At 37.2% G+C, this 288,358-nt stretch overlaps 1 protein-coding gene across 1 annotated transcript; it reads left to right on the top strand.

Annotated features, from left to right (window-relative positions):
* Nucleotides 1-155,179: 155,179 nt before the first annotated feature.
* On the top strand, nt 155,180-155,533 carry LOC149258785 (uncharacterized). The gene has a single exon (XM_089433982.1). The coding sequence runs from the start codon at nt 155,180-155,182 to the stop codon at nt 155,531-155,533; it is 354 nt and encodes a 117-aa protein (XP_089290108.1).
* The last annotated feature ends 132,825 nt before the right edge of the window (nt 155,534-288,358 follow it).

A 288,358-nucleotide genomic window follows, 5' to 3' on the forward strand; every position in this document is an offset into this window, starting at 1 on the left:
GAAAGAGACTTTTATTGATGAAATGAAATGAAATGAGTGAAATGGAGTGAAATGAAGTGGAGTGAAGTGAAATGAAAATGAGATGGAGATGGAGTGGAATGGCAAATGAGGTGGAGTGAAGATGGAAAAAGAAGGAGAGAAGAGATTTTTTTTTGGAAAATATAGAGTGTCAGGTGTCCTTGATTTTCACTCTACATTTTCTGTATAAGACTGCCAATCTGTGATTGGTTTTCAGTCTTATACAATTATTATTATTATTAACGGAAAGAAACAAAGGCTAGGCTGGTGGGGAAGAAGGATTCTTCTTCACCAGCCTTGTTACAGAATTCTCTTGAAACATTTTGACAAATTCCTCTTTTGAGAGTGGCTTATGATAAATTTTCAATCGGTGGCCATTCACAATGAGAGGAGTTTGAAATTCATTAATGCTCTTGATTCTTACCGCTCCATTGCTAAAGACTTTGTCAATATCATATGGCCCAAACCAATGAGTCTGAAATTTACTTTTGAAGTCTTTAAACTTGGAATCAAATAGTAGTGCCCAATCTCCCTCTTGAAACTTTTTCTCTTTGATGTATCTGTCATGCCACTTAGCTCTTTGATGTTGAACTAGATCAGTTCTTAAAATTGCTTCTTATCTGATCTCATCTAGCTCATTCAGCTGCTCCATTCTGTGCTTTTGGGCTTCTGATAGATTCATCCCCAACTGAACTGCCATCTTGAAAGTCTTGACTTGAAATTCAATGGGGAGAAGGACTTCTTTCCCATAAATAAGTTTATAGGGAGAATGTCCTGTTGTATTCCTCCATGTAGTTCTGTAGGCCCACAAGGCTTCAGGAAGCCTCTCTGCCCAATCTCTTCTGTGTACATGGACAGTTTTGGTGATGATGCTCTCAAGAACTTTATTTGTAGACTCCACTTGGCCATTTGCTTGCGGATGGTAAGGAGTAGATTTTCTGTGCTTGATTTTGTATTCTTCCATCAACTTCTCCATCAAGTTAGATGTAAATTGACTTCCTTGATCTGTCACAATTTCTCTTGGGACACCAAAACGAGTAAAAATATCCTCATAAAGAAAATTAACAACTAAATTTTCAGTGGCATAAGGCAATGCTTTGGCTTCTACCCATTTAGTGACATAATCAGTGCATACCAATATATACTTCTTCTGCTTAGATGGTGTATTAATGGGTCCAATAAAATCTAAGGCCCATTTTTCAAAGGGTTCGATGAGTACCTGTGGTTGTAATGGAATTTCATTTGAAAGAGTCGGTCTCCCAACTGTTTGGCAGTTGTCACACCTTCTGACATATTGTTTTGTATCTTTGAAGAGGGAAGGCCAATAATCTCCTAAAGAAAGGATTTTATAGGCGGTCCTTTTGTCAGCAAAGTTTCCATCGCATGGTTCATCATGACATGCCTTAAGGATGACAGGGATTTCATCTTCCCGAACACATCTTCTGATCACACAATCTAGCCCTGTTTTAAACAATTCATTAGAAATCCATGAATAATTCGAACTCTCCTGAATAATTCTTCTTTTTTAACTAGGAAATAAATGTGGAGGTAGCTTCCCTGTAACCAAATAGTTAGCAATATCTGCATACCAAGGAGTCTTAGTAGTCACTGCAAATAAATATTCATCTGGAAACTTATCCTCTACAGGAGAATCTTCGTTAGTATTTTGGATTCTACACAAGAAATCAGCTACTGTATTTTGTTTCCCTGGTCTATCCAACACAGTAATATTGAATTCTTGTAAAAGTAAGAGCCATCTTGTAACTCTACCATTAGTAATAGGTTTGTTCATTAGATATTTAATTGTAGAATGATCAGTTTGGACAAAAGTTTCATAGCCTGTTATATAATGTCTAAACTTATTGATTGCATGAACAACAGCTAAGAACTCTTTTTCAGTCATAGTATAGTTTAACTCGGTGGTAGTCAAATTTTTACTGGTGTAGTAAATGGCATAAGGAACTAAATCCTTTTGACCTAACACAGCTCCTAGAGCTGTATCTGAAGCATCTGTAGAAATATGGAAAGGAAGTTTCCAATTTGGCCCTCTCAAAATGGGTGCTTCAGATATTCTTGTTTTCAAAGTTTCAAATGCAAATTGACAATCAGGATCCCATTTGAATTCACAGTTTTTTGTAAGTAATTTGAAGAGTGGAGATGCTATTTTGGTGAAGTTTTCAATAAATCTTCTATAGTATCCAGTAAATCCAAGAAAACTTCTAACATATTTTTGACATTTTGGAATAGGCAACTTGGAGATGACTTCAACTTTTGATTTATCAACTTTAATCCCATCCCGCGAAATATGATGTCCCAAAACAATACCTTCAGTAAACATTATAAAACATTTTTCATGACTCAATGAAAGGTTTGTTTCTTTACACCTTATAAAGACTTTTTCCAAATTCTCTAATGCCTCTTCAAATGAATTACCATAAACTGTAAAATCATCCATATAAACCTCTACACAATCATGGATTAGATCAGAAAAGATTCCTAGTACTGCCCTTTGAAATGTTGCGGGTGCATTACATAATCCAAAAGGAAGTACTCGGTAAGAAAAATTTCCCCATGGACAAGTAAATGTGGTTTTATCTTGATCTTCAGGTGCTACCTGAATCTGATTATAGCCACTAAAACCATCCAAAAATAAAAAATACGTTTTGCCTGCTAAATTATCTAATACCTGATCGATAAAGGGTAAAGGAAAGTGATCCTTCAAAGTTGCTTTGTTCAATTCCCTGTAATGAATGCATACCCTCGATTTACCATTCTTTTTAGGTACTATAACCAAAGGAGAAACCCATCAGCTATCTGAAATTGGGTAAATGAAGTTTACATTGAGTAGTTTTTGGAGCTATTCTTTCACTATCTCCCTAAGGTTTGGATTCATCCTTCTCTGAGGTTGTCTGATTAGTCTACTATTTTCCTCGATATAGATGTGATGAATGCAAGTTTTAGGGTCAATATCCTTCATATCGGTATACTCCCATGCAAATGCAGTAGAATGTTTTTGCAATATTTTGGTTATCTCTCCTTGTTGTGATTTTTCCAAGTTTTTGTTGATATTCAATGTTTTACCTGGAAAGATCTCAATGGCGGAACTACCAAACTCTTCCATAGATAAAAGAGGCATTTGTCTAGATGATAGATACTCAATGTCAGAATCTAACTGAAATTGTGTGTGGCCATATTCTGAAGATGTTTCAAAGTTTTATAATGTGTTCAGAATTTTACTATCTTCACTGATTTCAGAAATGGTAAAGACAGGTTGTATAGTATCCTCATCATCAACCCACTCATTATCTCCTATTTCTGTAATTTCTTTTGCTGGAGGATACAGATTGAATTTCTTTGTCGAATTACCATCAGAAATATACATATCCCCAGACCTACAACTGATAAAAGCATCAGCTGTGGCTAGCCAAGGTCTTCCTAAGATGAGAGGGTGTCCTCCTAAATTACTCTTGGGATTTAAAATCATGAAATCTACTGGATATTCCCAAGAGTCTAAGGAGACCGAAATGTCTTCTAATACACCATCTAGTTTGATAATTGATCGATCTGCAAGTTGCAGTAAAGTAGGTGTAAAAAGAAGATTAGGAATTTTTAGATGTTCCATAGTCTGTCTACTCATAATGTTGATAGCAGCCCCTAAATCAATCAAAGTATTTGGAATTTCTACCCCATTGATATGTGTTTTGACAATTGGACTACCGGGATCTACATACTTCTGCATAGTAATTTTTCCCATCATGATATCTGCAATTTTTCCTACCAGGTGGATTCTTCTTGTATCTCTCGGTTTCCTTCCTGGTCTTTTAAGACTCAACTCATTTATTGTTTTTGCTAGAATAGGAATCTCTCTAATGGCTTGTAACAAGGGAATCTTGATACAGACATTCTTTAATTCATCTAGAAAATCATAGTCAGGCAACAAGATTTGTTTTTCCACCCCTTTGTCAATTTGTAATCTTTCAGGAAAAGGATGTGTGGATGAAGATTAAGGTTGCTCAACTATAGGAGTTGTGGGGGTTGACTCTTTTTCTTTTTATTTTTGAGTGCTTGGGTTTTGAAGAGATGCTTCAGAACCTTTATTGGTTTCAAGAGAATATTCCTCAGAAATGCTCTGCTTTTGAGCATCTATAGAAGGCTTATCTAAAACTCTACCATATCTGAGTTGTACATCATTGAGAGGAACAATCATATAGGTAGGAAATTGTTGTCCTTCTACAATGTAAGCATTTTGAGGGTTTTTATTGTTGGGGTTTAGCAATGGCTGGGAAGGTACTTTATCTGTCTTCTATTGGAATGGAAGCAAGAGTTGAGAATTTGGATTCTGTTGAGAAGGTTGTTGTTGTTGTGGAAATGGCAATGATAGTTGTGGATTTTGATTTGGAAGTTGTGGAGCTTGTTGATTTTGAAAAGATGGAGGATACTGATAAAATTGAGCAAATCTCCCATAAGGATTTTGCATACCTTGTACCCATGATTGAAAAGGATTTTGAGGTTGGGACCAAGGTTGTTGCCAAGGATTCTAATTTGGTGGGTTTTGAAAGTTCATAGAGTTATTAAACCCTTGATTTTGTTGCCCCTGCCAAGGTCTCCTTGCAACAAAACAGAGAGACTCAATTGAATTTGGATCTTCTTGAAAGATAGCTTTGAGCCCAGGAATTGAAGGACAATCCTTGGTCTCATGGTTTTCTGAAAAAATCACACATGTTTCTACAACTTTTGCATCCAAGGGACATTCCCTTAAAGCATGTTTCTTTCTACATTTTGGGAAAAAGATGGCCAAAGCTTCAACATCTGCTTTCTACTTGTTTTGTATTTTAAGGGTGTGTAGCTGCTCACTAAGACTCCCTAAGATATCAGTTTTGAATTCATCAAGCATGTTGCCAATCTCAGCCCTACTTACTGGTCCAGTTGCAGATTTGTTTGCTCTAATGAGAGAAGGATCTCTAGGCACTTTTCCAGTTTTAGATTTTCCCCTTGAGAGATGGACACATAGCTCTGCTATATCATGAAGTGGAAGTTGAGATATATCTCCTTTTCCCATCATGTTCAAAATATCTATCCATTCATCTCTAATGGCTTTTAATAGAAGGGCTTTCAAGGTTTCCTCATTTAAGTTATTCATTTTTTCTCTTTTCAGGTTGTGTTGAAATCTTTCAAGTAAATCCTCTAAGTTTTCATCTTCTCTTTGCACCATTTTGAATACCTCATCCTTGTGATTGGTGGGCATACAATAGTCCAGGTATCTATCCAAAAATGTTTGTTTCATATCATTCCAAGTCCTAATGGATTGACTGACTAATCCCATGAACCATTTCAAGGCAGCTCCTTTCAATGTTGAAGGAAATAATTTGAGTTTTTGAGAGTCTTCTAGATAATCATAAGTTCGACACACAACTTCAAACTCAAATAGAAATGTCTCAAGATCCTCATTTCTTAACCCATGAAAGTTTAGGAGGATAGATGGTGAAATGTTTTTCATTGTTGCTCGCAAATCCTCATCAACCATAGGAAATTCGAATGAGTTATCTCCATCCCTATTTCCCCCATTGTTACCTCTACCTCCTCCATTTTTTCCTCCTCCTCCTCCTCTACCTCTACCTCTATGAAATCCGTTTACTAATTCCTCTGTCATGATAGTTTCCTCAGAGACTTTAGAGTCCTCTGGTTCCTCTACTAGTGGCGAATGAGGAGAAATTTCTCCCTCTTCTTCTTCAGGTGATTCTACTTCTTCAACTACAATGTGTCTCCCTGCAGAAGGAAAGCAAGGATATTTTCCTAATTCAGATTCGATGGATGGTGTGGGAGAGTCTCCTAATTCAACTACTGCCTCTTGAATTCTAGGAATCCTAAGGCTAGGAGTGTGAGTTGGAGATGATGGAGGTGTCTCTTGTCTATTCCTTGAAGTAGATGGAGTTGTAAAAATAGAACTCTTTGCCCTAGCTAAAAACCTTCCCCTAGAATCTCTTGCTCTATGCATGTCATTTATTTATTTATTTTTCTTCAAGTCGGGCTAATAATTCTCTTTCTGATCTTCCAGGTCACTCTAGGTGCAAGAAGAGAGCATACTCAAGAAATTATTAAACCAATAACTCTCTTTTCTGACCCTCCAGATCACACTAGGTGCAAGAGGAGAGCATACTTTGAGAAGTTATAAATTTTTCCTTCCTTGAAATTTTCTTGTTTTTTTTTTTTTTAAGAAATTAGCTACCTAGTTTCACTTCCCCGGCAACGGCGCCAAAATGTTTGGTCAATTTAGTGTGTCCTAAATTGCTATTTAAAATGTCAATCCTGGAGTCGTAAACTGCTGAAGTGAAGTGCACTGTATATGCAAGATAACCGATTTCTTAGTTCTTTGTCGTTTTTGAGTTTTTGGTTTGTTTTTAGGTTTATCTTCTATGGATTCCCTAGTGTGAGATGGAAATATTGAAGGTGAAGTATGGATGGTAATGGTGATTTCTACAATGATTTTCCAAACTTTAAAGTTCTCAAAAAGAAGGTTTCAAATTGACTGTGATGAAATCAATTCTCAAAAGAAAATAAAAATGTACCAAAACAGTGAACTAGTGACAATGGCCCAGTATCCTTACTGCTGTATAAAAAGAAAATAAAAATTGAACTCAAAGCAATTCAAAGACTAAAAGCAAAGCAAAATAAATCACACTACTGTTGGCAGTATGATTCTGGTATGGCTCTATGTTACAGATGTTGTACTTGATGGCAACACCCTCAGGTGGCAATGCTCTGATCAGGCTCTCAAAATGTTGAAAATTAAGAGGTACGCAGGTGAATGGTTCAAAAGGTGCGTACCCGCAGGTACGCCGGCCAGGAAGTGCGTTCATACACGCAGGTCACCCGTTCATGAGGTGCGTACACCCAGTTCACTCACTTCAAGGCAGAGAAGCGCGCTCACGTGGGGTTTCTTATATTTGGCCCGTGGTATTTAGCCCGCCATTCTTGATTCTATGGTTTTGGCCCATGGTATAGGATCTAATTTAGCCCCGGTTTGGATCCCTTGTATTGGTTATTGATGGTTTTGCCCCATGGTGTGAATAAGGGCTTGACTATAAATAGGGAAGGAGATCACTTGGCTAAAGCATCTTTTGCAAATTGAATATCTTAAGATCTGAAATATTGGGTTATCGGTTTAAAAGCTTGATCTATATAAAAGTGAGGTTGAAAGTGAATCTATGAAGCGTGATCTCTCGGGCGCATGATCAGATCTGGGCATCTGACTATCTGTGGCACACTGGTGGACTGCCAATTCGGCCCTAATCAGAGGTATGCAGGTGATTAACGGTGCAAGTGCGTGGGTACGCATAGCAGAAGAAGGAGCAGTGCGTGGGTACCCAAAGCAGAAGAAGGCGCAGTGCGTGGGTATGCAGCGTGACAGAGGTTCAGGTGCGTGGGCACAGTGAAAATACACGGCGCTTTAGAAGCCGCAGGTGCGTAAGTACGCAGCGTGATAGCATCTGTGGGTGCGTGGTCACAGTAGAAGTACGCGGCGCGATAACATCTGTGGGTGCGTAGCTACAGTAGCAGTACGCGGTGTGATTGAAGAAACAGTACGTGGGTACGCGGTGCAGCAGAAGGCTCTCTGCGAGTATACGCATGGGAGCAGAAGGTGAAGTGCGGATCCACACAGGCCAGATAAACAAAAACTGCGTATCTGTCTTAAGGCATTTATTTGACTGACTTTTCTCTGTTGATAAGGTGTTCTGGGTTTAGTTTACTGTTACTCTGGTTACTGCAGTTGACTGGGTGATTTACTTGTACTTGATGATCATCTGATTTTCTTGGATCCAGTTTGAAAATTTATGAAAAGTGGTCCTTGAAAGAAAAAAGGGGGTTGTAGCTCCCTTCCAGAAGAGACTGGAAAACGAGAGAGAGTTGTAGCTCTCTGCAGGTTGCAGCCTGCGTACTGGTAAAGGACTTCACCAGTACAAAACCATTGTAAAAGGAGTTTCTAATTTGAAAGAAGATAGAGACATATTGCAGCAGGTGTTTTTCACCCACATTGGGTTTCCACCTTATATCTGGTGTTCTTTGGTGTGTCTATCTGTTTTTCTTGTTCATGCTCATTATTTTATGGTACTGACATGCAATAATAATTCAAAGTATAAATAAGGAAGATTTGGTAAAAGAACTTGATAATACTGATTCACCCCCCCTCTCAGTATTATTTCCAACAATTGGTATCAGAGCAGGTCCTTCAGAGAAGCTTGATCGCTTGAAGGAAGATCATTCATCATGAGCAACTACGAGAGGGAAGCATCCATCAGGCCACCAATTTTCAATGGGACAAACTTCAATTATTGGAAGGTAAGAGTTACTGCCTATCTTCAATCTCTTGGTACAGAAGTTTGGGATATCATAGATACAGGCTACACTTTTCCTTCAGCTACTCCTACAGATACGGCCGAGAAGAAGAAATATGAAACAAATGCTAAAGTAGTCAATACTCTGTTGGGATGCTTATCTCAAATAGAATTCGTAAAGGTTATGCAATATAAATCCGCAAAGGAAATATGGGACAAGATTGTCTTGAGCTACGAAGGAGATGAACAGGTAAAGCATGCTAAACTTCAAACCCTCAGGATTCAGTATGAAAATCTCAGAATGTATAATGATGAAAGTGTGGCTAACTATTTTCTTCGGGTAGACGAGATTGTTAATTGCATGAAAAACTTGGGTGAAGAAATAAAAGAGGCTATTGTGGTTGAAAAATTTTTAAGATCATTGTCCCCCAAGTTTGAATCTAAAGTGTCTGCAATAGAAGAAAACGAAAATCTACGAATTCTTACTATGTCTCAGCTACATGGAATTCTAACTACCTATGAAATGAGAAAGGGAGGTCCATCAGACATGAGAGAAGCTGCTTTCAAGGCTTCAAGCAAAGGAGACTACTATGAAGCAAGTCACGTGCCAGAAGAAGAAGAAGAATCAAATTTTGTCAGAAATCTTCAACGGGGTACTGGAAGGTTCAGAGGTAAGTTACCTTTTAAATGTTTTGCTTGTGGAATAGTAGATCATAATGCTGCGAAATGTCCGCATAAGGATAAGATTGAGAAGGGAAAGGATCCTGCTAGATGGTACAAGAAACAGAATGCAAATAAGAAAAGCTACTACACTCATGAAGATAGTGATGGTCTATCAAATAGTGATGCAGATGAACGAGGTAATGACTATAAACTTTTAATGGCATTTGAAGATGATGATTACATGGATGCTATAGATGTAGATAGCTTTCATGAAGAAATTTCTAGACTCAAGACATGTATAGAAGAAAAGAATATGATCATTGATACTCTACAATTTCAGATTGATGAAAAAGAAAAATATCTTGAAAAGTTAGAAGGTGAAATTGTTGGTCTTAGAAAAGAGATTGAGAAAACAAAGGCTATTAATCTTAAGTTTGTCAAAGGATCTGAAACTCTGGATGAGATCATCAATGTACAGTGTTCTCCACTAAACAAGACAGGTCTAGGGTATAATGGAGAAACTTCTCAAGCATCCACCTCAAAGATTTATCTTGATGCAGCAAGAAGGAATGAGCAAAAGCACAATGGAGATCACCAGGTAAAGCACGGACAAATTACAAACAAAGACTATCAGGTAAACCAGGGGCAATCCGTCTTAAGGATGAACAAAAGCTACAACCAGCCACAGGTAAAATCCTCTCAATTTGCTTCAAGAATGAATGACAATAGAAATTACAATCGTTTGCCCGGAAGATTTGATAACCGCAGAAGTTTCTTCAATGGACAATGCTTCTCTTGCCATAACTTTGGTCACAAAGCGGCTCAATGTGTTTCATATAAAACGATCATGACTAGAGAAGCTCAAAAACAAAGAAGTATGACCGGGATTACAAAAAGGACCTATAACAACTTTTCGGTTCTTGAAAATGAAGTTGAATGTTCTATTTGCAATAACTTTGGTCATGAAGATTTTGAATGCAGGAGCAGGTTTCAGCAGACAAAGGAACAAGCCTCAAGCACCAAAACATGGAGAATAAAGGAACCACAAACAGAAATATGTGGGATAGAATTTTAAGCAGAGGGGCAGGAAAATATATGGTACATTGACAGTGGATGTTCGAAGCATATGAGAGGTGATAAAGAAAAACTTGAATCATATTCTGCCTTAGAAAAGGGAAAGAAAGTTTCTTTTGGAAATGATACTCTTGCAGCTATAAAAGGAAAAGGCACTGCTCAGTTAAAAGAAAAAGTAAAAGCTGGAAATGTTTTGTATGTTGATGGATTGAAGAATAATCTTTTGAGTGTCAGCCAGATGTGTGATCAAGGAACCGAGGTGATATTTAGATCAAATGGATGTCTTGTTCGTGATCTTGATACAGGTAAAACGGTGATCAAAGGTAAAATAACTCCAAATAATCTATACATATTTGAAGAAGGACAACAACAATGCTATCTAAGCAAGGATGATGAACACTGGTTATGGCGCCGGAGGTTGGGGCATCTAAGCTTTTCACAAATAAGGAAAGCATGCAAATATCAGGCAGTTCGCGGTCTTCCAGATATCAAAATTCCAGACAACACCATATGCAAATCATGTCAGTTTGGAAAGAAAACCAGAACTAACTTTCCAGAGAAGGAAGGATCAGCTAGCATGCCTCTTGAGCTTGTACATACAGATGTATGTGGACCATTCAGGAAAAAGACACCTCGAGGAGAAGAATACTTGATATTATTCATTGACGATTTCTCCAGGTTTGTCTGGTTAGGACTTATGAAGCACAAAGATGAAGCATTTGAAAAATTCAAATCCTTTAAAGCCTTGGTTGAAAATGAATCAGGATACAAAATTAAGTGCCTCAGATCCGACAGAGGTGGGGAGTTTACCTCAAATGAATTTTTCGATTTTTGTGAAGAACATGGGATAAGAAGAGAATTCTCTACAGCTAGAACTCCTCAGCAAAATGGAGTAGTGGAAAGAATGAACAGAACAGTCCAACAAATGGCTCGTGCTATGTTTGATAAGTTTGGAACTCCCGCAACTTTCTGGGGTGAAGCTGCATATGATGTGGTTGTTATTCTCAACAAAACAAATGTTCGGGTGAACAGCACTCAAACTCCTCATGAGCTCTGGTATGGTGAGACTCCTTCGGTAAAGCACTTTAAAATCTTTGGGAGCAAATGCTATATTAAGAATACTGATGAGCAACTTGGCAAACTTGAACCTAGAGCAGATGAAGGCATTCTTCTTGGTTATTCTCCACACAGCAAAGCATACAAGTGCTACAATAAAATACTTGGAAGAATTGTTGACAACATTGATGTAGTGGTTGATGAGAAGGGATAAATTCCTAGGCAAGTAAATCATGAAGATATCGAAGAAGATGAAGACTACCCTCAACGGCGGAATGATGAAGAAGAAGAACCTCAAGAAGAACCAGAGGAGCAGATAAGGATAGAAGAAAAGACTCCATCCAGATATGTTCAGAAGAATCATCCAGAATCTCAGATTTTGGGGCAGAAAGAAGCAGGTGTACAAACAAGAAGAACAGTTGCAAAAGCTTCAAGCTAATTGGCATTACTCTCTTCCGTTGAACCACAAAATGTGAAAGATGCATACAAAGATGAATGTTGGGTCAAATCAATGGATGAAGAACTTGAGCAGATAGAAAAGAACAACACTTGGGAGCTGGTTCCTAGACCAAAGGATAAGAATGTTATAGGGACAAAATGGGTCTTCAAAAATAAATTGAATGAAAATGGAGAAGTAATTAGAAACAAGGCCAGACTTGTTTGTAAAGGGTATGTGCGGCAAGAAGGAATAGGTTTTGAAGAAACCTTTGCTTCTGTTGCAAGACTTGAGGCCATCCGAAAGTTCCTGGCTCTCTCAAGCTTTCAAAACTTCAAAGTATTTCAAATGGACGTGAAATCAGCCTTTCTGAATGGAGACTTGGAAGAAGAAGTATACATTGAGCAGCCAGATGGTTTCATTCTTGGAAATGATCCAAATCTTGTATGCAGATTGAAAAAGGCTCTCGATGGTCTCAAACAATCTCCAAGGGCTTGGTACTATCGCTTGGACAAATATCTTCATCAACAAGGTCTTTCAAAAGGATCAACAGATAGAAATCTTTATATAAAAGTTGAAGACGACAAATTGCTAATACTTGTTGTGTATGTAGATGACATTATCTTTGGGAGCAATGAAGAAGCTATGAGTCAAAGCTTTGCCTTGGTAATGCAGAAAGAATTCGAAATGTCCTTGCTGGGAGAACTGACATATTTTCTTTGTTTGCAAATCCAACAAAAAGAAGGAGGGATCTTTTTGTCTCAAACCAAGTATCTCAAGCAAATTTTGAAGAAATATGGCATGGAAGATGCAAAACCAGTATGTACACCCATGGTCACAGGATGTAGCCTCAGTGCAAATGATGAATCAACGGCAGTGCATCAACCAACCTACAGATCTATGATTGGAAGTCTACTTTATTTGATAGGTACCCGACCAGACATAATGCATGCAGTAGGAATAGTTGGAAGATTTCAAGAAAATCCAAAGGAAACTCATCTTCAGGCAGTAAAGAGAATCTTCAAATATCTTCAAGGAACTCAAAACTATGGCTTATGGTATCCTAGAGATACAGGTCTCACACTTCATGCTTATACAGATGCAGATTGGGCCGGAAGCATGGATGATAGTAAGAGCACAAGTGGTGGTGCATTCTTTATGGGTTCCAGATTAGTATCTTGGTTCATCAAGAAACAGAGTTCGATTGCCTTGTCTACAGCTGAAGCGGAATATGTTTCTGCATCTTGCTGCACTCAACTCCTTTGGATGATGCAAACCTTGCAGGATTTTCAAATCACTTGTACACCACCCATCTCCATCTTATGTGATAATACAAGTGCAATCAGCATTTCAAAGAACCCAGTCATGCATTCAAAAACCAAGCACATACCAATCAAGTATCACTTTTTGCGGGAACAAGTGCCTGAACAAAAGGTCAAGTTGAAGTATGTTCCTTCTAAGGAACAGGTTGCTGATATACTCACCAAACCATTGCCTAGGGAGACCTTTGAATACCTCAGGCAAAAGTTGGGGGTTGTTGATGCATCATCTTGTTGTTGAATCTCTTCTGATGGTTTGTTGTACGCAAGGTTCATATGCGTACATGTGCTAGGTTGAGGATTGATCGAAGATTGAATGGCACAGGTTCAGGGGGAGCATGTAATGCATTGTTGGCATTTGGTATGAATATTGCTGCAATATGTCTCTATCCCTTTCATGGCCATTTATGGTGTTTTGTGGATTATGGTTCTTATTTGCAGATCTGGTTTATGGTCAGGGGGAGCATAACCCTTTGCCCTTGATGTCAAAGGGCGAGAATGACGTTGAAGATATTGAGGTTGCCATCAAGTCCAAAGGGGGAGATTGTTGGCAGTATGATTCTGGTATGGCTCTATGTTACAGATGTTGTACTTGATGGCAACACCCTCAGGTGGCAATGCTCTGATCAGGCTCTCACAATGTTGAAAATTAAGAGGTACACAGGTGAATGGTTCAAATGGTGCATACTCGCAGGTACGCTGGCCAGGAAGTGCGTTCATACACGCAGGTCACCCATTCATAAGGTGCGTACACCCAGTTCACTCACTTCATGGCAGCGAAGCGTGCTCACGTGGGGTTTCTTATATTTGGCCCGTGGTATAGGATCTAATTTAGCCCCGGTTTGGATCCTTTGTATTGGTTATTGATGGTTTTTCCCCATGGTGTGAATAAGGGCTTGACTATAAATAGGGAAGGAGATCACTTGGCTAAAGCATCTTTTGCAAATTGAATATCTTAAGATCTGAAATATTGGGTTATCGGTTCAAAAGCTTGATCTATATAAAAGTGAGGTTGAAAGTGAATCTATGAAGCGTGATCTCTCGGGCGTATGATCAGATCTGGGCATCTGACTATCTGTGGCACACTGGTGGACTGCCAATTCGGCCCTAATCAGAGGTACGCAGGTGATTAATGGTGCAAGTGCGTGGGTACGCAGAGCAGAAGAAGGAGCAGTGCGTGGGTACGCAGAGCAGAAGAAGGCGCAGTGCGTGGGCACGCAGCGCGACAGAGGTTCAGGTGCGTGGGCACAGTGAAAGTACACGGCGCTTCAGAAGCCGCAGGTGCATAAGTACGCAGCGCGATAGCATCTGTGGGTGCGTGGCCACAGTAGAAGTAAGTGGCGCGATAGCATCTATGGGTGCATAGCTACAGTAGCAGTACGCAGCGTGATTGAAGAAACAATGCGTGGGTACGCGGTGGAGCAGAAGGCTCTCTGTGGGTATACGCAGGGGAGCAGAAGGTGAAGTGCGGATCCATGTAGGCCAGATAAAAAAAACTGCGTATCTGTCTTAAAGCATTTATTTGACTGAATTTTCTCTGTTGATAAGGTGTTCTGGGTTTAGTTTACTGTTACTCTGGTTACTGCAGTTGACTGGGTGATTTACTTATACTTGATGATCATATGATTTTCTTGGATCCAGTTTGAAAATTTATGAAAAGTGGTCCTTGAAAGAAAAAGGGGGTTGTAGCTCCCTTCCAGAAGAGACTGGAAAACGAGAGAGAGTTGTAGCTCTCTGCAGGTTGCAGCCTACGTACTGGTAAAGGACTGCACCAGTACAAAACCATTGTAAAAGGAGTTTCTAATTTGAAAGAAGATATAGACATATTGCAGCAGGTGGTTTTCACCCACATTGGGTTTCCACCTTATATCTGGTGTTCTTTGGTGTGTCTATTTGTTTTTCTTTTTCATGCTCATTATTTTATGGTACTGACATGCAATTATAATTCAAAGTATAAATAAGGAAGATTTGGTAAAAGAACTTGATAATACTGATTCACCCCCCCTCTCAGTATTATTTCCAACAACTACTTCAACCCACATTCTGACCCTTCACTTTTCGACTCGCTCCGGCTATAGGAAGTAATCATAAACAAGCTGAGTAATATGATATCTAAATTGCAGGAAATCAAATTGCATAAAATGAAACTAAGATTTAGCTACTCATTCATATTTCAATTCCTGAAAATGACATAATTAATTTAATCACTAACTTGCAGGAAAGCAAACTAAATCATACTACATCAAATAATATTCTGATTCCTCACTAATTGAGTCGCTTGGCTATAGGAAGGAAATCATAAACAGATGAGTAATATGATATCTAAGTTGCAGAAAAGTAAATAAGCAAAGAAAAACTGAAAGAAATGACAATGCTGGAATTAAAACTCAGTAAATGAATCAGCAGAAAGGACAAGATGATCTCATGTCAGTAGTCATTAAAACTATGTAATTTTCCCGGGCTGCCTACAAGAACCTGAAAGAGAAAATACTGATCAGCTAGCAATCATGAGAAAGCATAAAAGAAAAGATGAACAGCAGTTAGTTATAAACATCAGGAAATATATACACAAGCAACTGATTATAAAAGCAGTAACATAATGAAAGAAAGCGAGAAACTATATAGTAGATACAGAGCTTTGGTGTACAGGGGCCCTCTGCAACCTCAGCCAATCAATACTTAGTCACAAATTGAACTCAAGAATGTTGTCTTCTCATATATTAAAGTGCAGTAAAAACATAGAAATAGAGCACGGTACAGTGGGCTTGGAAAACACAATTAAGATTACATATGAAAACTAACTATCAAGCGTATGATAACGCATTATTTATAAGTGAAAATGCTATAACTGATTCCTAGATTCTACGCTACCAAAGAGACACGTAAATCTCCATGGCCTGAGATCTAGCGGTATGGTAATCATGACAGATAAATCCATGGAGTGGTGGCTGCTCGATTCAGTTCAAGGATTGATCCACAGGTGTTAGCACACCTCCGGAAATTGAGGATCTTGCCACGCAAAACTTCACGTGGGCAAAAAAGAGTCGTGCCACCGCAAAACTCTTGGTTTGACCACTCCTTTGACCGTCTTTGACCATGGCTATTTGTGAGTGATTCGGCTGAACCAAGGGGACACACTCCATGTACATGTCATTTGCAGCTTTTCCATGTGGCCAGATTCTCCATTTGACACCTGTAACATAGTCTTCAACAAAATGGCTACGGAAACTTGAGCTGGCTATGGAAAATGACAACTTTCCGCAGCTGATTGAACAAAAATCTAAATCAAACAACAACCATAAACATAGTTAGGAAACCATTTCATAAGCTCTTTTTAGACTAATATATAATGATTTGACAGCTTGGTGGATCAAGTAAATGGAAAAGAAGACTGAAAAGGTATATAGGGAAGATGCAGGTTTGGGACTCAACAGGAGGTTCCAATTTTCAGTTCAGTGTAGAAAGATCTCTTAAGAACTGAAAATATGACCTTCAATGTGCTAAGGCTAGAGTATGCCTTGGAAGGCAACTCTAATTTCATAGACTGGAAGGATCACATGGAAGAGGTATTCGATGAAAATGGATCACTAAAATACATCAAGAGAGATGTTACAAAACCAATAGAATCTTATGGCCAAAACCTTGCTCAGTGGAAGAAAGTTGTAGCCAAGGTGTGGATAATAATATTGGAGGGAGTATGAGACCACAATCTCAGCAATCTCCGTGGGAAATAAAATCCTTATGGAATGTGGTGGGCACTCACAAATCTATTCTAGAATGGTAGTGACTATAAAAAGTTGGTGCTCAAGGATAAAATTTGAAATATCAAGATGTAGAAGAATGGCTTTATCCTGCAACATCTGAGGAGGTTCACAAAACTTCGTGATGAGCTTGCAGGATTGGTGTTACTCTTTCAAAGGATGACTTGGTAAGAATATCCCTCCTGGGCCTTCCCAAGATTTGGCATAACTATCAAGATTAAGTGAACGGGAGGGAGAAACTACCGAATTGGGAACACTTATGGTATGATTTGGTACAAGAGGAAATAAGGCAGAATACCAGAGATGGGACCTCATCCAAGGGAAAGGATGAACAAAACTTTGCATTGGTTGAAAAGGGAAAGAAGGGAAAATGGGAATAAATCTCAAACCAAACCAAAAGCCAACCAAGGGAGAAAGAAGAAAGATTTGTCAAAAATTAAATGCTTCCATTGTCATGAATACGGGCATTATGCCACGAAGTGCCCACAGAAAAAGGAAATCAAGAATACCTTAGGAGGAGCAGTGGGTGAAGCCTCGGATTTATAGTTTTACCTTGACTTTACCGTTATCGCATGCATGTCCAAAATAGTGATGGGGAGCGTGTGGTACTGGGACTTAGGTGCATTGTTCCACATGACAGGGTGTAAAGACATTTTCAGTGACTTGGAGGAGAAATATCTCAAGATGCACATCAATCTAGGGGATGACGGAAGGTACAACATGACCAATATTGGTACAGTCACCTTTCAGAGGGAGTCAGGCTCCCCTCTTAGGCTCAAGGATGTCATGTTTGTTCTAGGCCTAAAGAAAAATCTCATCTCTATTGCAGTTTTGGAAGACCATGGTTATGACGTGGAACCGTGCAATGCGCAGAAATCCCAACCTCCCTTACCATTCAAAAATGCGCAGTGGTTTCCTCCAGTTTCCTTCCCTCAGCCGAAACCCACTGTCTCCAAAAACTGTGCAATTTTATCCCTTGACTACCTAGTCTGCCTTGCATCCTGAAATTACATAAATGTGTCCTCCTAGGGCCTTGTCTCAAGTAGTTCCTTACATCCTAAAACTATGTAAATGTGTCCTCCCAAGGCCTCATCCCGCAACAGTCACTGCCCATTGAAACTACACAATTATGTCTCTCACGGGCCACAAAGAAAGATGACATGATAGATGACTCTCAAGGAGGTGAGGAGAAAAATAAGCAGACCAAGAAACCCAAGGTAGAAACAACCTAAATCCATTCCTAAGACCTCCGCCCATTCTGCTCCATCAAGCTCAAAGAAAGCCCTCACTTCTAAGCAACCCGCGGACACCAAAATGCCCTCTCCCAGTAGCATGCAAAAAAAGACTACTCAAGGTATGGAGGTAGATAGCACTCAGATGCAGTTCATGATTGTAGATGATACAGAGGCAGAGCAAGAAATAGTACAACACATGGAAGAGGAACCGAAGAGCTTCTACATCGGAGATCTAGATATACTAGGACTTGAATAGGCTTGTAAGAAAAAGGAATATGACAAAATTCCTGAGTGACAGCTAGAGAACATAGAAGTAATTCTCTCAAGAGCACAGAAGCAAAGATCATTAGGCGTCCAAACTGGTAGTCACTGGGATGGAAGAAATATCTTCAAAGACAACAAGAAACGAGGACAGAAAACCGATCTTCAGAGAACCATCCGCATAGGGGAGATGCTGGTGGAATCTAGAAGATACTCCAAGCTCACCAAATACTATAATCCCCTTCCCAATCATGAATCATGAAGCTCATCTCATGGAACATCAGAGGGCTCAACAGCCCGGGGAAGCGACGATTAGTAAAAAACATGCTACAACAGGAAAAGCCTCAAATTCTCTTCTTGCAGGACACCAAGTGTAATTCCACAACGTTGGATCAGATCCTTGCCAAAGCGTGGCTAGGAAGCAAAGAAGTGGCGGTGGAAGCCATGGGAGCCTCAGGAGGGTTAGCCATCATTTGGGATGATAGAGCTATAAAAATTACCAACATACATGCCATTAAGCACTTTATTCAGGCCAAGTTTCATTTAACAGGGACAAATGTTCATGGACACTTAACTAATGTCTACTTCCCCCAGGAGGCAACAAACAAAGTAGACACATTGAACACCCTTACTCAAATCAACTCAAAAAGATCCCACCCACTTTGGATCACAGGAGGGGACTTCAACATGATTACAAGATTGGAGGAAAAAAGAGGAGGACGGATCAAGCTGGACTGTGAAAGCACGCACTTTAAACACTACATTCATAACAACAAGCTTATAGATATGGAATTCAATAATGGTGTTTATACTTGGAACAACAAGCGTGCAGATGCCCACCAAATTTCATCTCGGTTAGACAGATTCCTGATCTCTGATAACACAATACATCTTGGCGGGTATCTCTTGGCCTCTATATTGCCACTCTCTGGCTTGGACCATTGGCCTATTAGGCTTCACTAGCAAAGACCGGGAGACAATGTTCGCAGGCCCTTTCGCTTTGAAGCCTTTTGGCTGAATCACCCCAATTTTCATAACCTGATAACAGAGACATGGAGAAATTTCACATCGCCAGAAGGCGCAAAAATGTACAAGCTCCAACAAAAGCTAAAACATATCAAGGAAAAAATAAAACAGTGGAATCGCTTTACCTTCGGCAATATCTTTCAGGCGCAAAACACTCTTGAACAAGAAATGCAAAAATTACAGCAGAGAATCATAGCTGAAGGCAGATCTGAAACCATAGCAGAACAGGAACATCAACTACAAACGCAGATCTCAGAAAGAGCAAGACAGGCAGAGATTCTTTGGAGACAAAAATCGAGGATCCGATGGCTTAAAGAGGGCGAATGCAATACAAAGTTCTTCCACCATACCACTATCCAATGGAGAATGCACAACAACATTACTCTCCTCCAAAATCGACAAGGGGAACATCTAGAGAAGCATGAAGATATAGAACAGGAACTCCTCACCCACTTTCAGAGGGTGCATCAGGAAATGGAGACTGATCGGCTGCCAGCTATAGAGAAGATCATCAAGATTATTCCTAAGATCATAACTGAGGAACACAATCAAATACTCCTCAGGCCTATTTATTTACAGGAAGTGGAGACAGCTATGTGACAGCTCAAAGTTGGGAAAGCACCCGGGCCAGACGGCTTCACTTCGGACTTCTTTCACAACTTCTGGGATCTAATCAAGGAGGAAGTCTGGCAAGTAATCGAGGAGTCCAGAGTTAACAAATGGATGCTTCCATCCTTGAATGCCACCTTCATCGCCCTCATCCCTAAGGAGGAGAACATCCAGACTCTGGACAAATTCCGACCTATTGCACTATGCAATGTATTGTATAAAATTGTCTCCAAAGTGATCACCACATGCCTCAAGCCCTTGCTTCCTCTCCTTATATCGCCGGATCAATCAAGTTACGTGGAAGGAACGCAGATCACCGATGGCATAATTCTCACTCATGAAATCATTCACTCCCTAAAGCAAACCAAAAAGGGAGGTATGCTCCTAAAAATCGACCTCTCAAAAGCTTTCAATACTTTAAGCTAGAAATATATTCAAAAAATACTGCTAGCCTTTGGATTTACCCCCCCTTGGGTAAGATGGATTATGAGTCTCATCACTTCTACCTTTTTCTCAATTCTTGTCAACGGGACCCCCTCCACCCCCTTCCACCCGTCCAGAGGTATCCGACAAGGGGACCCTCTCTCACCCTTTCTATTTGTTATTATGGCGGAAGGTCTTGGATGTTACATCAAAGATGCCCTTCAAAACCAGAAATTACGTGGCCTTTCTTTCTAGAATACCCCTGCTTTCACCCACCAGCAATTTGTGGATGACAATATGTTATTTGGTCATCCTTCGGTCCAAGAAGCCCGTAAGCTGAAATCAATTTTATCTGACTTTTTGGATGCCTCTGGCACCTGCATTAACAAATAAAAATCTCAAGTCTTCTTCTTTCACACACCTCCCATCACTTAAGCCTCCATAGCTAGAATTCTAGGCTTCTCGATTGCATCTTTGCCCTCCAAATACCTGGGAGCTCCAATGACAGCCTCTGCCTTAAAGCACTCATCCTAGAAAATTCTCCTAGAAAAACTGGAAGCCTGTATCTCTTCATGGACCTTCAGAGCTCTCAATATGGCGAGTCGTCTAGTTCTAATCAAGTCAGTGCTACAATATATGCTGCTCTACCTCTTCACGGTCCTGGCAGCACCCAAATGGATTCTTAAAGCAATCAAAAATCTTCAATGGGATCTTTTATGGGGGAATACGAAACAAAAAAGAAAATGGGCTCTGGTAAAGTGGGAAACAGTTTGTCACCAAAAATCCTCTAGAGGCACTGGATTACGGGATCCTCAACACAACAACGAGGTCATGGGAGTGCGCATCTGGTGGAGATGGCTCTCAAACCCATATACTCCTTGGGCAATCCTCTGGACAGCTAAGTATGCTCATAATAGACTAGTGGATGATTTAAGTCGGCTCAAAGAAGTTGGCACATGTTCTCTAATTTGGAATGCTCCCAAACAACATAAATATCTAATCCAACAACACAATTTTTAGGAAATCAAGGATGGAGATAATGCGAGGTTTTGGAGGACTCCTGGCAGCAAAGACCAAAATTGAAGGACCTACTCACGCCCCACCAACTTCAGGATTGGGTAGAGCAACCGACGATCAAAGTAAATCAACTTTGGGAGGAAGTTCACAACCAAGGTTATAGGCAATGGTTATGCTCGAACCTCATTCTTGGGCAAGCCATGCAATCCATCAAAGATAGCCTGGATATGGAACTCTCAAACAGGAAAATTCGCCAATCAGATAAGAAAGACATCATCAGATGGGGTTATGAAACCAAAGGTACCTTCACTTCCCGGGAAGCATATCATATAATACTAAGGGACCATACTGTCAAGGATAGCCTCTGGCACAAAGTTTGGGAACCACCAATTTGGCCAAAAATCTCCACCTTTCTCTGGTTGTTGTGCCAAAATAGAATCCTTACTTGGGATAATATAAGGAAACGGAGTTTTCACGGACCTTCCATCTACCCAAATTGTAAACAGGCAGAAGAAACTAAGGAACATCTCCTAAACTCATGTCTGTTAGCAACTCGACTTTGGGAGAAGGTTAGCTTCAGATGTCAAAGAGATGGACGAAATAAGGAGAATTCAACCAACACTATTCATTCTTGGGCACCTCACCCTTATAAAAGCAAAATCTTAAATGCCTTATGGAAGCTAATACCAGGTTTCCTCATGTGGACAATCTGGAAAGAGAGAAATAGCCGCATCTTCAAAGACCATTCCTCTCCCATAGAAGTTATATGGATCAATATATGTCAAAGCATATGAGAAACCTTGATGCTCCAAACGTGGCTTGATGATGATTTCCCATCCACACCACAAGAACAAAATATATGGCTGAACTGGAACCTTCAGTGGAACCATGAGCAGGTACACCTAAGGAAAATCCCTCCCTCTGGAGATACACCTAACAAATGGACTTCACCCCCACCATACATGGTACTGCTCAACTTTGATGGAGCATCAAAGGGAAATCCAGGTAAAGCAGGATTTGGGGGAATATTTATAAATCATAAGGGAAATGTTCTCCAAACATTCATGGGGTCAATAGGTTGGGATACAAACAACTCAGCCGAATTAGAAGGAATTTGGCAAGGACTTCTCCTAGCTCAGAACAATAGATTCTTCCCACTCATAATTGAAGGGGACTCTCAGATCTTAATTAACATGATCAACCAGATCTTACAGGGAACTCCAGTACATAAAGTGGGTGGCAGTTGGAGATTGGCGTAAAGGCTGGAACAGATTGAACAGTGGCTACTCATTCATAGAGCAGTTACCATCAGGCACACTCATCGGAATGGTAACAAAGTAGTAGACCTCCTACCAAACATTGGCGTTGAAAGTGGTAAGACTCTTCATGTAGGAGCTCTTAGCACTATAGCCAATACTCATCAATTGCAGGATTTCAATGATCTAGTGCAAAAGGAAAGGGAAAATGCAGAGGAAACAAACCCGGATGTGGGTGTCAACAATGACATTTAAATGACAAGACGGATCTTCGGCGGGTTGGGAAGCCATATGGCTAAGTGCTTCATCCTGAGAGCTCACCAAAGATTGATTAAAAACACCTTGCAGGTAAGATTTATTGACTCCGAAAGTTGTGACGAGCTCACCTCCTTCAACACCATGGCCCTTGCAAACCGTTTTGTTACTCCTCCCCTTCTCCATGGCGTTTGTCCTCCGCAAGCGGCCTAACCATGTTTCAGAACTGCTACAGGCAGTCACTGCCTAATTCTCCCTTGTCAGGATTTTGGTAATGGTTTTCACTTTTCGCATTCCTGTCATTGTCTTCTTGATTGTGGTTCGCCCACCCCTGCTACCGCTCATCGCCTCCTTCATTCCAATTCTTTTGTTGTCAATTCAGCCATGGCTCGCCTCAAGCACCACATATGCAGTAGGCGTGGAGGTTCGCGTGGAGGTTTTAACCGCTCGCGATCTTCTACTAGTTCCACCTCTAACTCCCCGGACTTAACTATTGAATTTCCCAACTCGCTCATTAACCCCACTCATAACTACCTGAATACTAGAAGTGGGAGAGGTTGGAGGGACAATGTTGTCCACACTGTGGATCTCCCACTCCCTCCTCTTTCTAGCCCTCATAGCACACAATTTCGTTTCTGCAGTTCACTAAACAGGCCTAGAATCACTGCTACCATCACAATTTCTTTCAAGGAAGAGTTTGCGACGCAAGCTACTTTGTCCAGTCGTGGGAACAAGCAGAATAGGGAAGAGACAGGTAGTCATGGGATCAGTAACAAGAAGCAAGGTGAAAGTAGTAAGGCTCTGCATGACAAAGATAAAGCGGGGGACGCTGGTAAGCGACAGATGGATGCTGAAGGCACTGTAGATTCTCCAACTGTTCAAGGTCGCGGTGCGTCTGAAGAGGATGACGATTGGTATCAGTTTGCCTACTGGATTGAGGAAGAGCTAGCTCCGGAGGAACTACCAGCCTAACACGTGGCCTCATGCAAAGGTCTCCGGATCCCAGGTGGATTCGTCTCACTTTTTGTGGTTTTTGGTCTCTCGCAAAGGTGTCCGGCTTCCAGGCGGATATGTTTCTATGATTCATGGTTTTGTGGTCTAGATGTGTTCTGTCTTCACGCCAAGTGTCTTGAATTCTCTGGTTGACTCTCTGCTAGGTGAAAATGGCATACTGTTTCTTGGTTATGTCCCTGTCTTTTTGGTTCAGGATTGCATTCCTCTTTCTTCATTTTGGAAAGCCAAGGTCTACTTTGAAATAGTTATTCTGGTTCAATGGCTGGTTTCCCCCATAATAGGGGCAGTCTTCAAAGCTTCTTGGACTGGTTTCTCCTCTGTTGGGGCAGTCCAATACCAACAGTTGCATTTTGTGATGATGACTGATGCTTAACCTCTCCGAGATCAGGTTTCTCTGTAACTTTTTTTGTATTATATTAATAGATCAGTACTACTTAGAAAAAAAAACCTATGTTTAATACAATTAACAATTAAGACACAAACATATCAATTTAAGATGATATTATCTAATTACAACTGTAAAATTGACTGTGACAGTGCACCCTAAGTCGGCCAACTTGTAGACAACTATTGTCTTGCACCTATATCGAGGTTGTTATTTTACTTACCATTCACGTTATCTTATATAAAGACAACAATTTGTTGGGTTTTTTGTTTTGTGGGGGTAGTCGACTAAGAACAACGCGACAAGTTTTGATGACAAGATTTATCGGACATCAATTCCTCTTCTGTCCCTTTCATATATGCTGATACGATTAGAGACAACTTGTATGTTGTTGCATTCGGCACTACTACACGGAGGGGGACTTTAAGACAATTTTTTAAGAGAAAAGAAATATTTTGTCTTCAAAATTTCAATATGAGGTGATAGTAAAAAAAGGTAAAGGTAAAGGATTAGGGGTCTGTCTACTGGCATTCACTGAGTGGTTGGTTTACCATGGTTGTGAAGTGATTACCAGAAAGGGCCTTCTTGGCCCTCTTCACAACCCACAATATGTTTAGCTTCTCTCTTGTGCTTACACTCTAGTCTTCTCGTAGCTTCAGAATGGTGAATCTGAAACACAGTCTCATGATGTCCATTCAGGGAAGCATAATTCACCCTTTGTTTGAATCAAATTACCCCCCTAGCATTCCCTTTACCTTTACATGTAGGCGTATATTTTCCTTCTGGATGACTGTTAAGCTTCCCATCTCTATTTCGCCTCCCTCTCCTACCCTCATGAACTCGATAAGCTGAATTTAACCAATCTCAATGTATCTGAGATAAACAATCCATCCAACTGGGTATATTGAGTTGAGACCCTTTTAGAAACTAAATCCATCCCTCCACAATGATATATCCCTCCCCAACAACATCATCATGCTCTATTCGAGATCTATCATTCCCATGATCACTATAAATTTCTAAGTCCCTCACTTACATATTTGGTAACATCATCATTCAGATCACTTATACTTTGTTGTGTTGTTTCTTGTGTTATGATTTCCTTTAATGGAAATATCTCCCTAGTAGGCACAAGTAACTAAATTCAAGTTCTTATTGAACTCTTGCGTTAACATACTTAATTTTCATTTTGACCTATTTGGTTTCAAATTCTTGTGTGGTTGGTTTACTGGTTGACTACTAGCATTCACCAAGTGGTTATTGATGATCATAGTTAGTCTAGAGTGAACGTTGGACTTTGCCTTGAAAACCAAGCCCCAAGAATAAGCAATTATCATGGAACATTTCAGAGACCATACTAGTGGAAGGCCAGTTGTGCAGTGGGACTTTAGTCAAACTCAGTGATCATCCAATTAATTGATCAATCAACCCAAAATATCTAGTGCATGGAGAATTCGAGTTACCCAAATATGGTGGAGATTCCAAGGCAATGTAACATCAATTGTAGACTAGCCTTGAGTGTACAGGTGTTGCATGTAGTCACATGATCAACCTTGGGAATTTCACAATCCATTTTGTAAAAATTCCTAAATAATAGTGGCCTAATTTCTCAAGGAATTGCGCAAGGAAATATGGGCTCAAACAGAGGTAGAAATTTACTAAGTCTGGGTTATAGCTTCTCAGTGAGACGAGAGACAGGTTATTCACTTGCAGGTTGTGCTCAGTTGAGCAAATAAATTGCAATACATTTCTATTCATCATATTAATGCAAGCAGAGATTGGGTTTTTTAGCATATTTCTTTCCTCGGGAAAAATTATGTGTGCATGTGTGTTATTTCTTATTGCATGTATGAAATTTTTGTTCTAAATTGTGAATTAACTTCGAGAGAGCAATAGAGTAGGTTTGTGTCTTGTGATTTTGATTAAAAATTCATAAGTAGTTGCAACTCTACACCATAATTTCTACAACGATGGTGGAGGAAAATTACAGAATATTTGTTAGTAGACAATATAGCTACTTAAAAGTATCTATGACAACTTTTTCGAGAAGAAGACGTTGAGGATAAAATATTGGATTGTGGAAGAATTAGTCACAAAATTCACAAGGGCAGTAATTTTGGTTGCAGGTGTGGAGGTAGATGGATTAAATGTAATTGTGTAGTAGACAAGTCACAACTACTTCTTTGATATTTGTCGATGATATGTTACTATTTGGTAGATTTACCTCTTTTGATCGGTTTCTCCACTTCTTATGAATAATAATAAATCTCATATGATTTCTTCTTACCGAGATGATGCATTGGTACTGGAGATTTATCATATTTTTGGTGTTATCTCCACTGCATTGGATGCATATTTTGAAAATCTTAGATTTATGCTCCAACCTAATTGTTATGAAATTAAGGATTTGAGTTGACTTATAGAGAAAATCCACTGTAAACTTTTATCATGGGCACAGAGGTGACTCTCCCTAGGAGGCAAGTTGACTCTAGTTCGAGCAGTCCTTCAAAGAATCTCTGTATATTGGCTTCATATTTTCGCTCTACTTAAGAATATCAGTAAATGTATATTTTTGGCTTCATCTTGGCATGAGACAATGTGTTGTAAAGGACAGAGTGGGCCTGGTTGTTGTTTACTATGTATGGAGGCGATGGATAGCCAGACTCATCTATTTCTTTGGTTCTCCACAGAAAAATCATTTTGGAATGGTGTATTTAATATGTTGCATTTATAGGCAGATTATAACTACTCTTTTGTGGTTGATTGTATTCGAGACTGGATCATTGACTATAAAACATTTGGACCACTTCCAATATACATTGGGGTTTCAACCCAAAGAATGCATTATTGTCCTGAGCTCCTTTGTTGTGATACATCCACCTCCATCCTTGTCAAAAAAGCTAAAAGCCTCCCTAAACTTAGACATAACCTCCATCCCATATGCCTTTAGTAGATAAAACCCTTCTCTCATTTTCTAACCATGCCAATCTACCCTCCATCCCATATTCTCTCATGAGCCCTGTGTAAACCACCATTTCATTCAAGGATGGGGAATTTGATGCGTACTATAACCATATTTGTTAGATACTTTCCCCCTTTTCTTGCTTATTCATTCATTGTCAAACACTATACCACTAGTTCTAAGAATCTTGTGGATACTATCACCACAATAAATGTATATTTTATTTTATAGGAGACAAGAATTGTATATTTACCTTTGGGACACTCCAAAAATATTTTGATGCACCTTTGTGACCTTTATGACTTTATGACCTTAATTCCCATTCCATTTTCATCCATGTGGATACACTTTATGATGTTCTACGACAACCTAATGTCCTTGTCAACTTCCTCTCATCTTCCTTGTCATGTTTTCAGGACTTGTGTATCCAACAAGAAATTTGGGAGATGAATGCCATCAAGGTAGAAAATCAAGGGGGTTTCAAGTCATTTATATAGGGTTCCCACTAGCATAGTCCCACCATATGATCCACCCAATCCCTCAATTGGGGTCTACTACTATTTCAATTAATTATTAGATGATCATGGTGGGCCATAATTCCAAGTTAAATATTATGAATCTTCATATGATATTATTGGAGATACTTGAGGAGACATCTTTTTGGCTAAAGGGTTAAGGGAGGATTTTGACTTCAATATCGAACCATCAACCATATCCTCAACATTTGTCCCATCAACCATATCCTCAACATATCTAACCAACAATCAAGAAGACAACTTAGGTCAAGCATGGGCATCCTCTCTTGCCCACGTTGTTCAGGATATATATCAATCTATGAATGCCTCTACACTCCACCAACTGTGCATCAATAAAATTTTGGGTTTCCCCACTGTCCTCCAAGATGGATACATGTTGTCCCTGCATTGTGCCTTTGATTGCAGAGTGGCTAATAATCATAGTTTATCGTGGATGATTGTCATCGTATGTAACATCCATGGTCCAATTCATTTGTTTGGTGCCCAATGTTGGTGAATCATTGTATTGCATCATGGTAGCATATATTTCCTTTTTTAAAGCAAAAATATATTGAAAATAAATTAAGTTATGTCTCATGCAAATGTTCAATATTTTTGTGTTGTGAGTGCTTTGCATATTATATGTATCATATATCTATAATCACTTATTTCAAGCCTACTTTAAGAAATAAAGGAAGAGGTGCAAGCCCTTGCCATAAGGACTCCCACCAACTCCTCTTCTCGTAGAAAATTTTCAAACGATAGCCCATAAATCAAACACATGACATTGTTTATCTAGTTTGGAAACCCTTGGATGTTTTTGACAATGAACTCCTCCCAACCACTACTTTAACCATATATTGAATGCCTTTGATTGGTATGTGTAAATTATTTTGGTTTATTCCTGGAGAGGTGTGAAATCTAATTTTGCATGACATGATACAAACACCAAATTTAACCCATGGTGGCCAAAATTTTAGCCTTACAACTCTCTCATCCAATATTAGATACTTCACTAATTATTCAATGGGTAATCTACTTAACAATATATTAAATATTAGAAGCATTCATATTAATATAAAAAATAAGAATAGTATTTAATATTAAGTTATAATGCAGGTAACTGCCAAGTTGACATATTCTTTGCCTTGGAAAGTGAATAGTCAGCTTGACTTAATGCCCGATGTTAGTTTTAAAACAATTAAGATAAAATTATTTAAGAGAACTCACATATATCTATAAGTGTTGAGATGATAAATATGATGCAAAAATTTACTCAAAAGTTCACATTGTAAAAGAGGTTTTCACTTATAGTAATATGACCCCATTCCTCCCTTGATAGATCCAAGGTTAGTATATTTGTCCCAATATAATAAATGTGTTTCTTTTTTATATTATTAAATTAGGTTGCTTCAATAATCATGTCCTTATTGTTAAGGGGAGATTGTCTTAAAGTAAGTGTTGTCATAAGTAGTGTGATAGAAGTAACAATGGGAAACTATATCTATATATTTTTTTATACATGTGAAAAAGTAATCCCTAATATATCTATGTCCATGGTAGTGAAAATCTATTTGTTATAGTGGTAGATCAATTATTTTTCATGTTAGTATGAATAGTGGTACCTTGTGGTCATTGTATTATGTTTAGTAGATATTGTAATAAATGGTGTAATTTAAAATTTTTAATTTAGACTACATTTACATCACAATGTGATACTCTATAATTGTACCAAAACTTAGCAGTGAAGACATGACAAGTAACTAGATGTATTCAACAAAATTTTAATGCTTATCATTGTGTCTTTGAATAATATTTATAGTGCTAGCTAAATTGGGTAGTATTGACTTACTTTTACGATTCACATAGATATCATCATATCTCGTTGGTTTTGATACTTGATTATTTGAAAATAAATGCTAGTTAAATTAGGTAGTATTTACTTAGTTTTCCAATGCTAGTTAAATTATTAACTCAGTTAATGCTATCTTAGAGAACATGTGTAGTATTTCATCTTTTACATGCTCCATGTACCCATTTCGATTTCATGTTTTTCAGTGTTATTTTGTAGTTAATGCACCTAGGTTCGTTTTGCCAAGGTCGATGTGCAAAGGTTTGATTTCGTTTTTACACGCTCGATGTACTCATTTTTTATTAAGCCGATAGGACTTCCTTTGAGTGAGCCTTTTTTCGTCCTTTTGTTTCTAAGCTTGATAGCTGGCGTGCACATTCTGTGGGCAAATTGTTCACATCTGTCGTGCAATTTCTGTTTCTCCTCAGCTCCTCTGACATTTGGTTCGCATGCATTATTTTTTGTTTGCCCTCGGGGTCTCTCCAAAACGGTGGATCCATTTACAGTGGCTACATTTTTGGCAGTACTCTGCGAGGAAGTGCCACACCCAATGATTTCTTCGGTGCACGACTACCATCTACCTTCAGAAAACAACTCAAAACACCTAACTCTGAAAACAATATGCATCTTTTTTTCACTTGTCCACAGGTGCAGCCTATCTGGCAGAATCTTGCTGGCCACTATGGTTTCTCGCTATGCTTCTTCCCATCCATTACAGAAATATTCAAAAGTTGGTGCTCCATGAAAAACGAATGACGGGCCATCCCATTATTGACTATTTGGGCCATATGGAAGTGGAGAAATGGCAGGATTTTCAGCTCAAAAAAGGAATCTAACATTTCTGTAGCTACATCTATCATATCTCTATACAACGCTCTCGACTTGACCGGACAGAACAGGAACAGGAAAGAAAGAAGTCAAAAGGAATCAGTGAACAAGAATAGGAATGGAATAAGATCCACGATATCACACATTGACAGGTACAAAAACAAAAAAGCAGATGCTTTATCCAAAATGGGCATTAATTCTCCCCAAGGCATTTGGAGGATGCAAAACAAAACGGTCAACAACCGCTCCCAGATCCAGGACTTTTGTCTTCTGGGTATATAACTCTTAAGCTATGGAAAATTTTCTGGTATGTTTCCTACACGTTCTCATACAATGGTTTATCTCATAAGTGAAGGTATGCATATATAATTTTGCTGATATGGTAATCTTTTTAGTTTTCCTATTTCTATTGATCATAAATACTAGCATATGCACCTTATGTTGCAAAGGAAATGCCCTAAGGCATAGAGTGGGGAAGAATAGCATAGAGTGGGGAAGAATAGGTAATCAAATCCGTCAAAATTAAGATTAAATTGATCTATTAATTTTTCATTTACATACACTGAAATCGTATGCAGCGTGGGATAAGAATCTCAAGAATCTCAAGTTATCATTGAGATAAATAAATCTCTATAGTACATACTCAATATGTATATATAAATGAATATCTCTGCTATGATTTATATTACTGTGGTAATGCCATTTTTCTCTCGCAAAGTTGCATCCATTGGTTTTTTTTAAGACATTAAAAGAATCTCGCTGCTATGGTTTGTTATGATCGATGGGTTATCTTTCAGATTATATTGTAGATGATGTTAGATACATTAAATCATTTTGAAATAAACACGGACATGCCGTTGGCATTGATTAGCGGCACATGCTACAATAACTTAGATACATTAAATTACAAATTATCACATTTATTACAACATAGTTTGACATGTATTACACCATAGTCATTACAGAAAGACAAAAAAAAAATTCAATTAAAAATTCAATTAACACAATTTTAACATTTCTCTCTTTGCATTAATCTGTTTTTTATCTTGTACATTATGATATTTCCGAAGGCAAAGGTTACCTGGCCAATTAATATTAAATGGAGCAAGGTTGTATGGACATGTAACTATATAGTAACCACAATATTTGAATGTTGGTGGCTAACTAGCCCCCAAGGTTCCAGAACTTTTGTAGGCACCATATGGAGGTTTTGCAGCCGTCGATCTTGATGCTCCTTCATCGCACGGTCATCGGCTTCATGCGGTTGTTTTCCCTAATCAACTGACCTAACCTTTGCTTCAGTCATTCATTTATGGGGTTTGCAATGGTAGGGTTTTCCTCTGCAAACTTCTCTGTCGACAGTAAGCTCATAGCAGGACAGTAAGCTCATAGCAGGTTCCGACGACCTCTTCAACTTGGAAATCCAAAGTAAACGCGTCCGCTTTGACACCATATCCACTCAGAAGCTGATTAGTTTAGGGTTCATTTAACAGGTATATTTTCTGCGTTAACAGGGTTTTCTTATGATGGTCCTCTTTTTTGTTTCCGCTAAATACAATATGAGTGTGTTCTCTGTATTTTACTCATTATTTCCTTTCACATTCTACTGTTTTACTGGTCGCAGCTTCCCACAGTTTTCCTATCTATTTCACAGACTTGTAAGCAGCCACAATTTATATCATTTACTGGCTAATTTTCTCTCTTGGAAACTCTATTGCTCTGTTACATTGCAGTTTGTTTTGCCTACGAGTATTAATATTACATTTTTGGTCTTTCGGCATGTCACTCTTTGGCTCAGCATGGGTGCCGAAAGGCTTAGCGCACTTCCTCAGCCATTCCAACCGAGGGTTTTGACATCTAGGTGCTTTCTGGACCACTGAGGTTTTATAAGATTGATTGGGGTTTTACCGCTGCAGAGGACGACCCCAGAACCGTTTCTATTATGACTTTTAGGCTTGCTGCTGCGAGCTAGGGATTTTAAGTTGATACTGAACTCTACTAGTTAATGGACCAAACTCGGTCTTTGGTAGAAGTGACAGCTTCTCCGGCTTTCCAAACCGTATTTTACTTCCTCTGTAATTTATATTTCTCAGCTATCATTTTCTTTTGATTAACATTACTCTGTGGTGGGTTCTCACTAGTTTTTCCATCCCTCTCTGGCATGGAATGCGCTATATATTTGTTTTTAAGTTTTAATAGGAAAAATACCATTCTCTACTCCAGGATTTTGTCAAACGATAATGAATTAAAGGGTTAAATCCTCATGCTATTCCTCATTGAGTTATTGATGATGCGTTAGTTATATGGGTTTTCGTTTTTGTTCTGAAATATATGTTTATATTTCAGTATAAGTTCTGGAAACAGTTCCCATTTTTCACCTTCATCGCACGGTCATCGGCTACCTGCGGTGGTTTTCCGTAACCAGCTGACCTAACCTTTGCTTCAGTCATTCATTTCCGGGGTTTGCAATGGTAGGGTTTTCCTTTGCAAACTCCTCTATCGACTGTAAGCTCATAGCGGGTTCCGACGACCTCTTCAACTTGGAAATCCAGAGTAAACGCGTCCGCTTTGACATAATATCCACTCAGAAGCTGATTATTGTTTAGGGTTCATTTAACAGGTATATTTTCTGTGTTAATAGGGTTTTCTTATGATGGTCCTATTTTCTGTTTCTGCTAAATACAATATGAGTCTATTCTTTGTATTTTACTCATTATTTCATTTCGCATTCTACTGGTTTACTGGTCACAACTTCCCACAGTTTTCTTATCTATTTCACAGACTTGTAGGCAACCACAATTTATATCATTTACTGGCTAATTTTCTCTCTTAGAAACTCTATTTCTTTCTTACACTGCAGTTTGTTTTGCCTGTGAGTATTAATATTACATTTTTGGTCTTTTGGCAGGTCACTCTTTGGCTCAGCATGGGTGCCGAAAGGCTTAGCGCAGTTCCTAAGCCATTCCAACCAAGGGTTTTGACATCTAGGTGCTTTCTGGACCACTAAGGTTTTATAAGATTGATTGGGGTTTTACCGTTGCAGAGGATGACCCTAGAATCGTTTCTATTATGACTTTTAGGCTTTCTGCTGCGAGCTAGGGATTTTAAGTTGATACTGAACTCTACTAGTTAATGGACTAAAACTGGTCTTTGGAAGAAGTGACAGCTTCTCCGGCTTTCCAAACCGTATTTTACTTCCTCTATAATTTATATTGCTCAGCTATCATTTTCTTTTGATTAACATTACTCTTTGGTTGGTTCTCACTAGTTTTTCCATCCCTCTCTGGCATGGAATGCGCTATATATTTGTTTTTAAGTTTTAATAGGAAAAATACCATTCTCTACTGGATTTTGTCAAACGATAATGAATTAAAGGGTTAAATCCTCATGCTATTCCTCATTGAGTTATTGATGATGCGTTAGTTATATGGGTTTTCGTTTTTGTTCTGAAATATATGTTTATATTTCAGTACAAGTTCCGGAAACAGTTCCCATTTTTCACCAGTAGTCTGGTTACTGCTTTGAATATAGTTCATAGCACGTCTACAGTCATAATACAGTTGCAGGTCGATGTACTCATTTCTTGTTTTGTTTGATTACTACCCTTCTGGAACCGCTCACAGTTTCCCCCTTCGGTGACCTGAGAGGTAAATCCAGGAATATCAGTTCCTTCTTAGCCAGGCTTCTTAACCTCCACGACTCTTCCATAACTTTTGGTTAATTAATTTACTGAGTGTAACATTTAGCATCTTGAACACCTGATTATGGGTTTTTTTTTAATATGACAATATTTAAATAATGGGGTTTCTATTCAGTAAATCCATACTTAAATTACAGGACCTGTTTGATATGTCACGACTAAATTACAAGGTTTCGTTTTTTACTAGTATCACTTCATGTGAACAGAGACAGGTTCTTTTCATATGAACACAAACTGTTTATTTTAAACAAAGAATTGTCACAGAAATTTTACTTTAGTTTTCCTCATGTTAAAAGCTTTACATAGACACAGAGAATTTGTTTCTCTTTTACAGTAATTATGTTCTCATTTTCTTTTGGAAAGAAGAAAGAATTATGTTCTCATTAAATTTGCTTTAGATTTAGATCCCATAAAAATATTTTTTATTTGTTATGGGATCTAAATTGTTTTAGTTTTTATATGCTGGGGCTTTCACTATTATTTTGCAAAGGAACTTGAAGCTGAGTTAGAAGTTTCAAGGAAGACAACAAAGGGTTTATTTTCCACAGGTATTTTCCTTTCAATTTGATGTATTTCCCTTGCAAAGATGTTGGCATTGGTATTATTTTCCTTGCGTAGCTGTATTCATTGGTATAGCTGTAGGAATTGGGATTATTTTCATGGTATAGATGTAGGCATTGGAATTATTTTCCGGGTATATTTGGGTTTGTGAGTATAATTTAGCGTGCTTTCCAACTAGGAAAAGTACTTTTGAATTATACTAGTGCATGAACATGGAACCCCAACCTAATTTGAATTAATTGGTCTCTAGTAGAGTCTATATATTGCATTCATGTTCATCAATAACATATTATTAGATTTTATTAGAAATTTGAATTGTCTCTCTCGTTCATTAGTTAATTTCTTAGTGGTTTTATTCTCTCTTGTTTCTTGTTTTGCAAGTAACTATCTAGTATTTTTTCACACTTATATCTTTCTATTATAGTTTTATCTTGGCTAAGAAACTCATCTTGGTACCATTTCCTAAAGTCTTGCATTATTGTGATTTGAATCTATTCTCCTTCAAGGAATTTTTGTTCAAGAATGCTTATTTTATTTTTCTTATGTAATTCACTCTTGGAATCATTTCCAAGAAGCTCATATGAATTGACTATCCCAACCTTAGACGAATCAAATAATGATTTGTTACTAGATGTATCTATCCTTTTAGCATGGCGTATTTTTATGGAGGTGATTTTCCTCATTTTATTTGTAGATAATATGTGTTTTTCAACTTCTCAACGAATCTTTATCTTTGAAATTAATCATTGGTATCGTTAGGTCTTTGTTGTAATTGCTTCTGAATTTCAGATAGATTTTCTAGCAACAATCCATTCAATTCTAATGGTCTTTCTCTCTCTTGGATTATCCTTCATTATCTATCACGTAGCTTTAGAGTATTTCTTTTAGGATCCTCACCATTTCTACAAGATTTTGGAGTGTTTCTACTTTAGGATCCTCACCATTTCTGCAAGATTTAGGGGTTTTTCTACATTCATCCTCTCTTGATATTCCTCACATTTGACATGGTTGGTTTCTTCAAGAAGACATCATACCATATTGGGTTTTTCTTGTGATGTTGGTTCCACTTTTTTCACTCAATTATATTTTCCTTTTAGTGTTGTAATGCAAAAAATTCAATAATTAGTTGTAAATTAGCATCACAATTTAAATTAATAATGGAGTATAACCTTTTATATGCAATTGTTTCTTATAGCATGATAGTGTTGCACCCTAACCCAACATACAACATTGTAACAATCCTAGTTCCTTTGGGTGTGTTTTGAGAAATGAGGTCATCCTTTTATGAAAATGCACTCCCCATTGGCTCGTTGCTATATAATTCAACTTCTGTGCAATAAATGGCCACATTGTGTCACTTGATATCTACCATTCTAGGAGATGCACTGGGATGATCTTTTGCTTGGATATGTGATTTCTTAAGAATGTACCCATGGGTGTTACCGATGCTACTATGGGGGATTCAATGATATTCACTACTTTTATGGAAATGTTAACAAATGCACGAGGGCAAGACGCTGCTATGATGATGCATGAGGTAAGCTTGAATATTGTCTTTTATATGTTCAATTATCTTATATTCCTTATTATATTATGCTAATTTATGTTTGCGGAATGCAGGCAATCGCTAAAGTCATTCCAACCCCTATAACACGTTATAATACATCTAAGGTAATGACAGTGGTAAAACTTGATCAATATTTTTTTGCATTTAGTTAACTTATTTCACTATATATATTTATTAATATTTGTGTTTTTACTAAGCATGCATTTTGTTGGCATGTAGGATTCATTTATGCCCCTCAATACAACCAATGTTGGCATGCAAGGATCACTAATGCCCCCATATACATCTTAATGTTATGCAAAATGTAAGATTCAACCATTTATTTGTGTGAGTCTGATTATATTATTTGTTGAGAAATATAGGGCATATATTTAATAAAGTTTTTGCACAACGACTCCATGATTTATGAGGTGTTACGAAGAGCTACATCATACCTTCAGATGGATCACCCCATTCGTTTTTTCTTCTTGTACATACAATACTATTTTAACAAGTAACCCAAGCAATATATTACTTTTCTAGGGTTTTTATGTAATCAAGAGGCCTTTTTAGGGTTTCTTAAATTCAAACCTTAGATCATACTCTTTTCCCTTTATGTCATTCTAGAGTTTATCCCATGCCCTAGAAATCAAATCATAGGGAACAAATACTTAAGATTAAGGTTTCTAAATACTAGGGTATTTCTTAAAATATAAACCCATAAATTCAACCCTACTACATCTTATGATGGACCCTTTAAAAGAAAATTATTATACATACCTCATGGACACCTATCTGTACTGATTAGTATTTAGCAAACAGCACTACATGGTAAACAACAGAGGCCCCTTCATAAAAACCACTTACAGCCAGTACTTCCCTCCGCTAACAGCTTGTGGTTTCAACATACAGCTGTTACAACTCAAGGAGGACAGGAAACTGTAAATCCATGTGGTCAACTAGAAATAGCCCAGCTTATTCATTGTGATCCTGAAAGGTGTGCAAGTGTTTAGCTAATCCGACATCAAGATGTTGACAACCGTAAGGTTGGAGGGCCATTGTTGCTCAAATTAATCAATGTAGATATGTTGATGAGGGTATGACCAGAGCTTACTTATATTGAAGCATGTGAAGGTATTCAAGGGAGAAATGGTGACCAAATCTTCCATAATGTTGGGTCTTGAAGAATCTGATAAAGAGATAAAGCAAACAATGAATGACACATGTGCTATGGGTGTTGATATCCTTACAATGGAACAGTATTTGCAGCCCATGGCTTTCAAGGAATGAAATTTGATTAGTATTGTTGATACAGGCTCTGGAAAAACAATGGCATATCCTTTACCTACTATTGTTCATGTTAATATGCAACCTTATCTAGCTTCAGATTCTGAACCCTGAATGCGAGCATTCTTGCATTCATAGTTGCTGCATTATTATTTGCGGAAGCTTACGCACACCTTTCATGAAGAAAAGATTATGGTGCTATTACTATTGAGGAAGCTAACTCCACGACAATCTCCTGATTGTTTTGATTGACATTGCTGATTCTTTGGGTGATAGTCAACAATTTGGATGAATTTCCTGGCGATAGATTAGAATTCGGATAAATATGATGCCAAAAAGAAACTGCTTTGAGCACATTGTAGCTAAACTCCAATTCATGTGTAAATCACACCAGTTCTGGATCGAGGATTGTGAAAGCAGGTTTACTATGGAATAGTTTCTGGTGTTGAATCATTAGGTCTCAAAAGATATTGGTTAAGAGGTGCCTCAATTTCCACTGTTCTGGACCTGTAGCACTCAAAGGAAGACATAAATCATGCCAAGAATATTGTGGGCAATAACACTGGACGGGTAAGGAAAATCGCACAAGGATAAACTTGTAATGTCAATAGAGAATGGGTTAAAATATGTAGAGTGCCCCAATCTAGATCCACTGCATCTATTCAGCTACCACAACTTTATCACACAGATCTTGTATATACAGCATGAAAGGGTATTCAGATTTATTTACGAAAAATAGAAATCAATCTTAGAGAAAGGGTGTAGAGGAGCTATCTGCAACGTCTCAGCTTCGAAGGTATTTTGCAGAGGAAATCGCAGCTGTAGGCACTTGGGCGGGTTACCGCCTACTCTGGTTCTCAAGAATGGGGAGGCAGTGGTTTCTGGGTGCGGGGATGCCAAGAAGAAGAGGAGGTAGCTTAACCACAGTATTGAAACTAGGGTAAAGCCACCAAGATCAAAGTCTTCTGCTAACTACAGACATGGGTTTGCTAACCAGGGGTTAGAACCCAAGCTCACGAGCAGAGAGAAGAAAGAGCGGAGAGGAGGAGAAAAACTCATTTTTGGATTACTTCCTTAATTTGTCTCAAATCCCTGTGGAAAAATATAACTCTTTTTTCTTTGGGCCACCTGGATGAGCACAGATCCGAAAGTGGTGAAGCAGGTATTTAAGGGGGCAGGTTTCTAGGACAATAACAACTAAGAAAGCTAACTATTTGAAGCCCCTGTCACTCAAACCCATCATATCCTTCTGCTAAAACGGTTTCTAGAAGCATTCAGGCATAAAGTACACACCCAAATGATGACTTATAGCGTATCTATTTTCATTCTACTAACATGGCCTTTTTGGGATTTCAAAGTGTGTTAGTTGTGTCTTACTAGCCCTTTATTACTCTTTGCATAATCTTATTTATAGATATGGGATTTGGGCTTATTTTAATTCATGGGTGTGAGGTGATAAAAGGAGATGGCAATGAGACGGTGGGTACTGGGCATCTAAGCTGGGTTGGATTCTTGGTTTTTAGACAATCATGGGAGAATCAAGTGTAGCAACACCTACTATCACGCCCAAAATTGATACAACCATTGGTACCATTGTGTGGGTGAGAAGGAGAAATGGGTCCTAGTGGCCTGGAAGGATTCTGGGTGTAGAGGAGCTATCTGCAACTCACTTGATGTCTCCCAGATCAGGAACCCCTGTTAAACTTCTTGGTAGGGATGATGCTAGAGTGTGAGTATCCTCTTCTTCACCCTAATCATCTTGCATTTTTCTTACCTTACAAAGAAGCTATCATTGCCGCATATCCATCTGTAATTCCAATTTTCAGATGTGGAACTTTAGTTAGATTCCATGTATTTAAAATATAACTTTTGTCCATAGGCAATGATTCTTACAAGGTTCTATCCTTGTTTTCAGCAATTCAATATTTTTTCTTGGTAGACCTTAAAAAGATTTTCAATGGATCAATATTCATCATGTTGTGTAGTTGCATAATATGTTTCTGATTACTGTCATCATGTGACATAGGAAATAATGCACATAAACCAAAATAAACAAAGAAATAGTTACACCCTCATCTGGGATGTATGGCATTGATAAATAATTCTTTTCACAGTGTTGTGATTTGTTTAATAAAACAACAGTACAAAATGGTACCACATATTTTGGCAATATTTTTGTATGCAAATCTCACATTAAGCTTCCTGCTGTACTCTTTATTTAAATCGTTTTCTGCAGCTCTCACCAACATGGAGAATGCAATTATTAAAGTAATTTTTGTTCAGTGGTGTATTTTTTCTTGTTGGAAATAATGTAAGCCAGTTTCTTCCTTGTCTTTGTATATTTGTTTGTTATTTTCCTTCACGACTAGCTCACGCTTGACTGATGATTTTTTAGAGTATCCCTCTTAGTTTGCCTGAAATTATTTTTTGGTTGTTCCTACACTAGATTCAAATATATCCATGAAGTGTCTAATAAGATCTACAATTGAAAATCAAGAAGCTATTGGTCATTTTGGAAGATTGACATTTTCGTGTTGAAATTATATGGAAACTATAATATGAAAGTACTTTTACTAGAACTTGGAATAGCATATTAGAAATGAAAATTATATGAGAAGTTTCCTCTTCAGCCTAAGATGCTGACATATATTAATGAGAAAAACGTCTGTTGGCATAAAGGAGTTTCTACATGAGCTCTTAATCCATATTCATTTCCTTTTTGATGAGGATGCAGAATTCGCTGGCAATCCCTAGCTTTGTACATGTTAATAAGTTGATGATCACAAAGATCTTGGGATCACGAGTAGCTCATTCATAACTGATATAATCAGCTGAGAGTACTCTGCTGAAAACAGTAGCAGCGATCAAGTCAATACACAGTAGAATATCATACTATCACGTGAAGGAAAGAATCAGAAACAGAATAGATGCACATGTCATGAATCTTGCCTATAAGCATCTTCTAATAGGGTTTTGCCAATTCCAAATTCTAGATGATTACTATTGCAGGTTAACAACTTCTTTATCAGTTTGTCATGCTAAGATGTCTTTACATAAAGTAGCAATCCTATGGATCTGACTTTGGGTCAATCCTAGTGCAGCTTTTCTTAGGATCCAGGTTTGTAACCATAGACAATGGTTCTATTTTACTGCAGATCTGATTACAATATTTTTTTTATAATAATGTATTAAAAGAAAAGAGGGAGTGTTGTGGCTATATTCATACAACCCAATACAACATTTTTGTATGCCACTCTTCATCCTATCCTTGGGTTAGGGTTGGGATGGTGGGTTGAACTAGCTTTCATTCTTGATTTCCTGTGCTTAATAGTGCACAGGATTTTGAACTCCTTAACAAATTTCTTGCAAATTAAAATACATTGGAAAAACATAGTACATACCTATGCATTTTCCTATGAACCCAAGGTGTTGCCATATTTTGCTAGCAGGGATTGAGATCCCCTAGCTTTATTTTTGTCCGCTTCTTTTTCCCGCAGCACCTTCTCCAACTTTTGTCCTCTTGTAAGTGGTGGAGACTCGGAGAGTTGGATGGGTCTGCTTTTTGTTAGAGAGCTTGCACACAAGATAGGGTCCTTGTAGCTGCCTCTTCCCCTTTTTTGCTTACTTTTCTTTTGCTAGACAGGGAATCTCTTCAACTAGATCTTCCTTTGGCCCTGGCCCTTGCTCCTTCTCATTTTGGGGATCCTTCATGACCTCCTCTATTTCCTCTTTTTGAGTTTTTTTAAGTAAATTTTCTGAATTCCTCCAGCCCCCTTTTCACCACTTCAATCTAGAATTTTAAAGTAGTTCTTCGCCCTAGGACTAGGGGCTTTGCTCTAGATTGGATGGAGCAAGGGTTGGTTTCTCTTTTTCCTATTCACTATTTGCATGCATAGCACTGATTGTGAGGGATGCTCTGTTTTACAAAAAAGATAGCACCTCCACATGATGTAAAGTCCCAAGCATCAATGGGCTAGTCTTGTGCAGCTCAAGAAGGTTAGCCATTGTCACCACAATAGCTCTTCCTTTGTCTTCTGGTTGGCTCTGCTCCAACTCAAGGGGGGCTTCCCTACATGAGATTGCTAAGGAAAGCACGGAAAGGATATTAGTAAGGATAGCAGAAATGAAATAAGACATTCATTGTGTTCCTTGTAATATAGATATAAACAAAATATCTAAAGAAAAGTAATTGCACAATGATCCAGTCCAAGAAAACAAGGTTTTCCACAAACCAATTAACTCTTCTAGAAAAATTCAATAATTCTGATTTAATAATCCTATCGGCCTCTCTTTGTACCTTTCGGGAAAATTGCTAGTTTTAATTGTTTTACTTTTTTAGTTGTTTTTACCTAAGGTGATAAACTCTTGAACCGAGATTTTTTTGTCAGTTTTTTTAAATACTGACTTTTAATCATTGAGGTGTGATATTTTCGAGGTTTAGATAGATTTATATTATCTTTAGGTTAGATTAAATGGAACTGATATTCTTACATATTAGATAGATTTGTACATTCTTATGTTAGATTAAATGGAACTATGTTGGATTCTACTGGGTTATTTACAGTTGTTTTAAGATAATGGTCAATAAGTTGAATAAATAATAATTTTTTTTTGTATTGGTGATCTCACTCAGGATAGTAAGGATGAAAGGAGGGTCATCGACAAGCAGCAACGAGAACCACCAGAAAGCTCTCGAATACGTAAACTCCATTCCGGAACCGTTCCGTGAGAAGAGTGAAGATAGAAAGACTAGCCAAGAAAACCAGCCCTTAAGGCGTTGCGTTGCAGAACGATGAGATCTTCTCCTACAATGGGGCCAAAACAAGAGGCCTCGTGGTTATAGAGCAGAATACAGAAGCGTGGTTGAAGAATCTTCTATTCAGGCTAAGAAAATTATTCGGATCGATAGACATAATTGGTAATTAAAAGTATTAAAGGATTAAAAACTTAATTTTATGAATCTAGGTTTAATAAGCAAAGTATTAAAAGAAATAGTGATGTTTAAAAAATATATAATATTATCATAATTTTGATTTATTTATTATTATTATGTTTCTGTTTATAATTCTATGTTTCCCTAATATTATAAATCTGTTCCATCTAGTAAACTGCAAATGCACCTAACTACACTTTATATAATCAATAGAAAAAATAATTTTTTTTGTGAAGGATGGTGGGTTTATAATCAGTTCCTATAGAAAACCCAGTCCATCATGTTGTTCAGTTTGTAGTTTGCTTATACAAATGATTCTGTCTTTGCAAATTTCAGTTTTTCTAGATAAATTGGTATTATGTTGAGAAAGAAAAGGTGCACCTTGCATTGAAATTGAGTATCTGAGAGCTAATTTTTTCTATATTGTGCTGGAATGAGCAAAATAATGCTTAAATTGTTGGTGATGTTTATAACAAGAAATGCAACATCTCTAGCACTCTACTTATCCCCTATGTAAGTATAGGGCACCCTTTGCTACCAGTGCTATTGTTTCTTTTCTTTGTTTTTTCTTGTGGCAGGCTGCTTCCTTTTTGAATTTTTACTTTATTTCTGAGTGAAATTCTATGCAGTTTTGATTGATCTGACAAGCCTGATACTGAAATTCTGCATTGCAGGTCAACATTCTGGAGAATATACAAGTTCAAGTCCACAAAAGAGTACTTTGGCCTTCCTTAGGTGTTCACCCTATTCAATTGTTGTGTTGGGTTGCTCTATGGGAGCCCCTTCGTCAAACCCCACAATACAATGATCCTCACAATCAACAGTGCAGGCTTTGTCCTGGAAACATTTTATCTCACGCCTTTCTAACTTTCGCTCTACCAAAGAGGAAGGTATAAAAAGTTTTTTTAGCACACATTCTTTGTTTCCTAAAATTTAAGTCTTTGGAAATTGCAAAAATGTATTATAAATGTAAGTCCCAACTCTAGCCTGAATTTTAATGTTTGGAATAGATTTGCAAATATTCTCACCTTGTTTTATACTTCCCCTTTAAAGATCATTAATGGAGAACTAAAATTATATCAATGTATTGTGTGAAAGATTTATGTTTATTATCTTACGAATCTGTTCCAGGTGAGAACGATATGGGCAGCAGACATTCAAAATGATTTTATTTATTTTTTTTAAATAATTTTTTATATTGTCTCTAGAGAGACAATAGTTTGAATTATGGACATTTGTTTTTTAAAATAATTTTTTATATTGTCTTTAGAGAGACAATAGTTTGAATTATGGAATTGTCTCTAAAAAGACAAAAATGTAATTGTCTCTAGAGAGACAATAATAATATGTGTTCTATATCGTCTTTATAGAGACAAATTTTTGAGACATTATATTTTGAGACACCCGCTTAGAGACAATATTTGAGTTTCTTTTTGTCTTAAGTTAAGACAATTGACTCAAATATTGTCTTAAATATTGTCTTAAAATCCCCCTACGTGTAGTAGTGTATGTTTAAATTTTGACATATTTCCAGTGAGATAGTGCAGATTTCTGGAATTGTCCATAAAATTTTCACCTCCGAGTTAAGAAAACATTAAAATTACCAAAACTATTGGTGACCTGTAACTCAAAAAATAGGAGAATGTTGAGAGAGCTAACATTGTAAAAAGTATAAAAAACAAATTTGAACTGTGTGCCATACAAACTTGTCATGACATTTTAGTTCTGTATAACTCAAGAGCTATACAAAACCGGCCATGGAGGTGGATCTTTGATTTTTCGAATGAGATAGCTTTTAAATGTTTGAACGATGTGTTTTTACTTTAACTTTTATGTGAAAGTATTTGGTGAGTTCAAGAGGAATGAATGTGTCCAATGGATTCATGCTTTTCAAAGACACTTTGCCCGCATTTGCCCTCAGTGAATTCGCACTTTCCCTATAAACTCTTTTATTTGCTAAAATTGTTTTTTGTATGATAGCGGGTTATTTGTTGCCGTTAAAATTGTTTTTTATATGATAGCGGGTTATTTGTTGCCGGTTGGTATAACCCGGGAGTGAACTCGATAACAGTGTAAATAATTACTTCAAAATTTTCATTTTTACGCCGTAAGGCGTCTCCATTTGAAATGAATTGTCCTAGCCGCCGCCTCTGTGTCCTATTATTGACCGTAGATTTGTGATGTTAGACCATTGAATGAAGTGTGATCGTTGATCCAAAACGGAAAACTGAACTGTTAATGAGGAAGCCGAAGCCGGACGGACGCACCGCCAGCCATTCGTTTGACAGCAATGCCAGCCATTCGTTTGACAGCAATGCGTGATATGTGTGGGCTCACGGATAAGCGCTGAAGGACCACTTTGCATGTACTGCTGGGCATTTGGTGCTGCAAATCTTGTTGTGATCAGTGAATATCAACTCTCTGTTCAGAGATCTGTTTACATTCTCGCTTGAAGTGTTAAAAAAAATCCAGCGTAAATGGGATTTGATCTACCCCGTTCTCCTTCCCAGCCAGATCCGTCCCATATTCTTAGCGCTGTAATCTCTGTTTTTGTAGAAAGAAACAGGCAATGTCTAAGAATATGTTCTTCTCCGGTTGGTCCAGACCGTCTATCGCTAATCTTGAGCCTTCTTTGGATATCCGTGTGAAGTACTTTGGACTGTTGTGGATCCGACTCTACAATTCTAGGAGAGGTAACTAATTTCAACCCATCAAGAAGCTGACTCTCCAAAGAAATTAAAGTTGTGTATATAACATCATATAAAAAACAAGATCTATTGTATTGTGATCTCCGACGGTTAAATATTTCTTTTGCAAGGGTTGTTTTACCAGCCCCTCCAAGTCCTACAATTCCTATAACTCTGGTCTTCTCGCTTTGCTGCTGCAAACATATATTCCTTTCAAAATCTTCAATTTTCTGTTCCAGACCGATTGGATATTTGGACACATGGAGCTTTCTTGGAACTTTTTTCAACCCTCCTTCCACGACCTTTTCTAGGAGCTGTTGCTTGTCCCTAAACAATGTCCAGAGTACAATTGCGAGTCAGAAATGCCATATACGTGATCCAATAAATTAAATCTAAAGACTAGCCCTGTTGCAATTCTTGATTGTCCAGGAACCCTCTCAATCCGTGCTTGGTGAGGCCATTGTAGAGATCGGTGGCCAATTTTTTCTTGCTGTCAGGATCTCTGTGGTTGATAAACACGTCATACGCATAGCAGTTGGTGTTGGCGTACCAGGTGGATGCAGAGGCGGAGCGGGATGCCATATTACCACAAGATTAGAATTATACGATTGTCTGGTTTCTCTCAGAACAACTGCAAAATGTCTACCAGGAGATGACCACTCGTACACTCAGTCTTTATTGCGCTGTAACTCCCAGCGCATGACCCCAAGTTACGACTAGTTCACTCGGCTTTTCTTGCGTTCTGTGTCTCTGAATACTTGGCAATAAGTTGAGAACAAAAGTGCTCTGAAACGTGGTAGGCTCAACAAATAGGGACCTCCGTTTGTTTAAATTGAACGAAGTTTATGACCTTATCACCTCTTTCTTTTAATTTTTTTAATTTATTATTGAAGCAATTTCCGCGTTGAGGACCCATGAGAACCTTTTTTTCTTCTTGTAGTCAAGATATCAGGGATGACAACCGGCATGGCTTTAACTTTTGACATAGAGAGGTTTCGTTCTTCCCAAGTAAAGGAAAGTATTATTTTAATGAAAACTTAATGCGTTAAACATCTCACCACCAATCATCACGTTTAGTGGATCCGTCACCCATAGTCACAACTAAATTAAGGTAAACTTACTTATGAATAATTCCTTTTTAAATGATTAGGTTAAAATCATATTAGTTTCAAATTTTTAATGTTTAACTATTTTATCTAAGATATTTTATTTTTTTAAATGAATGATGGTATGTTATTGTTTTTACCATAAATGAATATTATATTTATAGGGTTTAATTTGTTTAGTTAGAATGATATGTTTACTTGTTTAATTAAAAAAATATCTTATAATACCATAAACATAAACAAAGAATACAATAAAGTTCCAAAATATTAACCACATTAAGGAAAACATCCTTATAAACAGTTAACAATACAAACACTAAAAATAGAAAAGAGTGATTACATATGTCATACAAGATATTATGCATAGTTAAGCTTTTCAAGATCAATTCAATGAGTTTTGAAAAAAATAATCAAAGCTTAAATTGAATGGATAGACGAGCATAAATATATTTATTTAACTTTACAACTTATGTTATTTGAATAAAAGTGTTTCTACTAAAATGATTATCTATATTGCAAATTACAGGAAATCAAAATGTATATTATTTTTTTTTATTTGTAAAGTTTACTTTAACGATGATTAGTTGTATTTAGAAAAAAATAAAAACACTCTTATTTGTAGAAAGATTAGAAATAAAAAGGCCCAATACAATTTTGTAAAATATGAGGAAAACTAGTTGTATTTAAAAAAAAAAAAGTCTTCTTTGTAGAAAGATTGGAAATAAAAAAAACCCAATCGAATTGAACAACTTCCATGGATTGACATAAAGTTAGAAAACAAATGTTTTAATAAGTATTTTGATGGGACACTTATTCGTAGGATGAGACTTAATGTTTTTGCATTTTTAAGTGGTACAAATTCAATTTGAAATTTGCAAAAAAATATATACATATTAATTTTATTTATTTACTTGCATGTGTAAGTGTTTGTTTGTATTTATTTAATTTAAAATATAAATTTTTAATAAATAATTTTTTGTTTTTTAATGTTAAATTCATTAGTTAATTTTTTAAATATTTTTTTAATGTATAAAAATATGTTAATAATTTAATATGTAAAAGTATTTAATAAAAGTAAAAATTTTTTTATAAATTACTAAAAAAATTATTTCAAGTGGTATACTTTTTCTTAATAATTATTGTTATTATTTATTATATTTGAAAGATAAAGTAATGTTTCTACTCTTGTAATTATATTATTAAATTTCAATTAAATATTAAATCACTAACACGTAAATGGATAATTATAACTAAATTAAGGTAAACACACTTGATCATCTTTCATCAATATTATTCATTTTAAATAAGTAAGTTAAAACCATAGTTTCAAAAAGTTTTATACTATTTTCAAAATTTTAATGTTTAAGTTTCTTCATCATACTTAAAATATTTCATTTTTTTTAAACTATGAAGAGAAGCTTTCTATTAATAAAAAAGGAGGTACATCACACATACACATTATCAATACAAACACCATCATAAAAATAAGAACCATTTACACCCTAAAGGACAACATTAAAGAGCTAAAATTAGACCATTATCATTTTCAGTCAACCACGCTGCCATTGGCTAGGGAAAGTATAAACACAACGAGAAATAACAAAAGTATGTACCAAATCTGGCAGTGATCATGCCAACTACCTGAGGTCACAAAGACATGAAGAAGGAATTACGAGATACAAGAGCAACAACAAACTGCCAACAAAACCAAAAGAGCCAATAACTAAACAACCCATGAGTGCATGCCACAATTTTCAGAATATCCATTAAGCCCGCAGAAAGGGAAAGATCCAAAACTAGCCATGATACCCTCTCAATCAATATCACCTTCATGCCATAATCAAAACGTGTAACGAGCAAGTACCAAGATTAAGCCATCAGACCATAGAGAATCATCATCTAGAGACTGTGCGACCAAAACTCCAAAAGGAGGCCAAGGAGTGTCAGCACTTTGTGCCATGCAAACCAAACGAGAAGTTCCACCTAAAAGGAAACATCCTCTAACATGGAAGAACATGTTGCTTCATAGCACCCTGGCCAGTGCAGACACAATTCATATCATAGAGCCAAACTCTTGAGATAAACCAACTTCACCTACACTCCACAAAACCACAAATAACAGTGATGCCATCCAAGCCAAGGAGAAGGAAGGCGAGCATACAACCTCACCTCCTTTCCCACAAGTTAGGTACCCTCACCACCCCAAATACACAAGCCTTCATTTAAATCGACTAGACTTGTACTACATCTTCCAACACCCTCCACCAATTTTCTACCACGTTTGATCCATGTGTCGAGGGGGCACATCCCACAAAGAGTCTCCATTAACATTACTAATACCACCCATCACACAAAAATATTTCATTCTTTGAATTAAAAAATATAATAAAAAAAATAATACAAATTATTAAATTAAAACCAATCTATGAAAGAATTCACTATCATTTTCAAAAATTTACATAAGATATTTCACTCTTTAGACATAAAAGAATAATAATACAAAATTATTTGAAGATAAAAATGAGTATGCTCACCGTCCCCATATTTATCATAGGTTATGTATTATAAATAATAAAAATAAAATTTATTTATTTATTGTGTGTAAAACATTAATTTTTAAATATATTTTACGAGTTGAAGATTATAATTTTTGGATTGAATTTTTTAATAAAATGATAATAAAGAATAAAGTAGGAGTAAATTCTCTTAGGGAAGAAAACTAATTTTAGGATGTGAAATACTTTTTCTCATACACTTTTCAAAATAAAATTTATTGGTTAAAGATTGATTATAAATTTTTGAATTGGGTTTTGTGATAAACTGAAAATAAAATATTTTATTAATATTTATTTATTGTCCCAACAGCTAAAAAAAAATTAAATGAATTGATAAAAATTAAATCCATGTTAAACTTAAGTAGATGAATTGATAAAAATTAAATCCATATTAAACTTTAAGTAGTTCAAACCTATCTTAAAAACTAAACACGGTAAAATTTGAAAAATTAACATTTCTTTTTAATGAATGATATACTTAATTACGCCGTAAGGCGTTTCCCTATGGAATCCATCCCCCTTTTTGCCTACCTGTCATCCTTGGACACCGTTCGATTAAATGTTAGACGATTACAAAAATTTGAACCGTTGATCAAAACCGTTACAAATAGTTTCTCATCTATGGTAGGTGAAGCTCTGATGCTCTGTTTCCCTTGCTGAATCGTTCAGTTAAAGGTGCATGCGGGGTTAATACCGTTTCTTGAATTCATGGACAATACTCTACAGTCGAAAATGGTCCATATCAGGTTTAACGAGCAAGCCATCCCATTATTTTGGCAAATCAAGGTAACGCTACAGAGAACTCCTCGCAGGCAGTAGAAGATCTGGTACTCAAATCTTGGATTGTCTCCCGTGCATGTTATCCTGAAACCATAATTGCAAGATCAGTGTTAGACGCGTCAGCCGCAGTAGCAGTCACAAATTTGCATTTTAAGTTCAATCTCCGGATGGCTTGTTCAGGGCCCAATTATAGACATGTTTCCTGGTGTCAAATCTCGGTTAAAATTCATCACAACAAACATGGAAGTCGTATTCATCCTGGTAGGGTGGGCAATCATCGGCTGGAGATGTCTTACCTCTGTAGCGTACTATGGAAGATGGCAAAGCTGGAATCCAAATGAAAGATGGTATACCTATTTCCAGGTAGAGGACTTTTGGACCAGGTACATCGTTGAGTTGCAGGAAGCAGCATCCAAGAAGCAGAAAAGTATTGTTGATGAAAAGGTAAATAAAATGATTGGCTCGGAAGGAATAGAAATACGTTTCTTATGGGCCTTTTTATGGGGTTTGTTGCGATGTGTGTATTGGCTGCAATTTTTTATGGTTTATACTAGTAAACTCTGTTGGTTTATCGCAGAGTTTGTGTTGGATAATAGGTGTATGCAGAAAATATCCTCAAAGTTTTTATCAAAGCCGGGTGAAACAGAGGATGGGGATTTTTCAGAATACAGGCCAATTTTGGAGAACGTGGACCTTCTGTGGGGGGCTCCTTGGACCGTGTTTGTAACAAACCGAAATTCCATCAAGAAAGCAAAGGAACTTGTGAAAGAGGGCAACATGGATGGTAGAGAATGTGATACCCTAATCTGGTTTCTGAGAAACTATAGAAAATCGACAGGATGTGTGGGTATACGGAGTTTGGATCCTGCAAAATAAAGCGGGTTTGAAGTTCTTGTGGAAAAGAGATCCTGGCCCTGTATTAGATGTGGAAGAGCATTACATATACGCGAGCAAACCATCATTGAAGCTAACAACGGTTTCATTGGTCAATATAATCGTTCGGTTGTCACCTGCTTGTGGGAGAAATGCTTTAAAAGCATACTCTGAGGCATGTGAACTGATGGATTTGGTGGAGTACTCAGATCCTGCAACCGATAGCTTGCTGAGTAAAGTGGCAGATAGTGTATTCAAAACATTACAAGAACAAACTGCAGAGAATGCTCTGGATACTACAAGTGTTGTATACATGGAAGATGCAGCTGCTACAATCGATAATCTTGCAGAAGAAAGTAAAAGGAAAGTTACGGTGATTGAACATGGAGGAGACTCTCTGGATTGGATGAAGGCAGGGGCAGGGAACGCCTTATACAGATTATGCAAAAACATTGATTGCAGTTCAACAGGGAATTTTATGGAAGTGGTCGATGAATTACAGAGTGCTTTAGCAGACATTGTCGGTGGTTGCATAGAGAGTGTGGGGAACGCGTTAGTGGATAACTGCACTAAATGGGCACAAGATTTCCAGGAAGGTAAGTTGCTAAAAGAAGTTTACATAGCCGGGAAAAATACGACACTATTGGAACGGCTGAGATCGTGTCCGAACCTACACATTAGCCCAACAACAACACAGTCGTCAATGGTCAGACTTGCAGTAATTGTGCACTGAATGTTTAATCAATACACTGTCCATCTTCCACACATGCTCTCAAATAGCCTTTCTCTACCTATGCGGTTATAGGATCCTAACACCTGCGGGTATTAGTCACGATAGCATCTAATAGCGTCCACCCATTGTACTTTAATTCTTTGAATGAGTTTTTTGTGGAAACGATTTCAATTATGTTTTAAATCTTTGATAACGTTTTTTGCGGGCAAGATTTCAATTATTGTGGTTATCGGTGGGAGAAACATATCACCAGTTATATTCGATCAAACCAAGAATGAAAATATGGCTAAGTTGTGAGCAGAGGCAGATGTGTGGACAACCAGGGTTTAGTAATACGAAATTAGTGAAGGTTGAAAAAAAATGTAATATGCGAAGTCAGAGAGGTAATATGACAAATTTATAATTGCAGACATGGTTGACAGAGCCAAGATATTTGTTTTTGCTGGGTGTTTTGGTCACCAAAATGCAGTATAAAAAGAATACAAATTCACTAGGATTGGATCCATGATTTTGCTGAGAATTTACCAACCAAGTCGCAACAAAAGGGAGCACATTTTTAGGTGGTAAGGCACCCATCAAATCGTTGTATTGAAGGGCCACGAAATGCCATTGACAGAGGCACGATTTCGTTGGGGAAGCAGTGACCAAAACATAGTAAATTTTAGCACTAATTAGCGGTGGAAATTGGTATGATTTCACTTGGTAAAAGGTTCATTGAATCTATTGTTTGAGGGGCCATTAAATGGCAATTGTTTGTGCAATGATTTGTAGAGAAAACTGGAAGAGACACAAGTAAAAACTAAGTTCGAAAATAGCCAAGAAAATGGCTAATCTAAGAGGATCAGAAATGTGCCAGAAATATGAAATTTTGTTCAAGTCAATTTGGCATATGGTTACAGCGAGTTTGATGATTTAATGCACCTGTTCGAGATATTCAACTTTGTTTCTTCAGATTGAATGTGGTTGTGGGAAGTCATGAAGTCGTTGTCGATGATGGTCAGTGTAATAATTCTGTTGTATTTGGCAACAATGGTGAAGATCTAGTAGATGATCTTAATGTAAAACGCTGGAACAACTCTTGATTTCGTTTTTGGGAGGTATCATCTTCTCTTCTCCCCATAAAGATATAAGCTATGGAGGATGAGTGGATGGCTATAACGACTTTGAATGTGTAGTAATCCTCTAGATGGTATTTATTGTGAGAATGTCATGCGCTTGAAAAGGTTTCCAAATCAAAAGACAAATCAGCTTGGACGTACACATTCTTAAGGAGAAGGCCATAATGAAGGGTTCGTCTTCCTCATTATCTGTACTAAAGATCCTTTGCATACATGCCAATGAAGAATTTGTTGCCATTTTGTTGAACACATATCTAGCCTGTCCTTTGGTAGCAATTAGTGTTGGAACTTGGCAGGTTCATGCTTCTTCGTGAGACCAATATAAGTGTATTGTTTCAATGTCATTGGTGGTAGATTTATGCAACATATTTGATCATTTAAGTTTAACAGATTTGCCTTTTCTTTTCCTACAAAGGATTTTCTCTTTATATGTGCGGGAGTTATTGGGATATTCTTTAGGAACTAGCAGGCATGCAAATTTATATTTTTAAATCCCTAATTCTCCTCATCATTTGCAAATTGTTCATCTGCATCTATGCTCAGAGAAGACAACTTAGCTTCAGAACGCTTGTAAGACAAAAAATGAAAATTTTAGCAAATATGGAGGTAATAATAAACGTCCTATGGTGTCAGAACAATGTTTTCTTGGGTTTCTTTTGAGCAATAGCATTAGAGAGTCGTATATTCGTGAGGGACGTTTAACCCAACGCATCAGTGGCTTCATATAGGTGTGATAGGGTGTGCTCATCTTCGTAGGCAGAAGAAAGGAATGTCATTGATACATTTGTGATTATTGCTTTCAATAGAGCTCTCTAGAGTGTTATCAATCCCAGGTCTGGCATTTACAAAATGAGACTCAGCTCTTGAAAATGAGGTAACATTCTCTACATTTTTAGAAAAGAAAGAAAAATTGAACACTTGTTTCTATAATGGAAGAGTATGGATATGTTGTTTGCATGATATCAAGGGAAATATCTTATTCAGCTAATTTATTCCTTACCTTCCCGTGCTACTTGTAATCGTGTTGTTAAGATACTTAATAGTTTTCTTGTGCACAACACTCGTGTGAAATTTGCTAATAGTGATTTCTGGTCAAGTTTCCCAGCAAATCTATTTGTACCCTGAATGGAAGTCACTATTTTATCATAGAAATTTATACTTGAAAAGTGATGATCTTACATTCATAATAAGGCCTCATGCTAATTGGAAATTAGTCTTGAATCCCTACAAATTACACAATTTAGTTTATGTCATAATGGAACCATTTTTACACCCAGTTTGATGATTTAATGCACCTATAACTCTGCTTCTTTAGTTTGAATGCAGTTGTGGGAAGTCATGAAGTTGTTGTCGATGATGGTTAGTGTAATAATTCTATTGTATTTGGCAACAATGTTGAAGATCCAGTAGCTGCTCTTAATGTACAAGGCTGGAACAACTCTTGATTTCATTTTTGTGAGGTATCATCTTTTCTTCTCCCCATAAAGATATAAGCTATGGAGGATGAGTGGATGGCTATAACGACTTTGAATGTGTAGTAATCCTCTGGATGGTATTTATTGTGAGAATGTCATGCGCTTGAAAAGGTTTCCAAATCAAAAGAAAACGCAGCTTGGACGTACATTCCTAAGGAGAAGGCCATAATGAAGGGTTCGTCTTCCTCATTATCTGTACTAAAGATCCTCTGCATACATGCCAATGAAGAATTTGTTGCTATTTTGTTGAACACATATCTAGCCTGTCCTTTGGTAGAAATTCTACATGCACCATTGAAAGAAGCTTCTGGATGTAGGGAATTGGTGATGCAACATATATTCATTATGTGAGTAATAAGGAGCGGAACATAGATTTTCCCAAAGAAATTGAGGAAGATGAAGCCCTAGAAGAAATTCTTATCAAGGCATTCATGGATTGGAGAAGCAGGTCAAAGATGGAAGCTTCTAGCTACTTAGGTTGTTTAAACCCCCATGACTGATTTATTGGATTGGGGATGTTGTAACATTTTCTTGGCAAAATGATACAGTTAAAATTTTTGAGCTTTTCCAGAAATCCACCATCTTTGTAGGAAGAAGAAAGGAATGTAATTGATACATTTGTGATTATTTCTTTCAACAGGGCTCTCTTGAATGATTTATTGGATTGGGGATGTTGTAACATTTTATGGGCAAAATAATACAGTTAAACTTTTTTGAGCTTTTCCAAAAATCCACGAGCTTTATTGGGTGTTCTTATTCTCATTACAATTGGTATATGGCCCAAAGATTTTTTCACTGTATTCTTTGCATCATAGTCGAGCTGTAGTCAAGATATTATAGGGTTGCATTACTCAATGATTATCAATGGCATACCTTAGTGTGAGTACTATGACATGGGCATTATCACCTTTTGCTGCATCTATCACACAATGTTTTTAATTGCACCAACAAAAGTCATTGAATTGTAGTCATAACAATGCCAGGGCTCTGTAATGAATGTGAGGCATATATGTTCATAGCAATGAGATGGAATAGTGAATGGATGGGCAAGCAATGTTCTATTTGCACTTCGTTTTATGATTGTGATATTGTCAGTGGCAACTAGATTAAACTTCCTCATTGGTCATATCAAATATCTCTTAGGAATGGTTTATTTGGGTTTCAAGTCTGCTAGGTGTATATTGTGCATTGGTGAAGCTCACTGCCAGGGAACCACCCCCACGCAATTCCACTTTTGGTTTTTGTCATTCCACTTTTCGAATCTCAGCCAGCGGACCGAGAGAGCCAACAAGCAAATATCTAGGTGTTGAAAAATCCAAGCATGTCAACAAGAATCAAACATTAAGTGTGTGCCAAGAAAGAAAAAGTGTGCCCACGAAGAGAACTCATGAATATCAAATGCACAACGCATTCAATAAAGAGATGAACACATTTCCATATATACATTTTAAGAAATATTTTAGCGTTGGAACTTGGTAGGTTCATGCTTCTTCGTGAGACCAATATAAATGTACTGTTTCAACATCATTGGTGGCAGATTTATGCAACATATTTGATCGTTTAAGTTTAACAGATTTTCCTTTTCTTTTCCTACAAAGAAATTTCTCTTTATATGTGCTGGAGTTATTGGGATATTCTTTAGGAACTAGCAGGCATGCAAATTTATATTTTTAAATCCCTAATTCTCCTCATCATTTGCAAATTGTTCATCTTCATCTATGCAGGAAGACGACTTAGCTTCAAAATATTTGTAAGACAGAAAATGTAAATTTTACAACTATGGAGCTAATAATAAATGCCCTGTGGTGTCAGAACATTGTTTTCTTGGTTTCCTTTGAGCAATATCATTGGAGAGCCGTATATTCTTCAAATTGGTGAGGGACCTTCAGCCCAATGCATCAGTGGCTTCATGGGATTAGATGTTCCTCTTCCAATAGTGGCAGATTTATTCAACATATTTGATCATTGAAGTTTAACAGATTTGCCTTGCCATCACATTCATCTCCTCCAAATTCAACTGAATTTCTTAATGATGTCTCATTTTCTTCATGCAATCCTTCGGGAAAGCTTCCTATTTCCACCACAATCTAAGTGAAGATGGAACAATAGCATTAAGAATTTCTGAAGTGAGTTTGCCCTTATTTTCTTATCGTTTTGGGAAATAAATTGGGGTTTATTAACATATTCTTAATTATTCACTGCATATCTCTGTACACAAAGCAAGTTCGTTTGGAAGGGCATCGGTTTGAATACAAAGAGTAGTTTACCCTTATTTATTAACTATTCAGTTAGGTTGGATAAAGAACCATCTAGAAGATGGAAGCAGAATATTGAAGAAACTAGTTTTGTTTGTAGATTTTGGGAAATCCTCTAAAGACCCAGGATTCAGCATCGACTAGAGAGACAATTTATTTGATATGGTTTATAAACAAATATATGCTTCTTCTAGCATGGGAAGAGTAGGTGGAGGAGCCATGTTTTGGCAGCTGATGGCAAAAGGAATGTGCTCATATAGAGATGGTATGATATTGTCTTGTCTCAGAGTCCTTCTACAACATCTAACACCAATATGATGCATGTTCACTAAGGAGGATGCACAAAGACTTTATTTGTACAAATTAGTCCTCATGAAAATGACATGGGAGAAACTTTGTGCTTACTAAACTTTTCCAATAGAGTTCAAGGATTGGAGCTTGGTCCTACTCGGAGGTAGCAAGATGTAAGTTTTCACTGTAGCATGGTCCTTGCCTTTTCTTGATATTTTTCTGACTTTAAAAAATTGTCAAAAAAACATTAATTAATGTTATATGCTATTGCCTTACCACGTTTCCATTGCAACATCTGGTGCAATTAAATTAATTAAATTGTAAAATGATGTATAATGATGATTGAATAATGTTACAAATTTAAGTTAAAACTCAAATTTCCAAGGCCAAAACCCTCAAGAAGTGCCAAGTTGTGTTCATGACTGCACAGCATGAAAGACTCGAAATAACATCTGAAATTCTTAATAGTATGAAAATAATCAAACTGCAAGCATGGGAAGAAAAATTTAAAGAGCTGATAGAAAATCTCCGAGCTGTGAAGTTCAAATGGTTGTCTTCAGCACAATTTACTAGAACATATGGTACCATACTCTACTGGATGTCACCCATCATTACTGCATCTATAGTTTTTGTCGGGTGTGCTATCATAGGGGATCCACCGTTAACTGCCACAACCATATTTACAATGCTTACAACATTCTGTGTGATACAAGATCCAGTGAGAATGCTACCTGAAGTTTTGGCTATATTAATTCAGGTTAAAGTCTCCTTAGATCGTTTTGGACAAGTTCTTAGAATATGATGAGCTGAGACTAGATTCTGTTGTGAGGAAAGCACTTTCCGGATCCCAGTATACCATCGAAATTCATCAAGCCATACTCAGCTGGGATCTAGAATCTTCATTGACAAAGCCAACATTTGAAGGGAAAAAATCTGCACATTAAAACTGGAGAAAAGGTAGCAATTTGTGGCTCAGTGGGATCAGGGAAATCTGCTCTGCTATATACAATTCTTGGAGAAATCCCAAAAATTTCAGATGTAAGTGTAGCATTAACTACTCTTCTTGGGAAAAAGTAGCCATTTCATAGTTCAACAAGATTGTAGATGCAGCTTTTTTGCTTTCTATATACATAAATTCTTCCGTAAAATTTTTGATTGGACTACGTGCAGGTTGAAGTATATGGCAATGTTGCCTACGTGGCACAAACAACTTGGATTCAGAGTGGTACTGTCAGAGATAACATACTCTATGGGAAACCAATAGACAAAATTCAATACAAGAAGGCAATAAAAGCTTGTGCATTAGACATGGATATAGAGAGTTTTTCTCATGGAGATATGACTGAGATTGGGGAGAGAGATTGAATATGAGTGGAGGACAAAAATAGAGGATTCAGTTGGCTAGAGCAGTATATAACGATGTTGACATTTATCTATTGGATGATCCCTTCAGTGCAGTCGATGCTCATACAACGTCAACTCTATCGAATAAGGAGGAGACATTACATAAGAGAGACTCCAAGACTTGCTAATATTGCTTTTCGTAGTATGAAAAATCTGGTTTACCTCTGTATCAGATCTGTAAAGATCTTAGAATGAGATCCAGACATATTAATGTGAAAATTTCTGTGCATATTAAATATAAAAGATTTGAGTTTTGGGTTATCAAAGCTATAGATTGAGAACTACATGGATTGCTTGATAGGATGGCTGGTTTGATTTGTATATCAGGATTGCTAGCTTCTTTGTGGTGGTAGTGTGAGATCAATTTGGAATTGCTACTCGTTTCATACTTCAAGAGGGAAATGAATTTCCCAATGATGGTGGTGATGAAGGAACCCAACAAAAGCATAGAGAATAGCATAGTTGATTGGATAAAAAATTCAATTGTGTAAATACAAATAACACACCCTACAAAATGATGTCTTCTTGAATATTGATCAATATGAATGATTTCCCTTTCACAGTTCTTGTGTTTTGATTCTTTATGAATAGGAATTGATTCATTCAACTAAAATTGGTATTGTTGATTTTGATGGTACTTCTGTTCTCGAGCTTGATGATTGGGTGTTGTGCCGAATTTACAAGAAAAATGATCATTCTCAGAGAGTACAAGGGGTAGAACGAGATGAATCACCAAGTGCAGATGAACTGATGGCTTCTTTGCCTGATATTGATCAGCAAAACAAACTGCAACTGCCCAAAATTGCCTCTTTCAGTGGGTTGTTGGAGAGTGACGATCCTTTCATAGATGGTTTTTTAAACGATGAAGCCATGGATGGCAATGGAAACAGCAGCAGACTACCTCAAGTCTAGTTCTCCAACCTCTCTCACAACAATTTCAGCAATAACAATGACAACAATAGCGATTTCCGCTATGAAGTTGTCCCAAAACAAAAAGAATTAGCAGTGGAGAATGGCAACAAATTCAATTCTCTCAAGAGGACCCTCTCCTTAGCATATGGGCACGATGAAACCAAACATGCAAAGAGATCCAACAACATGCAGAACAACTATAGCTACAACGTCAACATTAATGTTTCAGCCTTGCTTAATTCAATGCAGCCCAATCAAACTTTCCAACAACAGAACTTCCTAAGCGCATTGCGTCACAAGGAATATATCCTGGCAGGGATTTAGTTCATCACAATGTGACATGGTTTAAGGTCTTCATATTTCTAGGCAAATACATTAGAATGTTGTTTGAAAAGATTAACATGCCTCTCCTTAAAATTTTGTATATCGATATGGATACCCAGTTGTTGTTTGCGTGAATTCATTTGTTTAACTTCACCTTCAACTAGGCAATCTTTAAGGTATCTAAACAAGTTCAATGGATATGTATGACTACTTTTATTCCATTTCATAGGCACTTTAACCCTCGAATAGGGTTTTTGGCATGGCTTCCTCAATTCAAACTCATTATCATCGACCCTTGCTTTCAAAAAAGCCCATTCACATTTCAATATTCTTCCACACACTATGCCTTACGGCGTTTCCTTTGCAACATTAGGTGCAAATGCTAGTTTACTTTCTTTTAGCTTTTATTTTACTAGGTGACGAATGAGAATGCTTGTTTATTAGTTTTCACTTTAAAAACAATATGTAATAACCCAAGACTATATTATTTTACTAGGTGACGAATGAGAATGCTTGTTTATTAGTTTTCATTTTAAAAACAATATCTAATAACCCAAGACTATATAATTGGTTGTTAGTTTTTATTTTAAAACCAATTTCGTTTTCCATTCATCTTTTTGTATTTTTGTCATTATAGATCGCCCTAAAATTCGGGTCGGGTGAGTGATGTTTGTAGAGGTTTCAAATAGCGTCGTTCGAGCGAAAGAGTTTTCAAGATGCTCGAACGCGACTTTGGGTTTGTGTAAAAATTAAAAGTTAATATGATGGGGGTATATGTTGTATATATGTTAGGCCAAAATAGAAAGTTTTTAATGCATGTATTAGCTATTAGCTATTCATGTATATTATATTTATTGTCTTGTATATATGTTGATAAAGTGTAAATTATCAAGACTATGGCATTAGCCATTCATGCTCCTGTTCATATCTTGTGATTGGAAATATTATAATAAGAATTGATTTCTTTTTGTTAATTTTAATTTAATTTTTAATAATTATTAAGAAAATGATAGAAATTTAAGCTTCTTGAAATATTTTAAAAGATTTTTATTAATATTTATATGAAGATCAGTTATCATATTTTAGATATGTGGTAGTAATAAGTATGATATAGATTAATTGTAGTTTTTTAGATATGTGGTAGTAATAAGTATGATATAAATCTTATAGTATTTTGGATATGGTATAACATTAATTTGTGGTATTATAATAAAGTCTATTTAAAAGTTAAAAAATCCATAATAAAATGAGATAAATATCCATAGTTAAAAATATTATTACATATTTTTTAAAATTATATATGTTTAATTATTATTATTATTATTAAATAAAGTGATAATTTAAGTGATTTTTTCATCACCTTAATTGTATTAAACATATCATGGGATAAGTGTTTCGATGCTTATTTAAATTTAATTTATATAATTGACTAGTTATGAGGTATTTTGAAAATAATAATAAGACATTTAAATACACTTAAGTAACATTTAATTATAAAGTATTTTGAATGTGTGCAATAGAAAAATATTTTATTATGCCTTGGAGTAAGATTTATTTTTTTTTTACTTAGCTAAGAGATTATTTGCCTTGGATGTAAGAAAATAAGTTAAAGATCCATGAATTAAAGGCATCTGGTAAGAGTGAAAGCCTACCTTGCCATGAACCAGACATTTCAAGTGACATAGTTTTCCTTAGTTTTCCTTGAATAAAAATAATGATGACATTTGCATTCTCAAATAGTAGTCAACTATGATTTTCCTCATTACTCATTTCAGAGCTAAATTATGATAATTTTTCTTGGAAAACGATGGAGAGCATAAGTTTTAGAAGTGACTATTTTGACTTTAGTTTAGAAAAAAAAAAAACAACAACAACAACAGAAAGAGATATTTTGAGTTTAATTTATTTATTACTTATTTTAATAGACAATTATATATATATATATATATATATATATATATATATATATATATAGAGGGTTAATTTATTTTTAAAGTTTTAAAATTTTGGGAAAAATCAATACAAAATTCAAAGTTTCTATATTTTGATAAAATTACTAATTTGTAGTATGTTCACTCATATTTGATTTTTTTTTAAATATAAATATTTACAAATAAATGAAATCAAAATGTTATTAAATATCAATTAATTAAATAATATTGTGCTTTAATTTTTTTTTCAAAAATAAATCTTGATAATAGCAATGCTTCACACAAACCATTGTTAACATTGTAAGTTTTAATAATATATAATTTAAAGTGATTAAAATCAACGAATAATTTCCCAAAATGCACTGGAATATCCTCGTTAAATTACTCCTCTTGAGCATGCTAAGGAGGAAGAAGTTCATGATCTGTCAAATTGTTCCTTCTCTCGAGCATGCTAAGGAGGAAGAGGTTGATGACCTTGTCCCTTTCTACTCTCGCTCTCTCTCGCCATGATTATCAGAATGATGCAATACTCTTTCCCACCATGACTATCAGAGTGATGCAATGCCTAATAATTTTTTTAAATTATTATCAAAATGATGCAATGCCCAATGATTCTCTGAAGTTGTATGTGTTTCGCAACAATTACCACTAACCACCCAATTTTGTCAACACCTTTCAATTATGCCTAATTCCATGTTGTGCATTGGGCATAAATTCAAGGTCCTCGTGATAGTATAAAAATGTTTGCTTGTGATTTTAATTTTAATTTTAAAAAGTATCTGATAGTATAAAAATGTTTGCTTGTGATTTTAATTTTAATTTTAAAAAGTATATGAAAGTTTTATATTAGAATACAAAACAATTCTATAAAATTTTAAATAAACATTAATTTTTATGTAAAAAAATAATAAAAGTTTATATATATTATATAAAATTTAAGGAATTCGTTTAATTTATTATTTTTATTACTGTATGATTATAAGCTTCATGTTTGTGATGGTTTGATTCATTTTTTTTTGGATAAGTTATATTTGTTTACATTTTTTATTTTATTAGGAATCTTATTTATAAATATAGGGAACTATTTTTTAAGTTTCTCAATAAAGTTGTCTTTAAACATATATTATCATTACTTGGATAGCAAAGATAAAGAAATTGAAATTATCAAAACACATACAACATTAGAGACAAATTATTAAACTAAAAGACGTAATGCTTAGTTTATGAAAGAATCCTACATATAAATGATTACTTTGGACTCAAGAAGAGAACGCATAATAAAAGAGAATGGTAACTTAAAAAATGACTTTAATAATAGGAAAGTAGGTACGAAACTTTGTGTGAGGTGTTGGAGTAAGATGGGAGAAGAAGAGGTGCAAATATAAATAATTCGTCCTTCATAAAAATTGATGATTCGATGATGCATGAATTAAGATCTTCCCTTTGAAGGAATGAATCCATGAACGAATGGATTCCCCACTTTATTTAGAATTTTTTCTTTGCAACCTCCCACTATTGCAGTTGCAACTGTATACGAGTTGCGTGGATGTGCACTTGACTAGTACAACTACCTTGTCAGTGTAGTCCACCATACTTAACATTTGTCCTCTTTCTTTGGTAGATTTTTCCAAAAAAGTATGGTTGTAATATTTTCTTTCTCTAGCTGAAGTCAAGATATATTCATCTCATTTAGGGCACAACAACCAACTTCCTCCAACTTCCGAGGAAATCCTCCTCCTCAAGTTTTGGAATTTGTGTCCCAATATCTCAGCCAATTTGAATTTAACAAAAATACATACATTATTTACAACATGGGAATTTTCCAAGGGATGTCACACAATCCAAGTATTATTTAGTACTTTTATAGGATTGTAACAAATATTTCATTCACATATCTTGTTCAAGTAGCTATAAACCACTTTCATCAACATGAAGGCATTTCAAAGTTCTTCGTCGCACAATGTCCAATCTAGGAAGGGGTGATAAACACATATTCTAGAACTATTGATCTCTCCATCATGTATTTGCATTCTTAAAATGGAGTCGACATGCTCAGGAGTAGCTTCTAAATTGTCACGTTGTTTAACAAGAGGTTGAACACAAGAACATCTTCATCAAGAAGTTGTTCACCAATCATGTTTTTAATTTCATCTACACAATAATCAACTCCAAGCAATTTCATCATCATCTGATAATCCTAAAAAAAATATTCTAATGTAATATTCATTAAAGGTTCATATATTGTGTTATAAGTTGGATTTTCCTTTCCTAAAAGTTTGCATATTGCTATTGTAGATAAACTTGTAGATTCATAAGCTCATGCAATGTACTAAAGCACTGGACAAGAATCTACTTCTACTTTTAACCAGCGAAAGCCAATAGATCGATGAAAACAATATGAACAAGAAGAATATAAATTAATGGCACATAACACAAGATGTATGCGGGGAAAACCTCTGCTCAAAACCCTCTATCTATATTGCATATATCATAAATATGTGTGAAGATACAAAGCTTTTTCTTACTAGAAAAATTCCGCACAAGTATGCTCAACTCTCTCAGCTCACAAACAAGCTCTTGGCCAGCACTTAGCCAATTATGCAACTCTCCAAGCCCTAATCTCTTGCTTAATTCCTAAGATGAATAACTCGTATTTAAAGGGAATTCATGATTCCAAAACGGTGCAATCCAAACATAGGATAAATCTCTAATGCATGCATGATATTTACACTCCAGTAAATAATACAACTGATAGTACACTGCCACTGCACTCTAGTCTCAACTGGTCTTTCTTAGAATCGACATGCACGGGTTTTTGATGAGGGAATATTTAGTTAACTAGAGTTACACTTGTGGATGCGCTAGTCCACCAACTGACTGTTAACTCTATATTAGTTACTCAAATAGTTTGGAACTAATTTAACTGATATTAACTCAGTAAACTGAGTGATCTATTTTCCAACTCAATTTAAACTCATACTGGACCCCTAAAACTTAGGGAGAACATATGCGTGACACAGAAAGACTTCCAACTCTAAATTCCTAAATTGATTAAGTTAATTAAACTTAATTAACTATTTACAAGTTGCTATGATAATATAATTCTATTCTAATTCTCAGTTTAACTCAAGGATAAATTAAACTGAAATTTGTTGTTGTCGTTTCTCAACAGGTATACCTACTATGGAATTTCCTCTTGGTTCAATGATATTTTCTATGAGTTATTTTTTCCTTGATGAATTTATTTTCTAACAATAATGGTTCCCCATGTTTGAATGGATTGTAATTACAATAAGACAACAAATTTATTCCAATCACAAATAAAGATACAAATTATCTTTCAGTTACAAAAAAAATTATCCTACAATTACACAAGAAGATGTATTGTCTTCCAATATTAGAAAAAAAGGACAAAAATTGTTTCCCAACTAAACAAAATAAAAATTTCCTTCTAGTTATGCCAGAAGACAATCATTTTTCATTCCCCAATAAGACAATATCTGTCTTCAAATTACTCAAATTTCCTTATGATTATATAAAATTTGTCTTCTCGATACACAATAAGACAAAAAATTGATTACTAATAACACAAGTGAATAGAAATATTATTTCCAATTACACAAAAACTCATACATCTTTTTAACATAGTCTCTCCTCTTCTATGCTTGTTCACTAATTTTGTTTGGAAGTCATGTGAGTATCAAACACATGGGGAGTAATACTAGAAAAATAAGCATATATCCTCTCTTAGGAATGCACATGCATTCTAAATAATGTGCACATATTTTCGATACAATGCATACCTTCGTAGTTCTAACATCCAAAACATTAAATTCCCTATATACCTCCCTCTCTCAAATTTTTATGGTTGCTTGTTCATGGCATGACCATGCACACATAATACAACATGTGTGATTTCGTGGCATTACTTTTCTCCCTTATCTCCCATTTGTTTCTCCTTCCTTGTCTCTCTCTCTCTCTCTCTCTCTCTCTCTCTCTCAGTTCCATCTTTTCCTCTATCTCCATCCCTCTATCCTTTTTCTCTCTCTCTCTCTCTCTCTCTCTCTCTCTCTCTCTCTCTCTCTCTCTCTCTCTCTCTCTCTCTCTCTCTCTCTCTCTCAATTCCATCTTTTCCTCTATCTCCATCCCTCTATCCTTTTTCTCTCACTCCCTCTCTCTCTCTCTCTCTCTCTCTCTCTCTCTCTCTCTCTCTCTCTCTCTCTCTTCCGCCCCATCACTTTCTATGATTATATCTCCCTTCTTCCATATATCTCTTTCCACACTTAAGCTTTATCTCTATCTAGATCTTCCATTCGTCTCTCAATCTACTTCCATGTTGGGCATGATGAAATTCCATGGCCTTTTACTCTTAGAGGCTTTCATTCACATGTCATTTTTCTCCTCTAAACTCTCTACTTTCTACCATGTTATTTTTGGTTTTGATGTCATATGGCCAATGTCTTGCACATGAACTCACTATGAGATCATTTGGTTTCCTTGTCATGGGAACATGGCTCTCTCCTTAGAATTCCTCTATTTTGTTGTGCTAATGTTCACACTAAGGCTCAAAACTCTAGGGGATGTTGAATTTTGTAGCTATGGTCAGCCTTCATAATATTCTATTGTCCTTATTATATTCAAATATGAATTGTATTTGCAAAAGAAAAAAATTATAAAGCATGTTCTTCATGTTTGCAAGAAAAAAGAAATGATTTATTTGGATGCTCTTTAAGAGCAGGTAAATGAAAATTTTTATTTTTTATTTTTGCATCTACAAAGACCAAGTCAGCCCTCTAAGGATGAAGTTGGCTTGCCCAAAGGTCATGCCCTTCACATGGATGAACAACTATAAATAGAACCTATTTTCTCTCCAAAAAAAAACAACTTCAGGTCACATATATCTTTAAGGCTTATGTGAAGATCTGAGGCTAATACGAAGAATTTGGGGAAGATATATGTCTTTGTGGAATGTGAGTTCTGGGGCGTGAATTGTTTTTATGCAATGCGAGGTCTAAGGTTGTAACAGTGTGAGTTTTGAGGTTGTAAGAATATGATTTCTAAGGCTATGATAGAGCACAAATATGACCCTGTGATAGAGCACAAATCTGAGGCAAATGTATGATGCGGGCTAAGCTGCATATACCCACATTATGGAAATAAAATTTCCATGTCACTAGTCCTAGGAAATTCAAATTTTCCTTACTTAGTGAAACCTTCACAAGTCAGTGTTAAAGCCCCTTCAATAACTCTATGCGGAAACATTGTATTAACTATCCAAAGTCTTAAACTTTAATAGACCTCTAATTCATTCTTAATCCTTATAACTTAACCCTTTGGTAATCACCCGCGCATATTAACTGTACCACAGTCTTTAGAGTTTGGTTAAACTCAACTTAACCCATAATACATTATTCCGCTCATTTCTATTATAACTCTCCTAGAATAGAAATATTCCATAAACCAACTTTAAACCTTACCTTTCCACCATTCCACAGGCCTTTTCACATTTACTGATGCTCCCTTTATCACATTCAATCTGCACTGTTGATCTGTCTCCTCGATCCGACGGTTATCGCATCGCTTGCTCACTTCTTCAGACTGACTCCTTAGTGCATTAAGTCTCCACCATTTATTCCTCCTACCTCAATCCAACGGTGATCGTGTAATCTCGCGCTATAACTAGCACAGCGCTTAATTTTCCAAACTCATACGAGAAAAGTTGTTTTGTTGTGCTACGTGTCACCACCACAACTCATCATGTGAAATTTTGGAATACTGCTTACCACCTTTAGGGCGTGCGAGATACCACTTTCCACCTTTAGAAACTGCCCACGTGCTCAATACAGATTTTAAAGAAATTTGGCTTAATAAAGGGTTAGCGCTTAATTTGCACCATTCATCTTCAGTCAATATCATCCGTCGTTCTCGCCGATCCGACAGTTCCTATGAACTGTTGCATTCTTTTGATTCTTACTGTGTAATAGCTCATTCAGCTTCCTTCTTGTGTATTTGTTTTGATCTCAATCTTGATTATTCTTCTGCTTAACTCCTTCCTGAACTTGATTCTATGTATTATTTAAACACTACCACTCTTGAGCTCTGATTTGGTTATTCAATCAGACTCCAACATTGTTCGATCATCGCAATACACCTATATGCACTGTCCTCTCTCTCTCTCTCTCTCAGATTCTCTTTGGATTCTATGCACACTTATGTTATGCTTAATTACTCTAATTCACACACAATCTATCATTCGATTACTCAATCCAATCCACACAAACTCAGAAATCGAGTTATCTGTATTAATAAGTAAACATTTACAAAAGAATTCTTTTCTGGCATGATCTTCACTATCAGTGGTCTTTTCCTTTCCTTCCCATAGGCTTACAATCAAACCCTATGTAACTCTCGAACTAACTCCTAGCTAGCTAACCCTCTTCTATGTATTTTAGGCTTACATTATCCAATTCCTGGTTTAGATCCATAACCTTCTCAACAAAATCCTAAAATCTCTTCTTTATCTCTAAGGATCCTTTTTAATCGAAAAAATCATCAACTAATTCCTAATATAAGCTTTTACAATTAATTTCCAAATCTATCAATCCCCACTAATCACTCATCATCACTCTTCAATCACTCATGTTCTCCTATATTCAAGAACATTTACAAATATGCCTCACAATACTTAATTGACCCCTATTCTAGCTTCTCCAATTAAAATCACTCAAAACCTTAATAATTACATTAATTTGACACATAGGTATCCAACTTCCTTCATAACACAAGACCACTTAAGTTAACTAGAATACAATGAAATTACTGAGTTGGACGCTCGTGCATCAAACTCCCAAGGTTAAAATAATCATGATCTCCTAATCATGTGCTCTCGACCTTTGTCCTCTTGGATCCCATGCTTTGTTCTATAATCTATCTTTGGCTGTCTCTCTTCTTTTATGATGTTTTGTTGTTATTTTTCTCCAAGTCTCCATACTTTATGCTACATTGCCCCACTAGCTATGCCCTCACAGTCTATTGTTGTCTTTTTCTTATTGTTGGTTTGCATCCTTGTTGTTGTCTTCTCCCTTTGAGACACTTTTCTCTTCAATTCCATCATCAATTCAATTTCTATGTCAAACTCATTTCTTTGCTGGACTTTTTTCTCTTCCTCTCTTACATATCCTTTCCAATCTTCATCAGGCTCTTTCTTCCCTACTGGTGCTTTCATCCATTTCTCCAGTAGCTCCAACTATTTCTCCCATTCACTGGTCCTTTAATGAGAGTTTAGTCCTTCTTCTTTATTAACTGCTTCAATAGCTTCCATGGTTATCTCCACTGTGCCTATCATCATGATGGAATGATGATCCTTTACTATGTTTTCAGCTAACATGGTCTCTTCTTCAGGTTTTCCTTTAATCTCCTTTTGGTTACCTTCACTTTGGAGTTGTTGGATCCTTACTGCCACCCTTACATCCTTACCCTCTTGTTGCTTATGAACTTCCATCTCATCTCCAAATAACCTCTATTCAATTTCTTCAATCACAACATCACACTCATTCATTCTATTCATTGTTCCTGCAAACAAACTATTGGTTTGTAAATTAAAACACTCTTCTGTCTCCATGACTTTTAGAGACTCTCTTCTGTTGTCAAATACTGTTGTAACCATCTCTTTTCTATTACCACATTCTCCTAGAAAATTCTCCAACAATTCAATTTCCTCTTTACATTTAGCAAGTGTTTTATCACAATGCTCTTCATTTCCAGCTTCATCCTTTACATGGTCACTATTGCTCAATGATTCAATCGAATTGTCTTCCATAGACAATTCTGTCTCATTCATATTCACAGAAATAAGTTCCCGTTCTTTCCTTACGTTTTCAAAAATCAATACTTCATCAACTCCATGTTGTGTAACAGTATTTAAGAACTGTCCTCCTTCAACACTTATAATCCCTGTATTCATACAAAAATTACCAGTTTGAAAAATGTAAGGCTCAACAGCCTCAACTAATGTTTCACATATCAGCTCTGCAGGCTAAACTTCATCTCCTTCTTCCATAAGGAATTGTCCTTGTTTTGTAACAGATTCAAATATCAATTCATCAATAATTTTTATTTTTTTTTCTGCAACAATTTAGTATTTTCCTCATCCAAGAGGCATTCTCCATCATACTCTGCTCTAGAATATTTATCTTTTGAGAAGTATTCTTCATCCTTTGTCAACACATCAGTATGCTGATCCGAGCTCTCCTCTGAACTCTAGTGACTTTTACCAATTTTTATGACAACTTCATAAGACTGCTAATCCTCTACAAAACCTGAAATCACATCAAAATTATTAGATTCAAATATACAAGATTTCATATCATCCTACTGGTCTGAATTTGTCCAACAGTTTATAAAATCATCAATAATTCCTTCCTCAACAAAGTAAACTTCTTGTTGTCTTGAATTCTCACAATGGTTCCTAAGATCTTTCGCAAATCTCCATTCTTCATCTTCACCCAGAACTTCACCCTATTCTGATTCACAAATGGAAACTTCCATTTTCAACTCAGCTTCTTTGAGCTTTTCCACCAACCACTTCACTTGCCTCTATTGTAGCCTTCTACGTAACTTAGTGTTGTTGGGAAAAGTATCCATTCGGAATGCCCCTATCCCACTCTAAGGTGTGATAGTGCCTTAGCAACAAACAAGGAAAGCTATTTTCATATTCCTCTTTATGAAATGTAAATGGAGAAGAAGGATGTAACTAACCGGTGTCTTCTGCTAGTTTGTCGATCCAATCGCTCTCTCCTTTGTTCGCTTCCCGCTGCCTGCTCCTTCACTGGTCCAGTTTCACCAAGTTCCTGCAAGATCACAAGAGATGAAAACTAAACAAAAGACATATATTTACATTCATAACTAGTTTAGGATCAGATATAAACTAAATATGCAAATATAACAAAGCATCATTGATATACAAGCATATAGGAGAAACTCAAATAGTTTTATTGATATGATAAGAAAGTCCAAGAGGAGATACAACCAAGTGAGTCCCGATCCAGCATCTACCTCCTAGCAAAGGAATCCCTTCCTCTCCTCCAACAAAGCATAAATCACCCAATGCACTAATCTCAATCTCAAATCAACAGCAATTCTCTGCAAAGTACAAAATTCCAGCCTCTGGATCTCTAGGATGAGGGATCCATATATAGATGTAAGCAGAGAGGATGAGTCAGCTTATGTTTTGACTTGTGGCTTCTCTCTGTCAGTTCTTGTTTCCACTTGGAGGCTGAGAGCCTCTTACTCATCACTGGTCGAATTCATTGAGGCAAGTGTCATTGAGGAAGATTCTGGAAGCTTCCAGTGTCTGTACACCTCGCGGAATGACATTTCCATTTGGCATTTCTCGCTCAGCGCACCCTGGTAGTGCATTTAGGTGCATTGCAACACACCTATCTAGTGTACTGGGGTGCATTGCAACGCAGGCAGCTAGTAGAGCATCTGAATTGATCCTGAATTGACTGTTTCTGAGTGGTTTTTGGTGGAGAACTTCTGGGAGAAGCTGTCATTGGTTGACCTTGTTCCTTTAGGGGCAAGAACAACTCTTTTAGGGACTTTGGATCCATTGGATTATGGACATTTCATGCTCAATGTTGTAAGGCACAAAAATGTCTATAACAGTTGGCCCCTAAAGTATGAGGCCGTTTATCAGGTGAAATGCTTTATTAGGAGGATCCGAAGTTCTTTCAATGCTGGGAGGAGACCTGTAATAAAATACAATACAATACATTATTTTTCATACTGCTTTCATGATCTAGCTGAGGCGGGCATTCCCATGCTCAGCTTTATAAATTCATTTTTTTGTACATAGAACAGACAATCGTCTGATGGTAGACTGATGATTTTGATGAAATCATCATCCTTTTGGTAGGATGATTATCTGTGCTGCAATGCTGTACATGTCAATGTCTTTATTTTTCCTGAATATATATCGCAGCCCGGATGGATGAAACTAGATCCGGGGTCTTCAATCTCGTCCGATCTTCACTCTAAGTACAAGTCGATCCATGTGAGAAATGTTTTGAAGTCGAACATGGAAAGACATCGCTTGATTACCACTCAATGATGTAAACTGTTAACAAGCGCGAGAGGAATCACCGATAATGATAATGACCCTCAAGGTACTGCAGTACAATTCACGTGGTGTGAATAAAGGACTTGGCGTCGAACACCACGCAAAATCTTTCGGTCGAAGGTCATTGATGTATACCTATCGCCGGAAGTGAGAAAAATGCCATTGAGGCATGCAAGCTTCAAAGTACTGAAGGGGGTGTTCCTAGATCAATTTCTTGGATAATGAGCAGATGTCGGCGAGAAGCAATTCGTCAAAGGAGGGCCTTGATGTAACCCACATCAGTGACACGGAACGGAGAAAATGATTTTTATGGAGGTGAAAACGATCTGATGATATATGGTTCAGGGTGGCGGTCATGAAAGGATGAAGGATAATGTATGGTAGTGGATGGGACACGGTTGACTTCTCTGGATGACTTCTCTTGAACATATCGGCGACACTTATATGATGGATTGGTAGCATTTACCCCAAAGGTGGATGGTATGGTGAGACCATGGTGATGTGACCGGTGAATGAAACAACCCAACCCGACTCAGGCACGGAGTGGAAGTGTCATGTTCAAGAGCGACTTGCTACCAATAAAAGTTCTTTGAGTTTCTTCCCAATTTTTCCCCAGTCATTGCTGACGAGTACCTCTTTATTTTTGTCAATCTTGAGGAGGATAACATATGCTTGTTCTATAATTTGCCCTTCGAGCAAACCCATCGCTATGTTTTAACGAGCCTAGCGATAGTGAAACTTGTTCTCGTCTAAAGACAAGTTTGTCGCTATTAATCTTTTTAACGAGTCTAACGAAAAAGATAACTCGGTCCTTTTCATTTTTAGAGAGTCTGAAAAGGTACGTAAAGATAACTCCGGGAGTCCTTTTTCATCATCGAATCCCTTAAGTTCGAAAAAGTATAAAACAATACAGAAGGGATGAATTTTCGATAGTTTTAACGAGACGAACAAAACAAGCGCTCGATCCTTTTGTGCAATAATCCCTCAAGTCCAAAAAGATTAAAATCTAAGGGAGGGATAGCACTTCCGGTCGCTTTAACTAGCTGGAAGGCCAAAACTCGGTAATCTTTTCATATTTTATCAGTCAGATGAAAAGAGCTTAAAGAAGACTCGTCTTTTGAGGAACGAGTGATAAAACGGGTAGCAGCTGATTCCAGGTAAGGGTTGGAATTTTCCAATCACGGCAGGTGTCACAAGGATGGCTAGTGAAATCACTCTTCGCAGATGTTCCTCAAAATGGGTAAACAACCAAATGGAGGTGAATGATCGGCCAATGGAAAAGTGGAGGTGACGGTGCAAACACGACCAAGGCTTTAATGGCTGATAAATTTACATTCACAGTGGTTATTTACCGGAGGATAGTTTATTTTTTAACGATCTTAAATGCGGGTTGAAACACTTGATCGATCTTATGTTTATTTTTTAACGAGCATGAACTATGTGCTAAAACTGCTCGATTAATCCAGTCATATGATAAGAATGTCTCATTTAAGATTCCATTTTTTATGGAGCTTGCGCCTTACAAAGCTTTGCTCCGGAATCCTTTCTTTATGCAAGTTTGGAAACGACTAATCCTACGAGTTTAAAGGGCTAGAGGTCCTAAAAATTTAAAAAATAAATAGTCACCCCTTGCTTGCACTCCAAAAGGTTTGCATGCCCCCAGGTATAAAGTACGATTTCAAGGTTACCCCTACTTCACTTCCGCCTACCTCTTTCAGGTTACCAAAGATTGCCTCATTCGCGTAGCGAACAAAAATTTCTTCGGCAATGTCCACCGAGATGAACAAAGGTGAGTGACTCTGTTCTGTCAAACACATAACTTTGACAAAATAATCTTATTCTAGAACAACCCCTCTTCCAATCACGGGCGGGGTACGGACTAGTCATATTCTCCCGCGGAAACCTACCCTATACCCAAATTTTTCATGCCGAAGCAGACCAGGACGCATGCCCCCTGGGTTCCAGTCATACCCCTCCGAATTACTCGCGCTCATCGGGAGGACGGACCGTGGGTTGAGACATTTCTTGCGTGAAGAGACCATTTAGGGATGGTATATGACTATTTGCGATGCGCGATCTGGGAAATGAAAGCTGGTCCACGAGCTTGACCACTCTTCCTTCGTGCGGAAAACACATTACTCTAAAGAGTGAGGAGACGATGGCTCCCATGCAATATATATAGTCTCGTCCAAGGAGTAGGTTATAATCCAAGGGTCCTTGAACGACCATCACGTTCATTTGAACGGTCTTCCCTTTCAATGTTATCGGCACATTGGGGAGGATCCCTAAAGGTCGAATGGTTCCTTTATCGAAGCCTGACAGATTTCTCATCTCAGGCAAAAGCAATGGCGAACCAAGCGCTTTCCAAGCAATAGAGGAAAGGATACTCACAGATGCCCCCTCATCAATGATGGTGCCAGCCATGACCATTCTGTATATTTGAACGATAATTCGGAATGGTATGCTTGCTGGTAACCGGGGTCTGCCTAGTTGGTTCCAGTCGAAGGATACAACTAGGTTGCTTGGTGGTAGGACCGAGTAGATGGCCGGATATCGCTCTGACGAACTTCCTTCCTGCGATAAAGGAATGGGTGGATTGCCCCCGTGTTCGTCGGAGTCTGTGTTGATGAAAAGAATCTGGATGGTGTCATCCTTATCCTCTTCAGTGACTGTATCATTCGAAGATAAATCCTCTGAAGGCAAGACCGGGTCAACTGCCACCTCGACCTTTTGACTTTCGTCGGGTATGGATTCAGTAGGTTCATCTTCAATGACAGGTGCTTCAGCTGACCACTTGAGCGGGCCAGCTGGATTCTCAACTAACGAAGGACTCGGCAAGAGTTTTTTATATCCAGGAGGAAGTCGTAACGGTGAAACTGGACGATCTTCCAAGACTCTTTTAGCCTCGTCTAAGAAGGGACAACGGTGGAGGGCATGGTTGCCTTCGCACAGTATACAGGGAGGTCTAGCCCTCCCTTTTTGTCCCGGGACTTCACTTTCGCTAGTTGACGGTGTACTTTCAACATGGCTATCAGAGGTTGACGACACCGGATTGTGCAAACGAGGGGACCAGTCTCTTAGTATCCGGGGGATGCAAGGACAATCTCTGTGAAAGTGGTCTCCTCTGCAAATGACACATGGCGATTTAGGTCTGGTTAGTGCTGTGTGTGGATTTTCATTAGACGACACTTGTTTTCCCTTATTTGCCTTTGGCTCCGTCTTCTTTTTCTCTTTCTTCTTCTTTTCCTTCTTCTCCTTAGGAACTTGGTTTTTAGCTTTACCAGTCCCGTCACACGAAGAGGAAGGAAGAGAGGAAGAATTAGAGGAAGTAGAAGGTTGGTGGGAAATTCTAGATTCGTCTAATTGTTGATTCGACTGTTCAGGAATAGTGGTGTTCTAAACGGCATTGGTTGAGAAAAGCCAAACCGGCAAGCCAATTTTCAGTCCTGGAAGCGACAATGTGGCCATATGAGGCGCACCAACATCTCCCCAAGAGGAGAAGGGACTAGGATTTCCACCAAGGGGAATTCCTTGGTTGGTAGGCTCCATTTTCTCAACCTAAAGATCAACGCAGGAAAAAGGGTATGAATATTCTGTTTAAAATAAATTTTAACGACGCTTAGACACAACTTGCCTTTTCAATTTTAAAGAGTCGAGAAAAATCAAAAGATGACTCTAGTCTCCTTCGATTTTTAATGAGCCTGAAGTGACAAGTGCTTAGATGGACCTTTTCCGTTAAGGAGTCTGAAAAGGAACGAAAGGGACTGCTCTGGAGTTCTAGGTAGAGGGTGTGCCAAACTTTTCGCAAAACCGCAGAATACGTTTTAGGGTACGGGCGGTCAATCTTCCTGAATGTTGTGTTCAGTGCATTGCGGTCAGTAGGGCGGCCAACACGGCTTCCTATGGATAAAGGTTTTATGCCTATAGGGGTCTCCCAATATATACTCGACGGTACGTGGGAGCACAATCCGTACTGGCACTTATCGTCTCTCAGGAGGAATCACCCAACCATCAGTGAGGCGACCAGTGACCAGGTTTTACGACGCCGGAAAACGTCTCTAGCCTAGACCTCTATGTTGTGCGTTAAGTTACAAAGCGTTGTTAAGTTCATTCAATTTATTTTAGGTTGATCTTTCTTAGAAGTTTGCCTTTTTGGATCACCACGCGATGTATGATACAATTCCTAAATGTAGTCTAAAGATGATAAGCAAACTTTTATATCTTTTCAACAATGAAAATCCTAACTACAAGGGGAAAAGAAAGACACAATCTTTTCTCAAAGAGCATAGAGCACATTGTAAATGCACTTTTCCTAAATCAACATACAAACTGTCAAAATGCAAATGCACATATGCATGTATTTGTTTTCACTTTCTTAATATTGATGCCTAAAAAGAAAGATGTTGTACAAATTTGAATTCGATTTCAAGTGAAAAACATAAACAAGCTTCTTTTTCGAAATCAAAAAGACGATTACGACACTTTATGATTTTAAAGTAAATACTTGTTTCGACACTAGAAATTCATAAATTCAAACCAAAAGACAAAAGTAAAAGCGTAATCAACTGTGAACAGCAAACAAACTCACTCCTAAGATCAAAACGACACTTACGACAGGTCTAGATCTAAGGGCGACAGTATGACTAGTTTACTTTTGTAATGGGAAACTGCAAATGATGTAACAAATACACAAAAAAAAATACAATTTCTTTTATACAACTGAGGCAGAATTGAGGCAAAGAAAAGGGGTTTCAGATAGGTACACTCACTGATAACAGGCTGCAAAAAACAAAGATAAAACTGAGCAAAAGGAAGTAGGGAACCACAGCTGCACAAGGCAAAGGCTTATCAGCGCACCCCCAGCACAGAGAAACTGAATTGCAGCGCAGGTAGCCCTCTCGGGACCTGCGTTGAAATGCATAACCTCTTCACAGAGCCTGCGCTGAAGCAGAAACGAGAATTTTCTCTGGGTTTTGGGTCACAGTTTGCAGTTTAATCTACGGTTTTTGGCCGGATAAAAGCTATCAACTAGGTACAATTAGAGGGATGATTTAAAGGAGGACTAAGATCTATCACAAAGGGTTGTTAGAGCACTTGTGGATCAGCTGTTCAGATCATAAACAGGCCCAGTGAATGGACTAGAGTAGCAGATCTCTACTTTGCATTTGTAAATGGCAAATGCAGTTCGATTTGGTACTCCTGAGTTTATGAGATGAACAACAATAGAAACACAAAGAAACTAACAAGATACGATCCCCAGTGGAGTCGCCAATTTGTTGTTGGGAAAAGTATCCATTCGGAATGCCCCTATCCCACTCTAAGGTGTGATAGTGCCTTAGCAACAAGCAAGGAAAACTATTTTCATATTCTTCTTTATGAAATGTAAATGGAGAAGAAGGATGTAACTAACCGGTGTCTTCCGCTAGTTTTTCGATCCAATCGCTCTCTCCTTTGTTCGCTTCCCGCTGCCTGCTCCTTCACTGGTCCAGTTTCACCAAGTTCCTGCAAGATCACAAGAGAGGAAAACTACACAAAAGACATAGATTTACATTCATAACTAGTTTAGGATCAGATATAAACTAAATATGCAAATATAACAAAGCATCATTGATATACAAGCATATAGGAGAAACTCAAATAGTTTTATTGATATCATAAGAAAGTCCAAGAGGAGATACAACCAAGTGAGTCCCGATCCAGCATCTACCTCCCAGCAAAGGAATCCCTTCCTCTCCTCCAACAAAGCATAAATCACCCAATGCACTAATCTCAATCTCAAACCAACAGCAATTCTCTGCAAAGTACAAAATTCCAGCCTCTGGATCTCTGGGATGAGGGATCCATATATAGATGTAAGCAGAGAGGATGAGTCAGCTTATGTTTTGACTTGTGGCTTCTCTCTGTCAGTTCTTGTTTCCACTTGGAGGCTGAGAGCCTCTTACTCATCAATGGTTGAATTCATTGAGGCAAGTGTCATTGAGGAAGATTCTGGAAGCTTCCAGTGTCTGTACACCTCGCGGAATGACATTGCCATTTGGAATTTCTCGCTCAGCGCACCCTGGTAGTGCATTTAGGTGCGTTTCAATGCACCTAGCTAGTGTACTGGGGTGCATTGCAACGCAGGCAGCTAGTAGAGCATCTAAATTGATCCTGAATTGACTGTTTCTGAGTGGTTTTTGGTGGAGAACTTCTGGGAGAAGCTGTCATTGGTTGACCTTGTTCCTTTAGGGGCAGGAACAACTCTTTTAGGGACTTTGGATCCCTTGGATTATGGACATTTCATTCTCAATGCTGTAAGGCACAAAAATGTCTATAACACTTAGACCACTTCACTGCCTTTTTCCTCAAGACCCAACCTTGTCTTTGGTTTTCCTCTAGTATCATCCTTAATACATTGAGTTGTTCTTTTAACTCAATAATCTCCTTTTCAAGCTCCTCTTGACTCATCCGTTTCCTGCAGATTTATTTAGCACCTTTCTTCTTCATCTTGTATCCTTCTTCTGAGCCTTCCACATGACTCTCCATAGTGATCTTTTCTTCTGTGCGAACTTTTCCTTGTTCACTTTTCTTTTGATGTGTTCTTCCTCCGAACCTCTATTATCTCTGTTATGACTATCAGTAGTCATCTCCTTCTCTATCTTTATGAGTTCCTCACTCACTTACTATGAGTTGTATTAAAGCCTCTACAACAAGAAGTCCTCCCTACTACCACTTACCTCACCAAGATTTCCTTTGTACTTGGTCTTTTGGCAAGCACTTGGTTCTCTATTTTCTGGAACCTTTTTGAGCACTTCCCTCTGCTTCTTTTACGCTTCAACTCATCTGCACCTTTTAAGAACACAATTGTCCTCTTTATCCAACCTCTGTTGGAATTCTTCAAGGTTCTGCCACATTCTGCTTTCATTCAGAAACTCTTACCAGCTTCCTTCATACCTTAGAAATTCTACCCACATCCTCTATGGAATTTCCTTTATGATCTTTCCATGAGATGCAACAAAACCTCTGCAGTAACAAGTCTCTTTCTTGCTACACAAGCCTCACTAAGCTTCTCTCCTCTGAGCCCATGTTGTGGGGAAAAATGGCTATGCAGGACGATCCTATCCACCTAAGGTGTGACAGTGCCTTAGCAACAAACAGAGACAACTATTCTGGTTTCTTCCTTTATGAAATGTGAAAGAAGAGAGATCAATAGACTTACCAGTGTTTTTTGTTTGTCCCTCAATCCGGTCTCTCTTCTCTTTGGGAGTTCACAGCTACTTGCCTTCTCACTCGCCCAGCTTCAATGGGTTCCTGTAAGATCACAAGAGAACAGTTACTTGCGACAAGAGAACAGCTACTTGCGACAAGAGAAGAACACTACACAAAGATAGATATTCACATTCATAACTAGTTTAGGATTAAAAATAAACTAAATACACTAATGCATTCATACATCAACATATAGGAGAAACCAAGATAACTTTATTGATGAATAACAAGGTTCAGGAAGAGATACAACCTAGAAGGCTCCAATCCAGCATCTCATTCCCAGCAAATGGAATTCCTATCTTCACCCCCTTCAAAGCATTAGGAACCCAATGATTCCAATCTCAAACCAACATCAATTCTTTGCAATAACAAAATTCCAGCCTCTAGATCTCATGGAGGAGAGATCCATATATAGATGTTTGGAGAGAGGATGAGTCAGCTTGAGATCTGACTAGTGTCCTCTCCCTCTGTCAGTTCTTGAGTCCACTTGGAGGTTCTTGCTTCCACTTGGAGATTTGGAACCTCTTACTCATCACCAGTCGAATTCCCTGAGGCAAGTGTCATTTTGGAAGCTTCCTGGGTTTTGACACCTTGAGAAATGAGCCTACCACTTGTCCATTCTCGTTCAGCGCAGGTAGCCAGTGTCCCATTTGACATTCAACGCAGGTAGCTAGTGTTGGCTTTGACATTCAACGCAAACAGCTAGTGTAGCCACTGAAATGATCCTAAATTGACTTGTTTTTGAGCAGTTTCTGGTGGAGAACTTCTGTGAATTGTTGTGGTTTGTTAGCCTTGTTCCTCTAGGGGTAGGAACAACATGTTTAGGGACTTTGGATCCCTTAGATTATGGACATTTCATGCTTAATGCTGTAAGGCACAAAAATGTCTATAACAAGTGCCCCCTAAAGTATGAGGTTGTTTATCGGGTGAAATGCTTTATCAGGGGGATCCGAAGTTCATCCAATGCTGAGAGGAGATCTGTAATAAGATACAATACAATACATTATTTTTCATACTGCTTTCATGATCTAGCTGAGGCGGGCATTCCCATGCTCAGCTTTATAAATTCATTTTTCTGTACATAGAACAGACGATCGTCTGGTGGTAGACTGATAATTTTGATGAAATTATCATCCTTTGAGTAGGATGATTATCTACTGCAATGATGTACATGTCAATGTCTTTATCTTTCCTGAATATATATCGCAGCCCGGATGGATGAAACTAGATCCGGGGTCTTCAAACTCGTTCGATCTTCACTCTAAGTACAAGTCGATCCATGTGAGAAATGTTCTGAAATCGAACATGGAAAGACATCGCTTGATTACCGGTCAATGATGTAAACCGTTAACAAGTGCGAGAGGAATCACCGATAATGATAATGACCCTCAAGGTACTACAGTACAATTCACGTGGTGTGAATAAAGGACTTGGCGTCAAACACCACACAAAATCTTTCGGTCGAAGTTCATTGATGTATACCTGTCGCCGGAAGTGAGAAACTTGCCATTGAGGCATGCAAGCTTCAAAGTACTGAAGGGGTTGTTCCTAGATCAACTTCTTGGATAATGAGCTGATGTTGACAAGAAGCGATCCGTCAAAGGTGGGCCTTAATGAATCCCACATCAGTGACACGGAACGGAGCTAATGATTTTAATGGAGGTGAAAACGATCTGTGACATATGATTCAGGGTGGCGGTCATGAAAGGATGAAGGATAATGTATGGCAGTGGATGGGACACGGTTGACTTTTCTGAACAACTTCTCTTGAACATATGGCGACACTAATGCGATGAATTGGTAGCATTACCCCAAATATGGATGGTATGGCGAGACCATGGATGTGACCGGTGAATGAAACAACCCAACCCGATTGTGGTACGGAGGAAAACTGTCATGTTCAAGAGCGACTTGCTACCATCAAAGTTTTCTTTAGTTTCTCCCAATTTTTTCCCCAGTCATTGCTGACCAGTACCTCTTTATTTTTGTCAAGCTTAAGGAGGATAACATATGCTTGTTCTATAACCTGCCCTTCGGGCAAGCCCATCGCTATGTTTTAACGAGCCTAGCGATAGTGAAACTCGTTCTCGTCTAAAGACAAGTTTGTCGCTATTTAATGATTTTAACGAGTCTAACGACAAGGATAACTCGGTCCTTTTCATTTTTAGATAGTCTGAAAAGGTACATAAAGTTAACTCCAAAAGTCCTTTTTCGTGATCTAATCCCTTAAGTCCGAAAAAGTATAAAACAATACATAAGGGATGAGTTTTCGATAGTTTTAACGAGCCGAATAAAACAAGCGCTCGATCTTTTTGTGCAATAATCCCTCAGGTCCAAAAAGATTAAAATCTAGAGGAGGGATAGCTCTTGCTGTCCCTTTAACGAGCTAGAAGGCCAAGGACTCGACAATCTTTTCATATTTTACGAGTCAGCTGAAAAGAGCTTAAAGAAGACTCGTCTTTTGAGGAACGAGTGATAAACAGGGTTAGCAGCTGATTCCAAGTACAGGTTGGAATTTTCCAATCACGGCAGTGTCACAAGGATGGCTAGGTGAAATCACTCTTCGCAGCTGTTCCTCAAAATGGGTAAACAATCATATGGAGGTGAACGATCGGCCAATTAAAAAGTGGAGGTGACGGTGCAAACACGACCAAGGCTTTAATGGCTGATGATATTACATTCACAGTGGTTATTTACCGGGATAGTTCATTTTTTAACGAGCTTAAACGTTGGTGGAAACATTTGCTCGATCTTATGTTTATTTTTTAACGAATATGAACTATGCGCTAAAATTGCTCGGATCTTGCGTTTATTTTTTAACGAGCATGAACTGTATGCTAAAACTGCTCGATCTTGCGTTTATTTTTTAACGAGCATGAACTTTGTGCTAAAACTGCTCGAATCTTGCATTTATTTTTTAACGAGCATGAACTGTGTGATAAAACTGCTCGATGATAATTTTGCATGCCCCCAGCATAATAACGCAAATCGAGGTGCATGCATATTGGTCACTATTTAAGCATAGTAATGCTTGAGGGACAACCCATTACGGGGTTGCGCCAGTGGAATTCCGTCATAATCCATTAACTCGTAGGCTCCTTTTGCTAACACTCGTTTAACAATATAGGGGCCCATCCATAAAGAATTAAATTTACCTACTCCCAATTTATCGGATTCTTGGTCATAAAGCAAGACCAAGTCACCTTCTGAGAAGACACGGGGTTTGACATTTTTGTCGAATTGCGCCTTGAATCGTTTCTTACGGGCTTCGTTAGCCAAATCGGCGTCACGACGGGTTTCATCCAATTGGATTAATTCCAAGAAACGAGCCTCTTCTTCCGAAGTTCCGGGGAGGAGATCAATTGCGAGTTTAAGAGACGAGATTTCACACTAGATTGGCAAGACTGCTTCCAGGCCATACACCAGTTGGAAAGGTGTGAACCCGGTCGCGTTCTTTACCGATGTTCGGCAAGCCCACAAGGCTGAGTACAGGATTAGGTGCCACCTTCTTTTGTGAACCCCGATCATCCTTTGCAACATACGCTTCAGGACCTTGTTGATTGCTTCAACTTGTTTGTTGGCTTGCGGATAATGCGGGGTAGAGCTGTCGTGAGATAGCCCTAGCTTGGCAGCTAATTCAACCATCATGTGATTGCGAAAATGCGACCCATGATCTGTAACTATGGCCTGTGGTATGCCGAACCTAGCGACTACATGATTGAAAAAGAAAAGGGCAGCTATTTCACCAGTGTTATCTAATGTAGGCATCACCTCAGCCCATTTGGTAAAATAGTCAACAGCGACTATAATATACCCATGCCCCCCGGTCGAGGTGGGGTTAAATGTCATGAAATCGATGACCCATTTGGTGAAAGGCCCAACAGCAACTATTGGCTGTAAAGGTGCGGGTGGTCTTCTGGTTTTGCTATCAAAAATTTGACAAGCATGGCAACTTCTGACTGCGGTTATGCAATCTTTGAACATGGTTGGCCAGAAGTATCCTGCTCATAAGATTTTCTGTGCTGTAGCATATCCAGATTGATGCCCCCCACACGCGCCTGAATGACACTCATTCAGGGCTTTTTCGGCCTCTTCATGGGTGAGGCACCTCCTCAGAACTGTATCAATACCACGACGGTAAAGCGTATCACCGACGATCATGTAGTCTTTTGCTTGGTATCGTATACGTTCCTGTTCTGAGTGAGAGGTGTCAGGCCTGAATTTTTGGGTTTGGAGATAAATTATTATATCTCCATACCACTCATTGCTTGCAGATATCAGAAACAAACTTTCGTCCACGATTGACTCTTCTGATGTTTCATCATTGGACGACGATGGGAGATCGCACAATAATTCTGCTAAAACTAAAGCTTTCTTTGATTTGGATTTGACAAATTCCAGATCAAACTCTTGAAGGATCGCTATCCATTTTGAATACTTGTCCCCCAGCAACAGTCGCGACAATATATAAGTCATGGGGTTGCAATCTGATAGAATGGTAGTTTTCCGAAAGAGGACATAATGTCGAAATTTTGTATCGCTTGAACAGCAGTGAGTGCTAGCTTTTCAACATAAGAATATTTGCTTTCTGTATCATTCAAGTTTTTACTTAAATAATATATAGGATGTTCAATTCCATCGACTTCTTGAACTAAAACCATTGCAATGGTCGTATCTGCTGCAACCAGATACAGGTTAAAATCTCTTTGATAGTCTGGGGCATACATTAATGATGCTTTTACTAGAGAATCTTTCAGAGCATCAAAGGAAGCTTGCGCCACCTGATCCCAGACAAAAGGTACATCCTTTTTCAAAAGACGAGTATAACCTTTAGCAAGTTCTGCGTAATTTGGAATGAACCTCCTCAGAAAGTTTGCTTTCCCTTGGAGTTTCTGAATCTGAAGCAAATTTGAAGGTGGAGGCAAATTAATGATTGCCTCAACCTTGCAAGGGTCGAGACGAATCCCATCCTTAGAGACTACAAAGCCAAGTAAACGACCAGAACCGATGCAAAACACACATTTGTGCGGATTGAGTCTTAACTTGTAGTGTCGGCAACGTAGAAATATCGCTCTTAAATGTTGCGGATGATCAGTCCGCTTTCGCAAATGTGCCGGAAGGTCGTCGAGATAAGGTTGAACGATGTTCTTGATGTCATGGAAGGCATAATTCATTGCCCTCTGAAACGTCGCCCCTGCGTTCTTTAAACCAAAGGGTAATTTTCGATAAGCGAATGTGCCCCACGGACAGATGAATGCAGTCTTTGACTGGTCCTGTGGGCAGATATTTATTTGACTATACCCGGAAAATCCATCCATAAATGAAAAAATTTCACATCCAGCGCATTCATCAATTATCTGGTCGATGAAGGGTGTAGGGTAGTTGTCTTTCGGACAAGCTTGGTTTACATCCCTATAATCGACACACACTCTAATTGTCCCTTGTTTCTTCATAACAGGGACAATATTTGATACCCAATCAGTTAGAGGAACCGGGTAGATGAAACCAGCGTGGAGGAGCTTTTCAACTTTTTCTTTAATGGCAGCGGCTTTCTTGGGGTGCACCTGTCGAAGCCGTTGTCTTACTGGTTTGACATCAGGATACATTTTAATTTCATGTTCAACGATACTCGAGTCAATGCCTGGCATTTCATCATATGACCAAGCAAAGACATCTCTGAACTCGCGAAAAAGAGCGTTATATATTTCCAGTTCTGAAGGAGAACATCCTTTGCTGACATAAATATTCTCTACAACCTTTGTTTTAGTCGAGATATTTATGGCTATAGTCTCTTCAATATTGGATAAGTTTCACTCGGAATCCACTGTATTTACAATATTTGATAGGAATTCAAAAACTGAAGGGTGGTAAAGGTCATGCTGAGTATCTTCTTCATATTCTGGAAGAAGGGAACGATGGTGGCAATCATTCCATGGTGCCCCCTCAATCAACATTGATTGTAGGATTCCTTCGTCAGTCCCATGTACTTTGGACCAAGGATCTAACGGGGTACCATATTCTCTAGACCTATCTACCCAAACGCTTGATGAGCGTTGATTTGGGTTCGCCTCCCATGCTCGAAACATTGATTGCTACAATATTTCTATAGGGCTTGGGGGCAAAACCATTGCATGATCCATGTCGACATCGTATTTTGAGATCTTCGTGAAAGATATCATGTTGCAGGCTCTTACCAACGCTACTTCTCCTATATAGACTGGAGGTGGAAGTGCGAAAGTTCCCATTAATGTGGGGTCTTTCAGTAGGCCTACTCCGATGTCTTGAAGCGAGTGGTTGCTTCCATGGATCATGGGAATGCTTCCTGTAACTTGTGAACCATTAGGGAGGAAGTCTTGTTGGTCGACGATCGTAATCCCTCCTTGAAAAGGGAATGCGATCTTCCTAAAATAAGTCGACACTACAGCTACCATGGCATATATCCACGGTCTTCCCAGTAGGATGTTGTAGTCAAGATTCCCATCGATGACTTCAACATCTATTTCTACTGTTTTTCCTCCCAGTTCAACCTTCAAGTTATTAAGGATACCGCACGGGGTATATGTCCTTCCGTCGAATGCTTTTAATGTCATCGAAGATTACGACAAGGTTGGAGATCCTAAAGTTTTCCAGCAACTCATCGACATAATACATGTAGATGCTCCCTCATCAATAATTGTTCGGTGAACAGTTTTGTTGAGGGATTTCACTTGAATAAGGAAAGCTAGTTGAGCTGGTAACTGAGGATCGTACCCTTTGTGATCAAAGGATACAAGATTGGAATCCTTAGGATCAACCCCACCAATAGCCGATAACAACGCCTGCCTTTGGGATGGGCAATTTTGTAGTACTTCAAGAGTCGACATAGCGGATGGCGATTGGGCCAAATCTTCCACTATGTTATAATGCTGCACCGCTCTGGCGCGAGGATTAAATGTCGACTTGTGCTACTCCCTTTGGCGGTTTTATTTTTAATTCAGGAATGATGGGTGGTACAACTTCTGTCGAAGTTGTTGTCGAACTACTTGGTTGATCTTTACCTTTGTCGTTCGACAGCTGCGGATTCCTGTAATCTTTGTTCCTTGTCGAAATAAAAGCATCATTCTGCTGTTTTGAGACCGACAACATAAGCACTTGCGACGGGGAAGCATTCCCACTATCAACCAGATTTTGACCTGGATTGGGAAATGGATCAGTTAACACAGCTGAGGTTTGCGAACTTTTGAAGAACCTTTTCAGCTCAGCTTTGTATGGACAATCCCTTGTCTAGTGATCCTCATCGCATATCTGACATGGATATTTCCTATTTCCAGGAGGGTTTGAAGAAGTTTTTTCAGGAGATGACTCACCCTGTTTCTTCTTCTTCCCTTTGTTTTGCTTCTTCTTGCTCCCTGGTTGTTTGGTTTCTTTGCCCTTATCTCCTGATACGGCATTTACTTCCGAAGCAAGAATTTCTTCTTTTACATTTTGATCCGAATTCTTACGGGCTTTCTTAGACGAAGCCTTTGTCAATTTCGCGTTTGTCGTGCCAATCACACCATCGCCGGCATGAGAGTCACTATTTGATTTAGGAGGAGGAGGAATTGAGAATTCCGGTCTAGGGGCGTCAGGTATTTTGTCGTAGAGCGTGCCAGACTGAGTATAAACTAAGTCTAGATATTGTGCACGAGCAATAACTTGCTCCTCTGTTACGACTCCCCCCTTTGCCACATCTTCTGTTATAGCAGGAAGTAACGACTTTATAAACCACTCAGCTAACAGCTGATCGGGAACGTATGTTTTCACTATCCTACGACGACGACGCCATTCATGTATATGATCGGATATATGAGTGGCCGTTGTCTGCTTGAAGTTGGTTAATATTTCTGTTCCCGTTTCATACCTTATCGGTAATTGAAAATTGGTTAAGAAAGTCGTGGCTAGGGAGCTAAAATTGTCGAACGAGGCTCTAGGTAATTCAATATACCATTTTTCCGCTGGACCCGTTAACGTCCTCTGGAAAAGGCGAAGCCTTATCGAATCATCATTCAGGGTGTTTGATGAACACCACAGATGAAAATTCATCACGTGATTGGATGGGTCTTCACCTGGATTTCCATTGAATTTAGGAATGTCAGATGGAAGTTTGTGAGGAATCGCTGGCCACCAGGGGCGTAAGAAATCGGATCATTGGTTAACCGGTGTAAATCGGGTAACTCTAAAGTTGCCACGAATGGAAACTGTTGATTCAGGTTAGGTGAGGCATACCCAGGGTATGATGGAATTGCCTGAGCAGTGGGCCTTTGCATACCAGCATAATGTAATTGATGTTGGTATGACTGATACGGTTGGTGGACTTGACCACTGTAAAGCGGTTGGTTTTGACCGTTTTGAATATACGGTTGTCCACTGTTCGCAAAGATCTGCTGCTCAGAACCTTGGTACACTTGCTGGAATTGTGGTTGTTGGTATTGCACCAGCCATGGTTGTGAAGCCATGCTCTGTTGTGCTATACTAACTGTTGGACCAAGGTGTGGGGTAATTGTACCCGTTTGGACCTGTGTCACCCCACCAGTTGGCGATTGTGGTTGTGTCACAGGGTTAAGGGGCTGTTGCATTACAACCTGAGAAATCTGAGGTTGGCATACAACAGGCAACGTTTGAACTTGTGACACTGTCACAATAGCCGGTGTGGTCGGGATGTTCGACATAGGTACACACTGTTGCATAGAATATACAACCCTTGGTTGTTGAGGTAGCATAGGTACCCAACCACTTGATGTAATTCCAGTATAACCTGAATACTGTTGTGAACTCCCGTATGGATACCCTCCCAGAGGGGGTAATGAAAGGGCATACTGACCCCCATACAGTAGCAATCCGGAACTCAAGGGGATTATTTGTCCTTGTGGACTGGATTGCCCAAATTGACCTCTAAATGGATCAATCTGGCGAGTCTCAACATAAGAGTTGCCGAATATTATTCCGGATGAACAAACTGGAACAGACCACACTGTCGAAATAGTCCCTTGGTGGACTCCTTCTAGCGGTTGCGAGCTAGTCAGGACAGATGGTATGCCGACAAACATTGTCGGAGTGACGGCAGGGGCTTCTGTTGTCGCTGTGTCATTCGACACAGTCCTAGATGTTGACGGTTGTTCAGACATTTTGAGTCTATCCAATAGATTGCCTAGCGATTCTACAGGAACTTCCACTTGTGGTGGATTAACTTCTGATGAAGGAAATAGAGTGACCCCGACTCCAAAATGGGTTGGAGTACTTGCTTGCGGATCCTCTACAATTTCCTCTATCGCAATCAAACCAGGTGGAAGAGGAAGACCGTCAGGTCCGTAAAATATTTCTGGTGCCGAAGAAGTGGTTGAATCGACAGTGACAGTTGTTTGAGGAGCAAGACTCTCTGAACCGGTTACAGATGGAACTGGTTCAGTAACGCAAGTATTTGCCCCGAGACTAGGATCAGTGTTACTGTCCCTCTGTGGTTGTTGAGCTTCTTCTATAGAGGCAGGGTTTCCAGAAATGCTTGGAGTAACCGGAATCTCAAATGTCGTTGGAACACTTGTTCTAACTTTGATAGGAGTTTCGAACCGGTTAAACGAGTTCGCTTTGTCCGTACTGTTTTCGATTCCAAAGACAAAGACGGTTGACTCGTAAGCCTCCGCGAACGACGGGGTTTCAATTGACTTTCTTCCACGATTGCGGATTACTCGATCAACCAAAATACAAAAGGGGAAAGTGTGTTTCCGAATTAAATGAATTTTTTAGACGCTTTTAGACACAACTTGCTTTTTCAGTTTTAAAGAGTCGAGAAAAAGCTAAAGATGACTCTAGTCTCCTTCGATGTTTTAACGAGCCCGAAGTGACAAATGCTCGGATGTACTTTTTCCATTATAGAGTCTGAAAAAGGCCAAAAGGAACTGCTCTGGAGTTCTAGGCAAAGGGTGTGCCAAACTTTTCGCAAAACAGCAGAATACTTTTTAGGGTACGGGCGGTCGATCTTCCTGAATGCTGTGTTCGGTGCATTGCGATCAGTAGGGCGGCTGACACGGCTTCCTAAGGATAAAGGTTTTATGCCTATAGGGGTCTCCCAATATATACACAACGGTACGTGGGAGCACAATTCGTACTGGCACTATCGTCCCTCAGGAGGAATCACCCACCATCCACGAGATCGACAGTCACCAGGCTTAACGACGCCGGAACACGTCTCTAGCCTAGACCTCTATGTTGTGCGTTATGTTGCAAAGCGTTGTTAAGTTCAATCAATTTATTTTAGGTTGATCTTTTTAGAAGTTTGCCTTTCAAGGTTCACCACGAGATGTATGATACAAATTCCTAAATGCAGTCTAAAGATGATAAGCAAGCTTTATATCTTTTCAACTTTGAAAATCCTAGCTACTAAGGGAAAAGAAAGACACCATCGTTTCTCAAAGATCAATCAGCACACTCTAATGCACTTTTCCTAAATCAATCATGCAAACTATCAAATGCAAATGCACAATGCAGGTGTTTGTTTTCCGCTTTCTTAGTATTGATGCCTACAAAGAAAGCTTTTTGTACAACTTTGAATTTGCTTTTAAATGACAAATACAAACAAGTTTACTTTTTCGAAATCAGAGAGGGTAGAAGAGATTACAACACTTAACGATTTTCGAAATGAATACTTGTTTTGACACTTAAAAGACACAAACTCAAACCAATAAGCAAGAGTAAATGTATAATCAATCTGCAAACAGCCAATGAACTCTCTTCTAAGATCACAATCAACAAATCTGAATCAAGGGCTACAGGATGACTATTTCACTCATGCAAAGGAAAACTGTAAATGATGCCACAAACACATAAAAACACTCACAGTATTTTTGTACAAAAGGAGGCGGAATCTAAGCAGAGAAAAGGAGTTATCAGACTGGTACCTATGCTGGTTACAGGCTGCAAAAATCAGAGATCAAAACAAGGCAAAACAGAGCAGAGAACCCCAGCTACACAATGGAAAACTGGTTCAGCACAACCTCAACACAGGGGTTTTGACATTCAGCACAGGTAGCCTTCACGGGAACTGCGTCGAAATGCAGAATCCCTTCGCTGGGTCTGCGCTGAAGGAGAAACTCTCGTTTCCCACAGGTTCTGGGTCACAGATTGCTATTTAATTCACTGTTTTAGGCCAAATAAAAGCAACAAGCAAGGTGTAATCAAAGGGATGCTTTGAGGGGCTACTAAGATCTATCACAAAGGATCATCAAATCATTTGTGAGTCCATTGTTCAAATCATAGACAAGTCCAATAATTGGATCAAAGTAGCAACTGTCTACTTTGCGTCCGGGAAAGATGCAGTTCGATTGTTGTTGTCAAGTCTATGAAACAAACAATGATAGAAACACAAATAAAATGAATAAACAGATCTCCCCAGCGGAGTCGCCAATTTGTTGTGGGGAAAAATGCCTATGCAGGACGATCCTATCCACCTAAGGTGTGACAGTGCCTTAGCAACAAACAGAGACAGCTATTCTGGTTTCTTCCTTTATGAAATGTGAAAGAAGAGAGATCAATAGACTTACCAGTGTCTTCCGTTTGTCCCTCGATCCGGTCTCTCTTCTCTTTGGGAGTTCACAGCTACCTGCCTTCTCACTCGCCCAGCTTCAATGGGTTCCTGTAAGATCACAAGAGAACAACTACTTGCGATAAGAGAACAGCTACTTGCGACAAGAGAAGAACACTACACAAAGACAAATATTCGCATTCATAACTAGTTTAGGATTAGAAATAAACTAAATACACTAATGCATTCATACATCAAAAATACATCAGCATATAGGAGAAACCAAGATAACTTTATTGATGAATAACAAGGTTCAGGAAGAGATACAACCCAGAAGGCTCCAATCCAGCATCTCCTTCCTGGAAAATGGAATTCCTATCTTCACCCCCTTCAAAGCATTAGGCACCCAATGATTCCAATCTCAAACCAACAGCAATTCTTTGCAATAACAAAATTCCAGCCTCTAGATCTCATGGAGGAGAGATCCATATATAGATGTTTGGAGAGAGGATGAGTCAGCTTGAGATCTGACTAGTGTCCTCTCCCTCTGTCAGTTCTTGAGTCCACTTGGAGGTTCTTGCTTCCACTTGGAGATTTGGAACCTCTTACTCATCACGAGTCGAATTCCCTGAGGCAAGTGTCATTTTGGAAGCTTCATGGGTTTTGACACCTTGAGAAATGAGCCTGCCACTTGTCCATTCTCGTTCAGCGCAGGTAGCCAGTGTCCCATTTGACATTCAACGCAGGTAGCCAGTGTTGGATTTGACATTCAGCGCAAACAGCTAGTGTAGCCACTGAAATGATCCTGAATTGAGTTGTTTTTGAGCAGTTTTTGGTGGAGAACTTCTGTGAATTGTTGTGGTTTGTTAGCCTTGTTCCTCTAGGGGTAGGAACAACATGTTTAGGGACTTTGGATCCCTTAGATTATGGACATTTCATGCTTAATGCTGTAAGGCACAAAAATGTCTATAACAGCCCAACCTTTTGGCATCTCTCTATTTCTCTCCTTTGGAACCAATTAAGCACTCCTTGCTCTAGGTTGTTGCAATATTCTCACCTTCATATGCCACTACCTTCAAGACCTCTACGTGATCTTGTTCTACCATTCACCTGCACTTTGAATGGATTGTTCTCTGTTTCCTTTGCATCTGCAAATTATCCCACACTTTATCTCTGTGTGCCTATTGTTTTTCACATTTAAAATCTGATCTCCTCTTGCCTGCATACATACCTTCAAAACATAACTCTGTTCTAAGTTTCTCAAATATTTTTTTTACACACAGAATTCCCTTGTTCTGCTCTGATGCCAAATGATGCAGACTAAGTCGCATATACCCACATTATGCAAACAAAATTTGCATGTCACTGGTCCCAGGAAATTCTAATTTTCCTTACTTAGTGAAATCTTCACAAGTCAAGGTTGAAGCCCCTTCAATAACTCTATGCGGAAACATTGTATTAACTATCCAAAATGTTAAACTTTAATAGACCTCTAATTAATTCTTAATCCTTATAACTTAACCCTTTGGTAATCACCCACACATATTAACCATACCATGGTCTTTAGACTTTGGTTAAACTCAACTTAACCCATAATACATTATTTCGCTCATTATATTATAACTCTCCTATAATAGAAATATTCTATAAACCAACTTAAAACTTACCATTCCGCTATTCCACAGACCTTTGCACATATACCGATGCTCCCTTTATCATGTTCAATCCACACTACTGATCTGTCTCCTCGATCCAACAGTTATCGTCTCATTCTCTCACTTCTTCATATTGACTCCTTAGCGTATTAAATCTCCACCATTTATTTCTCCTACCTCAGTCCAATGGTAATTGCGTAATCTCGCGCTATAACTAGCACTACGTTTAATTTTCCAAACTCATGCAAGAAAAGTTGTTCTGTTGTGCTATGTGTCACCACCACGGCGCATCACATGAAATTTTGGAATACTTCTTACCACCTTTAGGGTGTGTGAGATACCACTTTCCCCCTCTGGAATCTGCGCACGTTCTCAATATGAATCTTAAAGAAACTTGGCTTAGTAAAGTGTTAGTGCTTAACTAAAGGTTTAGCGCTTAATATTTGCCTTTCATCTTCAGTCAATATCATCCATTGATCTGGTCGATCCGACAGTTCCCGTGCACTGTTGCGTTCTTTTGATTCTTACTATGTAATAGCTCATTTGACTTCCTCACTGTGTATTTGTTCTGATCTCGATCTTGATTGTTCTTCCTCCTGACTCCTTCTTGAACTTGATTCTACATATTATTTAAACACTACCATTCCTAAGCTCTGATTTGGTTATTCAATCAGACTCCAATGTTTTCTGATCATTGCATGCGCCTCTGTGCATTGTCCTCTCTCTCTCGGATTCTCTTTGGATTCTATGCACACTTATGTTATGCAGAATTACTCTAATTCACACACAATCTATCATTCGATTACTCAACCCAATCCACACAAACTCAAAAATCAAGTTTTCTATATTAATAATAAAACATTTACAAAATAATTCTTTTCTAGCCTGATCTTCGCTATCAGTGGTCTTTTCCTTTCCTTACCATAGGCTTACAATCAAACCCTATCTAACTCTCGAACTAACTCCTAGCTAGCTAACCCTCTTCTATGCCTTTTAGGCTTACATTTATACAAAAGGATTCTATAACCAATTCCTGGTTTAGATCCATAACCTTCTCAACAAAATCCTAAAATCTGTTATTTATCTCTAAGGATCCTTTCTAATCCACAAAATCATCAACTAATTCCTAATCTAAGCTCTTACAATTAATTTCCAAACCTATCAATCCCCACTAATCACTCATTATCACTCATCAATCACTCATGTTCTCCTATATTCGAGAACATTTACAAATATGCCTCACAAGACTTAATTAATCCCTATTCTATCTTCTCTCATTAAAATCACTTAAAACCTTAATAATTACATTAATTTGACACATAGGAATCCAACTTCCTTGAAAACACAAGACCCCTTAAGTTAACTAGAATACAATGAAATTGTTGAGCTGGATTCTCTTGCATCAATGTATCTCTGTAATAGTGCATGTATGAGGCACATAAACCTTTGTGGAATGGTGCAGATCTGTGACACCCTCTTTGTGGCATCATTCGAACTTAGAGGCAGATATATAGGTCTTGTTTAAGCCCCATTTGGATGTCTCATATTTGTGGCATATCTCTATTTGAGTGCACATTCTAAGCCAAAGTTACAGGACGTCTTTGAGACCTTATTTCTGTAATATATCTTTGAGATATAGTACACATTTTGAGGCTGGTCTTTGAGACATAGTGCGAGTTCTAAAGAAGACTTGGAGAATGTTTTCTTGACCTTTTGGTAGAGATTCTTTTGATAGAATGGTGGAGGGTTGAATTAGTTTTGAAGTTTAGTTGACTTTGATGTCTCTTGTTACATTAATTCTCTAAGGAAAAGGTTGTGTGGGTTTTCCCAGGGTAAAACTTTGTGTTCTTTGTGTAGTTGTCTCTTTATGATTTTTCTTGCTATATGGTTGCTTTCTTCTGTGTAATTATTGAATGATGGAATTAATGTATAAGAATGTGAAAAAATTATAAACATCAAAGATAATTGCTAGTAGGGAAGACTCATAGAAAAATAACATGAGAGACCATTTGGTTTCCCTTTCATGGGAAGGCAGTTTCCACATGGTTTCGTTGTCCAAAATTTTATCCATAACATAGACATTTCAATTTCTTCAAGTTTGTATTTTATGTACATTTATGATAATATACAAAAATTTGATTTGCCTAAAAAAATAATTATAAAAGGGAAAACTTTCTTAAAAAAAATTTCCTTCTCATATTTGTCTATGGTAGTCTTAATAAATTTGTCAATATAAATTCGTGTATTTAAGGAATAAGTGAACATTATAGTAAATAATTTTTTAACAATAAATTTGTCAATATAAATTAGTGTATTTAAGGAATAAATGAACATTATAGTAAATATTTTTTTAACAATAAATTTAATAAATATATAATAATTTTTAAATAAAAAATAATTTATCATTATGTAAAGTATTTATATACAATGAAATAATATTTTTAGAGCTTCATTTAATCCCAACTAAAATAAATTTGTTACAGTATTAATAAATCTATATATTTAATTCAAGAAGATCTCAATGAAATACATATTAATATAAAAATAATAAAATATCCAACAATATTAATGATAATCAATTAATTAACATCTTAAAAATTTATATTTTATAATTACATATTTTTTCAACTTATTCAACATTTACTGTGATAACTTTCCAGTAATAACAAGCTTTCGTTTTTCAATATTCATCCTAAATGTTCTTAAATTATATGAATTCAATAGTGGAGTTATATATAATATATAGTAACTCAATTATTATTAAAAAAAAATCATATTTTGATTATAAATTTAATATGAAAATTTAATTTAATTAGGTAATAAATAAAGTTAAATATTTTATAAATTTGAATTTTTTTAATTTTGTCATCATTTTAATTTGGTCATATTATTTATATCAAAATTATAACTTCAATTTAATAAAAAAGATATTTTTAATATAGAAGTAGATTTCCCTATACCATGTTAATTTTTGATATATTTAATTCTATCAATTTAAAATGATTAATGTTGGATTTCATTTTACAATAACTAATATCTCTTCACATTATTTTGAGAGACCATAAAAGAGAAAAATTTTAGTTTACAATATTTATAAGAGCTTCTCAAGCAACATTGTTTATAAAGGAATTTAACGCTAAAATGAAAGCTTAAGGATCAAGACTTAGCATAAAGCAAGCAACATTAAATATTGAAAGCATTCCAACATACTCTCATGCTTACATCATTTAACAATCTTTACATATCACAGTGATATTATGATTTTCAACAACATGGTAATCATAATAATCATGTAATCATATAATAAGGTAGTAGGTTAGAATGACACAAAAAAACAACCCAAAAATCCCATAAAAGTAACAAAAAGATAAGGTTGAAGATTATAGATGGAGATGTGCAATTAAGACACATTGTTCCAACATCTATCAAGGTGCCATGTGGTATAATGATATTTCGATCATTGAGGGGAAGTCACATGGCCAACACATGGGATATATATTTTTCATTCAATTCCTTTCACTTCTCCACATCATAGCATTGTATTGCTTGGAACAATTTGTTTTAAGGTATATCTTATAGTAAAATATTTTCTAAGTTTACACCACAATAACATCATCACTAGTAGGCTAAATGGGAGTGATAATATCTTATATCTTATTGTTGGAGTAATAAACAACTAGCTATGTTAAATAGTTTTTCTTCAATAGTAGCATTTAGCATTCAAGCTAGACTTTAGTTCCTATGCATATCTTTTTAAAACTTGGAAACTTATTTTCATAATTACATGTTTTTAAATTAATTGGATTGTCTTTAAATTTGAATGTTTGCTACTCTTTCACTTTTGATATGAAGTTGAATGGGAAATTGCAAGATCTTGAGTATACTCTTTACAATCAATTCATAACATTCAAATGCACAATTAGTTGGGATAGTAAAGTTATTTTTGTTAGTAACATCTAAATACAAAATAAATAAGTAAAATAATATATTTACGAATAACTTACGTAACCTACAATCCTATACATTTTATTGTTTGTGGAAGACGGAGCGCTCTGATGCGATTCAACAACAACCGATTCAAAACCCTAGCCGCCGCTGAAGGGACCTGCCATTGCCGCCGCAGGTTCTACCTCTGAAGGCCATCCATGGCACAAGCTGCAGGAGGGGAGAGCTCCGCCTCCCCTCCAATGGACACGCCCTCATCTGACAAGACGCAGAAGACTGCGACTCTGCACCCTGCAGGCACAGGTCCAGAACCTGAGAAAGAAAAGCAAAGGACGAATGAGGAAAAGCTGCATTCAGCTCGGAATGAAGAGGACAACACAGGCAATGATAAGCACACCAATGCGACGTCATCTCAGACAAAAGTGACCTCAGCCACATGTATTCCAAAAGCCGCAGAACCGATCAAGATCGAGCTGCCAAGCCACCGCATCAATGGGGAGATCCAATTCATGCAGGATCATGCACTTATCGGAAAGTTCTTGGGATTCTGGCCCACAGAAAAAGCCTTACAAGGATGGATAGCCTCAAAATGGAAGCCCAAAGGACAAGTAACCCTGCAGCTTGGCCCAAAGGGCTTCTTTACAGCCATCTTTCACTGTATAGAGGACAAAATAAGGATATTCGAAGGCGGCCCATACTTCTTTAACTCTTCAGGCTTGTATCTAACGGAATGGAAGCCCAGATTCAACCCTGATAAAGAAGACTTCAGTTGGGCCCCTGTTTGGATAAGAATGTATTCCCTTCCCGTGGAATATTGGAGAGAAGAAACGCTGGCAGACATCGGCAACAAACTGGGGACCTTCATCAAAGTTGCAACCGAAACAAAGACTCGCAAATACACCTCATATGCTAGGATCTGCGTCCAGATGCACCTAACCAAGGCCCTAGCAGACTCGGTAAGTCTCTTTCACGATGACTTTGAATGGAAACAGCCTTTAGATTATGAGCATATCCCTTTCCGCTGTCGAAAATGCCATGAGCATGGCCACCTCTTCCGAGACTGTCCCTTAAATGCACAGTCCAAGGCTTCATCTAATGATTCTAATAAGGACTCAGATGGTTTCATCAAAATCCCCACCCGCCGCAGGCACGCCAAGAAAAACCAAGCAGCTACAGATCAAGCCTTTAAAGCGGACCCCCAGAACCGCTTCTCTGTTCTAGCCTCGCATGATAAGCAAGATAGTCCCAACTCTGACTCCCCGGATCAGCCCCTCCCACCCTCACCCTCCCTCATCCGCTCCAACCCCTTGTTCTCCTCAGACCCAGCCTCTTCCAATGCTGCTCCTTCACCCTCCATGGAGAAAACCAAATCTGTTTCAGATCTCGGTCCCTTATTCCCATCTAAGGGGAAAACCATGTTGAACGAAAAACAACAAGCATCAGATATGGATCTCGACGCAGCTCTAGCCCTGAGTCTTCATGAAGATGCAGAGGAGGAGGACCACAACTCTCCAATTGTTATGGAGGAAGACCCGGAAGATGTAGATCTAGAAGAGCTTGACATCTCCAAACTTGAGACAGCATGCAAGCAAAAAGAGTACAACTCAATCCCCCCCTGGCAAATAGACAAACTTGAAGGAGTCCTAACCAAGGTGCAGCACCATAAAAGCCTAGGAATACAAGGAGGTAGCCACTGGGATGGAAAAAAGATCCTCAAAGAAACAAAGAAAAGGGGCAGAAAAACAGACCTTCAGAGAACAATAATAGTAGGGGAGTTACTTGTGGATTCGGGGCGATTTCCCAAGTTGACCAAGTTCTACAAACCCAAATCTCAGTTTACATGAAACTCATTTCATGGAATGTAAGAGGACTCAACAGTCCCTCCAAACACAGAATGATCAAAAACCTGATAATGCAAGAAAAACCAGCAATAGTTTTTCTTCAAGAAACAAAAAGCAGCAGCACAGCGATAGACAGACTTAGCAATAAAATATGGGCAGGCAGCAGTTCAATATCAGTAGACGCCTCAGGGGCCTCTGGTGGTCTTGCCATTCTATGGAACCCGCAGATTGTTTTACTTGATAATTTTCATGCCACTCTTCATCTTATTCAAGCTACCTTCCACCTCATTGGAACCAATATCCATGGGCATCTCACCAATGTATACTTTCCGCAGACAATTCAGCAAAAACTGGACCTCCTGGACACGATCTCCACCCTCAATGAAAACAGACACTTCCCCTTATGGATTGGAGGAGGCGACTTCAACATAATAAAATCCATGGAAGAAAAACAAGGGGGCAGAATCAGGCTCGACAGTGATAGCAGCGGCTTCAAGCAATTCCTACAAAACAATCAGCTCATGGACATTCCTACCTCCAATGGCATTTTCACCTGGTCCAACAAGCGCCGAGGAGCTCACCACATTGCCTCAAGGCTAGATCGATTCTTAATTTCAGACAACGCGATCCACCTTGGAGGGGATTTTAACGCCTCAATTATTCCCCAAGGAGGCTCAGATCACTGGCCAATTTTGCTCCAATGGTCTAGACCAGGCAACTGCTGCAATAGACCCTTTCGATTCGAAGCCTTTTGGCTCACAAACACTAATTTCAAGGTCATGGTCAATAATGCCTAGACATCTTACACCCCGCCAGCGGGAGCTAAGATGTATCAGTTTCAACAAAAGCTGAAAAATTTGAAACAAGTTCTCAAAGTATGGAACCGCACTCATTTTGGCAACATACAGGAGAGCAGACAAAAACTAGAGCAGAAAATGAAAGCACTACAACAAATATTCATTCTGGAAGGCCGCACAGAAGAACAAACTCAACAGGAGCAGATCCTCTGGAATCAAATTGAAGAACGTCAAAAACAAGAGGAAATTCTATGGCGGCAAAAATCCTGAATCAGCTGGCTTAAAGATGGAGAGAAAAATACAAAATTTTTCCACAAAACAACCATACAAAGGCGTATGCACAATAACATTACCTTCGTCAACAATCAACAGGGTGAAAGAATTGAGGCTCATGAAGACATGGAAAAAGAATTTACAGGATATTTCAAGGACATTCTAAAGGAACCTGACGGCAACCGGGATGAGGCAATCAGAGCCATCACGCAGCATATTCCAAAAATTATAGATGAGTATCACAACAATAAATTGCTCCAACCCATATCATTAAAGGAAGTTGAAGAAGCCATGGCTCAGCTCAAAGACGGCAAGGCACCAGGGCCTGACGGATTTACAGCCAATTTCTTTCATGAATTTTGGGAACTCATCAAAGCTGAAGTATGGGACCTAGTGGAGGAATCTCGAAGCATGCACTGGGTCCTCCCGGCCCTCAACTCTACCTTCATAGCCTTGGTACCCAAAGAAGCAGCTTCAAACAAACCAGAGAAGTACAGACCAATAACGCTATGCAATGTGATCTACAAACTCATTTCAAAGGTCATTGCAAACCGACTCAAACCGCTCCTTCCCCTGCTCATCTCTCCAGAACAGACGGGTTATGTAGAAGGCCGGCAGATCATGGATGGAATAATTCTATCAAACGAAGTAATACATTCATTAAAGCTTCTCAAAAAACCAGGTATGCTGCTAAAATTAGATCTTTCTAAAGCCTTCGACAAGCTTAGCTGGAATTACATTCATAAAATGCTCTTGGCTTTTGGCTTTAATGCAACCTGGATCAGATGGATCATGAACCTAATCACATCTCCCAGTTTCTCTGTCTTACTGAATGGCTCTCCCTCATCTCCTTTTCATCCCTCGCATGGCATCAGGCAAGGGGATCCACTTTCACCTTTTCTCTTCGTTCTAATGGCCGAAGGGCTCAGCAGGCTCCTCAAATCGGCAGTCTCCTCCCAAGCTCTCAAAGGCATCTCTCTCCATGGACGCACTTCTCAGACACATCAGCAATTCGTTGATGATACTATGCTTTTTGGGCACCCTTCCTCAAAAGAAGCCTCTGTTTTCAAATCTCTACTCTCCCTCTTCTCTGAAGCCTCTGGCACTTCCATTAACGCTGCAAAATCTCAACTCTTTTTCTTCAATACCCCCACCACCACGCAAAGGAACATTGCTCGAATTCTGGGATTCATAATATCCCACCTGCCCTCTAAATACCTGGGAGCTCCCCTTTCAGACTCAACAATCAAGCATGCATCCTGGAGGTCGCTCTTGGATAAACTCGAATCAAAGCTCTCATCCTGGACTTTTCGGGCTTTAAATATGGCAGGCAGGCTAGTCCTAATCAAATCAGTGTTACAAGCAATGCCGCTCTATCTTTTCTCCATCTTGGCAGCTCCAAAATGGGTACTGAAAGCCATACGCAATCTCCAACGCAACTTCCGCTGGGGCTCCACCGTCCTGAATCGGAAATGGGCTCTAGTCAACTGGATAGAGGTTTGTAAAACCAAATCAGAAGGAGGATTAGGACTTCGGGACCCGCTTCAAAGCAACAACACAATGGGAGCTCGAATTTGGTGGAACTGGGTCTCCAAGCCAAACACCCCATGGGCTCAATTATGGCAAGCAAAATACGCCAAAGGCAGCCAATGGAGTGATCTCATTAGAATCAACCCTACAGCGCAAGGATCACTCATCTGGAATAATGCAAAAAATCAAAGCAGCTTCATACAAGAACACAGCTTTTGGGAAATTCACTCAGGCAAAGCAGCCAGATTCTGGGAAGACTCATGGCAGCAACTCCCTAAACTTGCAAATCTGTTTCACAAACCTCTTTGTCAAGCTCATATGAAGCAAGAGAGCATCACACAGGTTCACCAATTCTGGCAGAAATCTACACATCATGACTTTCAAACATGGAAACCAGCGCGACTCTGGCAAATAGACTGGCAGGGAGAACTGTACACCGATATTGATCAGGAACTCACAAACAGGAAAATCCGCCACTCCAACCAACAGGATAAACTCAGATGGGGCTACACAACCAAAGGAACTTTTACCACAAAAGAAGCCCATCACTTGCGCTACTCAGATCTCCAGGCGGCCAAAGATCAAATCTGGGAACAAGTCTGGCACTCAGGGCACTGGCCCAAGATCTCCACCTTTTTATGGCTACTAAGCAAAAAACGCATACTCACTTGGGATAATCTGATAAAAAGAGGATTTGTCGGGCCCTCCAGATGCCCAAACTGCAACATCAACTGTGAAACCATTAGTCACCTAATGGAAATGTGCCCACTAGCAAAGCAACTCTGGGAGAAAGTTGAGAAATGCAACATGAGAGCAAACCAAAGACAGGAGGATGTAACGGAAAACATAAGGAACTGGTCCAAAAAGCCATTTAAAAGCCTGATTCTTAACTCTCTATGGAGTATTATACCAGGCTTTCTGTACTGGACCCTATGGAAGGAACGTAACCACAGAATCTTCAACAACACATACAGATCTATAGATGATCTTTGGCTCATCCTCAAAAAAAACATTGAGGAAACCCTGGCCATCAAAGCCTGGCACGACACTGACATGCCAGAAACTCAGCAGGAGCGCCTCATTCTGAAAGAATGGAATCTTGATCTCAAGGCCTTAGTCAAGGTAATCGCCAATCCCTCTATTAGATCCACCTCCCAATCATCTTGGTCCCCACCAGCATTCAACTCATACAAGCTGAACTTCGACGAAGTAGCCAAAGGTAACCCTGGCCCTGCAGGATTTGGGGGAGTCATCAGACGAAACACAGGAGAAGCAGTACATTTATATTATGGAACAATAGGCAAAGACACCAACAACGCCGCAGAACTGGAAGGTCTCTGGAAAGGAATCTGTCTCGCTGAACAACATCACTTCTTCCCACTTGAAGTTGAAGGCGACTCTCTTATACTCATAGAGGCGGCTAAAAGAATACAGGCTGGGGCTAAGGCAGTCAAGATTGCAACAAGTTGGAGGCTGCTTAGCCGATTGGAATCCCTGGAGGAAAAGCTCCACAATCCCCACAATATAACCTTCCATCATGTAAGGAGAACTGCAAACCAGGTAGCAGATCGGATGGCAAATCAAGGCGTGTCACAGTCGACACTTTACTTCTCAGGCTCACTGGACACGGTAGATGATGCTCAACTCAAAAAGGATTGCATCTCTTTGGTGCAAAAAGACCTCTCTCTCCCGGATGCGGGTGATTTTGTTGTGCGATAGGCAGGTGGCTCGTCACATGGGCAGGTGTCAGCCCGGACGAGCCACGATTCTCCAGGACGAGGGCATAGTAAATACGCCGGAGGGTGAAGTAAATTGGGTTTTAAGGCATGTCCATTCGACATTCAATGCGCAGCAGAGAGCGAGGAGGATGGCGCTCCATAAACTCGATCCCCATGTCACTTTCCTGCATTCCTTCAAGCCGTCCGAGCAAGCGCTGGCAGAGACGGAACATTCTCTGGTTCAGTGTAAGATTTCTCAGAGGAATTCTTGTCTGGAGAAAATTCGGGAGATGCAGAGAGAAAGGCCCAGAATGAGCAATCGTCGTGGCGGTTCCAGGGGTCGTGCTGCTACTCAGCGGCCAGTCATTTCGCCTTCCTCCTCGTTGGAAATCACTTCTGAGCAGAATAGGAACGCGAGCAGACTTGCAGGCCACAGCAATGTGCGTGGGCGGGGAGAAATCATGGATTGTGGTCATGTGGAGCATCCGGCTGTTCGCTACCGGATCCCCTGCACTCTCGAGAACAACACTGTCATTGTCTCAGTCTCGGTGGAACATTGCAGCAGTCTCAGGGGGCAATTGGAAGACCTGAATGTGCCAGTGGTTGACATGCAAGTTCCTATGGTAGATATGAGGCGGCCAACCAGAGCAGACACTCCCCCAGCCACACAAGCAGTTGATGCAGGCCCCAGTGAGCCGGTACAGAGGTCTTTGCTCTCGGAGACGGAGGAATCCCAGAAGCTCAAAGGTAAAATGAAGGATGAGCCATACACAACTGATGAGGAATAGCTCAGCCATCATTCTGATCTTCGCTGTCGGGAAAGGAACGCAACTCTCTGTTTGTCTCTTCTGCTCTCTTTGTCTGTTTGTCATTCTATCGGTTTATGTGTCCACTATGTCGATCTATATGTCGACTGTGTCGATTTATATGCTGTCTATGTCGGAAATTTGCACCGTCAAAGGTCGCAATGCTAGTCAGGGTGGTAAGCTGATCCAATTTTTGTAATTGTGGTGCTCTGAAATGTCCATTTTGGGGAAAATGCCAATCTCTCTGGAGTTGCAGGGCCACGGTCCTGATGTAAAAAATGCTGTAATTTTTTATATTTTGTAATATAAATAGCATAGTCTTACGTAGAAAAAAAAAAAAAACCTACAATCCTATACTATCACAAATTATAATTAATAAACATTAAGTATAATGTAATATCCATTTAAAATTTATATACTCATAATACAAATAGAATAAGATATTCTTACCTTTATTATTTTGAAAAAACATAAAAATTATGTTTAAACATATTAATGTTAGTCACTTTCACATAGAAAATTAGATTCAAGGTTTCCTGAATAATCTAGACACTATGCCTAATTTTGAGCCATTAAGCCAGATTTTCAGCCTTGATTTTCAAGAGAATCATGATTCTCATTCTTCTGTACCGCTACCTTTGACCACCCCCTTGAGTGTTCTCGAGCCTGATACTACTCTTGTTGAGATTAACCCTGGTAAACCCTTGATATTAGTTCAGATCTGGACTCATCTCAGAAGAGAAACTTGGTAACTTGTTGTAGAACCATCTTGGTGCCTTTCCATGGGGTTATGAGGATATGAAAGGCATTCCTCCTGAAACATGTACACATTGTATTTACATTCAGGAAGGAGCCCGACCTGTACAACAACCCCAAAGGCGTATGAATCCATCTCTAAAAGATGTTGTGAAGGAAGAATTACAAAAAAATTTAGATGTCGGTTTCATCTATCATATTTTTGATAGTCAATGGGTCTCTCCATTAGTGTTGAAAGATGGGAGATGGCATATTTGTATTGACTATCGAGAATTAAACAAAGCCACTCTCAAAGATTACTTTCCTTTTCATTTTATTGACCAGGTGCTTGATACCCTTCCAAGAAAGAAATAATTTTCCTTTTTGGATGGCTTCAGTGGTTACGACCACATACAGATTGCACCCGAAGATTAGGACAAAACTACTTTTACATGTCCTTGGGGAACATTTTCTTATAGAGTGTCCCCTTTGGTTTATGTAATTCCTTGGCTACCTTTCAAAGGGCAGTGTTGGCTATTTTTGCTGATCTAGAATGTGTAGAAATTTATATGGATGACTTTTCTGTGTTTGGTGACTCTTTTCAGGAGGCTCTAAAAAATCTGGAAAAAGTACATCTTCGCTGCCAAGAAGCCCATCTTACCTTGAGTGACAACAAATGCAGGTTAGTGTGAAAGGCAGGAGTGGTGCTTGCCCATCTTATTTTTGATAAATGTATCCAGGTTGACCCAGCTAAGATTGAGATCATTCTGCGTCTTCCTACACGCAAGACTCAAATGGAAGTAAGATGTTTTTTAGGACATGTTGGTTACTATAGGAGATTCATTGAAAAAATTTCTAGTATAACGACACCTCTTTTTTTACTTCTAGCTAAGGATAGTGAGTTTTCTTGGTCCACAACTTGCCAACAGTCCTTTGAAACATTGAAGGAAATGTTAGTACAGGCACTAGTTTTGAGAGGTCCAAAATGGTCTCTACCTTTTCACATTTCCTCTGATGCTTCAGATTTGGCTATTGGCACAACTTTAGGACAAGATGAAAACAAGAAATCCTATGCCATCTATTTTATTAGTAAGAATTTGTCTCCCACTGAATTAAATTATACAGTTACAGAGAAAGAGTTTTTAGCTGTGATTTTTGCAATTAACAAGTTCAGGCACTATATTACAGGGTATGAAGTCTTTGTACATACTGACCATTCACAATTAAATATTTGATGAATAAACCATTGACTAGTGGTAGAGTGACTAGGTGATTGTTACTGTTGCAGGAATTTAATATTACTATTGTTGATAAACCAAGAAAATCTAATGTGGTAGAAGATTTTCTTTCAAGATTGAATAATCCTGGTGAAGTAACTCCTGTTAATGATGATTTTCCTGACAAACATATTTTTGCTATGTCAACGGACTCCCCATGGTTTGCTGACATTGCTAACTATTTAGTCACTGGAAAGACACCACCCCACTTATCCATTCGCGAAAAGCATAATATTATTCAGAAAAGTGTTGCATACTCCTGGATTCAAGGAGATCTCTTTTACACTGTGCCATATTTGATTATCCATAGATGTGTAAGAGAGGGAGAAGTGTTTGAAATTTTAAAATCTACCCATGATGAACCTTGTGGAGGCCACTTTGCTGATAAGCGGACTAAATATAAGGTATTGCGTGATAGTTACTTTTGACCTTCCTTGTTTAAGGATGCCAAATAGTACATCAGGCGATGTGATAGTTGTCAGCGAATGGGCCAGCCTAATCAAACCAATGAGATGCCTTTATGGCCCCAAGTTATGATTGAGCCTTTTGAAAAATGGGCTATTGATTTTATAGGGCCAATAAATCCAACTTCATTACATAAAAAGCATATTTTGGTCTATACAAATTTTGTTACAAAATGGGTAGAAGCTAAAGTTGTTTCCTTTTCTACAGAAAGGGTTGTTGCTGATTTCCTTTTTATTGAAATTTTTTCTAGATTTGGTGTGCCTAGAGAGATTGTTTTTGACAATGGTCTACAGTTTATTTCTAATCTAGTGTAGGGTGTGATGGAGCAATATAAGATCCGGCATAGGAAATCTACACCATATCACCCACAAGAAAATGGCCAGGTGGAATCCACGAACAAATTCATCGAGTCCATCCTCATAAAAATAGTAAATATGTATCAAAAGGATTCGGCTAAAAGATTACCGAAAGCTTTGTGGGCATACTGGACCACTTGGAAAAATAGCACGGGACATACATCATATGAGCTAGTATATGGCAAACAATTCCTGTTGCCAATCGAATTCCAGATCAAAACCTTCAGAACTGCAGTTCAGTTGGGGCTAGATCTCTCTGAAGTGCAACAACAGTTTCTCCTTCAATTGAGTGAGCTGGATGAATTTCGAAGGGATGTTGTTCAGCAGAACATATTGATTCAACAGCAACGCAAAAGGTGGCATGACAATTCTATTAAGGAAAAGCAGTTTCACCCAGGTAATTGGGTACTCCTTTATGATTCTCGATTTAAATATTTCAAAGGAAAATTCCATACATGTTGCATGGGACCTTATGAGGTGGTCTGAGTATTTGAGAATGGAGCAGTAGAGATTAAAACTATTGATGGACAAAGATTAGTGTTCTTGGTGAATGGACATAGATTAAAGAAATATTTTCAACCACTTGCCAAGAAGGATTTTACACAACAAGTCCAACAACAATTTTGGATGGTAGTGATGGATGGTAATACCAACCTGTTGAAAACATGAACTCTTCTTCTTCTAAAAAGAAAAAAAAAATGAAAAAAAAAAAGAATATATATATATATAATAGTAAAAAAAAATATTTTCCTGTAATTATGAAAATCAGTTTGCTGACATGATTACAGAAGGATCAAGTTGAAAACCATCTTGCTAGCGTGCAGATAAAAAAATTCTAATAAAACGAGAATGTTGCTTGATCTTTAGATGTGCTAGCTCCCACCAAGAAGAATCACGTTCAGCAGAACCGGCCGTTACACAAGTTTGGGGTAACTAGCATGTATATTTTCATTCAAGTAACATTTAATTCTTGCTACAGTATTTTTTTCTTGCACCAGTGCAGGCAGACTTTCCAGAAAATTTTCTGCCTTTCTTCATATTCCATTTTCGTAATTCCCCATCAGTTTTCTTCTTCAACCCCAGAATGATTACCTTCCCATATTCTTCTAAATTCACCCTATCCATTTCGTAAATCCCACTTTTATCCCTTGAATTTTTTTCTCTATCCCACTTCTATTTACACCCTCTCAATGGTACTATTCTTGGAATCCTTGTCATAAACTTCCTTCTCATTTTGTGTTTTTGCCCCTTTTCCCACTTCTTTGTTCCCCCATGAGCTTATTGTAGGATCTAGTGCAGAAAGAGCAAAAGGATGTGCTCAGAAACATCAAATAAATGGCGAAGAAAACCTTTCATATGATTGGGAAAATCATATTAAAGTCCAGCCTATGTTCTACCAAAATTTCTTGTTTTTTTCTTCAGCAAATTTTCTGCTTGCACTAATGCAAGTACGTTACAATATACGGTAGTGCAAGAATAATAGTGCAAGCAAAGCAACGTAGTATAGGCGGTGCAAGCAGATCAGTGCAAGCACGCACCTCGTCAGAGATATAATGGACTTTATTCTTTCCATGAAATATAGCGTGTGTCATAAAGAAGTGGTTATTATGAAAACTTAAAAGATTTCCTTTCATTTGATCATTAAGTACTTTATGTTATCATGTATTAATTAGGGAGAAAATTATTTTTGTACAAAGTGTTTATGGTTAGAAATTGTGATCATTTTAATGAATGCTAAAGGTATTTTTTTTAATGAATTATGAAGATGATGTGGAGTATGTAACCATTGCTTGGTTATGATTACACCCCTTGCGAAAAGATCCTTTGTGCCCTCCATTTGAAATCATTACCTTACCCAACCAATAAATCATCGCCGCAAAGTACCCCTAATCCGTCCCGCACACTTTTCAAAGGATGTTACACGTCCATGGCGATTTAAGGGATGTATTAAGTGATAATTTAAATGATTGGATGGTGAATTGGAAAAGGGCGGTGGATGGTTGGGCCCCTACCCATAAGAATTCGCCTCCCTCATTGTTTCATGCGAAAGGGAGTGGACTATTCATAACTGTTAACCAATGATGCCGCCCGTTATAAGTGAGTCGTTGTCCCTCAGGAAATTAGAGCAAACCGCCGAATACCACAATAGTCTTGCACTGTTGTAGGAATCAGGGCTTCTGCAACTTTTACAGAGGTTTAATGGGCATGACAGGGAGGTGGCCCTACAATTTTCCAAGAGTTTTAAGGATGGCCAAGTTAAAATTGGCCCCTTAAGGTTCAAGGTCACATAAGAATTCATCGCAGAGGCCACAAGGTTAGAGAACATTGGCAAACAATGGTTCAAAAATCAAAAGTTAGAGAATAAGTGATGGCATCGATTCGTCGTTGACAAGAAAATGCAGGTGAATTGGAAGAATGGCATCCTCTATAGTACCCTGCTAGATCAATGGCGATATCTCCTTTATATTTTGCAAAGGTTTTTGACCTGCAAGGGATGCTATTCCTTCACATTTTTTTACCATTTCAGAATATTGCTACATTTCGAAGCGGGCTGACACCTCCGATGGAAAATCGATTTCCCCCACTTCTTTCTCAGGAGTTTAGAGAGGATGGCCAAGGGTGTGGAAATTATACGAGAAGACTAGGCTGACCGAAAATTATACCATCATGGGTTAACCAAGATCTTGGTCAAGAAGGAGTTGGAAGCCAACAGCATGACCTGGGCAGCATTATTAGAGCAGTTACACAAAGAGACACTCGTCAGGAAAAGGAAAAACAACCCTGCTAGTCCATGTACAAGCAGGGGTCCGGTTAAAAACAACGTGGGAGGTTCTTCTCGCACTAGTACAAAAAGAAAGAGATCCATAGAGACAACAAAAGAGGAAGCCCCATATTCAACAGAGAAGGCGACCAACGCCTCCATTGAGAAGAACCCCTCCCCTTAGACTACCTCTCCAGTGCATAAAAGTGCCTTTGAAGGGCATAATTTTTCAGTCCTTGTGGATGCAGTGGTCCACTCCAAAGAAACAGAAATTGAAGATGATGCCTTCCTGGCTAATTTTATCTGGAAAACTCGGAAGAAGAAAGAAGAATCATGTTCAAGCAAGGATTTAGTTGAAGGGTCAGATGCTAATATGGCGCAGTCCCCATCTTAACAAGGTACTAAATCCCCTGCCACAATAGTTAAAGAGAAGGAAGCACAGGGTACTGAATCCCCTGCCATAGTAGTTAAAGAGAAGTAAGCACAGGGTACTGAATCCCCTGCTACAATAGTTAAAGAGAAGGAAGAACAGCATAATGAATCCCCTGCCACAGCAATTAAAGAGAAGGAGCCACAGGGGTACTAAAATGCCTCCACCCGATGAGTTAGAGACACAAGTCTCTCATCTTAGTAGTCATATAGCCGAGCTGGAACACCAAGTTCAGGATTTAGAAGAGCTTATGGTTAAAGAGCAGGATGATAAGCAACATAGTAAGGAAGAATTGACCACAGAGGTCAAGAGGTAGAAAAGAGAAGTCAAGGTGTGGAAGTATCAAGCTTCGCAGTGTTTTAAGCGTCTCAAGAAGGCGACAAAGAAATTGAAGATCAAAGAGAAGAAGTCCAAGATAGTGCAGGCCGACATCAATATTACAGTACAGGATTGAAGTGAAGCACCTAAATTTTTGAGGTTTTTGAAGTAGGTAAAACGTTGTGTGAGGACACACAACAAATTAGGGGTGGCAGGATTTTAGTCCCATAAATTGTCCCCATTCTTGTCAATTTTCCCTTTATAAACCACAACTATTTACCTATGTTTTACCCTTTTCACATACCCTCATCCTGCACCAGTCGAAGCATGGTGATATATTTCACATGTACTTTATTTTGCATATTTCTTTTCAATTTAGAAATTAATTAATTATTTAATTCATATTTCTTACTTTTAATGCACTTTTGTAACTTATCCTTATCTCCAATAAATACTTGGTAAATAAATCCACTTAATGTTGAAAATGCAACAAGATGATGGAGCTTAGTGAAAAGAAGTCACCTTCACCAAGTGGGCCCGTAGGCTATTTTTGGTGCAAAGTCTATTTTTAGACTATGTTTATTTTTAGACATATGGATCATGGTATATGGGTTGCAGGATGGTATTTATGGATGATTGGTCATGTTGGTGAAAATAGATGGACCTCTATTTTTAGACATGTGGGTGGAGTCTATTTTTAGACTGCCAGTCAAAAAATAGAATAGTCGAATATTATTAGCTCTTAATAATATTTGGACTATAAACATTATCTTATGCTCTTGCAGCACTTCAGTTCGAGTTATGGATGTGGCACATGCAACTGCCAGAAGGAAATACACTTTTCCTATGGGTTAGTTGAGTTATTGCATGATGGACTTCAGTTAGAACTCAAGTGATTGAGTTTGGTGGAGTTGATTGAGGAGTTGATGGAGTTGTGTTCAGTTTGACTTAGTTAAACTAGTTGTATTTAGTCTAACTGCCAAATACACTAGTCATGAGTGATGTGAATTAATTATTAATTAATTCACTAATTATTAACTCATAAATCAACTAAAGAATACATCAGTTAACTCAGTGCATGGACAGCTCAGTGGAGACAAGTGTTAGAGGTGGGTGAAAGGGTGAGACTACTATCAGTTGTGACTATAGTTGTGCATGAGATTTGCACAATCATTGATTGAGATTTCCAATGAGGATTGTGCAGTACAAGCCAAGGGAATTCGAACTTGGATCGGACCCATTCTTAACTTGGATTGCGCAGTAGAGGCAGGCAAATAGTGGAGGAGATTTGAACCCGTGACTTGTTCATATCTGAGCTAGTTTGTGTGTAGCATGTGGAGATAGTACTGAGTACTTGTGAGAAGTATTCTACTATGTATTGTTACATGTTCTCTATCATTATCATATACAGATAGTTGGCGGTTTTCAGCTGTATACTTTCCCCATTACATACTGTGTTGATATGTGTGATTGATGTTTCAATGTGTGCATGTGATTGTTTTTAATTCCGCAAATTGATGATCAATGGTAGAGGAGGTTATGTATTATGCATGCATTCCGTAAATAGTGTATAATCAGGATAATCTCTGTGAATAAGTGTTATATTATTCAAATTTCTACATGGTATCAGAGCGAGGTTGATCATCAGATCTATTATTCAGAAAGTGATTACATTTTATTTCTTCAGGCAAAGTCTGTAATCGGGCCAGGTAGCCTCTAGATTCATCCTTCTTTTGGAAGGTGAGATATCCAATAAATTCCCATACAGTCAATCTCTATACGAGAAATAATTTTTTCTCACGAATTTTAGATCAGAAGCGGTTGAGTTTTGAGCTGGTGGAATTTGAATTTGCAGCAGTGTTTTCTTGGTGTCGAAGTTGAAATGACTTTCAACGGATTGCGACTGGAGTATGCTCTTGAAGGCAACTCGAATTATATTTCATGGAAAGACATGATGGAGGCAGTGTTAGATGAAAATGGGTTGAAGGAGTTCATAGATGCTGAGGTCCCAAAGCCTACTGATGCTGCTCAAGTTGAGGCTTGGCAAAAGAAGATAGCAAAGTGTTGAAGGATTCTGTTGGAGGGCGTGAAGGATCACATTGTATCCAGCCTGCATGGAAAGGCTTCTCCATACTTGATGTGGAAAGCGTTGACAGATTTATTCCAAAGCAAGAGCGACCAGAGGAAGTTTTCGCTCAAGGATAAACTCAGAAAAATTAAGTGTGAGAAAGGAGACAGTATGCCCAAGTATCTCACGAAGTTCACCCAATGCCAAGATGAGCTGGGAAGTGTGGGGGTGACTGTCGATGATGAGGACTTGGTGAGCTTGGCTCTCCTTGGTCTTCCGAAGAGTTGGCATTCCTATCAGGACTCTGTCAATGGTCGGGAGAAATTGCCAGGATGGGAGAGACTTTGGTCTGATCTTGTGCAAGAGGAGATCAGGCAGAATACCAAGGATGGATCTTCATCCAAGGCATCTGATGAAGAAAATTGCGCTTTGGCTGCCAAAGCAAAGAATGGGAAGAACAAGAAAGCATCTCATTCTGGTGTGAAAGGCAAGAAGCGGGACATGTCCAAGGTGAAGTGCTTTCACTACCACCAGCACGGACATTATGCCACAAATTGTGTGCAGAAGAAGAAAAATAAGCAAGCTGCTGGATCTGCAGTGGGAGAGGCCTTAGCCTCGCAGTTTGAGCTAGATTTTTTGTTGATCGCATGCTTGGTATCAAGTTTGATGGGATCGGTATGGTTCTTGGATAGTGGTGCATCTTTTCACATGACAAGAGATCGGGATTTGTTTTCTGATCTGGATGAGAAAGATCTTGGAGTGCACATCGAGATGGGCGATGATGGTAGATACAGTGCAACCGGTATCAGTACCATTTCCTTTGAGAGGGAGTCTGGTAAACCCTTCATATTGAAGGAAGTGATGCATGTTCCAGGATTGAAGAAGAATCTTATCTCTGTGGCGATGTTAGAAGACAAGGGATATGATGTTGTCTTCAACAAGGGAAAGGCTTTCCTGTGCAGTAAGACAACTGGAGAAACCCGGAAGATAGGGGTTCGAGTCAAGAACCTTTATCAATTACATGTAGATGGCTGCGCAGCAATGGCATGCAAGGTAGAAGGATTGGTGAGCCGGGATGATGGCGAGCTGTGGCACCGGAGATTGGGCCACCTTCACCATGGAGCCTTGAAGATACTGCAACAGATTTCTACTGGGCTTCCTAAAGGCACTCTTGCGTAGTCAGATCAGTGCAAGGGGTGTACTTTGGGAAAATTTGTGAAAGCCACCTTTCACGAGAAGGATAGTCATGCCACGACGATCCTTGAGAGAATTCACACAGAGGTGTGTGGACCTTTCTCAGTAGCTTCGACAGCAAAGCACAGGTACTATGTGATATTTGTTGATGATTTCTCTCAAAAGTGTTGTATCTTCTTCATGCAGAAGAAGAGCGAGACATACTCAAAGTTCTGTGAGTTCAAAGCACTGGTCGAGAAGGAATCGGTGAAGAAGGTGAAGGCTCTTAGGAGCGACAATGGTGGTGAATTCATCTTTGGCGAGTTCAGGGACTTCTGCAGTGCAGAAGGGATTCGAAGAGAGCTCATAGCTCCCCATAAGCCACAGCAGAACGGGGTTGTTGAGCCGAAGAACAGAACAATCGTGGGTGCTGCATGGGCGATGTCGCATGATCAGGGCCTACCCATTCACTTGTGGGAGGAGGCATGCAATACTACAGTATATGTGCAAAACCGTTGTCCTCACAAGATACTTGGCATGAGTACACCCGAGGAGGCTTATTCTGGTAAGAGGCATGATATTTCCCATTTGAGGATTTTTGGTTCTCATGTTTACATGCATGTGACAAAGGATGCCAGGAAGAATCTGGAGCCGACCGCAGAGGTTGGGATATTTGTTGGGTACACTGATACGCCCCACAACTATCGTGTATATTTTCCAGACAGTCGCAAGACTGTTGTGCGACGGGATATCAAATTTCAGGAGGAGAAAGCCATGAAGTGTTCGCTTGAGAGGGAGCCACACTTGCATGCAGATGAGGAGCTATTAGTTCCTAAGGATGAGCTTCAGGATGTGGATCAGCCACAAGATGAAGTTCATGGAGTGGAAGAGACCACTCATGCAGCGCCAACCATCAGAGGGCAAAAGCGCACTACAGAAGCTGAGCGACTGGCTCAAGATGCAGAGAAAGTTGTAGGACCACCTATAGCATAGCGCAGACAAAGACAGTCACCTGATCGGTACACTGGATACATGGCTCTTGTGAGAAAATTTGTCGTGACTGAGCCATTCTCTTTCGAGGAAGCTGTGGAGGATCCCGCATGGGTAGTTGCCATGGTGGAAGAGTATGATTCGATTGTCAGAAACAGTGCATGGGATATTGTCCCAAGACTAGAGGGGAAATCAGTGGTGGGTTCGAGATGCATTTACAAAGTGAAGAAGGCAGCTGACGGGAGTGTGGAGAAGTACAAGGCAAAATTTGTTGCCCGAGGCTTCTCACAGATAAAGGGGATCGATTATGAGGAGACCTTTTCACCTGTGGCAAGGTATTCTTCCATACAGACGATTCTTGCTCTCTCAGCGCAGATGGGGTGGCACATCCATCAGATGGATGTAAAGACTGCATTCCTCAATGGATTCATTGAGGAGGAGGTGTACATAGAGCAGCCCAAAGGTTTCGAGATCTTCAACAGCAAGTCGCATGTGTGCAGGCTCAAGAGAGTGTTGTATGGGTTGAAACAAGCACCTCGTGCTTGGTACGCACTGATAGACAGTTATTTCACCGGACTTGGATTCTCCAAGAGTGAGGCGGATCCTAACCTATACCAGATTGTGGTGGAGGTAAGTTGCTGATCATTGTACTTTATGTAGATGATTCTATTTTGACGGGAGATGAGTTGTTGATACTTTCATGCAAGGAGGATCTTGCTAGAGAGTTTGAGATGAAGGACTTGGGCCTCCTTCATTATTTCCTGGGATTGGAAATTTGGCAGCGCAGTGATGGGCTATTTGTTTCTCAGGGTAAGTATGCCAGGGAGATACTGGAGAAGTTCAACATGCATGGTTGCAAGCGTGTTGATACTCCTCTTCCTGGAGGTTGGAGGAAGGAGGATGCTACTTTAGCAGAGGTAGTGGATGCCACTGTTTATCGACAGTTGGTGGGGTCGCTTATGTATCTGGTCAATACACGACCCGATATATGCTATGTTGTTAACTAGCTTTCACAAGCTATGGTTAAGCCAACCAAGCTCTTCTGGAAGGCAGGCAAGCATGTATTGCATTATCTTAGAGGCACATCGGGATATGGATTGTGGTACAGACAGGAGGATGAGGTGAAGCTATGTGGCTTCACGAATGTAGATTGGGCAGGGAGCCCAACGGACAGAAAGAGCACATCTGGAGGGATCTTCAGTATCGGGTCAACAACAGTTTATTTTTACAGTAGGAAGCAGAGATCCATGGCACTCAGTTCGGCAGAGGCCGAGTATATGGCAGCAATTTTGGCTACATGCGAGGCTATATGGATGAGGAAGATCCTGGTCGGGTTGTTCGGGCCACACTTGGAGCCTACTGTGATTTATTGTGATAACCATAGTTGCATTAAACTCTCGCTAATCCAGTATTTCATGATAGATCCAAGCACATCGACATCAGGTACCATCATATCAGAGATTGTGTGCAGCGGAGAATCATGTTACTTTCATACATTCCCATGGAGGATCAGGATGCTGATATCTTGATGAAGGCGCTCACCAGGAGCAAATTCGAATACCACAGAGGCAGGATAGGGGTTGCAGATAATCCATATTTTTTTGAGAGGAAGTGTTTAAAATGCAACAAGATGATGGAGCTTAGTGAAAAGAAGTCGCCTTCACTAAGTGGGCCCGCAGGCTATTTTTGGCGCAAAGTCTATTTTTAGACTATGTCTATTTTTATACATATGGATCATGGTCTATGAGTTGCGGGATGTTATTTATGGATGATTTTTCATGTTGGTGAAAATAGATGGACCTCTATTTTTAGACATGTGGGCGGAGTCTATTTTTAGACTGCCAGTCAAAAAATAGAATAGTCGAATATTATTAGCTCTTAATAATATTTGGACTATAAACATTATCTTATCCTCTTGCAGCACTTCAGTTCGAGCTATGGATGTGGCACATGCAACTGCCAGAAGGAAATACGCTTTTCCTATGGGTTAGTTGAGCTATTGCATGATGGACTTCAGTTAGAACTCAAGTGATTGAGTTTGGTGGAGTTGATTGAGGAGTTGATGGAGTTGTGTTCAGTTTGACTTGGTTGAACTAGTTGTATTTAGTCTAACTGCCAAATACACTAGTGATGAGTGATGTGAAATAATTATTAATTAATTCACTAATTATTAACTCATAAATCAACTAAAGAATACATCAGTTAACTCAGTACATGGACAGTTCAGTGGAGGCAAGTGTTAGAGGTGGGTGAAAGGGTGAGACTACTATCAGTTGTGACTATAGTTGTGCATGAGATTTGCACAATCATTGATTGAGATTGCCAATGAGGATGGCGCAATACAAGCCAAAGGAATTCGAACTTGGATCGGACCCATTCTTAACTTGGATTGTGCAGTAGAGGCAGACAAACAGTGGAGGAGATTTAAACCCGTGACTTGTTCAGATCTGAGCTAGTTTGTGTGTAGCATGTGGAGATATTAATGAGTACTTGTGAGGAGTATTGTACTATGTATTGTTACATGTTCTCTATCATTATAATATAAAGATAGTTGGGGGTTTTCAGCTACATGCTTTCCCCATTACATACTATGTTGATATATGTGATTGATGTTTCAATGTGCACATGCGATTGTTTTTAATTCCGCAAATTGATGATGAATGGTAGAGGAGGTTATGTATTATGCATGCATTCCACAAATAGTGTATAATCAGGATAATCTCTGTGAATAAGTGTTATATTATTCAAATTTATACACTTAACATGACTGTTGATTTAAGTGCAAGATCGAATCTCGCACTATTGTCAGCGCAACGAATCCGCACACCTGATCCGAACTTCCCTAACAACCACCACATTTTGTGCATCGTTGACCATGAAGACCAGATCAGCCAAAGGCAGCCAAGACAAGACTAAAGTTGTAGATTGCTTGAATGGAAGCTGAAGATTTGTCCCACAGCCAACGAGTTCAATTGTCTATATTTAAAAGTCGAGAGGCTAAAATCTACATTTTGTTATGTAAACGGTTGATTGAATAGCCTGTACTAAGTTTAGTAGTTACGACCTTGGGTCGACTGTCTATAAATCATAGAATGTAAATAGAATTAGGGAATTGGTAGATAGAGGAGATAACATCATTGTGTTCCAAGCGTATTGTATATTTTTGTTATCGCCCAAATCTGGGCTGGACTCTATATAATCTGAATTACTGAGTAGCATCATTTCTTTGACGAGAAACGAGCTAGTTGGCTAGGGCCCAACCAACCCAGCTCATTTACCCTATTTTCAGTTTCGTATTTATTTATGTGTTCTTATTGCTAAAGTGTGATTTAGTTGAATTCTATTTCCATGCACATATATTCCTACCAATGTGTGAACAGATCCGTCGTGTGAATTAGTTAGATTTACTTTCTTGCAATTTTATTTCAAGCAATTTATTTTAGTTGATTTCCCTGCCTAGTCCAAGAAGGAGAAATGAACTTGCACCAATGCATGTTGGTCTGATTAATCCTTTCTTGCAATTTCCTTTCATGCAATTTATTTCAGTTGGTTTTCCTCACCTGGTCCAAGCAGGAGAAATCAACTTGCACTAGTGCACGTTGGTGTGATTTATCCTTTCCTGCAATTTCCTTTCATGCAATTTATTTCAGTTAGTTTTTCTCACCTGGTCCAAGCAAGAGAAATGAACCTGCACCAGTGTATGTTGGTGTGTTGCAGCAAGTATTTATAGTCTCTTTCATGCAACTTTTTTTTCCTTTCTCCTAAGTAATATATATATGCAGATGGTAGGTTGATTCTTTAGTGGCCATTTCGAGTTATGGTTATTTACTCTTATTTTACATACAGTTAATATTGGAAAAATCTATATGTGCAAACTATTTCTGCAGTTAATTTTCATTTGCAATAGCTAACACTTATTTTGAGAATTGATAACGAAGTGCAAGGAACTCTTCTTAGGTGCAATAACTAGTTTCTCGTCACATGATCTGAGTGCTAAGAACCCTTGAGGTTCGAACCCTTGCATGAAGTCAAGAATCTTTGGTAAGACACAACTTATACCTCTCGCATAAATCTTTGTGCTTGCACTAGTGCAGGCAGATTGTGATAAGTGCAGGACTAACTAGTGCAGGAAGGAATTCTTTAAGAAAGCAGGTTTAAGGGCCCACTTTACAAGACTGCTAAATTGTTTCTACTAAAGAGAAATATGAGCATATACTCAGTGATTAAACATTGATCAGTTGGAGTGATTGTCTTCTTATTTTGATTCCTTTGAAAATGCATTCTTTCTTGTTCCAAGAATAGATTACTTTGATGATTCAGTTGCCTTTTACTCTTTCCAATTCGATTATGCAAGTTTCCATTTAAGAAGGTAGGAATTTACATCAAAAAGGTTCATACCATCTCTGGCATTGCCTGTGCTTCGTCACTAAGTTTATGGATCCCCTGGGTTGACAATTAAGTGTTGAGGAGTTACTTAAGTAGAAGTTCTGCACCCAACATTTTGGCACCTTGGTTGGGGAGACAATTTGATTTGGTAAAAAATTTCTATTTGATGCAATAGGGGTAAGTTTGCTTTTATCTTTTTTCTGCAGTGTGCTTCTATTGTTTGGGAAAATTTTTTGAAAGAATTTTGCTGGTGTTCAGTATTCTTTGCAACATTTTATTAGAAGTTGCTTTGTTATTTTTCTTTTGAGATGAATACCCATAAGAGGTAGAGGTCCGAAGCCCACTGAGGGTTGAGGAAATACTGATAAATCCGAAAAAAAAATCATATTGGCTCTTCTCCTACAGGAAGGAGGTCCAAAATTCAAACCCATCATGCAGGAACAATCCACCTGGACTCTGGTGACAGTAGCTCAGGTGTGGTTCAGCCCAAAGAGGGGAAGGAGGAGACTACTAGTAGTCAATCTTCTCATCCTGTTGAGAGTGGTTTGCATGAAGGGGAAACAATGGAAAATTGTGAAGATCATGTGGAAGGAACTGGCGAAAATCGGGTAAATGAGTAATAATTCACTTTTGAGTTTCCAATTATGGATCCCGATACTACTTCACAGATGAAGAATATTCCACCATCGGCTCTTCCTCATTTCCATGGTAAATTTCATGAAGATCCTGACTCTTTTTTATTCGATTTTGACATTTTGTGTAGAAGTTATGACTATTCAACTGAAGCTTAGAAGTTGAGATTGTTTCCTGCTACTCTTAAAGACACAGCTTTGCACTGGTTTATGGGGCTAGGATGGAACACCATAACTTCTTGGGATCAAATGAAGAGAGTGTTTTTGTCAAAATATCAAGAATATTGCAAAACTCGGGACATGCAAGATGAGATCTTTACAATTGTGCAGAATGATGGTGATACTCTTGAGGATTACCTAGAAATATTTCTGTATATTTTACAAAGGTCGAAGCTTAAGTTTGATTTTGGTACTATTAGAACTTTGTTCTTGCATGGACTTACTAATAATGCTAGAAATAATTTGAACTGTTTAGGACAAGGTGATATTTCTTATAAAGCTTTTGATCAAATCTGTGATTTGTGCAGGAAATTTTCAAGGAATCTGTATAGATCCGGTAGAGGAATTTGGAGTAGAAACAGAAAAGCCGAATCTACTGATGCTATGATTATCAGACTAGAAAATAGAATTTAAAATATGAAGATTGAAATAATGAATTAGCAAACAGTTAGACTCTTTGAAATTTAAGTAAAAACTTATAAAAGAACAAGAGTCATTATGTATTTTATGTCCTAAATGTAGAGATAAGCATCCTACTAAAGAATATCCTCTTAATTTGAAGGAAACTAATAAGTGTGTTATTTGTGTAGAAGACCATACCACAGAAAAGTGTCCCTCTATACCAGGACTTAAAGCTGTAATCAAAGGGGAACAACCTGAAGCTGAATACTTATATGCCATGGGAGCAAGGAGGAATTGGCCTCAGGTAAGTGCAGGTATGGCTCCTGAATTCTCTCCACACTATTTCGGTTATAATGCACATGCATATTCTTATCCTAACACTAATCATTCTCAACAGTGGCAGTATGGGAATCAATTTCAGCATGGCCAACCTTCTCCACCATGGCAACAAGGTTGGAGAGGGCCAAATCATCCTTAGTATTCCTACCAGCCACCTATGCAGTCATATCCACCTACATATGCACCTTATCCAATGCCTCAGCCATCTTTACCTCAGAGTCAGTCTACTCCACCTTTTCCTTTACCCCCAACATTTCGACCTCCTTAGTTTCTTGCTCAACCTATAGCCAATCCTAATAATAATAAAGCAGTGCAAATGATTTATGTAACATACCTGCCTTTACCATTTGGGTACCAGTCTATTCCAGTTGGGGTTCATGATATCCAATTGAGTTCAGGGAGCACTGTAACTTCGGAAAATCAGAAGCACCCTATGGTGATTATTGAAGAGAAAGGAGAGGAGGAGACTCCTAACCATTCTACGGAATTTTTCAACAAGCATCCAATTCCCTTACCTTCTGAATCCTTACCATCCTCTTCCAACCATCCTCCCTTTCTAGAAAGGCTAGTTGTGGAAAGAAGTGAGCCTATTTTTGAGACTAGCTTGGTTTCTGAACTCAGGAACCTTTTTATTAAGGTACCTTTGTTTTAAGCCATTAAAGATATCCCCATTTGTACTAATATCATCAAGGAAATTTGTCTCAAGAAACCAGGGAGGAAGAGATTAGAACCCCAAACCATTCAATTCGTTGGTAGGGCAACAGAGTTGACGACAGGATGTGTGTCTATGGAGAAATATACTGGTCCGAAAACCCTATTGTCTCAGCTCATATTGGTGATGTCCTTTTCTCTAATGTTCTTATAGACCTGGGGGTAGCCATTAATGTCATGAATAAACTAGCCATGGATCAACTTCGGTTATCTCATCTTCGTCCTACTCCCACTGTGCTTGAATTGGAGGATAGATCTAAAATCAATCCAGAAGGAGTATTGGATGATGTGATCATTGCATTAGATTCTTGGGAATATCCCGCTGATTTCATTGTGCTTCAACCAAAGAATCCAATAGGAGGACATCCCTTGATCCTGGGTTGACCATGGCTTGCTACAGCCGATGCATATATTGGATGTCGTTTCGATGACATGTATATTTCTCATGGAGATTCTAGGAAGAAAGTTACCTTGTATCCTCCTGCCAGATCCATTTAGGACCTCTGATATATCTTATGGTTGGATCAAAGCAGTGATAAGGAGACTCAATCCATTTCTCTTATACATCATTATACTAGGTCTTCACAAGAAGATGAGATTCAATATTTCCTGAATAATCTAGACACTATGCCTAATTTTGAGCCATTAAGCCAGATTTTCAGCCTCGATTTTCAAGAGAATCATGATTCTCATTCTTCTGTACTACTGCCTTTGACCACCCCCTTGAGTGTTCTTGAGCCTGATACTACTCTTGTTGAGATTAGCCCTAGTAAAACCTTGCATATTAGTTTAGATCTAGACTCATCTCAGCAAGAGCAGCTTGTAAACTTGTTGCAGAACCATCTTGGTGCCTTTGCATGGGGTTATGAGGATATGAAAGGCATTCCTCTTGAAACCTATACACATCGTATTTACATTGAGTAAGGAGCCCAACCTATATGATAGCACCAAAGGCATATGAATCTAGCTCTGAAAGATGTTGTGAAGGAAGTATTACAAAAACTTTTAGATGTTTGTTTCATCTATCCTATTTTTTACAGTTAGTGGGTCTCTCCATTAGTGTTGGTTCCTAAGAAAGATGGGAGCTGGCATATTTGTATTAACTATCAAGAATTATACAAAGCCACTCTCAAAGATTACTTTCCTCTTCCTTTTATTGACCAGGTGCTTGATACCCTTACAGGAAAGAAATACTTTTCCTTTTTGGATGGCTTCAGTCGTTACAACCAGATACAGATTACACCTGAAGATCAAGACAAAACTACTTTTACATGTCCTTGGGGAACATTTGCTTATAGAGTGCCCCCTTTGGTTTATGTAATGCCCTGGCTACCTTTCAAAGTGCAGTCCTTGTTATTTTTGTTGATCTAGAATGTGTAGAAATTTATATGGATGACTTTGATGTGTTCGGTGACTCTTTTCAGGAGGCTCTCAAAAATCTGGAAAACAAACTTCTTTGCTGCCAAGAATCCCATCTTGCCTTGAGTTACAAGAAATGCATCTTAATGTGCAAGGCATGAGTGGTGCTTGGCCATCTTATTTTTGATAAAGGTATCCAGGTTGACCCAGCTAAGATTGAGATCATTCTACATCTTCCTACACCCAAGACTCAAAGGGAAGTAAGAGGTTTTTTAGGACATGCTCGTTACTATAAGAGATTCATTACAAATGTTTCTAGGATAGCTACCCCTCTTTTTCGACTTCTAGCTAAGGATACTGAGTTTTCTTGTTCCACAAGTTTCCAACAGTCCTTTGAAACATTGAAGGAAAATTTAGTACAAGCACCAGTTTGGAGATGTCCAAAATGGTCCCTACCTTTTCACATTTCCTCTAATGCTTCAGATTTGGCTATTGGCATAGCTTTAGGATAGGAGGAAAACAAGCAATCCTATGCCATCTATTTTATTAGTAAGAATTTGTCTACCGCTAAATTAAATTATACAATTACAGAGAAAGAGTTTTTAGCTGTGATTTTTGCAATTAACAAGTTCAGGCACTATATTACAGGTTATGAAGTCTTTGTACATGTTGACTATTCCACAATTAAATATTTCATGAATAAACCATTTACTAGCGGTAGAGTGACTAGGTGGTTGTTATTGTTGCAAGAATTTAATATTACTATTGTTGATAGACCAGGAAAATATAATGTGGTAGAAGATTTTCTTTGAAGATTGAATAATCCTGGTGAAGTAACTCCTGTTAATGATGATTTTCCTCACGAGCATCTTTTTACTATGTCAACAAACTCCCCATGGTTTGCTAAAATTGATAAATATTTAGTCACTGGAAAGACACCACCCCACTTGTCCGCTCGTGAAAAGCATAATATTATTCAGAAAAGTGTTGCACACTCCTAGATTTAAAGATATCTCTTTTACATTGGTTCAGATTTGATTATCCATAGATGTGTAAGAGAGGAAGAAGTGTTTGACATTTTAAAATCTACCCATGATGAACCTTGTGGAGGCCACTTCACTGATAATCGAACTACATATAAGGTATTGCGCACTGGTTACTTTTGACCTTGTTTAACGATGCCAAACAGTATGTCAGGTGATGTGATAGTTGTCAGCGAATGGGCCAGCCTAATCAAACCAATGAGATGTCTTTATGCCCCCAAGTTATGATTGAGCCTTTTGAAAAATGGGCTATTGATTTTATAGGGCCAATAAATACAACTTCATTAAGTAAAAAGAATATTTTGGTCTATATAGATTTTGTTACAAAATGGGTAGAAGCTAAAGTTGTTCCCTTTACTACAGAAAGGGTTGTTGTTGATTTCCTTTTTATTGAAATTTTTACTAGATTTGGTGTGCCTAGAGAGACTATTTCTGACAATGGTCCGCACTTTATTTTTAATCTGGTCCAGGGTGTGATGGAGCAATATAACATCCGGCATAGGAAATCTACACCATATCACGAACAAGAAAATGACCTGGTGAAATCCACGAACAAAGTCATCGAGTCCATCCTCACAAAAGCAGTAAATATGTATTGGAAGGATTAGGCTGAAAGATTACCGGAACCTTTGTGGGCATACCAAACCACTTGGAGAAATAGCATGGGACATACACCATATGAGCTGGTATATGGAAAACAAGTCCTGTTGCCAATCTAATTCTAGATCAAAACCTTTAGAACTGCACTTCAATTGGGGCTAGATCTCTCTGAAGTGCAACAACAACATCTCCTTCAATTGAGTGAGCTAAATGAATTTCGAAGGGATGTTATTCAGCAGAACATATTGATTCAGGAACAATGCAAAAGGTGTCATGACAAGTCTATTCAGAAAAAGCAGTTTCACCCAAGTGATTGGGTACTCCTTTATGATTCTAGATTTAAATATTTCAAGGGAAAATTCCATGCACACTAGATGGGACCTTTTGAGTTGGTCTGAGTATTTGAGAATGGAGCAGTAGAGATTAAACCTATTGATGGATAGAGCTTAGTGTTCTTAGTGAATGGACATAGATTAAAGAAATATTTTCAGCCACTTGCTAAGAAGGATTTTACACAGCAAGTCCAACAACAATTTGAGACGGTAGTGATGGGTGCTAATACCAACCTACTGAAAACATGAACTCTTCTTCTTCTAAAAAGAAAAAAAATTATAATAAAAGGAGAATGTTGCTTGATCTTTAGATGTGCTAGCTGCCACCAAGAAGAAGCAGGTTTAGAAAAACCAACCCTTACACAAGTTTGGGGTAACTAGCATGGATATTTCCATTCAAGTAACTTTTAATTCTCATTGCAGTATTTTTTTCTTGCACCAGTGCAGGGAGACTTTCCAAAAAAATTTCTGCCTTTCTTCATATTCCATTTTTGTAATTCCCCATCATTTTTGTTTTTCAATGCCAGAATGATTACCTTCCCATATTCTTCCGAATTCACCCTATCCATTTCGTAAATCCCACTTTTATCCCTTGAATTTTTTTCCCTATCCTACTTTTGTTTACACGCTCTTAATGGTACTATTCTTCGAATCCCTATCATAAAATTCCTTCCCATTCTAATTTTCTTTTCCCTTTTCCCACTTCTTTTTCCACCATGAGCTTATTGTAGTGTCCAGTGCAGAAAGAGCAAAAGGATGTGCTCAGAAAAATCAAAGGAATGGCGAAGAAAACCTTTCATATGATTGGGAAAATCGTGTTAAAGTACAGCCTATATTCTACCAAAATTTCCTTTTTTTCTTCAACAAACTTTTTGCTTGCACTAGTGCAAGTACGTTATAATATATAGTAGTGCAAGAAGAATAGTGCAAGAAGAGCAACACAGTATAGGCGGTGCAAGCAGATCAGTGCAAGCATGCATCGTGTCAGAAATATAATTCATTTTATTCTTTCCATGCAATATAGCGTGCATCATAAAGAAGTGGTTATTATGAAAATTTAAAAGAAGTCCTTTCAGTCGATTGTTAAGTACTTTACATTATCATGTATTAATTAGGGAGAAAATTATTTAAGTACAAAGCGTTTATGGTTAGAAATCGTGATCATTTTAATGAATTCTAAAGGTATTTTTTTGAATGAATTATGAAGACGATGTGGAGTATGTAACCATTGCTTAGCTATGATTACACGACTTGCAAAATGATCCTTTACGCCCTGCATTTGAAATCATTACCTTATGCAGCCATTACATCACTGCCGCAAGGTACCCCTAATCCGTCCGACACACTTTTCAAAAGATGCTACGTGTCCATGGTGATTTAAGGGATGTATTAAGTGATAATTTAAATGATTGGATGGTGAATTGGAAAAGGGCAGTGGATGGTTGGGCCCCTATCCGTAAGAATCGGTCTTCCTCGTTGTTTCATGCAGAAGAGAGTGGACTGTTCATAGCTATTAAATAACGATGTCACCCATTAGAAGTGAGCCATCGTCCCTCAGGAAAGTAGAGAAAACCATTGAATACTGCAATAGTCTTGCACTATTGTAGGAATCAAGGTTTCTTCAGTTTTTACAGAGGTTTGATGGGCAGAACAGGGAGGTGGCCCTATAATTTGCCAAGAGTTTTAAGGATGGCCAAGTTAAAATTGGCCCCTTGAGGTTAAAAAATTAGAAGTTAGAGAATAAGTGGTGGCACTGATTCGTCATTGGCAAGAAAATGCAAGTGAATTGGAAGAACAACATCCCCCGCAGCACCCTGTTGGATCAATGGTGAGATTTCCTTTATATTTTCCAAAAGTTTTTGACCTGCGAGGGATACTATTCCTTGCATTTGATTACCATTTCAGAATATTTATACATTTCGAAGCGGGCCGACACCTCCGGTGGAAAATCAATTTGCCCCACTTCTTGCTCAGGACTTTAGAGAGAATGGATAAGGGCGTGCAAAATGTACGAGAAGACTAGGCTGACCGAAAATTACACCATCACGGGTTAATCAAGATCTTGGTCAAGAAGGAGTTGGAAGCCATAGGCATGACTTGGGAAACATTATTAGATCAGTTACACAAAGAGACACCCGTCAGGAAAAGGACAAAGGACTATGCTAGTCCAAGTACAAGAAGGGGTCTGGTTAAAAACAACGTGGGGGGTTCTTCTCGCACTGGTACAAAAAGAAAGAGACCCATAGAGATAATAGAAGAGGAAGCCCCCTCTACAACAAAGAAGGCAGCCAACGCCTCCATTGAGAAGAACCCCTCCCCTCAGACTACCTCTACAATGCATACAACTGCCTCTGAAGGGAATAATTTGTCAATCCTTGGGGATGCGGTGGTCCACTCCAAAGAAATAAAATTTGAAGAAATTGAAGATGATGCCTTGCTGGCTAATTTTATCTGGAAACATCTAAAGAAGAAAGAAGAATCAAGTCCAAGAAAGGATTTGGTTGCAGGGTCAGATGATGATATGGTGTAGTCCCCATTTCAATAGGGTACTGAATCCCCTGCCATAGCAGTTAAAGAGAAGGAAGCATAGGGTATTGAATCCCCTGCCATAGTAGTTAAAGAGAAGGAAGCACAAGGTACTAAATCCCCTGCCATAGCAGTTAAATAGAAGGAGGCACAAGGTATTGAAATGCCTCCACCCAACGAGTCGGAGATACAAGTCTCTCATATTAGTAGTCGTATAACTGAGCTGGAACACCAAGTTTGATATTTAGAAGATCTTATTGTTAAAGAGCAGGATGATAAGCAGCATAGTAAGGAAGAATTGATTGCGGAGGTCAAGAGGCAAAAAAGAGAAGTCAGGGTGTGGAAGTATTAAGCTCCGCAGTGTTTTAAGCGTCTCGAGAAGGCCACAAATAAATTGAAGATCAAAGAGAAGAAGTCCAAGATAGTGCAGGCTAGCACCAATATTACAGTACAAGATTGACGTGAAGCACCTAAATTTTTGAGGTTTTTGAAGCAAGTAAAAAATTGTGTGAGGAAACAAAACAACTTAGGGATGGGAGGATGTTAGTCCCCTAAATTGTCACCATTCTTGTCCTTTTTCCCTTTATAAATCACAACTATTTACCTATGTTTTACCCTTTTCACATACACTCATCCTACACTAGTCCAAGCATGGTGATATATTTCACATTTACTTTATTTTTCATATTTTATTTCAATTTAGCATTTAATTAATTATTTAATTCAGATTTCTTACTTTTAATGCACTTTTTTAACTTATCCTTATCTCCGATAAATACTTGGTAAATAAAGCCACTTAACGTGACTGTTGATTTAAGTGCAGGATCGGATCTCACACTATTGCCAGTGCAGCAAATCCGCACAATAGATCTGGACTTCCCTAACCACTGCCACATTTTGTGCATCGTTGGCCATGAAGACCAGATCAACCAAAGGCATCCAAAGACAAGACTGAAGTTGCTGATTTCTTGAACAAAAGTTGAAGATTTGGCCCATAGCCAACAAGTTCAGTTGTCTATATTTAAAAGTTGAGAGGCTAAAATCTACATTTTTTTATGTAAACGGTTGACCTAATGGCTTGTACTAAGTTTAGTACTTATAGCCTTGAGCCAATGATCTATATAGAATGTAAATAGAATTAGGGGATTGGTAGATAGAGGAGATAACAACACTGTGTTCCAAGCATATTGTATATTTTTATTATCACCCAAATCTAGGTTGGACTCTGTATTCCACGATGTACTTTACCTTTGCGAATTAATAGAAAGAAGGAGCTTCGTCTCACGATTTTCAAATCTTATCTATTCTTTTAAGCCAATGAGTCTGATCTGAATTACTAAGTAGTGTCATTTATTAGATGGGAAACGAGTTCGTTGGCTGGGGCCCAGCTAACCCAGCTCACTTACCCTCTTTTCAGTTTCGTATTTATTTATGTGTTCTTATTGTTAAAGTGTGATTTAGTTGAATTCTATTTCTATGCACATATATTCCTTCCAAAGTGTGAGCGGATCTGTCGTGCGAATTAGTTATATTTACTTTCCTGCAATTTTCTTTCATGCAATTTATTTTAGTTGATTTTCCCTGCCTAGTTAAAGCACGAGAAATGAACCTGCACCAGTGCACATTGGTGTGATTAATCCTTTCCTGCAATTTCCTTTCATGAAATTTATTTCAGTTTGTTTTCCTCACCTGGTCCAAGCAGGAGAAATGGACCTGCACTAGTGCATGTTGGTGTGATTAATCCTTTCCAGCAATTTCCTTTCATGCAATTTATTTCAGTTGGTTTTCCTCGCCTGGTCCAAGTAGGAGAAATGAACCCACGCCAGTGCACATTGGTGTGTTGTAGCATGTATTTCTAGTATCTTTCATGCAACATTTTTTTTTGTTCTCCTAAGTAATATATATCTATATATATATATATATATATATATATATATATATATATGTACATATATATATGCAAATGGTAGGTTGATTCTTTAGTGGTTATTTCCAGTTATGGTTATTTATTTTATTTTACATACAGTTAAGATTGGAAACATCTACATGTGCAAATTATTTCTGCAATTAAGTTTCATTTGCAATAGTTAACGCTTATTTTGAGAACCGATAACGAAGTGCAAGGAACTCTGCTCAGGTGCAAGAACTGGTTTCTTGTCATAGGATCCGAGTGCTCAAAACCCTTGAGGTTCGAGCCCTTGCATGAAGTCAAGAATCTTTGGTAAGACACAACTTATACCTCTCACATAAATCTTTGCGCCTGCACTAGTGCAAGCAGATTGTGATAAGTGCGGGATTGACTCATGCAAGAAGGAAATCTTTAAGAAATTAGGTTTAAGGGCCCACTTTATGAGACTACTAAAGTGTTTCTACTAAAGAGAATATAAGCATATACTCAACGATTAAACATTCATCAGTTAGAGTGATTGTCTTCTTATTTTGATTCCTTTGCAAATTCATTCTTTCTTGTTCCATCACTAGATTACTTTGATGACTAAGTTTCCTTTTACTCTTTCCAATTCGATTATGCAAGTTTCCATTTAAGAAGGTAGGAATTTACATCATAAAGGTTCATACCATCTCTAGCATTGCCTATGCTTCGTCTCTAAGTTTACGGATCCCCCGGGTTGACAATTAAGTGTTGAGGAGTTGCTTAAGTGCAATGCATAGGCAACATGTCACTCTTGAACATGACACTCTTTTGCTTCTCTTGTCAGGTTTGGAATATCCTCATTGAGTCACTTGTCCTCCCAAGTTTGGGTGATCCATTTTGCCTCTCAACTGACTATTCCATTTTTTCATGATCCTTGGTCATATGTTGAGTCAAATGCTACCACACTCTAGAGTCGTGTCACCGATGTTTAAGAGAAATCCTATCTGCAGTCTATTACCTATACATTATCTGACCCTTTTCTACAATCTTGGATCTTTCCCATTTCATTCCACTTTATTCCTCGTCTCGTGTTGATGATGGGGGAATCGTCATGGCCCTCCTTCGATGAGTCACTTCTTGTTGACTTTAGCTCATTATCAGGGAAGATAACTTAGAGACTCCCTTTCAGTACCTTATAGCTTGCATGCCTTAATGGAAATTTCTTCACATCCGAAAACAGGTTTTCACCATTAGCCTTCGATCGGATGATTCCACAAGTGTTTGAATTCAACATCATTTTTCACATTCACAGATTTTACTGTAGTACCCTCAGAACCATTGTCATTACTAGTGGTTTCTCTCGTGCCTGTTAATAGTCCACATCATTGGTCGGTAATTAGATGGTTTTCTAGCATGTTTGACTTCGACACGTTAATTTACATGTTAGAATTCATACTTTGATCGGATTGGGATGGAGCGCAAGACCCTAAGTCTTGTTTGATATGACTTAGGCTATGTGGAGTTATGTATTATACATGATTGTAATTATGTTTCTACTATACTGGTGGTTGTGACCATATTGTGGGAATTTACATTTATGATGATCCTTCTATATCGAGTAGTTGCATCCACACCTTGGATCTTAGATTTACATATGATCCTTCTCATTCGGATGGTTGTGCCCATGTTGTGAATATTTTTCATAGTCCTTACTATCCGGATGGTTGTGTCCATACCGTGGATTCATGTTTTGATATCAGATATGTATATGTATATGCGTACTTGATTTGTAGGTCTCCTGACAGTGTTTTTTCTTGTCCTTGCAAAAGCTCATAAAGCATCTCAGCCATCATCCCCTATTCTGCCTTCATGCTTTAGGGGTCATATGTTACACAATATTTTGTCACACCTCCCGCACTTCCCTGTGACATACCCCGAAGTGCCTGAAACATGACCATGATTTAGTGTACTCATCCAGATATGTAGCTCAGATTCTCCCTAAAACACGAATGAAAAATTCCTTGAGCTTCCCTTGAAGGAAATGCCTATAAAAACCTAGTTTTAGCATCATCACTCCCCTGATACTGAAAACCGTGATCGTCGGTAGTTGCACTATACTAGCCCTGTGATGCCATTTTCCCTTTTGTCTTGGATACTAACGATGTCCCTAAAAGGAAATTTTCCCAAATAGGAAAAGAAGCTTCGTGATCTAGAGGCTTTCGGAACAATGAGGTGGAGGTTTTTCGGTGTGGATGCGGTCAAGTTCTCTCAACTTAGCCTTTTGGTCTTATCCCTATGAGCTACCTCCTTGAGATGAGGGCCTTATCCAATCTTTCGAGAGATCCTAACTCCTTTTCCCTACCTATATATTCATTCCTCTCCCATTCCCAAATTGTTGGTATTTGGCTATTTGCAACCTTATGCTGAGATTGTGCCTACATGCCTACTCATTTGGCTTGGAGAAGGAGTGCTTGGAGAGCTTGAGCTTGGACTTGGACATTCACTCAAGGAGAGCTTATTGACATCAAGGCTAGGTTCTATTCTTACTTCTTCATTATATTAATATATACAACTGCTGGTTCATTTTCCATCATTGTGTATGTTGATGTATCATTTATCTTAACGCTCCTTGATTTTTAAATAGGTTACTTTCGATTATCCTATTTGTACTTGTATGCTTTGTTGTGTCTTGATCTCTTGTGCAAGCATTCAAACATTGTGAGCAGTAGGATCGAGACAGTGATGCAAGTGATTCAAGGTATTCAACAAAGGAGGGCGTTGCATCATTAGAACGAGGTAGGCCATCTTCCTCGTCTCCTATTTTGATTGTAACTTATGAAAGTGTCCAGTATATTGTCATGTAGGTTGTTAGTCCTACTCATTGGGCTAGAGGGATCGTCTCTGTCTTGATAGAGCATTGGGCTAGAGGGATCATCTCTATCTAGAGAGAGCATTGCCAGGACAACAAGAACCATTTAAGGTTGGTGCCTTCCATCCTAGTACTAGACCTTACTCCTCACTAGTATTCATGGGATTGATGAATGAAAGAAATTTTTTCATATGTCTTGAATCTTGAGCACATAGTAAGTTGGCCATCAAAGGAAGTTCTGCCATCAAAGGAAGTTTTGCCATCTAGTTATTGAGGATCTATTTTATGAGCCTCATGGTGAAAATATCTTCACTGAATTGGAGGTTTACATATGATACCATTAAATTAAGATAAAGAACGTTAGCATTCCCAAGTTGGCCTTCCACACAGACTGATACAATTCTTAGTCTTTAGTGATGCATTTTGTCTTTTGCAATGCTCTATCCACTTCTCAAATCATCATAAACAATCTTTTTATATCCACTACTATGAAAATTTATGCTTATATTTTTTTACGATATTATGATTTAAAGAAAAATTAGGAATGCATGTGGACCATGTTGGGAATCCTTCCAACCACTCTAGGATAACTAGCAGTCCTAAAACATTTTAAATTATCATTATGAGATTCTAAAGTGGAATACTTGAGTCAAATTGTTATTTAGGATGAGTCATATGTGGATCTTAAGAAAACTGATGCAATGTATAATTCGTTATAGGCACATTCTATTAAGATATTATATGGTTTTTTAAGACGTGGGCTACTACAGAAATTTTGTTAATATTTGTGAGTTAACTACAACCCCTTTATCCACCATGCTAAAAACAATGTCTTTGTATGGAATGATGATGTACAACTAGCCTTTTTAAATTTAAAGGAATCCTTGTGTATTACACCTGTATTAGTAGTGCCCAACATTAGTTATACCTTTTGTCTCACAATGTGATTCCTCAAGCACATGTATTGGAGTGGTGCTTATGCAATATTGGTACCCATTAGCATTGAGAAGTAAAACATTGTATGGAACAAAATTGGAAAAGTTCACTTATGATAAATAAATGATGGATGCTCTCATGCAAACGATGCTTCATTTCCATGATTTGCAAATTTCCATGGATATTTGAGTGGATAGTTCATCACAACATATCTTTGAAAATGAACCAAAATCCATACTATATTGAAGTGTTAGTTAATTTTAAATTCTAGATTTAATATTATTTTTCTATTTTTCTTCATGCAATAAACAAGATGCAAGAAATAGAGAATATGTATAAAGGGTCACTCACAAACAATAATAAAAAAGGATATGTTCTAGCAAATCCTCATGTGAGAAAAAATAGTTGGAAATTGAGACCACTTTGCTCTCCTTTTTCTAGTATGGTGCAAGGAGAAAGAATAAGGCACCCTCTATACAATTTCGTATGACATATGGACCATGGGCTACTATAGAATGAAAAACCCCTTTTTTATGAACTTTGTCTATCCTCTCTCAATAAATCTCTATACTATAGAACAAAATTAAAGAAAATAAAATGGAACCCATTTTCCTCCTCATAGCTTGATTATAAAAAAGTCTAACAACTAACCAAAGGGTTATATTTACCCTTCAACCCTAAACATAAGTTACAAATTTACCCTTCTATCATAATCTTCATAATTATCACATGGATACCTTCATATACATGAATAATATTGGCCAACATAACATCTAGTCATACCATTGTGTTCAAACACAATAGGTCAACTTGCGACTGACGTAACTTTTGCATGTGAACATTGGTTGATGTAATTTTTTCCACCACTGGAAAGGTATTTCAATGTACAATAATATTATGAGGTTTGATGCAAAAAAAGGAAATGATTAACCCAAGAAAGTGTCAGTTAACGCCTGAAGGTTTCAATCTCTAATTCTCTAAAGTAGCTCTCGCCAATAAAGAAACTCCTACAAGTTGATTCTTCTAACTTTCCCACTTTAAAAGCATTGAGATAGATGAAAAATAATATAATTATCTAATCCACATCATACATCTCCATTTGACAATATTTCGATCCCCAAAAGCTTTTACTACTTGAAGTGATGAAAATTTTCCTCTAACTTCTCCCTAGAGTACCAATTAGCCTTGCTTGCAAGCTGTCCTATGTACCCAATATGTCGAAGATCATGTTTCTGGTATCTTATAATTTTATACCCCTTCTACAAAATTGTTTCCTCAGTCAAATATATTTGAGTATCTAGTGCTAAATCCTATATGTAAGGTAGGAAATTCTCGTTCCTAATTCAACAGGTTCATAGAGTTTCAAAGTTTCTACATTCACCACTAATTGAATTCCTATATATGGGGTAGACTAAGTTTATAGGCATTGTCTCCCACCTTTTCTAGTACCTCAAAAGGACCATATTTTAGAGCCTTTATTTTCTTAAAAGGACCATCTATCCTCGCCTTTTTCAACTATAACCATACTCTATCTTCCACTTTAAATGATCTCTCTATCTTGTGTTGATTATCCTTGGCATTTTTTTATTCCTATGACTTCTTCAACAACTCCTGTACTTGCAAATAATTTTTCCTAGTATTATGAACAATTTCTTTCTTGTCTTAAAGTATACCTTGTCAGATCCTCCCTTAATCCTCCTTTTTTCCACATACGGCATCCAAATATGAATGTGGAAAATATCCCAAAAAAGTAGCAAATTGTGGCTTACTACTTCAAATGTTGACTACTCTATCATAGGAGAGTTTTATGTACACTAGATTTTCATCCTAGATTTACAAATGCATTTAATTAAAAATTTGTACAAAGGTGTTGTTGAATACATCTACTTTCCCATTCATATATGGGTGGAATTCCATATACCTCTTCAATTTTTTGTCCATATTCTTGCACAATGTTTTCCAAATGTACTAACAGAACCTAGGGTCCCTATTTGAAACAATTATACATGTTATCTCGAAGTGCACCTAGGCCTATTCAAAGAAAAAAAATGTTTCTTGTTTCCCCCTAATAGACCTTGTATAGGATATGATATCATGTTATACTTGTATACTACCACAAACATGTATTCATGTCCCTTCCTAGTAGGTAGTTAACCTCCCACAAATTCCACATAACTTCTTTCCTAAGGATAAGTGGGAATATTTGGGGGATTACATAGACCATATTTCTTGTTACTAAGTTTTTTGGTACAACAAGTTACACATCCTCCAAAGAACATAGATACATATTATTTCATCCTAGGATAATACACATACTTGTACAAAATGCAAACATTCTTCCAAAAACTAGAATGCCCTATAACCTTGAATATGTGTGCTTCTCTGATCAACTATAGTCACTCACTTTTAGGAACACATAGCTTATCCAGCCCGTGGAGTATTTTACTCTGGACATGATAGTCAATCGTGATATCACCATCATATATATATATGATTCTGGAAATGAATTTGTTGGAAAACCTCCTTGTAGTCCCCATCCCTTGTATTCACAATCATCAACACGAATATAGAAATGTGTTTATTGGCATACCTTCATATTTATATACTACATTCTCAATCTATTCAAATGGAAAGAAAGCAACAAAATTTTATATAGAGTGAGAAGGTAAGTTTCTAATTTGAGATGAGTATCCAATTCCATGGGTAATTATGGATGATTCTTAGAGATTGGCACAAGATCTAGGTGATTTTCTAATAGTCAAGCACCACCATTGATATGTAGTAACATAATTCCAGGAGGTGGCAACGAATCACACCATGGAATCTTTTTTTGATCTCTCATGATATCTAGGAGAAATCACCTAATTATTGGAAGAGTATATATCTAATGGGATATCATTTTCTCACTCTAGCCTTTAATAGAGTTGCATTATACATAAAATCCTTTATGAGGCATGGGTCTATATTTATAGTACTAATATTTTAGTATCATATCATTTGGTACCCCATTTGGTTTTACATGGAATCCGCATTGTGAGATGAAAAAAAGAGAGGGCATAATGGATCTAGCTAGATAGATCTCTAGGCTACAATAACCCAAGGGAATTAGGACACATAGATTTCACTAATGAGAGTTACATGTAGTGGTAAGAAAATTGGAATAGCTATGTTTACATGGGACATGCAATTGTAATTGTTGGTAGGAGATGACAAAGTACCATTTTTTCATCTTTTTTATAAAAAACATTCACTTCTTCCCCTAATATGTACTCATTTTTCTACCTCCTTTTGTGCATGAATCACTTCCTTACCCTTATTATGATTTTCGAAAAAGGAATATATTTTCCATTTTATCTCATATTTTCTTTTATGGTCAATGATTAAGGTGTAATTTGAGATTATTGTAATTGTTGTACATAAATTTTATGACTACACATAAGATTTCCTAACTTAATTACTATGTGGATACTCACTTGTAGGTGTATCTCTAGGTTAGAATATAGGTTCAATTCTCCTTAAAAAAATATATGTAGATCTCTAGGTTAGTTTATTTGTTATACCAATGCATGGGATAACCCTTAAACTCTATCACCATGGAAATGGGATAGTTTTCATTAGCACAATAATCATCACATGCTAGAGAAGGTTCATTCATTACGAATATCCTTAGATTAAGCTATGAGAATATTGTTATATGTCTCAATGGTTATGAATCTTTCAATCTTTTTGTATGTTGTGACATGGAATCACAATGCTAAGGAATCACCATATTATTGATTTTGCTTACTAAATGGAGTTGAGCGGTGGAAATCATGGCCATATTTCCAAACAAACTCATCATGTTAGGTGTCATCAACTAGGTTATAAGCTTAGAACATTGTTGACTCCTTTTTGATATAGTTGTGTCATTGAAGTTGCTTCTATTTAATTTGTATGCTAGGTAAACTAGTTTACATGGTAGTGAGTTTCATTAAAGTAAATTTCGCTCTATGTATATGAATGCCTCACAAGATCATACATGAACCTTTGTTGATAATTAAATGATTTTATAATATGAATGAACCCAAAAAATAAGAAAACCCATATAAGCACCATCATCTACTTAGAAAAAAAGAGGTATTATTTTTCTCCAAAACTATTTTGGATATGTTAATTTCAATTTATTTATATTGGATAAAATTCAAGTGAAAGAGATATTTATTTCCAAAACTAGGTGTAAAACACCTTCACATGTTTCCTTCCATAGGGGTCCTATCTAATATTATATGACCATGTAAGTGGAAAAAAGAACATCTAAATCTAGTTATACATTATAAAGCCTTGCTTTGGGATGAAAAGTGGTCATGTCCTATTAATATGTGCCATTATTTTCCTAGTAGTAATATAGACCTACTAATGGGTTAACATCAATTTTTGAATCCAAAAAGGAGAGATTTTGATATGAATAAATAAAAAGGGGCTAGAAACATATATTTCATTTTGGAAAAAAAGAAGTGATAAGGGAATGGAACAATATCGACATCTTAAAATAGAAACTATATATAAATCTTTAAACAATCCCTTTCAATGAATTGAGCACTTAATAACTATTTATTTCCCATTCACAATGTTGGAAATGAGAAACAATGAGTGTATAAAATCTATACACAAAGTTATATAAGTCTACATGACAGACAATATCCCCACAATTGAGGATTGCTACATTGGAATTTCTTTAAAAAAACCTAGAGATCTATCCTCTCCAAAGGACAATGTTATAGAGGGGTAAATGATCATAGTACAATCACTAAAGAACAATTATGGAATATCTCTTCTATAGGGAAAACAAAATTATTTACTAAGATCTAGATGCTACAATTGAGTTAAATAAAGTATAGGTTCAATATTAGAAATGTTGATGGATAGGCATGAAAATAAAATTAATTGAGGTAAAAAAATCAAGAAAAAGAAATGGAGCATAATGATGAAAGTGGAAGTGATTGGTTGATAAATAAGAATTTATGTCAGTAATGTTGTCTTAATATTAATTAGAAAGTACATTTATGAATATAATGATAAGTGTCTTGTTTATTTTTATTTTATTGCATCTCTTCAATTTTAAAGAATTTAACAATGTTCGCCATAATGGTATTATGCATGCACATACAAAAATAATTGTTCACAAGTGAAAATATAAATTAATCTTGTACACATTAAGAAAAAAATTCATAATATGAAATATGAATAAACAATTTAGGAATCAAATATTGATACTTTTGAAATCAAAATTCATAGGTTTGTAAATAAAATTGGCACTTTTATATTTAGAAAATTACAATTTTGGAATTGGAAATCATTTTTGTAGAATAGAACATTATAGTTTTTGAATTGAAAAGTGCACTTTTACACATGGAAATCATAGTATTGTAATGGAAAACCACACTTTTGGGTTTGAAATTATTCGAGACTTACACTTCTACAATCCTACATTGGGTAATATTGAATCTTTTATAATCAAAATCAACAATTTTAATTTAGATTATATGTAATTAACCCAACTTTAATGATATAGGAAATTGCATTGACATTTATTGATATATGCATGTGCAAGCATAAAGTTTGGGTATGAAATGTATTGTCATATTTCAAATATAAATTTACAGGATTCCAAAAATTCCATGCATGTAGCAATCTTTGCACTATTTCTAGCTATATTTTACTTTTTAGACTATGAGTGGAAACACATTAACACATTACCTTTACTTTGAGGGATACTTAATTCTTTTGTTTCCCCGTTTTTATACCCGTCTTAATAAGGATATTTTTCCTACTTCATTTATGATTTAAAAGTGTATATGTTTCCATAGGTTTCCATTAGTTTACTTATGACGTAGACATCTGATTTTCCTCTATAGTACCCTCGAATCTCCAGTGAGGTGCTCAACATAGCTCTATTTCTTCTACAATTTCATGGATACTTTGTCCTTGTTCTTTCTTAAAATAATAACATATTATAAGTTAATCCTCTTAATAACATACAAGATAGAATTATGATTTGAGAAACCTATTAATAACCATTAAACATCTAAATAAATCCAAATCATCTATCATCTTTAGACATGAAATGAAATAAGTTGTTCATGTCTCAATGTGTGCATGCTAATATATACTTTTATCTAGTTCAAATTATTGAGCTTTTAAACATTTATTTGTCCATGATAAAAGTAGATGTCAATTTTTTGTTCGGTTTGAATAGAAAATTAAGAAATAAAATTAAAAGCGCAATTGTTACCATAGACTGTAGGATATTTGATGTTTAGTTCTTTTAACGATCACTTCATTCTTGTCACACTGAGACTTTGTTGAGTGTTTTTCTTCCTTTTATTACTTGGTTTGTTGGCAGTATGATAATTGGAAATGTAGTATGATACTCTAATTAAATGATTTTAGCTTGTATTTTTTAAACTTTACTTGACCCCACCATCTTCCATTTCCCACTCCTTTCTATTCCTAGATGTAATGCTCAATGCTTTCTTAATATGCAGTATAAATATTCACCATACTAGTTTATAAAAAAAAAACAAATTGATACATATCTCACTAATACAATATAAAACCATATCTCTAAACATTTCATCCTAAGAAAATTTAATTTGCATAATTTTAATGATATAAGTTCTTGCTGTTGTCATAGAATTTGATATCAATAAATACAAAAACTTTGTCATTCCAACTTTAATAAAATTTAAGGATAAATGTTATGAATGAAATAAAAAATCCACTAAAAATAATATTTCATAAGAGATAATATTTTATTAATCTCAAGAAATTATAATATTTTAAAACATACTTATTATTCAATTTATGCTAGATATCATTTGTTGGGATTCAACTGCATTAAGAAAGTCATTTTTCTATGATCATTTCCATGAGAGGTAGTCGTAACTGATTAATTTCTCATGATTTTTGAATAGTTCACTTAGCACTCATTGCATAGGGTGATTTTTGAATAGTTCACTTAGTAACTAACTAATTTCTCATGATTTTTGAATAGTTCACTTAGCACTCATTGCACTGGGTGATTTTTGAATAGTTCAGTCATTGCATCGGGTGATGCTCACAGTGGTGAAGAAGTGGGATTGAAACTAGTGAAATGAATCACATAGTGTCAATCATCACTTCCGGGGCTTGCACCCAGTAACCAAGACTTCCGAGAGGTCACCCATCCAAGATTGCCGCTGGCTCAAGCGCGCTTAACTATGGAGTTTTCCCCACAATGAAGCCCACTGTGCTTGCTACCCCATTTGCAAAACCTTAGCAAGTATTGTGCCTCATGAAACATTCAAGTAGAGCTCCCTTCACTCTTATATATTTAAGTATTGAGTGTCTTTCGCAGTGCATTATATTATGTATCATTTGTTGGGATTCAACTGTGAAAAGAAAGTCATTCATCTATTACCATTTCCATGAGAGAGAGCTCTATTAAATGGTTCATGAGGCACAATACTTGCTAAGGTTTTTCAAATGGGGTAGCAAGCTAAGTGGGCTTGATTGTGAGGAAAATTACACAACTAAGCGTGCTTGAGTCAGAGGCAATCTAAAATGGGTGACCTCCAAGGAAATCTCGATTACCAACAAATAATCTCTAATATAATACACTGCGAAAGACCCTCAATACTCAATTTATGCTATTACATATCCATTGAAAAAAGTTAGAAGTCAAACTTTATCGTTCTCGTTAAATGGATTGATACCGTGTAGGGCCCCTATAATACTAGTGATTACCCCATTACTATTGTAGTTATACCCCATATTTATATTGTTGTGCCCCTATTACCCCCATATTTTTATTTCTGTGCCCCATAGAATCCCTCTATTGTTATTTTTGTGGCTTTATATTATTATTGTTAGGTCCGCTAGATTATATTGTGACTCCTTAGACCCCTATATGGAAAGGAGGTTTTGTCATTTGAATCATCCAAGAATTGTTCATTTATGTAATGTAAAGGAGGTTTCCCCCTCGAAGAGGCTAAATTATAAGGCGTAGATCTATCTTTTCTATCTTTTCTTGGGCTAGTTTCATAACATTTGGTATCAGAGCTTTGGATTCTAGGGTTTCGCTGCGCCAAACAGGTCATCGTGGAATTTTTGCTATAACTATTTTTCTATGATTTCTCAGAAGTCGCAAAAAAAAACCCATTTGAGAAGAAATCGCGCTGAACCTTGGGTCCGACTTTCAGAGCTTTTCGCGCTATATTTTCGGAGTTATGATCTGAGGAAGTTGGTATTTTTGCAGACTCTTGAATTACATTCCAAACAGGTGACCTGGGGAAAATCATCATAACTTTTTCTCTGGGGATCGGATTGAAATTTCATAAGAAGGTATAGAAATAGGATGGACTGTAGTTTCTTATATGCATTTTTCAGATCCAAAGGTTGAAACAATGACTCGTGGCACGTCATACAAGTTCGCTCTACTGAACTAGTCTATAATCAAGTCACTGTGGGAGATTTCGCATAACTCTTCCTTGGAGAATCCAATTTGGGTCAGACCTGTACCATTGGAAAGAGGACACAGAGGGCTACTACAGGTAGCAATTTCAGAACTAGATGATTGGAAAGTACAGAGATACATCAGAGGAAATATCAAGCTCCTACAAAGTGAAAAAAGGTGTGTAGATTTTTTTAAATTTTTGCTTAAGCTTGGTTTGAAAATTTATTTTGAAGGAATTCAAAGGGAATAGTAGAGAATTATTATCGGTAACTGATGCCCGAGGAAAGAAAATGCAAACACCTAGTAAGGAACCTGAAAGCTCTAGCATGACTCATCAAGAAGAGGAAGAAATGCTACATGATATATCAAAATTACAAGAACAAGTGCAACAAATGTCACGCTCACAAAAGTTAAAAGAATCTAAGATAAATGGCGTGGAAGCTAAGATGAATGGCATGGAAGCTAAGATGGACAATTTGAAGATAGATTTGAACACAAATTTGAAGACAGGCATGGTAGATTTGAAGACAGATTTGACAATTTTTCTACAAGAAATACTTACTAATGGTGAAAAGGTAGTAAAGGAAACTCATGATGAGAACAAAAGAAATGTTAATCATGATTCCATAGACGCTAATGTTGGATCGAAGACTCACCATATTCCAAAAATCGATACGAGGAAGTTTGATGGCAAGAATCCCGCCACATGGATATTACAGATGGAGCAATTCTTCGATCTCAATAATGTGCAAATCACACAAAAGGTACATATGGCAACTATATATTTGGAACCAAATCAGTTTATATGGTATCAATGGATTTGCTCTCATAAACAATTTACCACTTGGGCAATTTTTACAGAAGTTGATAGCACATTATGAGGATACAAAAAACAACACTTTTTTTAGCCAATTGATAAGTCTCAAACAAAAGGGTTCAATAATGGAGCACATTGAGGAGTTCCAAAAATTGAACATAAGGGTAAAAGATATTCCAGAGGAGCATAGGATTGATGTGTTCATAGGGTCTTTAAAGGATAATATCCAACATGATGTTCGCCTTTGGGAACCTGATTCATTAGAGAAGGCATTCAGGTTAGCAAGAAAAATGGAAAGCAAAATTATGGCAACTAGGAAGCATACCACTCACAACTATAAAGATGGAAGTGTTTTTGCCCCTAGTCTTCCAAAACCTATAAGGTTGACACCACAAAAATTGAAAGAAAAAAGAGCAAAAGGGCTTTGTTACAATTGTGATAGCAAATACACTAAAGGTCATAAGTGTGCTGAGAAGAAATTATTCTACATAGATTGTGAAGAGGAAGAAAAAAAGGAGCAAGAAAGGTCAAATGAATAGGATATATTCTAGGAACAAAGCCTAGATGAAGAAAAAATAAATCCGACCATATCTTGTAATGCATTGGCGGGAATTACCACTCCTCAAACCATCAAGATAGAAGGACAAATCAAGAAGAAAAAGGTAATAGTGTTGATTGATTCAGGAAGCACCCACAATTTTATTCATTATAGGGTAGCAAAAGAATTGAATTGCTTCCTATATCCAACACCAGAGTGTCAAGTGATGATTACAAATGGAGGAACAATAAATTGCTCTGGAAAGTGCCATAATATCAAGCTATCCATGGGAGAATATGTATTGACTAGCCCAATGCTTTCCATTCCAATGGGAGGTGTTGATGTTGTACTAGGAGTCTAATGGCTACAATCCTTGGGTACAATAGCTTTTAATTTTCAAGAACTTTTCATCAAATTTTATACGGAAGGAAAGGAAGTTGAATTAAGGGGTATTGCAGGGAAACCAAGAAAGATAATCAGCTCTAATGGTATGACAAAGCTTCTAAAAAAGGAGTAAAGAGGAGTAATTGCACAATTATGTTCACTAGATGTTTCCACATCAGAATCATCTATTTCTCCAGATCTAAAAAAAGTCCTGGACAATCATTCCAAGGTATTTGAGACTCCGAAAGGTGTCCCACCTATGCGTGATCATGGTCATGCTATTCATCTGATTCCAGGAAGTGTTCCTCCAAACATCAAGCCGTACAGATATCCCTATGTCCAAAAAAGTGAAATTGAATGTATGGTTGCAGAAATGCTAGAGGCTGGTATAATTCAACCGAGTCAAAGTTCTTTCTCTGCTCCAGTAGTATTGGTGCACAAGAAGGATGGATCATGGCGCATGTGTCCGGATTATAGGGAGATCAACAAGCTCACTATTAAAGATAAGTTCCCCATTCTTGTCATTGATGAATTACTGGATGAATTGCATGGATCAATTTACTTCACCAAGTTGGATCTTCGTTCAGGATATCATCAAATCAGAATGAAGATTGAAGACATTCCGAAAAAGACATTTAGAACTCATGAGGGTCATTATGAATTTTTGGTCATGCCTTTTGGCCTTACCAATGCACCTCCAACATTTCAAGGTTTGATGAATTCAATTTTCAAACCATTCCTTAGAAAATTTGTGTTAGTATTTTTTGATGATATACTAATCTACACCAAGTCTTTGAAGGATCATGTTGAACATGTTGACAGGGTGTTACAACTATTGGAGGAGAAACAATTATATGCAAAAAGATCCAAATGTTTCTTTGGAGTCCAAGAGGTGGAATATTTGGGTCATATTGTATCTCATGAAGGAGTTAAGGTAGACCCTAGCAAAATTAAAGCCATTAAGGAATGGAAAATCCCCACATCCATGAAGCATCTGCGAGGATTTCGTGGGTTGACAGGGTATTATCGCAAGTTTGTTAAGGATTATGGGAGAATAGCAGCACCTCTAACAACATTATTGAAGAAAGACGGATTTTCATTGACTCCGGAAGCAACAAAGGCCTTTGAACATCTTAAAGAGGCAATGTGCCAAGCACCGGTCTTAGCTACACCGGACTTCACAAAAACCTTTATTGTGGAATGTGATGCTTCAGGAAATGGAATTGGTACTGTTCTAATGTAAGATGAAAGACCCATTGCTTTTGAAATTCGTCCAATCAAGGGAAAGTTTTTAAGCAAAGCTATTTTTTTTTTTTTAAATGTGGTTCACGGGCACTCAATGAGTGGCCGCTACGTCCACGTAGAGAAGCGGGGCAGTTCCACCCGAAGGGATCTGCCGGTCGGCCATATCAGGCCTAACCCCGCGGGCGTCGAGGAGATTTGGCCCCGTGACCTCCCAACTGGGAAAGTGCTTAGCAACGGGAAATTGACCATTTGAGCTATCCCTTGGGGCTTAAGCAAAGCTATTTATGAGAACAAAATGTTGGCAATACTCCATGCACTTAAGAAATGGCGACCCTACCTAATGGGAAGACACTTCAAGGTAAAAATGGATCATGATAGCCTTAAATAATTTTTAGAACAAAGATTATCCTCTAAAGAGCAACAAAAGTGGGTCACAAAGATGTTGGGTTATGACTTTGAAATCATCTACAAAAAAGGGAAGCAAAATGTGGTGGCAGATGCACTCTCAAGAAAGGATGAGGATGTGGAAGCCTTGTTGTGTGCCATTTCTATTATCCAACCAAAGTGGATAAACGAAGCAAGAGAGGAATGGAAGAATGACGAAGAAGTGTGGGCACTTATTCGAAAGCTACAACAAGATTCCAGTATGTCTGATACATTTAGCTGGAAAAATGATTCGTTATGGTACAAAGATCGCTTATACCTCTGTAAGAATTCCCAGCTAAAACAAAATATTCTTATGGAATTGCACACTTCTCCCTTAGGAGGGCACTCAGGATTTTTAAAAACTTACCACAGGGTTAAGAAGGAATTTTTTTGGGATGGCCTTAAATCAGATATTCAAAAGTTTGTGGTGGAATGTTTGGTTTGCCAACAAAATAAAGTTGAAACAATTAAGAAACCGGGTCTATTACAACCTTTATCCATTCCAAGCCAACGTTGGGAGGAGGTTTCAATGGATTTTATCACAGGTTTACTCAAGTCTGAGGGAAAGAGTGTCATCATGCTGGTAATTGACAGACTTACCAAGTATGCACACTTGTGTGCATTATCACATCCATTTAAAGCCAGTACAGTTTCTACTGCATTTATGGAAACAGTTCAAAAGCTACATGGAAACTCAAAGATTATTGTAAGTGATAGAGATCCCATTTTCACTGGAAATTTTTGGGCAGAATTATTTTCTTGTCTTGGTACTCAGTTAGCTCATAGCTCATCTTATCATCCTCAATCTGATGGGAAAACTGAGATACTAAACAAATGTTTGGAAGGATATCTTCGTTGCTTTGTATCTGATAAACAGACACAATGGGTCAAATGGTTGCCTCTGGCTGAATGGTGGTATAACACTTCCTTCCATATAGCAACAAAAATGACCCCATTTATGGCACTTTATGGGTATCAACCACCATCCATCACATCGTATTTAAGAGAAAATTCTAAGGTTCAGGCAGTGGAACTTCACATCGAACATCAACAACAAGTCCTCCAACTCTTAAAGGATAACCTCGTGTCGGCACAAAATAGAATGAAACAACAGGTAGATCAACATCGCAGTGAAAGAAGTTTTGATGTAGGCGATTGGGTATTCCTACGGCTACAACCATATAAGCAAATGTCCCTAAAGCAAGCTAAGAAGGATAATAAATTATCACCAAAGTATTATGGTCCGTACAAGGTGTTGCAAAAGATTGGTACTATGGCATACAAATTGGAGCTTCCTGCAGCTTCTCGATTGCACCCAGTTTTCCATGTTTCATGTTTAAAGAAGGTTATAGGCGACAAGCTCCCAATTCAAACAATATTTCCAGAACTTGACGAGAAAGGAAAAATTATATTGGAACCAGAAGCAGTCATAGAAACAAGAACTTGACAGCTACGAAATCGATCAATTTCAGAGTATCTTATCAAGTGGAAGAACTTATATGTTGAAGATTCCACATGGGAGGATGAGAATTTTATGCAGAAGTATCCAGAACTACTCAAGCGTTGAGGACAACCCTTTTTTGAAGGAGAGGGGCATGTTGGGCCCCTATAATACTAGTGATTACCCCATTACTATTGTAGTTATACCCCATGTTTATATTGTTGTGCCCCTATTACCCCCATATTGTTATTTCTGTGCCCCGTAGAATCCCTCTATTGCTATTTTTGTGGCTTTATATTATTATTGTTAGGTCGGCTGGATTATATTGTGACTCCTTAGACTCCTATATATAGAAAGGAGGTTTTGTCATTTGAATCATCCAAGAATTTTTCATTTATGTAATGTAAAAGAGGTTTCCCCCTCGAAGAGGCTGAATTCTAAGGTGTTGATCTATATTTTCTATCTTTTCTTGAGCTGGTTTCATAACATGCCGCTCCAAATCTTCATGATATTTGTCAAATCCTTTGTCGGATGTTAGACTTGCTGTGTGGCCTTTAGGCTCTAAACTATCAACAATATCCATGAGACGCCTCAGAAGAATCATCGATGAAATTATAATTAGTCCCCTCATAAAAACACATCATAAAATGTATCAACGAGACTCATTACTTTTTCCAACTTCGTGCAAATGCTTTTCTTCTTCCTTCTAGAGAGGTGGGAATTTCATCTTCCACGGTCTCTGTTTTGTATCCCATTAAAGTGACCAGCTCTGCACAAGTACCCTTACCTTCTTCAAAACATTTCTTCATGTTATTCTCTGCTTTCTTCATTACAGTTTTCCACAAGTTGTAGGCGATTTCTCATCCAAAGATTCTATGGATTTGTAAAATCCATCTGTCTCAGGTACATAATGCAAACTAATTTTGTCATTAGGAAGAAAAAAAATTGGAAAAGATCATCATTTAAGTACATGATGCACTTTTGAATCATTGACCGGAGAATCCACAGTTTTATCATTTTTGAACCAACGTTTCAAATCCCAAATGGGATCCATCTTCAGGATGAGAGAATGATGATGACAGAAGAGCAGTGGAGAAATAATAAATAGTGATGAGGATAAAACATTTTAGAATAACAAACTTGTCGGCTGAATTAATAATTTTTAATTATTAATTATATTAATTATATTATTATTATTAATATATTATGCTCTTTTCATAACACAGAAAAACTATTACTTGGCCTACCATACCAATATAATAATAATAATTTAGATGAATTATATAAACGATGAATGACTACGAAAAAGAGTGATAAAACCATGGAAATGATCAATGAATGATTACAGATCAATAAAAAAAATTTGAATGATTACAGTTCTTTAATTGGAATATTAAATTTCCACTTTACCTCGAAACATGGGACAAAGAATGTGAGGGTGACGAAATGAATAAGGTGTAGGATTGGTGCTAAAGTGTAAACATTTATTTTTAAATTTTTTTAATATTGATGTGATAAAAATAATGGGCCATGACTTATTTTTAAAGTTTTTTAACACTGATCTGATAAAAATAATGGAACATGGTTTATTTTTAAAGTATTTTAATATGGATGGGATAAAACAATGTTGTATAGTTAGCGTTCACTTAGTTTATGGTTTATTTTTAAAGTTTTTTCATACTAATGTGATAAAAAGAAGGTTTTATAGCTAGTGTTCACTTTTTTTCTGAAGGAAAAATCGTAATCTTTCATTAATTTTGAAAAATTACATATAGTAGATGCTTGACAGCATATGCATCATTGTCTCTTTGTCATATAAGTCACAAAATTTCATCAAAAACCATTCCTGTAATGGCTAGAAAAAGAAACATATTCACCACACAGGGTGATAGCCTGAGAGAGTCTAAAATGTATGTTCAAAAACTGTGAGATCTACAATATATACACCACGCAGGGTGATCTCATAAGATATAATCTGCAAATAAACTATGATATATACAATATAAATTATAACCGAGTACTTCCAACAAAAATTTAGGGTCCATCTACCCGATGATATGCCTGATCTATATATGGTCTGTGATAATATTGGTACTGTACAGTACCCCTCTGCTCTTGTATCATCCACTGACCTTTGGGAAGTAGCGTGGCCTCCTTGGAAAGCCTGTCAGCGTTGTTGTTATGCTCCCTGTAAATATGATGACAAATGATGGAATTAAAATGTGATTTAAAAATGTTCACTTCATCTAAAATATTTCTAAGTGTATGTGCATGGCATATCGTGATATTATTGAACCAATTAATAATGATTTTGGAGTCCCCGTATATCTGTAGATTGCTGCATTCATGGCTTAAAGAGAAATGCAATAAATGGCAAAGGGTGATAAGTTTAGCAAAATTGTTTGTTCCTTCACCAAGTCCCAACTTGACCCTGAAATGATGTTGATCAGAGAGGTACAGTAGAAATCCTCCCCCACACCCATGTTCCTGTGCGGCACCATCGAAAAAAGCCCATGGAATGGAGTGGTCAATGGGATTGGGTGCTAGTGGTCTTCGGGGTCGCAGCTTAGTATATTCAGGGAGCTCATGATATGCGGAGATGATTTTTGCAGTGATAAACTGCCATCTGACAACATTGTCTTCAAAGATTATTCTGTTCCGCACCAGCCAAATAGACTAGCAAATAATTAGAGGAAGGCAAATCAAGTTTGTTCTAGTATGCGAGCCATGCCAGATATTCCATGCTTGGTTGATGTTATCCCCTTCCCATCTGCCAGTAAAATGAATCTCTGTTGTGATGGATCTCCAAAGATTGACCGTAGCTTTGCATTTTAGAAAAAGATGCTCGGTCGATTCAGATGCTTGCTTGCAAAGAACACACCAGTGAGGTCCGTGGATGGCTCTGTGTGTTAGGGATTCCCCAGTGGGGACTTTATTGCTGAGTACACACCAAAAGAAGAGCTTGGTCCGAGGTGGGGTTTTTAATTTCCAGATAGCCTGCCACCATTCATGTGTAATCTCTGGTTTTTTGTTATTTATCAGCCCGAGGTAACCAGCCTTTGGGGTGTATACTCCATTTTCAGCAAGGCACCACATGATTTCATCCGATCCCTCCTTTATTCTGATGTGTGACTCAGTCAAGGCAGCAGTGTAATTATTCCATATTTGGTGCCAATGAGGTGGAATATTTAACTGATTAGCAGATTTCCAGGCCTGAGCATAAATGGTGGAATTAACCTGGTCAGCAATATGAGCAATCACACTGATATCTCTCTGATTTAAATGGAGGATTAACTCTCTCGGTAGCTAGAATCAACCACCTCCCCCTGTCCAGGGGTCCAGACCGATGCGCGCTTTTGTGCCATCATTTATCCGCCATGCCAAATGATTGCGGATGTTTGGGAGAGAATGGAGCAGTGCTTTCCAGACTGATGAAATACCAGTCCTTGTCCATCGCGGCAGCCTAACCCAGTCCATGATTTGGAGAGGCCATATGTATTTGTGGTAAGTAACAGAGGTCCAAAGGTTTTGTTTGTAGAGGAGTGTCCATCCCATTTTTGTAGCAAGTGCTTGAGCAAATAGGGGTAAGTCTTTGAGTCCCCATCCTCCCCATTTTTTGGGTAAGGCAATCTTGTTCCAACTAACCCAGGCAAACGTTCTCTTATCCTGTTGACCATTCCAAAGATATCTGCTGCAAATCTGTTGGAGGCGAGCAAGTATACTTCTGGGTATCTAGGCTAAAGCCATCCAGAAAACAGGGGTAGCCTCCAAGACTGATTTTATTAGCACTAATCTTCCAGCTCTGGATAAGAAGCGATGACACCAATTTGTTAGCCTTTTCTCCAATTTGATGACCAACCATATCCAATCTGCAATTTTTTGGCTTAGGGGTTTGATCCAGAAACCCAGGTATTTGAATCCATGGTCAAGTGGGCGAATACAATATGGGAAGTGCTGATGTGCGAATCGAGATTCATGGATGGATGTGTGGGCCAAAGTAATGGTAGATTTCCCATGGTTTGCCATCATACCTGTAGCCCGGGAGAAAGTGGATAGAAGCTTATCAAAGGATACAGAGTCTCGAATGCTACCATTCAGAAAAATAAGGACATCATCGACAAATAGGAGGTGTGTCAGGTAGCAATGATCATTTATTTTTAGACCAAATAGTTTGCCATTTCACTTTTCATGTGCTATTAACTGACTGAGTTTACTTAGTTTAATTTAGTTACTAATTGATTTTGTATTGCTATGGCGTAATTAGTTTTGGTTGAATGTAACTAGTCCAAAAATTAATATTATTGAAACAACGACTTATGTGGCTTAGTTGGTTTGAAAAATATTTGAAATTTCAACAGAAAATTTGGCAATTTTTTTTAAATTGTAATTTCAATATTTAGAATATTTAAAAAAAAAATTGTTAATGTTAAATCTATTTATATCAAACACTCCCACAATTAATTTTTGACCCTTTTATGATTCTACCTCTTTCATGAAATCTCTATTGTGCAGTCTATATGTTTTTTTCTTTTTGAGGAAGAAAAAGCATAATTGTATTATATTGAGACTATATAAAGGATCCAGATGGTAAATTGTCAAGCTTTTGAAGTTGGAAAATATAAAACATAAGGAACAAAAACTAGAGGAAGAGTCCCTCTAAGAAGGAAGAGGCGATTTGTGCCACTGCACATCAAAAACAGTTCAAGGTTGACTTTACAGCACATGCAGATTCTGGGATGAATTCAGAGATTGTTCAAATCATTTCATATACCATGCATATGCCAAGATAAAAATAAAAGGGATGAAAATAGCAGACCTGGAGATAATGAAAGGAGATTAAAAGACAGGGATAGAGAAATCATGTATGACAAAGGATTCCTCGCCAAATATTACCTTCATGGACCAGGTACCTGTTTCTAGAAGAAGACCATCCTTTGACAGGTTGTCCGCTTGTTTTTCCCGAGCCCTGAAAATTGAATCAAATCAAAATTGACCAATGTGACTCTTCACCCTATTTGATTGCACGAATAACACATTTAAATTGTTTTCAAACTACCCTCCCATGTGCATCCGCCACACGACTAAACTGCACGTAAGGAAGAAGAATGCCCAGAAATGAGTTAATTTGTCAACATACGAATGATGACCATATTATCATTACAAAATAAGACCCCAAACAATTTAACCAATCAGAACGTAGAAAAAATAGATTTTTAAAAAATAAAAATATTCTCAAATGTAAACATTAGATAATGTCGTTTTTTTTTTTGGTGCATTTAGATTTAATGTCAACATCAATGCGTTAATGCATTGTTACCTTGTTGCGGCAAGGAATAATAAGGGAGGATACGAAATGCACGTTTTTAATATTTTCTCGAGGCCATTATTCCATCTTCCTTTGTCTATTTTGTAATTCCTTGTCCTTAGAATCTATGCAGTAAAAATCCCATGATTCTTCTCTCTGTCCTTGCTGAAATCCTGTAATCTATTTATCTTGTTTCTCCTTTGCAGGTGTGCAACCATCCCCATCCAATCAATGTTAGGTGAATACCATAGGGACGTGGGCTTCACTAGCACTAGTCAAGTGTAGAATTTGATAAGAATAACTATAATTAAAGTTTAAAAACTTTGTTATAAAAACACTAGTAAGTAGAGGTATTATTTTTTTCTTTATCGTAGCTCGGAAAAATTTGAAGTTAGCATCATGATGCCATGTTAAATTCAATAATAATTTCTATTACTTTATCTCTTTCACATGATTTATTCAACCAGTGCCTAAAATTTTATCATTCAATGAACAGATATAAGAGAAAGTTTTACAAATTCAATAAATCAATTATATATCACTGCATCCATGGACACATGTTAGAGTCACTGTTATTTGTTAAACACTGCTAGTTTTGAACACCATCATATGGTTTCATTCATGCTCACTTAAGATGTTGGCAGTTAGTTGAATTTACGCGACAGAGAATTCAAATTATTTTATTAAAAACAAAATCTATGGAGACCTCTCGTACACACGTTGTAATGGATCTAGCATAAACATGCAATAATGGTGATATCCATCAACTTACTAACCACGACCATACTATCATTACAAAATAAGACCCCAAACAATTTAACCAATCAAAACATAGGAAAATTAGATTTAAAAAAAATAATTAAAATTTTCTCAAATGTAAACATTAGGTAACACCGTTTAATTTTTTTGGCGAATTTAAATTTAATGTCAACATCAATGCATTCTAAATGTGTTATTACCCTCAAGCAGGGAATAATACAAAAGTGCATGAGTTCAATATTTCGCTAATTGTTTATTTTAAATATGATCGTTTTACCAAAATAAAATTATAGTTAAAAAAAAAAAAAAAAAAACCACAATCAATTCCAAATTATATTATTTTTAATATTATTCTTTTGAGTTATGTTTTAAAATTCAGTTTCATTTTCCTATTGTTATGCTTTACTATATACGATTGAATATTATTGTTTATATTTATAATCACATTTATATTAAGAGTTTGAATGAGTTTCTTCTTAAAAGGTTACAGGTTCAAAACCAGAAAGATAGAGTATGTATTTTTTGATAATAATTTTTGTTATCAAATTTGCATATTTTGAAATAGAATGGAAATAAAAAAACTTATTATAGAATTTGAATATTTTGAAATATAATGGAAATAAGAATTAGATGAGAAATATTTTTAACTCCAATAAAAATATAAGAATTAGATAAAACAATTAAATTAGCTTTGGAGAAGTTCAGAATTTGAAAGGTTAAAGTATATATGTCTTGATAATAATATTTGTTATAAAATTTAGATATTTTGAAATAAAAGTATTTGTTATAAAATTTGAATATTTTGAAATAGAATTGAAATAAGAATTGGATGCGAAATATTTTAAACTCCAATAAAAATATAAAAATTGTTTTACATAAAACAATTGAGTTCGTTTTCCAGGAGTTCACAATTCAGAATTTGAAATATTTAAGACATAACTTGGTGGATTCAGAGATCAATTCACAGACGCTTTTCCCAGAGGAGCAGCTGAACCACAACATTCTATTGAAGGAAACTACCAGAAATTACACCTGAAAAGGGTTTTCTAGCCGAATTCCACTTACCCACATACATGATTCATTTCTCCTCAGAACTCTGTGACATATGTATACACTGTTATACACATGAGTACGTGGCATAGTGGTCGAGGCAGTCCACCCCGGCCACGATCGATTCCTGCAGCCTGCGGATGCTGGCGCATATTTTGGCGATGATGAAATACTCTGATTGATTTGATGGCTGCGATGGGACTCTTATTAGTTTGTTCTGATATGTATATTGTAACAAAAAAAAAGTCCAATTAAGCTTAGTTGGGAACTAGCCCTTCCCTTTAAAAAATGTATACACTGTTATACATGTGTTCTTACAATTGAACCCAACCTTTAGGCACCCTCATCCTTACATCTAGCAGTTGACATAAATTTTAATACAGAGGTGGCAAATAATGTGGCACACATAGATAAGGGAAAGAGATGATTCACTTCTTTTACCCCATATTTATAATCAACGGAATGGGCATGAAAATATCTGTTTTGGATAATGTGGCAAACATAGAGAAGGGAAAGAGATGATTCACTTCTTTTACCCCATATTTATAATCAACAGAATGGGCATGAAAATATCTGTTTTGGATAAAGTATACACTCACCAACGATTCATTGTATGGTGCCAAATTTTGTAACAGCAATATTATTTCAATGCAAGTTATGTATATGTTTAGTTCATGCTTTGTCCAGAGTTCTAAAAATTTTGTGGATTCATCTTTTTTTCTGGGATGTGATCTCTGAATTAAATTAATTTTTGTGCTAGAATCATTGGATAACTCATGTTTGTTTTTTCTATTCACTTGATTAGAGCTAGAATACAGTTTGGTACACTAGGGAGGTTAACTGGTTGAAATTTTGGACAAGAGATGAATATCACACAAGCAATAGTAGATTACAGTGATACTGGTTCATAGGAACAAGTATTCAAGTTGAAATCTCCTAAGCTTAGTCCGGGGGTAGGATGCCCAGAAAGTACACTGTAGATGATCAGGGGGGAAATAAGGATTTGTCTCCACCATTGGAGTGGTATGGAGTGCCAGAAGGTACAAAGAGTTTGGCCCATGTTATGAGGATCCTAATGCACCAGACCCAAATGATCCTATTGTTCCATGGACTCACTCGTATTTTACTTGTTTAGAAAGAATTTTTTGTATTTATTTTACAGGTTCAAATAGATATTTTTCCTAAGAGAGTCTTCTCTCATTATGCAATATTTTTTGACCTATTTGATGTCAATGTTTGTGTTACTTAATTCTAAATTTTTGCATTGCTTAATTTCATCTCTTGTACGTGTGTATCTTTTCTCTTTGATTTCTCTCGTGTGGAGAATTGTGGTTTGGTGCACGGCATGCTATGCTTAATTTCTATGCTTTATTTTTTAATTGTGCATGATCATATTCTTCTCTTTTTGAATTTTTAATTCTTCGTTATAATTGATTTACTGGTTTTTCATAAAATTCATGAGCATGACCTGAGTTTTAAGCCATTTGTCATCTAGTATTCAAATTTAATTTTTTATATACTCTTAAAAGGTTTTTGGATGGCACTAATGGATATAAATTGCTAAGCCAGGTGGGGCTTGTATATTTATACTTTATTTTTAATCACTAAAAGCGGGTCTCAGTTCGTATCGGTAGATGTACAGGTTTTCTACAAGGTACGTGCGCATATTAAATGGACTGTACTTCCTGTCACAATACCTTACTAGACATCATTTAAGGTTTGGTATGAGAATGAATTCCCATCCATTAATGTCCAGTGTCCTCTACATATGGTGTATTGTGTGCCAGCACTTCAGTCTTCACAAGCGGGAACGCTTCTGATGGATCTTCGTATGGCTTTAAAACGTAGCACAATACATAGCATGGATCTTCGTATGGCTTTAAAACGTAGCACAATACATAGCATCATTGCTAAATAAGATTTCACCAAAATCAACCAAAATCAACCAATCAAAATAGGAAAAATAAATTTTAAAATTTTAAAAAAAATAAATGGAATTTTTTTTTAATGTTTACATTGGAAAACCTATTTGAATTTTTAGTCTATTTAGATTTAATGTCACAATCAAACTCTATCATCAAACCCATCAGCAATTCGTGGATGATACTATGCTGCATGGCGCCCCCATAGTAAAGGAAGCCCAACGTTTCAAAACCATTTTGAACCTGCTTAGCCGAGCCTCTCGTATGGATCTTAACTTGGATAAATCTTCTGTTTTTTCCTTCCATACACACTTGGCGGTCCAAAAGCACCTCACTAATATCCTTGGTTTCAAGAGGCACAACCTTCCTTCTAAATATCTTGGCATTCCTCTCACTGGCAAGCCTTCGCAAAAACTCCACTGGGAGCATTTGCTCTCCAAGCTAGAGGACAGGGGAAGTCACTGGACCAATAGAGTTTTAAATTTTGCAGGAAGACTTGTAATGACTATGGCAGTTCTACAAGCCATTCCTCTCTACATGCTCTCTAACCTCCCAGCTCCAAAAATGGTCATACATAAAATTAAGAGTATTCAAAGAGCCTTTCTCTCGTCGGGCAAAGCAGATAAACATAAGTGGGCTCTTGTAGCCTAGACTAAATTATGTAAGCCCAAAGTTCTAGGGGGCTTAGGGCTACAAGACTCGGACACTATTAACAAAGCTTATGGAGCCAAGCTTTGGTGGCGATGGCTCAAGGAACCCCATACACCTTGGGAAAAATTATGGAAAGCCAAATATGTTGAAACGTGGAGATCGGAGGACCTAATCAGAATGACAGATGCCCCTAAAGGTTCCCCTATTTGGAATTTGGCCAGAGCTAACAACCACCTCATTCAGAACCACTGCGTCTAGGAAATTCGAAATGGCAACAAGGCATTATTCTAGGAGGATGCATGGCAATAGCTACCTAAACTAGAACACCCCAACTGTTATGCCCTTTAGAGATGGTTTCAGGCAATGGGCAAGATACGAGTCCATCAATATTGGTCTGATATCAATGAGAACCAGCACTGGAGGAAATGGAACCTAGAGCCTCTCCCCCTAGAGGAAGACATGATAGTCCTCCTCAGCAACCTAAACTCTGATTTGAATAAGAGAATGATCCGGTCCACTCAGGAGGAGGATCAAGTTAGGTGGGGAAAGCTTGATGGAGGAACTTTCAACCTCAAGGAAGACAGAATTTATCTTGAGCACCACAACCTCGAAGACAAAGTAGCTTGGTACCCAAATGTCTGGAACAATGCTCTCTCGCCAAAGATAAAATCTTTTCTTTGGCTTATCATGGATCATAAAATCCTTACCTGGGAGAATTTAGTAAAAATAGGTTTTATTGGGCCTTCCAGATGCCCCCTCTATGAAAAGAATAAGGAAACGATGAGCCATCTCCTTAATTACTGTAATTGGACTGTGGGAATGGATGAAAGGAATTTTCAAACAAATAGACAGACACAGAGACTCAATTGAAGACTCCATTGCTAATTGGCGTACAAATTACTCCAGCTGCAATACGGTTAACACCCTTTGGAGGCTCTGCCCCGGTTTTATAGTCTGGAATACTTGGAAAGAGTGGAACAGAAGAATCTTTCAAAAAGAATTCAAGCAGCTTGAAACCATCAAAACAATCATTATGAACAGTTTAAAAGAAACTGCCCTTACCACCTGCAAAGCAGAACAGGACAAGACGCTCACTCCCAATGACTCTCGCATCCTGCTATTGTTTGGCATTAATGGTCCAACAAGTCACAAGGCTAAAGATAACCACCTTCCACCTGCTCCTGCTACCCCCCACCTCAGGATTTTACAAATTAAATTTCGACGAGGCCTCCAGGGGCAACCCTGGCCATGCTGGGCTTGGAGGTGTCCTCCGAAATGACAAGGGTGAAATCCGCCACATTTACTGCAGAACGCTTGGGGAGGCTACCAACAATGAAGTGGAATTCGCAGCCCTGGAACAGGGGCTGCAAATCCTCATTCGACTGGGTAAAGGTTCTGTTATAGTGGAAGGCAATTCCCTCCTGGCCATCACTACGGTGAAGAGGTTGCAAAATGGAACTCGGCCGGAGAAAGTCACAAAGCACTAGAGATTGGCCATGGTAACTACGCTCATCGCGAAACACCTCTCCTCCCTCAACAGCATTGTTCCACAAGCAGTCAGGAGGAAAGAAAATGGCTTAGCGGATTGCCTTGCCAACCACGCAGTCGATCATCCGATGGAGATCACTGACACTTGTTGGCAAGACGTCACAGATAATGAGCTTTGGGATCAGTGCACTCTCATCTCGAGGCAAGATCTTACCGGAACATCAAGAGTGGAAGAAGGGTTGTGGGCTACAGCTCATTAGTCACTTATGAGAATTAAAAACTCACTTCACACCAAATGAAGGTACAATGGGTGAAAGGCCCATGGAGTACCTAGGGAAGGGTGGGAAATCATCCACAAGGACACAGTTCATCGAACGGGGAGGACAATCAACAAAAAATATGATCGGCGCCGTAAGCAAGACACAGGGGAGGACACATGGCTCTCGGCCAATTGCCTCAAGCGTGGCAGAGTTAAGGCTCTGAATCGGCATCATGAGCAGGAGATGGGAAACCGTAATGGTAGTTATTATGGCAGGAACAACATATCTCTGATGGCGAAGTGGGAGATCTCAAGCCAAACCTTACCACCCTCAGCTATATCTAAGGCGTCAAACCAAATGATCAGAACACTGCTTTCTCCTGGCTCTTTTCTTAACAATCGCAATGCTGCTAGGATTTTCATTGTTTCCTAGACTTGCCATTACATAATGGCACGTGAGGGTAGTCGGAATGTCTCCGCTAACCGGGACTTGCAAAAAGCCCACGAGGCTTATGAAACCCAAACCACGCAGAAAGAGAAACGCAAAATCAAAGAGATCGAAGCTGCGGTTACAGAGGAGGAAGAACATTTGGACGCTCGGACTCTGGAGAAGGAAATGGACTGGCTTTTTGATCCAGGGACAGTGACCACAAGAGCAACACAATTCGTTCGAACACAAGGAGAAATGTGGAGAATGAAGACCATGCTAGCCAAGGCGCTCAACATGTAGGCTGAAAATATCAAGAGAGCTCACCAAGCCATATCCCTTATTTCTACAGATAACTCAGCTAAGTATGATGCCATGGAGTTCAATTTCAGTGCCCTGACTCAGGAAGTCAAAATCCTTTCGCAAAAGCTCAGTGTCCTCATTAATCTCCTCAGGCACTCCATCCATCAAGGGTTCAATGTTGTGGTGGAAGTCCTGGCAGAGGTAGCAGACACGAGCCAAGTGAAGCGCCCCAATTCGCAAAGGTTTCAACAGCCCGAGTTCGTGACTGTAATGGCCGACCCTAGTGCTCCCAGTAAAGACTATGTGATTATGAAGCTATAATGGCTTCTCAGTTTCTTTTTTCTCTCTTGTTTTTGTTTCTCTCTGTTGTAGCTGTGGAGATACTCCAGGTCCTCTTTCCTTTTGGACTCACTCACAAGTAGCCCAGGGTGGTGGTTTTTTTTGGTTTAGACCCCTCATTAGGCAGCCCTGCGTGATTAGCCTTGGGTTCAGTAGATGCAGGTTCAGCTACTTACAGTCATTTTGAGCATGCGTTGATGATTTCGCTTTGTCTGTGCATACAGAGCTTTTGTATCCTATGTATTTTTATGAATTAATATAAAACTGCTGATTTACACACAAAAAATGTCACAATCAAATGCATTTTGAATGCGTTATTACACTGTTGTGGCAAGGAATAATAATGGTCCATGGTTTTGTAATATCTGTTGTTATCCCAACAGAGCTGCTTATATTGCCTCAATATAAATATATTGCTTTTTCTTCTGAAAAAAAAAAAAAAAATGTTTTTGTTTTTTTGTTTTTTTTTTTTTTTAATTTAAATGTAACAAAATATATATATTCTATCGATATTAATAATTAAATTAATATAATTAGAATTTATTAATTATAGAAACAAATTATTATATATTAATATAATATGTAATTTGATTGAGGATTTTAAAATTAAATTATTATTATTATTTTTAATTTAAATATTATATATTAAAAATATAATTTAAATAATATTTTTTATATAAAAAATATATCAAATTAAATCTCAAACATATAATTTTTCATTTTGTCAATAACATATATTAGCACAACCACATTAATAAATGTAATTCATTAATATTGTTAATCATATTATTTGAATAAATATAATTTTTAATTTTGATTAATAATTATATTATTAATTATTAGAAACTAAATATTTTTTTTAATAAAGTCGGTTACTTGTTTTTCTATTCGAAAAGGAAAAAAGGAGGCTTTCTCCCATTACATAAAGGCAAAATGGAGGGGGGCTACCTAGAAGAGAAACAAAGGGGAAACGATCCCTATCTTCCATGCCTTTCCCCCTTTGTTTCTGAGAATACCTATAGCACTTTCTGTGTAAATTCGAACAAGTTAATTCAACAGAAATTTACATTTACAGAGCATAGGAAACTACTAGAAATAGAACATAGAGATATGGGGAGGATTGGAAATAGAGCATCTAAAAAAATTTGACTGAAGGCTCCTACTGTGGATGAGGTTGGTTCTTGCTGCTTTGGTAGTTGGAGTTTTCTCTTTTTTGATTGATTAGAATACCCTTAAGATAGTTTACAGTATCTTCCATGTGCTTACACTTGTGTTTTAGAGATGCAATTTCTTTCCTCAGCTCTTCTAGCTGTCTCTTAAGGAAGGAGTTCTGAGACTTAGCATCATCAAATTTAAAATCGTTGACTGTTTCTCTAATATGATCAATCATGTACTTGTTGGCTCTACAAATTGCATAGTTCTCACACTTTGGAAGATTGGACAGAGGGTTCCATTCAAAATTTACTATGGATTGAAAGCGAACTCTCCAAAAAAGAAAACCAGAGGCAAGAAGGAATAGATAGAAGGAATGAATAAGACCACAAGAAAGGCCTACCGAGACAGTCTGCTCCCAATGAAAGGGATACAAAACTTCATAGATTAAATTGTCTCTCCTCATAAGTAATGGAAGTTACCAAGTACCAATATTGTAATTCAGCCACAAGAGATGAATGAGTGAGAATAGCCCAACGATGGAAGAGACGATGAACACAGACATAAAAATAATACAGTCACGAAGACAAAGATGGTGAACACAACTGAAGAGGCAGCGGAGATAAGAGAGGAGGACGAAGATAACGAACACCGGGAATAGAAAGATGATAGTGAGGGAATGAAGCGATGCATTAATATATATCATAGGGAGGGGATACATATATAGGGGTGCTGAAGGCCACTTCATAATAATGATCGTCAACGGATCACGTGAAGCATATGCAACTACTATATGCTTGGGAGTCGTCATCTGACTATGTTGATTGTCCATGGAGATTTTCCCGTGATTTTGATTTCTTTCTTTTCGAGTTGATATGATTGTTTCCCACCTTGATGTCCTTGACCTGAGTAAAATTCTCTGCATATGGTGTCTTGAAGTCCTATGGAATTGGTTTTTGAGCTATCTCATTGGCTATTATGGATTCTCCAATAGGACGAGAGACTGCAAGATTAACTTTCTTATCAGCAGTACCATTATTTTCTCTCGGAATATGATTGAATGTGACTTCACCCAAATACTGCAGATTTTTTCCACCCTTATTATTAATTGGCTTAGAGCCTTATTCTTGAGACTTTTTTTGTCCATCATCGCATGAATAATTAGCTTAGCCCCCAATGATAACTGGATTTTGCATATCACACTATCTTAAAATTTTTGTTCCCAATAGAGGACCATATGCTTTTGCTCTGTTATTGGATATTTCCCCTAATCCCCATTCATATGTGATGGGATTAATTCCTCGTGGATCAAACAGGAATCCTCCAACTCCGGCCTTGCCTAGGTTAGACTCAGAAGCACCATCAAACAATAAACATGGTCTTTTTAAATTTTATATCCATGTTTTAAATTCCTCCTTTTTAGGTCTTATCTTCTAGTTTTGAGCGTTGATAGGAGTATTGTTGATGTTTGTTTTTTTTTGCTTGCTCAACGTGAATTTAATCCAAGTTCTTTCCTCATGTTGAATATGGTTGAATTCTATTGTTTTAGCTCCTTTGGAGGTGATAAATTTTGTTTTCATGCTCCCATTTTTTTCCAAAACTGTCCTTAAGCTTGGAGGGCGATCTTTGAAGATCCTCTGATTTCTAGTCAACCAGATTTGCCAACACATAAATGAGGGCACACTTGACCAATGTATTTTAATTGTTTCTTTATTTTTACAAGTATATGGATAATTTTTGTTCCAAGTTGAGAGAAGCTCATGCATATGTAGAGTTTGTTGAGATAAACCTTGAGGGGTCTTACTAACAATTGCCAGCAATCTTTTGCGAAAGCACACTCCAGAAAGAGTTGCTGGATACTTTCTTCACTTTTCTAGCACATGGCACAATGAGAAGGACCTTCATAACCTTTCCTTTTGAGATTGTCGACTGTTAGAATTTTTCCTTTGAGGAGAGTCCACATGAACACTTTGATTTTTGGTAGGATTTCCATTTTCCATGCATCCCTCCAATGGTCCCATTCTTCATTTTCTTGTTGTTGTATAGTGGCATATCCAGATTTAACTGAGTAATCCCCAACATTAAGATCCCACCTGAAAGAGTCTTTTCTGTCTTGACTCAAAGATGCTACACCCTTAAGAAGAGAAATTAAGTTCCTCCATTGAGGAACGAGGCATTGGGGAAGGTTGTGTATCCTCGAACCAACCTAATCTCCATCAATTCATTGAGAGATGTCTTCAAAAGTACTGGTTCCTTGTATTTTCATTCATCTTCTCAAATCATGGAGATTTTCTTGAGAGGCTATAGGTGGATTTCCCATTATGCTATCCTCCCAAATTTTAGTTAATTTCCCATTCCCATGGATCTTGGAGGAATTTTCTTTGATGAGGGAAAGAGTTTTTTTAATCAAACTCCAGATCTAGGAGAAGGGCCTTATTAGGAAACCCTTTTTAAGTAGTAGAATTCTATTATGGTTCATGTATTTTGCTTTCAGGATTTTCTTCCACCAACTACTCTCTCTAGTTTTAAATCTCCATGTTATTTCTTCTCCGAGTGCCAAGTTCAGAATCCCAGGGAGTATTATAGCGAGACCGCCTTTCTCATATGGTTGTGTTACTTGGTCCCATTTCACCAGAATGAGCTTCTTTCTTTCTACTTTACCTCCTTTCCATAGGAACCTCCTGATAACTAGCTTTATTTGTTCATGAATGCTTACTGGAACTAATATTGTTGCATACTGGTATTTTGGAAGAGTTGTGAGTAATGAATTGATTAAGACCACCCTTCCTGCCAAGTTGAGCTAATTCATTGCGCAATTCTGCACCATTTTTTCATTTTCTTTATGTAATTGATCCATATCTCAATCTTCAGATTTTATTTGGAGATTGGAAGACCAAGATAATGGAAATGGCTCCATTTTTCTTGAAAGGGAATTCCCAAAATTTGTGATATTTTTTGGAGAGAGCGGAGAGGAGTGTTCCAACAATTTTTTTTGCATTTTTTATTATTTGAATGACCTCCAAAGGCTTCCATAAATCTATTGAGCACCTTTTTATTCTTCTTGCTATAATTCATGAGGCTCCTACCATAACCAGAGTATCATCTGCGAATAGAGAGTGGTTAATGATTTTTACTTCTGGAGAGATTGAGAGACCTGTAATAGCCTAATCTTGTCTACATTTCTCTAGATTTTGAAGCCATCTCTTCTCCTCTTCTCTAGACTCCCTCTGAGTCCTGATTTCCTTCTCGGAAATCGTCCGTCCAGCTGTCGGATAACTCCTCTCCAGTCCTCCTTTGCCGCTGCAACCTAGATCTAGATTTCTTGGCTATAAATCTGTCGAGGTAGTGCTTCCCTCTACCTTGGTTCAGTCTCCTTAAACACTGTTTTGCACTGAAAAAAAAAAACATCCCACCATCTTCTCAAATCAAAATCTGCGCATCTCCCTTAGCCCTGACAACTTGAAGAGTCAGCCCTTCTAGCTTTGCGTAATCATAGTGAGAACTAGATCAACTCCTCTTGGCCACTGCGTCAATCCATCATGGATGAGAAAGATGGCTTGGCATTGCATAGGCCTGATCTGCCCCCCTCTACCTCTACACTGGCCTTAACAACTAACACAACTATTGTGTGGGCTCTTCATAGCTACTGTGTCTTCCTCTCCTAGCTCAGATGCTGATGTAGGAAATGCGTGAGCCTTTGCATCACCTTCTCTACGCTGCATTACTCCTCCTTCAGTGTCTTTGGCTTTGGAACAACGTTGCCTCTCAGGACAACTGCCTCTCTGTTGAAATCTCTCAGATTTCCCAGTTGATGCTTTCAGTCACCTATGATCTGTAATCTCTCTGATACCATGTGAAAATTATTTAATCTAACACATCAGAAACCCCTACTGCAATTTCTAGTTTATTATCTCCTACTTGTTCTTCACATTAACAAGTTATTTAATTGCATAAACATTGAACCAAACACAAATGTAACCTTCACAGGTATACAAATCATGCATTGAAAAAACTGAGATAATCACACAAGGGACACCATTATTTTTGGAAAATCTTCCCCGGAAAAACCCAATGTGGGAAAACTAGTGTAGCAAATAGAGGGTTTGTATTATTAAGCAGATTCATGAATACAACTAGGGTGCCAGAAATGGCTCACCCTTAATCGAAGATCCTTGGTAGTAGTACCTCTCTCCAGAGACATATATTCTTGCAACTAAGCAACTGGATGATCAACCCCACAATGAATCTTGATGTTCCTTGTGTTGGACAACGAAAGATGATCCAAGCACTGCTCTGTAACTGCATCACCCTGTCTGGAACTGCGTCACCTTCTCCTGGGTTAGGATATGCTGATCAACTCCTCTGCGTTAGCCTCTATGGCTTCTGCATTAGCCTCTATGGTCCTCTGCGTCCTCTGCACTGGCTCCTGAGGCCTCTGTGTCAGCCCTTCTTGGGCCTATACTGCCTCTTTCAACACTTCGCTACCTCTTTGGTATGTATTCTTCAGCCTTGGATCAAAATCCCTTGCTAAACTGCCCCTCATTGCAACTTTGATGACTAACTCGATTTCCTCAGCAAACCTTGCCCCAAAAAATCAAATTCTTTGGTCACTTGATGTGTTTCCAACTGACCCTCAAGCCTCCTCTTATACTTTTCCTGTTTACGATTCAATGACCGATATTAAGTCCCTAATGAACGACTAAGATTAGAACTGGCTTGATCCTCTTCATTAGAACTTTCTCACCCATTTTATAATAATACACATTAATATTTTTATTTTCCTATGTTTAGACTTAGGGACCCATTAAAAATATTAATTATTTTAATATCTCTTCATCTGGGTAGAATTTCTCCAAACAATTTCTGGGTCTTGGAGATCTCATGTGCCTTAGCGTCTCCACCAATTTTCATGGCTAAAGAACATACGATGCTACCAAAAATCAACACTTTTTTCCACATACTGTATCTAAATATGAATGTGGAAAATATCCCAAAAGAGTACGAAATTGTGGCTTAGTACTTGAAATATTGATTACTCTATCATAGGAGAGTTTTATGTACACTAGATTTTCATCCAAGATTTACAGATTCTTTTAGTTGTAACCCTACAAAAGTTGTATGAAAGTGTTATTGAATACGCCTACTTTCCAATTTATATATGGGTGGAATTCCATATACCTCTTCAATTTTTTGTTCATATTCTTGCACAATGTTTTCCAAATGTACTAACAAAACCTAGGGTCCCTACTTGAAACAATTATACATGTTATCTCGAAGTGCACCTAGGCCTATTCAAAGAAAAAAAATGTTTCTTTCTTCCCCCTAATAGACCTTGTATAGGATATGATATCATGTTATACTTGTTTGCTACCATAAACATGTATTCATGTCCCTTCCTAGTAGTTGGTTAACTTCCCACAGAATTGACGTAACTTATTTCCCAAGGATTAGTGGGAATATGTGGGGGATTACATAGACCATATTTATTGTTACTAAGTTTTTTGGTACAACAAGTTACACATCCTCTAATGAACATAGATACATATTATTTCATCCTAGGATAGTACACATACTTCTACAAAATGAAAACATTCTTCCAAAAACTAGAATGCCCTACAACCTTGAATATGTGTACTTCTTTGATCAACTATAATCACTCACCTTTAGGAACACATCACTTATATAGCATGTGGAGTAGTTTATTGTAGAAATGATAGTCAATTGTGATATCACCATCATATATATGATTCTGGAAATGAATTTGTTGGCATACCTCCTTGTAGTCCCCGTCCATTGTATTCACAATCATCAACATGAATATATAAATGTATAGGTTGGCATACCTCCATATTTAGATACTACATTCTCAATCTATTCGGACCAATGGAAATAAAGAAACAAATTTTTATGCTCATATAGAGTGAGAAGTTAGGTTGCTAATTTGAGATGAGTATCCAGTTCGATGGGTAATCATGGATTATTCTCAGAGATTGGCACACGATCTAGATGATTTTCTAACAGTCAAGCACCACCATTGATATGTAGTAACATAATGCGAAGATGTGGAGAGGACTCACACCATGGAATCTTTGTTGATCTCTCATGATATCTTGGAGAAATTACCAAATTATTTGAAGAGTATATATCGAATGGGATATAATTTTCTCACTCTAGCCTTTAATAGAGTTAGATTATACATAAAATCCTTTATGAGGTACGGGCCTATATTGATAGTACTAATATTTTAGTATCCTATCATTTGTTACCCCATTTGGTTTGACATGGAACCCGCATTGTGAGATGAAAAAAAAGAGGACTTAATGGATATAGTTGGATTGAACTCTAGGCTACTATAACCCAAGGGAATTAGGAAACATAAATTTTGGCTAATGAGAGTTACATGTAGTGGTAACAAAATTGGAATAGCTATGGCTACATGGGACATGCAATTGTAATTGTTGGTAGGAGACGATGGAGTACCATTTTTTCATCTTTTTGCTCGAAACATTCCCTTTTTCCTCCAATATGTACTCATTTGTCCACCTCCTTTTGTACATAGGAATCACTTCCTTACCCTTATTATGATTTTTTTAAAAGTAATATAGTTACCATTTTATCTTTGTAATTGTTGTACATAAATTTTATGACTACACATAAGCTTTCCTAACTTAATTACTATGTGCATACTCACTTATAGATGTATCTCTAGATCAGAAAATAGGTTCAACTCTCCTTAAAAACTATATGTAGATCTCTAGGTTAGTTTATTGGTTATACCAATGGATGGGATAACCCTTAAAATCTATCACCATGGAAATGGGATAGTTTTAATTAGCACAATAATCATCACATGCTAGAGAAGGTTCATTTGTTACAAATCTCCTTAAATGAAGCTATGAGAATATTTTTATATGTCTCAATGGTTATGCATCTTTCAATATTTTTGTATGTTGTGACATGAAATCACAGTGATAAGGAATCACCATATTATTGATTTTTCTTACTAAATGGAGTTGAATGGTGGAAATCATGGCCATATTTCCAAATAGACTCATCATGTTAGGTGTCATCAACTAGGTTATAAGCCTAGAACATTGTTGACTCCTTTTTGATATAGTTGTGTGAGTGAAGTTTCTTCCATTTAATTTGTATGCTAGGTAGAGTATTTTACATGGTAGTGAGTTTCATTAAAGAAAATTTGCCTCTCTGTGTATGAATGTCTCACAAGATCATACATGAACTTTTATTGATAATTAAATGATTGTATAATATGAGTGAACCCAAAAAATAAGAAAACCCATATAAACACCATCATCTACTTAGAAAAAAGAGGTATTATTTTTCTCCAAAACTATTTTGGATATTCTAATTTTCATTGATTTATATTGGATAGAATTCAAGTGAAAAATATGTTTATTTCCAAACCTAGGTGTAAAACACCTTCATATGTTTCCTTCCATATGGGTCCTATCTAATATTATATGACCATATAAGTGGAAAAAAGAACATCTAAATCTAGTTATACGTTATAAAGCCTTGCTTTGGGATGAAAAATGGTCATGTCCTATTAATATGTGCCATTCTTTTCCTAGTAGTAATATGGACCTACTAATGGGTTAACATCAATTTTTGAATTAATGAAGGGAGAGATTTTGATATGAATTAATAAAGAGGGGCTAGAAACATATATTTCATTTTGAAAAAGAAGAAGTGATAAGCGAAGTGAACAATATTGACATCTTAAAATAGAGACTATATATAAATCTTTAAACAGTTCCCTTCAATGAATTGAGCACTTAATAACTATTTTTTTCCCATTCACAATGTTGGAAATGAGAAACAACGATCGTATAAAATCTGTACATGAAGTTATAGAAATATACATGACAAACAATATCCCCACAATTGAGGATTGGTACATTGGACTTTCTATAACAAGCCTAGAGATCTATCCTCTCCAAAGGATAATGTTATACAGGGGTAAATGTTCATAGTACAATCACTAGAGAACAATTATGGAATATGGCTTGTATAGGGAAAACAAAAGTATTTACTAAGATCTAGATGCTACAATTGAGTTAAATAAATTATAGGTTCAATATTGGAAATGTTGATGCATAGGCGTGAAAATAAAATTAATTGAGGTAAGAAATCAGGAAGAAGAAATGGAGCATAATGGTGAAATTGTTAGTGAGTGGTTGATAAATAAGAATTTATGTGAGTAATATTGGAGCATAATGATGAAAGTGGAAGTGATTGGTTGTTAAATAAGAATTTATGTCAGTAATATTACCTTAATATTAATTAGAAAGTACAATTCTAAATATAATGATAGGTGTCTTGTTTATTTTTATTTTATTACATCTCTTCCATTTTAAAGTATTTAACAATGGTTTCCATAATGGTATTTGTTGGAAATACTGTGGGGTGGGTTGGGGGGGGTGGGGGGGGGTGATCAATATTCCTTAGCAAATAGCACTTTTAAATCTTTTCAGAACATTAGTTAATCTTCAATTATTATTAAGGTTTATGCAGTAATAATAGTAAATAAAAAACACAGTAGACACAACAATTTTAGGTGGAAAACCCCCTCTGGGTCAAAAACCACTGAATGCTTTTCTAATAAATTCTTCAATCTTAAGCCCCAAATGAAATGAAAGAAACAAATTCCTAGAATTCTAGAAAAGCATTCTTCTCTAGCTCCCATTGGAAGGACGCCCCAACGATATGGTTTCTTTAGTAGTCAACTTAATGGGTGCCCCAACATCCTAGACCATCTACCACCCTGAAGTGTTCACAGGCTCCCACCTGTAGGTGACTTCATGCACAAGCCTAGCACCTCCCCGCCACCCTATAATGACTGAAATGAGACAAGTGTGGATTCTTGTATCAGGGACAATGATCCATGATACAATATGATTTACAATGATTTTAACTGAACACCCAATCACACTATGACCTGCAACCCAACCATGACGTCATCCCAGTAGAGACTCCTATACCTCCCAATAATGTCTTTTCGACTTTAGGAATATTGACTCCTTTACAATAATGACTCTTTCAATGATGACACTTTTACAAATGACTCTTTTACAACTTTACAATGATGATTCTTGGCCTTGAGACTTCTTCACAATATACAAATGGTTGTCATGGCTTCAAAGGATGTCCCCTGCAATGCTTCGTTTGATTTGATACTTCTGCTCTTGAATTCTTGATTGAAGTTGTACTTGAATCTTCTTCAACCTGCATGCAAAATTTTCTCGGTGAAATCAATCCCAAAACAAAACAAAATACCCTTCATCTTACCTCTGCCTGCAAAACACATGTAAGTGATTAATAATGAATAAATACAAATTAAAATTACAATGCACACTTGAATTGTGCTTGTCACTTTTGTTGTTGACTTGCTGCAACAATAGACAAAGACTCCCACTCTTGATATAGGCCTGGACTCTATGCAAGACTATATCCAAAACTGACCTAGAGATATATAAAATAAAAACTGATGACATATGTTAGACTTGTGATGGAAAAAGTTCTAAGTACAACAAGAGAGACCATTCTATCAACTATGACAAGACAAGTAACATGGATGTACAACATCCTATAGATTTAGAAAACTTGGTGTAGCATCAAGAATATGTAGCATAAATGTGTAGTATCAAGAATAGGACATCTGAAAAACTAATTGTGACATATATAGACATAGAGATATAACCGAGACCTTGTATGTACTTACATTGTCCTGCAAAAATATATGTCAAAGATGATACTCATATTTCAAATGTAAACACTAATCATACATACCTTGTTGTAGGAGACTTAACCTTGACTGTTGATATGTGGTCCTTACTACAATGATCCTTGAATGCATGTTTTTTCTTGCCTTCTAGGAGATCAATATTGAATATGTTGTATCTATGTAATTTCGGATCTTTAATGTATGAAATTTAGTCCTGTAGTAGCCCTCTGAGTCATGTATCCAACCCCATGGGTCTAATCAAGATTGGATTATTTAAGAAAGAGTTATGCCCAATCTCGCATGATGATATGATTATAGAATGATTTAGTAGAGCGAATTTGTATGAAGTGCCACATGTCACCGTTACGACCTTTGGCCCTGAAAACGCTACTAAACAAACTACAATCTGTCCTATTTCTGTGGCTATTTACAAAATTTGAATCCCATGGTGAGAGAGAAAGTTACGATGATTTTCCCAATGTCGCCTGTTTGACATGGAATTCGGGAGCTTGCAAAAACCCTAACTTCCTCTGATCATTTCTCCGAAAGTATAATGAACCAAGATCTAAAATTCGGTCACCAGGTTCAACAAGATTCCAACTCAAATGAGTTTCAATTTCAGCTTCTGAAGCTTTGCAGAAAAAAAGGTTATAGAGAAAATTCCAGGATGACCTGTTTGAAGCCACAAAATAACTACTAGAGGAGGCTATGAGGGTCATTATTTATATGAATGTCTTGAGTTGAGAGAGTCCTCAATAAGTGAATATTGGAGGGATTTCAGGAGCAAAAGAATATTATTAATTGTTGATTGTTCAATTACCACCACCAATTATGAGTGCCATGCCACAACCCCATAGGGTTTTAGCCCACTAACTAGGGTTACTAACTTCAAACATGAATATCTCTCAAACTGTGAAGAATTACTTGGCGTGCCATATATCAAAGGAAACATCTTGACGAGTAGAATCCATCTCGAAGATCCTTGACTCAGAATAGAGTAATTTTTCAAGTTAAAATTCCCATGCAAGATCAGAGTAGCCCTTTGTGCCGCTTGGTTTGACATCAATGACAACCACTGATCAACAGTATTATGCGTGCACATAGAAAATAATTGTTCATAAGTGAAAATATACATTAATCTTATACACAATAAGAAAAAACTCATAATATGAAATATGAATAAACAATTTAGGAATTAAATATTGATATTTTTGAAATCAAAATTCATAGGTTTGGAATTAAAATTGGCACTTTTATATCTAGAAAATTACAGTTTTGGAATTGGAAATCATTTTTTTAGAATAAAACATTATAGTTTTTGAATTGAAAAGTGCACTTGTACAAATGGAAATCATAGTATTGGAATGGAAAACCACACTTTTTGGGTTTGAAATTATTCACAACTTACACTTCTACAATCCTACACTGGGTAATATTGAATCTTTTATAATTAAAATCCACGATTTTAATTTAGATTATATGTAATTAACCCAATCTTAATGATATAGGAAATTGCATTGATAGTTATTGATATATTCATGTGCAAACATAAAGTTTGGGTATGAAATGTATTGTATTTCAAATATAAATTTATAGGAGGCTTCCAAAATTCCATGCATGTAGCAATGTTTGCACTAGTTCTAGCTATATTTCACTTTTTAGACTATGAGTGTAAGCCTATTACCTTTACTTTGAAGGATACTTAATTCTTTTGTTTCCCCACTTTTATTCCCAACATAATAAGGACATTTTTCCTACTTCATTTATGATTTAAAAACGTATAGGTTTCCATTAGTTTACTTATAAAGTAGACATGATTTACTTCTATACTACCCTCAAAAGTGAGGTGCTCAACATAGCTCTATTAATTCTACAATTTCATCGACACTTTGTCCTTGTTCTTTCTTAAAATAATTCCATCTTATAAGTCAATCCTCCTAATAACATATGAGATAGACTATGATTTGAGAAACTGCTTTAGTTGTTTCCATTTAATCACCATGGACTTCTTTCCTAACCATAAAATATTTACATAAATTTGAATCATCTATCATCTTTAGACATGAAATGAAATATGTTGTTCATGTCTCACCGTGTGCATGCTAATATATACTTTTATCTACTTCAACAAAGTATTGTAGGATATTTGATGTTTAGTTCCTTTATAGATCATTTCATTCTCTTCACAGTTAGATTTTGTTGAGTGCTCTTCTTCTTCTTAATACTTGGTTGCATGTGTTAGGAGTATGATAATTGAAAATGTAATATGATGCTCTAACTAAATGATTTTAGCTTGTATCTTTTAAACTTTTCATCATATGAAGACCCCACCATCTTTCATTTCTCACTTCTATTTATTCCTAATTATAATCCCCCAATACTTTCTTAGTATACAATATAAATCTTCACCATACTCATTTATCAAAAAATATATTTTGATACCTATCTCATACATTATGAAGCCATATCTCTAAACATTTCATCCTAAGAAAATTTAATTTGCATAATTTTAGCTATATAAATTCTTATATCAATAAATACAAAAACTCTGTCATTTCAACTTTAATATAATTGAAGGATTAAATATTATGAGATGGAAAAATCCAACTAAAAATAATATTTCACAAGAGATTTATTCTAGAATTTCTATTTTAATAATCTCACCCAGTTATAATTTTTTAAAACATACTTAGCATTCAATCTATGCTATTAGATATCCGTTCAAAAAAGTTAAATAGTCAAACTTTCTCGTTCCCGTTGAATGGATTGACACCGCCCCAAATCTTCATAATATTGTCAAATTCTTTGTCGGCCGTTAGACTTGCTGTGTGGCCTTCAGGCTCTAAGGTATCAACAATATCCATGAGACGCCTCAAAAGAATCATCGATGACATTATAATTAGTCCCCTCATAAAAACACATCATAAAATGTATCAACGAGACTCGTTACTTTTCCCATTACTTTTCCCAACTTCGTGGAAATGCTTTTCTTCTTCCTTCCAGAGAGGTGGGAATTTCATCTTCCACGGTCTCTGTTTTGTATCCCATTAAAGCGACCAACTCTTCATCTTATTCTCTGCTTTCTTAAAGGCCAACAGAGTTGTTCTCGTAATGACAAAATTAGTTTGCATTAGTAAAATTCATCTGTCTCCCGTACATAATGCAAACTAATTGTGTCATTACGAAGCAAAAAAACTGGAAACATTCATAATTTAAGTAGACGGTGCACTTTTCATAACATAGAAAAAAATATTACTTGGCCTACCATACCAATATAATAATAATAATTTAGATGAATTATGTAAACGATGGATGACTACGAAAAAAGAGCGATAAAAACATGGAAATGATCAAATCATGATTATAGTTCTATCGAAAAAAAAAGAATGATTACAGTTCTTTAATTGGAATATTAAATTTCCACTTTACCTCGAAACATGGGACAGAGAATGTGAGGGTGAAGAAACGAATAAGGTGTAGGATCGATGCTAAAGTGTGAATATTTATTTTTAAAGTTTTTTAATACGGATCTGATAAAAATAATGGTCCATGGTTTATTTTTAATGTTTTTTAATACTGTGATAAAAATAATGGTACATGGTTTATTTTTAAAGTTTTTTAATACTGATGTGATAAAAAGAATGGTCCATGGCTTATTTTTAAAGTTTTTTAATACTGATGTGATAAAAATAATGGTCCATGGTTTATTTTTAAAGTTTTTTAATACTGATGTGATAAAAATAAAGTTTCTTAATACTGATGTGATAAAAATAATATTCCATGGTTTTGTAATATCTGTTGTTATTAAATACTAATATTTAATGGTTGAGAAAATGTTTTCGTGTTTTTTTTAAAATTTAAATGTAACACATTACATATATTCTATAGATATCAATAATTAAATTAATATAATTAGAATTTATTAATTATAAGAAAAAAATATTATATATTAATATAATATGTAATTTGATTGAGGATTTTAAAATTAAATTAATATTATTATTTTTATTTAAATATCATATATTAAAAATATAATTTAAATAATATTTTTTATATAAAAAATATAACCATTTAAATCTCAAAAATATAATTTTTATCTTGTCAATAACATATATTAGCACAACCATATTAATAAATGTAATTCATTAATATAGTTAATCATATTATTTGAATAAATAAAATTTTTAATTTTGATTAATAGTTATATTATTAATTATTAGAAACTAAATATATATATATATTTTTAGCAAAGTCCGTTACTAGTTTTTCTATTCTAAAAAGAAAAAAAAGAGGCTTGTTCCCATTACATCAAGGTAAATGGAGAAGGGCTACCTAGAAGAGAATCAGAGGGGAAACAATCCTTATCTTCCATGTCTTTCCCCTTATCTTCCATGCCTTTCCCCCTTTGTTTCTGAGAATACCTATAGCACTTTCCTTATAAACTCATATCTTAGCACAATTATATTAATAAATGTAGTTCATTAATACCCTTAATCATTTTATTTGAATAAATATAATTTTAAATTTTTATTAATAATTATATTATTAATTATTAAAACTCAATATTATTTAATATTAATAAACTTAATATTATAAAACCTATTATTATGATCTAATAAGATAAACCTTCATAATCTAATAACACAAATTCACCAATACTCATAAAAAGGCACAAGCCTTAGTTCAATTGAAAGACCCAATCCTAATATACATAATTTGTATCTAAAAGTTATTGATATATCTACAGGCTAAAAATATTGTACATAATTAGTGTGAAAGATTGTAATTAATGAAACAACCAAATTTTACTGTGATGATGGACAATTTAGTAAAACAAAAACACATGTTTTCTTATAATATTTACTTATGGGTTTAACTTACATTGCATCTTACATATAATTGTACATCTTTATGATTATAGATGACTTATTATTGTTTCAAACCAACATTGTATGTATTGTCCTTTTCATAAACCCCATAAAACGAAAATCTTGAAAAATATGCAACTATTATGTGTGCAATGGCTAACAAAGAAAAAATAAGTCCACAATTACATCCACAATGCTTAACAAAGTAAGAATACTTCAAATAGTATACACAAGAAATTAATGATTATATTAAAATTCTGAAACCTGTTCACACATTAATTTAAAATTAAATTTATTTTATTTTATTTTAATTAAAATTCTAAAACTCTATTTCCAAACAAATTAATAATTAATTTAAAATTAAAATTAATTTAAAATTAAAATTAATTAATTTTATTTTAATTAAAGTTTTAAAACCCTATTCACAAATAAATTCACAATAAAATTCTATTCTATTTATTTATTTCTATTTCTATTGTTGATTTTGCATTTGTATATACTAAATTAAAAATAACCTAGAATATCAACAACACATTAGTATACATATTTTAATGGGCTACCAAGACTATCCATATTGATAACACATTAAAATATTTATAAAGATGCCTTATAAAATAGAAAAAAAGAATAATTTGCAATTAAAACAATAGGTTGTAATGACCTATTGGGTATTGAGATGCTTTGGACACTTATCAGGTTATTTATCTTCATTGCCATTAGGGTTTTGGGTTTGCATTTAAAAAACATTAAACCTAACAGTTGTAATGACCTATTGGGTACTGAGATGCTTTCGACACTTATCAGGTTATTTATCTTCATTACCATTAGGGTTTTCGGTTTTCATTTAAAAAAACATTAAACCTAACTATGTAATGGCTAAAAAGTATTGCTGCAATGAATTTCCATTAGAGTTTTGGGTTTTCATGTAAAAAACATTAAATCTAACCATGTAATGGTTAAAAATGATTGCTGCAATGCATAGTTTATTGACATGTTACTATCATTGCTATTATGGTTTTGCTATTGTTTCCATTATGACCAATATGTGTATAGCCTATGTTGATTAACATATAACATAAAGACAAATAATTTTTAGTAGATAAAATATTTCAATATTAAAAAATTACAAATTTAAGAATAATTCATTCAAGAATTATAGTAAAATTGTTTAAAATAATTAATCCAAAATTATTTAAATTAAGATTTAAATTTATATTTTTTTGTTTATATGATTAAATATTAAGAGAGAAATGGATTTTTCTAATAAAATATACTCTTCTTTTATATAGCAAAAACCTTTTAACCAGACTATTTTCACACTGATTGAATATGTGTGGAATTCAAAAAAAAAAATCTGTCATGCATCGAAACGGGAGAGGAGCCCACTAATTTGGTGGAAGGACTACATGACCCGCAGATTTTTGCGGTATGCATCGCTGATAGTCACTTTGAGGATACCATACAATTCCTGAAAATGGGGACTGCTCCAGAAGGGTATACAAGCCAGCAAAAGGAGTTAGTAGTTTGCACAACAGACTTCTTCGTCATTGCAGGAAATCTGTACAAAATGGGGTTAGACGAAATATTGTGATGCTATGTACCTGACTTTGAGTGGAGCAGCATCCTCGTGGAGGCCCATGGAGGAGCTACAGGAGGACATGATGTAGGAAAAGTGACAGAGCAGAAGGTTCTGCAAGCTAGATTGTGGTGGCCAACTCTACATAAGGACACGAAATCATATTGTAGGGCCTGTGACATATGTAAAAGGACTCGCAGGCCGTCACGAAGGGATGAACTACCATTGATACCGCAGGTGACATTACAACCGTTCGATAAATGGGTGAATGACTTTGTGGGACCAATTTAGCCTCCAGGAAAGAAAACAGGTGTGTGGTACATCATCACCGCGACAGAGTACTTGACCAGGTGGGCAGAGGTGCAACCTGTGAAGGACTATATTGGCACGACAATAGTGAAGTTTCTTGTTCAATACGTATTGACAAGATTTGGCTGTCCCAAGGTCTTGAAGAGTGATCACGGTACAAACTTCCTTAATGAAACAATCAACCTGTTGACAGAATAATTTTAGGTATATCATCAAAAGAGCACGCCTTATCACCTGCAGGCCAACAGGACGATGGAAACATTCAATAAAATATTGGAGAAAGCACTGACAAAGGTCTGATATGCTCAGAGAAGTGATTGGGATGTACGCGTACCAGTGGTTCTATGGGCCTAAGGAATGAATTGCAAGAAGTTGACTATGAAAACACCTTTCATACTTTTGTATGGCTTAGAAGCTATAATGCCAATGGAATACATTATACCTAGTTTGCACATAGTAGCACTCACAGGAATGGCGGACCACGAAGCCTTGGAAGAGAGGCTCGTGCAGCTAGCAGAGCTTGAGGAGGACCGATTTCTAGTTGGATTTCACCAACAAGTTCAAAAGCAGTGCGGAAAGGCATGACATGATGGACACATTAAACTGCGCACCTTCTAGGTAAATGATTTGGTTTTGCTATATGACAGCAAGAATGATAAATTTCGAGGAAAATTTAGGATGAATTGGCTGGGGCCCTATGTCATCAAAGAGATTACCGACAGTGGAGTAGTTCAATTGGTTAAGTTAAATGGAGAGCCCTTCCTAGGAAAAGTGAATGGTAGCCGATTGAAGCCATACACTGGTGATCCCGCTAGGTGACTATATGAAGGAAGCATAGTCTTAGCACTCCAGGAAGTTGAATGAAGGTGCAGGACTATAAACTACACTGTCTAGGTCGGGGAACTATGTGATGAAGAAATTGCGTGGAATGAGGAGATGTCATAGAGACCACACGAGCGCGTAGAAGGCTGCGCTACCTGGGAAAAAACCGCGTAGGTCAGTCGTAAGTGATTTTTAAAGTCATTGTTCATGAATTGACAACGAAAAAATGGCCGAATGGAGCGGGGGGCGGCATTTAAGATGAAATTTATGGGCAAGATACCTGAAAATATACCGCCAATCGAGCAATGATGAGCCGATTTTGGGGGGAACAGTCCTAATTGAATTCAAAATGGTTTATAAATTACAGGCGGCTGTCCAATGATGAACACTTGGAACTTTGAACATTGAGTTGTTGAGCTCTCAAATGCGTATGAACTGTGAATTCTTTGAAGCCCTAATAGTGAGTTTGGTGTTTGAGTAATTACCAAAGGAGACACAAATACTGTTGAATAGCGTCATTTCAACACCGGTAGAAACCGCAGATATTGGGGAAGTAGTGACAGCCGAAGGGGCTCTCCCAAAGGTTGCTATGGGAGGAGAGGGAATTGCTCCAAAGGTTGCAGAGATACCCAAGTCACCACGGTCGCCTAGACCAAGGCCTACCCAGACCCAGGAAGGTGCGAAAGGCAAGAAAGGAAAGCAGGCTGCGATACCACTGGTGCATGCGTCACCTAGGAGAAACCCACTAAAGGACAAGCCCACTCCTCAGGAAAAGGGCAAAACCATTAACCTGGAACTGGAGGAGGAAGAAATTGAGGATATCCCAATCAACGATGAGGATCTTGGGATCGACACAAAGGACGTTGAAGTTGAGGGGTCTGACCCTATTACTAAATTACCTGAGTACGCCCCTTCGTGTAGGGGCAAGGCCAAGCTGCCTAAGGACATTGACGAGAGCAAGGTCACCTTGTACATACCTCTGTTATCGGACAAGATTGTTTTTGAGGGACCGTGCATGGGGCAAATTCCAATGTTGAAATTGGAGGACTGAGACTTAGCTAACATCGAGCGGTTCCCTCACTTGGAAACAGACTAGCTGATGCACCACGTCATCCATAAGAACACTGGGGTGACTGCGTTGGAACTGCAAAAGTGGCTCAAAGGAGTGGATAAGGCAGGCCTACTCAACTTTCTATGGGCACCGCACTACAATCGTACACCCATTACCTTGCTGGTAATCAAGCAGCTGTTGTGCTTGGTACATGATGGGTGTCTGTGGCTGGAGGAGCCAATGCCCATCACTGATAGACTGATCCACAGAATCATGAGGGTTCCATATTCAGGGGAGAATTCGGCTATGATGTTTGGTGGAAAGGCGGGCGAACTGGCCCTCATGGAGGCAATGAAGAAGAAGTTCATATTAGTAAAGAATCCACGTGAATATGCAAGTACAAGTATTTTCGACCCTGCGGTCAAAGTGGCCACACAAATATTAGCAGGGATGGTCATGTGAAAGTGTCACTCCGATGAAGTACCGGTGACTATCGTAGCTCTAATGGTCCAATGCATGGAGGGGTTCAGCTTAATTCGACTCGATACCTCTGTGGTGAGTTCCTTGCGAACTACCACGAGGCGTAGGATCTCAGCAAGACCTTCCGCTATGCGTGGCTCTTTCTGTCCATCGTGCTAGTAGCCTGGGAGCTACCCGAAGACAGCTAATTTCCCTCAGCCGCGTTGAACCTGCTTGAGGCTACGAAATATGCTTCTCTATGGGCGACTAATGATCCTTAGAGGATCAAGGCCATCAAGATCTTTTGGATATTTATGGAGATGAACATGCACATGACAATCAACCGCAAGCTGCGGTTGTCACCTACTTTGATAAATTGTAGCCGTACGCAGAATTTAAGGCTGATCTCTACCATGTATCCATAAGGGCGTGAAAGGACCTTGAGAAGAAGTGGCATGACTTTCCCTACTTAGCGACGGATGATGGCAGAACGGCAAACTGCCTCGAACTTAATGGCAGGATCCAACAAGATAGTCCCACAACGGAAGAAGGATGAAGCCAAGCTCAAGATGGAGCATTTGGCTGAGAAAAGGAGGAAGGAGGCTTAAGATAAGACTAAGGCAGACCGCACTACCATACAGGCAATAATGTTATAGACATATTTGGGCACTGCAACCCCAATCTTATATGTCGATAAACCAGGGGCTCTTTAACCCCTAAAAGTGTTGTTTCATACCTTAAAGGGTCATAGTCAACTGATTACATCATTCCCCAGAAGTTCCACTTGAAAAACCACCCAGAACTGGCTAAAACTGGACCATACTGACTGCTCCACTATCAGGGTGCGATGCATACTGACTCCTACACTAGCCAGGTGCGATGCATACTGAAGAGGCCTTCGGTGGGATGCACTGAATGAGAATGGACAAATGTCTTAGACTGTTTTCTAGGTGTATTCTCATGGAATCTTCTAGAAACTTTTCCTATGAAACTTGCCTCTCTGAATTCGCCCAGGCATGAGTAAGAGATCCAAGAAATCTCCAAGTGGAACCAAGAACTACAAGTGGAATGACACTAATAAAAAACCTAGAGATGAATCACATCTTTGCAAACATCTATACATGGATCCCTCATCTGAGAGATTTGGAGGCTGGGATTTTGTAATTTGTAAGGAAGTGCCGTTAGTTTTTTTTTGAGAAGGAGCATTGTATTGTTGGGTGATATTGCTTTTCATGAGGTGAAGAGGGCTTTGATGCTGGGAGGATGATGCTAGATCAGACAGCTAGGTTGTAATTCTCCCTTCTATTTTAATAAAGTTCTTTGAGTTTTCCTCCATACAATCGTGTATTTATTAATGTTGTTATTTTTGAATGCAGTTGTATGTTGAGTATATTTCTGATTCTGCATTGTTTATGATATAATAGACCGAGATGATTTGATGGTGTTTTGTTACTTTTTTTTTACAAGTATTATCTAAGCGGGACAAGTAGGAGAGGAGTTGCAAGCTCTATGAAGGGGGAGAGAAATCAAGCAAGGAGTCAAGCGAAAGATCTAGGTTGGTCCCTTTGCTTCTCCCTTATCTATCATACATAGAGGAAATCACAAATTGCTTTAGTTGTTTGTTTCTAAGATAGCTGCCAATCTTAGTGGGACTAGCAAATCGAAAAGACACTAGTTTTCCCTGAAACAAAATGGCGACTCCGCTGGGGAGTGAATAGTTTGTTTGTTTGTTATTGTTGTTTGCTTTATAAACTACAAACGGAGCCTGAAGTTAGCCAGATAGCCTTTGAACTGCTCTTGCTCTACAAGTGCATAGTATATGAATGATGCTTCAGTCAATCTCTAGTTTAGTTTATGAACCGAACATCTGACTTGCAAGCGTTCTAAATGTCCTTGTGGTAGCTCAATAACCTCCCAAGATCATTCCTCTGTACTTTTATTTTTACTGTCCATCATAGCTTAGCTTGAATCACTAAACTCAATTGCAAATTTGAGCAAAAACCCACCTCAGTTGTGCTCCCTGGCCCATCGCATTGTTTATCATTGGAAGCTAGTATGCATCGCACTTACCGAGTGTAGTAGGTGATATGCATCCCTGTTTCTGTGAAGCACAGGTGCGATGACTGAGTAATCCTATTCTCTCCTTGAAATTTGGGTTTTTTTTCCTTGTTTTCATCTCTGTTTAATTGTTTTGCCGCTTAGTATCTCATTGTTGAAGCCTCCTTGCTTTACATAGATTAGGCTCCATTTATTAGGATTAGTAAATGTTTTTATGTATTTGTCCATCATTTACAGTCCTTTGTCGAAAATTTGCTTAAATCGAACTGTCGTTTTGGTGCAAAAAGTGTCGTAGCTGTCGTTTTGTGTCAAAAAAGAGAAGTGTTGTAAAGTCTTCCTTCTCTAGATAGTTGATTGAACTTTTTGACGTGTATTTGATTTGAATTGTTAATGTTTGAAGTGTCGAAAGCATTTTTCTATTCGAAATAGAAAAGTGTCGTTTTCATTTATACTATGTGTGAAAAGTGATTTAGGAAAAGTTAATTTAGTGTTTTCTCTCTGCTCTCTGTTTGAATGAATCATAATCTTCTTTCCTTAGTAGCTAGGATTTTCATTGCTAAAAAGTAAACAACGATTGTTTATCATTTTAGATTGCATATTTAGGAATTTTACACCTACATCACGTGGTGAACCTTCAAAGGAAAACTTATAAGCAAGATCAACTCTAAAATAAATTTCAATGAACTTAACAATGCTTTGGAACCTAACGCAACACATCTAGAGGTATAGGTTAGAGACGTGTTTCAGTGTCGTAAAATCTAGTAACTATCATTCTCATCGAAGGTTGGGTGATTCCTCCTCTTTGATATGACAAGTGCTAGCACAGACTTGTGCTCCCCGTACCGTCAAGTATATATTGGGAGACCAAAATGGGCTTATATCCTTTATCCATAGGAAGCCATTTCTTCCGCCCTATAAATCGCAATGCACTTAACAAAGCATTCAGGAAGATTGACTGCCTTACATAAGTCCTTGGTAATTTCTCTTTAAATTATCACCATGGTGTATATTGCAGTTTTTGCGATTGGTTTGGTAATCCATCTTTCTAGACTTCCAGAGTAGTCACTTTCGTTCGTTTTTGACTCCTTAAAAGAAAATGTCCATTTGAGCACTTGTCACTTCAGGCTCATTAAAAATCGAAGGGGACTAGAGTCCTCTTTAGCTTTTTCTCAACTGTTAAAAATTAAAAAATCAAAGTTGTGTCAAAGCATCATTAAAATTTATTTGATTCCGAATAACATCCCTATCCTTTCGTTGATATTAGGTAGAGATAATGGAGTCTACCAATCAAGGAATCCCTCTTGAAAGAAATCCTAGTCTATTTTCTTCTTGGGGAAATATTGGTGCTCCGTATATGGCCACATTGTCCCTTCCATGAATCACAATTGGTTTGCCGGTATGGCTATTCTCAACCTCTGTCATTCAAAATACCGTAATTCCTCAGCAATCGAATCAACAACCACTTGATACTGAAGTTGACCCTTCACCTTCTACTTCGTTTATTTCTCCCTCCCCTTCTTCCTCTTCGCTTGGTGAAAATAGTGATACTAGTAACCAACTGGCTGAGAAGAAGAAGAAAGGGAAGGAGAAGAAGAATAAGAAGTTAGTTAAGCAAGGGGGAAACCATGAATCATCTGGTGAAAATCCACACATTAAATCTCCTAAATATCCTTGTGTAATTTGCAGAGGAAACCATTTTAATCGAGATTTTCCTAGCATTCCGCGGATCTTGAGAGAATGATCTCCCCGTTCACACCGTCTGGTGTCATCAACCTCTAGTGATCATGTTGACAGTACACCATCAACTAGTGAAAATGAAGTTCCTAGACAGAAAGGAAAGGTCAAAATTCCATGTGGATTATGTGAAGGGGACCATCACCTTCCTCGTTGTCATTTTTTTGATGAGGCCAAAAGAATATTGCATAACCGTCTGTTGAAGCCCCGAAAATAGGGTCTACAACAAGGGGGATACCCGCCTGGTCCGGACCTTGGTTAGCAGCTCCTTTTTTGTTTGGTATAGCGGGTCTGACTAGGGATATGGGACCAGTTTCCCAATTTGTCTGTGTGTGGAAAATATCTGATATTTCCATTTCTAACAGTTTCTAAATGGAATACTTCTAATCTAATTCTAATCTAATAACAAGGAAACTATATTCTAATGACAGAAATATGTAAATCTACACTAACCCGAGGTGTGATTTTTCTTCTATGCGATCTAAAATGATTTCAAACAACATCTGGCAATAAAGATCATTCAGCTGTTATGAGAAAAGAATTCAGTACAGATGAACTACTTCGTATAAAAAGTTAGACGAAACAGTTGTGCAAAACATATCGCATAATGAGCTATTAATACACTAAGCATAAATAAATAGCTATCACTGTACAAAAGTGAGAAATGATAACTCAAGCATTCATACATTAATATATAAATAACTGAACTAGAAATCACTCTAACACAAGGCAGAAATAGTTAAGAGATAGAAATACCATTTATAACTAGTCCTACTCATGAGCTTCAAGTGATCACGATTTATCTCTCCTTGATCAAATATCTGTTGGGTGTGGAGCCTGATTATCTTCTATACTCAAAGGTATCGCCACATAGGACCCCAGCTCGAAATGGGGGTGGTAACGCCACCCGTAAAATGTTCGCTGCAGGGGGGGTCCAGGGGGGGCGGCTGCGACCTTTGGGAGCCCCCCCCCTGGCGGGGGGTTTCGGGGGTAGCGCCCCCAAAGCTAAAAACAGCTGTAAATTGCCTTGTAAAAGTATAGTAATTTCTAGTCAATCTGGGCCGTTCATTAGGCGGATGATCTGACGGTAGAACCTATGTTTAGTTTAGGGTTTTTTGCCCTAGAAGGTAACCCCTCTCTTTGTATGAGGGTATTGTATTTGAGGCTGTGTGATAGATGTGAATTCTGTGAGTGAGAAACAGAGAGGTGAGACTGTGAGAGAAAACAGAGGATATTACAGTGGATTTGCTGTAGGTTGTGTCTCTTCATTTTGCTGGATAATAAAAAGGAAGGACTGGATGTTCGGGGTGGACGTAGCCCAAACTGGGTGAACCATGTATATCTGTGTCTCTCTTGTTTTGTGCGTTTTCTGTGTTTATATTTCTGCAATATTTTATGTGTTCCATTGCTCCGTAATATATAATTTTCTAACAATATCTACTAAGAGTACAAAAGTGCAACATCAGTAGCAGATATCAATTGCAAAAATTAATAAATCCTATTCCATTCATTCATCAAAACCTCCTCAGAGGGTACAAAAGTTCATGTTCAGGGGATAAGTTTTTGATAATTTTCACGACCCCTCTCTAAATGCATGAGAGGGGCTTAAATACGACTAAACTAATTATAAAAATAAATTATTACAAAAATATAGGATGCGGTTTAAATGACCCTCCTCTTTTCAGGAAAATAAAACAAAATTAAAGCTAAAATTAAACTATTTCTGTATTTGGTCCTTGAAATCACACGCATGCAGCATCTGTTTGAGCAGAGTCGGCTTGTTGACTTCCGCTTTTAGCTGAGCTGAGAAAACAGAATCGACAAGCGTTGGCGCCATCTTTTCGGCCGAATTGATGATACACTTAACAATCATCCATTGGCTATGTGGCTTTACCAATTAAGCCTAGTAATAATGCCAGCTCAACCTGGTTAATCCTTGAATTTCTTTTGCCTTTTCTTGAGCTCTCTGTTTCCAATCTGTCTGTAGTTTTACTTTCTTGAGATTTTCAGGACTTGCAGGTGACTGGGCAACTAGGAGCTTTCCTTTTCTAGAAATTTTTCTCAGCGATGGCGCTAATCGCGCATTGGAAACTGCCTCTGTTTCTTGATCCGGGTTTCCTTGATGCGTTTTTTGCCTTTTGCGCTTTTTCCTTCCATCAGATATAAAGTTCAAAATTTGTAAAAATAATACTCTTGTGAACTCTTGATATTGAGCCTTAAACTGTTTGTTTCTGATTTCTGCGTTGTCCAGTATCCACTTCACCATGTCTGTATATGGGAGGATTTTTGGCCTTGCTGCTATCCGGTGTAAGAATGAGCAAGCTAGCTCTGAAAGGGATGCTTCTGAAGAACCATTTGAACCCGCGGTAGCAACTACTTCCATTACTCTGGGATTTTCCTCTTTGAGCAGATTATACATGCCTTCCCACGTAGCTATTCCCGTGTCTCTGTTACAGGCCGTGTCTGTATATAAGGGCGCCACTTCCTTGTCTTTTGAGCTCGGGGCTTTACCTTTCTTTCCCATTTCAACCTGTGTAATGCTTTATATCGACCTCTGTTGTCCGTTCCTGTAATTCACAAGTGAAGCGAAAATGAGTGACAAGGAAGGGTGATGGGAAAAGTTTTTAATGCCGCAGACATATCAAGCATACCACCTTACGTGAAACGATTCTTTCGATAAGCATGCACCCATAATCCATAATAACTGGCAACTAACACATTTATTAGCATTAAAGCGCATAACCAGGTGTCAGCTTAAGGAAAATACTTTTCTTGAATAACGCGCCCGCAAGATCTGCGATGAAGCGATTTTGCAATTTTCTTCGCAATATCGCAGATCGCAACATCGTAAATCGCAATATCGCAATATCGCAATATCGCAAATCACAGAAATGTTATGTATGACAATCTTTGTTAACCTATTTTCTGCGATATGCGATCTTGCGATCAGCGCCATCGCATATTGGCAAATTGAAGTGTTTCAATGAGAGTTGTGTTGAATGCGATGCGATATTTGTTTTTTATCGCATATCGCGATCTCGCAAATGTTGGAATTGTGCTTGTAAGGTGGCATCCCACTATCTTCTAAGATGCGATATTTCCTAAGGAAATATTTTATCTTACCTTCTCATAAAACTTAGCTTTTTTGGATTTTCCAAGAGGGTTTCCTAAGCTTATGATGGTAATTTTATTTAAAAAGGAAATTTAAACACTATTTTAATTTTTTAGATTTTTAACTAAGGGTCCCCTCTTATTTAGTATTAGGAATAACACTAAATAAAAAGGGGGGTTGTTGCTGGCCACAACAATTGGCGATTCACTTGGAAGAACCAGTTATCTCTGCTGCTTTTTGAATTTTCAAAACTTCCAAAACAGAAAATTTTCCAGAAAGTTAAACTTTATTATAGAAAGATAAAGTACATTATATTCTAACCTATCAATGACATTTTGTTTCAACTATTTTCAACTTTGATTATTTGCTGCCTCAAGCTAGTCCTTGTATTTACATCAATCATTACTTGGTTTGTAAAGATAAAACAAAGTCTTCTCTGTAAACCAGTTTTAAATATGCTCATTTGTCATAGGTAGAGCCTCTGCTGCCAGCAGGCGTTTATAGCCTCGATAGGGTTACCTGTTACCCAGCAATGATCCTATATCCTACTTAAAGAAACCCACAATTCTCAAAGAAGAATCCATATCCACACTTTCTACTTTCATTTTCTTTTTATTCTTGAAGAGCAATGTCTTGGTTTGATGGCCAATTTATGACACAGTCATTCATTGATTTATAACTTTGCTGAACAAGTTGGCTCGTGATGAGACCCCTTGCCTTTTGATTGCAACAATCTTAAGTCTTTGCCCTGTTGTGGTATGCAGTATTGGCAAAGTCAGCAAGTTATAATATCTGTGATTATGATAAGCCGGCTCGTGATGAGACCTCTCACTCTTTAAGATAAAGTGTATCCTTGGATTGTTCCTCTGAAAGTTGTGATTTCTTTAGTAGGGAGGAAGTCATTGTTTCCTTAAGATAGCTCTGGACGACAATAGTAGAGTTTTTGGAAATAGTTGTTCTACAAAGAATCTTTATTTTGTTATTGATACTTTTCATTGCACTGATATAAAACAATTTCTCACCAAAGGTTGTTTTCATCAAATTTTATGAAGTTGAAACTAGTATCATATCTAGGCTAGAGTCTTTAACTGTATCTTTCAATAATAAAGATCAATTTTCCAAAAGATTTGCTATTTATACAAGCGAAAGATCAAAATTTGAAAGAGAATTGGTGTCTTTTTCATAAATGCCTATCGTAACCATTCACAACTGGTTTTATTATGAAAAGAAAAACAACTATTCTACAAAAATAGAAGATTGATCTTCTATGGAAAATATTTCTTGAGAATTTGACCATTAACAGGTAAAGAATCCCTTTTCCCTGCTAAATCTTGTAACATGAAGGTCGATGGACCTATAATTTCTACAATTTGAAAAGGACCAAGCCACATTCTTTGAAATTTTGTATGTTTTCCCTTTTCCTCATGAGCCTTGTCCCATTTTAAAACTAAATCTCCTATCTGAAAATCTTTTCTGGATACCATATTGGAATCAAAAGAGGCTTTCACCAATGCTTGATGATGAGCGTGAGTAATCTTAGCCCTTTCTCGTTGTTCTTCTAATTTTATTAATTCCACCTGCTTAAGTTGTAAAGAAGAAGTTGGCATTTCATCAATGTATTGAACTAAGGCTAAAGAGGGATTTGCCAGATGCGTTGGAAGAACCACTTCTTTCCCATAAACTAAATTAAAGGGAGAAGTGCTGATAGAGGCTTTCTGTGTTATTCGGTCTGCCCATAAAACATATATTAAAGACTTATGCAAATTTTTATGATTTTGGTGAATGGTTCGCTTGATGATTCTAATTAAGTTCTTATTTGTGGACTCAACTAACCCATTCCCTTGCGGATAATAATTGGCTGAGTATTTAAGTTTGAAACCTCTTTTGAGTGCAAACTCAGTCATTGCATTACCAGAAAAGTATGATGCATTATCAAACATTAAAGCGGAAGGCAATCCAAACCTGGTGATTATGAACTGATCTATGAATTCAATGATATTTTCAGCATTAGCCATCTTGAGTGGAACTGCTTCTACCCATTTAGTAAAGTAATCTGTCGCTGTGAGGATGTATCTATGCTATTTAGAAGAGTGAGGAACGATCTCACCTATTATGTCTAATCCCCACTGATCGAAAGGCTGTTCGATGGTAATTGGTTGCAGTGGCAAGGATGGTTTCTTTTGTCTTCCAGCAACAGTTTGACAGACTTGACATTTTCTTACGTAGTTATGTGCGTCTTTGAATAATGTGGGCCAGTAATAGCCTGCGTGTAAGATCTTATGAGCAGTTGCATCTCCAGCATAGTGTCCACCTACTGGCCCATCATGGAGTTCCTGCAAAACTTTTTCAGCTTCAACTTTCTCAAGACATCTAAGTAGAATAGAATCATAATTTATTCTGGAAAGAACGTCATTTACAAGTTGATATTGTTTGGCTTTTATCCTCAGGGCCCTTTTCTTGGTGTGATCAAGGTTTGGAGGAGCATATCCATTCTTTAAATAATAAATAATATCAGCATATAATGACTCAGCATCGTTTAGGCTTACCTCGTATACTTGTACCTCTTCAGATGGATTTTCGGGCATTAGCGATGCTCCTGCCAACAATTTGCAAAAGCCTTGACCTTTTACAATGTTTGCTGGTTTGATTTCTACGTCGTATTCTTGTAAGGCAGTAACCCAATTTTCCCTTTTCTCACCTACATCCTTCTGTACTAGAAGACTTCTTACCGCTGGAAACGGTACTATGATCTTGGTATGTGTCTTGAGTAAGAAAGGTCTGAAATATTTAATTGCTTTAAAAACAACATAGGCTTGTTTCTCCACATCTGAATAATTCAATTCAGCACCTTGTAAATTGGAACTGAAAAAAGCAATTGGGGCTTCCACCTTCTCTTGATTTTCTTGAGTGAGTATCACAACATATGATCTATCTGAGGCAAAGGTATACAAAATAAAAGGATCGGAAAAATTTGGAGTTGCTAACGATGGAGCATTGATAATGGCTTGTTTGATCAGATTGAAAGCCTCATGTTCATCTTGGCCCCATTTAAAGTTTGCGTTCTTTTTAATCATGGCTTGTAGAGGAGACATGATTCTAGAAAAATCTGGAACGAATCTCTTTACAAAGTTAATCTGGCCAAGGAAAGATTGCATGGCTTTCTTATTGTGAGGTAGGGGAACTGCGGAAATTTCTTTGATTCTGTCAGGATCAATGTGAATTCCAGATTTTGACACTATGAATCCTAGAAGCTTTCCTTCACTTAATGCGAAAAAGGATTTTTTCGGGTTAAGCGAAATTCCATACCTTAAACAACGTTGGAAGATTTTTTTTAAATCCCTGAGGTGGTTGTTTCGTTTCTTGGAATAAACAGTGATATCATCCAAATAGATTACCACTGACTTATTAACTAACCCTTTGAATGCGATGTCCATGGCTCTTTAAAATGTGGCACCCGCGTTAATCAAACCAAATGGCATCTTTTGATATGCATACGTGCCACATTTAGTTCTGAATGTACTTTTCAACTGATTGTCGGGATGTACCAGCACTTGATTGTATCCTGAGAATCCATCCAAGAATGACATTAATTCTGAGCCCGCAACTGCCTGCAGTATTTGTTCCATGGGAGGTAAAGGAAAATTATCCTTTTGGCAGGCCTTGTTAAGGTTTCGAAAGTCAATGCAGATTCTCATATCTCCATTTTTCTTTCTAACAGGTACCACATTGGAGACCCATTTAGAATGTCTAACGGGAAAGATTATCTTGGCTTTCAATAACTTGTTGAGTTCAGTTTTAATCTGATTTTCTAAAATTAGATGTATCTTTCTCAACTTCTGTTGGACAAGTTTTTCATTATCAATCATTGGGATAGTATGTTGGATGATGGAGGTGTCGTTTGTTTTTAGTTCATCGTAATTCCAACCAAAGACATTTTTATATTGTTTCAAGAGACGGATATATGCTAATTTCTCTTCAGGGACGAGGCCAAGGCCTAGGTTGATATTCTGTGGTTTAGCATCAGTTCCTAGATTTATCAATTCATAATACAAAGTTGAACTTTGGAGTTTTGAATTAGTAGATCTTTTGAATCGATCTTTCAAATCATAAAGGTATTCTAATTTGACTACCGATTTAGGTATAGCATTATTAGTACTATCCTGTTGCAATTGTTGGTCATGCTGGTCTTTGTCAATTATTTAATTATTGTAGGATCCCTCAGATGTGAGAAAACTCACGATATCAGGATCGTCATTGAAAATTCTCCAATTGGTGGTGTTATCAGGGATAGATGGTCTAAAAATTAACTCAATTGAAAATCAGTCAAGACTAAAATCTTCTGAAGGAATGAGCTTGGAAGCTACGTTGGCTAAGAGGTCTGCGCTAGCATTCTGGAGTCTGGGAATTGACGAGATATTAAATGCTATAAAATGTTCAGTCAGATCTTGAACTAAAGATTGGTAATGCTTTAAATGACCTGATAAACAGTGTATAGTATTGCATACCTGTTTGATTATTATTTCAGAATCTCCGAAAACTTGCAGGTATTTGACGCCTAATCCGATTTCCTTGTACAAGCCTTGAACTAGAGCTTCGTATTCTGCGGTGCTGTTGTTGTTGCACTCGAATTCGAGTCTGCAAGTTAACATGGTTTTATCTCCTTTTGGGCTTACTAACACACATCCTACTCCTGCTCCTTCATTAGACTTAGAACCATCAAAAAATAATTTCCAAAACAAAGATTTATTTACATGACTATCTATAAAATTAATGCATTTAGAACTATTTGTTTGAGAAAAATTTTCTACTTGAGACAAAACAGAATGTTCTAAGTAAGGTGAAGTATGAGAATTAAAATTTCCTAAGAAATAATCTACTGAATAATTGCCAATGATGTTAGAATTATATGCTACTAGTTCATTTTCTCCCTCGAGTTTTGTTACTATGTATTTCTGATGTCGTTCACATTCAACTTTTATTTGGTTTGGTTTACCATTATAAGGTAGCCACATATGTGACCAGTCAGTTGCAAAGTATCCATGAAGTTTTTCTGACCAATCTCTGCTAAGAATTAAGCCATAAAATTCAGGAATATCAGCAACTAAAATGTCGATAACTTGACATACCTTTGGATTGGATGACAGCCTTATGGTAACCTGATTTAACTCACCAATCACTTCAACTTGCGATCGATCTAGCTGAACTATGCGCACAGCGGATTTCTGTGGTTGAACATTCAATTTTGCACAAATTGATCTCGGCAAAATATTTGATGAGGCTCCAGAATCCACTAAACAATTATGCACATTTTTATTGAAGATTTCATAAGTAAGGAGAAATGGGTGGGTATGCGATCTCGATCTTCCTCCAATCAACGCGATATCATTTGGATTAACTTTATTTATCATATTAGTTAGATGTCTTCCCATATCATGGGAAGCTTGAGAGATTACAGTAGCTGGTAAAGGCGCAACTGGAACAACATGTAATTCTTTCAAAAGTACTTTCTGCTGGTGTTTTAACTTGCTCAATTCAAAAAGAGTAATATTTTCCCTAGTCTTTTTCATGTCTTCAACAATGTTATACTCCATTTCATCTGAAACGATTAGCGTTTTAGATGGAGTAGATGTGTCTGTTTGGACTGGGCTGGTTTGAGTCGCTTTAGGTGATGTTTTCTTGGCTGCGACTTTATCCTTAGTCATCGAGCTTGCGCTCTTTGGCTTAGGTGTAGGCTGAGGAGGATCAAGTTGATTTCTGCTACGAGTACTAACCGGGAATACCTCTTGATCTTCCTCATTTGGGAGAATGAAATCCCACATACCTTGTAATTCTACAACTTCTTCTTCATCGATATTCTCTTTAGTAGCATCTTCCTCTTCTTCTTCTTCCGATTCAACATTTCAAATAGCGTTAGGGGGTTTGGAATCAGTTGAAGGATTTCTTTTAAAAGGCCTGTATGGATTTTTAGAAGAAGTTTCTACTACCTGTTTCTTGATGTCAACCATTTCGTTAGACATGGTCTTCAAAACATTTTGTAATCCTTCTAAATCGAATGGATCTTTCAGTTGTTTTTTCTTGGGATCTTCTTTGAAAGAGACCTTCTTAGATTTTCGTTCTTCAATCGCATTTTTCTTTTCTAAGGCTGTAATGCGTTTCTCTACTGCTATTACTTCTTTCATATTTTCAACTAAGGTTGTTTTGTTAGCCCTATCAACAAAAAGTGCGAAGTTTGATGGTAAAGCAGTAATATACCATTCACATCACACTTCTTCACTAGGCTGAGAAGCAGTAGGTATTTTTTTTAGGATTTTATTGAAACGTAAATTGAAATCTTTGATAGGTTCTCTTGACTCGGCTCTAAGATTAGACAATTCATTGATCAGTGTCGTTGTAGACCTATCATCACCAAACTTGGTCAAAAATTGTTCTTGGAAGATGTCCCAACTAGTAATAGATCCAGATGGTAATGAGAAATATAATGATCCGGTTGTTCCTTGCAAAGTATAAGGAAAAAGTCGAACAACAGCATCCTCATTGGTAACTCCATTGAGATTTATGGACAAAATAACATTATTTATATGTTCTTCTGCTAGCATGCCTGCCTCAGGGTTAAACTTAGGTAGCCATTTTTCAGGATGGGCTGGTACCTGACTTAAGGGTGTAGGCATTAAGACTGCCCCTGGGTTATTCCATGGAGATTGGGCCATTACTAAACTACTAACAGAGGAAAGTGCAGAAGATGATCCTTGTGGTTGAGAAGATGAGGATATTATAACTCCAAATGTTTGAGAAGGAGTTGAGGAAGTTGCAATAGGCTGATGGACCACGACCTGAAGTGGAGGAGTGGATGGTTGATTTCGCAGTGAAGAGGTTGAGATGGATGATGAAAATGAAAGAGTCTCAGTATCGGATCCTTTAGGAGACTTCCTTGCTCTCTTCCTAGAAGGTAGAGGTAATTCGGTTGGCTGAACACCAAACTTTTCGCTCTTTAATCTGGTGAGAGGATGAGCAGGGTTGTATTGCGAAGTCACGCTGCCTTGAGATTTATCAGATTTCTGAGGAGATATAGAAAATCGCTGAAGTTTGTGAATCAAAGATTCAACTTCAGGAGGTTCAATAGTAGATTGTTCTGAAATGTCAGGGTTTGTAGCAGCGGCTGTTGATCCAGCGACTTCTAACTCTGGATTTAAGGTTTCTGAATGCAATGGAGAAGTCAAAGGAGATGGTGAGGGTGATTTACTCTTAGAATGGTATTTAGATTTGGATTTGCTTTCCATTCACAGCGCGGGCCCTCCTCCTAGTGCCAAATATTTTGAAGCCCCGAAAATCAGGTCTACAACAAGGGGGATACCCGCCTGGTCCGGACCTTGGTTAGCAGCTCCTTTTCCGTTTGGTATAGCGGGCCCGACTAGGGATATGGGACCAGTTTCCCAATTTGTGTGTGTGTGAGAAAGATCTGATATTTCTATTTCTAACAGTTACTAAATGGAATACTTCTAATCTAATTCTAATCTAATAACAAGGAAACTATATTCTAATGACAGAAATATGTAAATCTACACTAACCCGAGGTGTGATTTTTCTTCTATGCGATCTAAAATGATTTCAAACAACATCTGGTAATAAAGATCATTCAACTGTTATGAGAAAAGAATTCAGTACAGATGAACTACTTCGTATAAAAAGTTAGACGAAACAGTTGTGCAAAACATATCGCATAATGAGCTATTCATACACTAAGCATAAATAAATAGCTATCACCCTACAAAAGTGCCAAATGATAACTCAATCATTCATACATTAATATATAAATAAATGAACTGGAAATCACTCTAACACAAGGCAGAAATAGTTAAGAGATAGAAATACCATTTATAACTAGTCCTACTCATGAGCTTCAAGTGATCACGATTTATCTCTCCTTGATCAAATATCTACTAAGAGTACAAAAGTGCAACATCAGTAGCAGATATAAAATGCAAACATTAATAAATCCTATTCTATTCATTCGTCAAAACCTCCTCATAGGGTATAGAAGTGCATGTTCTGGGGATAAGTTTTTGATAAATTTCAGGACCCCTCTCTAAATGCATGAGAGGGGTTTAAATACTACTAAACTAATTCTAAAAATAAATTATTACAAAAATATAGGATGCGGTTTAAATGACCATCCTCTTTTCAGGAAAATAAAAAAAAATTAAAGCTAAAATTAAATCTAATATTAAACTATTTATGTATCTGGTCCTTGAAATCACACGCATGCAACATCTGTTTGAGCAGAGTCGGCTGGCTGACTTCAGCTTTTAGCTGAGCTGAGAAAACAAAATCGACAAGCGTTGGTGCCATATTTTCGGCTGAATTGATGATACACTTAATAGTCATCCATTGGCTATGTGGCTTTACCAAGTAAGCCTAGTAATAATCCCAGTTCAACCTGGTTAATCCTTGAATTGTTTTTGCCTTTTCTTGAGCTCTCTGTTTCCAATCTGTCTGTAGCTTTACTTTCTTGCAATTTTCAGGACTTGCAGGTGACTGGGCAACTAGCAGATTTCCTTTTCTAGAAATTTTTCTCAGCGATGGCACTAATCGCGCATCGGAAACTGCCTCCGTTTCTTGATCCGATTTTCCTTGATGTGTTTTTCGCCTTTTGCGCTTTTTCCTTCCAATAGATATAAAGTTCAAAATTTGTAAAAATAATACTTCTGTGAACTCTCGACGTTGAGTCTTAAACTGTTAGTTTCTAATTTCTGCGTTGTCCAGTATCCACTTCACCATGTTTGTATATGGGAGGATTTTTGGCCTTGCTACTATCTGGTGTAAGAATGAGCAAGCTAGCTCTGAAAGGGATGCTTCTGAAGAACGATTTGAACCCGCGGTAGCAACTACTTCCATTACTCTGGGCTTTTCCTCTTCGAGCAGATTATACATGCCTTCCCACGTAATTATTTCCGCGTCTCTGTTATAGGCCGTGTCTGTATATAAGGGCACCATTTCCTTTTCTTCTAAGCTCAGGGCTTTGCCTTTCTTTCCCATTGCAACCTGTGTAATGCTTTGTATCAGCCTCTGTTGTCCGTTTCTGCAATTCACAAGTGAAGTGAAAATGAGTGACAAGGAAGGGTGATGGGAAAAGTTTTAAATGCCGTAAACATATCAAGCATACCACCTTCGTGAAATGATTCTTTCGATAAGAACACACCCATAATCCACAATAACTGGAAACTACCTCATTTATTAGCTTTAAAGTGCATAACCAGGTGTCAGCTTAAGGAAAATACTTTTCTTGAATAACGCGCCCGAAAGATCTGCGATGAAGCGATTTTTCGATTTTCTTCGCAACATCGCAGATCACAACATCATAGATTGCAACATCGCAAATCACAATATCGCAAACCGAAATATCGCTCGTGACATCGCATTATAGTATTATCGCCGCATCGCGAAATCGCAATATCGCAATATCGCAAATCGCAAAAATGTTATGTATGACAATCTTTGTTAACTTATTTTCTGCGATATGCGATCTTGCGATCGACGTCATCGCATATCGGCAAATTGAAGTGTTTCAATGAGAGTTCTGCTGAATGCGATGCAATATTTGTTTTTTATCGCATATCACGATCTCGCAAATCTTGGAATTGTGCTTGTAAGGTGGCATCCCGCTATCTTATGCTATGCGATATTTCCTAAGGAAAGATTTGATCTTACCTTGTCATAAAACTTAGCTCTTTTGGATTTTCCAAGAGGGTTTCCTAAGCTTATGATGGTAATTTTATTTAAAAAGGAAATTTAAACACTATTTTAATTTTTTAGATTTTTAACTAAGGGTCCCCTGTTATTTAGTATTAGGAATAACACTAAATAAAAAGGGGGGTTGTTGCTGGCCACAACACCGTCCCGCTTCACTGCAACAACTTCCATCTGGATACAAGAAACTCACCTCAAGTCCTTTACTAGTTGAAAATCCGACTGACATAACTCAATCATTGGTCGAAACTCCTATCGTTGAGAGTGAACCTTTTGAATCCATACTAGACCAAAGTTAGCAGGTCGAGATGGCAGTCGACCGAGTCTTGCCTTCAGAAGGTCCACCTTCAGATGATACAATTTCCAAAGAGAATGAGAATGATACCGTTCAAATTATTTTTGTTAATTCAGAGTTTGATGAACTTGGGAACAATCCACCCATTCCTTTACAATGGGAGGAAAATTCCCCAGTTCAAGGGGTTCATTCAACCGTTTATTTGGTACCCCCACCAAGCAGTCTAGTCACTTCCTTTGATTGGAGTTGACTAGCAAGATCCTGCCTTCCTTCTAATGTACCATTCAGGATCATAGTACAAGTTTACAAAATGATCGTGTTTGGCACTATCATAGATGAAGGGGCTTCAGTGAGTATCCTTTCCTCAACTGCTTGGAAAACACTTGGTTCACCATCAATTATGCCTGTTACATAGAATTTGTCAGGCTTTAACAAAGGAACCAGTTGATTGTTAGGGATCCTTCCAAAGTTACCGACTACTTTGAGAAGGAAAAATGTTCACTTAAACATTATGGTAGTCCAAGGACTATTAGATTACAATCTACTTCTTGGACACGACTATGGTTATAACATGGAAGCTATTGTATCGACACTCTTTCGAGTGATGTGTTTCCCTCATGAAGGAAAAATTGTCACTATTGACCAGCTTTCATTTCTCGGTTCAAGCACAGCTTCAAGACAAACATCATCCCTAAATGGTCCTATTGCGTCAAGAGTGTCTCTTCAACCTTCATTCCATCCACCTAACTGCAGCGAGTAGTCTGGTGAATGTAATGAAGCTTAGGGGGTATGCACCCTTGTCTATTTTGAGACGAACCCAGCTGAAAAGATCGGTTTCCTTGTAGGTTATGTGATTGGTTTGAAACACCATTCACCTTTGTCTGCGCTATGGACGAAGCCAAGGAAGTCTTTTTTTCTAACCGCTGATAAAAACAATCCTGCTTAACCGCAGGGACTTCCATATAGTTACCTAGAGACTCTCCTTTTCTCGATGCCTAAGGGCATGCAAACCTTTTTATGTAAGCGAAAAACGACCAATTTCATTTTTTTAGCTTTTTAGATTTTTTAGCTTTTTAGTTTTTAACTTCTCAGGTTGGGTGATTGGTATAACACACCATTCACTTTTGTTAGCAGCATGAAAACAAAGCAATGGAAGAGTTTGAACCAATATGCGGACGAAACCATCCTACCTAACCTCAGTAGTTCCTTAGCTTTCTAATTTTCATAGCTTTTTAGTTTGGTCGTTTCTAGCCTACATAAAAAAAAATGAGCATATGTTATCATAGAGTTCAAGCCCACTAAAAAATGAACCTACCAATGAGGGACATCTTTGACTACCAATTGAGAAATGTTTCCACAAGGTTCAAGCTCGTTAAAAAATAAACTGCCAAATGAGCAATGTTTCCACAAGGTTCAAGCTCGTTAAAAAATGAACCTGCCAAGTGAGCAATGTTTCCGTAAGGTTCAAGCTCGTTAAAAAATGAACCTTCCAACTAAGCATATGTTCCCCCAGAGTTCAAGCTCGTTAAAAAATGAACCCACCCTCAGTAAATAACCTTTTTGATTGCCCTAATATTAGCCTTTTAAGCCTTGGTTGTGTTCTTGCCATCACCTCCACTTTTTTGGCCGATCATATGCTTCCACTTGATTTTTTACCATTTTGAGGAACAACTGTAATGAGTCATCCTATTAGCCACCCTCTTCACATCACCATGTTTTTAGAAGTTCCAAGCTTACCCTGAACCAGTTTCTACCCTAAACGCCACTCGTTCCTCAAAAAGGAGCCTCCTTTAAACTCTTTTTAGACTCGCTAAATATGAAGAGATTGTTGAGCTATTGGCCTCTCCAGCTCGCTAAAGTGATAGGAATTCCATCCCTCCTGTATTTTAATGTTTTTGGACCTGATGGATTATCCCACAAAAAGATCGAGCGCTTGTCTTTTCGGCTCACAAAAGTTATCAGAAAAGACATCCCTTTCGTATTATTTTAATCTTTTTCAGACTTAAGGGATTATGCAACGAAAAAAAACTACTGGAGTTTCCTTTTCATCCCTTTTCAAACAATCTAAACATGAAAGGGACCAAGTTATCCTTGTCATTAAACTTGTTAAAACAATAGCGACAAACTTGTCCACCTAGACAAGAATGAGTTTCTCTGTCGCTAGGCTCACTGAAACATAGCGACAGGTTTGCTTGAAGGGAAAATTATAGAATAAGCATATGTTATCCTCCTCAAGCTTGACAAAAATAAAGAGGTACTGGTCAGCAATAACTAGGGAAAAAGGGAAGAAAACTTGAAGAATTTTATTGGTAGTAGGTCGCTCTTGAACATGGCACTTTCACTCCATCACCATGGTTGAGTCGGGTTGGGTTATTCTGTTCACCGGTCATATCACCATTGGTCCTCCATACCATCCATATTTTGGGGTTAACGCTACCAATCCATCTCAGTGTCGCTGATATGTTCAAGAGAAGTCATTCAGAGAATTCACTATCCAGTTAATGCCTCATCCACTACAATGCCTTCACCCTTCATTTTTGATGACCGCCATTCCTGAACCTTATATCATTAGATCGTTTTCACCTCCAGAAAATCATTTGCTTCATTTCGTGTCATAGATGTGGGATACATTAAGGTCCTCCTATGGCTGGTCACTTCTTGTCGACATCAGCTCATTATCCAAGAAGTTGACTTAGAAACAACGCGTTCAGTGCTTTGAAGCTTGCATGCCTCAATGGAAAGTTTCTCACTTCTGGTGACAGGTATACATCAATGGCCTTCGACCGAAATATTTTACGTGGTGTTCGACATCGGCTCATATATTCACACCACGTGAATTGTACTGTAGTACCTTGAGGGTCATTATCATTATCGGTGACTCCTCTCGCGCCTGTTAACAGCTTACATTATTGGCTGGTAATCAGGCGATGTCTTTCCATGTTCGACTTTAGGACATCTTTTCACATGGATCGACTTTTACATCAGGCGAAGATTGAACAAGTTTGAAGACCCCAGATCTAGTTTCATCCATCCAAGCTGCGATGTATTTAGGAATATAAAAACATCAAATGTACATATAAGCTTCATAGATGATCATCCAATCTAAGGGATGATGAATCTACATATAAAGATTCACCCATCTACAACTGCAGACGATTATCTGTCCTATGTACATGAAAATGAATTTATAAAGCTGAGCATGGGAATGCCCACCTCAACTAGATCATGAAAATAATATGATGATGATGTATTGTATTGTATCTTATACAGGTCACCTTCTAGTTCAAATACATCGGATCCTCATGATCAAGCATTTCACCCGACATCAAAAGATTTACGACTTCATGCTTTAGGGGGCAAATGTTATAGAAATATTTGGGCACTACAACCCCAATCTTATATGTCGATAATCCAAGGGATTTTTAACCCCTAAAAGTGTTGTTTCATACCCTAAGGGATCATAGTCAACTGATTACATCATTCCCCAGAAGTTCCACCTGAAACACCACTCAGAATTGGCCAAAACTGGACCATACTGATTGCTCCACTATCAGGGTGTGATGCATACTGACTCCTACACTAGCCAGGTGTGATGCATGCTGAAGAGGCCTTATGTGGGGTGTAATGAGCGAGAATGGACAAATTTCTGGGAAATTTTGCTAAGTGGATGCTCATGGAATCTTCTAGAAACTTCTCCTATGACACTTGCCTCTCTGAATTCACCTAGGGATGAGTAAGAGATCCAAGAAATCTCCAAGCGGAACCAAGAACTACAAGTGGAATGAAACTAATCAAAAACCCAGAGATGACTCACACCTTTGCAAAAATCTATAAATGGATCCCTCATTTGAGAGATCTGGAGGTTCGGATTTTGTAATTTGTAAGGAAGTGTTGTTAGTTTGTCTTTGAGAAGGAGCATTGTATTGTTGGGTGATCTTGCTTTTCATGAGGTGAAGAGAGCTTTGATGCTGGGAGGATGATGCTGGATCAGACAGCTGGGTTGTAATTTTCCCTTTTATTTTAATAAAGTTCTTTGAGTTTTCCTCCATACAATTGTGTATTTATGAATGCAATTGTATGTTCAGTGTATTTCTGATTTTTCATTGTTTATGATATAATAGATCGAGATGCTTTGATGGTGTTTTGTTGCTATGTTTTACAGGTCTTCTCTAAGTGGGACAAGTAGGAGAGGAGTTGCAAGCTCTATTAAGGGGGGGAGAAATCAAGCAAGGAGTCAAGCGGAAGATCTAGGTTGGTCCCTTTGCTTCTCCCTTATCTATCATACATCGAGGAAATCGCAAATTGCTTTGGTTGTTTGTTTCTAAGATAGCTGCCAATCTTAGTGGGACTAGTAGATCGAAAAGACACTAGTTTTCCCGGAAATAGATAGGTGGACTGACATGAGGAGAAGAGCACAGCTCCGACAAAGAGAGGTCGCCCTCCCGAGAAGAGGAGGATGAAGAGGATGATCCGACAGAGCAGGGGGGAGTGGATGCACAGGCACCGCCATTCCGTATCAAGCGTCCAAGGGGACAAGAAAAAGTAGGGTCGTGGAAGAAGTCCAAGGGCAGCAAGATGTCCATGGACCTGACCACCCTAACAGAGGGGGATCTAAATGACATTGGAGATACACAGCGGGATACCACGTGGAACTTTTGCAGTAGTTTAAGTAGCAACAATAGGCATTGGCGGCCATTCAGGAGAATCTACGAGAGCTACAGATTCGAGCAACATAGACCCGCGTGACATCCACCAGTTTGGCCATTGGTACTTCAGAAGCTGTCGGGATGTTGCGTGTGAATTTATAAAGCTGAGCATGGGAATGCCTGCCTCAACTAGATCATGAAAATAATATGATGATGATGTATTGTATTGTATCTTATATAGGTCACCTTCCAGTTCGAATACCTCAGATCCTCATGATCAAGCATTTCACCCGACATCAAAAGATTTATGACTTCATGCTTTAGGGGGCAACTTTTATAGACATAATTGGGCACTACAACCCCAATATTATATGTCAATAAACCAAGGGCTCTTTAACCCCTAAAAGTTTCGTTTCATACCCTAAAGGATCATAGTCAACTGATTACATCATTCCCTAGAAGTTCCACCTGAAAAACCACTCAGAACTAGCTAAACCTGGACCGTACTGACTGCTCCACTGTCAGGGTGTGATGCATATTGACTCCTACACTAGCCAGGTGCGATGCATACTAAAGAGGCCTTTTGTGGGGTGTGATGAGTGAGAATGGACAAATGTCTGCGACAGTTTGCTAAGTGGATGCTCATGGAATCTTCTAGAAACTTCTCCTATGACACTTGCTTCTCTGAATTCGTCCATGGATGGGTAAGAGATCCAAGAAATCTCCAAGTGGAACCAAGAACTACAAGTGGAATGACACTAATAAAAAACCCAGAGATGACTCACACCTTTGCAAAAATCTATAAATGGATCCCTCATCTGAGAGATCTGGAGGCTGGGATTTTGTAATTTGTAAGGAAGTGTTGTTAGTTTGTCTTTGAGAAGGAGCATTGTATTGTTGGGTGATCTTGCTTTTCATGAGGTGCAGAGGGCTTTGATGCTGGATCAGACAACTGGTTGTAATTCTCCCTTTTATTTTAATAAAGTTCTTTGAGTTTTCCTCCATACAATTGTGTATTTATGAATGTTTTTATTTGTGAATGCAATTGTATGTTCAGTGTATTTATGATTTTGCATTGTTTATGATATAATAGATCGAGATGCTTTGATGGTATTTTGTTACTTTGTTTTTACAGGTATTCTCTAAGTGGGACAAGTAGGAGAGGGGTTGCAAGCTCTATCAAGGGGCAGAGAAATCAAGCAAGGAGTCAAGCGGAAGATCCAGGTTGGTCCCTTTGCTTCTCTCTTATCTATCATACATAGAGGAAATCGCAAATTTCTTTGGTTGTTTGTTTCTAAGATAGCTGCCAATCTTATTGGGACTAGCAGATAGAAAAGACACTAGTTTTCCCGGAAATCAATAGGTGGACTGACAGGAGGAGAGGAGCATGGCTCCGACAAAGAGAGGTTGCCCTCCTGAGAAGAGGAGGATGATCCGACAGAGTAGGGGGCAGTGGACCCACAAGCACCTCCATTCCATATCAAGCATCCAAGGGGACAAGAAAAAGTAGGGTCACGAAAGAAGTCCAAGGGCAGCAAGACATCCGTGGACCTGACCACCCTAACAGAGGGGGATCTGAATGACATTGGAGATACAGTATGGGATGCCACTATGGAACTGCTGCAACAGTTTGAGCAACAGAAACAGGTGTTGGGGGCGATTCAGTCTAATCTATCAGAGCTGCAAATTCAGGAAACACAGACCTGCGCGACATCCACCAGTTTGGCCATTGGTACTTCAGAAGCTGTCGGGATGTTGCGTGTGAAGTACTCTTGAGCCATAGTGCTGCCAGATGGAACACTGATGACAGAGATCGAAGCTGATAGGCCCGCTGTCAGCGCACTCAAGGATGTAGAGCTAAACTTGGTAGTGCTTCCTAACGAGGCACTCCACCTGCTGTAGGATGGGGTGATCGTGGAGCTGAGGGCCCATGAATAGCATGCTTTGCTAGTGATTAGCGAGAAGAAGATCAACAATACACAGATGGGCATGCAGCGAGACTTTGCCCTTGCATCCATGATTGAACTCACTGACACGAATCAACGCATGATTAAGGCCATGGAGGAAGCATGCTAAATGATCCTGGAGTTGGCCATTCTTGTAGAAGAGCTAGTAGATGTGCGCGTTGGCAAACTCGCTATGGGGGTGCGTGAAGCCCGCATAGAATTGGCAAAGGTTTAGTTGGAGCTAAACCTCCAAATTGCAAAATTGCAGTTGAGGGCCCAACCTTCGACTCCACCAGAAGTCAAGGAGCAGTGCACGACTGCTATAATAGAGGCAATAGAAGCAGTCAAAAGAGTAGTGGTGAACTGCACAACACTTTTTGAACAGTCGCTCGAAGTACTAACCAGCCTACAAGAAGACCCTTTTCTGTAGAGGCTGAAAACAAATGCACGAGAGCTACAACAATGCTATGATGAGGTAAAAGGGATAACATGTACTATTGCCCTCACACAGAGACTCGTGAAGCTGCAGGAGGCCAAGGCATTGAAGGAGCAGGTAGATGCAGCTTAGCACAAATAGGTAGTGCTGAAAGCACGCTTGAAGCCTTGGTTGGACGAGGCCTACTTGATCATGGCCTCCATTGAAGGCAAGCTCGCTAGTCTATAGGAGACTCAACAGAAGCTTCAAGCTGACAGTGTAGGGCTAGCAACGGAGCAATTAGTCAAGGAAATAAAGCAGGTGGTTGAGCAGTGCACCACCGAGGTAGCAGTCATACAGGTCAAGCTGGGGGGTCATTGTGCCAAGATATCTGCGCTTGTAGAGTGACTTGAGGGCGAGTCACCATGTTTGTGTTGGGGGCCCATTGGAAATGGGTTCTGTCAAGAGCCAGTTTTGGAAAGCCCGTGTTTTTGGGCAGAAGGCCCAAATTTTGTAATAAATATGTAAAGCCTCCACATTTTGTGGTCTTAGAGCGTAAAGAGGTCAAAGGGTTGTTTTCCCTTGTTTTGTGAAGTCTCATGTTGGATGTAAAGATCTACCCATGGTCCACAGACCATGGGATTGTATAAAATGGGAGTCTTAAAAGAGTCTAAGAGGTAGTAGTAGAGAAAAGAATGTAAGAAGGATTTTGGGGTAACAAGTTCTAAGTGTTCTTGAGTCTTAGCATAGGTAGAGGCTCTGCAGTTGAGTGCGCAGATGCCTAGGGTGGAAGTCCGCAGCTGAGTGCGCGGACCCCTGCAGATGTGTGTGTAGGATGGATCAAGTCCGTATTGGACTTGAGATATCAATAACGAGAAGTAATTTGCAAATTGCTGTGTATTTTGTCTCTGTTTAATGCATCTGATTATATTATGGTACGATATAGGTTTACATTATAATGCTTATTTAATGCTTGAATGTATTCGATTATATCTGTTAAATGAATACAAACAAGAATAAAGGATTATGCGAAGGTAACTGTAAATGTATGGTAGATTAGGTAACACTTAAGATAACTTGGGAACTTATATAGTAACGCAGTCATAGAGGCGTGTAAGTGCCTGGACCTTGGGTTAGGGCTGTGTGAAGATCAGTTGGGTATCATCATGGAGGTACTAAAGGATGGGAGAGAAGGAACATCGATAAGCCCTAGAAGCTTATCGATCTGCATGAAGGTAGGATTAGGAAGTATAGATCGACATCACGACCATCTCAGGGTGCGGAAACTTGGTTCCTGCATCCCCCCATACTAGTGCAGGTGAGACTTCAGTCTACACTCTATGGGCTGATGCCAAAAGGGCCAGTAGTGTAGGGATTTGGTTGGCTGACTAATGTTGAACCTGGGTCAGGGCCCATCAAGCCAACACCTGCGACCCGGATACACAAGCTATGGTGTATAGAATCATTCTCAAGGGAAGATTGTTCATTGTTGCTATCTTCACCTTCCCACTGATTATTGTCTTTGCACCTGGGCAATGTCTCCTGATTAAAGCATTAGTGCTCTCACCTCTAGGACAAGGTTTGAAGAGTTGGACCCTTTCCCCTCTTCTAGACAATCCAGTAATCAAGTATATGTCTGCTACTTCCAACTCCAGTTCTTGGTCTTTAATAATGAAGATCTCCAGATCAACATTGCATAAACTGATCAAATAGTGCATCAACTCGTTTTGGGATCTGAATCCTGTAGTTCGGAAGAATTTCAGCAGCTCATAGTTCCTCAAAACATTCACACATTCTAGATCTTGGGCTGCCTGGTGGTCTTCTGCCTCATGACCTCTTTCCTTCCATTCAAGGACCATGTTGTCAAAAATCTCCTGCAAAACAATCATTAAACATCAATTAAATTCTTTTCTATGGATTAAAACTTAGAAATTTCTCCCTAAGAGGAAGATTTTTCTTCAAAAATTATGCCTCACAGTCATCGAGTCTATTTTTATTAAACTCGCATTGTCATTGTGAGGACCTTTTAGCTTAGGCACGACCATTGCAGGTCTGATGAGAAAACCCACGATGATCGCCCCCGCTATTAAAAATTAAAAACCTTCCCTCTGACAAGCAAAAATTCAATGGAAATTCATGGAAACACAATGAAATGCAAGAGAAAAGGCAGAGCTCTTACTTGCAGCTGACAATTCGAGAAATGATTCCCTAGATCTCCCACACTGCTTGCTTGAAAAGTTGAAGAAAATGCGATAAAAATGCACTCCCAAATTTACCCCAAGTGAAATGGTAAAAATGCTTTTACTTTTAGTCTATTTATAAGTTTTAAATTCATTTTTGGCAATATTTTATTATTTTCCCCGATATCACTAATGTGTGGATATCTTTGTGTAGTTACAAGTACTTTTTGGTGGATACAATGATTATTATTAACTGATTCGACGAGTTTTATTTTATCTCTTTTTCGGACTCATTAAAAATAAATGAAAAAGTAACCCTCTCGAAGTCATCTTTAAGATCTTTTCTAACTCTCGAAACATCAAAAGATCTTTGAGTACTTGTCTTTTTGAACTTGTTAAATTAAATGAATTGACATTGTCTCAGTATACATTTACCCTTTTTTCAGGTTGAGATTGACTATTTATGAAAAAGGTACACCTTGGTCAACATGGTCAAGAGGTTCTCTCAAATATTGTTTTCTACCTTTTCAGGCTCGAGGGAAAAATTATGAAAAGGGAGACGACGAATTTTTCTTTTTTGTCTCTTTTTCAAACTCTCTAAACGTAAAAAAGATACCGAGTTATTCTTCCGCTGGACTCATTAAAATTTTACGATGAAAGACTCATCACCATGGCAAGACAAAGTTTCTCCTTTCTAGGACTCATAAAAATTACAAGGATGGATTCATTCGAAGAATGAACTTATATGTCAAGCATATGCTATCCCCTTCAAGCTCGTGACTAAACATAATTGGGGTACTCGCTAGAAATAGTGGGGAAAAATGAAAGTGGAACATCCTTTGCATAGGCAACATGTTTCTCTTGAACATGACACTCTTTTGCTTCTCATGTCAGGTTTGGGATATACTCACTGAGTCACTTCTCCTCCCAAGTTTGGGTGAACCATTTTGCCTCTCATTTGACTATTCCATTTTTTCATGATCCTTGGTCTTATGTTGAGTCAAATTCTACCACACTCCGGAGTCGTGTCGCCAATGTTTAAGAGAAATCCTATCTACAATCTATTACCTATACATTATATGACCCTTTTCTATAGTCTTGGATCCTACTCATTTCATTCCACTTTATTCCTCATCTCATGTCGATGATGGGGAAATCATCATGGCCCTCCTTCGATGAGTCACTTCCTGTCGACTTCAAATCATTATCTGGGAAGATAACTTAGAGACTCCCTTTCAGTACCTTCGAGCTTGCATGCCTTAATGGAAATTTATTCGCATCCGAAAACAACTTTTCACCACTGGCCTTCGATCGGATTATTCCACGAGTGTTCGAATTCAGCATCATTTTTCACATTCACAAATTGTATTGTAGTACCCTGAGAACCATTGTCATTACTGGTGGTTTCTCTTGTGCCTATTAATAGTCCACATCATTGGCTGGTAATCAGGTGGTTTTCTAGCATGTTCAACTTCGACACATTCATTTACATGTCTGATATGACTCAGGCTGCATGGATTTATGTATTATACATGATTTTACACATGTTTCTACTATACGAGTGGTTGTGACCATATTGTGGGACTTTACATTTATGATGATCATTCTATATTGGGTAGCTGCGTCCATACCTTGGATCTTAGATTTACATATGATCCTTATCATTCGGATGGCTGCACCCATGTTGTGGATATTTTTCATAGTCCTTACTATCTGGATGGCTACATCCATACTGTGGATTCATGTTTTGATATCATATATGTATATGTATATACGTCCTTGATGTGCAAGTCTCCTGATAGTGTTTGTTCTCGTCCTTGCAAAAGCTCATAAAGCATCTCAGCCATCACTCCCTATTCTGCCTTCATGCTTTAGGGGGCATCTGTTACACAATATTTCATCACACATCCCGCACTTCCCTGTGACATACCCCAAAGTGCCCAAAACATGACCATCATGCAGTGTACTCATCTAGATATGTAGCTCAGATCCTCCCTAAAACACTAATGAAAAATGCCTTGAGCTTCCCATGAAGGAAATGTCTATAAAAGCCTAATTTTGACATCATCGCTCCCCTAATACTGAAAACCGCAATGGTTTCTAGTTGAACTATACTAGCCCCATGATGCCATCGTGCTTTTGTCTTGGATACTAACGATGTCCCTAAAAGGAAATTTTCCCAAAGATGACAAGAATCTTTGTGATCTAGAGGCTTCCAGAAGAATGAGGTGGAGGTTGTTCGACGTGGATGAGGTCGAGTTCTCTCAACTTGGCCTTTTGGTCTTATCTCTATGAGCTACCTCCTTGAGATGAGGGCCTTCTCATATCTTTCGAGAGATCCTAACTCCCTTTCCCTACCTATATATTCATTCCTCTCCCATTCCCAAATGGTTGGTATTTGGCTATTTGCAACCTTATGTTGAGATTGTGCCTACATGCCTACTCATTTGGCTTGGAGAAGGAGTGCTTGGAGAGCTCGAGCTTGGACTTGGGAATTCACTCGAGGAGAGCTTATTGACATCAAGGCTTGGTTGTATGCTTCCTCCTTTATTATATTAATATATACAACTTCTAGTTCATTTTCCATAAATGTGTATGTTGATGTATCATTTATCTTAACACTCCTTGATCTCTTAAATAGGTTACTTTCGATTATGCTATTCGCACTTGTATGCTTTGTTGTGTCTTGATCTCTTGTGCAAGCATTCAAACACTGTGAACAGTGGGATCGAGCTAGTGATGCAAGTGATTCAAGGTCTTCAACAAAGGAGGACATTCTAGCATCAGAACAAGGTAGGCCACCTTCCTCGTCTCTTATTTCGATTGTAACTTCGGAAAGTGTCCAGTATATTGTCACGTAGGTTGCTAGTCCCACTCATTAGGCTAGAGGGATCATCTCTGTCTACAAAGAGAATTGGGCTAGAGGGATCATCTTTGTCTGCAGAGAGCATTGCCTAGACAACAAGAACCATTTAATATTGGTGCCTTCCATCCTAGTACTAGACCTTACTCCTCACTAGTATTCATGGGATTGATGAATGAAAGAAATTTCTGCATATGTCTTGACTCTTGAGCACATAGTAAGTTGGCCATCAAAGGAAGTTCTGCCATCTCAATTATTGAGGATCTATTTTATGAGCCTCATGGTGAAAATATCTTCATTGAATTGGAGGTTCACATATGATACCATTAAATTAAGATAAAGAACATTAGCATTCCCAAGTTGGCCTTCCACACAGACTAATACAATTCTTAGTCTTTAGTGATGCCTTTTGGCTTTTGCAATGCTCTGTGCACTTCTGAAATCATCATAAACAATATTTTTATATCCACTACTATGCAAATTTATGCTTACATTATTTGACAATATTATGATTTAAAGAAAAATTAAGAATGCATGTGGACCATGTTGGGAATCCCTCCAACCACTCTAGGATAACTGGCAGTCCTAAAACATTTTAAATTCTCATTATGAGATTCTAAAGTGGAATACTTGGGTCACATTGTTGGTTAGGATGAGTCATATGCGGATCTTAAGAAAACCAATGCAATGTATAATTGTTATAGGCACATTCTATTAAGATATTATATGGTTTTTTAAGATGTGCGCTACTATAGAAATTCTATTAATATTTGTGAGTTAACTACAACCCCTTTATCCACCATGCTAAAAACAATGTCTTTGTATGGAATGATGATGTAGAACTAACCTTTTTAAATTTAAAGGAATCCTTGTGTATTACACCCATATTAGTAGTGCCCAACATTAGTTGTACCTTTTGTCTTACAATGTGATGCCTCAAGCACATGTATTGGAGTGGTTCTTATGCAATATTGGTATCCATTGGCATTGAGAAATAAAACATTTTATGGAACAAAATTGGAAAACTTCACTTCTGAGAAATAAATGATGGATGCTCTCATGCAAATGATGCTTCATTCCCATGATTTGAAAATTTCCATGGATATTTGAGTAGATAATTCATCACAACATATCTTTGAAAATGAACCAAAATCCATACTATATTGAAGCGTTAATTACTTTTAAATTCTAGATTTGATATTTTTTTGTTTTTTTTTTATTCATGCAATAAACAACATGCAAGAAATAGAGAATATGTATAGAGAGTCACTCACAAACAATAATAAAAAAAGGATATGCTCTAGGAAATCCTCATGTGAGAAAAAATAGTTGGAAACTGAGGCTACTTTGCTCTCCTTTTTCTGGTATGGTGCAAGGAGAAATAATAAGGCATCCTCTATACAATTTCCTATGACATATGGCCCATGGTCTACTATAGAATGAAAAACCCCTTTTTTATGAACTTTGTCTATCCTCTCTCAATAAATCTCTATACTATAGAACAAAATTAAAGAAAATAAAATGGAACCCATTTTCCTCCTCATAGTTTGATTATAAAAAATTCTAACAGCCAACCAAAGGGTTATATTTACCCTTCAACCCTCAACATAGGTTACAAATTGACCTGTCTATCATACTCTTCATAATTATCACATGGATACCTTCATATACATGAATAATAGTGGCCAACACAACATCTAGTCATACCGTGGTGTTCAAACGCAATAGGTCAACTTGCGACTGACGTAACTTTTGCATGTGAACATTGGTTGATGTAATTTTTTCCACCACTGGAAAGGTATTTCAGTGTACAATAATATTATGAGGTTTGATGCAAAAAAAGGGAATTATTACCACAAGAAAGTGTCACTCAACGACTCAAAATGGCTATGGAAGGTTTCAATCTCTAATTCTCTAAAGTAGCTCTTGCCAATAAAGAAACTCCTACAAGTTAATTCCTCTAACTTTCCCACTTTAAAAGCATTGATATAGATGAAAAATAAAATAATGATCTAATCCACATCATACATCTCCATTTTACAATATTTTGATCACCAAAAGCTTTTAATACTTAAAGTGATGAAAATTTTCCTCTACCTTCTCCCTAGAGTACCAATTAGCATTGCTTGCAAGCTGTCCTATATACCCAATCTGTCGAAGGTCGTGTTTCCAGTGTCTTATAATTTTATACCCCTTCTACAAAATTGTTTCCTCTATCAAATCTATATGAGTATCTATTGTTAAATCCTATATGGAAGGTAGGAACTTCTCATTCCTAATTCGACATGTTCATAGAGTTTCAAAGTTTCTGCATTCACCACTAATTGAATGCTCATATATGGGGTAGACTAAGTTTGTTGGCATTGTCTCCCACCTTTTCTAGTATCTCAAAAGGACCATATTTTAGAGCCTTTATTTTCTTAAAAGGACCATCTATCCTCACCTTTTTCAACTATAACCATACTCTATCTTCCACTTTAAATGATCTCTCTATCTTGTGTTGATTATCCTTGGCATTTTTTTATTCATATGACTTCTTCAAAAACTCTTATAGTTGCAAATAATTTTTCCTAGTATTATGAACAATTTTTTATGAACTTTGTCTAGCCTCTCTCAATAAATCTCTATATTATAGAACAAAATTAAAGAAAATAAAATGGAACCCATTTTCCTCCTCATATTTTGATTATAAAAGATTCTAACAACCAACCAAAGGGTTATATTTACCCTTCAACCCTCAACATAGGTTACAAATTGACCTGTCTATCATCCTCTTCATAATTATCACATGGATACCTTCATATACATGAATAATAGTGGCCAACACAACATCTAGCCATACCATGGTGTTCAAACACAATAGGTCAACTTGCGACTAACGTAACTTTTGCATGTGAAGATTGGTTGATGTAATTTTTTCCACCACTGGAAAGGTATTTCAGTGTACAATAATATTATGAGGTTTGATGCAAAAAAAGGGAATTGTTACCACAATAAAGTGTCACTCAACGACTCAAAATGGCTATGTAAGGTTTCAATCTCTAATTCTCTAAAGTAGCTCTCGCCAATAAAGAAACTCCTACAAGTTGATTCCTCTAACTTTCCCACTTTAAAAGCATTGATATAGATGAAAAATTATATAATGATCTAATCCACATCATACATCTCCATTTTACAATATTTTGATCACCAAAAGATTTTAATACTTGGAGTGATAAAAATTTTCCTCTACCTTCTCCCTAGAGTACCAATTAACGTTGCTTGCAAGCTGTCCTATATACCTAATCTGTCGAAGGTCGTGTTTCCAGTATCTTATAATTTTATACCCCTTCTACAAAATTGATTCCTCTATCAAATCTATATGAGTATCTAGTGCTAAATCCTATATGGAAGGTAGGAACTTCTCATTCCTAATTCAACATGTTCATAGAGTTTGAAAGTTTCTGCATTCACCACTGATTGAATGCTCATATATGGGGTAGACTAAGTTTGTTGGCATTGTCTCCCACCTTTTCTAGTATCTCAAAAGGACCATATTTTAGAGCCTTTATTTTCTTAAAAGGACCATCTATCCTCACCTTTTTCAACTATAACCATACTCTATCTTCCACTTTAAATGATCTCTCTATCTTGTGTTGATTATCCTTGGCATTTTTTATTGCTATGACTTCTTCAAAAACTCCTATACTTGCAAATAATTTTTCCTAGTATTATGAACAATTTTTTCTTGTCTTAGAGCATACCTTGTTAGATCCTCCATTACTCCTTTCTTCCACATACTGCATCCAAATATGAATGTGGAGATTATCCCAAAAAAGTAGCAAATTGTGGCTTACTACTTCAAATGTTGACTACTCTATCATAGGAGAGGTTTATGTAAACCAGATTTTCATCCTAGATTTACAAATTCTTTTAATTATAATTATACAATTTCCTAGATTGAAACCTTCCATAGCCATTTTGAGTCGTTGAGTGACACTTTCTTGTGGTAATAATTCCCTTTTTTTGCATCAAACCTCATAATATTATTGTACACTGAAATACCTTTCCAGTGGTGGAAAAAATTACATCAACCAATGTTCACATGCAAAAGTTACGTCAGTCGCAAGTTGACCTATTGCGTTTGAACACCATGGTATGACTAGATGTTGTGTTGGCCACTATTATTCATGTGTATGAAGGTATCCATGTGATAATTATGAAGAGTATGATAGATAGGGCAATTTTTAACCTATGTTGAGGGTTGAAGGGTAAATATAACCCTTTGGTTAGTTGTTAGAATTTTTTATAATCAAACTATGAGGAGGAAAATGGGTTCCATTTCATTTTCTTTAATTTTGTTATGTAGTATAGAGATTATTGAGAGAGGCTAGACAAAGTTCATAAAAAATTGTTCATAATACTAGGAAAAATTATTTGCAAGTATAGGAGTTTTTGAAGAAGTCATAGGAATAAAAAAATGACAAGGATAATCAACACAAGATAGAGAGATCATTTAAAGTGGAAGATAGAGTATGGTTATAGTTGAAAAAGGTGAGGATAGATGGTCCTTTTAAGAAAATAAAGGCTCTAAAATATGGCCCTTTTGAGATACTAGAAAAGGTGGGAGACAATGCCAACAAACTTAGTCTACCCCATATAAATGTTATGAAACGAGCTCAAGAAAAGATAGAAAAGATAGATCAACGCCTTAGAATTCAGCCTCTTCGAGGGGGCAACCTCCTTTACATTACATAAATGAACAATTCTTGGATGATACAAATGACAAAACCTCCTTTCTATATATAGGAGTCTAAGGAGTCACAATATAATCCAGCCGACCTAACAATAATAATATAAAGCCACAAAAATAACAATAGAGGGATTCTATGGGGCACATAAATAACAATATGGGGGTAATAGGGGCACAACAATATAAATAAGGGGTATAACTACAATAGTAATGGGGTAATCACTAGTATTATAGGGACCCAACATGCCCCTCTCCTTCAAAAAAGTGTTGTCCTCAACGCTTGAGTAGTTCTGGATACTTCTGCATAAAATTCTCATCCTCCCATGTGGAATCTTCAGCGGATAAGTTCTTCCACTTGATAAGATACTCTGAAATTGATCGATTTCGTAGCTGTCGAGTTCTTGTTTCTGTGACTGCTTCCGGTTCCAATATAATTTTTCCTTCCTCGTCAAGTTCTGGCAATATTGTTTGAATTGGGAGCTTGTCACCTATAACCTTCTTTAAACATGAAACATGGAAAACTGGGTGCAATCGAGAAGCTGCAGGAAGCTCCAATTTGTATGCCATAGTACCAATCTTTTGCAACACCTTGTACGGACCATAATACTTTGGTGATAATTTATTATCCTTCTTAGCTTGCTTTAGGGACATTTGCTTATATGGTTGTAGCCGTAGGAATACCCAATCACCTACATCAAAACTTCTTTCACTGCGATGTTGATCTGCCTGTTGTTTCATTCTATTTTGTGCCAACACGAGGTTATCCTTTAAGAGTTGGAGGACTTGTTGTTGATGTTCGATGTGATGTTCCACTGCCTGAACCTTAGAATTTTCTCTTAAATATGATGTGATGGATGGTGGTTGATACCCATAAAGTGCCATAAATGGGGTCATTTTTGTTGCTGTATGGAAGGAAGTGTTATACCACCATTCAGCCAGAGGCAACCATTTGACCCATTGTGTCTGTTTATCAGATACAAAGCAACGAAGATATCCTTCCAAACATTTGTTTACTATCTCAGTTTGCCCATCAGATTGAGGATGATAAGATGAGCTATGAGCTAACTGAGTACCAAGACAAGAAAATAATTCTGTCCAAAAATTTCCAGTGAAAATGGGATCTCTGTCACTTACAATAATCTTTGGGTTTCCATGTAGCTTTTGAACTGTTTCCATAAATGCAGTAGAAACTGTACTGGCTTTAAATGGATGTGATAATGCACAAAAGTGTGCATACTTGGTAAGTCTGTCAACTACCACCATGATGACACTCTTTCCCTCAGACTTGGGTAAACCTGTGATAAAATCCATTGAAACCTCCTCCCAACGTTGGCTTGGAATGGATAAAGGTTGTAATAGACCCGGTGTCTTAATTGTTTCAACTTTATTTTGCTGGCAAACCAAACATTCCGCCACAAACTTTTGAATATCTGATTTAAGGCCATCCCAAAAAAATTCCTTCTTAACCCTGTGGTAAGTTTTTAAAAATCCTGAGTGCCCTCCTAAGGGAGAAGTGTGCAATTCCATAAGAATCTTTTGTTTTAGCTGGGAATTCTTACAGAGGTATAAGCGATCTTTGTACCATAACGAATCATTTTGCCAGCTAAATGTATCAGAAGTACTGGAATCTTGTTGTAGCTTTCGAATAAGTGCCCACACTTCTTCGTCATTCTTCCATTCCTCCCTTGCTTCGTTTATCCAATCTGGTTGGATAATAGAAATGGCACACAACAATGCTTCCACATCCTCATCCTTTCTTGAGAGTGCATCTGCCACCACATTTTGCTTCCCTTTTTTGTAGATGATTTCAAAGTCATAACCCAACATCTTTGTGACCCACTTTTGTTGCTCTTCAGAGGATAATCTTTGTTCTAAAAAGTATTTAAGGCTATCATGATCCGTTTTTACCTTGAAGTGTCTTCCCATTAGGTAGGGTCGCCATTTCTTAAGTGCATGGAGTATTGCCAACATTTCCTTCTCATAAATAGCTTTGCTTAAAAACTTTCCCTTGATTGGACGACTTTCAAAAGCAATGGGTCTTTCATCTTGCATTAGAACAACACCAATTCCATTTCCTGAAGCATCACATTCCACAATAAAGGTTTTTGTGAAGTCCGGTGTAGCTAAGACCGGTGCTTGGCACATTGCCTCTTTAAGATGTTCAAAGGCCTTTGTTGCTTCCGGAGTCCATGAAAATTAATGTTGTTAGAGGTGCTGCTATTCTCCCATAATTCTTAACAAACTTGCGATAATACCCTGTCAACCCAAGAAATCCTCGCAAATGCTTTATGGATGTGGGGATTTTCCATTCCTTAATGGCTTTAATTTTGCTAGGGTCTACCTTAACTCCTTCATGAGATACAATATGACCCAAATATTCCACCTCCTGGACTCCAAAGAAACATTTGGATCTTTTTGCATATAATTGTTTCTCCTCCAATAGTTGTAGCACCCTGTCAACATGTTCAACATGATCCTTCCAAGACTTGCTGTAGATTAGTATATCATCAAAAAATACTAACACAAATTTTCTAAGGAATGGTTTGAAAATTGAATTCATCAAACCTTGAAATGTTGAAGGTGCATTGGTAAGGCCAAAAGGCATGACCAAAAATTCATAATGACCCTCATGAGTTCTAAATGCCGTTTTCGGAATGTCTTCAATCTTCATTCTGATTTGATGATATCCCGAACGAAGATCCAACTTGGTGAAGTAAATTGATCCATGCAATTCATCCAGTAATTCATCAATAACAGGAATGGGGAACTTATCTTTAATAGTGAGCTTGTTGAGCTCCCTATAATCCGGACACATGCGCCATGATCCATCCTTCTTGTGCACCAATACTACTGGAGCTGAGAAAGAACTTTGACTCGGTTGAATTATACCAGCCTCTAGCATTTCTGCAACCATACGTTCAATTTCACTTTTTTGGACATAGGGATATCTGTACGGCCTGATGTTTGGAGGAACACTTCCTGGAATCAGATGAATAGCATGATCATGATCACGCATAGGTGGGAGACCTTTTGGAGTCTCAAATACCTTGGAATGATTGTCCAGGACTTTTTGGAGATCTGGAGAAATAGATGATTCCAATGTGGAAACATCTAGCGAACATAATTGTGCAATTACACCTCTTTGCTCCTTTTTTAGAAGCTTTGTCATGCCATTAGAGCTGATTATCTTTCCTGGTTTCCCTGCAATACCCCTTAATTCAACTTCCTTTCCTTCCATAGAAAATTTGATGAAAAGTTCTTGAAAATTAAAAGCTATTGTACCCAAGGATTGTAGCCATTGGACTCCTAGTACAACATCAACACCTCCCATTGGAATGGAAAGCATTGGGCTAGTCAATACATATTCTCCCATGGATAGCTTGATATTATGGCACTTTCCAGAGAAATTTATTGTTCCTCCATTTGCAATCATCACTTGACACTCTGGTGCTGGATATAGGAAGCAATTCAATTCTTTTGCTACCCTACAATGAATAAAATTGTGGGTGCTTCCTGAATCAATCAACACTATTACCTTTTTCTTCTTGATTTGTCCTTCTATCTTGATGGTTTGAGGAGTGGTAATTCCCGCCAATGCATTACAAGATATGGTCGGATTTATTTGTTCTTCATCTAGGCTTTGTTCCTGGAGTATATCTTCTTCTTTTGACCTTTCTTGCTCCTTTTCTTCTTCCTCTTCACAATCTATGTAGAATAATTTCTTCTCAGCACACTTATGACCTTTAGTGTATTTGCTATCACAACTGTAACAAAGCCCTTTTGCTCTTTTTTCTTCCAATTGTTGTGGTGTCAACCTTATAGGTTGTGGAAGACTAGGGGCAACAACACTTCCATCTTTATAGTTGTGAGTGGTATGCTTCCTGGTTGCCATAATTTTGCTTTCCATTTTTCTTGCTAACCTGAATGCCTTCTCTAATGAATCAGGTTCCCAAAGGCGAACATCATGTTGGATATTATCCTTTAAAGACCCTATGAACACATCAATCCTATGCTCCTCTGGAATATCTTTTACCCTTATGTTCAATTTTTGGAACTCCTCAATGTGCTCCATTATTGAACCCTTTTGTTTGAGACTTATCAATTGGCTAAAAAAAGTGTTGCTTTTTGTATCTTCATAATGTGCTATCAATTCTTCCGTAAAAATTGCCCAAGTGATAAATTGTTTACGAGAGCAAAGCCATTGATACCATACAAACTGATTTGGTTCCAAATATACAGTTGCCATACGTACCTTTTGTGTGTTTTGCACATTATTGAGATCGAAGAATTGCTCCATCTGTAATATCCATGTGGCAGGATCCTTGCCATCAAACTTCCTCATATCGATTTTTGGAATATGGTGATTCTTCGATCCAACATTAGCGTCTATGGAATCATGATTAACATTTTTTTGTTCTCATCATGAGTTTCCTTTACTACCTTTTCACCATTAGTGACCCTTTCTTGTAGCAACTTCTTCAATTCTTCCATGTCTATCTTCAAATCTGCCATGTCTCTCTTCAAATCTATATTTTAATCATCCATCTTAGCTTCCATTCCATTTATCTTAGATTCCATGCCACTTATCTTAGCTTCTGTTAGCTTTTGTGAGTGTGACATTTGTTGCACTTGTTCTTGTAATTTTGATATATCATGTAGCATTTCTTCCTCTTCTTCATGAGTCATGCTAGAGCTTTCAGGTTCCTTACTAGGTGTTTGCATTTTCTTTCCTCGGGGCATCAGTTACCGATAATAATGCTTTACTATGCCCTTTGAATTCCATTAAACCAAGCTTACACAAAAATTAAAAAAAAAACTACACACCTTTTTTCACTTTATAGAAGCCTGATATTGAATCTGATGTATCTCTGTAATTTCGGATCATCCAGTTCTGAAATTGCTACCTGTAGTAGCCTTCTGTGTCCTCTTTCCAATGCCACAAGTCTTAGCCAAATTGGATTCTCCAAGGAAGAGTTATGTGAAATCTCCCACAGTGACTTGCTTTTAGACTGGTTCAGTAGAGTGAACTTGTACGATGTACCATGAGTCACTGTTTCCACCTTTGAATCTGAAACACACATACAAGAAACTGCAGTCCATCCAATTTCTGTAACTTCTTACGAAATTTCAATCCAATCCTCAAAGAGAAAGTTATGACGATTTTCCCCAGGTCACCTGTTTTGAATGTAATTCGGGAGTCTGCAAAAAGACCAACTTCCTCAGATCATATCTCCGCAAATATTGCGCGAAAAGCTCTGAAATTTAGATCCAAGGTTCAGCACGATTTCTTCTCAAATGGGTTTTTTTGCGACTTCTGAAACATCACAGAAAAAAAAGTTATAGCGAAAATGCCACGATGACCTGTTTGGAGCAGCGAAACCCTAGAATCCAAAGCTCTGATACCAAATGTTATGAAACCAGCTCAAGAAAAGATAGAAAAGATAAATCAACGCCTTAAAATTCAGCCTCTTCGAGGGGGAAACCTCCTTTACATTACATAAATGAACAATTCTTGGATGATACAAATGACAAAACCTCCTTTCTATATATAGGAGTCTAAGGAGTCACAATATAATCCAGCCGACCTAACAATAATAATATAAAGCCACAAAAATAACAATAGAGGAATTCTATGGGGCACAGAAATAACAATATGGGGGTAATAGGGGCACAACAATATAAATAAGGGGTATAACTACAATAGTAATGGGGTAATCACTAGTATTATAGGGACCCAACATCGTGTTTCCAGTATCTTATAATTTTATACCCCTTCTACAAAATTGTTTCCTCTATCAAATCTATATGAGTATCTAGTGCTAAATCCTATATGGAAGGTAGGAACTTCTCATTCCTAATTCAACATGTTCATAGAGTTTGAAATTTTATGCATTCACCACTGATTGAATGCTCATATATGGGGTAGACTAAGTTTGTTGGCATTGTCTCCCACCTTTTCTAGTATCTCAAAAGGACCATATTTTAGAGCCTTTATTTTCTTAAAAGGACCATCTATCCTCACCTTTTTCAACTATAACCATACTCTATCTTCCACTTTAAATGATCTCTCTATCTTGTGTTGATTATCCTTGGCATTGTTTTATTCCTATGACTTCTTCAAAAACTCCTATACTTGCAAATAATTTTTCCTAGTATTATGAACAATTTTTTCTTGTCTTAAAGCATACCTTGTTAGATCCTCCCTTACTCCTTTTTCCCACATACTGCATCCAAATATGAATGTGGAAATTATCCCAAAAAAGTATCAAATTGTGTCTTACTACTTCAATGACTACTCTATCATAGGAGAGGTTTATGTAAACCATATTTTCATCCTAGATTTACAAATGCTTTTAATTATAACACATCAAAATTTGTACAAAAGTGTTGTTGAATACATCTACTTTCCCATTCATATATGGGTGGAATTCCATATACCTCTTTAATTTTTTGTCCATATTCTTGCACAATGTTTTCCAAATGTACTAATAGAACCTAGGGTCCCTATTTGAAACAATTATACATGTTATCTTGAAGTGCACCTAGGCCTATTCAAAGAAAAACAATGTTTCTTGTTCCCCCCTAATAGACCTTTTATAGGATATGATATCATGTTAGACTTGTATTCTACCACAAACATGTATTCATGTCCCTTCCTAGTAGTTAGTTAACCTCCCACAAAATCCACATAACTTATTTCCTAAGGATGAGTGGAAATATGTGGGGGATTACATAGACCATATTTCGTGTTACTAAGTTTTTTGGTACAACAAGTTACACATCCTCCAATGAACATAGATACATATTGTTTCATCCTAGGATAGTACACATACTTGTACAAAATGCAAACATTCTTCCAAAAACTAGAATGCCCTATAACCTTGAATATGTGTGCTTCTCTGATCAACTATAGTCACTCACCTTTAGGAACACATTTCTTATCTAGCCCGTGGAGTATTTTATTCTGGACATGGTAGTCAATTGTGATATCACCATCATATATATGATTCTGGAAATGAATTTGTTGGCAAACCTCCTTGCAGTCCTCGTCCCTTGTATTCACAATCATCAACATGAATATAGAAATGTGTTTATTGGCATACCTCCATATTTATATACTACATTCTCAATCTATTCAAATGGAAAGAAAGCAACAAAATTTTGTATAGAGTAAGAAGTTAAGTTGCTAATTTGAGATGAGTATCCAATTCCATGGGTAATTATGGATGATTCTGAGAGATTGGCACAAGATCTAGGTGATTTTCTAACAGTCAAGCACCACCATTGATATTTAGTAACATAATTCCAAGAGGTGGCAACGAATCACACCATGGAATATTTTTTGATCTCTCATGATATCTGGGAGAAATTACCTAATTATTGGAAGAGTATATATCCAATGGGATATAATTTCCTCACTCTAGCCTTTAATAGAGTTGCATTATACATAAAATCCTTTATGAGGTATGGGTCTATATTTATAGTACTAGGATTTTAGTATCCTATCATTTTGTACCCCATTTGGTTTTACACGGAACCCGCATTGTGAGATGAAAAAAAGAGAGGACATAATGGATATAGCTGGATAGATTTCTAGGCTACAATAACCCAAGGGAATTAGGCCACATAGATTTTGACTAATGAGAGTTACATGTACTGGTAAAAAAATTGGAATAGCTATGTTTACATGGGACATGCAATCGTAATTGTTGGTAGGAGAGGACAAAGTACCATTTTTTCATCTTTTTTCTAAAAAACATTCACTTCTTCCCTCAATATGCACTCATTTTTCTACCTCCTTTTGTGCATAGGAATCACTTCCTTACCCTTAGTATGATTTTTGAAAAAGGAATATAGTTTCCATTTTATCTTATATTTTCTTTTATGGTTAATGATTAAGGTGTAATTTGAGATTATTGTAATTGTTGTACATAAATTTTATGACTACACATAAGCTTTCCTAACTTAATTACTATGTGGATACTCACTTGTAGGTGTATCTCTAGGTTAGAACATAGGTTCAATTCTCCTTAAAAACTATATGTAGATCTCTAGGTTAGTTTATTGGTTATACCAATGCATGGGATAACCCTTAAACTCTATCACCATGGAAATGGAATAGTTTTCATTAGCACAATAATCATCACATGATAGAGAAGGTTCATTCATTAGGAATATCCTTAGATGAAGCTATGAGAATATTGTTATATGTCTCAATGGTTATGCATCTTTCAATCTTTTTGTATGTTGTGACACGCAATCACAGTGCTAAGGAATCACCATATTATTGATTTTTCTTACTAAATGGAGTTGAGCGGTGGAAATCATGGCCATATTTCCAAACAAACGCATCATGTTAGGTGTCATCAACTAGGTTATAAGCTTAGAACATTGTTGACTCCTTTTTGATATAGTTGTGTGATTGAAGTTGCTTCTATTTAATTTGTATGCTAGGTAGACTAGTTTACATGGTAGTGAGTTTCATTAAAGTAAATTTCCCTCTGTGTATGAATGCCTCACAAGGCCATACATGAATCTTTGCTGATAATTAAATGATTGTATAATATGAGTGAACCCAAAAAATAATAAAACCCATATAAGCACCATCATCTACTTAGAAAAAAAGACGTATTATTTTTCTCCAAAACTATTTCGGATATGTTAATTTCCATTGATTTATATTGGACAGAATTCAAGTGAAGGAGATATTTATTTCCAAAACTAGGTGTAAAACAACTTCACATGTTTCCTTCCATATGGGTCCTATCTAATATTATATGACCATGTAAGTGGAATAAAGAACATCTAAACCTAGTTATACATTATAAAGCCTTGATTTGGGATGAAAAGTGGTCATGTCCTATTAATATGTGCCATTCTTTTCCTAGTAGTAATATAGACCTACTAATGGGTTAACATCAGTTTTTGAATCCAGAAAGGAGAGACTTTGATATAAATAAATAAAAAGGGGCTAGAAACATATATTTCATTTTGGAAAAAAAAAGTGATTAGGGAAGGGAACAACATCGACATATTAAAATAGAGATTATATATAAATATTTAAACAATTCCCTTCAATGAATTGAGCACTTAAAAACTATTTTTTTCCCATTCACAGTGTTGGAAATGAGAAACAATGAGTGTTTAAAATATGTACATGAAGTTATAGAAGTCTACATGACCAAAAATATCCCCACAATTGAGGATTGCTACATTGGACTTTCTACAAAAAGCCTAGAGATCTATCCTCTCTAAAAGACAATGTTATAGAGGGGTAAATGATCATAGTATAATCACTAGAGAACAATTATGGAATATTGCTTGTATAGGGAAAACAAAAGTATTTACTAAGATCTAGATGCTACAGTATAGGTTCAATATTGGAAATGTTGATGGATAGGCATGAAAATAAAATTAATTGAGGTAAAAATCAAGAAGAAGAAATGGAGCATAATGATGAAAGTGGAAGTGATTGGTTGATAAATTAGAATTTACGTGAGTAATATTGGAGCATAATGATGAAGGTGGAAGTGATTGGTTGATAAATAAGAATTTACGTGAGTAATATTGGAGCATAATGTTGAAAGTGGAAGTGATTGGTTGATAAATAAGAATTTGTGTCAGTAATATTGTCTTACTATTAATTAGATAGTACAATTCTGAATGTAATGATAGGTGTCTTGTTTATTTTTATTTTATTGCATCTCTTCCATTTTAAAGAATTTAACAATGTTGGCCATAATGGTATTATGCATGCACATACAAAAATAATTGTTCACAAGTGAAAATATACATTAATCTTATACACACTAAGAAAAAAATCCATAATATGAAATATGAATAAACAATTTAGGAATTAAATATTGATACTTTTGAAATCAAAATTCATAGGTTTAGAATTAAAATTGGCACTTTTATATCTAGAAAATTACAATTTTGGAATTGGAAATCATTTTTGTGGAATAAAAAATTATAGTTTTTGAATTGAAAAGTACACTTTTACAAATGGAAATCATAGTATTGGAATGGAAAACCACACTTTTTGGGTTTGAAATTATTCGAGACTTATACTTCTACAATCCTACACTAGGTAATATTGAATCTTTTATAATCAAAATCCACAATTTTAATTTAGGATATATGTAATTAACCCAACCTTAATGATGTAGGAAATTGCATTGACATTTATTGATATATGCATGTGCAAACATAAAGTTTGGGTATGAAATGTATTGTCATATTTCAAATATAAATTTATAGGCTTCCAAAAATTCCATGCATGTAGCAATCTTTGCACTATTTCTAGCTATATTTTACTTTTTAGACTATGAGTGGAAACATATTACCTTTACTTTGAGGGATACTTAATTCTTTTGTTTCCCCATTTTTGTACGCATCTTAATAAGGATATTTTTCCTACTTCATTTATGATTTAAAAATGTATAGGTTTCCATAGGTTTCCATTAGTTTACTTATGACGTAGACATCTAATTTTCCTCTATACTACCCTCGAATCTCTAGTGAGCTGCCCAACATAGCTCTATTTCTTCTACAATTTCATGGATACTTTGTCCTTATTCTTTCTTAAAATAATAACATCTTATAAGTTAATCCTCTTAATAACATATGAGATAGAATTATGATTTGAGAAACCTCTTAATAACCATAAAACATCTACATAAATCCAAATCATCTATCGTCTTTAGACATGAAATGAAATAAGTTGTTCATGTCTCAATGTGTGCATGCTAATATATACTTTTATCTACTTCAAATTATTGAGCTTTTAAACATTTATTTGTCCATGATAAAAGTACATGTCAATTTTTTGTTCAGTTTGAATAGAAAATTAAGAAATCAAATTAAAAGCGCAATTGTTACCATAGACCGTAGGATATTTGATGTTTAGTTCTTTTAAAATCACTTCATTCTCTTCACACTGAGACTTTGTTGAGTGTTTTTCTTCCTTTTATTACTTGGTTGCATGTGTTGGTAATATGATAATTGGAAATGTAGTATAATACTCTTAACTAAATAATTTTGGCTTGTATTTTTTTAACTTTTCTTCATGTAAGGACCCCACCATCTTTCATTTCCCACTCCTTTCTATTCCTCGACGTAGTGCCTCAATGCTTTCTTAATATGCACCATAAATCTTCACCATACTAGTTTATCAAAAAAAATGTTTTGATACCTATCTCACTAATACATTATGAAACAATATCTCTAAACATTTTATCCGAAGAAAATTTAATTTGCATAATGTTAATGATATAAGTTCTTGTTTTTGTCATAGAATTTGATATCAATAAATACAAAACCTCTATCATTCCAACTCTAATAAAATTTAAGGATAAATGTTATGAAATGAAATGAAAAAATCCACTAAAAAATAATATTTCACAAGAGATTTATTCTAGAATTTCTATTTTATTAATCTTAAGAAATTATAATATTTTAAAACATAATTATCATTTAATTTATGCTATATGTCATTTGTTGGGATTCTAACTCCGTTAAAAAAAGTCATTCATCTATGATAAAAGTACATGTCAATTTTTTGTTCAGTTTGAATAGAAAATTAAGAAATCAAATTAAAAGCGCAATTGTTACCATAGACCGTAGGATATTTGATGTTTAGTTCTTTTAAAATCACTTCATTCTCTTCACACTGAGACTTTGTTGAGTGTTTTTCTTCCTTTTATTACTTGGTTGCATGTGTTGGTAATATGATAATTGGAAATGTAGTATAATACTCTTAAGTAAATAATTTTGGCTTGTATTTTTTTAACTTTTCTTCGTGTAAGGACCCCACCATCTTTCATTTCCCACTCCTTTCTATTCCTCGACGTAATGCCTCAATGCTTTCTTAATATGCACCATAAATCTTCACCATACTAGTTTATCAAAAAAAAATGTTTTGATACCTATCTCACTAATACATTATGAAACCATATCTCTAAACATTTTATCCGAAGAAAATTTAATGTGCATAATGTTAATGATATAAGTTCTTGTTGTTGTCATAGAATTTGATATCAATAAATACAAAACCTCTATCATTCCAACTCTAATAAAATTTAAGGATAAATGTTATGGAATGAAATGAAAAAATCCACTAAAAAATAATATTTCACAAGAGATTTATTCTAGAATTTTTATTTTATTAATCTTAAGAAATTATAATATTTTAAAACATAATTATCATTTAATTTATGCTAGATATCATTTGTTGGGATTCAACTCCGTTAAAAAATTCATTCATCTATGATAAAAGTACATGTCAATTTTTTGTTCAGTTTGAATAGAAAATTAAGAAATCAAATTAAAAGCGCAATTGTTACCATAGACCGTAGGATATTTGATGTTTAGTTCTTTTAAAATCACTTCATTCTCTTCACACTGAGACTTTGTTGAGTGTTTTTCTTCCTTTTATTACTTGGTTGCATGTGTTGGTAATATGATAATTGGAAATGTAGTATAATACTCCTAACTAAATAATTTTGGCTTGTATTTTTTTAAACTTTTCTTCATGTAAGGACCCCACCATCTTTCATTTCCCACTCCTTTCTATTCCTCGACGTAATGCCTCAATGCTTTCTTAATATGCACCATAAATCTTCACCATACTAGTTTATCAAAAAAAATGTTTTGATACCTATCTCACTAATACATTATGAAACCATATCTCTAAACATTTTATCCGAAGAAAATTTAATTTGCATAATGTTAATGATATAAGTTCTTGTTGTTGTCATAGAATTTGATATCAATAAATACAAAAACTCTATCATTCCAACTCTAATAAAATTTAAGGATAAATGTTGTGAAATGAAATGAAAAAATCCACTAAAAAATAATATTTCACAAGAGATTTATTCTAGAATTTCTATTTTATTAATCTTAAGAAATTATAATATTTTAAAACATATTTATCATTTAATTTATGCTAGATATTATTTTTTGGGATTCAACTCCGTTAAAAAAGTCATTCATCTATGACCATTTCTATGAGAGGTCGTCGTAAGTGACTAATTTCTCATGATTTTTGAATAGTTCACTTAGCACTCATTGCATCGGGTGATGGTCACAGGGGTGAAGAAGTGGGATTGAAACTAATGAAATGAATCACATAACGTCAATCATCACTTCTGGGGTTTGCACCCGGTAACCAGTACTTCCCGAGAGGCCACCCATCCCAGATCGTTCAAGCATGCTTAATTGTCGAGTTTTCCCCACATTGAAGCTCACTGAGCTTGCTACCCCATTTGCAAAACCTTAGCAAGCATTGTGCCTCATGAACTGTTCAAGTAGAGCTCCCTTCACTCTTATGTATTTAAGTATTGAGGGTCTTTTGTTTGGATTCAACTGCATTAAGAAAGTCATTCATCTATGACCATTTCCATGAGAGAGAGCTCTAATTGAATGGTTCATGAGGCACAATACTTGCTAAGGTTTTGCAAATGGGGTAGCAAGCTAAGTGGGCTTGTTTGTGAGGAAAATTCCACAGTTAAGCGTGCTTGAGTCAGAGGCGATCTAGGATGGGTGACCTCCTGGAAAGTCGTGGTTACCAACAAATGATATCTAATACAATGCACTGTGAAAGACTTTCAATACTCGATTTATGCTATTAGATATCTGTTAAAAAATTTTGGAAGTCAAACTTTCTCATTCTCGTTGGATGGATTGACATAGCTCCCAATCTTCATAATATTGTCAAATTCTTTGTCGGCTCTTAAACTTGCTGTGTAGCCTTCAGATCTAAGCTATCAACAATATCCATGAAACACCTCAAAAGAATCATTGATGACATTATAATTAGTCCCCTCATAAGAACACACCATAAAATGTATTAACGAGACTCGTTACTTTCTCTGTTTTGATACCTATCTCATACATTATGAAGCCATATCTCTAAACATTTCATCCTAAGAAAATTTAATTTGCATAATTTTAGCCATATAAATTCTTCTGGTTGTTATAAAATTTACTCTGTCATTTCAACTTTAGTATAATTGAAAAATAAATATTATGAAATGAAAAAATCCAACTAAAAATAATAATATTTCACAAGAGATTTATTCTAGAATTTCTATTTTAATAATGTCATGAAGTTATAATTTTTTAAAACATACTTAGCATTCAATCTATGATATTAGATATCCGTTGAAAAAAGGTGCACTTTTCGTAACATAGAAAAAAATATTACTTGGCCTACCATACCAATATAATAATAATAATTTAGATGAATAATGTAAACGATGGATGACTACGAAAAAGGAGCGATAAAACCATGGAAATGCTCAAATCATGATTATAGTTCTATCGAAAAAAAATGAATGGTTACAGTTCTTTAATTGGAATATTAAATTTCCACTTTACCTCGAAACATGGGACAGAGAATGTGAGGGTGACGAAACGAATAAGGTGTAGGATCGGTGCTAAAGTGTAAACATTTATTTTTAAAGTTTAAATAATGGTCCAGGGTTTATTTTTAATGTTTTTAATAATGATGTGATAAAAATAATGGTCTATGGTTTATTTTTAAAGTTTTTTAATATTGATGTGATAAAAAAAATGGTCCATGGCTTATTTTTAAAGTTTTTTAATACTGATGTGATAAAAATAATGGTCCGTGGCTTATTTTTGAAGTTTTTTAATATTGATGTGATAAAAATAAAGTTTTTTAATATTGATGTGATAAAAATGATAGTCCATGGTTTTGTGCTAAAATGTAAACATTTATTTTTAAAGTTTTTTAATACTGATCCGATAAAAATAATGGTCCATGGTTTATTTTTAATGTTTTTAATACTGATGCGATAAAAATAATGGTCCATGGTTTATTTTTAACATTTTTTAATACTGATGTGATAAAAAAAATGGTCCATGGCTTATTTTTAAAGTTTTTTAATACTAATGTGATAAAAATAATGGTCCATGGCTTATTTTTAAAGTTTTTTAATACTGATGTGATAAAAATAATAGTCCATGGTTTTGTAATATATGTTGTTATTAAATACTAATATTTAGTGGTTGAGAAAATGTTTTCATGTTTTTTTTTTTAATTTAAATGTAGCACAGTACATATATTCTATAGATATCAATAATTAAATTAATATAATTAGAATTTATTAATTATAGAAAAAAAATATATTATATATTAATATAATATGTAATTTGATTTAGGATTTTAAAATTAAATTAATATTATTATTTTTATTTAAATATTATATATTAAAAATAATATTTAAATAATATTTTTTATATAAAAAATATAACCATTTAAATCTCAAAAATATAATTTTTATCTTGTCAATAACATATATTAGCACAACCACATATTATTTGAATAAATATAATTTTTAATTTTCATTAATAATTATATTATTAATTACTAATATATATATATATATATATATATATATATATATATATATATACAAAGTCCGTTACTAGTTTCTCTATTCTAAAAAGAAAAAAAAGAGGCATGTTCCCATTATATCAAGGTAAATGGAGAAGGGCTACCTAGAAGAGAATCAAAGGGGAAGCAATCCCTATCTTCCATGTCTTTCCCTTTATCTTCCATGTCTTTCCCCCTTTGTTTCTGAGAATACCTATAGCACTTTCCTTATAAACTCATATTTTAGCACAATTATATTAATAAATGTAGTTCATTAATACCCTTAATCATTTTATTTGAATAAATATAATTTTAAATTTTTATTAATATTTTTATTATTAATTATTAAAACTCAATAATATTATAAAACCTATTATTATGATCTAATAAGATAAACCTTCATAATCTAATAATACAAATCCACCAATACTCATAAAAAGGCTTCTGCCTTAGTTCAATTGAAAGACCCAATCCTAATATACATAATTTGTATCTAAAAGTTATTGATATATCTACAGGCTAAAAATATTGTACATAATTAGTGTGGAAGATTGCAATTAATGAAACAACCAAATTTTATTGTGATGATGGACGATTTAGTAAAACAAAAACACATGTTTTCTTATAATATTTACTTATGGGTTTAAATTACATTGCATCCTACATATAATTGTACATGTTTATGATTATAGATGGCTTATTACTGTTTCAAACCAACATTGTATGTATTGTCCTTTTCATAAACCCCATAAAACTAAAATCTTGAAAACAATGCAACTATTATGTGTGCAATGGCTAACAAAGAAAAAATAAGCCCATAATTACATCCACAATGCTTAACAAACTAAGAGTACTTCAAATAGTATACACAAGAAATTAATGATTATATTAAAATTTTGAAACCTATTCACACATTAATTTAAAATTAAAATTATTTTATTTTATTTTAATTAAAATTTTAAAACTCTATTTCCAAACAAATTAATAATTAATTTAAAATTATAATTAATTAATTTTATTTTAATTAAAGTTCTAAAACCCTATTCACAAATAAATTCACAATGAAATTCTATTCTATTCTATTTATTTCTATTTCTATTGTTGATTTTGCAGATGTATGTACTAAATTAAAAATAACCTAGAATATCAACAACACAGTAGTATACATATTTTAATGGGCTACCAAGACTATGCATATTGATAACACATTAAGATATTTATAGAGATGCCTTATAAAATAGAAAAAAAATAATTTTCAATTAAAACAATAGGTTGTAATGACCTATTGGGTATTGAGATGCTTTGGACGCTTATCAGGTTATTTATCTTCATTTCCATTAGGGTTTTGATTTTGCATTTAAAAAACATTAAACCTAAGGGTTGTAATGACCTATTGGGTACTGAGATGCTTTGGACACTTATCAGGTTATTTATCTTCATTGCCATTAGGGTTTTGGGTTTGCATTTAAAAAACATTAAACCTAACCATGTAATGGCTAAAAAGTATTGCTGCGATGAATTGCCATTAGAGTTTTGGGTTTTCATTTAAAAAACATTAAATCTAACCATGTAATGGTTAAAAATTATTGCTGCAATGCATAGTTTATTTATCGGTTACTATCATTGCTGTTATGGTTTTGCTATTATTTTCATTACGACCAATATGTATATAGCCTATGTTGATTAACATATAACATAAAGACAAATAATTTTTAATAGATAAAATATTTTAATATTATAAAATTATAAATTTAAGAATAATTCATTCAAGAATCATAGTAAAATTGTTTAAAATAATTAATCCAAAATTATTTAAATTAAGATTTAAATTTATATTTTTATTTATTTATATGATTAAATATTAAAAAGGAAATGGATTTTTCCAATAAAATATACTCTTCTTTTATATAGCAAAAACCTTTTAACTAGAATATTTTTACACTGATTGAATATGTGTAGAATTCAAAAGAAAAAAATAAATTAAAAAAACCATTACCATATATACACATGAGAAGAACAAAGAAATGAAAATGCAAAGTTAACATCCATAACTTACACATAATTTGTGATTAATGTCATAGATATTGTGGCCAAAGAAAATTAATATAAAAATATAATAAATTTGAAAATTTTACTTTTAAGAAAAATACATTTTCTTCAGTACTCATTTTAACCAAAAAAGAAAGAGAGAAAAACATAGTGTAAAAGTGCATCCCATTTTCATCTATATAACATAACAAAAATACATAAATTCCTTAATATTAGTTCTAAAATAAATAAACAAAACACATAATAAAATAACAACTATAGAATTAACATATAATCAAAAACACATTAGAGATGCAATACTGCTCTTCATATCTAAAGCATCATAGAAATGAATGCATTAAAAGGTGAATCAAAGGAATGATAAATAAAACTAAGTAGAAAAAGAATGCAAGAGATTTTCCAAAAGCATAAACTTACACGTTTAAGGTTTGAAATTCTCAAACCTTGATTTTAATATTTATATTAAATAAAAGGTAATAAAATGGAATGATGAATAAAACTAAGTAGAAAAAGAATGCAAGAGATTTTCCAAAAGCATAAACTTACACGTTTAAGGTTTGAAATTCTCAAACCTTGATTTTAATATTTATATTAAATAAAATGTAATAAAAGTAAAGCAAAAACCATTAATCTAATATTTTTTAACATAAAATTAGACTCTCCAAGCTTTTTGAGCATCGGAATAAAATCATAAATCAAAATAAATAATTCATCTTTTTAGGTCCGATAGATCATTATTTGGTCTCAGTGGACGTTAACAACCATCATCATCAGAAAGTAGTAATAGGTATTTTAATATTTATATTAAATAAAATGTAATAAAAGTAAAGCAAAAACCATTAATCTATCCACGTTATTTATTTAATTAAAAACTAAATTTCTATCACCTCAATTTCAATATAAACCATACCTATCCCATAATAATAATAAAATAATAAAAATTATTCATTCTTGGTGAGCCTCACTACGACGCAAGGACGAGACTACCTCCTCATATATGTTATCTACACAACCTTAATCTTGTAGCTCCCTAATATATGCTATATAGTCAACCGTTCTGTAATTCACCTTTATGTTAGAAAGAGATGGAATTTGAGGGGCAAAATGCCCGTCATGGGGTATTTTGCATTTTGCACTTTGCACGTGTTTGATGCCTAAAATTTTTTTATGCTCGTTTTGTTTGAAATTGGGGAAAACGTTGTCTTAAAGGGCAATAATTATTTTAAAATGTTATTAATATGTATTTCTTTCCATTTTATTTTATTTTCTACTTACTATTGACCATTACCCATGGAAGCTAACCATTATCCAACTCAGCGAGACTTGACTAGAGCAGAGTTAATCATATATTCACTCACTTTTAATTTTAGATAATGAGTATTTACTCACTTTAAATTTTAGATAATAACCCTGTAGTGCCATTAAATGTCTAGACTATGCTCTTTTAATGGCATTATGGCATATTTCTCATCATTGAATGGAAATAAGATATAAGAAATAAAAAACAAATAATATGAAATGAAGCGTGGATGTTGCGGTAGTTGAGAGACATGTATTCAGAACTACAAAGAGGATGATTCAGCTTTGGACTCCACATGCAGTGTGCGAATCTACAATGAATATGGGGTTTTAAAGCTTTCTAGATAGTATTCACGGGGTTTTATAGCCCTCTAGATAGTAGAGGCTCAGAGAGTCAACACGGATTTGCCTCTCTTCAACTATTAATTTATTGTTTGCTAGCAAACTATCAATTTTCATCTACAACATTACTCAACGCTTACCAACACCTCATGTTAGTTTTCCCCTTCAATTTCATTAATTGAATTTGAATATATGTTTCTCAAAAACAAGACCCTCAAACTCATTAATAAAACACAAATTATAATATTTACGAATGATTGGAGGTCCGTGGTGACTCTTATATTTATTATTATTTCTCTTATCAAAAAGAGAAATGAACATTCCTAAGGAGAGTCATTTTAGGTCCGTGGTGACTTTTATATTTATTAGTATTTCTCTTATAAAAAAGAGAAGTGAACATTCCTAAGGAGAGTCATTTTTATTTTCATTGAGTTAGTTTGAATGTTGTAAGTGAATTTAAATTCTTTGAATTTTGTTTTTTCTATTCAGTTTATTTTGATGAATTATTACCTATAAATTTTGATATTTATATTATTGAGTTTCATTCTTTATCTCTCCGTAAACAACAATTATAGATGGTGTGATTTGATAGGATTTTGTTGTTACCTGTTTTTTTTATTATTAACCTTTTTAAGAGACCCACAATCTCGTAGCATTGCATTCATTAGTTTTTTTTTTTTTTTTCAATGGCCACACTTGGGGAGAAGTTGTTGATTAAAATCATATCTATCTATTGCTTTTAATGGTTATGTCTATCCGTTTTAATCGTTATGAGCTATTGTCGTAATGAGCTTTATTTTAATGTGTTGAGGTTTGGTGGAGTATGTTTTCCCTTTTATTGCTAGGCCAGTTTGTTTCCACTTGGTGTTTTTTGTCATTTTATCCTTATACAAATTCCATTTTAAATTTAATAATAATTAATCTTGAAAAGGCAAGAAAAACACAAGGCATGGTACCTAAGACAATTCAAAAACATCGATAGGTTTACAACCTAAATAGAAGTGTGCATACCGAGAGAGTGCAAACAACTTCCCTGAGTTAAATTGAAGTTGCATGAAAAGCTTAAGATATGAGGAAAACAACTTTGATGTGTATGTGTGTTGACGCAGGAATCAATTGTTTTGGGAAATATCAACAATCGACCCCGCGTTTACTATCTCCTTTACAGTCTAACCCTCCACTGCGCTACTCTAATTTCCTTAAATACACGTTGACAATAGATATTTTTCCTTTTTTAATAGAACCGCTCGCAATTCTCCTTAGATCACAACATAAATGATCCAAAAGTCCATATTAAATCACATAATCGCAAACCGTAAGGGCTCAGGGCTTGGTACTTCCACCTTTGAATTGTTGCGATGCGATTTAATCAGCGATTGCATCGCGCCATCGCATATCGCACTTCCCTAATGCTCAAGGCCCGTTCACATACCATGAAATATTTGTGATGCGATGGATCGGCGATCACATGCTGCATGGTCTTAAGGCCTATGGTCTATTCAACTGCCGATGGAATGTTGCGATGCGATGCGATGCAGGATAATCCAACGGTTAGCATGATATCGCACCGTTGTTTGTACTTTAGATTAACGGGTGGGATTTTAATGGGGCTTCTATCACTATTATTAACGTTAAGATTCACGATTAACCTTTGAACACTGAGTTTTATAACATAAAGCATAAAAATAGAGAAATATTTGACTCTATCTAGGATACAAATAATCAAACGAGAATTTCCACAACATCACTATATAAACACACACACGACATCAATTATTCATTATAAAAAATGGTTACAGAGTCTTGCCTTTGGCTCTATTACAACGATTAAAAGACCTCTATTTCAATCTGGAAATCTATGCTCTATTACTTGACTCTCGCTTCACTCAATCCTCTCTCTCTCTGTCATCCGTCTACATTACCTTTTTCTTCTTTTTATCAATCCCATCTTGCCTAACAACTCAATCTCTATTTTTTTAACATTCTAATAGTCAATCTCTATTTTCAAGCTCTTTCACACACCTATGCTAATAACTTATCCCTGAATCTAAATTAAAACAATTTCATAACTTATTACAATAAATGAAATACAACTCATTTCTTGAGAGATCCAACCCTCTCAGTAAAAACTGACTTTTGACCACTAAGGTTAGTGAACTTCAACTTGTTTAGCCACAACATGTGAATAGGCTTTCCCATTTCTAGCTAAGTCCAAATTCTCTTGCATCAGACTCCCGGGGAAGAAAAGAATCATCCTTCAGACTTTCAGGTCTTACTCCATACCTATGCAACTCTGCTGTAGTCAACCAGCTAGCATCCTCTAGTGGTTGTCCTTTCCATTTTAGTAGATATTGGAAATAAATCTATTCTATAGTTATTTTGGATACTCTTTTCTCCAAAACAGCTTCAACTTCTTTCTTAATGGTCCTTGGCATTTGTTCTTCCCAGTTCAAGGTTTGAACTTTATCTTCTATAGTTTCCTATTGTAGCTCTGTCTTTGTCCCTTTGTATGGATACAAATCTGCAATATTGAAAATATGTGATATTCCAATCCCTTCTGGCAATTCAATTTCATAGGCATTAGCTAAAAACTTTCTTACAATTCTACATGGTCCTATCTTTTTCATTTTCAGTTTATTATAAGTCTTAGCAGGAAATCTTTCTTTTCTCAAATATACCATTACTAAGTCTCCCACTTGGAATTATTTCTCTTTTCTTTTCATATCAACTCTCTGTTTGTATTTACCACTGCTTTCTTGCAATTTGCCTTTTACATCTTCTTGTACTATTTACATCTGTTTTGTATACTCTTCAGCTTTTGCACTTCTTGTCTCCTGTTTAGCCAAATTTCTGATCTCATACACACCTCTTGGATTCATTCCAAAAACAATCTGAAATGGACTCATTCCAGTACTTCGGTTTGGAGTGTCATTATAAGCAAATTCAGCCTGAGCTAGTGCTAAATCCCACTGCTTAGGATTTTGATACACTAAACTTCTCAATATGTTTCCCAAGCTCCTGTTTACTACTTTGGTCTATCCATCTGTTTGAGGGTGGTATGCTGAACTGAAACTAAGGTTAGCTCCTAGTTTCTTCCAAAGAGTTCTCCAGAAATGTCCTACAAACTTTGTATCTCTATCAGACACAATACTTATAGGAAATCCATGCAATCTTACAATTTCTGAAAAAAATAGATTAGCTATATGTGTTGCATCACTAGTCTTCTTACAAGCAATGAAATGTGCCATCTTGGGAAATCTATCTACCACAACATAAATGGAATCATTCCCTCTTTGAGTTTTTGGTAATCCCAAAACAAAATACATGCTAACTACGTCCCACAGTAGGTCTGGTATTGGCAATGGCTGATACAATCCTATGTTTTGACTTCTCCCCTTGACATGTTGATATATCTTGCACTTCTCAACAAATCTCTTAACATCAGTTTGCATTTTTGGCCAATAATAAAAAGCATTCGCCTAAGCAAAGGTTTTATCTTGTCCAAAGTGACCAAATAATCCTCCACTATGTTTCTCCTTTATTATGTTTTCCCTCATAGAATGTTTGGGAATACACAACTTGTTGCCTTTAAACAATAAGCCTCCTTGCATTAGATAATCTAACCATTGATTTCTGTTATGCACTATTGGATTTTGAATTGTTGTATAGATATCTTTGAAATCTGCATCATCGTTGTACATTTCAATCATTTCTTCAAATCCTACAACACCAACTTTGAATTCTTACACAATAAAGCTTACTCTGCTCAACGCATCAACGACTTTATTCAACTTACCACTTGTGTACTTTATCACAAAAGTGAAGCTCTGCAAAAATTCTACCCACTTGGCATGTTTTTGGTTCAATTTCGGCTGGTTATTTATGAATTGTAATGCATGATTGTCCGAGTACAATATGAATTCCTTTGGTAGAAAATAATGTCTCCATTTTTTGAAGGCTTGCACAATAGCGTAAAAATCTTTATCATAAGAAGAATACTTCTTCTTCGCTTCATTCAATTTCTCACTGAAGTACGCTATTGGTCTTTTTTCCTGACTCATAACTGTGCCAACTGCAACTCCACTAGCATCTGTTTCAACTTGAAATACTTTTCAAAAATTATGCAAATCTAAAATCGGTTCCTCTGTGATTTTCCTCTTCAAAAGTTTAAAATTCCTGTCTACTGCTTCTGTCCACTTGAATACCTGAGTAGTATCCTTAATTGTTTCAATAATTGGTGCACAAATCTGACTAAAACCTCTGATAAACTTTCTATAAAAACTTGCAAGACCATGGAAGCTTCTTACCTCAAATATATTTCTGGGAATAGGCCAATTCCAAATTGCTTGGCCTTTTTTTGGATCCATTTTCAATCCTTCTTTAGAAACTACAAATCCTAAGTAAATTAATTTTTCTTTCATGAAACTACATTTCTTCAAATTTATCAGTAGTTTCTCTTTCTGCGGAGTTCTTAAAACCAATTTAAGATTCTCTAGATGTTCTTCCTTAATTTTACTAAAAACTAGAATATCATTAAGATAAATAGTAACAAACTTTCCTGCATATTCCTTCAATACTTCATTCATCAATCTCATGAACGTACTAGGTGCATTAGTGAGTCCAAAAGGCATCACTAACCACTCATACAACCCACTGTTTGTTTTAAATGTGGTCTTCCACTCATCTCCTTCTCTAATTCTTATTTGATGATATCCACTCTTCAGATCTATTTTAGTAAAGTACTTTGATCCACTCAAACAATCCATTAAATCATCCATGCATGGCAAAGGAAATCTATACCTGATTGTGATCTTGTTTATGGCTATGGAATCTGTGCACATACGCCATTCACCTCCTTTCTTTAGACTGAGTACTGTTGGTACAACACATGGATTAAGACTTTCTCTGATTAGTCCCGTATCTATCATTTCTTGCACTTGTCTTCCAACTTCTGCATTCTCTTGAGGAGTTAATCTATACGTTGCTTTATTTGGAAAATTCACTCCTAGTATGAGATCAATATGATGACTAATACTCTTGATCGGTAGCAATGCATTTAGCAACTCATCCACAATAATATCAGCGAAATCATTTAACATAGTTTTGATTTCTTCTGTTAAATCATCTAAGTTTATGGAAGTTAAAATTACCTTCGGTCTCCCTATGACAACAAATGCATTTCTTCACCTTTTCCAACCTCTTGTAATAGCTCCTTTCCGGTCATCAACATAACACTATTTCCAGGTGCTCCTTTGTTAGCATCATCCTTCAATGGCAGCAATGTATGTTTATTTCCATCCTTCTCCAGAGTATAAGTGTTTCTCCTCCCATCATGAGTAGCTTTCCGATCAAACTGCCACGATCTTCCTAACAATACATGACATACATCTATTGGCATTACATCGCATAATATTACATCCTTATACATACCAATTTGTATCTCAACCTTTCATTGTTTTATCACAATAATCTGGTGTTCTCTCGGCAACCACGAAACTTTGTAAGGAGTAGGGTGCACTGTCTTCGCTAATCTGAGCTTATCCACTGTCTCTATAGAAACAAGGTTATCAGTGCTTCCACTGTCAATTATTACTTTACAACACTTACCTTTTGATCTACAGGTAGTTCTAAATAAATTCTTCCTTTGCGCTGGTTCTTCAATCTCTTTCTCTGTCTTAAGTAATGTCCTTCTCAACATCAGGGATTCTCCTACTTCAGGGGGTTCTTCCTTTTCCATAAGTTGAGGTGTTTCTAGCTTTGCTTTAGCCACATTCACATTCCTCTGATTCACTAGTTTATTATGAGGACAGTCCCACGACACATGTCCCCATTCTCCACATATGTAGCACCGAATATCTCTTCCTCGGCCTCTTCCTCTGGGCACAAATCTTCCTCTATTAAAATCCCCTCTCTGTGGTGTTCTACTAGTTGAACTGCCTGCTTCATGCTGATGTTGTTGTCCCCTTGGTTTGGTAGTTCCTCTGCCTCTTACTGAGCTCCTTCCTTTATTCCACTGATACTGTTTTCTCAACATCTTCTCCTCTGCCTTCAAACTTGCTTGATAGGCATCCTCAATAGTCTTCAGACTTAACAAGTTGATCTCATCTTGTATGTCATATCATAAGCCATTGATATATCTGGCTACCTTCTCCATGTCATCTTCTGCATGGGTCTAATACTCAATCTATAAAACTCTTCTGTGTATTCTTTAACAGACATTCCTTTTTGCCTTAAATTTTGTAACTGTTTAAAAAGATTCAATTGATAATCTTTAGGCATAAATTTGGATTTCATCTTACTTACCATTTTGTCCCATTGCTTGATCTTGGAATTTCCTTTCCTTGTTCTAGATGTCTATAGCTCATCCCACCACATCGTTGCATGACCCTTCAATCTGGTAACTACAAATTTCACCTTCTTCTTGTCGCCAACTTCCTCTTCATAGTCAAAATATTTGTCTAATGACTTTAACCAATCCATTATCTCTTCTACATTGAGAATTCCTTCATACTTAGGAATTTCCACCTTTGGTTTTCCTCCTACTTTCGCCAACATCTTAACAATTCTGATAGTTTCATTTTCCTCCTCTTCTTCTTCCTCAGAAGATTCTTCTTTAGCACTGTCATCCCCTTCATTAGTTGTTCTTCTCTGAGCAATGTTAATTTTTTTCCATCCTCATACACAAACTTTAGATCTCCTCCAACAGAACCGCATTTGCTTCTGGTCTTCCTCAACCAATGCCAGCTCCTCTCCTTGGCGGTATGTTTACTATAATCAACTTTAATTGTAGAAATTTTGAATAATGTGACACTTATTCACAGAGATTATCTCGATTATACACTATTTGTGGAATGCATGCATAATACATAACCTCCTCTACATTGATCATCAATTTTGCAGAATTCAGAAACAATCACATGCGCACATTGAAGCATCAATCACACATATCAACACAGTATATCACGGGGAAAGCATACAGCTGAAAACCCCACATTATTTGTATATTATAATGATTGAGAACATGTAACAATACATAGTACAATACTCCTCACAAGTACTCAGTACTATCTCCACCTGTTACACACAAACTAGCTCAGATCTGAATCAATCACAGGTTCAAATCTTCTCCGCTGCTTGCCTGCCTCCACTACGCAATCCTGCATGAGAATAGATGAGAATGGCTGATCCAAACTCGTATTTCCCTTGGCTGAACCACACAATCCTCATTGGCAATACTCAATCCACTGATTGTGCAAATCTCATGCACAACTATAGTCACAACTGACAGCTGTCTTGCCCTTTCACTCACCTCTAACACTTGTCTCCACTGAACTATCCATGCACTAAGTTAACTGATGTATTCTTTAGTTGCTTTATGAGTTAATAATTAGTGAATTAATTAATAATTAATTCACATCACTCATCACTAGTGTATTCTGCAGTTAGACTAAATACAACTAGTTCAACTAAGTCAAACTGAACACAACTCCATCAACTCCTCAATCAACTCCACCAAACTTAATCACTTGAGTTCTAACTGAAGTCCATCATGCAATAGCTCAACTGACCCATAAGAAAAGCATATTTCCTTCTGGCAGTTGCATGTGCCACATCCGTAGCTCAAACTGAAGTGCTCCAAGAGGATAAGATAATGTTTATAGTCCAAATATTATTAAGAGCTAATAATATTCGACTGATCTATTTTTAGCCTGACAGTCTAAAAATAGACTCCGCCCATATGTCTAAAAATAGAAGTCCATCTATTTTTACCAACATGACCAATCATCCACAAATAGCATCCTGCAACTCATAGACCATGATCCATATGTCTAAAAATAGACATACTCTAAAAATAGATTTTGTGCCAAAAGTAGCCCGCGGGACCACTTAGTGAAGGCGACTTCTTTTCACTAAGCTCCATCATCTTGTTGCATTCTCAACACTCCCTCTCAACAAGATATAGATTATCAACAACCCCTGTCCTGCAAATCTGGAATGTTCTGCATGCAACACATTTTCCCGATCCACTTGCTCCAACAACACTTGGAACAAAAACACTCCCAACTGACCACTCTATTGGGCTAGGAACATACTCTGATGCTGAAGCTCTACCTGCCGCTGAAAAGTGCTCCCTCTCTGACATCTGCGCTACTACAACATCTCCATGCATCTCGCACCATTGCACACTTCTCCGTGCCACATAGCACTGTGTAAAACACTTGTGCCTCTTGCATTGCTGCAGCCTGCTAGCTATGCGCTGTCCTGGGATTCCATACACTGTCGCTCCCTTTGCTGCTCCATTCACATTTGTCTCTACCAAATCAGTCAGTTCCTGCTACTCCACATCGAGGCTTCCGTTGCAAGGTCTCATCCAAGAGGTTGGGTACCTCAAGGATCTTGCCCCTCCTCCTTGGGACGATCACTCTATATCGCCCCACCTCCTACCTGGAGGTATGGCTGCATGTGATCCCTCAACCCACCTGGCTCAAAGTTTCCCCCTAATGGTGGCCTCTGCATGAGTAGATGTCTCTACTCGATCTCCTCTCAACTTCCCTTGTTGTGGCTGCTCCACAACCTCCTGAAGCTGCCGCAACAATCATGGCTCCTCCACAATCATCTCAGACTTCTTCTGGCTCTGCATGTTGAGAGGTAATATACGCTCCCTCTCAACCACCAAGTCTCCATCAGTTGCCTCACTGCTCAAGGCTTTGCATGCATCTTGAACCTCAAGAGCATACAGGTTCTTGACCCGTGAACCAATCTGCTTCACCTATCTAGTGATGATGTGTCTAAGGAAAACCTTTCCCTTACTGAAGACTACATCATAGCCTCTGTCTTCCAGCATCGCGATTGACACCAAGTTTTTCTTCAGTCCTGGTACATACTTTACATTGGTCAAGGTAAGGCGAGCTCCATGCTCCCTCTGAAATATAACCATGCCTATACCTGCGACACTATACTTCTCATCATTACCCATCGCTATGAGTATCTGGAGATCTTTCTCCTCCAAAGTACTGAACAACCTCTTGTCACCGGTCATGTGGAAAGAAGCTCCACTATCAAGAAACCAAACACTTCCCACTATGGATGAAACCATGCATGCGAAGAGTGTGAAATCCAACTCAAACTGTGAAGCAAGTGCCTCACCTTCACATCCTTCCCCAGATCCCTTCTTGGATTTCCTCCTTGGAAAATTTACAACATAATGGCCCACCTCATGACAATGAAAGCATCGCACTTTCGATTTGTCAACCTTCTTCCCATCATTGGAAGAACTGGATTCGGAACGAGAAACCTTTTCCTTCCCCTTCCTTTCTTAGGTAGCCAAAGCGAAATTTTCTTCATCAGATGCCTTTGATGAAGATCCGTCCCTGGTATTCCACCTGATCTCCTCCTGCACAAGATCTGACCAAAGTCTCTCCCATGCTGGCAATTTCTCCCGACCATTGACAGAGTCCTGATAGGAATGCCAATTCTTCAGAAGACCAAGGAGAGCCAATCTCACCAAGTCCTCATCATCGACAGTCACCCCCACACTTCCCAGCTCATCCCTACATTGAGTGAACTTCGTGAGATACTTGGGAATACTGTCTCCTTTCTCACACTTAATGTTTCTAAGTTTATCCTTGAGTGCCAACTTCCTCTGGTTGCTCTTGCTTTGGAATAGATCTATCAACGCTTTCCACATCAAGTATGGAGAAGCTTTTCCATGCAGGCTGGAGGAGGCTATGTATATCACGGGGAAATCATACAGCTGAAAAACCCACACTATCTGTATATTATAATGATTGAGAACATGTGACAATACATAGTACAATACTCCTCACAAGTACGCAGTACTATCTCCACCTGTTACACACAAACTAGCTCAGATCTGAATCAATCATAGGTTCAAATCTCCTTCGCTGCTTTCCTGCCTCCACTACAAAATCTTGCATGAGAATAGATGAGAATTGTTGATCCAAACTTGTATTTCCCTTGGCTGAACCACGCAATCCTCATTGGCAATACTGAATCCATTGATTGTGCAAATCTCATGCACAACTATAGTCACAACTGACAGCTGTCTTGCCCTTTCACTCACCTCTAACAATTGTCTCCACTGAACTGTCCATGCACTGAGTTAACTGATGTATTCTTTAGTTGCTTTATGAGTTAATAATTAGTGAATTAATTAATAATTAATTCACATCACTCATCACTAGTGTATTCTGCAGTTAGACTAAATACAACTAGTTCAACTAAGTCAAACTGAACACAACTCCATCAACTCCTCAATCAACTCCACCAAACTCAATCACTTGAGTTCTAACTGAAGTACATCATGCAATAACTCAACTGACCCATAAGAAAAGCGTATTTCCTTCTGGCAGTTGCATGTGCCACATTCATAGCTCAAACTGAAGTGCTCCAAGAGGATAAGATAATGTTTATAGTCCAAATATTATTAAGAGCTAATAATATTCGACTAATCTACTTTTAGCGTGGCAGTCTAAAAATAGACTCCGCCCATATGTCTAAAAATAGAAGTCCATTTTTTTTTACCAACATGACCAACCATCCACAAATGGCATGCTGCAACTCATAGACCATGATCCATATGTCTAAAAATAGACTTTGCGCCAAAAATAGCTTGCGGGCCCACTTATTGAAGGCGACTTCTTTTCACTATGCTCCATCATCTTGTTGCATTCTCAACATTAATCTCTCTGTGCTCTAATACCACAAATGACACAGGAATCAATTGTTTTGAGAAATATCAACAATCGACCCCATGTTTACTATCTCCTTTACAGTCCAACCCTCTGCTACGCTACTCTGATTTCCTTAAATAAAAGCCGATAATAAATATTTTTCCTTTTTTAATAGAACCACTCATGATTCTCCTTCGATCACAACATAAATGATCCAACGGTCCAGATTAAATCGCATAATTGCAAATCATAAGGGCTTAGGCCTTGGTATTTCCACCTTTGAATTGATGCGATGCGATTTAATCAGCGATCGCATCACACCTGTTGAGAATGCAACAAGATGATGGAGCTTAGTGGAAAGAAGTCGCCTTCACTAAGTGGGCCCGCAGGCTATTTTTGGCGCAAAGTCTATTTTTATACTATGTCTATTTTTAGACATATGGATCATGGTCTATGAGTTGTAGGATGCTATTTGTGGATGATTGGTCATGTCGGTAAAAAAATAGATGGACTTCTATTTTTAGACATATGGGCGGTTTCTATTTTTAGACTGTCATGCTAAAAATAGAATAGTTGAATATTATTGTCTCATAATAATATTTGGACTATAAACATTATCTTATCCTCTTGGAGCACTTTAGTTTGAGCTACAGATGTGGCACATGCAGCTATCAGAAGGAAATACGCTTTGCTTGTGGGTTAGTTGAGCTATTGCATGCAGGACTTCAGTTAGAACTCCTGTGGTTGAGTTTGGTGGTGTTGATTGTGGAGTTGATGGAGTTGTGTTCAGTTTGACTTGGTTGAACTAGTTGTATTTTAGTCTAACTAAAGAATACACTAGTGATGAGTTGCGTGAATTAATTATTAATTAATTCACTAATTATTAACTCATAAAGCAACTAAAGGATACATCAGTTAACTCAGTGCATGTACAGTTCAGTGGAGACAAGTGTTAGAGGTTGAGATTGCTATCATTTGTGACTATAGTTGTGCATGAGATTTGCACATGCATGGATGGAGATTGCCCATGAGGCTTGCGTAGTATAACCAAAGGAATTCAATTTCACAGAGTGATTGATTCTCTTGCAAGATTGCGCAGTGGAGGCAGGCAAAGCAGTGGAGGAGATTTGAGCTGTGATTGATCAGATCTGAGCTAGTTTTGTGTGTAACAGGTGGAGATAGTACTGAGTACTTGTGAGGAGTATTGTACTATGTATTGTTACATGCTCTCTATCATTATAATATACAGATAGTGTGGGGTTTTCAGCTGTATGCTTTCCCCGGGTTACACACTGTGTTAATGTGCGCATGCGATTGATGTTTCATTGTTTTTAATGCTGCTAAGTTGATGATCAACGTAGAGGAGGTTATGTATTGTGCATGTATTCCGCAATAGCGTATAATCGGGATAATCTTCATGAATAAGTGATTCATTATTCAAAATTTCTACATGGTATCAGAGTAGTTGATCATCAGATCTATTATTCAGAAAGTGTTTACATTTTATTTCTTTAGGCAGAGTCTGTAATCGGGCCAGGTAGCCTTTGGATTCATCCTTCCTTTGGAAGGTGAGATATCTGGTAAAAGCCCATACAGTCAATCTCTATACAAGAAATAATTTTTTCTCACGAATTCTAGATCAGAGGCGGTTGAGTTTTGAGCTGGTGGAATTCGAATTTGCAGCAGTGTTTTCTTGGTGTCAACGTTGCAATGTCTTTCAATGGATTGCGATTGGAGTATGCTCTTGAGGGCAGCTCAAACTATATTGCATGGAAGGACAGGATGGAGGCAGTGTTAGATGATAATGGGCTAAAGGATTTCATAGAGGCTGAGGTCCCAAAGCCTACTGATGCTGCCAAAGCTTAGGTTTGGCAAAAAAAGAGAGCAAAGTGTCGAAGGATTCTGTTGGAGGGCATGACGGATCACATTGTATCCAGCCTACATGGAAAGGCTTCTCCATACTTGATGTGGAAAGCATTGACAGATCTATTCCAAAGCAAGAGCGATCAGAGGAAGCTGGCACTCAAGGATAAACTCAGAAACATTAAATGCGAGAAGGGAAACAGTATGCCCAAGTATCTCATGAAGTTCACTCAGTGCAGGGATGAGCTAGGAAGTGTGGGGGTGACCGTCGATGATGAAGACTTGGTGAGCTTGGCTCTCCTTGGTCTTCTGAAGAGTTGGCATTCTTATCAGGACTCTGTCAATGGTCGGGAGAAATTGCCAGGATGGGAGAGACTTTGGTCAGATCTTGTGCAGGAGGAGATCAGGCGGAATACCAGGGACGGATCTTCATCAAAGGCAACTGATGAAGAAAATTGCACTTTGGCTGCCAAAGCAAAGAAGGGGAAGAACAAGAAAGCTTCTCATTCCAGTGCGAAAGGCAAGAAGTAGGACATGTCCAAGGTGAAGTGCTTTCACTGTCACCAGCATGGACACTATGCCACTAATTGTCTGCAGAAGAAGAAGAACAAGCAAGCTCCTGGATCTGCAGCAGGAGAGGCTCTAGCCTCGCAGTTTGAGCTTCATTTTTCATTGATTGCATGCCTGGTTTCAAGTGTGATGAGATCGGTGTGGTTCTTGGACAGTGGTGCGTATTTTCACATGACAGGAGATCGAGATTTGTTTTCTGATCTGGAGGAGAAAGATCTTGGAGTGCACATCGAGATGGGCGATGATGGTAGATATAGTGCGACTGGTATCAGTACCATTTCCTTTGAGAGGGAGTTTGGTAAACCCTTTGTATTGAAGGAAGTAATGCATGTTCTAGGATTGAAGAAGAATCTTATCTCTGTGGCGATGTTAGAAGACAAGGGATATGATGTTGTTTTCAGCGAGGGAAAGGCTTTCATGCGCAGTAAGACAACTGGAGAAACCCGGAAGATAGGAGTTCGAGTCAAGAACCTTTATCAGTTACATGTAGATGGCTATGCAGCAATGGCATGCAAGGCAGAAGGATTGGTGAGCTGGGATGATGGCGAGCTGTGGGACAGGAGATTGGTTCACCTTCACCATGGAGCCTTGAAGATACTGCAGCAGATCACTACTGGACTTCCTAAAGGCACTCCTGCACAGTCAGATCAGTGTAAGGGGTGTACCTTGGGAAAGTTTGTGAAAGCCACCTTTCATGAGAATGATAGTCGCGCCACGACGATCCTTGAGAGAATTCACACAGACGTGTGTGGACCTTTCTCAGTAGCTTCGACAGCAAAGCACAAGCATTATGTGATTTTTGTTGATGATTTCTCTTGAAAGTGTTGGATCTTCTTCATGCAGAAGAAGAGCGAAACATACTCAAAGTTCTGTGATTTCAAAGCACTGGTCGAGAAGGAGTCGGGGAAGAAGGTGAAGGCTCTTAGGAGCAACAATGGTGGTGAATACATCTCTGGCGAGTTCAAGGATTTCTGCAATGCATAAGGGATTCGAAGAGAGCTCATAGATCCCCATAACCCGCAGCAGAACGGGGTTGCTGAGTGGAAGAACAGAACGATCGTGGGTGCTGCACGGGCGATGTTGCATGATCAAGGCCTACCCCTTCACTTGTGGGCAGAAGCATGAAATACTGCAGTATATGTGCAGAACCGTTGTCCTCACAGGATACTTGGCATGAGTACACCCGAGGAGGCTTATTCTGGTAAGAAGTCTGATCTTTCTCATTTGAGGATTTTTTGTGCTAATGTTTACATGCATGTGACGAAGGATGCCAGGAAGAAGTTGGAGCCGACCGCAGAGGTTGGGATATTTGTGGGGTACACTGATACGCCCCAGAACTATCGTGTGCATTTGCTAGACAATGGCAAGACTGTTGTGCGACGAGATATAAAATTTCAGGAGGAGAAAGCCATGAAGTGTTCGCTTGAGAGGGAGCCACACTTGCATGTAGATGAGGAGCTATTAGTTCCTAAGGATTAGCTTCAGGACGTGGATCAGCCACAATACGAAGTTCATGGAGTGGAAGTGACCACTCATGCAGCACCAACCATTAGAGGGCGAAAGTGCTTGATAGAAGCTGAGCGACTGGCTCAAGATGCAGAGAAGGTTGTAGGACCACCTATAGCTCAACATAAACAGAGACAGTCACCTGATCGGTACACTAGATACATGGCTCTTGTGAGCAAATGTGTTGTGACTGAGCCATCCTCTTTCGAGGAAGCTGTGGAGGATCCCGCATGGGTAGATGTCATGGTGGAAGAGTATGATTTGATTGTCAGAAACAGTGCATGGGAGATTGTCCCAAGATCGGAAGGGAAATCAGTGGTGGGTTTGAGATGGATCTACAAAGTTAAGCAGGCAGCTGACGGGAGTGTGAAGAAGTACAAGACAAGATTTGTTGCTCGAGGCTTTTCACAGATATAGGGGATCGATTATGAGGAAACCTTTGCACTTGTCACAATGTATTCTTCCATACGGATGATTCTTGCTCTCTTAGCGCAGATGGGGTGGCACATTCATCAAATGGATGTGAAGACTGCGTTCCTCAACGGAGTCATTGAGGAGGAGGTGTACATAGAGCAGCCCGAAGGTTTTGAGATATTCAGCAGCGAGTCGCATGTGTGCAGGCTCAAGAAAGCGATGTATGGGTTGAAACAAGCACCACGTGCTTGGTACACATGGATAGACAGTTATTTCACCGGACTTGGGTTCTCCAAGAGTGAGGCGGATCCTAACCTATACCAGATTTTGGTGGAGGGTAAGCTGCTTATCGTTGTACTTTATGTAGATGATTTGATTCTAAAGGGTGATGAGCTGTTGATACTTTCATGCAAGGATGATCTTGCTAAGGAGTTTGAGATGAAAGACTTGGGCCTCCTTCATTATTTCTTGGGATTGGAAATTTGGCAGCGCAGTGATGGACTATTTGTTTCTCAGGGTAAGTATGCTTGGGAGATACTGGAGAAGTTCAACATGCATGGCTGCAAGCCTATTGATACTCCTCTTCCTGGAGGTTGGAGAAAGGAGGATGCTACTTCAGCAGAAGTAGTGTATGCCACTGTTTATCGACAGTTGGTGGGGTCGCTTATGTATCTGGTCAATACAAGACCCGATATATGCGATGCTGTTAACCAGCGTTCACAAGCTATGGTTAAGTCAACCGAGCTCTTCTGGAAGGCAGGCAAGCATGTATTGCGTTATCTTAGAGGCATATCGGGATATGGATTGTGGTATAGACAGGAGGATGAGGTGAAGCTATGTGGCTTCGCAAATGCAGATTGAGCAAGGAGCCCAACGGACAGAAAGATCACATCAGGAGGTGTCTTCAGTATCGAGTCGACAACAGTTTCTTGGTACAACAGGAAGCAGAGATCCGTGGCACTCAGTTCAACAGAGGCCGAGTATATGGCAGTAAGTTTGGCTGCATGCAAGGCTATATGGATGAGGAAGATCCTGGTCGGGCTGTTTGGTTCTCACTTGGAGCCTATAGTGATTTATTGTGATAACCAGAGTTGCATCAAATTCTCAGCTAATCTAGTATTTCATGATAGATCCAAGCACATTGACATCAGGTACCATCATATCAGAGATTGTGTGTAGCAGAGAGTCATGTTACTTTCATACATTCCAACGGAGGATCAGGATGCTGATATCTTGACGAAGGCACTCACCAGGAGCAAGTTCGAATACCGCCGAGGCAGGATAGGGGTTGCTGATAATCCATATCTTATTGAGAGGGAGTGTTGAGAATGCAACAAGATGATGGAGCTTAGTGGAAAGAAGTCGCCTTCACTAAGTGGGCCTGCAGGCTATTTTTGGCGCAAAGTCTATTTTTAGACATATGGATCATGGTCTATGAGTTGCAGGATGCTATTTGTGGATGATTGGTCATGTCGGTAAAAAAATAGATGGACTTCTATTTTTAGACATATGGGCGGTTTCTATTTTTAGACTGCCAGACTAAAAATAGAACAGTCAAATATTATTGTCTCATAATAATATTTGGACTATAAACATTATCTTATCCTCTTGGAGCACTTCAGTTTGAGCTACATATGTGGCACATGCAGTTTTCAGAAGGAAATACGCTTTTCTTGTGGGTCAGTTGAGATATTGCATGCAGGACTTCAGTTAGAACTCATGTGGTCAAGTTTGGTGGAGTTGATTGTGGAGTTGATGGAGTTGTGTTCAGTTTGACTTGGTTGAACTAGTTGTATTTTAGTCTAACTAAAGAATACACTAGTGATGAGTTGTTTGAATTAATTATTAATTAATTCACTAATTATTAACTCATAAAGCAACTAAAGAATACATCAGTTAACTCAGTGCATGTATAGTTCAGTGGAGACAAGTGTTAGAGGTTGAGATTGCTATCAGTTGTGACTATAGTTGTGCATGAGATTTTCACATGCATGGATGGAGATTGCCCATGAGGCTTGTGTAGTATAACCAAAGGAATTCAATTTCACAGAGTGATTGATTCTCTTGCAGGATTGCGTAGTGGAGGCAGGCAAAGCAGTGGAGGCGATTTGAGCTGTGATTGATCAGATCTGAGCTAGTTTTGTGTGTAACAGGTGGAGATAGTACTTAGTACTTGTGAGGAGTATTGTACTATGTATTGTTACATGCTCTCTATCATTATAATATACAGATAGTGTGGGGTTTTTATCTGTATGCTTTCCCCAGGTTACACACTGTGTTAATGTGCGCATGTGATTGATGTTTCATTGTTTTTAATGCTGCTAAATTGATGATCAACGTAGAGGAGGTTATGTATTGTGCATGTATTCCACAATAGTGTATAATTGGGATAATCTCTATGAATAAGTGATTAATTATTCAAAAATTTTACAGTGCCATCGTATATCGCACTTCCCTAATGCTCAAGGCCCATTCACATACCATGAAATATTTGCGATGCGATGGATCGGTGATTGCACGTCGCATGGTCTTAAGGCATATGGTCTATTCAACTGCCGATGGAATGTTGCAATGTGATGCGATGCGGGATAATCCAACGGTCGATGTGATATTGCACCATTGTTTGGACTTTAGATTAACGGGTGGGATTTTAATGCGACTTCTATCACTGTTATTAATGCTAAGAATCTCGATTAACCTTTGAACACTAAGTTTTATAACATAAAGCATAAAAATAGAGAAATATTCGACTCTATCTAGGATACAAATAATCAAACGAGAATTTCCACAGCGTCACTATATAAACACACACACGACATCAATTATTCATTATAAAAAATGGTTACAGAGTCTTGCCTTTGGCTCTATTATAGTGATTAGAAGACCTCTGTTTCAATATGGAAATCCACGCTCTATTACATGACTCTTGCTTCACTCAATCCTCTGTCTCTATGTCATCTGTCTACATTACCTTTTTCTTCTTTTTATCAATCCCATCTTGCCTAACAACTCAATCTCTATTTTCAAGCTCTATCACACACCTATGCTAACAACTTATCCCTGAATCTAAATTAAAACAATTTCCTAACTTATTACAATAAATGAAATACAACTCATTTCTTAAGAGATCCAACCCTCTTGGTAAAAACTAACTTTTGACCACTCAGGTCAGTGAAATTCAACTTGTTTAGCCACAACATGTGAACAGACTTTCCCATTGCTGGCTAAGTTCAGATGCTCCTGCATCATGTGTTCGCATGCCTTTGTGCAAGCTGAGAAAGACCTAGATTTTCCTTTTAGTGTTTTAGATATTCTATTTGCTTTTACATATTGCAAATAAGTTTTAAAAACAGAACATGTTTTTAAAGAAAATACGAAGAGACAATCATTCTCTGATCTAATGACAAAAATATCTGGAAAGTAATGCAACATGTAAAATATTTTCAAAGCATTTTCTGACTATAAAGTATGAACACTAAATAGAAAGGGTCAAATACTAGTTAAAGAGAAGAAAACTAATCAGAGTAATAAATACCATATTATATAAGAGCGTGTTTTCAGATTTTATTTGAAATTTAATAATATATTTTTATTAATATTTTTAATTTTTTATTATTAAAATTGTATTTTTTAATATGAAATGAATTTAATGTTTTGAATATTTTTTTGGAGTATTTGAATTTTATAAATTTATCAATTATTTTTGTAATTATAGTAAATTTCAACTATATTTTGGAAATTTTAATTAGAATTTACGTAGAAAAATACCATAACATATAACATTTAGACAATGTTTATTAAATCTAATCTATTATGTCATATTTAAATTTATTTTTGAATTATTATTGTAGTTTGATAAGGTAGTATCTGTTATCACCCCAAGAAACTCTCCTAGGTTGTATCTCAGAGATGCTCGGGAACATTACAAACTCAACAAAATGTTGGAGATGGATGAATGGAAGGAATGATGCATATTCAAGCCAGATAACCACTTCTACTATGTTTAACCCTAGACATGGGTGAACACCCCCAGACTACAAGGCTTTAGACCACCAATTACTCATAGTTTGGGGATTAGGTTAACATGGAGAATACTGACCACACCAGCAGATGCATAAGACCATGTGATGGCCAGCTGCAACCAGTAGAGAGGTCTGCAAATCTATTTCCTAATGCATAGACAGGATGACAACTCTCTGGCACTAAGCAAACAGAAACCTGCTTAGCATATTCAATGATACATACTAGATTCTAACACAGAGGTGGGATGACAGCTCCTATAATGCTAAACATCAAGAGCACATGAAAAATGTATAGCAGGCACAACCTAGAACAGAGTAGAAAGTGGAAAGTGAGCAATTAACAACAAAAGAAGCTTGTATTAGCTGAAAATGAAGACCAAACGTTGCAGGTATCACAGTAGTTACAGTCTCCAAAAGTTGAACCTTACATCAACACTACAACCATCAACCCTCATTAGATCTGTCTTTTGGGCATATATAGTGTTTCATTACAAAATGCTCTGCTATGCTATGCGTGGAGGGACCATAACTGACCACCAACCACCTTAACTATCTAATACGGGTCTCTGATACAATCTGCTACTTCAATGAGTGAATTTGACATTTTTTGGTGCTCAGTTGTCCTTCTTGAACAGGTGGAGTGTTGTACAGAAGAAGCTCCATAACTGATAAATGCTTTAACTGCTCAAGGCTATCCTTTTCTTCTCGGCCATTCTTCTTTGTTGAATGTAGTGGTTGAGGAATAATTCCACCAGGTACAAGTAGATGGCCGTTTCTGTCCTTTGAAAGCACAGCTCAGTCAAAGGTGGCATAGACTTCATGGCGGGTGGACATACTGAATGGAGGAACAGGGCTGACCGTCGGATTGCACAGATCGACGGTGGAGATGGTTTTGCAGGAGGAATCAGGCGGCAGCGGGAGCGAACAAACGAGGGTTGTTGGATCGCAAGGTGGGCAGATCCAATGGTGATCGGGGGTGGAAGCTACGCAGGATTTAATCAGCGGGGACAGGCGAGACAACAATAAATGGTTTTCCCCGCACCGGCTTTCAGAGGTGGGTGGTATTCGTACAAACCCACGCGATCCCATTCATCGGTTAACACGTGGCCAATGGGACTGGCGACAAACCGCTTTCCCCACGAGTTATTGCATGTTCAGTTTATGGGAGCGGGAGGCACGAATGTCATCGGATCTCACGGAAAATGATCGGAAGGCGGAGTTAAAATCACGTGTTTTTGATTGGTGTGACAGGGGAAGACCTTGCGAGTAGCGCTTTTTGTAAAGGCGTGCAATTATATGACAGTTCAAACTCGGCGCCTGGGAGTTAAACAAAAATGGGTGTATGCCAAATTTCGGAGAAAAACAGGGATAAGGGGGGTTATGGGAGTGTAGGAAAAATGAAGGAGGAGGGGGAAAATGGGCTGTTGCGGGCTCCCTGCTAATCATAACACATGGCCAAGCCTGTTCTGACTTTAGAAAATCTTCATCATGTAGCAGAGCTAACACTGGCTCCTTCTGGGGATGAGATCCTCCCTGTGAGGTCTCAAGAACCTACAGATCAATGCCTTTTCGATGAAAACAAATTAGCAAAATTCCTAGTGTTCCATTGGGCATGGAGTCTGACTGAAACTATACTAAGACTGATAGAATCAAATATTTACAATTTTAAGGCCAAAAGACCTTAAACAACATAAATTTTCAGAAATCACCCATTAACTGGGCCATCAAAAACTGCTTCTCCTCCCATACTTTTCAGTATGAAGGTGTTGTTCCCTTGAATCTGAGAAATGATAAAGACCCTATCCAGAAAGCATCAAACTTCCCATGATTTCCTTTCTTTTCTTTCAATGCATCCCACTTTAGCACCAAGTCTCCAACCTGAAAATTATTTGTCTTTATCTTCCTGTCAAAGGCTTCCTTGATATTTTTTTGATGTGTTGCAGCCCTTTCAACCAGCTGTTCTCTAATCTGATGTAACTCTGCCAAATCAGTGATCCTTTTTGCCATGTCTTCTTCCTCGTTCTGCTCTTGTTGCAGGATCTTTGCCACAGGGAGAATCAACTGAATTGAAAATACAGCCTCAGTGCCATACACCAGCTTGAAAGGAGAATTCCCTATGGATTTCTTAATGGTCACTCTGTCAGCCCACAGTGCATAGTTGAGCTTAGAATCCCAATTCTTTTTGTTGTCTTCCAGCAGCTTTTTAATTATCCTTATTAGGTTTTTGTTAGAGGATTCTGCTAGACCATTTCCTTGAGGATAATATGAGGTGGAATGAACCAGTTTAATACGCATTGAATCAAACATATCCACCAATTCTTTTGACCTGAAGGTTGTTGCATTTTCTGTGACTAATTTATGTGGACAACCAAATCTGGTAAAGATATTTTCTATCAAAAACTTCATGACCACATTATGATCAACCTTCTTGGTACGGATTGCTTCAATCCACTTATTAAATAATCAGTGGCTACTAATATCCATCTGTGCTGACCACTGGAATGTGGATTGATCTCTCCAATGAAATCCAAGCCCCACTGCTGAAAAGGTCCTTTTGCATGTATTGGTTTTAAGGGCAGCGACTTCAGCTATTGTTTTCCTTCAAATCTTTGCACCTGTCACAAGCTTTAACAAATGAAAATACATCATAAAATAAGGAGGGCCAGTAATATCCAGCTCTAAGGATTTTATGGGCTGTGGTTTTCCAATAATGGTGCCCTCCACACATGCTGGAATGAAACTGCTGCATGACTTCTATTGACTGTTCTTTGTCCAGACACCTCAAAAGCACTCCAGATGGATCCCTCTAGTAGAGAAGATTTTTATTAATGCAATACTTATCTGCCCTAAGCTTAATAGTTCTATCTTGACTTGTGCTTAAGCCTGGAGAGATTTCTAGCTTCAACAAGAATTTAACTATTGCAGAATACCAATCACAAGAAGCTACATTTTTGGCCACTGACTGCTTTCCCTCTTGTTCAACTGCTTCCTCTTTTTCATTTGTCTGACCAATTTCTGCAATTGTACACAGGAAATCAATATCCAATGATCTACAATTTTCTTCAGCTAACAAACTGGCAAGACCCTAACCTCTGACAAGTTTGGTGGGCCTCAGCTCTATATTAAATTCAATCAACTTTGCAATCCATTTAGCCCTTCTTCCATGAACATCAAGTTGTGTTAAGACATCTTTTATTGCAGCAGATGGTACATATGTAATTATCTTGGAATGTAAAAGGTAAACTCTGGAAGCTTTCAAGGATTTGATAAGAGCATATGAATGTTTCTCAATAATGTCATACCTCAGTTCAGCATCCCTTAAGTTTTTGCTGAAAAATGCCACTGGATGCTCTGAACTTTCTTCATCTGCTTGCAATAAAACTACTGCAATGGTGTCTTCAGAGGCAAATGAAAATATATGGAACTCCTTGCTGTAATCTGGACTTATTAAAGTGGGAGCCTCCATAATAGCTTTTTAAATAGACTCGAATGATTTTCTTGCTGCATCAGTCCATCTGACCTCTGACCCTTTCTTCAACATGGAGGTAATATGCTTCACCAATTCTGCAAAATTTGGTATAAACCTCCTCACAAAATTAATCTTGCCCATAAAGGACTGAATATCCTTCTTTGATCTCGGGACAGACAGGGTCTGTATTTCTTTTACTCTTTCTGGGTCAATCCGAACACCTGCAGCAGAAACAACATGTCCCAACAGCTTGCTTTCTTCTAAAGAAAATTGTGATTTTTAGGATTGACTGAAATCCCAAACCTCCTGCACTTCAGGAACACCTTTTTCAAATGCTGCAAATGAACTTCATGGCCGCTGGAGTATACTGTTATGTCATCAAGGTAGATAAGGACAAACTTATCCTTCTCTCCCACAAATGCTATATCCATAGCACTTTGAAAGGTTGCTCCAGCATTCATCAATCCAAAAGGCATCTTGGCATACATAAAAGTGCCCCAAGGAGTGGTGAATGTAGTCTTCTCTTGGTCATCTGGATGCACAACAATCTGATTAAAGCCTGAAAATCCGTCCAGGAAAGACATTACTTTGGCTCCTGAGACCTTTTGCAGCAAATGCTCCATCTTGGGTAGAGGATAGTTGTCTTTCTTAGAGCATTTGTTTAAGTTTCTGAAATCAACACAGTTTGGTTTCTCCACTTTTCTTCCTTACTACCACCAAATTGGCTACCCATTTTGAATATCTAAGAGGTACTATGATCTTGGCAGCCAACAACTTTTTAATTTCTTTTTCAATCAGAGGAAGGAGCAAAGGATTTATTGGTCTCAGCTTCTGCTTGAAAGGAATGGTATCTTTCTCTAGAGGGATTTTATGCTGAATAATCTTTTTTATCATAGGTTTTCAGGTCACTATACTCCCTGGCAAACTGATCTATCCCAAAAGTATGGGGGATTTACGCAGTGCATTATATTAGATATCAGGTTTGCAGAACAGCTTCTCTGTCCCACTCCTGACTGTCTTGTTCCTACAACAATGATTCTTCATAAGCAGCCAATGTCAAAAAAGTAGCACTGCCTTTATCTTCCATGCAGTGAATTTCATCCTCATCCTCAAATTGTTCCTCCTCCATGACTACATTTTGGAAGGGAGCTTTAACCTTCTGCTCTTTAATTGGTTCTTTACCCCTCTTAATGATTTGTAACTGTTCATTTGCTCTTCTGAATGGATTGGGATTTCTTGGAGCAAATGTGTTCTATTGTCTTGTCTTTCCTGAATTCTGTTCAACCTTCAGCTTAGATATTTCAGCAGCCAATGACTCTATCATCTTAGTCATTTTGTCTAATTTAGGCTCTGAAGATGATGCAGAGGAAGTAGAAGCCTAACCTCTCTGCCTCCTTCTGTCAGCATGACTCTTTAGCTTTTCTGCAGCCATAATACTAGATTCCACTTCTAGCGTTGCATCCTGCATATTAGCTAGAGTGGCACATCTTCTTTCTCTCAAAAGCAGGCGGAAATCAGAGTCAAATGCATTGGAATAGGTGAGTTTGGCAGAAGTGGGGGTAGGCTTTACCTCAACTGGTATCTTACTATACATATGATTGAGTCTTTTATCAAAATTAGGCAAAGATTCCCTATTCTCCCTCTTTAGGTTACTAAACTCAGTATGGTAATATAGCAAGTACTTTTTATCTCCCTAGTGCTTCAAAAATGCTTCATCTAAGGTTTCAATATCAACAATAGATTTAGGAGCTAGTTTTCTGAACCACTTTCTAGCCTCTCCATCAAGGCTCTGGACAAAAACTCTCATCCACACATCATTTTCACTTATGTCTAAGTTATCAACATAACTATAAAAAGCTTCAAGGTGCTCTTTTGCTATTACTCCCTCTGTACCAGTGAACTTGGGCATATATTTTTGATACTTTCCAGTAGGCATAGCATTCAAAGGAGCAGGCAATACCAGGGGTCCATACCTGGCAGCTACAATTCTTTCTATCTTTGTAGGTGCTTGTTGTCCTGCCATGACTGGGGTATGTGGAAGGGCACTGATAGATTGAGCAGTATGAAACAATGAAATGGATGACAGAGACAAAGGGATGCTATGGACTATACGGGAAGCTTTCTTTGGACTAAGATTCAAAGGGGAACTAACTGAACAAGGGGTTGCATTAATCTCTGAAGGAATTTCCTTACTAACAATGCTGGGATCTAAATCTTCAAACTATATATCTTCAACTATAACTTTATCTTTCAGAGATGCATGAGTTTTCTTAGGCTTACCTGATCCTGATTCCCATTTCTGTGATGTTTTATTCGATTTAACAATCTTGTCAGGGTCAGGCACTGGTTCAGCTGGTGATTTCTGATGATTTCTTCGAGTATGTCTCACAAACTGAGCCAGAACTACAATGTGGTGTCCCCAAAGGTTGGTCTTCCTCTAGTAGAGTCACTAGATAGATGATTACAACTAGAATATGTGTCCAAGCCTTGTCTATCATTAAATCTAGGAACTGTATTGTCTCCCAGGAAAGCTGAACTTCAATCTCGTGTCCCTGGCAACGGCGCCAATTAATGTTATCACCCCAAGAAACTCTCCTAGGTTGTATCTCAGAGATGCTCGGGAACATTACAAACTCAACAAAATGTTGGAGATGGATGAATGGAAGGAATGATGCACATTCAAGCCAGATAACCACTTCTACTATGTTTAACCCCAGACATGGGTGAACACCCCCAGGCTACAAGGCTTTAGACCACCAATTACTCATAGTTTGAGGATTAGGTTAACATGGAGAATACTAACCACACCAGCAGATGCACAAGACCATGTGATGGCCGGCTGCAACCAGTAGAGAGGTATGCAAATCTATTTCCTAATGCACAGACAGGATGACAGCTCTGTGGCACTAAGCGAACAGAAACCTGCATAGCATATTCAATGATACATACTAGATTCTAACACAGAGGTGGGATGACAACCCATCTAATGCTAAACATCAAGAGCACATGAAAAATGTATAACAGGTACAGCCTACAACAGAGTAGAAAGTAGAAAGTGAGCAATTAACAACGAAAGAAGCTTGTATTAGCTGAAAATGAAGACCAGACGCTGCAGGTATCACGGTAGTTACAGTCTCCAGAAGTTGAACCTTACATCAACACTACAACCATCAACCCTCATTACATCTATCTTCTGGGTATATATAGTGTTTCATTACAAAATGCTCTACTATGCTATGCATGGAGGGACCATAATTGACCACCAACCACCTTAACTATCTAATACGGGTCTCTCATACAATTTGCTGCTTCAATGAGTGAATTTGACATTTTCTGGTGCTTGGTTGTCCTTCCTGAACAGGTGGAGTGTTGTACAGAAGAAGCTCCATAACTGATAAATGCTTTAACTGCTCAAGGCTGTCCTTTTCTTCTCGGTCATTCTTCCTTGTTGAATGCAGTGGTTGAGGAATAACTCCACGCAGGTACAGGTAGATAGCCGTTTCTGTCCTTCGGAAGCACAACTCAGTCAAAGGTGGCGTAGACTTCATGGCGGGTGGACATACTGAATGGAGGAACAGGGCGGACCGCCAGATCACACAGATCAATGGTGAAGATGGTTTTGCAGTGTAGGTTTTAACCCTGTACAGAAATTACCTGCATACAAATTCTTAAACAAAGAAAATTAACAATGCGAGAGCATAACACATAAAACACATATGCACAGAGATTTTCCCCTAGATCCCAAAACCGGGACTACCAGCTTGATTTTTCATTATGTTCCTTTCAATGTTACAATACATATTTATACATGCCGAAGCATCCAATACCATGGACCGAAAAACCATTGCGTCCAAAAAACATGTACGAAAATCATGCACAAAACCATAGGTGGGTCCACCCAACCTAACATAGGGTCCAAAACCAAAATTTTCCGGGGCGCTGCCTCGGACCCCATAAAGTGGGGTTACGAGTGCCCTTCAAACCCCCTTATTAACTGCGTGGAAAGAATATAACACAACCCAACAATCTCCCACTTGTTGTTTTCTTTCCACAGGGGGCCACAGGAGAGCTTAGTCATTTTTCCAGCCATGAGATGCCCATTGCTTCTCTACACCAAGAGAACTTCTCAGAGCTCACAGATTTTGTCAATGCATCTGCAGTATTCTTCAAAGTGTCCACCTTTACCAGCAACACCTTTCTGTCTTCTATCATATCCCTCACAAAGTGATACTGAACATCAATGTGCTTTGTCTTTGAATGATAAGCAGGGTTCTTTGCCAAGAAAATTGCACTTTGGTTGTCACAGTCTATTCTTATAGCTCCCTGTACTAACCCCATACTTGAACACAATCTCTGCAACCAAACTGCTTCCTTGCTTGCATGAGTGGCTGCCATGTATTCTGCCTCTGTAGTTGATAGTGCCACTACAGATTGTTTCTTACGCATCCAACTGACTGCACCTCCAAATAGGTTAAACACATACCCACTTGTAGATCTTCTCTGATCCAGATCTCCAACCCAGTCTGCATCAACAAAGCCATGAATATCCAACACTCTGTCCAATCCTGGTCTTCCTTGGTAGCACAAACCATAATCACTAGTGCCATGCAAATACCTGAAAACCCACTTCACTGCTGTCCAGTGCTCCTTCCTAGGTTTTGACATAAACCTGCTCAATACTCCCACTGCATGTGCAATGTCTGGTCTAGTACAGACCATTGCATACATCAGGCTACCCACTCCACTTGCGTATGGAACACGGGACATGTCCTCTTCCTCTTCTTGTGTCTTGGGACACTGTTCAGCAGATAACCTCACACCTACAGGAATAGGAACCTTCACCGGTTTACTATCCTGCATATTAAACCTCTGCAATATTGTCTCGACATACTTCCTCTGGTTTAACCAGAGCTTCCTCTTTGCCCGATCTCTTTTAATTTCCATGCCCAAAATATAGTTTGCATCACCAAGATCTTTCATGTCGAATTTTGAGGACAATTGGGTCTTCAAATCCTGGATAATTTCTTTGTCATTTCCAACCAGCAACATATCATCCACATACAAGACCAGATAAATAACACGGTCACCAATTAATTTAAAATACACACAATGATCTGCTTTGCTTCTGGTGAAGCCAAGTCCCCATATAAATGTATCAAATTTCTGATACCACATCCTTGGCAACTGTTTTAACCCATACAGAGACTTCTTTAACTTGCATACCAGTTCTTTCTTACCCTTCACCGCAAATCCTGCAGATTGCTTCATGTAGATTTCCTCTTCCAAATCCCCGTGAAGGAATGTTGTCTTCACATCCATCTGTTCTACCTCAAAATCAAAAGCAGCAGCAACAGATAAAAGTAATCTAATAGAAGTTACCTTGGCATTAGGAGAAAAAATATCACCGAAATCAATTCCCGGCACCTGGGAATAACCTTTTGCTACCAACCGAGCTTTGTATTTCTCCACCTTTCCTTTTGCATTTGTCTTCTTCTTGAACACCCATTTGCTGCCAATGGGTTTCCTTCCAGCCGGCAACTCCACCAGATCCCAAGCCTCATTTTTGTGCAAAGATGCCATTTCATCAACCATGGCCTCTTTCCAGAGTTTTCCATCCTCTGAATCCACTGCTTCCTTCACAGTTCTGGGATCATCATCAGTAACAGACAAAGCAAAATTTGAACTGAAAGTAGATGGACTATACCTTTCTGGCTACCTTCTTTCTCGAACTGATCTTCTCACAGCCGGAGTTTGTGGCTCTTCATCTTCTGATTCCTACTCTGCTGCAGAGTTTGATTCTTCCTCCTTTGGCTCAAACTCTATCTTCTGAGGTTCCTTTGGCTGGACTTCATGTTGAATAACATCTTTTACCTCTCTGAACACCACATCTTGGCTGTACACAACCTTCCGTGTGACTGGGTTCCAAAGCTTATAACCCTTTAAACCATCCTTATACCCAATAAAGATGCACTTTTTAGATTTACTATCCAACTTGGTTCGTTTCTCCTTTGGATCATGTACATATGCATCACATCCAAATACCCTTAGATGTGAAAGAGAGGGTTTCTTACCAGTCCATACTTGTTGTGGAGTCTTATCCTCCAACGCTGATGAAGGTGATCTGTTGATCAGGTAACATGCAGTATCCACCGCCTCTGCCCAGAATTCCTGTCCTAACCTGGCACCACTGAGTATGCTTCTTGCCCTTTCCATCAACGTCTTTTTCATTCTTTCTGCGACTCCATTTTGCTGAGGTGTATATGGAGTAGTCTTTTGCCGTGTTATACCACACTTCTTACAGAATTCTTCAAATTCCTTGCTGCAAAATTCTCCACCATTATCTGTCCTCAGCACCTTTATCTTCTTCTCTGTCTGATTTTCCACCAGAGCCTTAAATTCTTTAAACCTGTCAAAGACTTCATATTTCTTCTTAAGGAAATATATACATGTATTCCTTGAGAAGTCATCTATGAATGATACATAGTACACAGACTTACCCAGTGATGGAAGCTTGATAGGTCCAAACACATCACTGTGCACAAGCTCTAATATCTGTTTCGTCCTCTTACCACGAGAGGGGAAACTCACCCGATTCTGCTTCCCATATACACAATTTTCACAGAAATCAAAATCCAGAGAGATATTATTCATACCTTCTACCATACCTTTACCATGAAGTATTTGAAGGCCCTTCTCTCCAATATGTCCAAGCCTTTGATGCCACAACATGGTCTTCTCTCCAGAGACCACTAGATTCTCTTCTCCATTTTCAGGAACCATAGAACTATTGCACCCATCAACAACAGTGATACCTTGAAGCTTGTACAGAGTTCCAATCCGAACTCCCCGCATCAATATTAGTACTCCTCGAACCATCTTGCAGGTATCTTTCTCGAACACTGTCTTTACACCTGCATCATCCAACTTGCTTACAGAAATCCGATTTCTGGCCAATGCAGGAATATGCAGAACACCCAGAAGTGTTCTAACCCTTCCACCTTGCAACTTCAACTTTACTTTTCCTCGACCAATGATTCTAGCCTTCCTATCATCTCCTAAGAAGACATCACCACCATCGTATTTCTCATACTAGCAGAACCACTCTCTATGGGGAGTGAAGTGAAAGGATGCACTTGAGTCAATCAACCATGCTTCATGATCTACATGTGTACTTGAAGAAGACAAGTACACACCCCCACCTTCATCTGAGGTGGTTTTTGCCTCTGCAGAAGGAGCATCATCAGATCCATTTCCTTTATCAAGAGCTTTAGATTTACAATCTCTTCTGAAGTGCCCTTCCTTTCCGCATTTCCAGCACACCACCTTTGTAGGTTTTCCTGGAGATTTAGATCTCCCTCTAGATTTAGATCTCCCACTCGATGACTTATTTTTGTTTCTATTTTGGGACCGTCCTCGTACAGACAAGGCATCACCATTCTGGTTGTCCATATTTTTCCGTCTCATCTCCTTCGTCAGCAAGGCTGAGACTATTTCATCAAACTGCAAAGTAGTTGCATTGCTACCTATTGCAATAACCAGACTATCCCATGAATCTAGTAGAGAACACAACAGACTGATGCACTTATCTTCATCTGAAATTTTAATATCAACAGATGATAACTGACTTACCACAGTATTAAACGCATTCAGATGCTCTGTCACCGAGTCTCCATCTTTCATCCTCAGGTTATACAGCTTTTTCCAGGAACAGTTTATTCACCAGAGACTTAGATTGGTACAAAGTCCCTAACTTGACCCACAAAGCCTTCGCTGTAGCTTCCCCTGATACGTTCAGTAATACTGAATCTGAGATACACAATCGTATTGTGCTCTTTGCCTTCCAATCCAACTTCTTCCATTCTTCATTGGTTACTCCCGTTGGTTTAGTACCCGGATCTACCGTGATCCACTGATCTTTATCCACCAACAGATCCTCCATCTTGAGTTTCCACAACTCAAAACTCTGACCATTGAACTTCTCAATCTCGATCTTTCCACTTCTCGCCATCTTCTTTCACCACCAAAATCGATCTCGTAGATCTCCCACTGAACAGGGTCTACCACAAGCCCGAGCGAAACCCCTCAGCAACAAAGGCGTCCCCTTGAAGCCAAAACAGCTCTGATACCAAATGTAGGTTTTAACCATGTACAGAAATTACCTACATACAAATTCTTAAACAAAGAAAATAAACAATGCGAGAGCATAACACATAAAACACATATGCACAGAGATTTTCCCCTGGATCCCAAAACCGGGACTACCAACTTGATTTTTCATTATGTTCCTTTCAATGTTACAATACATATTTATACATGCCGAAGCATCCAATACCATGGACCGAAAAACCATCGCGTCCAAAAAACATGTGCAAAAATCATGCACATAACCATAGGTGGGTCCGCCCAACCTAACATAGGGTCCAAAACCAAAATTTTCCGGGGCGCTGCCTCGGACCCCATAAAGTGGGGTTACGGGTGCCCTTCAAACCCCCTATTAACTGCGTGGAAAGAATATAACACAACCCAACATGCAGGAGGAATCGGGCGGCAGCGGGAGCGAATGAACGAGGGTCGTTGGATCGCGAGGTGGGCAGATCCAATGGTGATCAAGGACAGAAGTTGCGTAGGATTTAATCGGCGGGGGCGGGACAGCGGTAATTGGTTTTCCCGGCACCGCCTTTCGGAGGTGGGCGGTATTCATACAGACCCGTACGATCCCATTCATCGGTTGACGCGTGGCCGATGGGACTAGCGGCAAACCGCTTTCCCCGTGGGTTATTGCGTGTGCAGTTTACGGGAGCAGGAGGCGCAAATGTCGTCGGATCTCGCGGCAAATGATCAGACGGCGGGGTTAAAATCACGTCTTTTTGAGTGATGTGATAGGGGAAGACCTTGTGGGTAGCGCTTTTTGCAAAGGTGCGTGGTTATATGACAGTTCACACTCTGCGCCCGAGAGTTAAACAAAAATGGGTTTATGCCAAATTTCAGAGAAAAACAGGGATAAGGGGGGTTATGGGAGTGTAGGAAAAATGAAAGAGGAGGGGGAAAACGGGCTCCTGCGGGCTCCGTGCTAATCATAACACATGGCCAAGCCTATTCTGACTTTAGAAAATCTTCGTCTTGTAGCAGAGCTAATAGTATCCTTGTGTGAAAAACAATGTGGTTAATCAATACTAACTAATTCTAATAATGCCAAAAAAAAATGTTCATTTTATTTTTTCGTAACGATAAATATGTGATTCTTTTTAACATAATTATGCTATTAAAGAGTAAATTTTTAATTATTTATTGATAGAAAGTTAATTGATTATAAAAAAATTTAAACATAACATTTCCCAATAAAAAACTTAAACACCCAAAACATAAAAAATAAAATTATGTTACAAGTAAAATAAAATCCAAATTCCAACCCTAATCAAATCCAAATTCCAACCCTAACCACAGTTTGCCAATTTCTATTAATTTACACGGTTTATTCTTATGGATTTTTAATCAATTATCCCTCCAAGTTGAGTTGGTTGATGGGTTTATGTGAAAATGTTGCCCATTAAATAATAAGTTATTTCCTGAGTATTTCTTCATTTACGCTGAGTACACTAAAGTGGTGGGAGCATGGATGGCATTTACACCCAGATCGCTTGGAGTCATAACCACAATGCCCCATTGATCATTTCAAGAAGAGAATGGGACTGGGTTCCGAGGATGAGAGGACACTTCATCAGAGTGATGGCGATCGAATCCACTTATGATAATACATATGGATTGCGGAGTAATGACGATTTTGAATTGCATCGAAGCTATATGAACCCAAGGTGGCGGTTTGGTAATGCATTCTATCTTGCATGCATGCGAATGAATTGGAGTTGGGGATCAATTGAGAATTGTCGGGCGGGGAAGAGTAGTCAGAGGATTTCGGTGATAGCGGATACAGAGGAAATGGCGGAGGGTCAGGACAGGGATGGCGGTCGCTGGATGAGGAGTAAGGAGATCAGTCACGAGGCGAAGGGTAAGGACCAGGTCGAGGAGACCATTCGGAAGATTATGCTTACTATTTCAGATGACTCAGAGACGGAGTTTGATATATAGGATTACCTGGTGGATGAAGAACCCCGGCGTGGACAAGAAGGCGTTGATAAGCGGGGAAAAGGACAGAGGAAGGAGGACGATGCCCGGGAGGAAGAACAGGAGTCTGAGGAAGAGGGGGAGAGACTGGTGGGTGGCCGACGAGGGCGGAGACGGGGAGGGCGCGTGCAGAAGAAGGAAGGCGCCAGCCAGCGGGGCAGAGGGAGTTGCAGCGGGAGAGGAGGCAGAGGGGGTAGGACAGCAAGAGTTGATTTTGAGGAAGAAATGGGCAGTGAGGCCAGAGGTAGGAAACGTGGCAAGAGAGATATGAAAAAGAAACTACAGGAGGCTGAAGAGGCTTATCATCAGCATACTCATCCCAACATTCGCAGGATTATTGAACATTTGGAAGAGGAAGCATTGCAGGAACAGTCAGGGTCAGAACTGGAGGATTGGGAGGCATATCTGCCTGACCCAGGACATACCAGAGGCAGGATGACATTATATAAACAATCTTTGCATGTCTATTGGGGCATGAAAAGATTACTAGCTAAAGCACTTGAACAGGTAGCCCTGGAAATGGTAGAAATGGCTCAGGGTATACCTGTAATGAAGAAAGAGCTGAAAAATCTTCAAGTAACCTTAATGATGCAAGATAGGAAGATGGATGAGATCCTGAAGTTTCTACAAGCTAGTGGAATGGGTGTTAAGACGGAGAATGAGGCCAATCTGGAGACTCGGAACTAGCAGCAGATGGAGCAGCTGAAAAGAGGTTTTTTGTTTTTAGTTTTCTCTAGATTTACTAGTTTTGCATGACTCAAATCATACTCTGTTTCACTGTAGGAAAGGTAGATGGATATGTAATATGGGAAAAAAGACTGTTGGGTTTATATTTTTGGATAACTGGCTATATAGCATGGGTAGAAAGACTGAAGGTATTTTATTTTTGGATGGCTGTTAAGAATCTCAGGTGGTCAAGATACCCGGTTTCCCTTCGGGGCGGGTTGAGACTGGCCCATATGTTTATGTTTATGTACCTTAGTTTACAGTAATAGAAATGAAGAATCTCGCCTTTGCTTACAAAAAAAAAAAAAAGAAAATTATTGTTTTATAATTTAAAATTGTTGGAATATTGATAATCAAAAACTTTTTATACCCCCTCTTCAAATCGTTTAATAACTTGCAATTGCAAAAAGTGTGGTTAGGCAATGATATAATTGGCTTACTGTTTTTTAGCTATTAAATTGTAAAAAATGCATACAGCTTAGTCAGAAATGTACATGTAGTTTTCAAACCAATTAAATGAAATATCAAAATTCTAAGATGGAAAATGCTTATCTATTTAGGCTATAATATTAATATTACAATTTTATTTATCAATTTATTATATATATTTTACAATATTTTCTATGAAATAAATATTAAAATTATAATTAAATTTTAGATGTGGTATATGTCTTTAATTATTGTGATTTTATAAATTTATTAGAAAAATATGTTATAATTAAATTTATTTTTAATCTAAAAATTGTATAATACAAATACATGAATTATTTTTTAGCATAGAGAAAGTATATGGATGAGACAATTAATTAGTTGAATAAATCTCTCAATCATACATTAAGATAGAAATTTAGTTCACAGAGGATATCTCTTTATCTAATTAGATATAAAACTTCCTAAAGATTAGGAATAAGCTTTTTCTTGAACAAATGAGGTCACCAAAGATAATAGGAGTTATGTTCCCTAATAATCCTCCTTAACGACTACTTGTCTTAATATTGATGAGCAATATCTATCTTTGGTCTAACATGGCATTTAGAACCATTATAAAAAATGTTGATGTCCATATAAAGAAACAACCATCCACCATAATGCATGAGTGCCATACTGCTACAACTATCGGTCTAGTAGGATGTTGTTTGTGTACATGATCTATTCAACCATCATATCTTCATACATATATCTATACCTTTAACCCCCTCTACATCACCATCATCATCGTCTTGGATTTTTCTCAACTCAACTGTAATCATGCTTTAGGTTTTTTCGACCTATTCTCAACCATGCTTTGCATTTTTTTGGCTTACTTTCAATTTTACTCTCGATGCTCTACATCAGACTCACAAAGAAGTACATGCTCACGTCGTTTTCGAGATATATTTTCTCGTTGAGATCGTAATATTTGGTCCCTTAATGTCAACTCCAATGGTAGAAACTTAACAATGCCTGAAAAGGGTATGGCCTATTATTTGAGAACTCTAAGAAAGTATGATCCTACAGGAGAATCTCATCTGTAACTGTGTATTTCCAAGTAGAACAATATATAGTGACAAGTAGTCATTGATATATGTAGAGTAAGAAATTTTCTCAAAGTGAGTGGATCACTAGAAACATGGCTATCTCTGGGACAACTTTGACTTGCAACACATTCTGTTATAAGCATGCCTCTTTCTCTAAAGAAAGTCTCAAAAGTAAATTTCACTCAGTTCCAATTATAGAAAATTACAATTTTGGAATTGGAAATCATTTTTGTAGAATAAAACATTATAGTTTTTGAATTGAAAAGTGCACTTGTACAAATGGAAATCATAGTATTGGAATGGAAAACCACACTTTTTGGGTTTGAAATTATTCACGACTTACACTTCTACAATCCTACACTGGGTAATATTGAATCTTTTATAATTAAAATCCACGATTTTAATTTAGATTATATGTAATTAACCCAATCTTAATGATATAGGAAATTGCATTGATAGTTATTGATATACGCATGTGCAAACATAATGTTTGGGTATGAAATGTATTGTATTTCAAATATAAATTTATAGGAGAGTTCCAAAAATTCCATGCATGTAGCAATGTTTGCACTAGTTCTAGCTATATTTTACTTTTTAGACTATGAGTGTAAGCCTATTACCTTTACTTTGAAGGATACTTAATTCTTTTGTTTCCCCAGGATATTTTTCCTACTTCATTTATGATTTAAAAACATATAGGTTTCCATTAGTTTACTTATAAAGTAGACATCTAATTTACTTCTATACTACGCTCAAAAGTGAGGTGCTCAACATAGCTCTATTTCTTCTACAATTTCATGGACACTTTGTCCTTGTTCTTTCTTAAAATAATACCATCTTATAAGTCAATCCTCCTAATAACATATGAGATAGATTATGATTTGAGAAACTGCTTAAGTTGTTTCCATTTAATCACCATGGACTTCTTTCCTAACCATAAAACATTTACATAAATCTGAATCATCTATCATCTTTAGACATGAAATGAAATATGTTGTTCATGTCTCATTGTGTGCAAGCTAATATATACTTTTATCTACTTCAACAAAGTATTGTAGGATATTTGATGTTTAGTTTCTTTATAGATCACTTCATTCTCTTAACACTTAGATTTTGTTGAATGTTCTTCTTCTTCTTAATACTCGGTTGCATGTGTTAGTAGTATGATAATTGAAAATGTAATATGATGCTCTAACTAAATGATTTTAGCTTGTATCTTTTAAACTTTTCTTCATGTGAAAACCCCACCATCTTTCATTTCTCACTCCTCTTTATTCCTAAATGTAATCCCTCAATACTTTCTTAGTATACAATATAAATCTTCACCTATATCAAAAAAATATGTTTTGATACCTATATCATACATTATGAAGCCATATCTCTAAACATCTCATCCCAAGAAAATTTAATTTGCATAATTTTAGCCATATAAATTCTTCTGGTTGTTAGAAAATTTATATCATTAAATACAAAAACTGTCATTTCAACTTTAATATAATTGAAGGATAAATATTATGAAATGAAAAAATCCAACCAAAAATAATATTTCACAAGAGATTTATTCTAGAATTTCTATTTTAATAATCTCGCAAAGTTATAATTTTTTAAAACATACTTAGCATTCAATCTATGCTATTAGATATCCGTTGAAAAAAGTTAAAAGTCAAACTTTCTCGTTCTCGTTGAATGGATTGACACCGCTCCAAATCTTCATAATATTGTCAAATTCTTTGTCGGCCGTTAGACTTGCCGTGTGGCCGCTCTAAGGTATCAACAAACAATATCCATGAGACGCCTCAAAAGAATCATCGATGACATTATAATTAGTCCCCTCATCATAAAATGTATGAACGAGACTCCTCTCATTACTTTTCCCAACTTTGTGGAAATGCTTTTCTTCTTCCTTCCAGAGAGGTGGGAATTTCATCTTCCACGGTCTCTGTTTTGTATTCCATTAAAGTGACCAACTCTGCACAAGTACCCTTACCTTCTTCAAAACCTCTCTTTATCTTATTCTCTGCTTTCTTAAAGGCCAACAGAATTGTTACCCACAAGCTGTAGGCGATTTCTCGTCCAAAGCTTCTATGTATTGGTAAAATTCATCTCTCTCCGGTAAATAATGCAAACATTCATAATTTAAGTACACGGTGCACTTATCGCACTTTAGTTGGCCTACTATACCAATATAATAATAATAATTATGTAAACGATGGATGACTACGAAAAAAGAGCGATAAAACCATGGAAATGCTCAAGTCTGATTATAGTTCTATCGAAAAAGAATGAATGGTTAAAGTTCTTTAATTGGAATATTAAATTTCCACTTTACCTCGAAACATGGGACACAGAATGTGAGGGTGACGAAACGAATAAGGTGTAGGATCGGTGCTAAAGTGTAAACATTTATTTTTAAAGTTTTTTAATACTGATTCCATAAAATAATGGTTCATGGTTTATTTTTAATGTTTTTAATATCGATGTGATAAAAATAATGGTACATGGTTTATTTTTAAAGTTTTTTAATACTGATGTGATAAAAATAATGGTCCATGGCTTATTTTTAAAGTTTTTTAAGACTAATGTGATAAAAATAATAGTCCATGGTTTTGTAATATCGGCTGTTATTAAATACTAATATTTAATGGTTGAGAAAATGTTTTCGTGTTTTTTTTTTTTAAATTTAAATGTAGCACAATACATATATTTCAATAATTAAATTAATATAATTAAAATTTATTAATTATAGGAAAAAATATTATATATTAATATAATATGTAATTTGATTGAGGATTTTAAAATTAAATTAATGTTATTATTTTTATTTAAATACTATATATTCAAAATATAATTTAAATAATATTTTTTATATAAAAAATATAACCATTTAAATATCAAAAATATAATTTTTATCTTGTCAATAACATATATTAGCACAACCATATTAATAAATGTAATTCATTAATATAGTTAATCATATTATTTGAATAAATATAATTTTTAATTTTGATTAATAATTATATTATTAATTATTAGAAACTAAATATATATATTTTTAACAAAATTTGTTACTAGTTTTTTAATTCTAAAAAGAAGGAAAAGAGGCTTGTTCCCACTACATCAAGCTAAATGGAGAAGGACTACCTCGAAGAGAATCAGAGGGGAAACAATCCCTATCTTCCATGTCTTTCCCTTATCTTCCATGCCTTTCCCCCTTTGTTTCTGAGAATACCTATAGCACTTTCCTTATAAACTCATATCTTAGCACTATTATATTAATAAATGTAGTTCATTAATACCCTTAATCATTTTATTTGAATAAATATAATTTTAAATTTTTATTAATAATTATATTATTAATTATTAAAACTCAATAATATTATAAAACCTATTATTATGATCTATTAAGATAAACCTTCATAATCTAATAACACAAATCCACTAATACTCATAAAAAGGCAGAAGCCTTAGTTCAATTGAAAGACCCAATCCTAATATACATAATTTGTATCTAAAAGTTATTGATATATCTACAAGCTAAAAATATTGTACATAATCAGTGTGGAAGATTGCAATTAATGAAGCAACCAAATTTTATTGTGATGATGGACGATTTAGTAAAACAAAAACACATGTTTTCTTATAATATTTACTTATGGGTTTAAATTACAATGCATCCTACATATAATTGTACATGTTTATGATTATAGATGGCTTATTACTGTTTCAAACCAACATTGTATGCATTGTCCTTTTCATAAACCCCATAAAACTAAAATCTTGAAAACAATGCAACTATTATGTGTGCAATGGCTAACAAAGAAAAAGTAAGCCCATAATTACATCCACAATGCTTAACAAAGTAAGAGTACTTCAAATAGTATACACAAGAAATTAATGCTTATATTAAAATTTTGAAACCTATTCACACATTAATTTAAAATTAAAATTATTTTATTTTATTTTAATTAAAACTCTAAAACTCTATTTCCAAACAAATTAATAATTAATTTAAAATTAAAATTAATTAATTTTATTTTAATTAAAGTTCTAAAACCCTATTCACAAATAAATTCACAATGAAATTCTATTCTATTCTATTTATTTCTATTTCTATTGTTGATTTTGCAGTTGTATATACTAAATTAGAAATAACCTAGAATATCAACAACACATTAGTATACATATTTTAATGGGCTACCAAGACTATGCATATTGATAACACGTTAAGATATTTATAAAGATGCCTCATAAAATAGAAAAAAAGAATAATTTGCAATTAAAACAATAGGTTATAATGACCTATTGGGTAGTGAGATTCTTTGGACACTTATTAGGTTATTTATCTTCATTGCCATTAGGGTTTTGGGATTGCATTTAAAAAACATTAAACCTAACAGTTGTAATGACCTATTGGGTACTAAGATGCTTTGGACACTTATCAGGTTATTTATCTTCATTGCCATTAGGGTTTTCGGATTGCATTTAAAAAACATTAAACCTAATAGTTGTAATGACCTATTGGGTACTGAGATGCTTTGGACACTTATCAGGTTATTTATCTACATTGCCATTAGGGTTTTGGGTTTGCATTTAAAAAATATTAAACCTAACCATGTAATGGCTAAAAAGTATTGCTGCAATGAATTGCCATTAGAGTTTTGGGTTTTCATTTAAAAAACATTAAATCTAACCATGTAATGGTTAAAAATTATTGCTGCAATGTATAGCTATCGTTGCTATTATGGTTGCTTATATTTCCATTACGACCAATATGTGTATAGCCTATGTTGATTAACATATAACATAAAGACAAATAATTTTTAATAGATAGAATATTTTAGTATTATAAAATTATAAATTTAAGAATAATTCATTCAAGAATTATAGTAAAATTGTTTAAAATAATTAATCCAAAATTATTTAAATTAATATTTAAATTAATATTTTTTTATTTATATGATTAAATATTAAGAGAGAAATGGATTTTTCCAATAAAATATACTCTTCTTTTATATAGCAAAAACCTTTTAACTAGACTATTTTCACACTGATTGAATATGTGTGGAATTCAAAAGAAAAAATATGTTGCGCATTGAAACGGGAGAGGAGCCCACTAATTTGGTGGAAGGACTACCTGACACGCAGATTTTTGCGGTACACGTTGCCGATAGTCACTTTTAGGATACCATACAATTCCTGAAAATGGGGACTGCTCCAAAAGTGTATACAAGCCAGCAGAAGGAGTTAGTAGTGTGCACAACAGAATTCACCATCATTGTAGGAAATTTGTACAAAATCGAGTTAGACGAAATATTGTGACGCTATTTACCTGACTTTGAGTGGAGCAGCATCCTCGTGGAGGCCCATGGAGGAGCTGCAGGAGGACATGATGTAGGAAAAGCAATAGAGCAGAAGGTTCTGCGTGTTGGATTGTGGTGGCCAACTCTACATAAGGACGCAAAATCATATTGTAGGGCCTGCAATGTATGTTAAAGGACTCGTAGGCCATCACAGAGGGATGAACTGTCGTTGATACCATAGGTGACATTACAACCATTCGATAAATGGGTGATTGACTTTGTGGGACCAATTCAGCCTCCAAGAAAGAAAATAGGTGCGTGGTACATCATCACCGTGACAGAGTACTTGACCAGGTGGGCAGAGGCGCAATCTGTGAAGGATTGTACCAGTGTGACAACAGTGAAGTTTCTTTTTGAATACGTATTGACAAGATTTGGCTATCCAAAGATCTTGAAGAGTGATCGCGGTATGCACTTCCTTAATGAAACAATCAGCCCGTTGATGGAAGAATTTCAGGTGTATCATCAGAAGAGCATGCCTTATCACCGGCAGGCCAACGGGATGATGGAAGCATTCAATAAAATATTGGAGAATGCACTGACAAAGGTCTGCAATGCTCAGAGAAGTGATTGGGATGTACGTGTACCAGTGGTGCTATGGGCCTAAAGAATGACTTGGAAGAAGTTGATTGGGAAAACACCTTTCAGACTTGTGTATGGCGTAGAAGCTATGATGCCAATGGAATACATTGTACCTAGTTTGCACATAGTGGCACTCACAGGAATGGCGGACCACGGAGCCTTGGAAGAGAGGCTTGTGCCGCTAGCAGAGCTTGAGGAGGACTGATTTCTAGTTGTATTTCACCAACAAGTTCAAAAGCAGCGCGGAAAGGCATGACATGATCGACACATTAAACTGCGCACCTTCTAGGTAAATGACCCAGTTTTGCTATATGACAGAAAGTTTGATAAATTTCGAGGAAAATTTAGGATGCACTGGCTGGGGCCGTATGTCATCAAAGAGATTACCGACGGTGGAGCAGTTCAGTTGGTTAAGTTAAATGGGGATCCCTTCCCAGGAAAAGTGAATGGTAGCTGATTGAAGCCATACACTAGTGATCCAGCTAGGTGACTATATGAAGGAAGCATAGTCTTAGCACTCCAGGAAGCTGAAAGGAGGTGCAGGACTATAAACTACACTGTCTAGGTCGGGGAACTATGCAATGAAGAATTTGTGTGGAATGAGGAGATGTCATAGAGACCATACGAGCACGTAGAAAGCTGCGCTACCTGGGAAAAAACCACGTAGGTTAGCCGAAACTGACTATTAAAGTCACTGTTCATGAATTGATGATGAAAAAATGGCCAAATGGAGTGGGGGGGCAGCATTTAAGATGAAATTTATGGGCGAGATCCTTGAAAATTCTTCTGCAAACCAAGCAATAATGAACTGATTTTGGGGGGAATGGTCCTACTTGAATTCAAAATGGTTTATAAATTACAGGTGGCTGCCCAACGAAGAACACTTGCCATTTTGAACATTGAGTTGTTGAGCTCTCAAACACTTATGAATTGCTAATTCTTTCAAGCCCTGATAGCGAGTTCGGCATTTGAGTAATTACCAAAGGAGACACAAATACTGTTGAATAGCGTCATGTCAACACCAGTAGAAATCGTAGATATTGGGGAAGCAGTGACAGCCGAAGGGGCTCTGCCATAGGTTGCTATGGGAGCAGAGGGAACTACTCCGGAGGTTGCAGAGATACCCAAGTCACCACGGTTGCCTAGACTAAGGCCTCACCAGACCCAAGAAGGCACGAAAGGCAAGAAAGGAAAGTAGGCTGTGATACCACCGTGCACGCATCACCTAGGAGAAACCCGCTAAAGGACAAGCCCACCGCTCAGGAAAAGGGAAAAACCATTAACCTGGAACTGGAGGAGGAAGAAATTTAGGATATCCCAATCAACGATGAGGATCTTGGGATCGACACAGAGGATGTTGAAGTTGAGGGGTCTGACCCCATTACTAAATTACCTGAGTACATCCCTCCATATAGAGGCAAGGCCAAGGTGCCTAAGGACATTGACGAGAGCAAGGTCACCTTGTACATACCTCTGCTACCAGACAAGATTGTTTTTGAGGGACTGTGCTTGGGGAAGATTCCAATGTTGAAATTAGAGGACTGGAACTTAGCTAACACCGAGCGATTCCCTCACTTGGAAATAGACTAGCTGATGCACCATGTCATCCATAAGACCTCCGGGGTGATTTCTTTGGAACCACGGAAGTGGCTCAAAGGAGTGGATAAAGCAAGCCTACTCAACTTGCTATGGGCATCGCACTACAATCATACACCCATTACCTTGCTGGTAATCAAGCAGCTATTGTGCTTGGTACATGATGGGTGTCTGTGGCTGGAGGAGCCAATACCCATCACTGATAGACTGATCTACAGAATCATGAGGGTTCCATATTCAGGGGAGAATTCGGCTATGATGTTTGGTGGAAAGGCGGGCGAACTGGCCCTCACAGAGGCAATGAAGAAGAAGTTCATATTAGTAAAGAATCCGCGTGACTATGTGATTACAAGTATTTTTGACCCTGCGGTCAAAGTGGCCACACAAATATTAGCAGGCAAGGTCATGCGAAAGTGTCACTCCGATGAAGTATTGGTTCCTGTCATAGCTCTAATAGCCCAATGCGTGGAGGGGGTTTAGTTTAATTCGGCTCGATACCTCTGCGATGAGTTCCTCGCGAACTACCACAAGGCGTATGATCTCAGCAAGACCTTCCACTATGCATGGCTCTTGTTTTCCATCATGCTAGTAGCTTGGGAGCTACCCGAAGACAGCTAATTTCCCTCGGTCACATTGGACTTGCTTGAGGCTATGAAGTACGCTTCACTATGGGCGACTAAGGATCCTTAGCGGATCAAGGACATCAATATCTTTTGGATATTGATGGAGATGAATGTGCACATGACCATCAACCACAAGCCACGGTTATCACCTACTCTCTTTGATAAATTGTAGCCGTACGCAGAATTTAAGGCTTATTTCCACCATGTATCCATAAGGGTGCAAAAGGACCCTGAGAAGAAGTGGCATGACTTGCCCTACTTAGTGATGGATGATGCAATTCAAGCAGTTGTTGACAACTAGCTAGCAGAATGGCAAACTGCCTCGGACTTAATGGCGGGATCCAGCAAGACAATCGCACAATAGAAGAAGGATGAAGCCAAGCTCAAGATGGAGCATTTGGCTCAGAAAATGTGGAAGGAGGCTGAGGATAAGACTAAGGCACACTGCACTGCCATAAAGGCGATAGTGTTATAGACATATTTGGGCACTGCAACCCCAATCTTATATGTTGATAAACCAAGGGCTCTTTGACCCCTAAAAGTGTTGTTTCATACCCTAAAGGATCATAGTCAACTGATTACATCATTCCCCAGAAGGTCCACCTAAAAAGCCACTCAGAAATGGCTAAAATTGGACCATACTGACTGCTCCACTGTCAGGGTGCGATGCATACTGACTCCTACACTATCCAGGTGCGATGCATACTGAAGAAGCCTTCTGTGGGGTGCGATGAGAGAGAATGGACAAATGTCTGAGACAATTTTCTAAGTGGATGCTCATGGAATCTTCTAGAAACTTCTCCTATGACACTTGCCTCTCTGAATTCGCCTAGGGATGAGTAAGAGATCTAAGAAATCTCCAAGTGGAACCAAGAACTACAAGTGGAATGACACTAATCAAAAACCTAGAGATGACTCACACCTTTGCAAACATCTATAAATGGATCCCTCATCTGAGAGACCTGGAGGCTAGGATTTTGTAATTTGTAAGGAAGTGCTGTTAGTTTGTCTTTGAGAAGGAGCATTGTATTGTTGGGTGATCTTGTTTTTCATGTGGTGAAGAGGGCTTTGATGTTGGGAGGATGATGTTGGATTAGATAGTTGGGTTGTAATTCTCCCTTCTATTTTAATAAAGTTCTTTGAGTTTTCCTCCATACAATTGTGTATTTATGAATGTTGTTATTTGTGAATGCAGTTTTATGTTCAATGTATTTCTGATTCTGCATTGTTTATGATATAATAGATCGATATGCTTTGATGGTGTTTTGTTACTTTGTTTTTACAGGTATTCTCTAAGCGGGATGAGTAGGAGAGGAGTTGCAAGCTCTATCAAGGGGGAGAGAAGTAAAGCAAGGAGTCAAGCAGAAGATCAAGATTGGTCCCTTTGCTTCTCTCTTATCTATCATACATAGAGGAAATCACAAATTTATTTGGTTGTTTGTTTCTAAGATAGTTGCCAATCTTAGTGGGACTAGCAAATCGAAAAGACACTAGTTTTCCCAGAAACAAAATGGCGACTCCACTGGGGAGTGAATAGTTTGTTTGTTTGTTATTGTTGTTTGCTTTATAAACTACATCGGAGCCTGAAGTTAGCCAGATAGCCTTCGAAATGGTCTTGCTCTGCAAGTGCATAGTAGATGAATGCTGCTTCAGTAAATCTTCAGTTTAGTTTATGAACCAAACATCTGACTTGCAAGCATTCTAAATGTCCTTGTGGTAGCTCAATAACCTCCCAAGATCATTCCTCTGTACTTTTCTTTTTACTGTCCATCATAGCTTAGCTTGAATCACTGAACTTAGCTGCAAATTTGAGCAAAAACCCACCTCAGTTGCGGTCCCTGGCCCATCACACTGTCTATCACTAGAAGCCAGTATGCATCGCACCTCCCGAGTGTAGCAGGTGAGATGCATCCCTATTTCTGTGAAGCACAGGTGCGATGACTGAGTAATCCTATTTATTTCCTTGAAAGTTGGGTTTTTTGTCCCTGTTTTCAGCTCTGTTTAATTGTTTTGCTGCTTATGAACAATGTCTCATTGCTGAAGCCTCCTTGCTTTACATAGATCAACCTCCATTTATTAGGATTAGTAAATGTTTTTATGTATTTTTCCATCATTTACAATGCTTCATCGAAAAGTTACTTAAATCGAACTGGGAAAACGATGTGATAATGAACATAATAAAATAGAGGAAATAACAGTGGTAATACAATGGCAATGGCAACAGTGGTAAAATGATAAACTGAAAGCGTGAGGGCAGTGACACTTTGACAATAGATGCATAGGTACATATATCAACCATACAAGCTGGGAAAACCCTCACAAAGCCATCAACATGTTTTTAAAACCCTAAGGAATGAGTCTGCTTATGAGCATAGGGTGTCACCTCTCCATACCCAACACATTAATTTCCCCACTTTAAACACACTATAAGCATTTTCAAAATCGACTGAGCAGCCATGAAAAACCTACTTGCAAGTTTTGGAGTCAATTTGGCAAGATCTGGTTGCATGAAAAAAGTTTTCTTGGTGTTGTAACCCAATGCGCAGCGCACAAACCCAATGTGCAACGCACCTCTATATGCACAACGCCCTTGTTAATTTACACTAGCCAGTGAGGCCCAATGCGCAGCGCACCTCTATATGCGCAACGCACAACTTGTATGAGCAGTGCACTTTTGCAGGAGGCTTTTGGAGGCCTTCCCGGTGTCCAAATTAGGTGTGTGATAGCTCGTTGGAAAGGTCTTTGAGTCGAATTTCCAACCCAAGTAGAATTTTTCAATTTGGAGTTCATTTACCGTGTCAGAAATCAAATATCCCAACACTACTTCCAGCAGGTGCATCAATTCTCCTGAGGTAACGATATTCTTGACATTTCTCAAAAACCATTATACCTGTGTCAAAAGGGAAGGAGGTTTTTATTCCTTGGCATGTTGTGAACAAAACACTCTCTCATTTTTCCAAAATTCATCTTTTATTGCTCTGAAACATCATTTGAGTGAAACCTATCCCGATGTGTGAAACAAGGGATTTTGTCGAAATGAAGCGAAATGAAGGGGATAAGGGGCTTCTAAATTCTTGGGGAAATTTTTGGAAGTAGGGAGGGATGTTAGGAAGCAGGGGAAAGTGGAATCTCAGAGATCGAGTCAGGGGAAGGGGTCCAAAAGGGCAAAACACAGGCCTAGCCTAAAAAATTGCCAAGTTGTGGCAAGAAACTAGGGTTTGTGCGAAAATGAAGAATTTGGGGGATATCAGTGATGGGAAGTGTTTAATAAGGTACATTAAGGATATGGGAAGGTGTATGAACATCAGGATGCAAGTTTTTCTGATGATTTGGCCATTCAAGAGAAATTGCCTTCAAAACCCTAGGAGAGGGAAATGAACTTACCTAGACGCAACTGAAGCATGAACAAGGTGTAAAATGACCCATTGGAACCTGACATGATGATGAAAACCCTCTGAATGATGATACACTCAATTGAATGATGACATGGACTGCCATTTGGACAACTTTGAAAAGAGTGAAAACAAACCCTAGACCTAAAGCCTAGTGACCAAATTTTGCTTGAAGACTCTTTGAAATGACAAAATTTGACCTTGACACCTTAAAATCACTTTGTAAGAGCATATTTGATCACTGGAGGAAGGCTACAAAGGCTGACACTAACACCTTCCATATTTCTTCTGGAAAGGCTTGTCTTCTAATGGAGTTTCCAAATCATATTCAAAATTTTGGAGTCAACAGGTGACTGGTTCAACATTTTTGTGTTTGACTGTTGTCCACCATCAACAGTCAAATTTGAAACTTTGATGATCTTTCACGGAGAATATGAAACCTTTCGTTCCCTGGCAACAACTCCACTATGCTAGCCCTTTGTAGTTGTCCCTAGGCCGAGTACAAAAATTTCAAAGGTAACCATAAAACCACTTGTAAGATAGAATCTATCCCTTCTATCTTTAGAGAGGGATCTCTTTGTCTAGGAAGTTCAATTTTGCAGTAGGTATAGTGCTCAGTAGGGTATGAATTTTAAAGGTTTGATGGTAGGAAAGGAGATGAATCCATTGGGCAGATGGTCATGTCTACCTGATTATGTTTGGAGTGATGAAATGAAGAGAAAATGGAAATTCCACAAGGGCGACATAGGTAGTCTCTTTAGACCTTTTTATTCTGAGTTTGTTGTAGGAGGGTGATTGAAGAAGAATGGAAAATGACAAAAGAGCATCAAGAATCCAGATGAATTCTAATTGTCATTTTAGCATAAAACATAAATGTCTAACAACTGAAGCAAAGCATTGTTTAGAGTGAATTCTGAATCAAATATTTGTTTAACTAAACAATAATATATACATTCAAATAATTATTTATCATAGAAGATAAGTTACAAATAAAGGAAACACATCTCCAAAGAAAACTAACTCAAGAATCCCTGTAAATTCCACCTTTGTATTTCATTCACTGTAAAAAAAAATATATCAAAAATAAGTGAAATACAATGTCTCTTTCTCCTTAACCTGACGCCCCCCTTTTCTCCTTTACATTCATATCATATATAGGCCCAAAATGAGTCAATTCCCGCCTCCATGGCTCGAATTCCTCATTAGGATTTTCAGTTTCTAACTTTTGCAATGAAAATAGAACTGACTGCTAAAGGCTAGGGACTGCTTAACTAGATCTTTTCTAGGCAATTTTACATTAAATCCTTAACCAAAATCAAGCCTATGAGTCACTAAATGATTTATTACAATTAATAAGACCATAAAAACAAAATTTAGAAGATTTTGACTTCGGTAAACTGCTAAAAAATATGACTGTCTGGAAACACAACGCCAAAAGCGCAGTGACTGTATTTTTTGAATATCTCCTAAAAGGTAAGCCCGATTAAGTGGATTTTTTGACATCAAGTTAATATCATTATAATTCTTTTCCAAACCAATGTTGAGCCAAATCCGACTCATGGATCTTGCGAAAACAAAAAAATGGATGTAGATGACGGAGCCTCGCTTATAAAAACCCATGAAGAATTTTGACTCACCCCCATGCATTTACTATAAAAAGTTCATGGCAAATAGATACATGGGTTAAGAGATATGGTGAAAATATGATGACTGTGTGAAAGCGTAACGGTCCAAGCTTATACTATCTCCAGCCATCCTTTGAACTGCTGAAGTTACTGGTTTAGTGAGAAATGGTCCATACAACGTTTTAAACCTGTGAAAAGACCTATAGGACAACCAAAAACCTTCAAACCCAAAAACTTCTTCTTGTAGCCAAAAGCGCAATGCACCTTCATCAACATGAATTGATCAAACCCTAGCCTTTTGATTGAGCCAAATGGCTTGGAGAGGATTTTAACATTCACGAGAACCACTTCATGTCTTCATTCATGGACCAAATTCCAAAACCATGATTCCTCATCAAAATTTGATTCCTTAGTAGAAACGCAACACAAAGTTCAACGAACCATGGTTGATGTAGCTCCGGTCACTCCCAGAGTTTCTTGATTACTTCAGCATGTGTGGAAAATCCTATACATGTATAATTTCTCCCTTAGAATATTTATTTCACCGCACAAAGTCTCCAACTTTGACAATTTCATCCATAGCAAAAAATGCAACGCCAATTGAAAAATTGCAGCACCATATGTTTTCATGGTTTGAGTGATAGTGAGGTCTCTGGAAAAGATTCTCATGTTGGTGATGATTCTAGCACTACAATAATCATGCAACACACCCCTTTCAAGCTTCCTTTCACCAAAAATGACAAAAATTCCACCTTTACATCAAAAACCTAACCTTAATTCTTGGCTAGGATACCAAAATATTGTGTAAGTTGCTTCTTTTGGAAGACCTCTTAGGAAAGAAAGAAATAGGCAAGGGGTCCTAATTCATTTGAATTACAGAGAAAATTTCAATATGAAGGTGGCAGATAAGGGTTTGAGCATTTGATGAGGGTAAAAACATAAAAATGCAGCACAAAGGCAAAGTGCAGTGAAATTTCCAGAAAACACAACAAGTAAGAAATTTAGAGATTTGTAGGGTTTCAAGGCATTTTTTAAACACATGGAAGTAAATTGAGTGTCATGAAAAACAAAGGCCTCAACCAAAACAAGAATTCTCACCTGGATACATGATTTGACCATCGGTTTCATAAAAACACAGCGCATATGTGTGAGCGCAATGCCTCCCTTGCCTCCTTTGTGTAACAACCTCCAATTACCATATAGCGAGCTTCCGATGAAGAAATGAGAGGGATATTAGTTTTTTTTTGAAGATTAACCATGAAATTGGCCTCCCAAGGTGGTTGAATGCGACCTTGGCAGTTAATGATTACAATTTTAAATTGAAATGATGAATATTCAGTGTTATCCTCCAAGTTGTTGTACGAATGATGATGTCATGAATAATCAAGATCTTATACTCTAACAGACTCAAGATACCTTACAAATAGAGAAAAATTTAAGGATGGAAGTTTATCTTAAAATTTAGAAACTTTGGCAAATCTTACTAGTCCCTAATATTCAAATTATAAAGTTTTTGGTGATATTTTTGTAGAAATATTTATATTTCCAATGATTTTATATTAGTTGATATAATATTTTGGTGGTTTTTCAAGTAAAATAATGGTGTACTATAAAATGTGGGCGAATCAATTGAATAACGCAAATCTTTTTTTTGGAAAAAGCATGGAAAATTATGCAACCTGCGAATATTAGCCCCTAAAATTTTCCCTACTTACAAATATGTGCCCATGATGACAAGGCATGAAAACACGACCTATGCTCATGATTTATTTATAAAACTTGACCCTAGACCTACTTAACTCAACCTCTCAGGATATAAAGGATCATTTTTGTGACTCTTGACACAATTTGACATATTTACAATGAATAGTAAAATATGTATTACAACCTTTGACCTAAAGCTTGATCTTCCACAAGGTCATAGCCACACCTTTATACTTTTGACAAAAAAAAATAACGCCCTCCTGCCACATCTACCTAAGTAACTGACCAACCAGAGTAAACATGGGATGAGAAGTTACTATGATATGATTCAACCTCCTAAATCATGTTAAGATGTCTACTCATATCGATGTCCATGTCCTTTGTCAGACACATTGAACTTCATAGATGGGGTTGCATTCTCTTTATTACCTAAATCCTAAGGTCTCATTTGTTTCTTGTCCCATTTTCCTTTTTTCTTTGCATTACCTTTCCAATATGTCTTAGTCTCAGATCTACACTTCGGTTGTTCATAGCAATGCTTTAGCTTTCGTATGGCCTCCTCCAATGATCTAGATTCATCAAACTCAATCTTGTATTTGAATTCCATTGGCAACCCACTAGTGAATCTATGATTCTTGGCCCTCTCCTCCTTGAGGTAAGGCACATACTTCAGCAGCTCCAAGAACTTACTAGTGTACTCCTAGTCTGTCATTGATCCCATCTTTAGCTCATAGAATTATTTTTCCCTATCATCAAAGCATCTCTTTGATAGGTACTTCTTCTTGAATAGTCACTCGAACTCATTCCAAGTCAAGACCTCCTCATGTATACCCCTGGAATTCTTCACATATTCCCGCCAAATGTTTGTTTTACCTTTGAGATTGAATGTAGCTATTATGGCTTTCATGTTCTCTGAACAATATGAAACCTGAAGAAATTACTCATATAAAGAAACTATGCCTCTGCATACTATGATTTCATCATCTCTCCATGAAATGTAGGTTTTTTTTCTTTCTTAAACTCATCAGACAAATACTCTTTGTCACTCCTCATGTAAGGATGATAATGATGTCAATCATCATGCCTGTTAGAACCAAAACTAGAGTAGTACCTATGTCTATCACCTCTCCTATCCAGAGTATCCAACAATCTTCCATCTCTAATAGTGTCATCTCTATTTGACTCGTGACCACCATGAGACCTACTGCCATATGCCCCATTAGTTTTGTCCTCCTACTCATGGCTGATCCAAAGTGGTCCCTATCACTGCAATTCTGACAAACTCTGAAGTGTCACTGTATTTACCTCTACTAGTTTCTCTTGTGCCTATATGATTCTATCATTATCTTCCTTACAACTCCTTATTTCTTGTTTTAAGCTTCTCAGTGTGTTTGCCAAATTAGAAGAGTACCCAACAACACGCTTCTCATCTGATCCGTAGGGAGAGTCTCGAGAACTAGAGTCTACCATATTTCTAATCATATTTGATATTCTTCTTGCAAGACATATCATGTCAACTAAACCAATTTACAATAAATCAACGTACCTTAGCATAGTTCGAGGATGATATCTCATCTGCAAGATCAACAAATCAACGTAATACATGTATAGCATAATCATAACAACATACAAAAATATAACTCATAAGCATATAACCTTGTAGCCATCATTCTAGCTAGGGTCTAGTAATACATGCATGACTATGTCAACTACACATATGATGACCTCATGCATGACAACAACAACCATACAAATGTACACCGATAATATGCAAGCATTAACAATCATGTAACCAATCATACACTCATGATGACACACTTCACGACAACAACATCTTATTTCACATGGTGACACCACTAAACCATGACCCACACCATGCATGTGCAACAAGCATATAGACCACAAGAATGACTAACACATGTGAAGCCAGCATGAATGCATGACCAACACATGCTGCCCATCTAGTTTGAGGGGTGAACCATGCTTTGATACCACTCTGTAATACTCTCCTCCCACATCTACACAAGTAATTGGCCAACCAGGGTAAACATGTGACGAGAAGTTACTATGATATGATTCGACCTCCTAAATCACGTTAATGAAGTGGAACTGACGGAAACACACCATACAGTCATTCCACATCAACAATAGGACTCCTAGGAACCATCTCAACCTTTCGGGTAACTAGCCTTGGGTCCCACTGAGAATTTAGACCACTTAACCCCCAAAATCTCACATGCTATGGGAATTACAGTGTCGAGAGGGATCTGGATTCTCCCACAGCATGGCATGCAAGGGTCCAGGAACTATTTTGCTCAGTGTTGTGTCAGCATTCCCAGGATTTGAGTCACTTTTTTAAGCCTAGACCCAGAATTGAATGACACCTTCATAAAATAAATATAACAAGGGAATGATGATACAAATGTAATTACTTAAACAAGCCTTTGAATGGACCCCTACTAGCCATGACATGCATTTCATCCAACCTGTCACAAATATGTAATCTACATGTGTAAACAACATATCTAAGCATAGGGGTCTCATATTTATCTGAGAATCGCTAAGGAGCATTGTTCTCCTATCTCATTAGCTACATTATCATCTATTAGGTCATATATACACCATTCATTCATTTACAAGTAAAATCATGATGAGAGCCATACATAGCCATTGTCATAAAACATATTCATAACCAACATAATAGCTATGGAAATACCAGGGAAATCATAGCCATATGATCAACATATAAATCGATATAATAGTCATGAAATATCAAGGAGAAATAAACTCTTATTAATGATGCAAAGGCCAACCAGTTGTGGGACTTCCACGAACCACACGACCATAAACATGGCTGAGCCAAAACTCTCGTGCCATATTCCAGGCATGAATGTGGGATCTCATAAAACACATCAATCCAAAACCATCCAAGGCTTCCAGAGGCCAAGTACCTCAACCCATCAAACAGTGATTCCACCTCACAACCATACATCACAAAACCATCATCAGATTGGTCTCTACCCAAGCCTTCTAGGGGTCAGAAACATTTGTTCCAACCATGGCTTCCAAGACTAGTAACTCAACCCACAACTTATTCAGAGCTTCTAGATCATTTTTATAACTAGGGCTTCGAGGACTAGTAACTCAACCCACCAAGGGCTTCCAAAGCATTTTTCCAACCAAGGCTTCAAGGACTAGTAACTCAACCCAAGTTGTTACATGGCTTCTAGAGTGTTTTTCCAACCAGGGCTTCTAGGAACTATTAACTCAACCCAAGCTAAAGGAAACATGAGAACCAACTAGAAAAACAAAGAAATAAACCCACAACACCATGGCTATCCAAGAAATGGAAAGGCTAGGCAAATCCACTGTTAATCCAGGTAATCCTCCATGCCAGTCACAGATCATGACCAATAAACCACATGCATATGTCGTGCATGCCAAAATGAGTGAGGAAAACATACATGCAGTTTGGTACCTGCAAGCCAAATCCGTTGTAGCTGTTGATCCTGATGTCCTCTTCCACTTTCTTGCTCGTCATTTGCTTTCTTTCTCCAAAACTCCAAGTATGCCACACCCTCCCAGAGTCATCCAACAAAAAGTGTCCAAGGATGAGAGAGAGGGAGAATAGAGATAGAGCTCCAAAACTAAACTGACAAAAGTCTGTGTATTGATCCTCATAATCCTTTTTATTAATGAAACCTTTATTTTCTTCATTTTCTTCTTCACATGCAACATATGACCTTTCACCTCCCTTTTCTCCTAATTTCCATTATTTTCATCAATAGATGTGCCAAAACACCATTTTGTCTTTCAAAAGTCTTTGTCATTGCTTATGCCAATTTCCTTAGTCATTAATCAATCACGAGTGATCTCTATCACTACGTTTTTCCCCAACATTCAGCTTGAAATAATTGTCCCATCAACCTTGGTTATTATTTTTTCTTTATTAACTTTTATTACATGGAATTTTCACCTATGGCTATAGGATACTAACAGATTTGAAAAAAAAATTGGTGAGAAGCAATGCTTCTTCTATCGTACCTCTCGGCACTTACACTTTGGGCCTTGGCTGGTTGACAAACAATTCATAAAAATAATAAAAATCATGTTAATTCTAAAATCATATAATGTATCTTATATACCTTATATGCACATAATATGCAGCCTCTTGAAGAATTAACAGTCGCTTGTAGTTTTCTTCCAGACGTCTCTGTACAGTGGTTCAGTTACCTACAAGATACAGTGCTCGGGTTGTTATTTCTAGACGATTGGATCCTCCTCTGCATTCGAACGAAAATGGTTCTCCTTAAGCACTTCGTGATAGCGTCTCCTAAAAAATAACGTTTATAACTTCAAACAGCACCCTTCTAGTTTTTTTGTATCAACCTTCATGTATAACTCATGGAGTTTAAAAGCAAATCAACCGAGCTCTGATACCACTGTACAAGCCGGTGTAAACTCCACAATAATAACTTTGATACTTTATTGATGAAGGAAACACATATTTATACAATAAACGATGGTAATGAAACGGAATCTACAGCTAATTATTTATGTTAATAATCGTGAAAGATTAATTAACCATTGGTAGTGAAATCAGTACTATGTACAATTTTTGTTTTTTTTGTTTTTCACATTTTATTTGGAATTTGATTTTGCATTTTAGAAATTTAATTATGTACTGTCAACATTGTTATTGTTAACTATTCGTTAGTGCTCTCTTTCTAGTCGAGTATGAAGGATATTGTATTGACCAGATGAACTTTTGACTAGTAAAAATATAAAACAAAATTAAAAATAAAATAAAAAATAAATTTTATAAATTAATAAATATAATTTTAATTATAAAATTAAATTAAATTATAATATTAAAATTCCGTAAACTTTTGATTTATAAAAATATAAAACAAAATTAAAAAAATAAATAAATAAATAAATTTTTTAAATTAATAAATATAATTTTAACTATAAAATTAGATTAAATTATAACATTAAAATTCCATAATATTATATAAATCATAGTATCTGTTACTAAATTTGTTATAACAAAAACTATTTAAAAACTAGAGAAATTTAGTATAGAATATAAAAATATCAATTTAAATTTATCTTAATTTCAAAATTAATTAGATTTTAATAACATATATCAAACTACAATGCACAATCCTTTTTATCACAGAAATATTTAAAAGTGTTAGCACCCATCCACCATATTCTTTCTTTGACCCTCACATTTTCTATCCATCTTTCGAACAAGATTTTGGTGAAGTGGAAAGTTAATATTACACAATTAAAGAAGACATTTCCATTTTTTCTCTGAAAAGTCAAAAGTGCCCGAGAGCATATATCAGTGGACCAGGGAGTTGTTCCAGCTCCTTCCTCTGCGTTTTAGAGATTTCCGACAATTTCATTTCGTCCACATATTGTGGAATCTCACAGCTTGCACGCACTACCGACGGAGAAGAGAGGGCTTTTCATAAATATTTCAGCGTCAATTTGATCGTCTCCTGCGTTTGCGCACTGATATTTATTAACAAATTAATATTTATTTAAAAAATATATATTTCAAAATATATGTTTCAAAATTTAGAGTTCATATTAATTGAAGTATAAGATAGTAGTTATAGAATTGTAGTTTTTTAATATGTATCAGTAAAATTAGTAAATTCATACTATGACTAAATACATGTAAAATATTTGAAAATTTAATATAATTTTAATATTTATTTTATAAAAATAATTTTATAAATATTTAAAATATGTTTATGGATGGAATTGTAATATTATAATAGAAAATTATACATCATCTATGTAAATATATTTCATCTTAAAACTTTGGTATTGCATTAAAATATTTTCAATAAAATATGTATATTTCTAAATATATGTAATCTTTTACCATTTAATAACCGAAAAAGAACACTTAGCCGATTACATCACACTACCTAATCACACTTGTTGCAGTTTATCAAACTATCTGAAAAGGAACTGTACAAGCAGTTCGATTACCAATATTAAATTTATGTTTAACTTATTATAAACAAAATTATTAAATTAATTTTATGCATTTCATTTTTTTAATTATTTAATATATCTATATCTATATCTATATATATATATAATTTTCCGCATAATATACAACCTACACACTTCATATTCCCGGTAACTTTAACGTACTCAGCGTAAATGAAGAGACATCTTATAGAAATACCTTTGAAAGGTAAACACGACTGTGCGGTTGGCTACATAGCATATATCTGGTGGATAGACATCTTATAGAAATACCTTTGAAAGGTAAACACGACTGTGCGGTTGGCTACATAGCATATATCTGGTGGATAGATTTAGGTTATTACTATATATATTAATTAATTTATAGTTTTAATATATAATATTTTTTTGTTTGTTTGTGTAAGTTTAAGATGATTGTGCGTTTAACTTTTGGTTTAAGAAAAATTCAGTTGAAAAAAACAAAACATAAACATTACCGTCTTTGCTTACAGATATTACAATACGATGGAAAATCCTTTTTATCACACGAATATTACAAAAATTTAAAAGTGTTAGCACCGATGCTCCACATTATTCTTTTCGTAACCCTCACATGCTCTATCCCATCTTTTGATAAACAGTACTGATTACACATTATTGTCCACATAATGTGTAATCTCACAGCTTAGTTTTCTATGCCGACTGTCTCCGTCCTCAAACCTTCCTCTTTATTTATAATCCTCTCTATTTATAATCTAATACGGCAACATATTGTTGTAAAATATAAAATTCACATTTCCTAAGTGGAAACCAGACATCTGAGCAAAGGTTGGAATATGGGTGGAAACCAGACGTCTGTTAGTATTGACGAATTAGAAGCTTTTCTTCGACAGTCCAAGATAAATGCGACCGTATCCTGCATTTGCGCACTGATATTTACTATCTTGATCTCTTTGGATGTGTACAAGGCTTTCCAGAGGAAAGACTATTGGATCCCAGGTGAATCTCTGGTTATTAGCGCTCTCTTTATTCAGTTGCTCTCTTTTATTGACATTTACAATATCACTATAAACTCAGAAGACAACTTAGAAATTTTCTTTGACGACCCAGTTTTCATTGCGAGCAAAAGAGTTACGATATGTGTTTTCATTAGTTATTTACTTCCTGGGGTGGTCCGTTCGGGTTTGGGAACTGTGTGGGGCGGTATTGGAGCATTGGCGTTAACTGTAATATGGCACATGGGTAATGAAGTTTACTTCATTCTGAAGTTCAATATGGACGATATATGGTTCATAGTTTCCAATGCCATCCTCTTCACAGCCCTCATATTGTTGGTTGTACTCTTGAGCTGCGCAGTCATAGCAGGTAAAAGCATTCGAAAGATCATCTCTCAAAAGGTTCAGTTAGCACTCTCATGTTGTTGCAATTGCCCGGAAAAAGAAGAGTGTGAGAACATTGAGAATCACGTCCTCAAATGTTGGATTGTATGTCGTGCTTCCCGACCTGACTATATCATGGCCAGATCAGTTTTCATTTCATTTCCAGGCCTTCTTAACACAGTTCTCTTTGTGTTATTAGTATTTAAATGGAGTTGGTTGGGGAAGAGGTTCCCGCAGGACTGGACGATCATTAATATAATGGTAGTTTTGATGCAGTTTGTGTTCATCCTTATAGGATGGATAGTGGTGTTATTCAGATGGTTCACAGCCGTTATATACTTTCCCAGGGATGTGCGGTCCTTGTTTCACATGGAAGATTTCTGGACAAGAAGTATCGTTGATATGAAAAAGGATCTGGATGCGCATTTAATATCCGGATTGTTTCGTGGGAAAAGAAATCTTGAAAGAACCCCATTAGAATCTATCATCGTGAATTTAATCACAACATTTAGGCTTCATTATTTATTATTTATGATGGTGTTTTTGCTTCAAAAATTTATAGTTTCACTGAGCAAAACCTGTTGGTGTTTATCGGAACTTGCATTCCGAATGATCAGGCCTTTCATAATGAGCCGAGAAAACAATTCCCTATTGTTTGGCTTGAACGGATCAGCACTAAAGACTGATCAATTTTACCAATACAAAGCAGCTTTGGACATCATACGAATGCCAGGAGAAACCGCCAGCAGCCTGTGGATAGCAAATCTATCGGCCTTTAAGAAAACAGAGAATAACATGAAGAATGGTTTTGAGATTCGTGATGGTACTTGTGCAGAGTTGATCACTTTAATGGGATACAAAACAGGGACAGTGGAAGATGAAGCTCCCACCTCTCTAGAAGAAGGAAAACAATTCCACGAAGTTGGAAAAAGTTCATGGAAAATGAGAGCAGTCTCGTTGATACATTTTATGATGTATTTTTATGACGGGACTAATTATGATGTCATCAAAGCTTCTTTTGAAGCTTACTCTCAAGCATGGCCTTTCATGGATATTATTGATAGTTTAGATCCTGAAGGCCATTTAGTAAGTCTGACAGCCGACACAGAATTTGACACCATTAAGAAGATTTGGGGCTGTGTCAATCCACCCAAGAATAACGTCTCAAACAAATTACTGGAAGAGAAGATAAAGAGTCCACTGGAACTGCTTATGAAACAGTGTGAACTAGAGGAAAGAACAGCCGCCATAGAGCGTCCAGAGGACTCGAGGGACTGGATGGCAGTCGCAGCAAAAATCAGCTTGTATAAAGTATGGAAAATAGTGGATGTTAAATCTAGTTCAGCTAATGCAATCCATCACTTAAGATCTTTATTGGCAAACCTTATTGCCCATTGCATGGAGAAGGAACTGGACAAAGCAATGATAGCTAATTGTCATAAATGGGTAGAGGAGGGGAGCGAAACAGAGATATTCGATGCAGCATTCATAGCTGGGAAAGCCAAGGCAGTGCGGAAAAAGGTACAAATTTATTAATG

Source organism: Pinus tabuliformis, chromosome 6 (genome assembly GCF_031772625.1).
Source record: "Pinus tabuliformis cultivar Carrire ecotype Pingquan chromosome 6, CPIR1, whole genome shotgun sequence".
Taxonomy (NCBI): domain Eukaryota; kingdom Viridiplantae; phylum Streptophyta; class Pinopsida; order Pinales; family Pinaceae; genus Pinus; species Pinus tabuliformis.

Coding starts and splice junctions, on each gene's coding strand:
- LOC149258785 (XM_089433982.1), top strand. CDS start 155,180: ATGGTCCAACAAGTCACAAGGCTAAAGATAACCACCTTCCACCTGCTC.